Source organism: Microcaecilia unicolor, chromosome 2 (genome assembly GCF_901765095.1).
Source record: "Microcaecilia unicolor chromosome 2, aMicUni1.1, whole genome shotgun sequence".
Taxonomy (NCBI): domain Eukaryota; kingdom Metazoa; phylum Chordata; class Amphibia; order Gymnophiona; family Siphonopidae; genus Microcaecilia; species Microcaecilia unicolor.
The window spans coordinates 427,025,668-427,314,025 of record NC_044032.1 but is presented as its reverse complement, the minus strand read 5'-3'; positions in this window follow the sequence as shown (position 1 = coordinate 427,314,025).

The following is a 288,358-nucleotide window of genomic DNA, read 5'->3' as shown; positions in this document are numbered from 1 at the left end:
CTAGAGGGGAGAAATATGCCCTATGAAGCACTGTTATGATTTTTTAATCTGTAGATGAATAAGAAGTTATCAACAATCTCAGGATTCATCTAGCTCTCCTGTCTTCCACAGTCCTTCCTGCAATAGAAGATGTCTTCTTAGAAGATGTGCTGGTAGCAAGATGTAGAGGATCCCCCATGCAAATTTAGTTGTGGCCAGCATGTTGGCTTGTTTTTCCAAAAGATCAAAATATTGTTGTCTGCATCACTCAAACATAAATAACAGTCCAGTTCATTAACAGGCTTCAAAGTAGAAAATGACACAGGGACAACGTTTGTCCCCGTCCTCGTGGGCTCTGTCCTCATCCCTACCCCGTCCCCATGGGCTCTGTCCCCGTCCCTGCCCCATCCCTGTAGGATCTGTCCCTGCCCCATTCACACAAGCTCTGTCCCCATCCTCGCGGTTACTGTGGGTCCCTGTCCCCATGTAATTCTCTAGTCACAAATGAGTTTCGGAAATCAGATAGACTGTTTGTGCTTTTTGGTAAACAGAGGCTTGGCCTTATAGCTTCCAAGCCCACAATTGCTAGATGGCTGAAGGAGACTATTACGTCAGCTTATTTGTTGGCGGGCTTATTCTACGAGGCGTACAGGGACATCCTAGGCAGAGACTAACTTACTGTCTCTGGCAGATATTTGCAAGTAACAATGTGGTTGACGCTGCATACCTTTGCCAAGCACTACAGGGTGGATGTTGCTGCGCACTTGGAAGCCAGTTTTGGGGCTTCAGTCCTCAGGATGGTGGCACTAGGATTCCACTCACTCTAGGGTTTGCTTTTGAACATCGCACAGGTTCTGGAATAATGGGAAACTATGTAATGGAAGGAGAAATTAGGTCTTACCTGATAATTTTCTTTCCATTAGTCCTTCCCACTATTCCAGAGGCAAGCCCGAGGTTTCCAAGGCATTCAGTCAGTGCAAAGTAATGGGTCAAATAACGACTGTCACCTTGCATGGTGCTTCCTGCATATCCCTTGTTCTCTACAAGTTGTCCAGAGATGAAGAGAGGTCCACACGTTTGCTCGTCTGGTTAGTGTTAGGTTAGCAAGTTTTTTAAGGTTGTTCGTATTCTGAGTTTCTCCTTACCACTTGTCTACGAAAATACTGAGGAGCTGGACTGAATGCCAAAAGAGATATATCTCAGCTTAGTTTTCAATTCCCTATCTGTACCTGCTGGTCGATGGACACAACTATCCCTCAGGTTCTGGAGTAGTGGGAAGAACTAATGGAAAGAAAATTATCAGGTAAGACCTAAATTCTCCATAGGCATTCAGTTCGCCACACATCAGATGCCAGCACTGGAACTATGAGTTATGGCATCCAGGGCAATGCTACCCAAAACAATGCCCTGGTCAGGTCACCCCACTGTAGTTCTAGCTATGGATAAAGCTAATGCACTACTAAACGAAAAACTGGACAAACTATTTCCAAAATAGTACATGCAATATTTCTACAGGGACTTACATGCAAATAAACCCAGTAGAAAAATGGTGTGCACATTTTAGTGAAAGGTGACATATAGGGATTTTTTTGACTAATTTGACTTTAACTACCAATAATAGGGTTAAATAGTCATTTCTCTCAATGGAGGAGGGTGAACAGTGGAGTGCTGCAGGGATCTGTACTGGGACCGGTGCTATTTAACATATTTATAAATGATATGGAAATCGGAATGACGAGTGAGGTGATTAAATTTGCAGATGATACAAAACTATTCAAGGTTGTTAAAACACGTGCGGACTGTGAAATATTGGAGATTGGAAAACTGGACATCTAAATGGCAGATGAAATTTAATGTGGACAAATGCAAGTTGATGCACATTGGAAAGAATAATCCGAATCATAGTTACCTGATGCTAGGGTCCACCTTGGGGGTCAGCATTCAAGAAAAAGGTGTTGTTGTAGATAATACGCTGAAATCTTCTGCTCAGTGTGTTGTGGTGGCCAAAAAAGCAAACAGGATGCTAAGAATTATTAGGAAAGGGATGGTGAATAAGACCAAAAATACTGTAATGCCTCTGTATCGCTCCATGGTGCATCCGCACCTTGAATATTTCATTCAGTTCTGGTCTCGGTATCTCAAAAAAGATATAGCGGAATTAGACAAGGTTCAAAGAAGAGCGACCAAAATGATACGGAGACCAGAACTGAATGTGGATGCACCATGGAGCGATACAAAGGCCTTAAAGTATTTTTGGTCTTATTCACCATCCCTTTCCTTTCCTAATAACAAAAATAGTATATAATATACAGTTGGTTTGGTACATACATAAGCGTGTGTTTCCATGTCAATCTACTTGGGGGCATGGCCATGAAAAGGGCATGAGTGGGTCAGGTATGTCCCCTTAAAATGTGCGCAGTGTTAAATTTGGGGAAACTGTGCCCAGCATTCATGCTGGAATTTACACCTGGTTTCAGTTGGTGTAACTTCTCAGGCCCAAAGTTGAGTGCAGAGCCTGGTACTACATGCTAGTCTATAAAGGGTGCCAATCACAGAATGCCTGTTATAGAATAATACTCAGTGCTGGTTTTTTCCAGCGCTGAATTTTGAGCACTGTTTATAGAATTTCCCCCGTGGTGTTTTAGCAGACAAAGTTTCTCATGTTCACATTGAATAAAATTTTGTGTATGTTTTCACACACCAAAATATATTTGAATGAATAATTAATGACTTGCTACAATGTAAATGTATGCAAACAGCTGATAAAACTCAATTTTAAGAACATAAGAGTAGCCATACTGAGTCAGACCAATAGTCCATCTAGCCCAGTATCCTGTTTCCCAAACAGTGGCCAAGTCAGGTCACAAGAACCTGGCAGAAACCCAAATCATGGCAACACTCCATACTACAAATCCCAGGGCAAGCAGTTGCTTCCCATTTCTGTCTCAATAGCAGACTATGGACTTTTCCTCCAGGAATTTGTCAAACCTTTTTTAAACCCAGATACACTAACCGCTGTTACCACATCCTAAGAGTTCCAGAGCTTAACTATTCATTGAGTGAAAAAAAAATATTTCCTCCTATTTGTTTTAAAAGTATTTCCATTTAACTTCCTCAAGTGTCCCCTGGCCTTTGTACTTTTAGAACGAGTAAAAAATCGATTTACTTCTACTTGTTCTATCCATTCATGATTTTGTAGACCTCAATCATATCTCCCCTCATCTGTTTCTTTTCCAAGCTGGCGACGATCAGAGTTTTAAAAAACGCTGACTGCTGCCGGCTGAATGGGGAAATGTTTTTATTGTACCCCACCTTGTTATTACTAAAGGAAAGGCAGTTTATCAAATAAAGTAAACCATAAACTATAAATGTAGTTAGCATGGCTGGGTTTATAAAAAAGATTTTGACAAGTTCCTGGAGGAAAAGTCCATAAACTGTTATTAAGGTAGACCATGGGAAAGCTATTGCTTATCCCTGAGAGCTAGTAGTATAGAAACATAATTTGTGGGATCCTACCAGGTTCTTGTGACCTGGATTGGCCACTGTTGGAAGTAAGATACTGGACTAGATGGACCTTTGCTTTCTGATCCAGTACAGCAGTTCTTACATTCAGTAATTGCCGCAGTTGGGTGTGATAGACCACTCTATGGCAATGGAGTTTTCAGCTGGTTTTATTTTGGCCAGCTTTAGACAGGTCAGCTATCATGCAATTCTGAATATAGAAAGGCTTCTTGCTGGGAAGACGTAATCGGAGCAATGGTGGTAACTATTAGGTGCTGTTTTCTCCCCTCCCAGGAGTTACTATACCCATGATTTACAGAGAAATCTATGAATGCACTGGTGTCATGAATCTGATTTAAATGATGCAAAACAGCCATGCTAAATAATAAACTATGTCTTGGCAGGATGAGAAGTTATACAAACAGACAGCTGATTTGATCTCAGCATAATTCATGTGTGACTGTTTCTGTCTACTGTTGTTATATGGCATGCATACACACACACGTTATTAATGTGTTATTTTACCACTAACATGCTATTTTAGTCCAGGCCCATTTTGTGCAATGAGACCTAATTACTAATAACTTGGGTTAACAGTAAAATAACACGTCTTAACAGTAGCCCATGTTGATAGCTTCTCCCTATAATATGTTTGTATGCAAGACCCTAATCTTATAGCAACCTGGGAATTTTATAATTCTATCAATCATTTTATCACAATTGTCATTGTAAATGTGGGTAACACACTTTCATATAGCTGGTAGTCCTAGTTTTCTCTTAAGAAGACAGTAAAGGGCCCTTTTATTACGCTGCATAAGCGTCTACACGTGCCCAACTCGCGCCAAAATGGAGTTGCTGCCCGGTTACTGCGTGGCTCTTGCGGTAATTTCATTTTTGGCATGCGTCCGATACGTGTGGCCGAAAAATAATTATTTTTGGATGCGTGCAAAGTGGCATTTGACACATGTAAGTCATTACCTCCCGGTTACCGCATGAGACTTTACCGCTAGGTCAATGGCTGGCGGTAAGGTCGCAGACCCAAAATGGACGCACGGTAATTTTGATTATGCTGCATGTCCCTTTTCAGCAAAAATGTTAAAAAGGCCTTTTTTACAGGTGCGCTGAAAAATGGACCGGCACACGCTCAAAACCCACGCCTACATTACGGCAAGCCATTTCAGTGCACCTTAGTAAAAGGACCCCTGATTGATTTGCTGGGAAATAAAGACATACATTATAAAAATGGGGTGAAGTAGTGAGGAACAAAGTGCATTAGATTTCACAAAAATTAGTATCATCTGTTTCTTTTTTAAATTTATCTCATGCGTTGTATTTATTGATTGGATGTGGAGTCTGTACAACAGGTTTGGCAAGCTTTGGTTTAAGGTTTTTCTTTTTTTTAAGTGGAAAGAGATAAGGAAATATATGGACGTTTAATATTTACAGGCTGAACTCAAGCAAGTCTTTATTGGCCTATACAAGGGAAATATCTCTATGTAGTCAAGTTTGGATGAACTACTGTCATAAAGGGGATAATTAAGAAGGCTATGAATATATTTGGTACACCTCAAACAAGATGCTTGGGATGCACAGGAAGCTGCAGCTCTGATTTTGGACTAACCCTCAAGGGTTTTTTTTTTACCCATACTGATCATTTTTGTTCCATTCTTGGAGGCCTCAACTTCATTACAATCTTTGGAGGGTCCTCTGTTGTAACCAGAGAGCTTCCATTTAAGTTTATGGCAGTGATTTTAATTTTTCCTTGAAGGGCAATGTCAACACACCTAGATAAATTGTTTTACTCGGTCAAATGCCATGAGAGAGATATGTGACAAAGCCTGCATTTAAAAAAAATAAAAACACTGGCTGAAGTTTTTTTAAATAGGAAACAGCCATTTTTAAAGAGACAGTGGGGTCAATTCAGATCACTTACGTGGCAGCTGTATGGATAATTTTGCTGCTCTGCCTTTGCTTCACCCCCTTCACTGTCACCCTGATATTCAGCGAGAAGCAAGCAGCGTAGTTAGCTGCTGCCAGCAGTGCTGACCCCAGATATTCAATGCTGGACCGGATCCGGTGACCGGCATTGAATAACCAGTTTCAGTTTTGGCTGCGGCAACTTAACCAGCTAAGCAAAAATTCAGCACTAGCCGGTTAAGTTAATAGCGATTAAAAATAGACCTGTTATTTAAGTAGCCTTTCTTAACTGCTCAAGTTAGCCAGTTTAGTTCTGAATATTCGCGCTTAGGGGTCCTTTTACAAAGGCATGCTAGCGTTTTTAGTGTGCTAAATGCTAGAGCTGCCTGTAGAAATATATGGGCGTCTCTGATGCTTATTTTTAGCCCACAAATTGCCCATAACCTTGCCCCTTTTTGCTTGCTCACATTAGAAGTTCAGCGCACATCATTACAGAATACGCTTAGTGAGTTGTGTGCCTAAGTTCTAATTAGTGCCAATTTGTGCTCATTATTGCTTATTAAGTGCTGTTATCAGTGCTCATTAGCTTGTTAAGCTTGTTAAATTATGTGCATTGTTACAGAATCCTCGCCAATTTCAGTGCCAATCTCCAGGGCCGCCGAGATGGGGGGGCAGGGGGGACAAAATTCCCCGGGCCTCCAAGGGGGGCCCGGCGCCGCAGTCCCCTCCACCTACCCCCTCCGTCCACCACTGGGCCAGGCCCCCCTGAATTAAAATCATAGCTCCTCACCTCGACCTCGCTCCGTGTGAAAGAAGCGCGGCAGTGGCAGTCTGCAGATCGCCACCCTTCGGGCCTTCCCTCCCTGTATCCCGCCCACTAACCACACATTAAAGCTTATGTAAATGCCCACATGTACATGGCTACAAACACACACACATGCACATTCTTAAATTTATAATTGACGTGTGTAACTATGTGCCTCCCAACTATGAGGCCCTTTTATTAAACTCTGTTAAACACTAAACACTTCCTCAATATGACTTGACACGGCCATCAGATGTCTGCTTTTCCCACAGAGAGAATATAGGTTCTGGTCGAAAAAAATCCTCCTAAGATTGACTCACCCACCTTTCAACACTAAATGTCAAATGCCAATTGAAAACTGCTGTTACCACAACAAGAAAACCACTGTCGCAACAGATATGGACAGTGTCGTAGACATCCCCGCAAAAGCTTCCTCTCAATGGAGCCGCAGTAGCCATGCACATCCATACCAAGGATATGGGAAGAGCAGACTCCTGACACACGGCCATGTAGAGTCATATTGAGGAATTGTCATTAAAGATCTCCAGCCACTTTTGTCACCTTTGCTGCTAGTTTTGCGTGTTGGTTTTGTGCAGAGTGTGAACTCTTGTGCTTGCATGTTAAACCCTAAATATTCAGGTTACACCGGGTTATCTGTTAGCACAGAGCCACGTTACAAGACTTTGTGGTAAACCACATTTTAAGTGCTTGTTGTGCCTTAACTAAAGAACATTTCAAGGACAGAGAGTGATCATGTATATTTCACTTCACTAGAAACGTGTGCTCAAAACTACCAGGTTCGAGGAAGTCATTAGGGATATACACAAGGAAAAGTCTCAGAAGCTCTAATGGCACTCAAAAAAGTTCTCTCAGCTTATTCAGACATGGGCATAAAAAACTTCTGCCTCCCAGGAAATGATTCAAAACTGTTTATCTCAAAAACTTATACATATACAATTGGTGTGTGTAAACCCTTGTTATATTAATCCAACAGTGGCCATTTTTTTGCAGTGTCAGCACTGCTGCATCAGGGAACACGGGTGTGAATATGCAAAGAAAAAAGGACCCCATATTCAGCCTGCAGCAGTATGCATCTCGGAACCGCTCAGTCACAGCCACAGGCTGAACTGACCCCAGACATTCAATGCTGGGGCATACGCAGCTCCCACATTGAATATCCGGGTATTAGCAGTCACCTGTAAGTTAACTGGGCCCTGGCCGAATTTAGACCGGTGCCTGGTTAACTTTAGTGAATAAAGTCAGGACAGCCTTTTTGTTGTCTAACTTTCCCCCGGATTCTATATAGTGTGACCGAAATTGCGTGCGCAAATCCAGTCATATTCTGGATTTGCGTGTGCAGTTTAAATACTTAAGCCAATCAGTGCTGATAATTGTCACATAACAGGCAATAATTGATACTAATTGGCATTGATTAGACTTTACACGCACAAATTGCTAGGTGTATTCTGTAAAGTGATACATGTAAATTCTAATGTGTGCTGCCAAAAAGGGGTTGTGGCCATAGGCATGGACTGGGCAGACCGTGGGCGTTCCAAAAATCTACGCTCATGGTTATGGAATACACCTGCTCTGTGCCTAACTTAGGCGCCGGTATTTATACTAAGTTTTACTGGCATAAATGAATGCACCTAGAGTTAGGTGCAGTTATGACTGCTAGGCGTATTCTATAAGCCGGCTAGGCATATTCTATAAACTGTACCTACAGAATACGCCTAGGCATAAATATTTTCAATGCCAATATTTCAGGCGCCATGTATAGAATCTAGTCCTTTATGTGGTTACTTAGCCGATTAGCAGACTGAAAATCACTGCTCACTAGCTAATTAGTCACTTCACCCACACTCTGTCCCTGGCCTGCTCCCAACCTATCCAGTTAAGAGATGACTGGTTAGCAGTGATATTTAGCAGTGATATTTAGCACTAACTGGTTAAGTGGCACTAGGGGCGTAGCCAGACTTTGGCGGGAGGGGGGTCCAGAGCCTGAGGTGAGGGGCACATTTTAGCCTCCCTGGCGTCGCCAACCCCCCTGCCACTTTTGACCCCCCCCCCCCACTGCTGCTGCCCCTCCCCCGTCCATTTCAACCCCCCTCCCGCCGCCACCAACTGTCCCTCGCCACCGCCAGGTACCTTTGCTAGTGGGGGTCCCCAACCCCCGCCAGGTGAAGTCCCCTTCAGCGCCGGTCTCCCAGTCTGGCACGTTCGCTGACCTGGATTCTGTTTCTGTGAGTCCTGACGTGTGCAGGACGACAGGACTCACAGAAACAGAATCCAGATCAGCAACGCACCAGAGACCGGTGCTGAAGAGGACTTCGGCTGGCGGGGGTTGGGGGACCCCCGCCAGCAAAGGTACCTGACGGTGGCAGCGGCAGGAGGGGGGGGTCGAATGTGGTGGGGGGTGAAAGCAGGGGGGCCAGGGCTAAATCTGCAGGGGCCCATGCCCCTGTGGCGCCACTGATTTATGCCCCTGAGTGGCGCTGAATATCAGTTGCCGAGTTGCTCAGTGGGGTTTAACCAGGCAAGAGCCTCTCCTGCCTGATTAAACCCTTTTGAATTTTGGGTGGAGAGTCGTTTACAAATAACAACCCAACAACTTAATTTAATCCTAAATTATACTCATTGTACACCAGAGCTCAACCAATCTGTGAACACTCATTTTGGTGACTCGGTGTTTTTCTAGCTTTATTTGTACTTGGAGTGGACCAATCAAAACAAAGAGTGTGCATGGAAGGCACTGTTTGGCAGTTAATATGCTGCACTTCCTGTGCTAACTACTTAAAATAGATTTAACAAGGAGCCACTTACTGCCTCCTAAATAGGAACATTAACCGGGAGCAGGTACCCCATGTTAATCTGAATGTTAATGAATGACCTGCAGAACAAGATAGTGGGAACACCACAAATGGTTACTGTATTAAATTTTGCAACCGCCACAGGCTAATGTCTCATACTAAGCCATGGTAGCTGCAAATTTTACTGTGGTTTAGTTACAAGGTCCTTGTGTGTTATTGCATTAGGCACCATTTTGTAGAATAGCACATAGCTGAGTTATTGGCATTTATATGCATGAATATGCTGGTATTCTGGTCATTTGCATGTGTTCTTGGCACCTGAGGGGCATTCATCAAGGTGCATTAAAAGTGTACCACAGCTTGATGTACTGCTGGATTCAGCAACCCGCATGGTCTTAGTACCACAGGATGCTGAATCACATTTTAGAAGAATAATAATGCTGGCAATCCAGCTCGCAAGCAGCATTATTCCCGTGGCCCAGGAGCATCAGGCTGCAAAGCAGTGGTCTCATGCTCCCAGGCCTGCAGATCTGGGGCCCCCCAGTCTTCTGGGCTGCATATGACTTAAGTCCACACCCCACACACACACACACACACAAGGCCCACTCACCCCTACAGGGGCCAAGGGAGTTATCTGGGGGGCCTTTGGCAGGAGCAATTCCCAGTCACTCCTGCTGAAGACCCCGCAGACCCCTAGATGACCTCTGATGACCCTCAACAACCCAACCCAGAACTTTGCCTGAACCTGTGAGAGGGGGTAGGTGGGCCTTGTGTTGGGGGAGTTTACAAATTGGGGGTGCTGGAAGCCTAGGACCCAGATCTGCAGGCCTGCGAGCATCGGACCACTGCTTTGTGACCTGATGCTCCTGGACAGTAGAATAACCCCAGCAAATTGCATTAGGGTATTTGCATAGTAATGAGATGCAAAACATCTATTTACATCTCATTAATGTGTAACTTGTAGCAACTTAAATATCACTGTGGTATTTTTAGTTAAGCCAACTCCAACAGAAGGTAACCTCTCCACTGAAGATGTTGTCCTCAGCAAGCTCTTTATTCAAAAACAGAAAGCAAAAAAGCGACCCAACACAAGTCGTGTTTCGGCCCTACCAGCCTGCATCAGGGGTCTAGGTATACTGTAAAGTGGTATACTTTCATAGAGCGGTTGGATTGCAGCCAAATTCCTATGTAGTATGTATATCACACACTATTCTCATCCAAAAATGAATCTCCTCGGTAAATCGCTGTAAAGCGCTATCCACCTTTACAGCGATTTACTGATGCAGGCCGGTAGGGCCGAAACATGACTGTTTTTGAATAAAGAGCTTGCTGAGGACACCGCTTGGAATTTTTAGTTAAGCAGCATTAGGACCATTTCAGTGACATTAAGGGCCAATTAGCACAACTCCCCCCCTTAATGCTGGCACCCTTCTTGTAGAATTACCCTGCACTGGCCATGGTGCTGAATGTGTGTGAAGGACATCGACTGCCGGTGACAGTTAAGTATAGCAACAATATTTAGCTGCTAGCCCCCTAATTCTAGAAAGTTGCATGCCCAAATTTCCAACTAGTGTTGTACATTTGCACACACAACTTATAGAACAAGGTCAGTTGTGTGCGTAAATTAATTAATTAGCTGCTAATTGGCCTTAACAACCAATTATTGGCATTAATTGTCACTTAAAGAAAACAAAGGGGCAGACGATCTGCAAACTCCAAAGTGGAAACTGTACAAAGCAGATCGTTGATAAACCAAGATATGTTTTATTAATATAGCAAAATTAAAATATGTATACAGAAACTCATATGCATATACATATCATAGCCCAACACAGGCCGTGTTTCGCCCTACTGGGCTGCTTCAGGGGCTATATAGTGGTATTCCACCATCAAACCAGAGATTTGCAGGTAAAAGCAGGTATACAGTCAATATTCTGAAAAAACGGCTCGTCTGGAAATGCAGGAACAATTGGTTATGGACCTGAGGTCGGGCTATGATATGTATATGCATATGAGTTTCTGTATACTTTTTTAAATTTTGCTATATTAATAAAACATATCTTGGTTTATTAATTGTCACTTATGCATGCAACTGCCTTTAGTTGGTATCCCGAGGCCTAACTCCAAAGGGGGGAGTAGACCTGTGAGGGGCATGGACAGGTTGGGATGTGTCAGGCAATTACGCACATGGGTTATAGAATACTAGCATTTATGCGCCTAACTTCCTACAGTTAGATATGACCATTTACGCCAGCCATTGAGCTAACAGCTAAAGACAGGCTCATAAATGCTAGTATTCTATAACCCAAGTGTGTAACTGCCTGCCAAGCCCCAACCTGACCTATATCATTCTATAACGGCAATGTGTGCACAACTGTTGTTTGTTTATTTGTTTATTAGGATTTGTTTACCACCTTTTTGAAGGAATTCACTCAAAGTCGTGTACAACAAGAATAAGTCAAGCAATAGACAATTACAGCAGTAAAAACATTCAAACAACAATACAAAGTATGGCATAGTATGCTACATTACAATGTCAACACAATATACAATAAAACATTTTAATAGACAACAGAGGGTGTAAGCGAAGAAGGAACATATAGATAGATAAAATTAGGAGTACAAAAAATGGGACTAGTTTAAAGAAGGATGCAAATGAGGTCAGAAAGGTGCTTGAACATTATCTTGGCTAGGGTAGGAGTGGGTAAACATGGCCTACCATAGTATGCACAGTCGGTGTCATTTACTTCTGTTAAAGGCCTGGTTGAAGAGCCAAGCTTTCATCTACTTCCTGAAGTAGAGATAGTCTTTTGCTAAGCGATGCCTTTCAGGGAGTGCATTCCAGAGTTTAGGGGCTACTCGTTGTTGATCTATAGAGAATTATCCCCTATCTCCCGATTCTATAAAAGTTGCCAAAAATTATGCGTGCAAATTTAGATGTGCCCCCAATTTGCGCGCACAGTGTACTAGAATAATGCGCCAATTAGTGCCGATAATTGGCTTTATAACAATCAAATTTTGGCACTAATTAGATTTAATTGGGACTTGTGCATGTAACTGTAGGTGCAGGATCTGTGCCTAAAATTTACATGCGACCTCAAAAAGGGAGCACAGAAATAGGAGGGTCATGGGCATTTCAGAGCAAATTGGGGGTGTGGTTTTGAGTTACATGCTTAATTATAGAATATCAGTGGAAATGGCAGTGCCTAAATTTACATGCAACCTCTCCATTTAAGCGTTATTCTATAAACCACACTGAACATTAGACATGTCATATAGATGGTGCTAATTATTTAGGCGCCATATATAGAATTCACCCCATTCCCTGGATTCTATGTAGTGTGCCTAGAGATCCACGCCAAAATCGGCATGGATTCTATAACAATGCGGGCAACTCAATTGGCTTAATAAGCCAATGAGCAATGATAACAGCACTTAACAAGCAATAATGAGCACTAATTGGCACTGATTAGAATTTAGGTGCACAACTTGCTAAGTGTATTCTGTAACAATGTACGCCAAACTTCTAATGTACACAGGCAAAACGGAGCATAGCTGTGGGCAGGGAAATGGGCATTTCATGGACATTCTGAAATTTATGTGCCTACTTATAGAATATGCCAAAGACTAGGCGCTATAGAAAATTAAATAGTGAAGGGAGCCAACCTGTATTTCAGTCACAATTATATTCTACTTCTCAACAATTCCTCAACCTTCTATTCAAAAGGTCAGTAGGGTCATGATAAAATCTATCAGACAAGCGGACCCACCTCCTCTTTGACTGAATGATTCGATGAGCCAAGCATATAGATAGGAGCTGTACCGCAATCTTCATTGATCCAAATTTAAACTTTTTACTATTAATCTTATTTTTTAAATATTATTTATATTCTCAAAAATATCCTTCTCATTCTTTATAGTTTGCATTCATAAGAGTAACATGATATCTCTTAAATTCAAACAAGTACTTAGCTTTTTGACTATAAGCAGCAGTACATGGTGGAGACCAGTTGTGATTGACATAAATCCATGTTTCGCTAACAAGCTGTCTCAAGATGGTCTCCATAGGCTACATCCAGACGACGGTTTCAAAAATTGGCCAATGAAGATTGCAGTACTGCCCTTATCTATATGCTGAACTGCTATGGATTTACAGCCTGTCTCACTGACATAGACTACTGTGGATTCTTTTGGATTCATAATAAGTAAATGAAAACCTTTATCAGAGGAGCTAAATTCTACAATGATTAGGATATATACAATGGTTAAGACATATACAATGATTAGCTGTATACACACAATGATTAGCTGTATAAACAATCATTACATCACTGGTCTCTACATCTAAGCAATGCCAAGAGTTCTTAGACCAGGAAAGAAACAATACATACACTATACATACAACATCACTGGTTCAGGAATCTCAGGCCCTTATCTCATCAGCCGGGAGGTTTGTTACAGCGAAGGCTCAAAGTCTCCTTACAACTGGGAACAAACCCTCTGCACAGCACGTCTGCTCACAGATGAACCCCGACTCTGCTGTGACAAGCCCTCCCTTTTTATTAGGCTCTTAGCTCATGTCCAGAGCTAAGGGAAATTACAGAATGCTTCTCTGCTTAGGTCTGTGGGAATGTGGTCACATGCTTTCCCAAGCCCAGGTGGCCAAGCTGGACTTCCAAAAACAAATGCCATCCTCCCCTTCACATACCAAATTAGTTAGAGCTTTGTCTTATCTTCTGCATTCCAACTTATTTTCACACAATCAAAGTTAAACAACCATTTTTAAACAGAATTACTTCTAATCAACATTACAGACCTCAAGTGCACTGGTCGGTCCAGACAGGGTTGAAAAACAATCTTTAAAATCCACTTCCATTACATATGCTTAGCTCATCGAATCATTCAACCAGAGGAGGCGGGTATTTTTGTCTGATAGATCCTATCATGACCCTACTGACCTTTTGAATAGAAGGTTGAGGAATTATTGAGAAGTGCTTATAGAATATGGGATTTATGCCATGTTTTCATTGGTGTAAATGGATGCATGTAGATTTAGGCGTTTAAATATCAACTAAGTGTATTCTATAATCGGCGCCTAAATCTAGGTGCCGATTATAGAATACGCTTAGTCGGCACTAATTTCAGCTCTTATTTTTTTAGGCACCATATATAGAATCTCCCCCTATATGTATAATTAAGTGGTTTACTTTAGGACTGCTTTTAAGCAGGCTCAAAGTTGACTGCTTAGCTGTGTTTGTAATAACAAAATATTGTAGTAACAAAATATCTATAGTCTTTGGTTCACCAACCATGTTCTGCCCTAAATCCACCCCACCATTATATAGATAGTGATGAAATGGTTAGAGCAATTTTCACCATCCAGCTTTTTTCCTGTCATGCTGCCTGATGGAAGTGTGAGCAAGTGCTTATTGGTGTTTTGTTTATAAATTGTACTGATGTCACACCATGAGCATACTGTGTGTGCTTCTGTGGTGGTATTCCAGATGGCTCTGCATGTCCAAAAAAAAGGACTAAAGAACCTCAGTCATAATATAGCAAAGCTGCTAATGTATAAGGTACTTTATCTGACTTACTCATGCCCTTTGGCATTTGTTTGTTTGTTTTTTTGAGATGGACTCATTTATTTGCTAAAGCTGGTGAATAACTGTTTGCAGGACATTTTTCCCAGTCCCATGGAAAGCTTCCTGTACTGATTTAGAAACAGAGACAATGACAGCAGATAAATGTCTATCTATTCCGCCCATGCATACCAACTACTAAGCTCTACAATCCCTTCCTCTCCCTTAGAGATCCTCTGTGCTTGTCTCATGCTTTCTTGAATTCAGACACAATCCTCTTCCTTGTACAGTGAAAGCTTAAGAGTCATAACATAGCAAGTTGGAAGCACATTCGAGCTAATACTTTCTGACTATCGAGCCGTGTGCACAAAAGAACATATTGTTCCCATCCTGCTTGCTTGTCTAATCTACCATCATTTTCCATGTGTCTTTCTAAATTTATCTCAGCAGCATTATAATACTGCAGAAATGACTTGGATGAGATTGCTGCACGTACCATGCAAAGATGGACATGAAAAAGTGTGCTTATAAACCCCCCCTTTATCAACTGGGGATTTTGCTTTGGGCGGGGTTTATGGAACCACAGGCATAGATTAAAATAAGAACTGTGAAAGCCAGGGAAAAGTGACATCTCTGTATGATATAGCTAGACTGGCATTCCAAAAGTCATTATAGGATGGCTTTATTATTATGCAGGGGATCAGTGAGAAAATCTGATGGCCAGCGGTGGGGTGAGGTTCACTCCAGCTGAGGAATGACTAAATGAATATGCTTTAGACACAGCACTTCATGAAGAAGCAGTAACTTATTTTTTAAAAATCCGTATTCATTTCTGGTTAAAGTTTATCATTCTTAGTTATGCCACTTTCTTTTGCTTCAGGGAAAAATATAAAGGCAAAATGCTAATAATTATGAGGTACAAAAAATGTTACTAATAAATCAGAGTTCTGGAGATCAAAATTTCATACATTTGAAAAATGAAAAGGGAATAGAACTATTGACCATATAGAGGTAAATTCTGTACAGGTCATCTAAAGTTAGGTGCTCGGATACTGTGTGATAAATGCAAATTCGATATCAGCATTTACATATGAAATTTCCTTTATAGGATATTAGTGTAAGTTGGCATTTATGTGCTGACTTTTAGCTGCAGCAATGACACCATGTCAATGGCTGGTGTAATGTTGCAGTTACGCGTAGAACTGACATGATTATAGAAGCTTAGGGCTAGATTCTGTAAATGGCTCCCAAATGTAGGCGCTGAAATGATGTGCACTAAGCTAGCAATCTGGAAAGGGCACAGTGTGTGGAACGACCTTTGATAGAATATTATCTTAGTCCACTTTTCGCACCTAACTGTGGGGTCCTTTTACTAAGCCGTGGTAAAAAGTGACTATAATGTGAGCACGGAAAATTGGCACGTGCTGGGCCATTTGTTTTTACCACAGCTGGGAAAAAGGCCTTTTTTTTTTTAATGGGGCAGTAAATGACCGTGCGCTAAAATGAAAAGTAGTGTGCAGCTATTTACTGCCTGAGCCCTTAACGTCACCTGTTTACTTGGCAGTAAGGGCTCACATGCTACTCCTGCGGTAATCAGGCAGCAAGCGGCAATACCGCTGGAAGCGCCCCTCATGGTAGAAAACAGAAAATCATTTTCTACCCTGGGAAACAGCCTGTGCCAACTTCAAAACTACTGCAGGGCACCCGCGCTACCCCTGTGGTAGGGTTGATTTGGCGCATGCTACCTGTGCATTAGCCATACCGCAGATTAGTAAAAGGGCCCCCTTGGGTGTGAGCACATATGCCTGCCAGAGGTTGGTGTAAATGCTTGCACCCAACTAATTTCTGGAAATGTCCGTGACCCTCGTATGCCCCTCCCATGGTCACACCCCCTTTGAGGTTGCATACTATAAAATGTAGACACATGTTATAGAATAAAGTGTAGGCAGATAAGCGCATAAGTCCTAATTACTGCTAATTAAGTGCTTGTTAACACCAATTATTGATTTTTGCTCCTATTTAGCTAATTAGTTTACACATGAATCTACAATCCGCACCCAAATTTGGGCAACTTCTATAGAATCCAGCAGTTACTGCATAAATGTTTATAATGCTCCTGACCCCACCCATGTCCCCTTTCAATTAAATGCTATAGATTTTGAGCGCTAAGAGCCCAATGCTCAAAACTCCAGTGTTATTCCAAATATTACTATAAAAGTACTGCTGGAACAATGCAGAAGAACAAACGCCCTAATACTTAATGCTAATGAGATGCAAATATAGGCACGCTTATGGTGTTGGGCATTAGAGAGTTCTGTGATAAGCTCGGCTCCTGTTCGCATGCACCTGGTAAAACCCGAACATGAAGCAAACAGTAACGTCTGTTTTCTGCAGCCTAAATATAAGCATTTAAATTTTTTTTCAGCATGGACCCTTATGTTTTGACACAGGAAACACATCAGTGTGTGTTATGGCTGTTTTGAATTTAGGTGCAGGAAAAAGACGTCAGTAGCATTTTTGTTAGCATGGACGCTTTAAATTTAGACACAGGAAAGACACACCAGTGCGTGGGGTCTGCTGTTTCTCACAACCAGCGCTTAATGGCTTGCACGGGCTTTCTTCTGCTTCCAAAAGCGATCAAAACCAGCAGCTTTGCAGAAAGCATCATGAGAGAAGCACGAGAATCATGGGAAATCCTCTCTTCCCAACACCCTAACACCTGCTCCGACCTGGCATTATTTTTGGCAGCGGTAAGGCAGTTTTGTTTCAGGTGCTTTTTTTCTAAACATTGGGGAGGAATACAAAATGGCCTCATGTAAATGAGCTTGACTGCACTAAGCTTAAGTAAAAAGATCCCCAAGTAAGTTATGTATGGATTATAGAATTGGGGGGGGGGGGGGGGGATAATGTTTCAATGCATTCATACAGGAAATAAAAAAAGAGTACGTTCATAATTTCATGAAGTGAAACTCCAGCTTGAACTTCATTTGGTTTGCACAAAGAGAACTTCCCCCAAACATTCCTAGAAAAAAAATCTTTAGAGAGCTGTAAAAACTCTGTCCAAATCACTCTTTTAGCTTACTGTGAACAGTTATTATCATTGAACAAGAAATGCAGTCCCATGTATTCAAGGCACTTAATCCAGAAAATGGCAGCTGTTATCTGGACAAGTGCCTTAGCTGACCAGTAACACTATGAAATCATTACAGACTACTCCAGCAATTTCTGGATAGTGCCAGGGCAGAGCATAGGCATTCTGGGAAACTATATGGAGAGTAATGATATTCAGGCCACTGTGGACTAGATTCTATTAATGGCACAAAAAAATCAGCACTGAAAAATGTAAGCGCTGGGCACCATTGTATAGAATAGCACTAACCCCCGATTCTATATAGAGCACCTAGAGATCTGCACTGAAATCCAAGAGTATTCTATAACAATGCACGTAGTTTAATTGGATTAACAAGTCGATCACTACTACTACTACTAATCATTTCTATAGCGCTACTAGATGTACGCAGCACTGTACACCTGAACATGAAGAGACAGTCCCTGCTCGACAGAGCTTACAATCTAATTAGGACAGACAAACAGGACAAACAAGAGATAAGGGAATATTAAAGTGAGGATGATAAAATAAGGGTTCTGAACAAGTGAATAAGGGTTAGGAGTTAAAAGCAGCATCAAAAAGGTGGGCTTTTAGCTTAGATTTGAAGACGGCCAGAGATGGAGCTTGACGTACCGGCTCAGGAAGTCTATTCCAGGCATATGGTGCAGCAAGATAAAAGGAACAGAGTCTGGAGTTAGCGGTGGAGGAGAAGGGTGCAGATAAGAGAGATTTACCCAGTGAACGGAGTTCCCGGGGAGGAATGTAGGGAGAGATGAGAGTGGAGAGGTACTGAGGAGCTGCAGAGTGAATGCACTTATAGGTCAATAAGAGGAGTTTGAACTGTATGCGGAAACGGATAGGAAGCCAGTGAAGTGACTTGATCAGCATTGATAACAGCTCTAAACAAGCAAGAATGAGTACTAATTGACAATAATTATAATGTACGCACACAAGTCCCAAAGAGTGTTCCATAAAGCAGTGCACCTAACTTTTAACACGTACAGGCAAAAAGAGGCATGGATATGGGTGGGGAAATGGGCGTTTCATGGGTGTTCCAACATTTACATGTGTAGTTACAGAATACGGCCCAGCACGCCTAAATCAATGCACCAGGATTTACGCCATGTTTTCATTGGCATAAATGGATGTGCGTAGTTTTAGGCACTGGGATATCAACTAAGCATATTCTATATACTGCGCCTAAATCTAGGTGTCGCTTATAGAATACGCTTAGTCGGCACTGTTTTCTGCGCAAATATTTTAGGCACTATATATAGAATCTCCCCCTAAGTGCATAAATGATGCATAACTTTAGGTGCTGGCAGTTGCACCTGAAATGCCAGTGCCTAGGTTAAGTGTTGATCAAGTTTATTGTGTAACAATGTGCGTAAATTGTGGGACCTTCCCCTGTCCACATTCCCTTGAAATTACCCACTATAGGAGTTCCGTGCAGTGTTATAGAATAAGTTATATGCATAACTCCCAATTAACACCAATAATTGGTTGTTAGCAGCCAACTATTGGTGCTGATTAGCTCCTTAATTAAGCTGCACGCACAAATTGGCAATGCGCACTGATTTGTGTGCACAACTTTAGTTGCCTTATATAGAATCCTGGGGTTTGCATATAAACCATTGGTTTCCAAACCTGGTCCTGGAGACACCCCAGCCAGTCAGGTTTTCAGTATTGCCACAATGAATATTCATGAGATAGATTAACATGCAGTGGGGGCAGGGCATGCAAATCTCTCTAACGAATATTCATTGTGGGTATCCTGAAAACCTGACTGGCTGGGGTGCCTCCAGGACCAGGGTTGGGAACCATTGGTATAACGAAAGGACAGCAAAAGAGCTGCCCTGAAGTTATGTGGATAGCTGTACAGATGGCAGACTGCATATCTCCGCTATCTATAGAGTGGTGGTGCTGACCACTCTACATGTATGTCCAGCACTATCCGCTGTCTGGCTAGTAGCACCATGCATGAGTTTAAAAAATAATAATAAAACACTGACCCCGGTGTTCAAATAGCGGACTGCCAAATGTTTATTTAATGTCACAAATGATTACAAATAAGTGAAGTTCAAGCTAGATTTTTCCTTCCTTACTGGATCTTATAATGATTTTATAAAACCAGTTCAAAATTACTTTTTCTGTATAGGGACAATTATATAGCCTTTTCTCTAACATTTAGGTGTGTGTTAATGTGTTTAGATTACTAGCATATGTGTACACTTACATGCCTATATATGCTAGCATGCCCTATAAACATTATTCTGCCAATACCTACTTAACTTCCATTGTGTATATTTGCAAGGGAGGTGGACATGGGGTGGAGCTTAGGCAGGACATAAGTGAGGCTCTATGTATTTTTACAAAATACTGTAAGTTACACACATCCTTGCCACACTCAGGCCTCGTACTTATACCAGCTTTAAGTGCTGGCACTTTGATACTGGGTTATGCTAGCATTCTATAACAGAATCCAGGTACCCAGGTTCCTTTATAGACTAAGATCCTCCTGTGCACCCTCAAGGGGCAATGGAGACACCCAGTTATTGAATTACTCTCTAGAGCAGTGCTCCTCAACCCAATCCTTGACGCACACTTAGTCCCATCAGGTTTTCAGGATATCCACGATGAATATGCATGAGATAGATTTCCATGCACTGCCTCCTTGTATGTAAATCTATCTCATGCATATTCATCATGGATATCCTGAAAACTTGATGTGACGAGGTATTCCTCAAGGGCTGGGTTGAGAAGCACTGCTCTAGAGTAAGTTTGCTCTCTAGAGCATTTATCCCAAGAAATCCCGGTTGCTCATTGTGATCACGAGAGTGACCGGAAGGCGTGGACTCCATAAAATACAGACAGTGGGTAGTGAAAAGGTCAAAAGGACAACTTTATTTTTGTACAAAGGGAAAATAAACAGGTTTTGTCTCTTCTCAGGTTCTGCACCCTCAATAAAGTCTCTCAAATACAATCCTTGTACTCTGTTCCACACTACACTATATACTGTTTTCCTTCTTGAATCAGGGTCCTGGTAGCTTGTTCCAGACACAGCTCTCACAGGTTAAATAGTCACTTCTCAGAGTCTCTTTATTTAGGTTCTAAGTAATTTCTCATACCTTACTGGAAGCTCTTCTTCACACTTACTTAGGGTAACAACGTCCACTGAAGGCCACTCCATTTGCCCAGGTACTGCAGTCAACAGGATATGCTGGAAAGATCCTTGCTCTTGGGGCCTTCCCTTCCAGAGACCTCTTGCCTCAGACTCCCACCCTGGGAAGCCTCTTGCTTTGGGGACCTCCCTGAACTGTTCTGGCTCAGGGAATTTAATCACTTCCTTGCCTGAGCCCCACCACTCTGACATGGCAGGTTTAACACCACCTGCCTGTCGTAAGGTGACTAAACTGCAACCTACCTCAGCAATTGAGTGTTCTTAGGGACACTGGCTATATCACTCACTCCCATACACACATAAAGCCCTATTCTATAAAGGTTATGCTCCTAAAATTTATGGTCCTAATTTATGAGCATAATTATACTCCTAAATTTATGCTCCTAAATTATGAGCATAATCTATTTTGGATTGACGGATCATTAAGATAAGTGACTGCTTTAAGCCTGCCATTTTCAGCACAAGTATGTCTATAAATTATGTGTATAAATAAAACAGTGAAAAAATGAAAAAATATATTTAAAAAAATATTTAAACACTGGCACTAGATGAAAACACGCTCATAGAAGCAACACGTTTGGAAGGAAGGGGATTTTATCTGTGATTATAACAGTCACAAAAAGGATTTCACCCACAACGTGGGTGTAAATTACGGAGTATCCCTGTGACAGTATGAGACTTTCCCCTTAAAACACACTAGTTGTATATTGGAGTAGGATCTGTCTACTTTTTTTTGTCATAAAGTTAGGAGCAGCATAAATTTAGGTGCATAACCTTTATAGAATAAGGCCCATAATGGCTAAAGTAGGTCCTAGAGATTCCAAGGTGAAGGAGACAGCAGTGTGTATCGTGGGTCGGGGCGGTCCACCCCGGGTGCATGTTGCTCGAGGGGTGCAGAGAGCAGCTGCTTGCCTGTTGGCTCCGCTGGTTCCCTGCTCCCTCTGCCCCAGAACAGGTTACTGTTCCGGGGCAGAGGGAGCAGGTAACCAGCGGAGCCGACAGCCGTGCAGCTGCTCCCAGCAGCTAAGAATGCACCCGGGGAGGGGGTTATGCACCGGAGGGGTGTCATGATGCACCCTGGGGGACGGATGCCGCTGCACCCGGAGGGGGGGGGTGTACAGCGGCGATCCGCCCCAGGTGGCAGCTGATCAAGGATCGTCACTGGGAGACAGCACTGCATGTCCTGCTAGGCTGAGTAGACACCTGTCTAGGGGTGTGTTCTGTCTGGAGGGTGCTGTCTGCCTTTAAAGGGGGTGGTTCGGAAGGAGAGAGAGCATCAGCCGGAGGTAGGAGGAATTGCCAGTTGATAACTTTGCACCTTTGGAGTAGTCTTCCTTTTCTCCTCATGCCATACTTTATATGAGGGAGAAGCTGTTAACCCACACAGCTTCAGATGAGTCACTCTAAACCTATTTCTCTATTTGGATTCTGCAAGGGGTAGATTCAGCCCTGGAAGGTGGTGATAGCAGCATTTGGCAGTATAAACAAACAGTATAGCAGCACCCTTACATCCCTTGGGATGAGTTTAATGAAAATAATCTTTATTTATAGCTTATATTTTAAATCGGAGAAATGTGAGCATTAATCATGCCAGAGTCAAAGTCGATATGCAGTGCAGTGAAAAAAAATGTAAATATCGATTTCTTTTCTGTACCTACTTTAAGCACCATAAGATCACGGGGGAAGGGAATATCTGAAATCGTTCTGTAGAAAAAAATTGCACCAGTGACAATACAACTGGTATTTGCTTCCTTGTCTCCCAGCCCCAGTGTCCAGCCATAATTACTTGCCTGGAACAAAACTGTAGGCAAAGAAGATCATCAGCAAACTATGATTAAAGAAATGAGCAGTAAAACCTGCATCACTGCAATCAGGGACAGCCTGCACATTCAAACACATCCAAATAGGTTTTGTTTTTTGTTTTTTGCATGTAGCCACTGTGATATGGGTATTTTGCATACTAAGGTCTCCTTTTACTAAGGTGTGCTAACAGATTTAGTATAACGATTATCATGCATTAAATGCAAAGAGGCCCATTTTCGTTCTTTGAGATACTTAGCATTCAGCATGCACTAGTAGTGTACCCAGTGGCGATCCTAGGTTGGCTGCCACCCGGGACGGATTGCTGCTTCGCACCCTCCCGCCCGGGTGCAGTGGCGTCCGTCCCCCCAGGGTGCAGCACGACACCCTCCGGTGCAATGACACCCCCCTCCCCAGCGCATCAAGCCCCCCCCACGCAATGACACCCCCTCCCCGGCACAATGACACCCCCCTCCCCAGCCCATCAAGCCCCCCCCCCCGGGTGCATTCTTGGCTGCTGGAGGGTGCAGAGAGCAGCCGCGCGCCTGTTGGCTCCACTGGCTCCCTGCTCCCTCTGCCCCGGAACAGGAAGTAACCTGTTCCGGGGCAGAGGGAGCAGGGAACCAGCGGAGCCAACAAGCGTGTGGCTTCACCCTCGAGCAGCGTGAACCCGGGACGGACCGCCCCCACCGCCACACCCTTCCTATGCCACTGAGTGCACCTTGATGAAAGGACCCCTAAATACTCTTCCCTTGATTGTATTTTTTAATAAGACACATATCTAGGTGTGAAATTTGAAAGATTCAACAGGCTCCATATTTTTATTCCTGAGCACCTCAAATGCAGGTACTCCAGTTGTTAAAAGCTTAGTAATCACTCATCGTGTGCAGCAATATTTTTGACTTGCTCTAAAGAATGGGGGATTAATAAAGAAGTTCCTTTAAAATTAACAAAGGGGATTCCTGCCTCTATGAAGGGGCCCTTGTACTAAAGCGGAGCATGTACTAGTGCGTGCTAAATGCTAAGACGATGATTTTATACCTATAGGCTTCTTAGCATTTAGCACGCATGCTAATTCCGTTAGCGCACACTGGGGTCCTTTTACTAAGCTGCGAGAAAAAGGGCCCTGTAGTAGCAGTGGGGGCCATTTTTCCACAGCCGGTAAAAGCCCCCCCCCCCCCCCCATGACCACGCAGTGAAAGAACTCTTACCGCATGGCCATGCAGCGGAGAGCCCTTACCATCACCCAATAAGGGCTCCCACGCTAACCTGGCGGTAATTGAGCAGCACACGGTGATGCCTGATTACTGCAGGGTTACCACCACGCAAGACATTTCCAGGGTTTTTTTCCCCCTCAGAAATGGCGCAGCCTTGGGGAAGGACTACCGCTGGCAGACGAGTTGGGCTGGCGGTAGTCCCGGAAGAGTGAGCGTACTGCCGCTCTGCAAAAGGGCCCTACTAAGCTTTAGTAAATGGACCCCTGAAATTTTTTAGAACATCGCCACCAGGCAGACAGCACCCATTCCTTCAAGTAGAAAGGAAAGCCAATAAATAAGATGAAGGTTTACTCTTTTAATTCTAAACTTACATTCACTTTATTCATTGATTACCTCAATACATAAATAATGAAGATTTGTTCTGGCAATTGTTTCGGATCCATATTCTTTCAGAGTCAAGCTAATCCAGACTTGGTTTTACCGCATTGTACATACGGGCTTGTATTTCTGATTCTGTCCCCTCACATTCTCAATAAAATCTGGACAAAATGTCTGTTCACACAGATGGCTTCAATCGAGGCCTGAATCAGCCTGCCTAGAACGTTATATGGAACCATTTGGAGACCACAAATATAGATCTTTCTTCCTGCCCAGAGATAACACTTCCTTTGTTTAAATTAAAAAAAAATAGGTCAACATGTGTGTGTACCTTTGGGGACAAGGGGTGTGACGTAGATGACTCATGATTGATCCCTATGGGAAGGACTTCAACCACTGGAATTACTTCCCTTTGATTGATTTATGAAGTTGCATTGTACAGCAGTAGCCACCAAGGATATTTTTATTTCTTCTCCAGACAAGAATAAATGAGGAAAAGTTACATACTAATCAGACAGTCAGGAGAGAGAGACAACAAGCTGAAAGGCAAAATTAATGTTGGCTTAATTGAAAGAGTGAGTGACAGCACAGAGGTCAATAGTGAGTCCAAACACTGTTCTCAGAGTTCTTACTACTGCCAGAAACAGGGGAAAAAATGAATTTTGCTGCCAGGGCCACTGAAATTACATTCTGGACCATACTAGCATCATAGCAACTACTTCAGCAGGGAAAAAGGTTAGCAGAGTCTGAGATGCTTTCTCTCTCAACTCCTGGTACATCTTGGTATTGACAAAACAGTATTAAATTAAAAAAAGGTGGAGGAGTAGCCTAATGGTTAATGCAGTAGGTTGAGAACTTGTGGAGCTGGGTTCAATTCCCACTATAGCCTAATGGCCAGCACAGTGGATTGAGATCCTGGGGGACTGGGTTCAGCTCCCACTGCAACTCTTTGTGATCCTGGGCAAGTCACTTAACCCTCCATTGTCCCAGGTACAAACAAAAAACTTAGGGCCCGCTTTACAAAGGTACATTAGCATTTTTAGCATGCGCTAACCATGTAGATGCCCACAGAAATATTATGGGCATCTGCAAGGTTAGCGCATGCTAATTTTTAGCGCATGCTAAAAACGCTAGTGTGCCTTTTTAAACAGGGCCCTTAGATTGTGACCCACTTGGGACAGAAAGTACCAATATAAAGAGTATATGTAAACCACTTTGACTGTACTGACAGAAAGGTGGTATATCAAAAGTGTGGAATAAACATAAGTATCCTTAGTCAATGCACATGAGCAAAGAAAAAAAGATTTGAGTTTATTGTCAAAAATAATAGCCAGTGTGCATGCATATTAAATATTACTTTAAGGGGTAGTTGTCAGAGCACTTATACAAAGTTCCATAGGTTTCCATGTAACTTTGTAAATCTAAGTGCTTTGAAAATGCACTACACAATATTGATGTGAAGCCTAATGTTGCAAAAGCCATTTAGGAAGGAACTGGAATGTCCAGATTGAGATGTGCACAGCTCCCTATGTATTTTACAAAAACAATTCACTGAATGCAGAGCTTTTTGTAAAATACATATAAGGATGCCAGTAAAAACATGTGCAAGTTCCAACATGCCCAACAGGATCAGCCATTTTAATAAGAATCACATTTAAAAAAAAACCAAGCTGCATCACTTGGAGCTTCGCCTGCGTAGGGGTGCTGATTTTACCACCTTGCATGTTTGTGTTAACACTTACATGCATAAATATGAGATTTTACAAAACTGGACATAGAGGACCTGAGTGAAAAAATACTTTTCAAACAGTTGAGGTGTTTTCTAACACCATGGAGGTAAACAGAACCACTCCCTCAACCACTAGCTCAATCGCTAGGTCCAAAATGAGCACGTAATTGACATGCCTCAGTGCTTAATTTAGGGATGTAGTTATCAACATGGGCTACAGTTAAGATGTGTTATTTTATCACTAACTTGTGCTATTACACCTAGGCGTATTCTATAAACTACACCTAAAGGTAGGCACAGTTTATAGAATACGCCTAGCACCCTTCCAAATGACTACATTTAGTCGCAAGCATTTATACCAAGTAAAACTTGGTGTAAATACCTATGCCTAAGTTAAGTGTGGAAAAGGGGGTGTTCTCTAAAAGCGTGTATAATTTTTAGAAACACCTATGACCAACCCATTCCACGCCTATGGGCACATCCCCCTTTTCAAATCTGCATCTTAGAATTTACGCACATCACTTTACACAATATGCTTAGAAAGTTGTGCGTGTAAATTCTAATTAATACCAGTGCCAATTGCTTGTTAAGTGGCAATTATCAATGCTGATTGGTTTGTTAAAATAATTAAGTTGCACACGCTAATCAGAATACGACGTGATTTGTGCATGCAACTCGAATCGCACTATATAGAATCTGGGAGTTAGTGAACGCTGAATTAAATAATGGCCAATATTACAAAACAAAATTAAATGATGAAAAAATACACATTCCAAATTCTCATACTATTACAGGGTTACTTAAGGGGACCTTTTACAAAGCTGCACTAAAAAGTAGCCTGTGGTAACCCCAGCATGGGGCTTTCTTGCACTGAGACCACTTTTAGTGTGGTGGTAAAATAACCACATTTTCCAGTTTCCCTATTAATGTCCATGCACTAATTCTTCCATTAGCACATGACCATTAGCATCTGAGCACTTACTGACACCTATTTTCTAGGCGGTAAGCACTCATATGCTAATCCTGTACTAATCAGCTAGTGTGCGTCAAAGTAACTGCACTAACCGACTAGCACAGAACACGCCTACTCTCCAACCCCATGCATGCCTCCAGCGTTAAAAAATAAAATCTGTTTTTTAGCACATGGGAAATTTGTAATGATCCCTGTACTACCACGGGACACCTGAGCATTCCCTGCATGGTTTTGAGCCTATGGTAGAAAACAGACCAAAGGCGTCCAACGTGGATATAAACTATTTACTAAAGGATGACTCAACACGGTACTATGTTTTGGCTCTGAAAAGTGCCTTCTTCAGGAGTCTTGGTAATCATGTCTGACAATCCTTGAAGATGATGTCTTTAGAATGGAGCCGCAAAAGGTTGTGGTCTTGAGAAAGACCTTTGTGAAATGTGGCAATCAGATATTGCCCTGGAGTGCACCGCAACCTTCTACAGCTGTTCCCACTCCTCTCCTGTACCTGTGACTTTTCGTGGGACACTGTCATTCTTCTCCACTTCTGTGGTTGTGTCTGCTTTGAACGTGTGGTAAGCACGTGTTAGTGCTTACCGCAGCTTAATAAAAGAGCCGAATAATCTTTGCTAGGACCAATGATTTTAAACTAAAGACAACTGACATCAGTTTTTGATTATTTTTTGTTTGTTTTTAACCTGACTACCTCACTCCTCCCAAGTTTATTTCTTGAAATACTGCATGTCCTGCTATTTAGCACAGCAGATCGGTTTACAATAACAACACAAAAAGAGGAAAAGAAATACAATTATCAAATAGTAAAGGTCAAAGAAAAGAGGAACATTAGTGGGAGAAAAGGGGGAAAGGAATCTCACTGGCAAGATTGAACCCTAACTGCACCAAGGCCACTGTATGGTTCCATACTTCAAGGTGTATAAATGTGTGTGTGTGGGGGGGGGGGGGGGGTTTGAGTGATTTTATACTTTTTACAGTTTATTTCACCACACAACTCGGATGGCAGAAGATTTCAATATTGGGGGCCTAAATATGAAACATATAATTGTCTTATACACTCAAAACGATGTGAAAAGGATGACGGACACACAAATTTTTAAGTGCTCAACTGAAAAGGGGGGAAGATGTGTGCAGTATTATGGAATTTGAGGGATCTGTGCCTAATTTAGGTGTGAGGATTTACTCCAGGGTTCAGTTGGTATAAATCCTTGTGCCTAAAAGTTGGGTGCAGATCCTGGCGCTATGCGTTGTTCTTTAAATGTCACCCGACTCAGATTGCTGTTCATAGAATAGTACTCAGTATGCATTTTTTTTTTGGTACCCAAAATTTGGTGCCATTTACTGAATTTAGTCCTATGCACTCCATGGTAGAATAGTATTTAGTTGCTCTGGTTTCGCTTTGGTAAGTGCACACTTATGTGTGTGTAAGTGACAGTATTCTATACATTAATACATTTAACATTTATCGCCAAGTACCAACACTGAAGCTGAGATTCAGGAAATCAATACTATTGAATATCCCAGACCTCAGAAGCAACTCATTTCACACAGAGTACTTAGCCCTGTGGCTCAGTCTTCGTCGGTCCACACTTTGTTTTTAATAACTTCAATTTTTTAAAAAATATATCTATATAGAGATCTCATAAATAATTCATCTTGAAAAAATATTCAGAAACTTATCTGTAAGGACCCCGGTTGACATGGGCCATGTTTCGCATTACAGCATCAGGGCTGATCCCTTCTGAGGTCTGGGATATTCAACAGTGTTGATTTCCAGAATCTGAGCTTGAGTGTTGATGTTGGCGATAAATGTTGAGCATTAGGATGTAATATGTTAAAGTATTGATTGCCTCCATTCTTGTTACAATTTTGAGCGACTACACAAAGCAATTGGAGTATTCTATACATTTACATACTCACATGATGCATAAATGTGGGCTCTTGTTATAGAATCACCCTTTATAAGTATGGAATTATACTGGTTATATATAGAAAAATAGCATGGAAAAACATACGCATTTGTTCAAGAGCTGATGCCAAAAAACCTTTTCTACTAAAGGAAGCAATGCCTGATTCAACAATTTTGAGAAGTCTAGTACTTAAAGGTCAGGCTTCTTTTTCCTGGTTGGCAGAGAAACCTTTGAATATACTGGTTCTGTATCAACCAATAGGATAATTATAATCTGGCAAAAACTAACATGAGATTAATTTCAAAGTATAATGAAAGGTCAATACCCATATCCCCGCAAAAATATGTCTGTGCTACAGGATATGATTTGTGGGTGTGTTTAAAGAGTCAGGTTTTGCCTAATGACGTGACTGAGTGAAACTGGAAAAATGCAGAGTTTACACTCCTCAGTATAAGAAACAGAGCCTCTTTTCTTTTTTCTTTTTTCTTTTTTTCATTAGCTGGAAGTTCAGAGTGCTATTAGTTTGTGTAGCAAGGACGTTTTGGCCACTATCATTTTGGTAGAAAATACAACAAAACAAACAAACAAAAATCATTGTGCTGTTATTATTCCATATTGTTTTGAAAGGGGAAAGATATCTTTCAATCATATCCTTGAGTCTCAGGGACTGACGTGGTGAGAAACTATTTACTCCAACTCAGAGCTGGAGTAATAATTCCAGCATGGGAGCATATGGGTCATCTAAGGCAGTGGTTCCCAATGGTCTTGGAGGCACCCCAAACAGTCAAGTTTTTAGGCTATCCACAATGAATATTCATGAGAGGTTTACTTGTAGTGGAGATAGTGCATTGCAAATCTTTCTCATGAATATTCATTGTGGATATCTCAAAAACCTGACTGGCTGGGGTGCCTCCAGGACCAGGTTTGGGAACCACTGATCTAAGGTGAAGTACAGCACTTCACTTCAGATGGCCCTTTTGGAAGGCCTCCTTGGTGGCCCAAATGGGCCCCAGGTTCCCCCAACTCCACACCTTTCAAGCATAACCCTGGTAGCCCAGTGGGATGCTTGGCCCAATTTATAAGCTCACAAGCACATTCCTAGTGGCTCAGTAGGTCCCGGGACACCCCAATCCCCCACCACTATCACCACTGACCTTTGGAGGTAGCAAGTAGGAGTGATGCCAACTTGCTTAATGGTGGTGCCTGACCCTTCCCAATGCCCAGGCCAGGAGTTCCTGAAACAGAATTTCTCCCCTCCAAAACTTTCTTCTTTTTTCTCCTTTGAGTGGTAATCCAATCTCCATTTACTGAACGGAGATCGGTTCAGGCAATGACAAGAAAGGAGAAAGAAAAAAATTTCCACTAACCATAGTAAACAGTGGCCCATTACCTGGGAGGGTGTGTTGACGTTTCTGTCAGTGCACATTTTTTTTTAATGCTGCTGTAATTTGTCTGCTATTAGTTTACTGCGTCACGAGTAAAACTTTCTTGCAGTTCATGTATTAGAATGCTGTGTGCTGAAACTCTGAATACCATTCTAATGCAGGACTTATCACATAGATTCTTCAGTAGGTTGTGATACTTTTCCCCCAAGTATCAACAAGAGACAATAGTGTATTGAGCATCAGTTGTGGCTGTAAGGAGAGCTTTTGTATCTAGAGAATGTTGTGGTGCAGAAATTCCCACAATAAGGAAATTAGATTAGCATTAATTAGAGACAATCAACATAAGCTAGTCACTGTAGGTGTTAGAAGTGTTGTGAAGAGCAACAAGACTAAATACAACAGGTGTTAAAGGCATCCAGGATACATCCTGCCTGCATAGTCTCCCTTAATCAGCTTTGCATGTTTTGCTTGTCTTTCCAAATGATGTTCAAGGCAGCTTTCAGCATTAACAGTATTCAGATACAACAAGGATCAGCCCAGTAATTTTTTTGCATCTAATATCAGAATATATTTCATTTCACATGTGTGTTTTTTTAAGTAAGCATGCGGATTGCATCTAGATTTTGGATTTACCTTTGCAAACCCGTTCTGAATGTGCATTGCCGTTCATACACATATACACTGACTACTAAGGCAAAAATAGATACTAATTAAACTGGATTTTTATCTTGCACCAATAAGAAATATCAGATATCCAGTCCAGATTTAATTTCCTTCATTAATTCTTTTCCAGAACATATAGCTCACATCATACATAGCTTAATTTTAAATCAAGTTAGGTATTACCCAGGAACCTCAGTGATGTTAATTGCTATCCCTTGAAGATTAAAGCGATTTATATAACATCAGACTCTTCACTGGTTCTTTATATAAAGACTCCTCTCATATTTTTAGAGATAATAAATATAAATTAGCTCAACTTATCTTTTTAAACTAAATGTGTTGCACTTGTCGGACCCAGGGGATCATCTGTCCGACATGCACATTTCACCCCACATGGGCTGTCTCAAGGACATTCCCCCTGCGTGACTTTACAGCGTCAGCTCAGCAAAAGTAACTGATTACTTTTGCTGAGCTGACGCTGTAAAGTCACACAGGGGGAATGTCCTTGAGACACCCCATGTGGGGCGAAACGTGCATGTCAGACAGATGATCCCCTGGGTCCGACAGCAGACACAAAATGGAGCAACAGTGAGATATGTATCTGGGAGCATGTTTTTGAAGTCCACTACAGCGCCCCCAGGGGGCTCCATTTATCTCCTGGGGAACAGGCTACAAAAAATGCTGGCTCCTCCTACATCCCAATGGCTTGATTTTGTTCATTTTGCACTTAAAAAAAAAAATTGACCAAAATGTAAACATTCAAAACATAAAACCTTGTTCAAAACAGTATTTAAAAAAAAAAAAAAAGATAGATGTTTTTCTTTTTTGAAAATGACCTTCTTTTCTATTCAGATTTTGGACGTTTTTTGCACGTCTAAAGTTGGACTTGAACGTCATATCAAAAATGCCCCTCTCTATATATTTACAACAAATCTATAATTTGGTATATACCTGCTGAATTTCTATGGGTCTCAAAGATTCTTTGCCTATTCTGACATCTTAGAAAGCTCATTGTAATGTTGTGTGCTATGTGTAAGAGGAGGCAACTGTGAGCACAAAAGACCTACTGTCTTATATTTAAGTTGTGCACTAAGAACGAGTAGAAACAATGATGTGATAGCTGCTTTTCTAGCAAGAGCATGACATCCATTAGCTTCTTGTTCCCGAGTCAGAATTTTCTTTTCCTGTCATTCTAATACCATCATTACCTCAAGTAAACAGAGAGAAATTATAGGTTTTATCATTTAGAACACAAGCACAAAGGGCTGTTTCGGAAAAACAATTGCACTAGCCAGTGATATTTGTATGCATGGCACTGTGGTCCCTTCCCCTGAAAAGATACTTAAATTAACTGAATCTCTGTCATGAAAAGCATCCAGGCAAGGGTTCACTTCCATTTTCAGTTCTGCAACTAAATAAAAATTCACATATACAAATCTGAAAGAATGGAGGGGTTGAAAGGCAAATCATGCTCCAGTGAGAAGTGACTTAGATTGGCCCTACATAGGAAGCTTCTGTATAACAAAAATATGAAATCATGTGAACATGGAGGGCAATTCTAAAACGGTGTTGCCTATGCAGCGCCCATTCTGTAAAGAAAAGTAGGTGCCAAGTTTTCTTATACTAGTGTAACAGGTACAATATGTGCCTGTAACTTAAGGGTCCTTTTATTAAGCTGTGGTAAAAAGGGTGTCTGCACTAGCATCAGTGCATATTTGTGACATACGCTGAGGTCCCCTTTTACTGAAAGTGAAACACTTGCCATACGGTTATTTCAGGGGGGGGGGCACTTACCGCAACCCATTGAGGTGGCAGTAAGAACTCCTGCGCTAACCCAGTGGAATTGGCACATGCTGGAGGGTGGGGGAACTACCGCTGGGCTCAGCACTAATTTCAGATTGGTGTGTGGCAAACCTGTTGCCGTGCGCCAACCCTTTAATAAGAGGGCCCCTTAAATAGGTAAATTATCACACATAAATGCGCGTCCTGCTCATGTGTACACCAGGGGCGTAGCCAGACCTCGGCGGAAGGGGGGGCATAGCCCGAGGTGGGGGCACTGTTTAGCTGCCTCCCCCCTCCGCTGACTGCCCCCCTACCACTTTGGACCCCCCTGTGGGGCGGCGGCGGTGGTCAAATGTAGAGGGGGCCAGGGTGTAATCTGTGGGGGCCCATGCCCCCGTGGCCCCACGTAGCTATGCCCCTGATGTACACACACCTCCCAAATACTCGCTATTACATTTTCATTTTGGCAACTTGTTGTAGAAAAACACATAGCTGGAATTGTGGCACACATATGCCAGTATTCTCATCATTTACATGCATATTTGGGTCTACATTCTATAAATGAACGCTAAGCGCTATTATGTAAAACAGGGCTCAAAGTTGGGTGCCATTTATAAAAAGCGCTTAGTGCCGGGATCCGTGCTCAATTTTAGATGCAAAGATTTACACCTAACTAAAACCTGGTGTAAATCCTCTTGTGCAAATGAGTGGGAAAGCGCAGGGTACAAATGTAACAAAAAAAAAAAATAGGCACAGATCCCCCTAAATTCTATAATGGTGCACGCATCTTTAGTGAACGTCCCTGACCTGTCCATGCTCCTCCCATGGCCATGCCCCTTTTTCAGTTGTGCACTAAAAGATTTACGCACACATTTTTATGGAATAGTGTTTACTAAGATGTGCGTGTAAATCCAAATTGTTGTCAATTAGCATCAATAATTGATTGTTAGCACCCAGTTATTGTTAATTAACTGCTCATTTGTTAATTGATTTGCACGCACAATTATGGAAGATGCTTGATGCGCACCAAATTTCAGCATGCAATTTTGGGCATCATATATAGAATGTAGGAATGCTAGTGCTTTCACCATAGAATTACTCCTACAATGCTAAGAAATAACTGTACATACTTAAATAACTGAAAACAAGTATTTTTATTTATTTATTTGATACATTTAGGGCTAGATTCTCTGTATGGCATCTGAAAATTCCATGTTTAAAAAAAATATACGTCTAAGCAAGTTCTGTAAAGTACACCTAAATTTTATAGAATAGGCTTACATTTCTATGTGGTATACAGAATAACGCCGAGCACTTCTCCACGTGACCAAATATAGTTGCTGTCATTTATGCCATGTTTTTCGTGGCGTATATCCCAACATCTAAATTAGGCGCAGAGCGGGTGTATTCTAAAACAACACACACAGATTTTAGAAACGCCCAAGCTCCGCCCATGGCTACTCCCCTTTCAACTAGGCAACTTAGAATTTAGGCACACCATGTGACAGAATACGCTTAGGGCCCTGTTTACTATTATTATTATTAGCATTTGTATAGCGCTACCAGACGCACGCAGCGCTGCACACCTGATGCAGAGAGACAGTCCCTTCTCAATAGAGCTTACAATCTAAAAATACAGACAGACAAGACAATTAAGGGCGAGGGAAGTACTGGGTGAGAAGGAACAAGAGGAGGGCAATTGAGTAGTGGCTAGGAGCCAAACGCAGTGGTGAAAAAGTGGGTTTTCAGCATAGATTTGAAAACAGGTAGAGATGGAGCTAGACGTACTAAGGTGCTTTAGCATTTTTAGTGTGCCTACAATTAGCACACATGCTAACTGTGTAGGTGCCTGTAGGGATATTGTAGGCACATACACGGTTAACGCACATACATGGTTAAAGTATGTTAAAAACGCTAATGCGCCTACAACGCAGCTTAGTAAACAGGGCCCTTAGTGAGTTGTGTGCATAAATCTTAATTAATGACAATTAGTGCTGATGATTGCTTGTTAACATCCAATTAACAACACTGATTAGCTAGTTATACCTCTATTCAAGAAATCTAGACTGCCCCAACTTGACATTTCGTCCTTTAAATTGTAAGCTCCTTTGAGCAGGGACTATCCTTATTTGTAAAACTGTACAGCGCTGTGTAACCCTAGTAGCGCTTTAGAAATGTTAAGTAGTAGTAGTAGTAGTAGTAGTTAACCAATTAAGTTACACGCATTGTTATAGAATATGCTTTGATTTCCATTTGGAAATGAAGGCGCACTATAGAATCCCAGGGTTATAGACCGTTTAAAAAAAACCCATGCAAAGCAAAGTACATACACTTGAGTGCTCCGACTGTAGCATTTAGATAAATACATGTCTAATTTTTTTCAGCAGCCATATCACGTTCCACAACATGCAAAAAACTGTTCTGAAACCGAACAATTTTACACGGTAATTTAAAACCTCCCTCCATTTGGCATTTAGGCCCCGATGCTCAAAAGTAAACAATCTATTCTACTCTTCTTAAACCAAAAAAGTCATATGCTAACAGCTAAGAATTACTGAAATAAGAAATGAAAGCACAGAATACATAATGCGCCAACTGAGAGAGGCTGCTGTGTAGGCACCTTTCTAATTGGGGTTACTACTGCTTTTAATTGGTTACTGCTACTGCGTTTTAATTAGTTCGAGCTGCATCAGGAAGCAGATGAATATGTTCCTCTTTATTGTGGCAATAGAAAACATTTTCTTCTAGTTGATGCCCTCTCTTTTGCTTGCAATGGGCAAGTCAAGATTTTTGTGTGCAGGGCAAAAATGTTTGGCTCGCTTTTGGCTCATTTTTGGTTTGTTTGGGCTTCCTTTTTGATTTTTAAACTTTTTTTTCCCAGTTTGTTTCACACATTTAGTGTAATGAGAAATGATTAACATTGTAAAGGGTGGGGGGGGGGGGGGTTCGCTTCCTCCTCTTGGGTGGAGCCAGCAAGCCTGCGGGGCTCCCAGGGTTCCTGGACAGAATGCGGCTGATACTGGGACTCAGGGCCAAAGTATTTTAATAGCAAGGCAATTTCATACCAAAAATCATAATATATTCTTCAAAACAAAAGGTACAGCCCTTTTAATATAGTCTTCAAAAGAAAAAGGTACAGTCCTCATAAGATAATCTTAAAAAGAAACAAAGGTACAGTCCAGGTCCCAAAATCCCTCACCAAACGCTCAGCTCAAGACCTCAGGTCAGGGCCGGTCTTAGGGCGAGGCGACCGAGGCGGCCGCATAGGGCCCCGCGCTCAAGGGGGCCCCGCGCGGCATGCCTGGGGTCGCCCCACCCTCCGCTCCCATCCCTCCCCCCGACGATCAATCAATCGCTTTTCTGTAAAAAAAACTGAGAAGCGCCGAGTAGCAGGCAGCGCCTCGCGTCTGCCCTGCTAGTAAAAATCTCCTGCACGTCTTCGGGCCGGCCTTCCCGCATTGTCCCGCCCTCCTCTGAGGTAATAGGCTATTACCTCAGAAGAGGGCGGGACTTAATGCGGGAAGAGCCTATTACCTCAGAGGAGGGCGGGACAATGCGGGAAGGCCGGCCCGAAGACGTGCAGGAGATTTTTACTAGCAGGGCAGACGCGAGGCGCTGCCTGCTACTTGGCACTTCTCAATTTTTTTAAGTTAGTGGGTGCAGCAGGAGGAGAACAGAGTTGGTAGGTGGGTCGGGTTGGGGGGGGGACTCAGATGGGAGAAGGATGTGGGATGGGGGTTCTCAGTTGGGGGAAGGGGGTAAGGGGGACTCAGATGGGAGAAGGGTGTGGGATGGGGGTTCTCAGTTGGGGGGAGGGTGTGGGATGGGGGTTCTCAGTTGGGGGGAGGGGGTAAGGGGGACTCAGATGGGAGAAGGGTGTGGGATGGGGTTCTCAGTTGGGGGAAGGGGGTAAGGGGGACTCAGATGGGAGAAAGGTGGGGATGGGGGTTCTCAGTTGGGGGAGGGGGTAAGGGGGACTCAGACGGGAGAAGGGTGTGGGATGGGGGTTCTCAGATGGGAGAAGGGGGCTGGAACTGGGGTTTGAGAAGGGGCCATATGGGAAATGGGGGCCATGCATGGGGCTGGTGGGAAAATGAGGCATGCGTGGGTCAGGTGGGAGAATGGTTCTGGGGCTGAAAAGGGGGGCTCTAATACAAGGCATGTGGATGAAGGGGGCTGGAACTGGGGGCTGAAAAGGAGGGTAGGTGGGATAAGGGGGCTAGTACTGGGACTGGAGGCTGAAAGGGGGCAGGGGCTGAAACTGTGGGTACTGGGGGCTGAAAAGGAGATAGGGAGAAGTGGCTGGGGCTGGGGCTGAAGCTTGGGACTGGTGAGAGAAAAGGGCTGGGGACTGGGGTTGAAACTGGGGGCTGAAAAGGGGACAGGGAGAAGTGGCTGGGGGCTGAAGCTCGGGACTGGTGGGAGAAAAGGGCTGGGGCTGAAACGGGGGACTGGTGGGATAGTGAGGCTGGAACTGGGGGCTGAAAAAAAGGGGCAGAGAGAGGGGCAGATCCTGAATGGAAGGGGGAACGAGAGGGAGGGCAGACCCGGATGGATGGGAGAGGGAGGACAAATGGTGGATTGAAGGGGCAGAGAGAAAGGGCAGACAGTGGATGGAAGGGATAGAAAGGGCAGACAGTGAATGGAAGGGGCAGAGATAGAGGGCAGATGTGCACAGAAGGGGCAGGGAGAGAGGGCAGATATTGGATGGAGGGGACAGCAGAGAGGGCAGACACTGGATGGCAGAGAGAGAGCGAAGACAGATGCTGGATGGAAGGAAGACAGTGAAAAGAAGATGAGGAAAGCAGAAACCAGAGACGACAAACTGTAAATAAAATATATTTTTTTATTTTTTTGCTTTAGGATATAGTATTGTAGCTGTGTTAATAAATGTTTATAATAGAACATGTAAATAAGGTAATCTTTTTATTGGACTAATTTTAATACATTTTGACAAACTTTCGGAGAACAAAGCCCCCTTCCTCAGGTCAGGATAGGATACTGTAACAGCTCTATACTGTATTGACCTGAGGACGGAGGTTTTGGCCTCTGAAAGCTAAACGTATTAGTCCAATAAAATGGTATTATTTTATTTTCTATATTTGTTTTGTTTCTATTTGTTAATTTGTAAAGTGGTGATTGGTATTTGTTAGGTTTTTTTCAAATTTACAACTGTTGTTTTTATATTTTGCACAGTACTAGGGGACATTTTCTGTTTCTGTGGTGTTGTATTGTATGCAGAGTCTGGCATCTTGGGGGTTCAGTTTAATTTTTGTCTAAATAGAAAGTTTAAATATTACTACTTATTCTATAGTGGATTAGGGTGTATCTGTGTTTGTGAAAAAGACATGGTTTTCAGTTGGCATTGACTGTGCAGGAACGACAAGCCCTGGAGCTGGGGGCCTTGGAGCTCGGAGGGAGGGGTGGCCGGCTCTGGAGCTAGGGTGGGGCGGAGTTAGGGTGGGGGCGGGGCTAGGGTGGGGCCCCGTCAAATTGGTCTGCATAGGGCCCCGCACTTGCTAAGACTGGCCCTGCCTCAGGTCTTCTATTAGGGCATTAGCTTTCCCTTCCCCCTCCTTCAGAAGGGTTTAGTAACAGTTCAGCACACTTCCAATATAGCACAACAGTTCAGAACAAATCTTCATGGACAGTCTTTGCACATCAAACCAATATCACAAATCAGCTGCCTTTTCACAGCACAGAGGGAACCCTGTAAGGAGCAGCGTTGGCAGTTTCTCCCCACCTCTCAGCACCAGACCCGGTGTGGCCTCCTCTACTGCCTTCAAGTGCTGGGCAGGGCAACCTTTTAATTTTCCTACTCCATGGTAGCTGGCTCCTCTCCCTTAGGCAGCTCTAGTGGCAGGCTACTTCCTTCCTCCAAATACTCCATGGAATTTCTCCATTCGTCTCCATTCTCTCCTGGTGACTGAGAGCCTCCAGGAAATCTGCCCTCCCCTTCTCACAGCTGGGGGGAATTATATACTGATGGCGAAGCCAGGTAAACTGAGCTTCATCCTTCCCTCTTCCTCTAGTGGGGAAGGGAGTAACAGGCTCACCCTGCCTTGGGCCATTGCTCCCCCTGCTGGGGCCGAGAATCCATTCCTTTTTTTTTAGGACTACTCTCGTCTCTCATTCTTGCAAGGACTTATGGGACCCATAGTTCTGGGCTCAACTGCTTCACTGAGGAATCTCTGGGGCTTGCCTTGTCACAACATGCGTTAGAATTTTTTTAAGCACTTAAATTAATGTAGATTAATTCATATGTTAATGCACATCAAATTGATTTAGGATGCATTAAAGGGCCCTTTTACCATGCTGTGATAAAGAAACCCTGCAGTGGCATTGGTGCACGGGTTTGCCGCAGTGGGTAAAAGGTTTTTTTAACGGAAATGGCCATGCAGTAAGTTAAGCACTTGCCATGTGGCAATTTCCTGGGGGAGCCCTATAGGAGACAGTAAGGTTTCCCATGCTAACCCAGTGGTAACCAGGAAGTGCACAGTGCTGCCTGATTACCGCTTGGTAAGCCCCTAGCGCTAAAAAATAAAATTATTTTTGAACACGGGAAATGGCGTACGGTACACACTGTCACTATCGCCAGGCTCCTGCGGTAGCCCGGCAGTAGGATCGATTTGCCATGCACCATTGCCACGGTAGTCCTATCTTAGCTTTGTAAAAAGACCCTTCAATTTTTTTAAGGAGAACGAAGAAATCAAATGCCTGCTAATGAATGCACTTCCCTAATATTGTATATTCTTTTGTTTTCTGCAAACTCCAGCTAATAATGAGATGGTGTTCTGATGATGCTATGTAGAGGGCTCAAGCACAATCTGTAATCCTGTTAATTCTGGGGAAATGTTGACTCTGTAGGCTTTGATTCCTTATGTTGGACCAACATAAGGATTATCCTAAGATGTTATAGCAGCTTTTGAGAAGATATTGATATGTCACTGATGTGGTCTTGAAAGCTCACTTCCTACATCTTTAGAGTTCAGCAACCTTCTAAAAATACATATTGTATCTTGGTCGTTTTAATTTTGTCTATAGAATTGTGTGTCGTTCCTGTGTATTTGTCCTTTATGATTTTGCTCATGTCCTGGTCTCTGTGAGATTCCTGTTCGAGTTTCAGGCTATTGGCAAAATCTTTTTTAGCCAGTTTGATCCTTTATTATGGTTCTCTTCCTCCTCCAAAACTCACACTATGCAAATATAATAGCTCGGTGCTATTTTGAAAATAATGGAGAAAAAGACCTCAGAAACCCTTTGTTGAACAATCTGAATATCCCTATCACTTCCCAGGATCAATATATTCCAATCAGCTATGGCACTAAATCAATCATTGGTCTAAAAAACTCCACTGTACCATGTGAAAATTCAAAAATTCAAAATTAATTCAAAATGATGCTTCAAAATCATTCAAGATTTTCAAAGTACTAACTGAGGGGCCCTTTTACTAAGGTGCACCTAAAAGTGGCCTGCGCTGGTGAAGTGTTTTGGATGCATGCACGTCAATTTTTCAGCGCACCTGGAAAAAAGACTTTTTTCCTGTGTCCGAATATGGATGTGCGGCAAAATTAAAACCGGCGCGTGCCCATTTTCGGACTGAGACCTTACCGCCACTCACTGACTTAGTGGTAAGGTCTCACATGCTAATTGGGACGTAAGTGTCCAGCACATGTAAACTGCCGACTACCGCTGGGTAAGCGCCACATAGTACAAAACAGAAAATATTTTCTATCACGTGTTTTGAGTGTGCATCAAAAATGGAATTACCACCAAGGGCATGGAGTAGTGGGTAGTAGTTCCAATTTGGCACACGTTAGACACACGTGGAGGGGCATAATCGAACGGAAACGCCTATCTCCATGGGTGTTTATTTCCGAAAATAGGTCCGTGAAGGGGCGGGCTGAACCGTATTTTCGAAAAAATGGACGTTTTTTGAGCTGGGCGTTTGTTTTTTTTAGCGATAATGGAAACTAAAAACGCCCAGCTCAAAAATGTCCTAATCCGAGCCATTTGGTCGTGGGAGGGTCCAGGATTGGTAGTACACTCGCCCCCCTGATATGCCAGGACACCAACTGGGCACCCTAGGTCAGTGCGGTGGACTTTAGAAAAAGCTCCCACATGCATAGCTCCCTTACCACGGGTGCTGAGCTCCCAACCCCCCTCTCCCAAAACCCACTACCCACAAATGTACAACACTACTATAGCTCTTAGGGGTGAAGGGGGCACCTACATGTGGGTACAGTGGGTTTTGGAGGCCTCCCATTTACCAGCACAAGTGTTACAGGTGGGGGGGGGGATGGGCCTGGGGCCACCTGGCTGAAGTGCACTTTGGGACCCACTAAAAGTGCTCCAGGGACCTGCATACACGCAGGCCTCTAGGACTGGTTGCTGCTATATAACATTGGCACACCAGTTGACACCTGAAGACTAACCTCTCCAAAAATGTCCTTTTGTTGGAATAACCGCCTTTACTCACAGTTAACTGCAGATCAGAGGTTGTGCCCCACTGGCAATGAGTCTCCCTGGTACTGAGATGAGCAGTAGGTCAGAGCTGGCAGAATGCTGTACAATGCCCTCTTTCAGCCACATTCAAGGTAAGAACTAAGTTCTGTAACGTGGCTAACACAGGAAAGGGAACTAAAACTGGCTTACAAAAATGGCCACTACCGCATGGACTACAGCAGGAAACACAACAGGGCACACTCTGACCCAGTAGGCAGGGGGAAAGCACCATGGGAGAAGGGCCTACCAACTACCAACATCGTGAGACTGTAACACAAGCTAATGAAATCACGGAGCCCAATACCCTACACCCACCACAATGCAATGCTGATGTGACCCTGTACTGCACCCGAGAGCCACATCTGACCCAGGGAAAGGCTGTGACAGGATCGAAAACATTCTGCTATCATGGAGGTGGGTACGGCATTTGAGGCTGGCATACAGGCTGGAAAAAAGTTTTTAAAGTGGGTTTTGTTTTGGTGGGAGGGGGTTAGTGACCACTGGGGGAGTCCGGGGAAGTCATCCCCGATTCCCTCCAGTGGTCATCTGGGCAGTTGGAGCACTTTTTTGGGACTTGTTCGTGAAAAAAGGGTCCAAAAAAGTGACCCAAAATCACGGTCAAAACGCCTTTTTTTTTCGATTATCAGCTAAAGACGCCCATCTCTCCTCGGCTGATAACCACGCCCCAGTTCCGCCTCCACCATGACTCCAACATGCCCCGTCAACTTTATTCGTTTCCGCGATGGAGTGCAGTTGGAAACGCCCAAAATCGGCTTTCGATTATACCGATTTGGGCGCCTTTGCGAGACAAACGTCTATCTCCCTATTTAGGTCGCACTATAGGCGTTTTTCTCTTTTGAAAATAAGCTGGATTGGCACCTAGGTGTCTTAGTAAAAGGGCCCCTCAATGCACAAAGGCAGAACATGGTGAGCACGTATCTTTAAATGAATATCCCCAACAGGGACCCGTTTTACCAACAGCTTCGTCAGGGGATCAAAGAATGCTCATAATTATTTAAAATATCGTGCTCTCTTTGCTCACAGGAACTGCTCATCATTGGTCAAAATCTTATACTCTCTTTACATGCTCCTACTCATTTCCCAATTACCCCCCGGATTCTATATAGTGCGTTTAGATTTAGGCACCAAAATCGGCAGAATTGGCTTAGCAAGCTAATGAGTGCTGATAACATCACTTAACAAGCAATAATGAGCACTAATTGGCACTGATTAGAATTCAGGCACACAACTCATTATGCGTATTCTGTAACAATGTGCACTGAACTTCTAACGTGCGGAGACAAAAAGGGGCACTATTGTGGGCAGAGAAATGGACGTTTCATGGACGTTCCAAACTTTAGGCGCCTAGTTATAGAATATCACCCTGTGCACCTAAATCTACGCACAGCCATTTACACCAGGTTTTCGCAGCTGCACTAACCAATTATCACTGGGCACACCTACTCTCCACCCCCAAAATGCCCCCAGCATTAACAAATATTTTCTATGTTGTAGTGCATGGGTAGTGCACACCGAACACAAAACTACCTCGGGATGACTGAGCATGTCCCGCAGTCATGGATTTTAACTTGCAGTAAGCACGCGTTTGTCAGTTATTGTATTTCTACAGTGAGTGTTGTGAGCTAAATAGTAGTAGTAGTAGTAGTAGTAGTAGCTACACCATTGATTTTGTGGATCTGTTTTTTCCCTTTCCTTTTTACTGTTAAAGTCTTCTCCTCCTGCATAGTGAGAGAATTTTCTAATGGCCAAAGCAGAGCTGGAGAAAGTTGAATTCTTTGTAGGTTTTGATATATTTTTACAGAAGCAACATAAGGGTTATAAAAAGATGCTCAGTTAGAGGTGTGCTGTTTGTTTTGTGTGCTAATATTTTCGCAATTTAGAGCACACCAAATCAAAATAGTGTGCACTAAATTAAGTTAGTGTGCCCTTAAAAAAATGGGGCTTTTCTACTGTCTCCTGCAATAAAATGGCAGCCAACTCTAAGCCCTACCTACCATCATATAAGCCCCTCCCCTTGACATGGGTGGGTGGAGGTGTGGCCAGCTGTAACAGCTAATGTATGGGACAATACTGCCTGCTAGCTATCATGACTGCTGATAATGCAGCTGAATTTACTGCCACCTCCAGAGGAACGCCTCTGGCGGAAATCTCGGGCCCTTGCTGATTTCTTACATTTTAAGTTCATGCTGACCTCCTTCCAATCTGCTCTTTTACGTGCCAAACAGGATTATTATATCCAACTGACCAACTCTCTTGGCTCTAATCCTCGACTTCTCTTCACCACATTGAACTCTCTCCTCAAGGTGCCCCCTCCCCCAACTCCCCCTTCATTATCTCCTCAGACCCTTGCTGAATTCTTTCACAACAAGGTTCAAAAGATAAACCTTGCTTTCTCTACCTCACCACCTCTCCCTCCACTAGTCCGTCCCCCTCTCTCTCCTTCCCCTCATTCCCTTTCCTCCTTTCCTGAAGTTACTATTGAGGAAACTACACTTCTCCTTTCTTCCTCAAAATGTACCACCTGTTCCTCTGATCCCATTCCTACCCACCTTCTTAATGCCATCTCTCCTACTCTTATTCCTTTTATCTGTCACATTCTCAACCTCTCACTTTCCACTGCAACTGTCCCTGCTGCCTTTAAACATGCTGTGGTCACACCTCTCCTTAAGAAGCCTTCACTTGACCCTACTTGTCCCTCTAATTACCGACCCATCTCCCTCCTTCCTTTTCTCTCCAAATTACTTGAGCGTGCTGTTCACCGCCGCTGCCTTGATTTTCTCTCCTCACATGCTATTCTTGACCCATTACAATCTGGTTTTCGCCCTCTCCACTCAACCGAAACTGCGCTTACTAAAGTCTCCAATGACCTATTACTGGCTAAATCCAGAGGTCAATATTCCATCCTCATTCTTCTTGATCTTTCCGCTGCTTTTGACACTGTCGATCACAGCATACTTCTCGATACCCTGTCCTCACTTGGATTCCAGGGCTCTGTCCTTTCCTGGTTCTCTTCCTACCTCTCCCTCCGCACCTTTAGTGTTCACTCTGGTGGATCCTCTTCTACTTCTATCCCTCTGCCTGTTGGCGTACCTCAGGGTTCTGTTCTTGGTCCCCTCCTCTTTTCTATCTACACTTCTTCCCTTGGTTCATTAATCTCATCCCATGGCTTTTCCTACCATCTCTATGCTGATGACTCCCAAATCTACCTTTCTACCCCTGATATCTCACCTTGCATCCAAACCAAAGTTTCAGCGTGCTTGTCTGACATTGCTGTCTGGATGTCTCAACGCCACCTGAAATTAAATATGACCAAAACCGAGCTTCTCATTTTCCCCCCCAAACCCACCTCCCCGCTCCCCCCGTTTTCTATTTCTGTTGATGGCTCTCTCATTCTCCCTGTCTCCTCAGCTTGAAACCTTGGGGTCATCTTTGACTCTTCTCTCTCCTTCTCTGCTCATATCCAGCAGACCGCCAAGACCTGTCGTTTCTTTCTTTACAACATCCGTAAAATCCGCCCCTTTCTTTCCGAGCACTCTACCAAAACCCTCATCCACACCCTTGTCACCTCTCGTTTAGACTACTGCAATCTGCTTCTTGCTGGCCTCCCACTAAGTCACCTCTCCCCTCTCCAGTCGGTTCAAAACTCTGCTGCCCGTCTCATCTTCCGCCAGGGTCCCTTTACTCATACTACCCCTCTCCTCAAGACCCTTCACTGGCTCCCTATCCGTTTTCGCATCCTGTTCAAACTTCTTCCACTAACCTATAAATGTATTCACTCTGCTGCTCCCCAGTATCTCTCCACACTCGTCCTTCCCTACACCCCTTCCCGTGCACTCCGCTCCATGGATAAATCCTTCTTATCTGTTCCCTTCTCCACTACTGCCAACTCCAGACTTCGCGCCTTCTGTCTCGCTGCACCCTATGCCTGGAATAAACTTCCTGAGCCCCTACGTCTTGCCCCATCCTTGGCCACCTTTAAATCTAGACTGAAAGCCCACCTCTTTAACATTGCTTTTGACTAGTAACCACTTGTAACCACTCGCCTCCACCTACCCTCCTCTCTTCCTTCCTGTTCACATTAATTGATTTGATTTGCTTACTTTATTTATTTTTTGTCTATTAGATTGTAAGCTCTTTGAGCAGGGACTGTCTTTCTTCTATGTTTGTGCAGCGCTGCGTATGCCTTGTAGCGCTATAGAAATGCTAAATAGTAGTAGTAGTAGTAGTAGGTGTGACATGCAACTGCGCTACCTGCAGTCCACTAACGGGGCTACCTAAAAGTAAAGTACATAAGTACATAAGTAATGCCACACTGGGAAAAGACCAAGGGTCCATCGAGCCCAGCATCCTGTCCATGACAGCGGCCAATCCAGGCCAAGGGCACCTGGCAAGCTTCCCAAACGTACAAACATTCTATACATGTTATTCCCGGAATTGTGGATTTTTCCCAAGTCCATTTAGTAGCAGTTTATGGACTTGTCCTTTAGGAAACCGTCTAACCCTTTTTTAAACTCTGCCAAGCTAACCGCCTTCACCATGTTCTCCGGCAACAAATTCCAGAGTTTAATTACGCGTTGGGTGAAGAAACATTTTCTCCGATTTGTTTTAAATTTACTACATGGTAGTTTTATCGCATGCCCCCTAGTCCTAGTATTTTTGGAAAGCTTCACATCCACCTGTTCCACTCCATTCATTATTTTATATACCTCTATCATGTCTCCCCTCAGCTGTCTCTTCTCCATGCTGAAAAGCCTTTGCCTCCTTAGTCTTTCTTCATAGGGAAGTCGTCCTATCCCCGCTATCATTTTAGTTGCCCTTCGCTTCACCTTTTCCAATTCCACACTTCATGGCCTCCTGATCCTCCCTCAGGTTGGAATCCCCATCTTACCCCCCACCCCCCAGCATGAGAACCACCTACAATTAGGCACAAGAACCTGATCCCCAATTCAAACCCCCAACACCAAGCCCCATTCCTTGCCACATAAGCACCGCACCTCCATAGCTCTAACCTCCCTCCACCCGTTGAGCCCCCTAAGGACATACTCTGGGGTCAATTTCATAGGTGCCATGGGTTTTGGATGGCAGTGATCCCCTCTGTTGCCACCCAGCTCAGAGCCAGACTCCAAAATTAAGTCAATGACCCCTTGTGGTGGTCTTGCAGAACTACCGTTAGGATTCATCCCTTTATATTAGGAGATTTAGGGGGTCTTTTACAAAACGGTGGTAAGCTCAACGAGGGCTTACCGAATGCTAAATTGAGACTACTGCCGTTCCAACGTGGCCGTCAGCAGTAGTTCTGCCCCAAGTGTGCGCACCATGCATTAGTTCTCTTACCGCATGGCCAGGCTTGTCTGGGGGCTTTTACCCACTACGGTAAAAAGGGCCCTAGCAAAAGGGAAAAATGGCCCCTGCCGCTAGCACAGGACCCTTTTCCCCGCAGCTTGGTAAAAGGACCCTTTCTTTTATGGAAGGATGAACACTATCAGTAGTTCTGTAAGACCACCACTAGGGGTTATCTGCACTATTGTGGATTCCAACACCAACTGAGTAGCAGCAGAGAGGATCACTGCTGCCCAAAACCTACTGCAGCACTAATTTTTGCCCCAGGTAGGTCCAGGGGAGGGGAGGGAAGGGCTATGAGGACAGGGCTTATAGGGCAGGGGGCAGGGTTTATGTGGTGGCAGGTGGAGTTTGGAGTTGCAGGTAGGGTTCTTGTGTGGAGGGTTAGATTTGGTGTTGGAGGGTTGGGGCTCGAATTACGGAGTTGGGACTTTTGTGTCAGGGTATCAGGATTCTCAAGTGGGGTCAAAGTATCAGGTGTTTTGACATTTATTTATTACTTTTTTTTTTTCTGAAACCACAAAAGCCAGTTCTTAGATATTTATTGTATCTTTTGTGCTGTCTCTTTTAGAGACAGCCTGCTTTCTCCAAATACTTCTACTTAACCATTAGGCAAGACTAGGCGATCCTGTTGGGAAGGTCAGCAAAAAGCAGCTACATTTGATGCAGTACAATGGGGCACATATTTTTACTGTTAGGAAGGGTGGCAGACTCACCCACATAAACAGCTTTTGTAAATGAGCGCGAGAGAAACATTAAGAAGTACAATTATGCATTTGTACAGGATTGTTCTTGGAGAAGAGGTGTTGGGACAATCACCGTTATTGGATTTTATTATCAAAATATTGAGGAGGGATAGAAACCTGAAAGTTAGTTGGGGGAGAACAAGGCAGAAGATTGGCCTGGGATGCTTAATACTCTTGCGCCAGCCTTACTGGTGCAAGGGTACTTACTTACTGGGATCTTAGCTGTCAAGACCCTAAATTTGTTCACAACATCTGTCTTGAAGTTCATTTTTTTTAATTACTTTTATTTCCTCCTTCTCTTCCTTTAGGTTCTCAGTCAATTCGCCTTTATTAGTAAGGATCAGGTCTGGAAGAAGCTTTTCTTGATAAATTCAGTGTTGAACACTCTGGGGTCAATTTACAACTAGGCTTTATGTGCTAATTTACAAAGATTTTCAAAAACAAAAGATAGGAAGAATACATTGGCCCCTTTGAAAATTGCCTATGACTGAATTCCCAAAGTTAGGATCTAAAATGTGGTAGCTAAAAGATTGAGCAGAGAAAAAAATAGATGCTTAGCACTGATTTTCAGCACTACACATGTTTCTACATCTAGGCAAGTGAACTAGAGGCCTACATATAGCTAATTTTCAGCTGAAATATTAGGAAATATAATTTAGGAATCTAATTTAGGGACCGAACATTTTGTAAGCTTGACCTCTCTATGTCCTGCTGTATTATTTTTTCAGTAGATAAATCTGAGTAGTTCAAGCAGGTTAGAATTCCCAGGTAATGTGTTTGAACACTTCTGTCAGTTGGTCAGAAAAAGATTTATCCATCTTCCTTGGTTTGGTCAAGAAATGTTTGAAAATTAAACATATTTTGGCATTTACCATAATTATAGTATTTTTCTCAGAAATTATAGTAAAAATTGATAAAGTATACATGTCTGTGTCAGTCTTTCTTTAAAGGTGTTCAGGATAAAAATGTATTTATCAACTGAAAAAAAAATCTTGTTTTTCTTGTGTAGTTGTCAAATTGTCTTTTCAAAAGTCTAAACAAGGAAAAAGTGTGAACATTTTCATGATGCCTGGTTTCCTTCTTTGCTACAGGAATTTGCACATGGTTAGTATGCTGTTAAAGATGGTTTTCACCTGTAGGAAATAGGAAAGAAGTGGAATCGGATGGTGATCACAAGCACCAACCAATGGCAAGGCAGCTTTCAAAATATTCATTGTTAGTGAAGGCCAGTTTAGACAATGCTCAATGACATCACAATGGGCCCTGACCTTCCCGACATTTCAAAGAAATCAAACTGGCTTACTTCCCTATGGAAAACAAATAAAAATGAAAAAGTATTCAACGTTTTGAGGAGACATGAAAAGTGTGAACTGTGTGATCTAATAGTGACTGTGGTGAAAATTTGAATGAAATGAATGGTTCAAAAGACAGACATGGGGGAGAAACAGGTACAGTGGTTCCATGTATGTTCCATGTATGCAGAGCCGTAGAGAGGGGAGCTGACACCCGGGGCGGGTCGCCGCTGCGCACCCCCCCCCCTCGGGTACAGCACGGCACACCCTCCTCCCGCTGGAGCACACCCCCCCCCCCGAGCGCATACCTGCGGCGAGGGATGGGCGGGAGGGCCGATCCGCCCCGACTGCACGTTGCTGGGGTGTGTCGGCTCCGCGCTGATTCACTGCTCTCTCTGTCCCGGAACAGGAAGTAATCTGTTCCGGGGCAGAGAGAGCAGTGCACCAGCGCGGAGCTGACACCCCCCAGCAACGTGCACCCGGGGCGGACCACCCCCCTTCCTACGCCACTGCATGTATGTTACCACGTATGTATGCACCTTATTGCAATACCATTTGTAATTCTGTTACCCAGAAATGGCAACCGCCATTACGGCAAATGTAAGCCACATTGAGCCTGCAAATTGGTGGGAAAATGTGGGATACAAATGCTACAAATAAATAAATAAATGAATATAAAGCCAGTTTCTTATAGAAAATGAAGCTAAAAAAGTACAAAATTAAATCTGTTTCACTCACTAACTCTTGCTTAAATCTCAATTAAATGTTTAGTCCAGTAAATTGACATCAGAAGTGACCACTTAACTTTAAAAATTACAACTTGTTACAATACATATATCTTAGGAAATGGTAGGGAGAGTGCTCAGAAAAGTCTTGGTTCATCTGTGCAGTTTTGAACAGATGAAAGTTTTATCAGAGACCAAACTCTGAAAGACAAAAGTGTAAGCAGGAAAGCTGCATCCAGGACTGGGGGAAGAGGTCTCATCTGTCTCCTAACCTATATATCATCAGTCCCTATAACAACAAATACAGAATGCACACTAAGTTGATTGATTGCAAAAATATATTTCTTTTCTTCCTCAAAAAGAAGCTCAGAAATGTGCTTGCCAGGGTGATTGCTGGTTTAAGACATTGTTTGCCCCTTTCATGAATCAAGCTCACAAGCACAAACTAAATCACAAAACTAAACTAAGGCCTCTGTTTACTAAGCTGCGCTATAGGCGTGCTAGCGTTTTTAGTGTGTGCTAAATGCTAGAGACACCCATAGGAATATATGGTTGTCTCTAGCGTTTAGTGTGTGCTAATTTTAGCGTGCACTAAAAAAAACACTAGCCCACCTTAGTAAACAAGGGCCTAAATGTTCATAATATTGTTTTGTGTAAAATTCCCTTCACACAGCTAGCTACAATTTCTGAATCAAACTTTGAACAGCCCTAATAATAGTATCTCTGGCTGATTACACATTTCCTCCTTTAGCTGCATAAACTGCAACAATATCATCATAAAAATAATGAGACTTGAATATCAGGCTAAAAAAAAGGAAAATGTCAAAAAAGCCACCCAAAATTCCTTAAACTCAATCCCTCCAATATTCAGTCAGCAGCAGGTGGTAGCACGGTTAGCTACTGCCGCCAGCGTTGATCCTGGATATTTAATGCTAGGCTGTTTCCAGTGACTGGTATTGAATATCCGGGGGGGGGGGGGGGGGGGGGGGAGGGGGTTGGCCGGCTTTAACTTAACCGGCCATGTGAACATTCAGCACTGGGTAGTTAAGTTAATAGCGGGCAAATATAGGACTGCTATTTAGGTGGTCCGATTTGTCTACTAAACTTAGCCATCCAGCATTTGAATATTTGCTGATAGCCGGCTATATCACGCGAAATAGCTGGTTAGCCACTATACGCTAATATTCAGCAGAGATAACCGGGTATCTCATGCTGAATATTAGCGCTTAGCCGGCTAAGCACTATTTAACTGGCCAGGAGCCATTCCTGGCCGGTTAAATAGCACTGAATATTGGGCCCAATGTCTTTAATGCCTGATATAACAAGTAATGAAATGCAGAACACAGCAGCAATACCATAGCCACATGAAAGACTGCTTCCAAGGTAAGGAATAATCTATCTAAGCTGCTCAAAATGAGTGGTTTAGCACAGGGACCCCCCCCCCCCCTTCTTATTAAATAAAAAGAGGCATCTTGGTCTGTTATCTCCACCCCCTGAGCCTCCCTAATACCTCTTGAACATCAAACGAGGTTTCTGGGTGGCTGCCACCTATGAATGAAATTTTCCATATCCCACTACAAGCCCGCTAATATGGGCCTTTCAAGCTCCCCAAAATAATGTTAAAAGGCCTTCTGGACCTTGTTCCCCACCTCATTCCCAAACAGATATGGACACTCTACTAAGGATGATAAAGTTAGCACCTCTTGGAAGTGTGATTGCTTTTACAACATTAGATGGACCATGTTAAGCCTCATTGTTTTCATATTGGATCCAGTGTTATGAACTTATGAGGACATTATATTCATTATTTTTACTCTAAGAGCTTCTCAAACTATGGGTCATGACCCAAAACGGAGACAAAGAAACCTGCCTTTGGGGTCATGACCTAGGTGGACTTTCCAAAGGTGCATCATTATTCTGTACCTTCAGGGGGTTGCACAATTTGACTGCAATCATGGGACCATAGCCACAAAAAAGATTGGGAAGCACTGCTCTAAGATACTTTATTCAATAAGGTACTTTGTATACACACTAGTATCACCCTTGGGGAACTTAAAGTAATGCTAATCCATATGGAAATATTTCCTAGGGTTCATGGGTGATAACTACACACCATGACACACAGACTCCTTAATCAGTTCTCTCTGTCTCTCTCCACCTGGGAGTTTATCATCAATATTACAGGGAAACTAAGAAAACAAGAGGAATACCTGAGATTGCATAAATCTGATCAAGAACCATTAACAGGTCTAGTGTACAGAGCAAACTGGTTCATAAATCATGTGTATGCAAATATAGCTCATAAATATTGATTGTGGATATCATTAAAACTAGAGGCCTGTTGGTGAAAGATTGGAGGACTGAATTTGGGAACACCTTCTTTAGATGCATGCCCAATAGCTGTTTCTTTATTCAAGGTATCTCTGGACTGAAATATCTCTCTCTTCCTCTCGAAGGCTTGATGCTGCCCTCTTTGTATTACTGTAATTTATTGATGCTGGAACTCCTGAGTAATAGAAATGAAATCACGAAAATTCTATTATTGATGTTAAACTTATTTACATTGTTTCCTTTTCTTCTGCTTCTATTAGTGATTTGTATTGTGCTAGAAGACAAATGCAGCACTGTACAGACACTTAAGAGACAGTGAGGCAGGTTAGCGACTTCCTCGGTAAATGAATGATGCAGCTTGTGATAAAACTTCACAAGATGCATTATTCTGCTCTCTGGGAGCATTAGGTCATAAAGGGGTCAGCGCTGTAGCAATTGTGGTCCCCCCCCAACTGACCCCCAACTCCTCCAAACACATCCGTTCAGCAGTGGCCCACCCATTTTGGGCTCAGGCCCATCCAGAATTGAAGAACCTTTCCTGTGGCTGGCAGGGTTCCCCAAGCAGTGGCGTTCCTAGGGGGGCTGACACCCGGGGCAGATCGTCGATGCGCCCCACCTCCCGGGTGCAGCACCCCCCCCCCCCCGGTGCAGCACGACCCCCCCAGCGAAAGGACACCCCCCCGGCAAAAGAACCCCCCCCCCGGTGCACGCCGCTGGGGGGGGGATGCCGCGCACCGGTCAGCTTCCTTCGTTTCCATGCTCCCTCTGCCCCGGAACAAGTTACTTCCTGTTCCGGGGCAGAGGGAGCATGGAAACGAAGGAAGCTGACCGGCGCGCGGCACCCCCCCCAGCGGCGTGCACCCGGGGGGGACCTCCCCCACCGCCCCCCCTTGGTATGCCACTGTCCCCAAGCCCCACCAAGTGAAGACCTCTTTCAACAGCAGCCACAACATTTTCCAAGCTCAGCTGCCAATGGCAGCATACCAAACCACCACCATCACTGCCAGCCCTGTGCAGTAATCGGGCTGCACTGGGGGAGCCCTTACTGTGTCCTAAATAGAAGGCGCTAAGGGTTCCCCCAGGAAATGGCCACACGGCAAGTGCTTAACTTTTCTTTTAAATTTCTTTTACCCGCTGCAGTAGGTAGGAAGTTGAAGTAGACACCTAAGTTAAAATACCTAAAGTACCTGAATGTGAATCACTGTGAGCAAATATTTAAAAAACAAATCCACACATTCTTTATACATGTATAACATCTGGAGTTTATAAAATCTTCTTTTCCATGAGTAAAATAGGATTTACTATCAGAAAAATAGTTTATAAAGTTACTCCCTCAGAGACTAATTAAAGAAGGACATTTTTTTAATATAATTCTGTTCCTTGGGAATTATTCTGTGTGGGGAGAGGGGAAGAATGTCAAAGTAGAAATGTTGAAATGATAAATTTTGTCCCTTTTTACTGCAAATATATTTTTTTATACTTCTCTACATACAGAATTTCAGAAAGCTCGTTTTTCTTCCATTAAAAGTCCAAATACATTGGGGCAGGGGAAGTCAGGAGGAACTGTTGCGCTGAACATCAAAAAACCCAAATCTGCATGAGGTTTCTACTTGGGAATTGATATTTTTAAAAAAAAACAAAAACCTGATGGTGAAAGCAAAGACTCACAGGATTTTGGTGGTTTGTTTTTGTTTGTTTAGATCCAGAACAATCAGAGCCCGGGCTGGTACCATGAGACTTCATTCTTCACTTCTTGGGAATTTTCCCCTGATTTTTTTTACATTCCCTTCCAATTTTACCTATTCCAGTCATTACAGCAACATTCCTCAACCAGAGACCATGCAGCAGGGCTTTTCCTTACCCTTGCACTCATGGGCCCTGAATCCAGCCATGTGGAAGGCAATTCTATAAAATAGCCCTGACTGGAGCATATTCTATAAAAGAAAGTAGGCACCTATTTTCCTTTGCAATGGGTTACATGTATGCATATAATTTAGGCATGAGTACTTTTGCCAGCCATAGAGCTTGCACTTGAATGCTAAAGATGCACATGTAATTTATAGTATTAATTTTATTATTGTTTTATTGTCATGAATGATGATATTGTGTATGTATTGTTGCAACCTGCTTTCAACAGTGGGCTATGTTTTTATTATTAATAATAATATTCTATATTACAAGGGTAAATGTGGATCCTATCCATGCTCCAAGTAGACCACCTCTGTGTATGACCATCCGTAAAATATGAGCTGTGTGAGGTATGTGTGTCTTTACGGAATAATGTTTTAGGCTGAATTTTAGTGTTCATGCGCATATGCATACGCCATTATTCTAACCATTTATGCCCACTTAACAGAACTGCTCTCTAGGTGTCACCCTAAGTTATGACTATGACCCCTGCAGCCCACCTGCAGGCTGCAAAGAGCAAACACTGAGGAAACTTCAAACAGCCCAGAACACAGCAGCCAGACTCATCTTCGGAAAACCAAAATATGAAAGGGCAACACCACTACGAGAGAAACTACACTGGCTTCCACTGAAGGAACGAATCACTTTTAAGGTATGCACACTAGTCCACAAGATCATTCACGGCGAAGCCCCAGCCTACATGTCCGAGTTGATTGACCTACCACCCAGAAATGCTAGGAGATCTTCCCGAACATACCTCAACCTCCATTTCCCTACTTTCAAGGGCGTGAAATACAAGACGCTACACGCGTCAACCTTTTCTCACACGAGCACGCAGCTTTGGAACACACTGCCATGCAACTTAAGAGCGATCCACGAACAAGCATCCTTCCGCAGATTACTGAAGACCCATCTATTTGAGACAATTTACGAAAATAACCAAAACACATAGAGTCCACACTCACTGTTCATCAATGCATCACACATCCACTTATGATCTCTCATCCCCCATAATTCCACATTACTCATACATTTACTCACAGAAATATGTACACCATGTGCCTCTGTGTCTTAACACTGCCCTTAAGCTTCCCATTGTCTCCTCCCAATGTCTCAATGTTGATGTCCCATTGTGATATTCCTAATGATAATTCAATTATCTCGCATAACTTGTACAATGTAACCCATAACCAAGTTGTAACAACTGTATTTTCATTATTCATATCTTATTGTAAGCCACACTGAGCCCGCAAAGAGGTGGGAAAATGTGGGATACAAATGCAAACAATAAATAAATAAATAAAATGTTAATGATGCCTTCACAACCTCTCACCCTTAGCAAGACCAGAGAGTGTGTACCATTTTCACTTGAGTCACCTAGGAGTACATCTCTTTAAAAGAATAAAATATATTGGGGGAAAAAGAGAAGAGAGAAGGAAAACCATAGAACTGCCGGGTTACCCAGTTCAGGAGGGAGACTTTTTGGACAGTGCTGAGTTTTACCTTACATCCTCAATGCGGTGTGGTAATTGTACTCCCTGATTCTGCCCCTTAAAATCAGTAGTGCAGGTCACATAATGCTTCATGATATGGTTGTCAGAAATCTAGGACTGACTGAAAATCTACCTCAGGGAACTTGGCAGCTCTGAAAACAAGACCAATAGGAAGAAGTAATAAAAGTAGAACTGTTTTGTTCTTTTGTACTGCTGCTGTGTAAATGGTCATCTGCCTCCAGTAGATTTTCTTCTTTTTTTTTTTCTATAATGGTTGCAACCTTAATTTGTTCTGCTTCAATTTTCTGGACATGCTTTGCCCCTGTCAAAAAGGACTATCTCCTTAGTTGTGGGCTGCTGATGCTGATCAGGAGCTCAGAGTCAAGAACTGTAAAGCATAAAAGAGAAAAAAATTGAAACTGAATAATTTAATACATGATCAGACATATCTGATTCACAATCAGCCACAAAGAAAAAAATAGTTACTCAGTCTCCTCCACAGTGTAACAGCTCTGTTTAAAGGAGGGGAAGCTCTTGTTTTTAGGGGGTTTTTTTGTTGTTGATTTTTTTGCCCTGCCTAGGGGTCCTTTTACTAAGCCACGGTAAAAAGTGGCCTGCGGTAGTGTAGGGGTGGGTTTGGGGCGTGCGCAGAATTATTTTTCAGCCCACCTATAAAAAATGCCTTTTTAAAATTTTTGACGAAAATAGACATGCGGCAAAATCAAAATTGGTGCGTGCCCATTTTGGGTCTGAGACTTTACCACCAGCCACAGACCTAGCGGTAAAGCATTTGTGTGGTAATAACCTACGAATGTCAAATGCCACTTGGCTCACATCCGTTATGGGCACCAGAAATAATTTTCAGATGCGCCAAAAATGAAATTACCGCAAGAGGCACGCGGTAGTCATTTTGGTGTGCGTTGGGCTTAGTAAAAGGGGCACCTAGTTTCTAATTGGTTTTCCCTTACAAAGTGGCAGCCTCCTGTTGATAGTTTTTGTTGTTGTTGGTTTTTTTTTTCAATCCACATAAAGACTACATAGACGAACCCGGCTGTTGGAAATAATAGTTACCTCTCTTTATGGAAAGCAGTATAGAAAACAAACATAGTTCTATCAACTCTGCTACCAACATTTGCTTGACAGTTCCTTTCTCTAGGCTCCTTTTCCGTGAAGGCACCAGAAGTACTTAAAAAGAAAAGAGAGCACATAAACCATAGTACATAAGTACATAAGCACCGCCATACTGGGAAAAGACCAAGGGTCCATCAAGCACAGCATCCTGTCTCCGATAGCGGCCAATCCAGGCTTCAAGAACCCGGCAAACCCCCCCCCCCCAAAAAAAAAAAAAAAAAAAAAAAATTAATAATGTTCAATGGACTTTCCCCTCAGGAATCTGTCCAAACCCCCTTTAAATTCCGTAAGGCCAGCTGCTATCACTACATTCTCCAGAAACGAGTTCCACAGTCTAACTACATGCTGAGTAAAGAAAAACTTTCTCCTATTTGTTTTAAATCTACCATATTCTAGCTTCATCTTGTGTCCCCTGGTTTTGTTGTTGTTTGAAAGTGTAAACAACCGCTTCACATCTGTCCGCTCTACTCCGCTCATTATCTTGTAGACTTCTATCATATCACCCGTCAGCCGCCTTTTCTCCAAGCTGAAGAGCCCTAACCTCAGCCTTTCCTCATAGGGAAGTCATTCCATTCCCTTTATTTGTCGCCCTTCTCTGCACCTTCTCTAATTCCTTTATATCTTTTTTGAGATGCAGTGACCAGAATTGGACACAATACTCGAGGTGCGGTCGCTTTGGTGGGAATATGACATCCTATCCAGAGCACTGATCTCATCCTGGAGAGATTTATTCTTTTTTCTAGAAAATACCAGTTCACTCATTGGCTTAGCCAGGAACTCTACTATCCCTTTTTATTTGAAAGCCCCTCCTGAATTCAACACAAAGAGCGGTGTGGTAGCCTTGTTAGTCCACTCTTAAAGGTTATCAATAGAAATCAAACAAAATAAAACATGGAAAAGAAAATAAGATGATACCTTTTTTATTGGACATAACTTAATACATTTCTTGATTAGCTTTCGAAGGTTGCCCGATTTGACGAAGAAGGGCAACCTTCGAAAGCTAATCAAGAAATGTATTAAGTTATGTCCAATAAAAAAGGTATCATCTTATTTTCTTTTCCATGTTTTATTTTGTTTGATTTCTATTGATAACACAAAGAGCTGAAGAAGGGGATGTGGGGAGGGAGAGTTTTTAAAAAAGTGTGTGTGTGGGGGGGGGGGGGAGCCTTAATGAAACGTGCACATCTTGTGTTCCAAGGTGTGAAAATACTGGAGATAAAACAAGTAATGAGATACAAGGCTCAGGAATACAGCTCAGAGATTAATCGAAAGGGCCAGGGAACAGGCGAAGTGATCATCTGACAAATGCAACTAGTTCTGCTGCAAGTAATCTCTCCGACTCCGATCAGTGATTAGGATCAGTACCAGATCCACGTGCATAGAATAACAAGAAAAACTGCACCAAGAAAGTTAAAAATGCAGAATGCTGCAGGAAACTTAAAAAATGTATGCAAAGTGTGGAATAGGCAGGTGCAGATTTCTGTTATTCCTGCTAACAGATAATGATTACACTATACCAGCAGGTGGGCTCAGATGAAGTAGGATAATGAATTGCAGATGGGAGGTCCTTCAAAGGTACAATCTTACTATGGAGGCTAAAGCCAGCCTAATGTCTCCACCAGCACCCCTTACCATCCAGACTCCGAGTTCCCGCTGTGAGTTGCTTGGTTCCTGCACACAACACGGGTAGATAATGGAGTAATCATGAAATGACAGAGATTCCAAAAATTAATTGAAAAGGAGAGGGGAGAATCTGTAATTTCCTCAAGATCACAGCAGCTCACTGCAAAAACAAAAAAAAGACAGAGATAACAAAGTTTTGTTTCTTGAAATTTCATAAAGCGGTAATGTAGAAAACTCAGCAAGCAATTTCACAGATGCAGTCTTCTTCAAAATCTAGTCTGATTGCTGAAAGTACCTTCTGAGATTTTTTTTTATATAAGGAAGAGTAACTGAATGTACTGTAAATGCAGATATAGCGCTGTAACATGTTTAAATCTCATCCCTTGACACCATGCACCCTGTGAAATACATGACTTGTGTGGTTGGTACAAGCTTATGGCTGTTCTTTTGGCTCCTGGAGCTGTGTCTACCCCACACATGAACTTGCTGCAAACCTTCTAGTCTCAAAACACAGCCCTCTCTATTAACCAGATAGAATTGCTTTTATTTTGTTCCTATTGGAGACTCTGCTAGGACTGGTTTGTATATTGCTATGAAGATGCTCTCTGACCTCCCTTAAAAAAAAAAAAAAAAAAGAATAAATAGAACCAAGTACACCTAATTCAAGGAAAAGAATAAATAGATTCATAATTTTGTTTGGTCTTGAATCTGCTCAGCTCATCAGGAATAACCAATCAGAGGGCTGTTGTTGTGCAGGTTGCTGTGTGATTGGTTGCCCTGGAATGCTTTTGGTTGCTATGTAATTCAAACAGCAGCTGGAGAGCAGAGCAGATGTTTCTCTTGGTTCCACATTCGGCTGCCAGAAATATTTTGTCCACCTTCCCTCTTTCCTACTACTACTACTACTACTACTACTACTATTTAGCATTTCTATAGCGCTACAAAGCATACGCAGCGCTGCACAAACATAGAAGAAAGACAGTCCCTGCTCAAAGAGCTTACAATCTAATAGACAAAAAATAAATAAAGTAAGCAAATCAAATCAATTAATGTGAACGGGAAGGAAGAGAGGAGGGTAGGTGGAGGCGAGTGGTTACAAGTGGTTACGAGTCAAAAGCAATGTTAAAGAGGTGGGCTTTCAGTCTAGATTTAAAGGTGGCCAAGGATGGGGCAAGACGTAGGGGCTCAGGAAGTTTATTCCAGGCGTAGGGTGCAGCGAGACAAAAGGCGCGAAGTCTGGAGTTGGCAGTAGTGGAGAAGGGAACAGATAAGAAGGATTTATCCATGGAGCGGAGTGCATGGGAAGGGGTGTAGGGATAGACGAGTGTGGAGAGATACTGGGGAGCAGCAGAGTGAGTACATTTATAGGTTAGTAGAAGAAGTTTGAACAGGATGCGAAAACGGATAGGGAGCCAGTGAAGGGTCTTGAGGAGAGGGGTAGTATGAGTAAAGCGACCCTGGCGGAAGATGAGACGGGCAGCAGAGTTTTGAACCGACTGGAGAGGGGAGAGGTGACCATATGCCATAATAAAACAGTGTAGTGCACACTCCATAGCATTGTATACACCTACTGCCAGAAGATGAGCTAGCCCCATGGCACTCCACCTTCATCCATCAGTGAACTGAAAGTCACAGCCAGGTACCCTCTTCATTTATAACTTTTAACATAGGCAACCGTGACACACTGTCCCAGCCCCTTAATACTCTGATCGCAAATTAATATAATAACACATTCAGTTTGGATTAAGTGGGAACAACTTGATCGCAGCTTTATAATTTTTTTATTTGTTTTATTTGTATCCCACATTTTCCCACCTATTTGCAGGCTCAATGTGGCTTACATAGTACCGTGAAGGCGTTCGCCAGCTCCGGTAGAGAAACAAATACTAGAAGACATAACTGTATATACAGGATACCCGAGCCACACTGTAAGTTCTTAAAAGCTACAATGAAAGCACCATAAGCAAGACTGACAAATGCGCTATATGCAGTAAACAGGACACTCCCACCACCCAGCAAGATTCGTCTAACCCGGGTACAGTGAACCCATCTGTACCAAACTGTAACTTGATGAATTAGCGCTCCTCCAATCACTCAGGCTCAGTTATTCCCACCCTCCAAGCTGCGACATGCGTAATGTAATATAAACAATAAATAGAGGAGGGGGTGGGGGGTGGGAGGGTAGGCTGCTCCTGTTCGTATCCTCAGGGAAGAAAGAGGGAGTGTGTAATAACTCTGTGGGCTTTAAGCCCGTGGCTCCAGCCCTTCCTTCCCTGCAGGGAGCCCCTCATGGCATGAAAACTCCCTTCCGGTGGCCATGGCTTCCCACCTATTACAGCTCACCCTTCTCCTCACAGCTGAGGTGGGGGTGCACGTTGTCATGTTATGGTTGGCTTCATGTACTTCAGCCCTCTGCCTTATTAATTAAAAGTATTTTCTGCTTGGGTACACTGCATGCTCTTTAAATCACATTATGGGGTATAGAGGAGGCATATTGAGTAGTGAATGTCCTTTGGTTGCTTAAGGGCCATTTTACCGCAGCAGGTAAAAGGCCAAAATAAAGGAAATGGCTGTGCGGTAAGTACACACTTGCCACACGGCCATTTCCGAGGGAGCCCTTACCACCCTTAGGAGGCGGTAAGGGCTCCTGCGCTAGTAACCGGGCAGCACCAGGTACTGCATGATTACCACCGGGTAAGCCCCTGGTGCAAAAAAAAAAAAAAATCTATCACGCCGGAAATGGCGCACGCTGGGGGCGGCACTACCACCAGATCCTTTGATAGATGAACGATAGTGCCAGATTGGTGTGTGACAACGCTGTGGTAGCTCTACTGCAGCATTGTAAAAGGCCCCTTAATTAAAAATAGTGGAGAAGTAGCCTAGTGTTTAGCGCAGTGGACTTTGATCCTGGGGAACTGAGTTTGATTCCCATTGCAGCTCCTTGTTGTAGGAGTGGAACGCCGGATACTACCCGAATACTACTGCCTACCAGAACAACCTCATGTTTTGTGCCTACTGATGAACTTATACTTATGTATTCTACCTCTGCTTTTGGCTTTTAGCCATACTTTATTACTGCACTGGACCTTTGTGCCTTACCCAGTTTTATTGTTTACTAATGTAAGACAGAATGCAGGGCTATTAGACATATAGCTTGTAACTGTAACTGTAGTAGCAAGGCGTATACGAGATCAGCTTGCACGTAGGTGCCACATGAATAGGTGGCCTTGGAGGGTGCTAACACCCCCGCCCTGCATCTCTGAGCCGACGGGCCTTATCTCCTGTGATAGAAAGGAGCATTGTGTGTATGTAGAATAAGCTGCTAAGTTTCGTTTCTCTTGCCAGTATCTTTTCAGTATTATGACGTGTGTATGTACTGAGAACTACAATTATGCACTGTAAGAACTACAACTGTTTACTGCGCATGCCGAATGTGACGTGTAAGGGGCCTAGTGCGCAGGCCCAGTAGGGAAGTATAAATGTAAGTGTCAGGTGATTTGCGACACACAGTGTCCTGAGATTACTCGGTGCTGTTCACTTGCTAGCAATAAAGTTGCCTTGTTTGGAACCAAATTTGGCCTTTTGTCTTCTGATTTACTAGCCTGTTTCATTGGCGAGCCAGCCAGGAGTGTTATCAAAAGGGAAATCGGATTATATTCTTCCCCTCCCCCACTGCGGTCGGATCGGGTCATCGATCCCCTCCCGAGAAGGTGGTGAGTGGCCACCGCTGATTTCAGCGTCCATCTCCCGGAGGAGGGCCGATCAACTCCGCCTGACTGTAGAGGGGGCTGTGTGGTTCCGGCAAGGCACCTTTTTCTATTTCAGAGAGAAGCGTACGACGGCGCGGCCTGCGACCCCGGCGGACAGGCGAGTATACTCTACGTAGTGACCGGCCCAGTAAGGACCGAAGAAGAGGCGTGATCACCCTCTTTTAGCCAGTGACTAATACGGACTATTGGTATAAGACTAGGTCCCGAAACTCACTAGGCTCCGACGACGAAACCGAGCGGCGAACGGGAGGGTTTCTTGTGGCGTATGAAAGTGTGTGAATGGGCTTGCAGTTCCAGGCCGGGCGACCGCGATCTGGTCAGGCCGAGTGTTGAACCTTCTGTGTCTGGTGGAACGAGACCCCTTACTCCTCCACCACCCCTTTCCCCTTTTGTCCGTCACCTGTCCTTTGGCACTCAGGTTAGGATGGGCGGGGGTGGGTCCACACCGTTAGATTTGATGACGAAACACTTTAGCGAAGTGTTCGATCAAGATAAATGTAGCAGGGCCGGGATGATACAGCGATGTCAATTTATGTGGCCAGGGCTAGGGATTGCTGAATGGCCCCCGGGAGGGTCATTTGAGTATGAAAAGGTGGCGGCGGTCATGAATATTGTCATAGTTGAAGGGAACCCAGGCTGTCCCGGGGACATTCCGTACATCCAAGCGTGGTTGGATGTAGTCCGGGATCCGCCGGCTTGGGCCCAACGGAAGGTAGAGAAAGCCGCCCTCATGGTGGTAAAGCAGAGAAAGGGCCGGAAAACTAAACTTAAAGCCCTGCCGACCTATGCCTTCGCTCTCCAAAGCCCGGCAACCGCTGCCGTTCAGAAGGCCGCAGGGACCGCCCCCATACGGCCGACCGCCCCTAGAGTGGAAGCCACTGAGGCCACGCCCCCTGCTACCATTGTTAAGGCAGAAACTACGCCCAGTACTACCAACACACTTTCTAGAATGAAAACCCCGAAGGAAACCCGAGGGAAAGTTCAGGGTTTGCCCGAAAAGAAGCCTCCAAAGGCCCCGATACTTGCTACGGCGGAGGCGTACGAAGACGATATTGCGCCACCGCCATATGCCCCTATATACCCCGACTTCGCGGGCCTAGCAGAGGGCCCGGATAACGCCGAAGCCTCCGGGTCAGAGTCGGAGGCCGAAGAGATTTCCCGACCAGCCTCACCTGAACCAACTGGCCACGCGACTACCCGGAAGAGTAAACGGGTTGTGAAGAACATTACCCGGTTTCCCCAATCAAGTCCGCAAAAGGCCCTCCCTCCCGGCCGTAAAGGGGGGCCCATCAATATATACCCAGTCCGACTATCTACCACTTTTACCCCAAACCCGACAGAAGAAGGGGGTCAGCCCATTGAATCAACAGTTTATAGCCACGTTCCCTTCTCCAGTGCCGACTTGTACAATTGGAAATTGCATGGGCCATCTTACGACCAGAAACCCGAGCAGTTGGTAGAATTAGTGGAAGGCATTATATACAGCTATAATCCTACGTGGGGAGACCTTAGACAATTGAGCGCCCATATTCTGACCACTGAAGAACGCCGTCTCTTACAACAGAATATGGAGCAAGCTGTCCGGGATGCGAACCCAACCCATGCAAACTTACAGAACCTAATAGAAGCGGAGGCGCCCCTCGCTGCCCCTGCGTGGGATTACCGAACCGCTGAAGGCCAGACCCTTATCCGCCGGTATCAGCAGGCGTACCTGGCAGCCTTGAAGAAGGGGAAGCAGAAAGTTACAAATATGGGAAAAATCCACAGTGTAGTCCAACTGAAGGACGAGAGCCCGGGGGACTTCCTTGAACGACTTATGGAGGCATTCAGAAGGCACAGTCCAATAAACCCTGAAGATCCCAAGAACCTCCCAACCGTGGTTATGAGTTTTGTTAGTCAGTCAGCTCCGGATATCAGAAGAGAGCTGCAGAGAACGGAGGGGTTTGAAGGGATGAGCATCAGCCAACTGAAAGCTATAGCTGATCGCGTATTCGGATATCGCGACCAAGAGGAGAAGACGGAGGCCCGGAAGGAATCGACTAGACGGATGCGGGAGAAAGCAGATGTGCTGGCCACGGTACTGGAAGAGCGCCTGAGGTCTAGACCAAGGGGAAAGGGCAGAAGAGGAAGAGGAACAAGGTCCCCTATAGGACGTAACCAGTGTGCAAATTGTCGGCAAGAAGGGCACTGGTGGGCTGACTGCCCGGAAGAGCTACGGGACCGCCCGAGAGAGGAGGAGCCATGGGACCGCCCGAGAGAGGAGGAGACTAACGACCGCACAGGGGGCCCCAGACGAGGCCGGGGCCGAGGCCGAGGAGGTCGAGGACGGGATGACCAAAGGGAATGGCAGATGGCTGTTGACGCTACCCGGGACAGCACCGCATGAAGAGACCGGGAGGGCAGAGTCCCCACTGACCCTCTGGTGGAAATTCGGGTGGGGACGCAGTTAATGAGAGCCTTACTAGACACGGGGGCCCAGCGATCTGTAATCACCACTGCCATAGCCCCGGCCACAAAGGAAACCATACCAATTGTGGGGGCCTCCGGGAAATCTCTTGCAGCGCCCCTCCTCAAGGAACGCCAAGTCCAGATCGGAGGGACGATGGTGTCTCATCAGTTCATACACATCCCCGGATGCCCAGTCCCCTTGATTGGACGAGACCTACTCTGTAAGCTCCAGGCCACCTTGAAGTTCAAGACTACGGGTGAAGTGGAAGCTCGCTTTGAAGATCGGCCGGTAACGCTTGTCTGCCCAGTGAGAGAAGAATGGAGACTACACGTTCCCCCAACTGTAGGACCCGGCGACTGTCGGTATGACCAGAATACCCCTTTTGCCCAGCAGAGGCGAGCCCTAATGGATGAGGTGCCTAACGTATGGGCAGAAGTGAACTCCGGCGGACTGGCCGTTAATGCTATCCCCATATGGATTGAACTCAAACCAAATGCTCAAGTCGTCAACCAAGGACAATACCACATCCCCTATGCGGCCCGGCATAGTATGCAACTTCACTTACACAAACTCCTTCAACAAGGGGTCCTTAAACCGATCAGATCCGCGTGGAACACCCCATTACTGCCCGTTAAGAAGCCAGGAACATCAGAATACAGACCCGTCCAGGACCTGAGAAAAGTCAACAACCAGGTGGCCGACATAGTTGCTCTCGTACCGAACCCTTACTCTATTCTAGCCCAAGTGCCAGCCCACAGCAAGTGGTATAGTGTCATTGATCTGAAGGACGCCTTCTTCTCCATCCCCCTTGCTGCCGATAGCCAGAAGTTGTTTGCCTTCACGTGGGAAGACTTACAGACGGGAAATAAGCAGCAATATACATGGACCCGGCTTCCCCAGGGGTTCAAGAACTCGCCTACCCTCTTTGGTGACCAACTTGCTCAGGACCTGAAGACGTATCAGGACGAGTATGGGCCGGTCGTCCAATACGTGGATGACCTGTTGGTGGCCCGTGAAACGTACACGGACTGTGCAGAAGCTACCCTTTACCTCTTGAAAACCCTGGAAGCCCAGGGGTACCGGGCCAGTCGCAAGAAGGCACAGATATGCGAGATCGAAGTCGAGTATCTGGGGTTTCGCCTCCGAGAAGGAACCCGGAGGCTCGGTATCCCCCGAACCCAAGCTATCCGCAACCAACCCACTCCTGCGAATAAGAAGGAATTGCGGGCACTCCTCGGAGCCGCTGGATACTGCCGGATCTGGGTCATCAACTTTGCCATCCTGACCCACAGTTTGTATGCCAAACTGAAAGGACCTGAACTCGAGGGCCAAAATCTCCGGTGGGAGAAACACGAACTGAAAGCCCTTCAGGACCTTAAGGATGCCCTTGTGGCCCCACCAGCGCTCGGACTGCCAGACGTGACTAAGCCGTTCCACTTGTTCATCGACGAAAAGAAGGGATTGGCACTTGGAGTCCTCACCCAACTGGTCGGCACCTGGCAACGCCCTGTAGCATATCTCTCCAAGGGAATGGACAACGTGGCACGAGGATGGCCGGGCTGTCTCCGAAGCATTGCAGCGGCCTGTCTGCTGATACACGAGGCCAATAAACTCACGTTTGGCCAAACACTTTTTGTGACTACACCCCACACCATCCGCGACCTACTCGAGAGCCACGGACCCAGATGGATGACCAACTCCCGATTGGTTAAATACCAAGCCCTCCTGTGCGAAAATCCGGAGGTGCGGATCCTGGACACAACCAACCTTAATCCCGCCACCCTCCTTCCGGCCCCTGAACCACCATTCCACGACTGTGAAGAGGTAATGGCCACTGTGCATTCTAGCAGGCCTGACCTCAAGGACCAACCCTGGCAAGGGGGCATCACCCTGTTCACCGATGGAAGCAGCCAAGTAATAGAGGGAAGCCGAAGGGCTGGCTATGCTGTTGTATCTGAGGACCACGTGATCGAGGCTATGGCCCTGCCGCCCGGAACATCAGCCCAGAAAGCGGAGTTGATCGCCCTCACTAAAGCCCTCCTGTGGGCTGAAGGAAAAGTTGTTAACATCTACACCGACTCCAAATACGCTTTCCTCACCCTCCAGGTGCACGGAGCCTTATACAAGGAGAGGGGATTTCTGACAGCTGAGGGGAAAGGACTTGCAAATGCCACTGAGATCTGTCAATTACTCGAGTCAGTATGGAAACCGAAGAAGGTGGCTGTGATGCACTGCAGGGCCCACACCGGCCGGACGGACCCTATTGCCCGCGGTAACCAACGGGCGGATGATGCTGCAAAAAGGGCAAGTCAACTCCCTTACTCCTCTCATCCTTCTGACCCCGTACTCGTAGTCCAGCTCCCCACAGAGACCCCTATCTACACCCCCCAAGAAACGGAGTGGGCCCAACAAGAGGGTCTGGAGTCACGTAATGGCTGGTGGATACTACAGGACGGGCGCATATGGATACCCGAAGCCCTGGCCTGGGCAGTGACCAAAGAGGCTCACGACCGCACTCACCTGGGCAGGGACGCTCTGGGGCGCCTGCTTGAGAAAACCTACTACATCAACAAACTGTCCCTGTGGACCAACAATGCTTCCAGCCAATGCGTAACTTGTGCTCGGAACAACCCAAGAACAGGACCCGGTCCTGCGCCAGGGCATGTTCTCCGAGGCACTAGCCCTTTTCACATTTGCCAGATTGACTTCACGCATATGCCCCCGGCTCGAGGCTACAAAGCCATCCTAGTCGCAGCGTGTACATACACCGGATGAATTGAAGCCCAGCCCACTAGAACGGAAATGGCTAAAGAAGTCACCTCCCTACTGATTCATCATATCCTACCCAGATATGGTCTCCCCAAGCAGATAAACTCCGACAACGGGCCTGCCTTTGCCAGTGAAGTAACTCAACAGCTCAGTACAAGACTGGGCCTCGATTGGAAGTTGCATTGTGCCTGGAGACCCCAGAGCAGTGGAGTAGTGGAGAGAGCTAACCGATCCCTGAAGAACCAGCTGGCCAAGCTATGCCAAGAAGCAAAAGCCAAATGGCCCGACCTGCTTCCACTGGCCTTGCTACATCTCAGGTGTACCCCCAAGGCTACCGGCCTTACTCCTTACGAGATGATGTACGCTAGGCCACCACCACTACCCTCTTTTCCCGACTCCTTGCAGATACAGGGTGAGAATTCCTTAGTGAGACAGATGAGAGCCTTACACGAGGTAGTGCAAAACATCCAGCAATACACTGAGAGGGTAGCTCCCCTGGTTTTTACCAGTCCTATACACCGGTTCAGGGTAGGAGAGGAGGTATGGGTAAAAGAGTGGGATGAATCGGACTGTCTGAAACCCAAATGGAAAGGGCCCTCCCTTGTTCTCCTAACGACCCCAACCGCTGTTAAAATTGCAGGAAACCCAGTGTGGATACATTGGACCCGACTGAAGCCTGCTGCTCCTACTAGCAGCTCCCCGAAGCGTTGGACTGCGCATCAACATCCTGACGCTCCACTACGGCTGACCCTCAGAAAGACGTGAACCGACAGATTCATGCCTGCCCAGCAACAGGAGCTCAGCTTTTGGACCCACTGCATCTTTGGCTCTGTGTTCATTGCAGCCTTCATCGTGGGCCTCATTATCTTCTTGCTGCAAAGGCTCGGATACCTCCCACCATATATATAATGCTGAGCCTACTCCTCCTCCTTTGCTCAGTCCCGAGCTATCCTACCACCCTGAGCCAGAATTGCACTGAATGTTTGCGCCTGGTGCGCCATCGTATAGAGGGAGGATATCACCTGGTTACCACCCTCATCCACCAGACGCAGCCTCCAGAAGGCGAGTGCAAGTTCCTTCCGGCGTGTGCCATCATTACCCCGGATGGCCTCCAACAGTTCCACAGATGCCTCCAAGGCAACCTCACCGTCTGCCATAGCCCCACCAAGCCAAGATATTACAATGTCACCCTCAGTGTAGGACTCCCCGCGTATGTGGCCGGGCCCCCGGGGGTCGAAGGAGATGGCATTCTGTATTACGTCAATTCCACTCGCATCCTTGTTGGCGGTATCCAAACTGTGGCTACACTCACCTTCGACGTTTGCGCCACCATGGACAAACACCCTTGGTCCCGTAAGTGTGGAAGCCAAAGTTGGCGTCAGGCATATGTGAACGACCACAAGTATGTCTGCCCCTTCAGTCCAGACATGAGATGCTGCTCCCCTTGGGTTTGGCTCCCCTGTGCCGGCGACACTCGAGCCTCGGGCTGGGAACGAGTATGCGCTTATACGGGAGGAGGATATGCCGGATGCACCGGCCTGGGCGAATTCCGTCGAGGTGCTGGTAACTATGTGTCCCTAGATTGGCCCATCCGAGGCCACGACATGCCCTGGCGAGGGACGTGGGGCCTTGGCATTGACGGCGGAGGAATGGATCCGCTGACGTATATTACCATATATCAGAGCCTTGAGGAGAAGGCACCCACACACTACCAGACCACGGTTGTCGGGTACCAAGATGTATTCGACGAAATTGCTCGCGCTGAAGAGGCAGCGACTAAGTTCCCCATCTCCACAGAAGCTCGGAATATGTTCCTCAACCTGGCCGAAAACATCGCCTTCTCCTTGGGAATTACCAACTGTTTCGTCTGTGGAGGCACCGACATGGGTGAGCAATGGCCTTGGGAAGCGAAGGAGATCCGACAACAAACGTGGGATGCGCTCAACACAACTAACATTACCTTTCCTCAGCGCCCAAAGCCGTACGAATGGGCCCTGAGAACCAATATCATAGGTACCCTCTGCGCTAGTCGAGCGCCATCGAAGCGTTATTCTGTACCCGTGGGAGATTCCGCTTGCACGGGGGTCCTTCAGTTTAACGGGAGTCGACATACCTGGTGGCAGACGGACCGCCTGCCTGCCCCGGAGCCCATATGGACTGAACCCACCTTGAACGCAACGTGGACACACGGAGGGAATGCCTCCCTTAAGTGGGTAGCCCCGGAGGGCTACTACTACATTTGCGGGCGCCGGGCCTATGAACAGCTCCCGGCCCGCTGGTACGGTACCTGTCTCCTGGGCACCGTCCGACCTAGTTTCTTCCTTCTGCCCCTGCGAGTCGGCGAAACGTTGGGCATCCCCCTTTACATGGAAAAGGGGCCTGATAACATTGCCAGACATAAACGGTCCCTTATAAGCACCAAACCCAAAGTCCAAATTGGAGACTGGAAAGACAACGAGTGGCCGCCAGAACGTATCATTCACTACTATGGACCGGCCACGTGGGCTGAAGATGGCACATACGGGTACCGTACTCCTATCTACATGCTGAATCGCATTATCCGCTTGCAGGCAGTGCTCGAGATCCTTACCAACGATTCGGCATTTGCCCTCAACATTTTAGCCCGACAGAACACTAAGCTCATTACCGCAGTTTACCAAAATCGCTTGGCTCTTGACTACCTCTTAGCCCAGGAAGGCGGGGTGTGCGGCAAGTTTAACCTCAGTAATTGCTGCTTACAGATTGATGACCAAAGCCAGGTCATCAGCGAGATAACTGACCGCATGGTCAAATTGGCCCACGTCCCCGTCCAAACCTGGAACAGCGCTTGGGATTGGACTTCCTCCCTTACCAGCTGGTTGCCAACCTCCGGGAGTCTACAAGGCCTCCTCGTAATGGGTGGCCTGTTTTTGCTGTCCTGCCTATTAATTCCTTTGTCTCTTCCCTTAGTTTTCAGGTGTCTCCGCTCCACCATGGAAAGTATCGCTGACCGCCGAGCTGCTGCCCAACTTATGGCTCTCCAGATGTACTCCCCCATTCCCCAGGCTGACGAAGCTGACGAAGAAGAACCTTGTGGCTGACGCGGACTTCTGTCCTCCCGAATCAATTTATGAGCCAATACCCTTGTGCCAGCATAAGACCGGCTACAAAGGGGGGGGGGGGGGATTCCACTAGGGGCCCTCCGTCTCAACCCCGGCGAAGTAACCAGCGGCTGCACAAAGGCTTAGGGCTCTTTGTGACCTCCTTGCTAATACTTCTTGTCTCTCCTCTCCTTTTCAGGGTTCTGGGAATGATACTCTCCATCAGAATGAATGTCTAGTATCAAAAGGGGGGAATTGTAGGAGTGGAACGCCGGATACTACCCGAATACTACTGCCTACCAGAACAACCTCATGTTTTGTGCCTACTGATGAACTTATACTTATGTATTCTACCTCTGCTTTTGGCTTTTAGCCATACTTTATTACTGCACTGGACCTTTGTGCCTTACCCAGTTTTATTGTTTACTAATGTAAGACAGAATGCAGGGCTATTAGACATATAGCTTGTAACTGTAACTGTAGTAGCAAGGCGTATACGAGATCAGCTTGCACGTAGGTGCCACATGAATAGGTGGCCTTGGAGGGTGCTAACACCCCCGCCCTGCATCTCTGAGCCGACGGGCCTTATCTCCTGTGATAGAAAGGAGCATTGTGTGTATGTAGAATAAGCTGCTAAGTTTCGTTTCTCTTGCCAGTATCTTTTCAGTATTATGACGTGTGTATGTACTGAGAACTACAATTATGCACTGTAAGAACTACAACTGTTTACTGCGCATGCCGAATGTGACGTGTAAGGGGCCTAGTGCGCAGGCCCAGTAGGGAAGTATAAATGTAAGTGTCAGGTGATTTGCGACACACAGTGTCCTGAGATTACTCGGTGCTGTTCACTTGCTAGCAATAAAGTTGCCTTGTTTGGAACCAAATTTGGCCTTTTGTCTTCTGATTTACTAGCCTGTTTCATTGTGACTCTGGGCAAGCCACTTAATCCTCCATTGCTCCTGGTACAAAATAAGTACCTGAATATATGTAAACTGCTTTGAATGTATATCAAGCCCCATTTCCCTTTCCCTTCTTTACTGAGGGACCCTTTTACTAAAGCTTAGCACAAGCAAACAGACATGAGCGGGTGTTAAGTGCCACTTGGCCCAAAGGTATAAAATAGGAAATGCAGCATTTAGCGTAAGCTAAGCTTTAGACAACGGTCTCCTTAGTCACAGTGATAGACCTTCTTTAGATCTTGCCATTTTAGTTTGGAGCCTCTTCTTTGGGGTTTTTTTTGTGGGTCTTGGTTGCCTGTCTCGACTGGATTACAACAGGAAGGGACTGTCTCATGTTTCTGTAAAATTCGTCATACGGGGGCCCTTTTACAAAGGCGTGGTAGGGTTACCACGTGGGTAGCGTGTGCCAAATTGGTCCTACCCTCAGGGTAGTGCAGGAGCCCGGCAGTAGTTCCAAAGTTGGCTCATTCCATTTCCCGCGGTAAAAAATAATTTTCTATTTTCTACCACGGGAGGCATTCCCGACGGTAATCGGCAGTGTGGTCACATTGCCACCCACTGCTTTACTGCGGGGATAATGCGTGAGCTCTAATAGCCAAGTAAATAGGAGGCAGTGAGGACTTACGAGGTAAATGGCCAGGCACTAATTTTGGACTTAGCGTCATTATTGCCAAAAAATAAAAATTCAGCTAATTCAGCTGGTTGTGCGGGAAAATCACCCTGCTAAAAATAGCGCATGCCACTTTTTAGCAAGCCTTTGTAAAAGTTCCCCATAGTTTGTGTCACTATTCAAATGATAATACTCCTAATGGCACTGAGACAGTCAGATAACTTCTCACCTAACTTGAATTTCTGTTTCAATCTTGCACTATTGCTGGCATACCCCCTTTGTCTTCTCCCGTTGAAAACACTTCCGAGGACTGGGGAGTTCTGCTGGGCAGAATTGCATATGTAATTTTTTAAGACACAAAATCATAACAAATTGGACAATTCCCCTAAGGTATTTCTCAAATAATGATATATGAACATGCAATAAAAAAAATCAAACATAACATTACTACTAGTACTACTACTGTAAATCATTTCTATAGCGCTACCAGTCATACGCAGTGCTTCACAATTAAGTACCCTTCTCCACCACCGCCAACTCCATGCTCCGCACTTTCTGCCTCGCCTCACCCTATGCCTGGAATAAACTCCCCGGGACCATACGCCAAGTACCCTCCCTATCCATCTTCAAATCCTTACTCAAAGCCCACCTCTTCAGTGTCGCTTTTGGAACCTAACCATTGTACCTCTACCCAGGTAATCTAGACTCTTCCAATTTTTGATTGTCTGCACTCCTTGTCCTTTAGATTGTAAGCTCCTTTGAGCAGGGACTGTCCTTCTTTGTTTTTTGTACAGCGCTGCGTAACCCTGGTAGCGCTCTAGAAATGTTAAATAGTAGTAGTAGTAGTAGTAGTAAGAAAAGACAGTCCCTTCTATCCAGGGGCATAGCCAAGCCCTCCATTTTTTTTTTTGGGGGGGGGGGCAGGGTTGGACTGCTTCTGTAATGCAGAAGTCGGCAGCGTGTCTCTAGCCACCGATTCCAGGACTCCCCGAGCATGCTCAGTCCTTGCGCAAACTGAGCATGAGCATGAAGTCCCAGCGTTGGCGGCAGGAAGCAAGTTGTGGACTTCTGCATTTCAGAAGTAGCGCAAGGAGGAGGGGAGAAGCTTGGGCACTACATTTCTTTGGCTAGTGGGACTTCGGCATCCTCACCAGCCATTTAAGAAGGTGCTGCACGTTTGGAGGAACCCTGAGCCTAAAGTGAGGAGGAGAGCCAGGGTCTCCTCCTCCCCCGGCTATGCCACTGCTTCAATCGCATCATTTGCCATCTTTCTTTCTAGTTGGGCCCATTCCTGAGGCCTACTGTGAAACAGCTGCTGCTTAATCAGCCTGCTTAGGCCTCAGGCTCTGCCTCCAATTGGGCAGCCAGGAGAAGGCAGAGAGCGCCATGAGGGCCTTTAAGTAACCCGTAACACATAAACACCCATAATGCACGGCAGCCACTAGCACAGCTTTATAAAAGGGGAGAAACTGCATAGCTGAATATCCCCACCATATCTAGAGCCAGCAGCGGCCACCACTCACTATCCCCAGGATTCTATATATTGCGCCTCGATTTCCGCACAGAAATCAAAATGTGTTCTATAACTTAATTAGTTAAACTAATCAGCGCTGATAATTGGATGTTAGCAAGCAATTATGAGCACTAATTGGCATAAATAAGAGTTTATGTGCACTGCTTACTAAGCGTTTTCTGTAACCTGGTGCACGTAAATTCTAAGTCGCGTGGAGGGGCATAATCGAAAGGGGTGCCCAAGTTTTCCTGAGGACGTCCTCGCAGGACGTCCCGGCGAAGGGGCAGGGAAACCCGTATTATCGAAACAAGATGGGCGTCTATCTTTCATTTTGATAATACGGTCGGGGGGCGCCCAAATCTTGACATTTAGGTCGTCCCTAGAGATGGTCGTCCTTAGACTTGGTCGTTTCTGATTTTCGGCGATAATGGAAACCAAGGACGCCCATCTCAGAAACGACTAAATCCAAGCCCTTTGGTCATGGGAAGAACCAACATTCGTAGTGCACTGGTCCCCCTGACATGCCAGGACACCAACTAGGCATCCTAGGGGGCACTGCAGTGGACTTCAGAAAAAGCTCCCAGGTACACAGCTCCCTTACCTTGTGTGCTGAGCCCCCCAAAAACCCATTCCCCATAACTGTACACCACTACCATAGCCCTTACAGGTGAAGGGGGGCACATTTACCACCACAAGTGTAACAGGTAGGGGGGGGGGGATGTTCCTGGGTCCACCTGCCTGAAGTGCACTGCACCAACTAAAACTGCTCCAGGGACCTGCATACTGCTGCGATGTACCTGAGTATGACATTTGAAGCTGGCAAAAAATATTTTGAAAAAAAAATTTTTGAGGGTGGGAGGGGGTTAATGAACACTGGGGGAGTAAGGGGAGGGCATCCCCGATTCCTTCCAGTGATCATCTGGTCAGTTCGGGCACCTTTTCGAGGCTTGGTTGTAACAAAAAATGGACCAAGTAAAGTCGTCCAAGTGCTTGTCAGGGATGCCCTTCTTTTTTCGATTATGGGTCGAGGACACCCATGTGTTAGGCACGCCTAAGTCCCGCTTTCGCTACGCCTCCAACACGCCCCCAGGAATTTTGGTTGTCCCCACGACGGAAAGCAGTTGAGGACACCCAAAATCGGCTTTCGATTATGCCGATTTGGGTGACCCTGGAGAAGGATGCCCATCTTCCGATTTGTGTCAAAAGATGGGCATCCTTCTCTTTTGAAAATAAGCCTGATAGTTGAAAAGTGAACATGGCTACAAGAGTAGAATGAGCAGGTCATATGCGTTTCTAAAATCTATGTGAATTGTTATAGAATACACCCACTCCCTGTCTTATTTAGGCGTCAGGATTTACACCAGGTTTGGTGTATAATTGACTGCAACTGAATTCAATCACGTGGAGCAGCACTTGGCGTATTCTATGACGTACACCTAAATTTAATCATACTTTATAGCAGTGTTTTGTTTCCCAAGTTGGGTCCTGGAGTACCCCTTGATAGTCAGGTTCTCAGGATATCCACAATGAATATGCACCGCGGGAGGTGGTGGAGATAAAAATGGTAATGGAATTCAAACATGCGTGGGATAAACACAAAGGAATCCTGTTTAGAAGGAATGGATCCATGGAATCTTAGTGGAGTTCGGGTGGCAATGCTGGTCATTGGGAAACAAAATGGGAGCTGGGCAGACTTCTACGGTCTACAACCTGATTGTAACTGAATAGATAGGGATAGGCTGGAGTGTAAATTTTAAGGGGCTTCAACGTTAGCTTCAGAACTTAGTACAAGAACAGTACTGGGCAGATTTTTACAGTCTGTGCCCTGAGAAAGGCAAGGAAAAATCAAATTCGGGCATACATATAAAGTAACACATACCATGTAAAATGAGTTTATCTTGTTGGGTAGACTGGACCGTACAGGTCTTTATCTGTCGTCATTTACTATATTACTATGAAAGAGATTTGCATATAATGGAGGCAGAGTATGCAAACCAAGTTCATGCATATACACTGTGGATATCCTGAAAACCTGACTGGCAAAGGGTACTCCAGGGCTGGACCTGGGAAACTGCTTTATAGAATTAGCTTTGATGTCCATGCAGGTTATCAATAGAAATCAAACAAAATAAAACATGGAAAAGAAAATAAGATGATACCTTTTTTATTGGACATAACTTAATACATTTTGTCCAATAAAAAAGGTATCATCTTATTTTCTTTTCCATGTTTTATTTTGTTTGATTTCTATTGATAACCTTTAAGAGTGGACTAACACGGCTACCACACCTCTCTACTTAAGATGTCCATGCAGAAATCGAGGCACAATATATAGAATCTAGCCCTATCCCCTGGATTCTATATAGCGCGCCTAGTGTTCTGCGCCAAAATCCAAGCGGATTCTATTTATTTATTTATTTGTTGCATTTGTATCCCACATTTTCCCACCTATTTGCAGGCTCAGTGTGGCTTACAATGTTCTGTCATGGCAGGGTCAGGCCGCCGGCGCTGCAGTCTCCGGTCTCACCTGCCTGCCTCCTTCCTTTCCGGGCCCCCTGCATTTGAAGCGGCAGTCACAGATCACCTCCCTTCAGGCCTTCCCTCCCTGTGTCCCGCCCTCGCGGAAACCGGAAGTTACATCAGACGAGGGCGGAACACAGGGAGGGAAGGCCAGAAGAGAGGCGAACTGCAGGGGGCCCGGAGCCGTGGAGGCAGGCAGGTGAGACTGGGGACTGCAATGGTGGGAGGAGCAACGGGTGGAGCAGAAGGTGGCGGCAGCAGCGGTGGGCAGAGGCGGGGCGGTCTTGCCCCGGGCCCTGCCTAGTCTTGGCAGCCACTGTTTATAGTGAGCTAAATAGTAGTAGTAGTAGTAGTAGAGTGCAAATCAATTCACCCTGTATGCACGTAGTTATATAATATGGCCCAGTGTGCCTAAATCTATGCACTGAGATTCACACCATGTTTTCATTGGCTTACATGGACATGCGTAGATTTAGCTGCTGGGATATCAACTAAGCGTATTCTATATACCATGCCTAAATCTAGGTGCTGCTTATAGAATATGCTTAGGGGCAAATGTGTTCTGCGCAGATTTATTTAGGCACGATGCATAGATTCTCCCCCTATGCATCTAGTGGAGCTGAATATATTTAAACAACATTAAAAAAAACCTTGACTCCAGTGTTTGAAGGTTACAGACCTGCCTGTTATAGTCTTGTCGGTGTTTTAGAGATACGAAATTCTGAGTTTGGGTAACGGAGTAAATTCTCCGGCTGTGGGAAGCAGGGTCACTGATCCTCCCTCATACGAACAGGGCTGCCACTTGCTGTAGAGGCTGCTTTCTACCATCACCGATTTGCACTGCCTCCTACTCCCCCCCCCCCCCCCCCCCCCCCCCCCCACCTCTCATTTCCAGAGGAATCTATCTTCCTTGTCACTCAGGATAATGGTTCTCTGGGAGCCTAGCTGAGATCCAGAAACTCTGCTGTGTAATCTCATCAAGAGACTGATTCCCCAGCTGGGACTCATGAATTGATACCAGCAGGAAGTGGATGGTCAATGGGCAGAAGCGGCTGCAGCCGGCTGAGCTGAACGATCCCCTCTCTTGCATGCACACGTTTTCTGTTTCGGTGGAAAAGTCAGAGGATTTCAACCAGTAAATTAGGCCTGACTTGACCCAGTCAAAGACTGAGATCATTTCTAGATGTGTGTCTCAAAGTGTGGCTAAAATCGATAGAAAATTAATTGCTGTGTGCTCGTTTTCGGAGGGCAGGAGACGGGGGAATCATTCTGTTTTCAGTCTTCACCTTAGGATGTAACCCACATTCTGTCATAACTGTAAATTCTATATTCTGCTTTTCTTTAAAATATTGTAGTAGATTTTAGATAGTCAAACGCTATACCAAGCCTCTGGGGTTTTTTTTTCCTGAGTCTTATCTGTCTTTCAGCTATAATCAGGGCTTTTTTTGAGGAGGTACTTGTGGGTACTGAGTACGAGCACCTTTTCCATTGTCTGCTAAAATTGACCCATGGACCCCAAATTTTAATGAAAGAGCTCAGGCTCTACACACCAATTCTGTCTTATCATAGATTCTGTGACTGGTTGCAGGGGGCCTGGCTATTGTGGGGTGGGTCCCTCATTGATCTCTCCACCTTTGAAGGGTGGCCTGGCATTTGAGTACCAGCACCTTTTTTGCTAGAAAAAATGCACTGGCTATAATACAAAGCGCAAGCACTGTCTTGTGTTTCTGTAAAGTGCTACATATACCTTGCAAGAGTGTACAAGTGATAATATACTAATAACACTGAGTCAGTCAGTTAAAGAAAGAGACTGTGCCTTGTAAAATGTAAACACAGACCATTAACTTTGTAGTTTGGAAATCCTATATTCAGAATTTATGAAAAGTTCCAATTGGCAAGATTGGTATAGTCCATGCTGCCGCCTAAGGTTATTGGAAAATATAGGCCGCTGCCCAAAAAATCAGTAGAGAAAACAGGAAATTTTAAACTTGTGATGGTGCCCATACTGCCCAACATCTGTGTCCCTGAAAAGGTTACAGCTTTTTAAAATACAAAAAAAAACCCTACCTTAAACATAGTATCCAAATATGTCCAAGTGACTTTTAAATTTCATGTCACATGCATTGTGTCATTTTTGCGGTGTGTGCTGCATGCACATCACATGAATGATGTACATACCGTGTTTCCCCGAAAATAAGACACTGTCTTATATTAATTTTTGCCCCCCCAAAGTGCGCTAGGTTTTATTTTCAGGGGCTGTCTTATTTTTCGGGGAAACATCGGGGTTGGATCAGGGTTGGCCGGCCCGCCCTCCATCGCTCCCGGAACTAACCTTAAATGCCTCCTTTAACCTTCGCAGCAAGCAGTAGCAGGGCAGGCCACTCCTTCCTTCCATGTCCCGCCCTCGCCTGACGTAACGTCCGCGAGGGCGGGGCACGAAAGGAAGGAGAGGTCTGCCCTGCTGCTGCTTGCTGCGAAGGTGAAAGGAGGCGTTTAAGGTTAGTTCCAGGAGCGACGGAGGGGGGGCCCGGTGACCTTGGGTGGGGGGGGGGCGGCCCGGGGGCGGCCTTGTCCGGCTCTCGGCGACCCTGCTTTCAAACAAAAATTTGCTAGGTCTTACTTTCGGGGGAGGCCTTATATCTACCAATTCAGGAAAACCTCTACTAGGTCTTATTTTCGGGGGATGTCTTACTTTCGGGGAAACAGGGTATATATAAGTACATAAGTAATGCCACACTGGGAAAAGACCAAGGGTCCATCGAGCCCAGCATCCTGTCCATGACAGCGGCCAATCCAGGCCAAGGGCACCTGGCAGGCTTCCCAAACGTACAAACATTCTATACATGTTATTCCTGGAATTGTGGATTTTTCCCAAGTCCATTTAGTAGCGGTTTATGGACTTGTCCTTTAGGAAACCATCTAACCCCTTTTTAAACTCTACCAAGCTAACTGCCTTCACCACGTTCTCCGGCAACGAATTCCAGAGTTTAATTATGCATTGGGTGAAGAAACATTTTCTCTGATTTGTTTTAAATTTACTACACTGTAGTTTCATCGCATGACCCCTAGTCCTAGTATTTTTGGAAAGTGTGAACAGACGCTTCACATCCACCTGTTCCACTCCACTCATTATTTTATATACCTCTATCATGTCTCCCCTCAGCCGTCTCTTCTCCAAGCTGAAAAGCCCTAGCCTCCTTAATCTTTCTTCATAGGGAAGTCGTCCCATCCCCGCTATCATTTTAGTTGCCCTTCACTGCACCTTTTCCAATTCTACTATATCTTTCTTGAGATGCGGCGACCAGAATTGAACACAATACTCAAGGTGCGGTCGCACCATGGAGCGATACAACGGCATTATAACATCCTCACACCTGTTTTCCATACCTTTCCTAATAATACCCAACATTCTATTCGCTTTCCTAGCCGCAGCAGCACACTGAGCAGAAGGTTTCAGTGTATTATCAACGAAGACACCCAGTCCCTTTCTTGGTCCGTAACTCCTAATGTAATTCCTGTGAGTGTAATTTTGTCAAACAAGAAACCCCACACCACCACCATTACCCACCAGCTTCACGTGGCCTTTGTTGACTTATATCATCCCTGGTGCTGGGACTGCAAAAATCAACTTTTAGCTTGGGGAGCATCCCCACACAATGCCCATTGCAGCCAGGGTACAATGGCATGACTAAAGTGCATGTGACGACAAAGAAGACTGTGGATTGGTGGAAGTGCACATCAGTCTTCTATTTGGGCAGTAATAGAAACAAGTAATAAGTTAGGTTTGGCTGTTTTTGTGGGTAATGGGTAATGACCCAGTGGGTTTTCTTGCTGGACACAATTACAATCACATGAATTGCATCATTCATGTGATGTGCACGCTGCACACACTGCATGAATGACAAATGAAATTTAAAAGTCACTTGGAAGGCAAGGGTGGTGAGTTGGAATGGTGGACATGATGTGTGCGCCACTGTGCACCCCGGCAGAGTTCCTTTAAAAAAAAAAAAACCTAGCGTCTTGTGTTTTCTCCTTAGCATAATGATAACATTAAACAGGGCCGCTGAGAGGGGGGGTGGGCAGGAGGGACAAAATTCCCCAGGCCCGGGCCTCCAAGGGGGCCCAGTGCTGGGGTCAGGCCGCCGGCACTGCAGTTCCCGGTCTTACCAGCCTGCATCCTCGGCTCCGGGCCCCTTGCATTCGAAGCAGCAGTCACAGATTGCCTCCCTTCGGGCCTTCCCTCCCTGTGTCCCGCCTTCGCGGAAACCGGAAGTTACATCAGACAAGGGCGGGACACAGGGAGGGAAGGCCAGAAGAGAGGTGATCTGTGACTGGCGCCCTGAATGCAGGGGGCCCAGAGCTGTGGAGGCAGTCAGGTGAGACACCGCGGATTGCAGCGGCAGGGGGAGCGACAGGGGGGGCGGGAGCGGCGGGGGGAGCAACAAGGAGCGGCAGTGGTAGGGGGAACGACAGGGAGTGACAGCAGCGGGGGGGGGGGGGGGTGGGGGCAGGGCGGTCTTGCCCCGGGCCCGGCCTAGTCTCTCGGCGGCCCTGGCATTAAAACTGTTCCAAAAAATGTAGGAAAAACACAGCAGTTAAAGAAAACCTGTAGATTCCTGTTGAAACAGGTAGAAACACAGATGAGTCTAAAAAACAGTAGATTTACTGAAAAAAACATAGCAGTGACATCACTGGGGAGGCCCTTTTACTAAGATGCGTAGGCACCTATGTGCGTCCAATGCGCGTCAAATTGGAACCACCGCCCTGCTACCGTGTGCCCTGGGCGGTAATTCCATTTTTGACGCAAGTCTAAAACACATGGTAGAAATTTTCTACCACGCGGCACTTACCCCGCGATAATCGTCACTGTACGCGCACTGACAATTGTCACCCGGTTAATGCATGAGACCTTACCGCAAAGTCAATGAATGGTGGTAAGGTCTCAGGCTGAAAATGGACACACGCTGGTTTTAATTTTGCCGCACATCCAATTTTGGCCCCTCTCCCCAAAAGGCTTGTTTTGCAGGCATGCTGAAAAATGGACCTGTGCGCATGCAAAACATGCGCCTACACCAGCACAGACCATTTTTTAGTGCATCTTAATAAAAGGGCCCCTGGGTGTAGTTTGCCTGATTACTCAGGTGTGGGGGAGGGGGGCAAAGGGTAAGGAAGCTATATTTGCAGTGCAGGGAGGGAGACCATTCTGTATTAGCCCCCCAAAATTTGAGGGGTGCTGCCCCTATGTTTTGCATTCAGCACTGCACCATCTTCTGCTGGCTGGCATATTAGCACAGCCTACTGTTGTAATATATAAAACTCAGAAGAGATCCAAAGAATTGTATGTAAAGCATTTACAGTTTAGCAAAATGTGTGAATGTGTTTCTTTGACTTAGAAAACATCAGTTGAATGTCTCATATTTTTGTGCTGTCTGTTGCCGGTTTAGACAGATGGCAGCTTGGGGTTGTGCTGTATCATTTGCTTGCAAACTTTCTCATGGCCAGACTTTTACAGTAACATGATGAATCTTCCAAAGAGACGGATGAGGGAAAATATGATTGAGGTCTACAAAATCCTGAGTGGTGTAGAACAAGTAGAAGCAAATCAATTTTTTTACTCGTTCCAAAAGTACAAAGACTGGGGGACACTCGAGGAAGTTACATGGAAATACTTTTAAAACAAATAGGAGGAAATACTTGTTCACTCAACGAATAATTAAGCTCTGGAACTCTTTGCCGGAAGATGTGGTAACAGCGGTTAGTGTATCCGGGTTTAAAAAAGGTTTGGACAAATTCCTGGAGGGAAAAGTCTGTAGTCTACCATTGAGACAGACATGGGAAGCAACTGCTTGCCCTGGGATTTGTAGTATGGAGTGTTGCCATGATTTGGGTTTCTGCCAGGTACTTGTGACCTGGTTTGGCCACTGTTTGGAAAACAGGATACTGGTCTAGATGGACCATTGGTCTGACCCAGTATGGCTACTCTTATGTTCTTATGTATCACAAAGGTGGTCTATAAAAAAAATCAGATTAAAGTACATTACATTACAACAAAGATGCTCAAATAATCCATCAAAATTTTATCCACTGTTATCGGTCAACCAGCAGACACACATGACCCAGATATTTAATGCTGGCACCGGATTAGACCTGGCATTGAATATCTGGTTCTAATTCATCTCATAGCACTGAGAGGCTTCAAAGCTGCTGAACATTGCTGGCTGAATATTGTGTGGGGGGAGGGGGACATTTTTTTTCACAGCATGAGGTATTGTACTGAGGCTTTATTTTCTGCAAAAGCCGGAAGGTAAATAATGCCCAGACAGTATGAAATTTCAATCAGCCTTTGACCCTAATACATGTGACCTGCATGCACAAGCTAGAGAAATTATTAGATTTTTCTGCCTGTATCAGGCTCTGTCACCACAGGTTTTATAGCACGGAAAGATTCCCTTAGTGCTATGATTCTTAACGTTTACTATTGTAATTGCTTAAAATGGCACTTTTTGTGAAAAAGGATGGATTTGTTAGCGAAAATGATGATGTGCCCATTTTGGAATGTAAAGGTTCTCAAGGGTATCTATAGGGAATCCATTCTCATTTGGGATCTGGATTCATTTCCTGGATGCTCTTCTCATCTTCAGACTTCCTCAAGGAGGAAACCAGTTGAGTACTACTGTGACTTTGGCTGTCCGTAATATAGCTTTCCATATCATCATGCTGATCAATCCATAGACTAGTGGGTTGTGTCCATCTACCAGCAGGTGGAGAAAGAGAGCAATCCTTTTGCCTCCCTATATGTGGTCATGTCCTGCCGGAAACTCCTCAGTATGTTCTCTATCTCAGCAGGTGGTGGTCACACACAGCAGCAGCTCTGGCTAGGTCTCCAAGCCTAATTCTTAGGTTTTGTTGAGTACCTGGGGTTGAGGGCTCTTCTTGAGCAAGTGCAAACCTGGTGGCGCCAGGTCCCTCCTTTTCTCCCCCCTCCCGCTGGTTCCGTTAAAAAAAAAAATTGAAGTCCTTTAAGGGCGTTTATTTCAACGTTTATATCAGCGTTTATTGCAGCTGCTCACTGGGACACCAGTTCGTTACAGCTCGGAGCGAGAAGCAGGTAATTTTTACCTTTTGTAGCGGGCAGGGGGTTCCCCGATCGGTCTCCACGTGGCTTATGGCGTCGGAGGGCGAGGGCGTGAAGAATCGCTCCACGGACCGCGTGGGCGCGTCTAACGGGGATGTGGGGGTTTCAAAGCCTGAATCACCTTTTTTGAGCGTCAGTTTGGAGTCCGGTCAGTGTCCCGGTTCTTCCTCCGGTGCGGCGGTTTTTCCCGCCATAAGCGCCCATCCCCTGCTGCTCGCCCCCTCAATTTTGGCCGGCCACGCTGCTTGGACGGCTTCTTCTTGGGCCGCCCTCGAGGTGGGAGACGTTAATGCTATGGTCGCCCTTGATTCGGGCGACGGCAAGAAAGCGGCAAAAGTTAAGCGCCGTTCTTCCCGTGCGGCTCCTTCTCGGAGTTTCGCACCGGACGCCATTTTGGATGCGCAGCATGTTTCTCCCCCGCTCTTGCGAGCGCCAGTTGAGGGTGCGTCTAGGGCCGTGGCCCAGGCTGCAGAAGTGCACAGTCTGGGGGGTTTCTCCCCTGAGTTCATTTTGCTGCTGCATCAGGCTTTTCTTATGCAAAACGCTGCCCCTGCCCCCCTGTCTGATAAAGGGGTTGAGGCCTCTGGAAGCAAACGCCCTCGGGTGGATTTCCAGGCCCTAGAGGACTCGGTCTCCTCTGATGTAGATGAGGGCAGCGTATCTGAGTTCTCCCAATGGTCCTTTGGGCATTCCTTGGAGGAGACGGGTTCCCGCTCGGATGGAGCGGATGACCCCTCTGCAGCGCGGATCTTTCACTCAGAGGATTTGCCCAACCTGTTAGTGCAGGTCATGAGCATTTTGAAGATTTCCTCTCCGGAAGACGTCTCTCCCTCAGCCTCTGCTGGCTCTGCCATTATGCTGGGGACGAAGCGCCCGCCTAGAACCTTCCACGTGCATGAAGCCATGCACACCTTGATTTCGGCTCAATGGGATTTCCCGGAAGCGAGCCTTAAAGTAGCTAGGGCTATGTCCTGCCTCTATCCTCTGCCTGAAGGTGAACAGGAGGCCTTTCTTTGGCCTACCGTGGATTCTTTAATCACTGCGGTGACTAAGAAAACGGCGTTGCCGGTGGAAGGTGGCATGGCCCTAAAGGACGCCCAAGACAGAAGATTGGAGGCGGCTTTAAAGTCGTCCTTCGAGGCGGCTGCTTTAAGTTTGCAGGCCTCAGTTTGCTGCTCCTATGTGGCCAGGGCGTGCCTGACGATTGTGCAGCGGGCTTCCCCCTCGGATCCTTCCTTGAGGGCTGATTGGCCGGCCCTGGAATCGGGCTTGGCCTACTTGGCAGACTTGCTGTATGATGTCTTGAGAGCCTCGGCTAAAGGTGTGGCTCAGACAGTCTCTGCACGGCGCTGGCTTTGGCTGAAGCATTGGTCTGCTGACCACGCCTCTAAGTCTCGCCTGGCTAAGTTGCCTTTAAAAGGCAAGCTGCTCTTTGGGGTCGAGCTGGACAAGATTGTGACCGATCTCGGCACGTCTAAGGGCAAGAGGTTACCGGAGGTCAGGGCTCGGGTCAGTGGTGCCCGCCCAGGTTCCTCCAAAGGACGGTTTCAGGAAGCCCGTCGGTATCGCCTGGGCAAGTCGGGCTCCTCTGCTCCCTCTTCCTTCAAAAGGAACTTCTCCCCCAAGTAGCATTCCTTTCGCAGAGACCGCCGTCCCGGAGGTGCGTCATCCGGTCCTCCCCCAGGGTCTCGTACCCAATGACGGGGCCCTGGTTCATGGCTCAGAGCAGATTGGAGGACGCCTATCCTCGTTTCTGGGTGAGTGGACCAGGGTAACTTCAGACGCTTGGGTGCTGGAAGTCATCAGAGACGGCTGCAAGCTAGAGTTCTGCCGACCCTTAAGAGACGGGTTTGTGCACTCTCCCTGCAAGTCTCCGGTCAAATCTGTGGCAGTGCAGCAGACTTTGGACAATCTGATCCGCCTGGGTGTGGTCGTTCCGGTGCCAGAAGATCAGCTTGGCAAGGGACGTTACTCCATTTACTTTGTAGTACCAAAGAAAGGAGGTTCCGTACGGCCTATCCTCGACCTCAAAGGGGTCAATCGGGCCTTGAAAGTTCGGCACTTTCGCATGGAGACTCTCCGCTCTGTTATAGGGGCAGTGAAGGCAGGGGAGTTCCTGGCATCCTTGGACATCAAGGAAGCTTACTTGCATATTCCCATCTGGCCTCCTCATCAACGCTTTCTGCATTTTGCAGGCCTGGGCCGACACTTCCAGTTCAGAGCCCTCCCGTTCGGGTTGGCTACTGCTCCGCGGACCTTCTCCAAAGTAATGGTGGTCATCGCAGCCTTCCTACTCAAGGAAGGAGTACAGGTCCATCCTTATCTGGACGACTGATTGATCCGAGCCCCCTCTTATGCAGAGTGCGGCAGAGCTTCAGACCGGGTGATTGCTCTTTTGAGCTCCCTGGGGTGGATCATCAACTGGGAGAAAAGCCAGCTGCGCCCGACTCAGTCCCTGGAATATCTGGGAGTTTGTTTCGACACCCAAGTGGGCAGAGTGTTCCTGCCAGACAATCGGATTGTCAAGCTTCAGGCTCAGGTGGACCAGTTCCTAGTAGCCTCTCCTCTTCTGGCTTGGGACTATGTGAAGCTATTGGGCTCTATGACGGCCACGATGGAAGTAGTGCCCTGGGCCAGGGCCCATATGAGAACTCTACAGCACTCTCTGCTGCAGCGATGGACTCCAGTGTCGGAGGATTACGCTGTGCGCCTTCCCTTGGATCCAGTGGTGCGCAAGGTGCTGAGCTGGTGGCTGAGGCCAGACAAGCTGTCCGCAGGAATGCCTCTTTTGACCCCGGAGTGGGTTGTCGTCACGACGGACGCCTCTTTGACGGGCTGGGGAGCCCACTGCTTAAAAGTCCAGGTAGCGGCTCTGGCTTGCTTCAGGGGTCGCCTGAAGGGTGCTTCTCTGGCCTCGCAGCCAGATGTGGTGCGCTTTCTTAAGGGAGTTAATCACCTACGCCCTCCTTTGCACTCGGTGGTGCCTGCGTGGAATCTCAATCTAGTGCTAAGAGCCTTGCAGAAGCCGTCTTTTGAACCCTTGTCGAGGGCATCTCTGAAAGACCCTACGTTGAAAGCAGTCTTTTTGGTGGCTATCACTTCAGCCAGACGAGTTTCCGAGCTCCAGGCGCTATCATGTCGCAGGATAAGACAGATCGCCGCATCGGCGGGTGTGGTGTCCCTCCCCCGCTCCGCGGGGATGAGCTGGACGGATTCTCCTCCCCCACTTGTGTGGGGATGAGCTGGGTTGATTCCCCTCCCCCGTTTCGGCGGTGGTGAGCTGGGCAGAGTGTCCCTTTGTGGGTGTAATTCTCTCAGTGCTGAGTCCTGTGGATGGAGCTTTGATATCGACATACTGAGGAGTTTCCGGCAGCACATGACCACATATAGGGAGGCAAAAGGATTGCTCTCTATCTCCACCTGCTGTTAGATGGACACAACCCACTAGTCTATGGATTGATCAGCTATGATTAATGGAAAGAAAATTATCAGGTATGATACATAATTTTACCTTGGTACTGATGCCATAGTGAATTGCAACCTGTACCCTAGTAATTAAAATCCTTCTTCTCCCATGTCCCTCTCTATTGTGATAAATGTGAATTATTAGTAGATAGGTTCCATTGACAATAATGGTGCTTGTATTTAAATCACATTAATGCATAATATATAAATATAGCCCTTAGATTGTAAGCCTTCTAAAGCAAGGATATGTCAACTGCATTTGACTGGAACTCTCCTTGAGTTTGAGTTTAGAAAGGTGAGTAAATCTATGACCCAACTCCTAGTGTAAAGACAGTAGGGATTTGCATTTTTTTAGCGTGCCTTGAAAAAATCTGGGAGCAATTCTATAAGTGGGTGAGAAAGAAAGCAGCTAGGTTCCATTATAGAGCACTAGAGTACTGGCTATCAGCATGCTTAAAATTTAGATGCTCACACTGAGGCCAGTCATAGAGCTGGAGTACGACTGCGTACCGAAGTATGGCAGGGATTCATGTAACTTATAGTATTCTGTAAGTTTCATGAATAAGTGGAAGCCTCCTCCCCCCTTGTAAATACCCACTATGTAAGCTAAAGGGTGAATTCTATATATGGCACTGAAAAAAGTGCTATTCTATAAGCCATACTAGTTAGGCATGGTTTATAGAATAGTGTCTAACTTTAGGAGTGGCCATTTGTGGTGCAAATGCGTGTGCCTAATTGAGCACGTATCCCTGCTACTCTGTAACAATGCGCATAAATACTATCCGTGTTCTTCCCATGACCCTACCATTTCCGTGCCCCTTTTTTCACTCCTGTAAAATTTAGGTGTGGATCCTACACCTAAATTAGTGCGCATAAATTACAATTAAATCTAATTAGTGCCAATCATTGCTTGTTAAAAGGCCAATTATTGGTGCTAATTAGCTTGTTATTCACTTCAATATGCATGCAATTAGGAGGTAAGTGGGTATTTGCTGAATAGCTCCAGGTTACATGACCAGTCTGATCGATCTTCCAACCAGGAACGGGTCCAGATCTTCTCGAACTTATCTCAACCTTCACCTTCCCAATTGCAAAGGTCTCAAATGCAAAACCTACTACGCATCCAACTTCTCCGTTATAGGCAGCCAACTCTGGAACGCAATACCAAGACACATCCAAAAAACCAAAGAACACCTACCCTTCCGAAAGCTGCTGAAAACATACCTCTTCAAACAAACCTATCCAAATGACCCAAATTAATTCACGAACATAACCCACACCACTAACACTACCCTCACCTCTATCCCTTCCACCACATCTCTTCCTCTTATCCTACTCCATACAGTTGTGTTATCTCTGTGATACTGTACCATACATTGTAAGCTGCACTGAACCTGCTATCGAGCGGGAAAGAGCGGAGTATAAATACTACAAATAAAAATAGTGCTTAGGTGCCATACTAGCATTTACACACAAGTGTGCTCAGACGCAAATAGAACTTCCCCCTTCATGTCACTGGAAAACCAAAAGGAGCAGAAATGCACATGATTTTTCATGGGGTTTTTTTGTGTGCTGTAAAAAGTGTGCACTATTTGCAGTGAGTTTGCACACTTTCCCAATAGTGTATACATGAACCATGTACACATGCATGCACTCTCAGGAAAGAATATGTATTAACAGCAGTGTTCCCATGATGACATAAGGGGACCACCCCCCCCCCCCCCCCCAAAAAAAAAAATTAACATTCCTGGAAACAGACTTCCCATCCTTAATGATTCGTGACATAGTGATGAAGGCAGCAGTTTGAGAAATCTTATTTCAGTATTCAGGAAACAGCTTTGTATGTGCGAAATGTCAGGGTTGCAGCATATGAAATCTTATTTTCAAGAGTCTTCCCATAAAAACAGGATAGGGGAAAAAAACCCTTTGAAAACAAGAGCTTTGCAGTAACTTGAGTTAAAAAGCCATTCCTTTATAGTCAACTTAAAGTACGCTACACTGAGATACTTTCAGAGCTAAAATACAGTGCTGTACATCCTTCTGAGGTGTGCATAGCATGTTATTTTTTCTGTAATTTTGTTTATGCTCCTTCTATAAGCTTAAGCAGATACCTCTGGATGCTAAATATGGTGCCAAAATTTTGACGCAGAACACAACTAAGGGCCCTGTTTACTAAGAAGCATTAGTGGCGTGTTAACATTTTTAACGCATTTTAAACGTGTACGTGCCTACAATATCCCTATAGGTACCTACATGGTTAGCATGTGAACTGTGTAGATGAGCTAAAAACACTAACGCACCTTAGTAAACAGGGCTCTGTTTACTAAGGTGCATTAGTGTTTTTAGTGCACCTACACTTAGTGCGCACACTAAACATGTACTATAGGGATATTGTAAGCACGTACATGGTTAACATGCGTACATAGTTAATGCGCACTAAAAATGTTAACGCGCCTATAACGCTGCTAAGTAAACAGGGCCCTTTTACTAAGCCGCGTAAGCATCTACGCACGCTCAACGTGCACCAAAATGGAGTTACCATATGGCTCTTGCAGTAATTTCATTTTCAGTACATGTCCAATACGCGTATCCAAAAAATAATTTTTATTTTTGGCTGCATATATTGGGCGTGCGCCAAGTGGCAGGTCATTACCGCGCGAGACTTTACTGCTAGGTCAATGGCTGGCAGTAAGGTCTCAGACCCAAAATGGACACATGGCAGTTTTGATTTTGCCGCACGTCCATTTCCAACAAAAATTTTAAAAAGATCTTTTTTTACAGGCACACTGAAAAATGGATTGGCGCGCACCCAAAACCCGAGCCTATACTACCGCAAGCCATTTTTCAGCACGCCTTTGTAAAAGGACCCCTAAATTAGTTAATGAACCGTTAATTATGAATTAATTGGCCTTAATTAATTATTGATGTTAATTGGCACTAATTTGGATTTGTGTGTGTCTCTGTCTGCGGCCTATTCTATAACACCAAACACCTGTATCCCATAGTGCACAGCTCAAAAGGGGGTGTGGCCAGGGGTGTGGTAGGGGCAGATCAGGGATGTTCTAAATATTTGCATGCAGTGTTATAGAATAGCGCTATTTACACATCACAATGCCAGTAGTTGGGTGCCAGTATTTACACCAGGTTTCACCTGCTGTAAGCCCCTGCACTCAAATTTAGGCGTGGGAATGGGCACTAAGGGCTATTCCATAAGGAATGCTCATCCAGAGCGCTCTTTATAGAATAGTGCTTTGAGCTGATTTTTTCTGGTTCAAATTTTGAGCTTCAGTTTTAGAATTTTCCCCTTAGCTGCTTAGATAGTGCTATGCACGCTTTGGAAGGGAATAGGCTTGCTCATGGTAGCCCCCCATTTTACAAAAAATCTAAAATCTAAGATTTAGCTTGTTTGGGGGTTTTTTTGTTTCTTTTTTTTTACTTTGATGAATATTGAATTTTGCTATATACTGAACTTCATGACTACAGATTAAAGTTAATCCATATTGAAAAGTGAGGAGTGGCTATTTTATGATTGCTTCATTGTATTGGAATCTGCCATACAAGATCCTAAGGCCCATGATTCCCTCTCTAGAATCGACTACTGGTTCATCTCTTCTTCACTCTTCGGTTATAAATGGCTCCATTGGCACCCGGTATCTCCCAGACCAGAAAGCAAAGTCCACTCACCCATGGTGAAGTAGATACCTTGGGTGCTGCGGCCGGCTCAGCGGATCAGCTGATGACTGAAGCCGCCTCCATGTGGTGATCGTGTGACAGCAAATTCCCGACGCAACGTGACATGGACTTTGGAGCCCAGAAGGCAAGGGACAGCACTCCTGTAGGGAAAGGGATACCCCGCTGACTGCTACCATTCACTTTTCAAGACACTCAGCAGCGCAAATTGTTGCACACCAAAAACTGCTTCAGGAAACAACAAGGCAAAGAATCTGCCAAATCCAACGTGGAAAATATAAAATCAGGAAGCAGATGATATAAAAAGGTAGCTTTTAATGAAGTGAAAATGCTCTCAGGTCAATAAACATATGTGCCTGACATGGCCATGTTTCACCAAAAAATTCTGGCTGCGTCAGGGGCAGTATGAACTAAAAACATAAATACAAACATAAATAAACAAATCATTAAAAGCTGGTTTCTCAAACACATGAATAAAAAACAGCACGAGATGTAAAAATACTGATATCCATCTAAAACTACTAATAAACTGAAACATTAAAACCATAAATCATCTTAAAATGTGAACTTAAAACCATCTCTTAAAAATGAGAATGGGGGAAGGGTGATAGAGAGGCTTACCCAGCTGGTGTGAACTGCACACTTCACCAGATGCACTAAAGTTAACGAGCCTATAACAAGCCAATAACGAGGCATTAACGAGCAAGTAGTAAACCTTAGCATGCACCAAACGCCATTTCCCGATCACAGTAGCAGCTAACGAAAACGGAATGCAAATCATTACAAATGATCTGCACTACCATTGCAAGGCTATTATAATGATATCCACTAATGTTTACCGATTCCCCTTACGGTGGAAACCCTAACGTGAGGTCTACACCTCTCATTAGGCAGGGGCTGCTGTCGGAAAGCAAAAAAAAAAAAAAAACAAGTTGCGCGTGTCTGTGCCTAACATTGACGTCCTTGAAGGACGTCCCTGATGAGCACTGCTTTCTTTTTTCCCTTCCGACACCCCCCCCCCCGCCCGAGGCCGCCGCTCCCCCTCCCCCCTGCATTGAAAGAGCTTTCCGCAGCCCCTTCCCCCCAAGGCCGCTTCCTCTCCCCCCTCCCTTGAAATGACAGCTTCCCTGCCATCCTCTGCACCCCCGTGGCCCTGCCCCCGCTGCTCCCCCCTCCACCCGCCCCTCCGTCTGCCACCGGGCCCTCACAGCGCCTCTCACCCCCGTGTGAAGGCGCTGCACTGGCCGCAGCAGGCAACAGCTGATCGCTTGGCTTCGGGATTTCTACCAAAGATCTGTATCTACTAACAGATTTCCAGCACACCAGAACTGAAGATATAGTCAGCCTCACTTCCTAAGAGGAACAAAGTGTTCTAGTAGCTGAATAGAGAAAAATCATATTTTCTATAAGAACATAAGAATAGCCATACTGTATCAGACCAATGGTCAATCTAACCCAGTATCCTGCTTCCAACAGTGGCCAATTCAAGTCACAAGTACCTGACAGAAACCCAAATAGTAGCACCATTCCGTGCTACCAATTACAGGGCAAGCAGTGGCTTCCCCCATATCCATCTCAATAACAGACTATGGACTTTTCATCCAGAAACTTGTGTAAACCCTTTTTAAACCCAGGTACGCTAACTGCTGTTACCACAACCTCTGGCAACGAGTTCCAGAGCTTAACTATTTGAGTGAAAAAAAACTATTTCCTCCTATTTGTTTTAAAAGTATTTTTATGCAATTTAATTGGCTATCCCCTGGTCTTTGTACTTTTTGAAAGAATTCTACACCACTCGGAATGTTGTAGACCTCAATCATATTCCCCTCTCAGCCGTCTCTTATCCAAGCTAAAGAGCTCTAACCTCTTTAGCCTTTCCTCATATGGGAGGAGTTCCATCTCCTTTATCATTTTGGTTGCTCTTCTTTTCGTAGATTGCTGAAAACATATATATTTTTAATGTTATTAATTGCAACCCTTGTTCTTAATTATTTGTTATGTTAAGATTAAGTTATGAGTAACTTTAGGGTTATTCTTAATTGTACATCACGTTGAACCTTTGTTTTAAGGGAAATTATGTTTAGCAAGCACAACTTTGACATTGAGAACCCATCAAAACTTACTGTACTCACAAATAGGTGACACCTGCAGCCATAAGAGCTATTGTAGTGGTGTACAGTTGGGTACAGTAAGCTTTTGGTGGGTTTTGGAGGGCTCACAATACAATATAAGGGAGTAATGATCAAATGTGTATCTGAGAGCTTTTAGGTGAAGTCCACTGCAGTGCACCCTAGGGTGCCCCACTGCTCTGCTGGGATGTCTATGTGGCCAATGTATTAAGAATATTAGCAGTATACAAGAATTGATTTGAATTGAATTGAAAAATGCGGGCTCTCCATATGTTCCAATGGCTTTCTTTTGAGTGGTTTTCATTTGGATTAAGGCAGATAGAGAAAGAAGTCGCAAAAGGATCAGAAGTATATCTGATGATGACCTTTTTACTTCACCAGTCCCACACTAACATCAGGGCCCTCAAAAGATTTTTTATAAACTCTGGACATGAGATCCATTTAATCAAGAACGGAGAATCTCGATCCCAGAGTCGATATATCAAGATCACAGATCCTATCTCCAATTCAGAGGGCAGGGAAGAGACAGGCAAGGGCAGAGTCTTCCAACAATGGTAGAAGACTATTTCTATTTTTAATTTATCTCATATTGTTTTCACTAAGACAGAAGAGACAGTATTACAGAAAGGCCTGTAGTTTGTTCCAACCTCTGCATATGATCCCTTTTAAACTAGAGTTGATTTATTCAAATTTCAATGGAAATTACATATTAAACATTTTTCCTCAACTTCCATGACAGCACCTCAAGATACCCCTGTGGGCAAAAATAATTCAAAATGGATACCACCCGGTCCTATGGATCCCTTGAAATCAGAGCTTTTGGTAAAATAGTTCTTAGAGATATTGAAAACTTGAAAAGCATCAAAAGAAGAGTCCATTTCACAAAAGAAGAACATCAAACTTTGCAATCCCTATCATCTAATACTGACATAGTGATTAAACCCGCGGACAAGGGTGACAGAACTGTCATTTAAACCACACTGTTTACATTGAGGAAATGAGACAGCTTACAGATAGATCTTTCTACATACCCTTAAATGAAGACCCTATAGAAGATCTGAAGACAGAGATCAAAGAGGTGATCGAGTGTGCAAACAAAATGGGATATCTAACCATGAAAGAGATACAATATTTGATTACTGAGAATCCAAGTATACCAACGATATTTATACTTCTGAAAATATATAAATCTACCACCTGCCCTCCAGGAAGACCAATAATATCAGGGGTAACAGACCATCCTAGAACCCTTGTCTAATTTTACATATTATTTTTTGAGACTTTACGTAACACTAATTAATTCTTATGTTCGTGACTCTTTTCACATTTCGTCTCATTATTGTAAGAATATGACAGAGATTTAAATGATTTATTGCTTGTGACCCTGGACATTGAATCATTATACACAAATATCCCACAGCTAGAGGTACTTATTGTTATTGAGGAGACTTTAAATGATAGACAATCAGTTAGACATATTCCCAACAGGCTAATCCTTACATTAACTACAATTGCATTACCTAAAAATGATTTTTACTTTAATAGATCAAGGGTACAGCAATGAGGGCCTCTATGGCCCCCAATATATTAACTCTCTATGCTGCAAAATTTGAGAAGTTACATCTGACTGAACATCTGTTTCAAGATGAGGTCCATATGCATAAAAGAAATATAGATGACATCTTCATTCTCTGGAAAGGAAGCAAGGATCGACTGAATTCTTTCCTAGTCTGACTTAATAATTGTGACCCAAACTTGAAATTTAAAATGCAATCTGATGCCCAGCAAATACCTTATCTGTCATGGACATTTTGGTTAAGAAAGGGAGTGGAGGAGTGGCCTAGTGGTTAGGGTGGTGGACTTTGGTCCCGGGGAACTGAGAAACTAAGTTTGATTCCCACTTCAGGCACAGGCAGCTCCTTGTAACTTTGGGCAAGTCACTTAACCCTCCATTGCCCCATGTAAGCCGCATTGAGCCTGCCATGAGTGGGAAAGCGCGGGGTACAAGTGTAACAAAAATAAAATAAATAAATACAGGTTTGCTACCACATGCTATAGGAAGCCAATTGACCAAAACAGTTATTAACACTTCGTGAGCTATCACAATAGAGCATTGAATTAACATCTACCATACTGTCAATTCTTGAGATTATGTAGATTATGTACAGAGCCGGATGATTTTCATCAAAAATCTAAAGCTCTTGCAGAGAAATTTCCATATAGAGGATACCTGAGAAAATGCATCAGGGATGGATATCAGAAAGCTAGTGATCAAGAGAAGACCTATTGAAAACTGGTAAAAAAAAAAAAAAAAAAGAAAAGGTTCTACCTGATCTAGTCTATACAATGCGTTTTTCATCTGTGGAACACAGTTTTAAGAGAATTATTAGAAAACATTGGCATATAGTACTATCCCATCTTTGCATTAGAGAAATTACCTCTGTTTTTGCTTTCTCCAGAAATCCTAATCTTAGGAATCATCTTGTTCTCTCTGCATTGCCAGTAAATGATACCTCTCATATTGTCTAGAAAGGCCATGCCTCATGTGGGTCATGTTCTGTTTGCAGACATTCTCTTACATTAATGGCTCATCGAAGAATAGAGTATTTTTAGAAGCTTGGACTTCTTTTGTCTGATTACCTCAGAACATATATCTTCCACCCTTTTCGTTTTCCTTTGACTTACTGTGGAAGTTTTGTGTCCCCCTTTTTGTGTGCGTTATCCAGCAAATGATCAGGGTAGAGAGTTACATGAAACACAAAAAATGATCATGCAGATAATGAGGTTGACCAGGCCTGAGGCACAGACATAGCCAGAACTCAATTTTTTGTGAGGGGGGGCTGATGTCCCTGGTGGTCCATGGGGGTCATTGGGAGCAGGAGTGAAGTCCTCCTCGCTCCTGCCTTTTGCTGCTTCCCTAAGAAAATGGCTGCCATGAGTTGGGGGAGTTGGAGGGGCATTCCGGGGGGGGGGGGGGACTTCTTCATGGCAGCAGGCTGGGAGGAAGGGGAGGGAAGGAGGGACCTTTGTCAGGGGGGGAATCTGGGTTTTTATGTGGGTGGCAGAAATCAGAGCTTTTGGTAAAATAGTTCTTAGAGATATTGAAAACTTGAAAAGCATCAAAAGAAGAGTCCATTTCACAAAAGAAGAACATCAAACTTTGCAATCCCTATCATCTAATACTGACATAGTGATTAAACCCGCGGACAAGGGTGACAGAACTGTCATTTAAACCACACTGTTTACATTGAGGAAATGAGACAGCTTACAGATAGATCTTTCTACATACCCTTAAATGAAGACCCTATAGAAGATCTGAAGACAGAGATCAAAGAGGTGATCGAGTGTGCAAACAAAATGGGATATCTAACCATGAAAGAGATACAATATTTGATTACTGAGAATCCAAGTATACCAACGATATTTATACTTCTGAAAATATATAAATCTACCACCTGCCCTCCAGGAAGACCAATAATATCAGGGGTAACAGACCATCCTAGAACCCTTGTCTAATTTTACATATTATTTTTTGAGACTTTACGTAACACTAATTAATTCTTATGTTCGTGACTCTTTTCACATTTCGTCTCATTATTGTAAGAATATGACAGAGATTTAAATGATTTATTGCTTGTGACCCTGGACATTGAATCATTATACACAAATATCCCACAGCTAGAGGTACTTATTGTTATTGAGGAGACTTTAAATGATAGACAATCAGTTAGACATATTCCCAACAGGCTAATCCTTACATTAACTACAATTGCATTACCTAAAAATGATTTTTACTTTAATAGATCAAGGGTACAGCAATGAGGGCCTCTATGGCCCCCAATATATTAACTCTCTATGCTGCAAAATTTGAGAAGTTACATCTGACTGAACATCTGTTTCAAGATGAGGTCCATATGCATAAAAGAAATATAGATGACATCTTCATTCTCTGGAAAGGAAGCAAGGATCGACTGAATTCTTTCCTAGTCTGACTTAATAATTGTGACCCAAACTTGAAATTTAAAATGCAATCTGATGCCCAGCAAATACCTTATCTGTCATGGACATTTTGGTTAAGAAAGGGAGTGGAGGAGTGGCCTAGTGGTTAGGGTGGTGGACTTTGGTCCCGGGGAACTGAGAAACTAAGTTTGATTCCCACTTCAGGCACAGGCAGCTCCTTGTAACTTTGGGCAAGTCACTTAACCCTCCATTGCCCCATGTAAGCCGCATTGAGCCTGCCATGAGTGGGAAAGCGCGGGGTACAAGTGTAACAAAAATAAAATAAATAAATACAGGTTTGCTACCACATGCTATAGGAAGCCAATTGACCAAAACAGTTATTAACACTTCGTGAGCTATCACAATAGAGCATTGAATTAACATCTACCATACTGTCAATTCTTGAGATTATGTAGATTATGTACAGAGCCGGATGATTTTCATCAAAAATCTAAAGCTCTTGCAGAGAAATTTCCATATAGAGGATACCTGAGAAAATGCATCAGGGATGGATATCAGAAAGCTAGTGATCAAGAGAAGACCTATTGAAAACTGGTAAAAAAAAAAAAAAAAAGAAAAGGTTCTACCTGATCTAGTCTATACAATGCGTTTTTCATCTGTGGAACACAGTTTTAAGAGAATTATTAGAAAACATTGGCATATAGTACTATCCCATCTTTGCATTAGAGAAATTACCTCTGTTTTTGCTTTCTCCAGAAATCCTAATCTTAGGAATCATCTTGTTCTCTCTGCATTGCCAGTAAATGATACCTCTCATATTGTCTAGAAAGGCCATGCCTCATGTGGGTCATGTTCTGTTTGCAGACATTCTCTTACATTAATGGCTCATCGAAGAATAGAGTATTTTTAGAAGCTTGGACTTCTTTTGTCTGATTACCTCAGAACATATATCTTCCACCCTTTTCGTTTTCCTTTGACTTACTGTGGAAGTTTTGTGTCCCCCTTTTTGTGTGCGTTATCCAGCAAATGATCAGGGTAGAGAGTTACATGAAACACAAAAAATGATCATGCAGATAATGAGGTTGACCAGGCCTGAGGCACAGACATAGCCAGAACTCAATTTTTTGTGAGGGGGGGCTGATGTCCCTGGTGGTCCATGGGGGTCATTGGGAGCAGGAGTGAAGTCCTCCTCGCTCCTGCCTTTTGCTGCTTCCCTAAGAAAATGGCTGCCATGAGTTGGGGGAGTTGGAGGGGCATTCCGGGGGGGGGGGGGGACTTCTTCATGGCAGCAGGCTGGGAGGAAGGGGAGGGAAGGAGGGACCTTTGTCAGGGGGGGAATCTGGGTTTTTATGTGGGTGGCAGCTGAATATCGGCCGAGACCTGCGTAAGCCCTAGAGGCCAGCATTGACCAAATGAACCCCCAATATTCATTGCCAGTGCCCCTGACATTGCCTGGCACTGTATATCCGGGGCTAAGCTAGCTGGCGACAGCATTTAAAAAAATGACAGTCACCAGTTGAAGATCAGTAGGTATGTAAGTTAAGCAAATATTTATAGAACAGCACTTAGGCGTATAAGTGCACACGTACCATATAAGTACTACCATGCTACATAAGTACATAAGTAATGCCATACTGGGAAAAGACCAAGGGTCCATCGAGCCCAGCATCCTGTCCACGACAGCGGCCAATCCAGGCCAAGGGCACCTGGCAAGCTTCCCAAACGTACAAACATTCTGTACATGTTATTCCTGGAATTTTGGAGTTTTCCAAGTCCGTTTAGTAGCGGTTTATGGACTTGTCCTTTAGGAAACTGTCCAACCCCTTTTTAAACTCTGCTAAGCTAACCGCCTTCACCACTTTCTCCGACAACGAATTCCAGAGTTTAATTACACGTTGGGTGAAGAAAAATTTTCTCCGATTTGTTTTAAATGTACTACACTGTAGTTTCATCGCATGCCCCCTAGTCCTAGTATTTTTGGAAAGCGTGAACAGACGCTTCACATCCACCTGTTCCACTCCACTCATTATTTTATATACCTCTATCATGTCTTCCCTCAGCCGTCTCTTCTCCAAGCTGTATAGCCCTAGCCTCCTTAGACATTTATGCACACAAAAGGCAAATCTATAATTAGGTGCCTCTATTTAGGTATACTGAGGGTGTACAGTATGGGGCCTGCTCTATAATAGAACCTAGGTGCCTAGGTTCCATTACAGAATACCACCATAACCTGGTATTGGGATGCCTAACATTTAGGTGCCCGCAGTTACATCAACCATAAAACTGGTATAAGTGCAGGTGCTTAAATGTGGTAGAGTTACACATACCTTACAATATTCTGTAAGTTACCCACAGAAGTGGGAGACACACCTATGTCCTGCCCATGACTGGGTAAATATAGAGGAGTGACCTAGTGGTTAGAGCACCGGTCCTGACATCCAGAGGTGCCTGGTTCAAATCCCACTGCTGCTGCTTTTTGTAATCTTGGGCAAATCACTTAACCATCCATTGCATCAGGTACAAACTTATGATTGTGAGCCCTCTAGGGACAGGGAAATACCCAGTGTACTTGATTGTAACTCACCTTGAGATACTACTGAAAAAGGTGTGAGCAAAGTCCAAATAAATAAATAAATAAATGTAACATCAGGGAATGCTAGGGTAAATTTCCTTGACGAAATCAAGGACTGCTTTATGGAGCAGCTGGTACAAGGAGCAAAATTTATAGACCTAGTCCTTAGTGGTGTGCATGATATGGTGCAGGAGATAATGATGCTGGGACCACATGATAACAGTGATCATAATATCATCAGATTTGATATCAGCTCTGGAGTAAGTACACACAGGAAATCCAATACATTAGCATTTAACTTTCAAAAAGGAGACTATGATAAAATGAGAATGGTGAAAACAAAAACTTAGAGGAGCAGCTGTGAAAGTCAAAAATATACATCAGATGTGGATGCTGTTCAAAAATACCATCCTGGAAACCCAGGCCAGTTATATTCTATGCATTAAAAAAAGAGGAAGGAAGGCCAAGCGACAGACAGTATGGTTAAAATGTGAGATGAAGGAAGCTATTAGAGCTAAAAGAAAATCCTTCAGAAAATGGAAGAGGAATCCGACTGAAAATAATAAGAAACAGCATAAGGAATGGCAAGTCAAATGCAAAGCGCTGATAAGGAAGGCAAAGATGAACTTTGAAAAAAAGATTGCATTGAAGGACAAAACAAAAACTTTTTTTAGGTATATTAAAAGCAAGAAGCCGGCAAAAGATTCAGTTGGACCGCTAGATGACCGAGGGCTAAAAAGGGTACTCAAGGAAGACAAAGCCAAAGCAGAGAGATTAAATGAATTCTTTGCTTCGGTCTTCACTGAGGAAGATTTGGGAGAGATACCAGTGCCAGAAATGGTATTCAAAGTTGACAAGTCAGAGAAACCGAATGAGATCGCTATAAACCTCGAAGATGTAATGGCGCAATCTGACAAATTGAAGAGTAGCAAATGGCCTAAGCCAGATGGTATTCATCCCAGAGTACTGATAGAATTGAAAAATGAACTTGCAGAACTATTGTTGTAATATGTAATTTATCTTTAAAATCAAGTGTGGTATCTGAAGATTGAAGGGTGGCCAATGTAACGCCGATTTTTTAAAAAGGTTCCAGAGGTGATCTGGTAAATTATAGACTGGTGAGCCTGACGTCGGTGCTGGACAAAATGATAGCAAATACTATAAAAACAAAATTATAGAGCATATTCAAAAGCATGGATTAATGAGACAAAGCCAACATGGATTTAATGAAGAGAAATCTTGCCTCACCAATCTACTACATTTCTTTGAAGGGATGAACAAACATGTGGATAAAGGTGAGCTGGTTGATATTGTGTATCTGGATTTTCCAAAGACATTTTACAAAGTACCTCATTAAAGACTCCAGAGGAAATTGGAGAGTCATGGGAAAGGAGGAGTGCTCTTGTCACGGAACCCGGGATGGTGAGCCCTTGGGCTGCAGCCATGCTGCAGCAGACAAGTCCTCTGGGGAGGCACAGAGCAGAGGCGAACCAGACACTGAATACACACAGGATACCAGACATGGTAAATAAACAGCACACTCAAGACAAGCAACAAGCACCACCAGAAAAGGCAGACAGAACACTCAGGCGGGCCTCACGGCTGATCCGGAACCCACTCGTACAGAGTCCAAGCGTACGGGCCTCACGGCCGAACTGTAACCGAATCATATCAGAGGGAAGAGAAAAGAAACAGAATGGAATCTCTTGAGCAAGTACTACTCAAGCAGTGCACACACACTGCACTAAACAGAGCCACAAACAAGGGGTCAAAAGACCCTACACACAGGCACAAAGAAGCTGAAGGGGAAAAGACAACCCCACTTAGACACACATGGTAGAAACCACAAATAAAAGATAAGAAAACCACACAGGGAGGCAGCACAGGACTGGGCTTAGAACAACAGCTATAAATGAAAAGTCCTAACCAAGTCAAACAGACATCACAAAGAGAGGTAGCACAGGGCTGGGCTAGTAGTCCCAGCTAAACAGAAGAACCACCCACTCAAGCACAAACAGAACCAAACATAGAGGACACTCAGGGCTGTGCTAGATCCACAGCTATAAACAAATAATCCTAACCAAGACAAAAAGAAATCACACAGAGAGGTAGCTCAAGACTGAGGTAGTAGTCACAGCAAACAGAAGAACCACCCACTGAAACAGAATCAAACAGAGAGAATGCACAGAACAGTGCTAGTAGACAGCTAACAGAAGAGCTGTCCACTCATGCCACACAGAGAGGCAGCTCAAGGCTGAGCTTGTAGTCACAACAAACAGAAGAACCACCCACTCAAACAGAATCAAACAGAGAGGATGCACAGGACTGTGCTAATAGACAGCTAAACAGAAGAACGGCTCACTCATGCCACACAGAGACCGCTCAAGGCTTCGCTAGTAGTCACAGCTAAATGAAAAAGCAATCCACTCAAACACAACCAGAAACCTCACAAAGAGAACTCAAACAGAAAGCACACAGGAAAAACTCAAGACAAGGCCACACAGAGGAACACTCACAGCTATGCCATACAGAATTCAAGGATAAGGGAAGTCACTCATGAGGGAACACTCTAAGCTGTACCATACAGCACTCAGGGAAAAGGGAAGCCACTCATAGGAATACTCAAGGGTGTGTCACTAGGCACTCAAGGAGAAAAGGAAAGCCACTCATAAAAATACACAAGGCTGGCCATGCAGCACTCAAGGGTAAAGGGGAGCCAGCTATAGGAATACACTCTAGGCTGTACCATACAGCACTCAGGGAAAAGGGAAGCCACTCATAGGAATACTCAAGGGTGTGTCACTAGGCACTCAAGGAGAAAAGGAAAGCCACTCATAAAAATACACAAGGCTGGCCATGCAGCACTCAGGGGTAAAGGGGAGCCAGCTATAGGAATACACTCTAGGCTGTACCATACAGCACTCAGGGAAAAGGAAAGCCACTCATAGGAATATACTAGGCTGTGCCACACCGCACTCAAGGGAAAAGGGAAGCCACTCATAAGCACTCACGGGTAAAGGGAAAAGCAAGGAAACAGGGAAAGCTACCTTTACATACACAAATCAGATAAGGAGGAATGCTCACAAGAATCAGGAGACAGACACAGCAGACAAAGAGTTAAAGCAGGCTAAAGGCAAGGGCTGCTTCTAAAACACATCAGAAAGAAGCAGGGCTTACACTGCAGTCAAAGGTTTAAAGCAAACAAAGGGAAAAATAAACAATGTTCTTACCAGAACTCAGCCAGGAAGGGAATGGAAAGGCAGGCAGAGACAGAGCACAGCTGGAAAGGCAGGCAGAGACAGAGCACACCCAGCTGCATGGGAGCAAGGTAATCAAGGAAAGCAGCTGGGCTGGCAACAACCAGCTCTCTGAACAGTGAAAGGTAACAAGGGAAACCACACAAGGAAATAGAACAGGCTTAAGCTGGAGAGCCTAGATAACAAGAAAGGAATCTATTCAGGTTCAAACCAGAACCACACACAGGAAAACAGAACATGGCTTTGCTTGGAAGCAAAGTTAACAGGCTAGTAATCCATACAGGTTTAAACCAGAACAACACACACAAAGAAACAGGCGAGGGCTTTGCTTGAGAGGAAACCTAACAGGAAAGTAATCCATACAGATTCAAACCAAAACTACTCATACAGGGCTCAGGGCTGTGCCCAAAGACACAGCATAACAAGACCAATTCCCTCAGAATCAAACAACAGTACAACAAGAAAAAGGAAAATAGACCTGTTGCAACGGCAACGCAGGAAAGCTCCCTCTGTCCTTATAAAGGAGTAGGCTGATGATGTCACAAGTAGGAAATGAAGCAGAAGCAGGGAGACCAAAGCGAGGCTTGGCTTCAGGCACACCAAAGCGAGGCTTGGCTAACAGGAAGAACAACAACAGGAAAAAAGGCAGACTGGAGAGGTCACAGAGCTAGATACAGAGAAACAGTAGGTCTGGACATAAGGGCACAGCCACAACCTTGACAATTCTATTGTGGATTAAAAACTGGTTAAAAGAGCACATGGTCAGTATTCTCAATGGATAAAGGTAGATAGTGGGGTTCCCCAGGGGTCTGTTCTGGGACTGCTGCTTTGATGATGATGATGATTATTATTATTATTATTATTATGCTTTTAATCATATAAATCAAGTATACATATATCATAAACTTGAAGAACAGAAAAATATTCAAAAGTACCCCAAAAAATCAAACAGTAAGATTACATCCTTATTTAGTCCACAATATTTGAGGGGGTCAAACAGAAATCAATAGGAAAATTCAATATATTACAGAAAGAGCAGAATAACTAAACAGCTTCTGCAGCCGGTTCACTCTAATGGCTGAATGCCAGGACTCACCAGGACACCGATACTTTCCCTAGCTGTAATAAAATCAATCATTTACGTTAAAACAATACTAACCACACTCCTGACCAGATTCAAACAGGAAATAGCAAGGGGTAAAAACATTCTCCTACTCCAATTTCACCTATCAAGCACATTCGATATAGTCGACCACCACATACTACTGAGAATCCTTGACAAGATAGGAATTACAGGAAAAGTACTCTTCTGGATCAAGGGAAGTCAAATCAAACTCAGATATATCTCCACCTTGGAAAGTGGAATGTGGAGTACCACAAGGATCACCGATCTCACCTATATTATTCAACCTAATGATGACACCACTGGCTAAATCTCTATCCAAACAAGGCCTCAATCCATTTCTCTACACAGATGACATCACCGTCTATATTCCCTTCAAACAGAACCCCAAAGAAATCACCAAGGAAATAATAAACAGCATGAACATCATGGAATCCCCTTTGTCTCATTCTCTCGTCCCAATACAATAATGCCCCCCCCCCCCCCCTCAGCAATTAACGCACAGGGTTCATCCCTCCCAATCTCAGACCACTTGAAAATCTTAGAAATAACAATTGACTGCAACCGAATGCTAGAAAGCCAAGCTAAGAACACGACCAAGAAAATGCTCCACACTATGTGGAAGCTCAAACGTCTAAAACCTTGCTTTCCCAGGGAGTCATTCCGCAACATAGTAACATAGTAACATAGTAGATGACGGCAGAAAAAGACCTGCATGGTCCATCCAGTCTGCCCAACAAGATAAACTCATGTGTATACCTTACCTTGATTTGTACTTGCCTTTTTCAGGGCACAGACCGTACAAGTCTGCACAGCAGTATTTCCCACCTCCCAACCACCAGTCCCGCCTCCCATCACCGGCTCTGGCATGGACCTTATAAGTCTGCCCTCCACTATCCTCGCCTCCCAACCACCAACCTCTCTTCCCCCACCTGCTTTGCCACCCAATTTCGGCTAAGCTTCTGAGGATCCATTCCTGCTGCACAGGATTCCTTTATGCACATCCCACACATGTTTGAATTCCGTTACTGTTTTCATCTCCACCACCTCCCGCGGAAGGGCATTCCAAGCATCCACCATGGTGCTAACCCATGTAGACTACTGCAAAAGTATTTATGTAGGCTGCAAAGATCAAATCATAAGAAACTACAGACAGCACATAACACCTAGATGATTTATTTATTTCCTCCCACACGCGCTGTTTCCGGCAGTAATCAGCAGTTGTCACACACTGACCAGTCACTGTGCGTGTAGCATGTGAGCCCTTACCGCTAGATCAATGAGTGGTGTTAAGGGCTCAGGCCAGTTTTAGACACATGCTGGTTTCAGTTTTACCACAAGCCCTTTCCCCATCCCATTTTTAAAAAGCCCCTTTTTGCAGACACGGTAAAAACTGTCCCAGCACGCGGCTACACTGCCGCAGGCCACTTTTTACCGCAGCTTAGTAAAAGGACCCTTCAATCCTTTAGCTTTTGATTCAAGCCCTCAGATTCACTCCTATCTTTGGCATTCAGGCAGAAGGGTACGTAAAACCTTTGACTTTTGCATGCATTTCACACAAGATACAAACGTAAAAGTCAAGGGTTGTTTCACACTTGGCATACTCTAATTAGGTCCAAAGGCTAATGCCTTAAGCATACAGTACTTCTGCTGGAAAATCCATATAATTCTACTAAGAAAAATCCATACCACACTCTAGGCGTTTCTGGTTTATGTAAGGGCAGGCAAAACCATTGGGGCTATTTCAGCAGGGGATGCTGTAATAGAATGGTATACACTTCCTCTCTACACTAAGTTGGTATGGCCTTGAATCCAGGAGAATAATGGGCTAGTGAAGGTCCTGAAAGGATCTGAGTACGTGTATTGATCCCAGTTAAGCTCTTGAAAAGTTACTTCTATAGGCTGTGTTTTTAGAATACTTATTTTAAAGTTCTGACACCTTTTATTGGGCCAACATAATAATAATTCTTCAAAGATGATGAACATGATTTTTTTTATTTCTTTGGTGATGAAATGCAAGATTTTCTGAAGGTCTGTTAATTAATTAGAGCACATGGTTTGTTAGAAACTGTTCATTGTACTGAAAAGGCATCATGGGCAAGAGAAAAATGATGCAGAAAGATGCAGAACTGCTTCTTACCAGGTGACTGTCTTGTAAAACAGATTCCCTTTAGGGAATGACTGAATAAACAAAAAACAGAGACTGTGAATTTTGTCTAATGTAAGGGAAAAGGAAAGCTTAGAGCTAGAAAAAAAGTAATCGCAAATATTCTAGTAAGCAATTATAAAGCTGTAAACCCATGGATTTCCTCCTGCATGAGGTATGGATAAATGTATTTACCCAAGGAGCTGAAATCATGTAAAAAAAAAACACATTCCATTTTGAAGTAATGTCTAAGGAGGCAAACTTGCTAGTAAAGAACTGAAGGTATTTGATCTTTTTTCTTGTTTTGTGGGAGGTATGTGAAAACGTTCTTAATCAGCTGAATTAATTCCTTGAAGACAGTGCAATCCTGGATACAGCACAATTTGGGTTCCTAGGAACAACCACAGAGATCTTATGGCATTCTTTGGTGTGTGGAGGAGTGGCCTAGTGGTTAGGGTGGTGGACCTTGGTCCTGGGGAACTGAGGAACTGAGTTTGATTCCCATTTCAGGCATAGGCAGCTCTTTGTGACTTTGGGCAAGTCACTTAACCCTCCATTGCCCCATGTAAGCTGCATTGAGCCTGCCATGAGTGGGAAAGTGCGGGGTACAAATGTAACAACAACAAAAATATGAACCAGTGTGTGGATGCTCAGTAGCCTTGTTGGACCTCACTATAGCATTTGACATAGAGGCAGATTTTCAAAGCATTTAGACTTACAAAGTTGCATAATAACCTATGAAACTTTGTAAGTCTAAGTGCTTTGAAAATGAGCCCCATAGTGTATCACCCTGTACTGTTTAGCAGAATTCAGGGGACTGGGATGTCTGGAACCTGTCTAGTGGAGTGGAGGAGTGGCCTAGTGGTTAGGGTGGTGGACTTTGGTCCTGGGGAACTGAGGAACTGAGTTTGATTCCCGGTATAAGCAGCTCCTTGTGACTCTGGGCAAGTCACTTAACCCTCCATTGCCTGCCGCATTGAGCCTACCATGAGTGGGAAAGCGCGGGGTACAAATGTAACAAAAATAAAATAGATTTATTTTCATCTTTTCTGGCAAATAGAGTAGACTCTGCAATTGCTCATCGTTTTCTGTTTGCCTCTCACCCTTATTTTAAGGCAGGGCTGCTCAATTAAGGTTTATGAGGTTCACAGATAGGCCAGGTTTTCAGGATATCCATAATGAATATGCATGAGAGCTATTTGCATGTACTTCCTCCTTGGTATGCAAATCTCTTTCATGCATATTTATTGTGGATATCCTGAAAACCTGGCCTGCCTGAACCTTGAGGACTGGAATTGAGTAGCCCTGTTTTAAGGTATTCTATAGGGACTTTTATTGTCCTTGATATTATTAAATATTTTTATCTTCTGGCACTAGCTAAATTGCAGATGATATCCAGCTCTCTATCCCTTTGGTCAGAGACTGGAGGAGAGATTAGCTAATCATTGCCTAACTGTAGTCTCAGATTAGCTGTGGTCAAATAAATCAAAATTAAATCCACTCCATCTTTGGGTGTTATTTGTTTAGAAAATCTTCACTGCTAGCTGCCCTGTCAGAAGTAAAATTAAGTGATGTAACACTTCTTATCTCAAGCTGCACATGGATACTTGCTGCATGGGTTGACTTCCAATTAAATCTGGTTAAACCTATATCATCTACTGTAAAGAATGAAGAAGTGATGTTCAAAATGATTAAACTGTGCAGGAGAAGCTTCTGGCCAGTTACCTCATGCTGGCTGGCCTCACTGCTAATATTCAGTTCCACTTCACTGGATAGCACTGCTGAAAAGTAACACTCACTCCCACGCCACTGGCTGGATAGTGGTGGGAGCTGGAATCAGGGAGGACCTGGAAATTATTCAGGTACTACAGATATTCAGTGCCATTGTCCAGCTAACTATTCAAGCAATTAAGACAACACAACTAGCAGCCTTACCTTACCTGAGGGACGATGCTCAGAACCTAATGCTGGAGCTGGAGCCGATTAGCACTGGACTAGCGCTGGCGTTAATCTGCACAGAATGTTCAGAGGGCTGCAGCGCAGGAAACATGTGAGCAAAAGATCAGCATAAATAGTATTTAAGTGTAGTCAAACGGATGTTAATGAGATCATTTCCTATTCTCTCCCCAATACTCAGAGAACAGCGCACAAACAAAGCTGCCCTTACCACTGGAAACCTAACACCAGTTCAGAATATCAGATTTGTCCTTCTGGATTTGAATATATTGGTAAGATTAAAGATTTCAAAAATGGAGGAGGGCTAGCTTCATTTTTAAATCAAGTCTAAACTTTTGTCAGGTGTCTATAGATGATTTTTCTCCTATTCAGGAGGTTTTAGTGACTTCTGAGAAAGCTCCTTTTTTATTAGTGTATATTCCACCACAAATTTGTATGGATCATTTATAGTCTTTACTTGATTTTATTTCTAATCTCTCTGTTAATTATGAGAGATTAGTAGTTTTAGGCAATTTTAATTTATCCAGCAATCAGAAGCAAGGTGGCAACCAGGGACTTTTTATGGATACTGTAAATGATTTTGGATTTAGGCAGTTAGTCACAGTTTCTACACATGAACATAGAAATGTTTTAAATTTAGTTTTTGTCTGAGAAGCCATTTTATTTATTTATTTATTTATTACATTTGTATCCTGCACTGGAAACTACAGGCCAGTAAGCCTCACTTTGATTATTGGAAAAGTAATGGAAGCGATGCTGAAGGAAAGGATAGTGAATTTCCTGGAAGCCAATAAGTTGCAAGATCCGAGATAACATGGATTTACCAAAGGGAAATCGTGCCAAATGAACCTCATTGAGTTCTTTGATTGGGTGACAGGAGAATTGAATTAGGGACGAGCTATGGACGTAATCTACTTAGATTTCAGCAAAGCTTTTGACACGGTTCCCCACAGGAGGCTCTTAAATAAACTGGATGGGCTGAAGATAGAACCCGAAGTGGTGAACTGGATTAGGAACTGGTTGACGGACAGAAGCCAGAGGGTGGTGGTGAATGGAATTCGCTCGGAGGAGGTGTGCCTGAAGGATCGGTGCTGGGACCGATTCTGTTCAATATATTTGTGAGTGACATTGCCGAAGGGTTAGAAGGTAAAGTTTGCCTATTTGCGGATGATACTAAGATCTGTAACAGAGTGGACACCCGGGAGGGAGTGGAAAACATGAAAAAGGATCTGAAGAAGCTAGAAGAATGGTCTAAGGTTTGGCAATTAAAATTCAATGCGAAGAAATGCAAAGTGATGCACTTAGGGAATAGAAATCCTCGGGAGACGTATGTGTTAGGCGGGGAGAATCTGATAGGTACGGACGGGGAGAGGGATCTTGGGGTGATAGTATCTGAGGATCTGAAGGCGATGAAACAGTGTGACAAGGCGGTGGTCGTAGCTAGAAGGTTGTTAGGCTGTATAGAGAGAGGTGTGACCAGTAGAAGAAAGGGGGTGTTGATGCCCCTGTATAAGTTGTTGGTGAGGCCCCACCTAGAGTATTGTGTTCAGTTTTGGAGGCCGTACCTTGCGAAGGATGTAAAAAGAATTGAAGCGGTGCAAAGAAAAACTACGAGAATGGTATGGGATTTGCGTTACAAGACGTATGAGGAGAGACTTGATGACCTGAACATGTATACTCTGGAAGAAAGGAGAAAAAGGGGTGATATGATACAGACGTTCAAATATATGAAAAGTATTAATCCGCAAACGAACCTTTTCCGGAGATGCGAAGGAGGTAGAACGAGAGGACATGAAATGAGATTGAAGGGGGGCAGACTCAAGAAAAATGTCAGGAAGTATTTTTTCACAGAGAGAGTAGTGGATGCTTGGAATGCCCTCCCGCGGGTGATGGTGGAAATGAAAACGGTAACGGAATTCAAACACGCGTAGGACAAAGATAAAGGAATCCTGTTCAGAAGGAATGGATCCGAAGGAGCTTAGCCGAGATTGGGTGGCAGAGCCGGTGGCGGGAGGCGGGGATTGTGCTGGGCAGACTTATACGGTCTGTGCCAGAGCCGGTGGTGGGAGGAGGGGCTGGTGGTTGGGAGGCGGGGATAGTGCTGGGCAGACTTACACAGTTTGTGCCCTGAAAAGGACAGGTACAAATCAAGGTAAGGTATACACAAAAAGCAGCACATATGAGTTTATCTTGTTGGGCAGACTGGATGGACCATGAAAGTCTTTTTCTGCCGTCATCTACTATGTTACTATGTTACTATCCAGCTTATAATCGAAAGAGAAAAACGCCTATATTTCGACCCAAATCGGGAGATGGGCGTTTTTCTCGCAAAGGCGCCCAGATCAGTATAATCGAAAGCCGGTTTTGGGCGTTTCCAACTGCACTCTGTCGCGGAAACGAATAAAGTTGATGGGGGCGTGTTGGAGTCGTGTCAGAGGCGGGACTGGGGCATGGTTATCAGCTGAGGAGAGATGGGCGTCTGTAGCTGATAATCGAAAAAAAGGCGTTTTTACCGCGATTTTGTGTCACTTTTTTGGACCCTTTTTTTCACGAACAAGTCCCAAAAAAGTGCCCCAACTGCCCAGATGACCACTGGAGGGAATCGGGGATGACCTCCCCGGACTCCCCCCGTGGTCACTAACCCCCTCCCACCAAAAAAAAACCCCACTTTAAAAACTTTTTTCCCAGCCTGTATGCCAGCCTGAAATGCCGTACCCACCTCCATGACAGCAGAATGTGTTCGATCCTCTCACAGCCTTTCCCTGGGTCAGATGTGGCTCTCGGGTGCACTACAGGGTCACATCAGCATTGTATTGTGGTGGGTGTAGGGTATTGGGCTCCGTGATTTCACTAGCTTGTGTTACAGTCTCACAATGTTGGTAGTTGGTAGGCTCTTCTCCCATGGTGCTTTTCCCCCTGCCTACTGGGTCAGAGTGTGCCCTGTTGTGTTTCCTGTTGTAGTCCATGCGGTAGTGGCCATTTTTGTAAGCCAGTTTTAGTTCCCTTTCCTGTGTTAGCCACGTTAGACAATTTAGTTCTTACCTTGAATGTGGCTGAAAGAGGGCATTGTACAGCATTCTGCCAGCTCTGACCTACTGCTAATCTCAGTACCAGGGAGATTCGTTGCCAGTGGGGCACAACCTCTGATCTGCAGTTAACTGTGAGTAAACGCGGTTATTCCAATAAAGGACATTCTCGGAGAGATTAGTCTTCAGGTGTCAACTGGTGTGCCAATGTTATACAGCAGCAACAAGTCCTAGAGGCCTGCGTGTATGCGGGTCCCTGGAGCACTTTTAGTGGGTACCGCAGTGCACTTCAGGCAGGTGGACCCAGGCCCATCCTCCCTCACCTGTAACACTTGTGCTGGTAAATGGGAGGCCTCCAAAACCCACTGTACCCACATGTAGGTGCCCCCTTCACCCCTAAGAGCTATGGTAGTGTTGTACATTTGTGGATAGTGGGTTTTGGGGGAGGGGGGTTGGGAGCTGAGCACCCGTGGTAAGGGAACTATGCATGTGGGAGCTTTTTCTGAAGTCCACCGCACTGACCTAGGGTGCCCAGTTGTTGTCCTGGCATATCAGGGGGGCCAGTGTACTACCAATCCTGGCCCCTCCCATGACCAAATGGCTCGGATTAGGACATTTTTGAGCCCAGCTCAAAAGCGTCCATTTTTTCGAAAATACAGTTCGGCCCGCCCCTTCACGGACCCGTTCTCAGAGATAAACGCCCATGGAGATAGGCATTCGCGTTCGATTATGCCCCTCCACGTTCCTTTCCCACTAAAAGCAGGCTCAATGCGGCTTAAATAGTAATAGGTAACACAGAATTTTGTTCTAGTCAGTGTTTTGGTTTTTTTTGAAGATGTATTCCCTGTAACTTGATCAGGCCATTATGTCATCAACTATGCTTTTAAATTTGATTCTCTCTCTAGTCACAGTATACAGCCAGAGAAAATCAGAAAGGTAGGCCTGAAAAAACAGTCGTTAGGTATGAAAATCACAAAAGTAGTCTCACCTCTCATTCTGACTGTTGCTAATTTGAACTTGGATTTGGAGGATGGAACCAAAAAATGGCATTAAGTTCTACAAAATATTGTCCACGAGTTGTTGGAATATAATTGGGTTTTGAATTCTTCCATTGCTGGAAATAAAGGTATCATTCAGGATTAATTCATCTTAAGACGCCAACTACAACAACTGGAATGTAAATGGCACAAACATCCTTCTGAGGATTAGATAGGAAGTGTAGAGCTCACTGTAAATTTTATTATTTGGAGATCTTGAAAAGCAAGAAAGAGTATATCAACAAAAGACTTTCTGAAGTCAGTAACAATCTCCATCAACTTTTCAAAATTGTGCACAAGCTAACAACTTCATCTGCAACTTGTCTTTCTTCTTGTGAAACACTGCCTCCGGCTTCACTGATTTTTTTTTTTTGAATAAAGCATCTAATTTAATTCCTTTGAAATAGTTCTTCAAAAATTAACCAAAAGAGTTCTGATAATCTTTTAAGAGATAAAGTAAAGCTTGAATTGTTGCCCAAACTAGATAAACTGCAAATTATATGGGACAAGTTTCAATCAGCAACAGTAACTGAAGTGGTTAAACATCTTCAGTCTATTAATTCTTCTGCAGCATTACTTGATTAGATACCTTTTTGCTATTTGTCTTTATGTAAATAATTGATTGTTCCATTTTCACTTATTTGATCAATCTTTCTTTAGAAGCTAGCCAGGTCCTCAATTGTCTTAAAGAAGCAATTATTTGAAGAAGGGTAAAAGTTTAAGGGATGGCTATTGTTATGAGGCACTGGCGTGTCCTTATCAGAAAAGAGAAGAAGTAAGCCAGATCCTATCAATGCTCACTGTAAATCAGTGGAAATTAGAAAATGAGGAAATTGAGTTACAAAGTGGGGAAAACTACAAGTCCCAGAAGGCAGTGGTCAGTAGGAGAGCCAGGCTAGAAGGAAACCCGGGCAAAGCCTGCTAACCCAACAGCAGCTGCTCTAATCAAGGGGAGCTGATGGTTGTTGCAGCTAGCAACCTCCACCTGCAGCAATTACCAAGTAACATTGCTGACTGTCACAGAAAGAGTTTAAAAGAAGCTTTAGTTCTATAGGTAAAGGGAACTCAGGAAGAGCTCAGAAAGGAACTCAGAGGGAACCCAGGAAAGGAAGTCATAAACGAGACAGAGGGACAAGAAGCCTTAAGTCCTGGAAAGGAGAACAAAAGTAGTTCTTTAAGAAGGGAATTGGAGACAGAGTTCCTCTCCCAGTCTCCGTGGCAGGCAGTCTTATTAGCGAAGAAGGGAAGAGAATCCACCCCGAAGCAGGCATTAATGCTAAGCCTCACTATAGGCATCCACAGGAAATAGTTGAAGCCTTAGAAGAAGAGGAGGAAGTCCCAAGGGTTAAACAGTCTGTATTCTGTGAAAAGGGTGCTTTCATATGGATAAGCAATGGTTTATTGTGGTGTGTCATTGCTCCTAATAGGAAAGAGTATAATGTTGGCTGATGTTAAACTGAACATTGCTAGTACATAACTTACCTGGAAGTTGGAAAAGGCAGTGTGTGTGCTTAGAAAAAGTGTTTAAACTGAGACTTGCTAGTAGTGCACAAACCTGTCTGTAATCTAGACTAGAGAGCTGCACAGGAATGTGGATAGCAGAAATCCTGCAGGGATAATTTAAAGGTCTGTGGGAATCCCACAGAGATGGACTGAGGTCCAAGGGGATGGACCCAGGTCCTGAGGGATTCCCACAGAACCGTACAGTGAACCGAGTTTTGCTTTCCTTCCCCTGAGCCGCAGGGTGCCTTCCCCACACATACCTCAAGGCATCTTGGTGGCCTAGTGGCTTCTTCGAGGCAGGAAAGATCCCCACTCTATCCTGCCCACTGCCGCTGATCCTCTCACTGCCACCTCTTGTTTAAAATGGCTGCTGAGACTTTAATTTGATTCCACAGTGGGAATCTGTGTTGCTGCATGATCGGAAGCTGTGGTGGATCTGATGTCATCCCTTGTGAACACCAAGGCTCCCACCTTCTTCAGTCGATGACGGGAGCTCAGGTCCACAGGCTTGGATGCCTGCTGCAGCCCTGGCCTGAGACAGCTCTGCTTTATGCTGTTCCCCCTTGGCTGCTCATTGCCAGGTGCTTCACAGAATCCAGCGCTACAAGGGTCGAGTCATTATAGTTGATCTGGACTGGCTGAGACACCTTTGGTATGCAGATCTCGTATGTCTGCTGGTGGAGCCACCGTTTCGTCTTCCGATCTTCCTGGCCTCTTGCGTCAGGGTCACATTCAGATGGAAGATCCCTCCCAGTTTGTTCTTAAAGCCTGGCTCTTGAGAGGTCACGTTTGAGAAAGAAGGGTTATTCTAATGCAGTGATAACTTACTGTGTGCGCATAAGCGATCCATGTCGACCGTGTATGCTCAAGTGTGGTGGACCTTTGAGTGGTGATATGGATCCCACACTTGGTTGCCATTGCAGGCATTGATTCCTCAGCTGTTGGCTTGTTGCAGGATGGTCTTCAAAAGGGTTTAGACCATAATTCCCTGCGAGTTCAAGTCGCGGCTTTGGCTTGTTACTGGGGGCGGGTGCCAAGTGCTTCTCTGGCTTTGCATCTGGATGTGGTGTGGTACAGGAGTTCTACATCTTCGCCCACCAGTTCGCTGGGCTTGCCTGCTCTGAAGCCTCAATTTGGTTCTGCAAGTGATGCAGAAGGCTCCCTTTGAACCGTTGTGCAGGGCTTCCAACAAGGATCTTACCCTTAAAGCTGTCTTTTTAGTGGCTATTTCATCAGCGCGTAGGATCTCGGAACTTCAGTCCCTTTCATGATCCTTTCCTGCAGTTTTCAGAGTCTGGGGTCACCTTGCATACGGTTCCCTTGTTTTTGCCCAAGGTGGTTTTGGCCTTTCATCTTAATCAACCTCTCTTTCTTCCTTCCTTTTGGGAGGAGGATTATCCCTCATATTTTGCAGCTCTATGGCTCCTGGATGTTTGACAGGTTCCTCACCATTATTTCCAGATATCCAGTGGGGGAATGTGGCATCTAAGGGAACTATGCATATATTGCTTCTGCATATATATAGGAAAGTCGCGGTCCGCCGGAGGTGTTGAGGGCTCATTCCACAAAGCTGCAAATAGCTTCATGGGGAATGATGGCCAAAAAGGACATCTTTTTCGATGGGCGTCCTCAGTTGCACTCTCCTTAGGATCGGAGCCTTCTTGCAGCACGCTGTGGAGGAGGTGAGCGGCATGGCGTCTTCCTTTCGGGCGGCACAGGGAGGCGTATTTGGCATGCGCAGAACAGCCAGCATAATGCTTGGCTGCTCTGCGCATGCTCGACCGGCCGACTGGCTGACTGTTTAGCGATGGAATAGAGAATGCAAGTGAGCTACAATGAGCAGCTCATTTGCATTTCCTTTCCTTGATGCATTCCCGTTGCTTAAGGAATCGGTAAGCAACGGGCATTAACGATTGTTTTAGTGCATCTTGGCCTTAGCCAGCAATGGTCAAAGTTTTAAAAAACACTGACCTCACCGGCTGAATAGCGGGGTGGTTTTTCCAATTGCTTAGTAGCAGCAGCCAACAGAAGCACTGGTCATTTTTCTGTACAGACCTCATTCAAAGCCCACAAGCTGAAAAGGTTGTGATTCATCTTTCAGTTGGGGTAATTTTTAAAAGGAATTGACTAAAATTAGGAAACAAGAATGCGCCCGAATGCCGGTATTCAAATCATGTGCGCAAATGTTGACACATACATGTATAAAGGGCTATTTTCCAAATATGTATTATTCTGTAAGTATGTAGAATGAGGCAAAAAAGTCTGTAATTTTGCTACGTTTACAGATAATCTCATTCCACTGAACACATAAATGTAGATAGTAACAACCTATAAAACTATAAAATGTCATGTTGAAATTCCAAGCGGTTGCTGAGAAAACAGCAAAATCCTCTAGGGGGTTACTTTTTTTGCCTCACTCTGTACATGTATTTTGCAGGCGGACATTCAAATGGGAGGAGTTTGGGCAGGGCATAGGCAGGGCACACGTTTATGCATGTATTTTATAAAACACTATAATGCATGCATGTTCTTTAACAATCTAGATACATGCCTTTATATCAGCTCTATGGTTGGTGTAAGTGATCATGCCTAAAATACAGGTGTGTTTTTGACCTACAACACTAGTATTCTATAAAGAAAAGTAGGCACCTTCTTTTCCTTATAGAATAAACTCCAAATAGGCATGTTCTTACCACCCAAAAATAGGTGGCCTTTATAGAATTACCATCTAAGCAGTGGTCTTCTCTAATTTTTAAGTTGGGGCCACTTTGGATCCAAATGAACTGAAGGAGAACCACCAAACATCTTTCCAATTGAGGCCTTGGAACTGCTGATCAGTGTGTGTTAACAACATCCACCCACCAGCCTGCCTTCAAACTTTTTATTGGATGAATCCTCAAGGAGGTGAGCATTTCCAAATACATTCTCCTTATCTATTAAGAAATGCCCTGCCCTCCGAGCATGTGGCTATTCCTCCCATCCACTTCCTCCTTTCTGCCATGAGTTTGGAAAGAGAGGCAGAATATAGCAGAAAAAAGCCAGAATGATGATGAGGGCTACCCCAGAGGTCTCCAGAGGCTGCCATTGGCCCCCAAGCCTTGCACTGAAGAACTCTGCTCTATGGAGGTAATTTTATAAGTGGGCACCTCCAGTTAGGTGCCCTGAGACTGCGCAGTAGGATCTATTCTATAACAGAACCTGGGATCTCAGATTCTATTATAGAATTCAAGTATAACTCGGTATCAGCACACGCAATATGCAGGGGCCCACATGCCAGCCATAGAGCTGAGGTAAGTGCAGGTGCCTATACTTCATAGGGATCTGTGTAGTGCAGTATTCTGAGTTACCCGCATAAGTAGGAAGCATGCCTACGTCCTGCCCATGCTTTCCCCTGAGTATGTTCTCATTGCAGCAAAAACTACAAATAAAACTAATGCAGGACATTGTGTGGTATAAAATTAATCTACAATTATGAGCATGTGCTGATTAGCAGCTGAAGTTTAAAAACTTGCAACTTTCACTGAGCCACCTTTCTGATCTTTTTTATGGGGGTGGGAGAGGTAGCGAATTATGTTCTTATTTGCCGTCTTCACTAAGGGGGTCCTTTTACCAAGCTGCGGTAAAAAGAGCCCTGCAGTAGCGGTGGGGGCCATTTTTGCCACATGCCAGGACCCTTTTTACCGCAGCAGGTAAAAAGGCCTGAAAAAAAGACATGGTTATTTCGGTAAGATTATTCTTACCGTGTGGCCATGCAGGGGGGGGAGCACTTACCACCACCAACTGAGATGGCGGTAAGGGCTCCCATGGTAACCCAGTGGTGCGTGCTGCCCGATTACTGCCAGGATAGTACCGCGCTAGAAACTCTAGAATTATTTCCCATAGTGCCGGAAATGGCACGAGCTCGAGGCAGAACTACGGCTAGGGTTACCATATGGCTCCAGAGAAAGGAGGACAGATTGAGCCAGTACGGGTTTTACTTCCATTGCTTTCAGTGGAGGCAAAACCCAGACTGGGTCAATGTGTCCTCCTTTTTTTGGAGCCATATGGTAACCCTAACTACGGCCAGCAGCCGTGTTAGGCCGCCGGTAGTTCCGAGTTGCCTTGCAGCAAAGGGTTCCTAAAAGTGGAAGGATGTAATATATTGCAAAGGATAACATAATAGTTTTCCTACAGAACATGGTTGTTTCCAGTTCAATGTTTTACAGACATAGCGGCCAAAATAGACGTTTTTATTATTGCACTGACGAGCACTTGACTTTTTTCCCCCAATTTTTTGTTTTTTTAAACTTTTGTAGCAGTTTTTCAATCCCGCGCAGCCTCTACAAGAGGTACAGACCTCTCGTTAGATTTTCCAGCATTAAGGCAATCGGAAAAGGTTAGTGCATCTCATTACAATAGGGTTTCTACACAATTTGCTCATCTGCATTCCGTTTTTGTTAGCTGCTACGGTTGTCGGAAAAAAGTCTTTAGTGCATGCCAGGGTTTACTACTTGCTCGTTAAGTTTAGTGCATTTGGCCCTAAGTCAAAACACAAATGGGTTGAAAGACCATTAACAAATGTGAGAGCCCATGAGTGACCGAGGTACCAAAACAACGTTATAACTCTTTGCTTGGCAGCTTTGTGCCTGCTGTATTATTTGACAATTTCTGAGTAATGGCTCTGCTATCTTTGGCTGTGCTAGTACGAACCTTGTCTTTTACCCAACTGTTAATCAAAACAACTGGAATGAATCCTTATTTGCACCATTGAAAGAAAGCCTGCTTTGCTATAGTTTCATATGGTGTGTGCAGAGGGGGTGTGGGTGGGATGATTGAATTGTGACACTCTTTCAGAAAGACAAATACAATTTAGTTTCAGGCTACAACAGCCCCCTATTCTATAACTTTGATGCCCTAATTTACACACCAGCCCCCTAATTCTGTAAAAGTCGCCAAATATTGCACATACAGATCTGAGTGCATACCCAGTTTGTGCATGCAATTTACTTAAATAACAAGATAACTAGCAACAATAATAGGCCTTTTAACAAGCAAATCTTGACACTAATTAAATTTAATTGAACTTTACACGCAGAAATTAGGGTGCGGGATTCATGCCTAAATTTTACGCACACTTTGAAAAGGGGGGAGCGGAAATGGGAGGGTCATAGACGGAGCAGGGGCATTCCTAAAATTAAAGAGCGTTGTTATAGAATAACAGGGATATGTGCATAATGAAGGTACGTACATTTGAACCACATTTCAGTTGGTGCAAATGGCTGTTCCTAGCGCAGTTCCCGTGGGGTAAATATTTATCTTTCGTAAGAACTACAGTGTGTGGCTCCAGGAATTGGCAGGCATGTAAAAATTTCATAGGCTATGTCTGTAATCAAATAATGAGGAAAAAAATCATACCATTCAGAATGGGGTGGGGGAGGGGCAAACTCATTCAGCAAACATAGTAGTGGGTCTTTGACATGATTAGATGCATAGGGATTCTTTTACTAAGGTACGCTAACAATTAGTGCAGCTAAACACCACACAGCCCATTGTATACCTATGGGCTGCATGGCACGTAACACACACTAAATCATTAGCGGACACTAAATCTGTTAGCACACCTTAGTAAAAGGACCCCATAGTGATTTAACAACTAAAAAAAACAACAACAATGGGTTCCCTTGTAGTAGCTAGAATTCAGATTTTAGTGTTCTGTTTTATTAAAACACACTAAAATATGCAGGTAACACAGCTTAATGTGGGTTCCTTAGCATCAGCATCAGAAGAATCCAGAGATGTGTGGGTTGTGTCCATCTACCAGCAGGTTGAGACAGACAGCACTAACTGAAGTGCCTTCTAGGATGGGAAGCTCCCTGGTCAGTCAGTATTCTCAGGGCTGGCGCAACCCGGTAAGCATGTCAGGGGGTTGCCAAGTTCTGGAGGGCGCCACAAGCCATGCTTACCACCAGTGGCGTAGCTACGTGGGGCCTGAGGGGGCCGGGGTCCCCGCAGATTCACCCCAGGACCCCCCTCCCGGCGAACCCGCCCCCGCCACCGCCTACCTTTACTTTTGCTGGCGAGGGATCCCACTCCCCGCCAGCCGACGTCTTCTCAGTCCTTCCTGCACTTCAATTTGTTTGCTGACGTCCTGCACGTAATTATACGTGCAGGACGTCAGACTCAGAGAACAGTTCTCTGAGTCTGACGTCTTGCACGTACAACGTGCAGGACGTCAGCAAACAAATTGAAGAGCGGGAAGCGACTAAGAAGAAGACGTCGGCTGGCGGGGAGTGGGATCCCCCGCCAGCAAAAGTAAAGGTAGGCTGCAGCGGCGGCGGGTTCGCGGCGGGAGGGGGGGCGGCAATGTCGGCGGTGGGGGGGCGGCGCCGGGGGGAGGGCTAAAATGTGCCCCCTCCCCCCGGGCTCGGACCCCTCTCCCACGGAAGGCTGGCTACGCCCCTGCTTACCACCACCGGCAGCTCACAGCTCCAGCCCCAGCCGCAATCCCCCGGTCCCCACCTGCCCGCCCTCAGCTCCAACAACAGCTCCCTTTTTGTTCCTGCCACCCTGCGTTTAAATCTTTTACTTCAAAGTCAAAGCGGCAGTGGCAGCAGACAGTGAAAGAAGCAAGCTTGCCTCGATCCTTCCCTTCCCTCTCAGTGTCCCCTACCCATCCGGCATCTGCCCTCTCTCTTTTCTCCTCCCAAACACTCCCCTCCCCCGTCTAACACCTTCTCTCTCCTCCCCTCAGTGAGAGCAACACAAACTCCTCCACTACCAGACACCTGCCCCCAGTGCCTTTTTTGTGGGGAAAAAAGCACTGGTAATCATTATGGGTAACCTTAGGGGTGGAATTATTATGGCTCCACCTCTACAGTAGCCACACCCATTTTACCAGCCATAACGCATATAAACAGGCATCACTGAAAATGTTTCTTTGCATTGACTGCCCTTCATGTATGCAATATGAGATCTTATTGTTGGTTTTCAAAGTGATAACTGATAAAATTTCTCCAGTGATTTTGGCAAGTTTACATTTGTATCAGCCTTCTTGCTCATTGAGGTCTGGAGGATCTTCTAACATGTTTGATGTTCCTTCATTCAAGACTGTTTTTTTTTTTTTTAATAAGCACAGGAACTTAATCTTTTACATTGCGGGACCAAGACTGTGGAATTCCTTACCTGCTCATCTTCGAGCCTTACATAATATGGATGAATTTAAAAAGGATTTGAAAACTGTTTTGTTTCAGCAAGCATTTGATATTTCTCCTTAGGGGTTAGTCCTGGATTGTTTGAAAACTGCTGGATTCTGATGTTTCAGCAGAAATTGTTTTGATATATGTCTGTGAAATGTGTACTACTATTATGACTGTAAATTGTCCCCCTGTTCAGGGTTGTAGATGTGCAGTTTATAATTTTTTTAAATAAATAAATAAAATAAATAAGTGATAACTTGGATCAAATGCTCTTTTTTATCCTACGGCCCAGGTTTTCTGGCGGGAAGTCTGGGATAGGATATGTACAGTTTTACAATGCTCTAGTCGCTTTGGACCTCAAACTTTATATTGGACCAGAGAATTATGAGAAACACTACAGGATCATGATAGGCATAGCAATTCAAGATATGTTTAAAAATTTGGATGCAATTGTGCAACTTAAATGTTCACTTTTGGTAGACCTCACTTTGTTTGCGTTATAAGTATGAGACAATAGCTGCAGAAAAGACTTGGCAGTTTCAGAATTCCAAGGAACATGGTCCTCTCTGCAAACGTATTTAGAGATTTCTACATAGTTTTGAAAAATTCATAAAGTATTGGACTTAAAGAAAAGAAATTTGGGCCTGTCTTCTTAGTAAACCTTTATGCAAAGTTCAATACATATTTATGGAAATTCATAAATAATGAGCTACTACCATTTTTATCAGCAAAAAAAGTAACTACAGTGGTGGAAATAAGTATTTGATCCCTTGCTGATTTTGTAAGTTTGCCCACTGACAAAGACATGAGCAGCCCATAATTGAAGGGTAGGTTATTGGTAACAGTGAGAGATAGCACATCACAAATTAAATCCGGAAAATCACATTGTGGAAAGTATATGAATTTATTTGCATTCTGCAGAGGGAAATAAGTATTTGATCCCCCACCAACCAGTAAGAGATCTGGCCCCTACAGACCAGGTAGATGCTTCAAATCAACTCGTTACCTGCATGACAGACAGCTGTCGGCAATGGTCACCTGTATGAAAGACACCTGTCCACAGACTCAGTGAATCAGTCAGACTCTAACCTCTACAAAATGGCCAAGAGCAAGGAGCTGTCTAAGGATGTCAGGGACAAGATCATACACCTGCACAAGGCTGGAATGGGCTACAAAACCATCAGTAAGACGCTGGGCGAGAAGGAGACAACTGTTGGTGCCATAGTAAGAAAATGGAAGAAGTACAAAATGACTGTCAATCGACAAAGATCTGGGGCTCCACGCAAAATCTCACCTCGTGGGGTATCCTTGATCATGAGGAAGGTTAGAAATCAGCCTACAACTACAAGGGGGGAACTTGTCAATGATCTCAAGGCAGCTGGGACCACTGTCACCACGAAAACCATTGGTAACACATTACGACATAACGGATTGCAATCCTGCAGTGCCCGCAAGGTCCCCCTGCTCCGGAAGGCACATGTGACGGCCCGTCTGAAGTTTGCCAGTGAACACCTGGATGATGCCGAGAGTGATTGGGAGAAGGTGCTGTGGTCAGATGAGACAAAAATTGAGCTCTTTGGCATGAACTCAACTCGCCGTGTTTGGAGGAAGAGAAATGCTGCCTATGACCCAAAGAACACCGTCCCCACTGTCAAGCATGGAGGTGGAAATGTTATGTTTTGGGGGTGTTTCTCTGCTAAGGGCACAGGACTACTTCACCGCATCAATGGGAGAATGGATGGGGCCATGTACCGTACAATTCTGAGTGACAACCTCCTTCCCTCCGCCAGGGCCTTAAAAATGGGTCGTGGCTGGGTCTTCCAGCACGACAATGACCCAAAACATACAGCCAAGGCAACAAAGGAGTGGCTCAGGAAGAAGCACATTAGGGTCATGGAGTGGCCTAGCCAGTCACCAGACCTTAATCCCATTGAAAACTTATGGAGGGAGCTGAAGCTGCGAGTTGCCAAGCGACAGCCCAGAACTCTTAATGATTTAGAGATGATCTGCAAAGAGGAGTGGACCAAAATTCCTCCTGACATGTGTGCAAACCTCATCATCAACTACAGAAGACGTCTGACCGCTGTGCTTGCCAACAAGGGTTTTGCCACCAAGTATTAGGTCTTGTTTGCCAGAGGGATTAAATACTTATTTCCCTCTGCAGAATGCAAATAAATTCATATACTTTCCACAATGTGATTTTCCGGATTTAATTTGTGATGTGCTATCTCTCACTTTTACCAATAACCTACCCTTCAATTATGGGCTGCTCATGTCTTTGTCAGTGGGCAAACTTACAAAATCAGCAAGGGATCAAATACTTATTTCCACCACTGTACATTTCATGAAATGTAGTTGTCTTTTTTTTCACATCTTAGGAGTAAAAATTCTTATGCATGTTTGCTGCCCAACACATATGTACAGGTAACAAGCTTTCATATGAAGGAGGCCACTAACCCACAGTGGAAGAGTAGGCTAATGGTTAGAGCAGTGGATTAAGAACCAGGGAAGCCAGCATTCACATCCCGATATTCATTGGATAAGTCATGTAGGGGCCTTTTTAGTAAAGCTTAGCGAGTGCTAACAGATGTTGGCCTGTGCTAAGTGCCATGTGGCCCATAGGTATAAAATAGGATGTCCAGCATTTAACGCAGGATAATGTCTGTTAATGCGCTAAGCTTTAATAAAAGGGTCCCTTACCCTCTGTTACCTGAAGTACACACTTTGATTGTAAGCCTTCTGGGGACAAAGAGATTCCTGTAACACCTGAATATATCTCACCTTGAACTACTAGTAAAGAGCGTGTAAGCTAAATCCAAAACAGGGTAAGCACACAAGGTTTGATTTAGCTCCATAAGCTACAGCCCGGGGAATGTTGTGATCTGTAGGGGGCTGTTTCAGTACATAAACTTAATTTGAAGTTATGATTGCACCAATCATGCCCTCGGTTTGAGGGGATTGTTCTTATGCATTTATGTTATTTCCCTTTCGCCTTTGCTTTGTTCTTTGTTTCCACCCTTCCCTGTATTTCTGCTGTCCTTGAGCTGTGTCTCGCACTCTCTCCCTTCTCTCACCTGAGCCTGTGACACTATTTATCATATTTATTCTCCAGGTGACAGTAGGGTCAATGCAATCTATTCTCTACCCCTCACTGCTGAGGAAATACTCCCAACCAGTGCTGCTGACTGAAGACAAAGAGCGATTCCTGAATTCAGATATTCCATACGGAAGTGCATCATTTTAATGATTATACTGTCCAACCTTTTGGACACAAAGACAATAAGGTAGACAATGTGAAACTAATGTTTAATGAAAACTACCCTTTGCCATTTTTTTTATTTATTTAGAACACCATGCCTGGCATTGAGAAAAAGTGATATCTACTCTTGGCTAATTATTGCAAAAGTGTCATTCTCTGTGCTTTGAAGATAACCTTTAGGTTTTCTTTCACAAATTATATAAATCTCTGAAGGATCAAATAAACAAGGTCTGCTGTTTTTAGAATTACTTGGCCATAGCGCCTCATGAACAGATTTCCCAAATATTTTGGTACACTGTCCTGCTTATTTTCGAAGGAGATCGCCGGCCATCTTCCGACACAAATCGGGAGATGGCCGGCCATCTCCTGAACCCGGCCAAATTGGTATAATCAAAAGCCGATTTTGACCGGCTCCAACTGCTTTCCATCGCAGAGCCGGCCAAAGTTCAAGGGGGCGTGTCGGCAGCGTAGCGAAGGCGGGACGGGGACGTGGCTAAGAGATGGCCGGCTATGGCTGTTAATGGAAAAAAGAAGGCCGGCTCGGATGAGCATTTGGCCGGCTTCACTTGGTCCATTTATTTTTAGGACCAAGCTTCAAAAAAGTGCTCCAATTGACCAGATGACCACCGGAGGGAATCGGGGATCATCTCCCCTTACTCCCCCAGTGGTCACCAACCCCCTCCCACCCCCCCAAAAAAAATTTAAAACATGTTTTTTTCAACCTCTATGCCAGCCTCAAATGTCATACCCAGCTCCCTGACAGCAGAATGCAGGTCCCTGGAGCAGTTTTTTGTTGGTGCAGTGCACTTCAGGCAGGTGGACACAGGCCCATCCCCCCCTACCTGTTACACTTGTGGTGGTAAATGGGAGCCCTCCAACCACCCCCCCAAACCCACTGTACCCACATGTAGGTGCCCCCCTTCACCCCTTAAGGCTATGGTAGTGGTGTAGAGTTGTGGGGAGTGGGTTTTGGGGGGATTTGGGGGGGCTCAGCACCCAAGGTAAGGGAGCTATGCACCTGGGAGCAATTTTTGAAGTCCACTGCAGTGCCCCCTAGGGTGCCCAGTTGGTGTCCTGGCATGTGAGGGGGACCAGTGCACTACAAATGCTGGCTCCTCCCACGACCAAAGGACTTGCATTTGGCCGGTTTTGAGATGGCTGGGCCTGGTTTCCATTATGTTGAGATTTGGCCGGCCCTGACCGTATTATTAAAAGAAAAGATGGCCGGCCATCTTTTTCGATAATATGGTTGGCTCCGCCCTGGAGATGGCTGGCCCCATTTGATTATGCCCCTCCACCAGTGGCGTACCAAGGGGGGGGGGGGCGGAATGGGCGGTCCGCCCCAGGTGCACGCCGCTGGGGGGGTGCCGATGCACGCGCCTGTGAGCTGAGTTTGCTGACTTCGCTAACTTCGCTGCAGCTCCCTCTGCCCCGGAACAGGTTACTTCCTGTTCCAGCCGGTGCAGGGGGAGCTGCAGCGAAGTCAGCGAAGTCAGCTGACAGGCGCGCACCGCGGCACCCCCCCAGCAGCGTGCACCTGGGGGGTGTCATTTCGCCGGGGGGGGGGGGGGGCGCCACGCTGCACCCGGGGGAGGGGCGCATTGGCGATCCGCCCCGGGTGTCATGCCGGCTAGGATCGCCACTGCCCTCCACGTTACAATAACAAAGAATGTATTCTTTTTCAGATTGAAAGCTAAAACCATTGTACAATAATAAGTCATTTGCCACAGATAAAAAGTAATAACCTAGTCTGATGGGAATCCCAAGGACTGCTGTACCCTAAGTTTCTTAATTAAGCCACTGATTTCCAAAGGCCTTTTAATTCTCATTCTGCATCACTGGGGTAAAATAGTTTACCTGATCAGGCCCTACACATTTTCGTTTCTCTGCTCGTGGTCACTGAATGGAGAACCTAACACAGGGCTTCCCAAACCTATCCTGAGAACCCACAGGCAGTAAGATTTTCAGGATATCCACACCAAATAGACATGAGATCAGTCTGCATACTCTTGAGTCTCCAGGGGATGCACATTGACCTCATGTACATTCATTGAGGACATCGTAAATACCCAACTGGCTGTGTGATCCCCAGGACTGGTTTGACAGGCCCTGACCTAAGAAAAAAAACTACAGGCCCCACCACCTGCTTGACTGCACATGGCGCTTATGTCATGTATTATACATGTTAACCAGTATTCATTAGCAAATGAGATGGTCTTCAAAAGACAGGCTTGGCATTCAGCTTCCAATTTTTGCTCCATGGGTAGGAGAGGTCAATTTCAGAATCCAAAGGTGCTAATTTGGGCACCTTCAGAAGAAGATAAGCACCCTAGGGTTTTTAGGCTGAGCACATTTTCTGCATGCACTCAATAAAGTCTCTAATTAGTCCACCTCTTGCTCATACAATGCACGATAAAATATAGCATGTTCTCTAAAAAGCTGATAGTTAATAGCTCAGAGAAAAAGGACTAAGACAATTTACCTTTGTCCAAGCGTTTTCTTGAATGCCCAACAATTTTCCAGCTAGGCTTTCAAGGTATGTCTTGTTAATTATTAAATACTAAGCAACAGAAACAAACGCAGAGCTGCAGTGGCTGCCTTTGACCGAACTGCCTTCCATTCCATACCAGCTGCCTTATCAAGGGAAGACGATGCTCTGTCAGGCTTACAGCGCTCATTAAGCGATGCCGAGAGTGGGAACCTTGGGTAAAATTTGAATGCATTATACAAAACATGGAGCTTTCTGATTACTCAGGCAGTAATCTCGCTGGGCTAAAACCAGCAGGCTTGGTTTGAATAAGTTTCCTCATCCTACATGACTGCTGGTTTCACAAAAAAAGCTTTTAAAGCTATGCTTTAGCCTTTTTGATTGTTTTTCTTTCCCCAGCGAAATTAACTTCTGCCTCAGAATAGAAGGAATGGCTTTTCTGTTATGTTCGACTACTAAAGCATCCTTGAAAGGTCACATCATTCTGTTGGTTCTTTGTAGAGAGAAAAAAAAATAAAACAAAAAGAAAATGTCTTCTATTATTGCAATTCTAACATGCAAGTCTTGCCTTAAGATGTACTGTCCTTATTGTCCAAGGGTCTATTGAGGGGCAATTGTGTAAGTGCGTACCTTCATTTAGGCGCCCCCAGGCCGCATGGCAGGAGTCTATGCTATAATGGAACTAGCCCCTAGGTTCCACTCTAAAATGCTAGTGTAACCCAGTATTTTCACATCTGACAGTTAGGTGCCTGCAGTTACACCACTCCTAGAGCTGGTGTAAGTAAAAGCACCTAAATGTGGAAAGGATATGCACAGTTTAAAGTATTCTGTATTAGGTGCCTAAGAGGGAGCCCTGCCTATGTCCTGTCTATGCAATAGCCCTGTGCATGCCACCCTTGCAAATATGTACCATGTGAGTTAAGTGGGTATTTGCAGAATAGCGCTTATGTGTCCTGCTAACAGGGCTGGATTTATATCTAAGTTTCATAAGCTGTAGTGCAGGGCCTTGCACTTCACACTTCATGAGCATGGAAATTTACAAAACCTAAAATGTATTTCCTACTTAATCGGGGGAGGGGGGCTCTGAAATGTTACAGCTTAGGGGCCACAATATACATAAATCTGAACCTGCCTGCTGGCACTTACATGGCTCTGTGTGCACATACACACATATGTGTTAGCAGTCTAAACATGTACATATGCAAAGTTCAATTGCTAATAATAAAGCAAATAGAACTAAGTCAAAGGTGAGATGTAAGAGTCATAGGCATCACTACAGGCTGGTAGAGGATGGTAAGTGCCACTCCAAAAATATGCCTTGCCACCCCAACCAGAATCAGTACACTTCCCCAGCATTGTCTCACTACCTTCCTCCTCCTCCATCCCTTGGGAGTGGTCTCTTTCCCCTCAGCTGTAAGTTTAAAAACTTGTGGCGGTTGCCAGCACCATCAGGCCTTCCTATGACCAGCCCCGGGGTCCTTCCCTCTGTCACAACTTTTGCCGCATGGGCGGGATATGGCAGGGGGAAAGCCTCAGGGCAGCCAGAAGATCTATTCGCTGCTGGCAACTGCCACAAGTTTGTAAACTTGCGGCTGAGGGGAGAGAAACTAGCCCCAAGGGGTAAGGAAGAAGAAGGTATGAAAAGAGATTAGACCCATGGGAGGGAATGGGGTGGGAAAGAAGAGAAACAGTACCCAGAGAGGGAATGGGACTTATATACCGCCTTTCTGTGGTTTTTCCAACTACATCCAAGGCGGTTTACATATTATATACATGTACTTATTTGTACCAGGGACAATGGAGGGTTAAGTGACTTTCTCAGAGTCACAAGGAGCTGCAGTGGAAATTGAACCCAGTTCCCCAGGATCAGAGTCCACTGCATTAACCACTAGGCTACTCCTCCACTGTAGATGAAGGGACAAGAAGAGAGGGTGAAATGCTGCACATAAAAGGAAGGGAAGAGAGAAGAAATCCTGCACATGAAGAGAAGAGATGGGAAGGGGGGAGTGCTGTACATGAAGGAAAGGGAAGGAGAGAATGCTGCATATGAAGGGAAAAGAAGAGAGGTAAAATGATGCACATGGAAGAGGGGAATGCTGTACATGAAATGAAGGGATAGGAAGGGGGGAGTGCCACACATAAAGGGAAGAGATGAGAGGGGGGAACGCTGCACATTAAGGGAAAGGAAGAGAGGAGAAATGTACATGAAGGGGAGGAGAAACGCTGCACATGAAGGGAAGGGAAAAGAAGGCAAGAGGGCAGAAACGCTGCATATGGATGGAGGGAAGAGAGATGGAAAACTAGATATATTTCAGAAGGAGGCAGAAAAATGGAAGAAAGCTGAACATGAAAGATCAGTGCCAAACATAGATGTAAGGCAGGGAAGAAGAAAAAAGGTGAGAAATGAAAAAGCAAATGGACAGGAGGCACTGGAAACATAGTTAAGAAGGAAGAAGAACCAGAGACTGGGAACAAGCCCCTGATATTCTGCTGATGGCAGGCAGTGCAGTTAGTTGCTGCTGCCGGCACTAACCCTGAATATTCAATGCCAGGCCATTCCCGGTGACCGGCATTGAATATCCGAGGTTTTTTGTCTATCTCTAAACTTAACCGACTATGTGAATATTGAGTGCTGGCTGGTTAATAGTGGGCAAAGACAGAACTGCTATTTATGCGATCTGATTTGACTGTTAAACTTAGCTGTCTAGTGCTTGAATATTCGTGGACAGCTGGCTATATCACACGATATAGCCGTTTACCAGCTATGCATTAATATTTAGTGGAGATAACCAACTATGTCTTAGCCAGCTATGTGCTATTTAACCAGCCAGGAGCTGTTCCTGACCAATTGAATAGCATTGAATATAGGACCTAACATGATTAGGGTAATAAAATCACCAGACAACAAAGATAGGAAAAATGATTTTATTTTCATTTAGTGATTCAATTACGTCAGTGTTGAGAATTTACATTTGTCAGCTTTATTTTGCACTGTACAGGAGGACGGACACACATTTCTGTATATTTCTCTGGTGTTGTATGACATGCAGAGTCTGGTATCTCTTGATTTCAATTTTTGTCTCCATTTCAGTTTTTGCATGTATGCTTTTTGTGGTCCCCTATTTTGTACCAGGTGAGAGTCATGTTCTGAACCTGCAACTGAGGAAAAGGATTCTGCTGGCATGTAGTGTCTGTAGGAATCTATAACAGTCCAGCTTGTTTCAGTTTCCCAGTAACAGGTATATTGGTGCTTTAAGGCCCAATGTAATATTTATAGCTCTGCCTTTTCATAGCTGAGTTAGGACTATTATCATTTGGTTAGTTTCCTATATAGGTTTGGAATATCTTTTTGCAGAGTTTTATGTTATTTTGCAAAGTATTTGGCCTGTTTGAAATTTATTTATTTAGATTTTGCTCACACCTTTTTTTAGTAGTAGCTGAAGGTGAGTTACATTCAGGTACACTGGATATTTCTCTGTCCCAGGACAGGAGGGCTCACAATCTAAGTTTGTACCTGAGGTAATGGAGGGTTAAGTGACTTGCCCAAGATCACAAGGAACAGCAGTGGGATTTGAACTGGCCACCTCTGGATTGCAAGACTGGTGCTCTAACCACTAGGCCACTATTTGCGCCTCTCTTATAGTACTATAGTTTTGAATGATTGTTTTCTCCAGTGGAAGCTCAACGTTTAAAATACTCAGGATTAGTAGTCTCCACCAGGGGCGTATCTGCGTGGGGCCACAGGGGCCTGGGCCCCCGCAGATTTCGCCCTGGACCCCCCTACCGCCGCCAACACCTACCTTTGCTGGCGGGGGACCCCAACCCCCGCCAGCCGAGGTCCGCTTCCTCTAAAAATATTCCTTGAGCTGAGGTCTTTTAAGTTGTTCGTCCTCGCTCCCACTCCTCCGTGCTGCTGTTCAAACTCTGTGGAATCCAGTTTCGGAGTCTGTCTGACGTCGCAGCACGTTGTACGTCGTCCTGCCCGTACAACGTGCTGCGACGTCAGACAGACTCCGAAACTGGATTCCACAGAGTTTGAACAGCAGCACGGAGGAGTGGGAGCGAGGACGAACAACTTAAAAGACCTCAGCTCAAGGAATATTTTTAGAGGAAGCGGATCTCGGCTGGCGGGGGTTGGGGTCCCCCGCCAGCAAAGGTAGGTGTTGGCGGTGGTAGGGGGTGGTGGTGATGGCAGCAGGGGGGGTGGCAATGGCGGGGGGGCTATAATGTGCCCCCCACTCTGGCCCTGGCCCCCCTACCGCCGAACCCCAGATACGCCCCTGGTCTCCACATCCAGTAGAGTCACCACACAAACAAAAACTCATCTGCTTTAAACAGTGTCTAGAGTGGAAGGAGCATTTGCTGTCCCTGAGGTGATAATCACAATTTGAATATTGTTCAGTGGCAAGTTGTAAGGGAGGAAAGCTTCATTGTTGGGGAATAAGGAACTTGTAATACAGAACTAGAGCTTTAGGGTTTATATTGAGATTCTGACCAATTCTGTAGAGAATCCAAACTCCATGCCCATATAGAAGAATTTGTTGATTGATGCCTTCGCTTATAATGGCAGTTTTACTGGTAGTTGAAACTGGCTTGGAGGGAGAGGGTTTCTTTTATGTATAGAATTATTGATAATTTAAAAGTGGGGGAAAGGGGGTTATAATGTGCAGATATATTGCTTTGACTGTCCCCCCCCCCCCCCACACACACACACACATACCGAGCTTGCCCCCTTGTTCCTTCCCCATACATTTCTGTCTGGAGACGCCACTGAGAATCCAGTGATGTTTCATATGGATTCACAGCCTTCATGAATGTAATGGTTAATCCAGGAAGACTGGTTCCAGCAGAAAGCATGCAGCAGAATAGCTGGAAACAAGGACCTTGAAGGAGAGAGAGAGACTTCAAAGAGGGAGTTTATTCCATAACAAGGGTCAGTTAAGTAAAACATTGAACATGGCAGAGCTGCAGAAATGGCTTGGAATGGAGGGCATGGGAAAGAGACGTGACTGCAAAGCTTATCTCAGCTGCCTCTTTCCCCTTCTTTCTGCAGTGGTGCAGACCTTACTTGTTCTCTGGTGTTCTCTACTCCCCCCACAAGCTTCCTTGAATTTCTCTATGACTTATCTTCTGCTATCTCTGCTTGGAAATTTCCATATGCCTACCACCATATTTGTGGAGATATGTTATGTTGTCTAGCCAGCCTACATCTCTCCAGTCTTATAGCATGTTGCCTTTTGGACATCTGGGCAATTAAATACTGGTCTGAGTGCGAGGTGTGTTCCAATTGCAGACTGCTGCCCACACCTCCTCATCTCACACCTGTGGTCTCAGTGCTTCTAAAACCTGACTGGGTACAAACCCTCCCACCCTCATGCATGCACTGTTCTGCCACTTAAAACTGCTACCACCAGCAACCCTAGCTCCAGCTTCCTCCTCCTTTCTCCTTCTTTCTCTCCATCTTTATTTCTCTTCCTGGTTTCCATCTCGCTTCCCTTCACTGCCATCTTTTCTCTTCTCATTCTTCTGTAGCTTTTCTCATATTGTCAGCTCTCTCGCCATCACCCTTACTTCATTCTCCTTTATCTTGCAATTCTTTTCCTTTGTCTGCATCCTCTCCACTTTCTTCTTCCATTCCTCCATTTCGACATCATCTCTTGAGGGGGGCACTTTGAGGAGGGAGTTAAGGGTGGCGAAGAGACGACGAGGGTTAGAGCTGAGGGAATTAGTCAATTGGGTGTAATAGTCCTGTTTGGCGAGGAATAGGGAGGACTGGAAGGAGGATAGCATGAATTTATAATGAATGAAATCAGTATGGGTGCGAGATTTCCTCCAGAGGCGTTCAGCAGATCGGGCGCAGGAGCGAAGGTATCGGGTGCAAGGGGTCAGCCAGGGCTGGGGATTAGTGCGCCTTGTGGGACGGGAGATGGATGGTGCAAGGGTGTACAGAGCAGAGGAGAGAGTGGCATTGTAAGTGGAGACAGCCTTGTCGACAGACTAAGAGGACATGACGGAAGGGAGGAGATTAGAGATACTAGAGGATAAGATGAGAGGGTCGACAGCCTGGAGATTCCTGGAAGTAGTGGTTAGTGTTGGGCGGGACTGAGGGGGAGGGTGATGAAGAGTGAAGGTGATCAGGTGATGGTCAGAGAGAGGAAGAGCTGAGGTGCAGAAATTGGAGGGTGAGCAGGTAGAGGAGAGGACGAGGTCAAGACAGTGGCCAGATTGATAAGTAGGGGTGGTGGAGCTCAGTTGGAGGTTGAAGGAGGAGGTTAGAGTGAGGAACTGAGAAGCGTATGAGTCGGATGGGTTATCAGTGTGTACGTTAAAGTCTTCAAGAATGAGGGATGGGGATGAGGGCTCAAGAAAAACGGAGAGCCAGGCATCGAAGTCGGTAAGGAAGGAAGAGAGGGACTTATCAGGGGGGCGGTAAATGACTGCAACTCTGAGTGGCAGCGGGTAGAATAGACGGATGGAGTGAACTTCAAAGGATGAGAAGCAGTGAGACTGCGGTAGGGGGAGAGGTTGAAAACTGCAGGAGGGCGAAAGTAGTAACCTGACACCGCCACTGCGGCCAACTGGGCGGGGAGAATGGGAGAAAATATAACCTCCATGACATAGGGCAGCGAATGAGGCAGAGTCGTCAGGGGTGAGCCAGGTTTCAGTTAGGGTGAGCAGTTGAAGGGAACGGGAGATGAAGAGATTATGGGTGAAGGAAAGTTTGTTGCAGACCGAGCGGGCATTCCACAGAAGGGCACACGAGAAGGGGAGGGAGGAGGGGGGAGGAGGGGAATAGAGATGAGATTGGAGACATTGCGGGAACATTTGCATGGATGAGACGAGGATGAGGACAGGTGTGGGGGACCAGGGTTGGGATTGATGTCTCCTGCGGATAGTAGGAGAAGGAGCAAGAGAGTGCGGAGGAGGGTGGGGGAGGTAGGGCGACGAAGGCGATGAAGACAGGATGCGGGAGGAATGGGGAAGGGTTCATGGCAGGAAGGAGGTGTTGAAGGTTGAGAGCAAGGAAGGAGGAGGAGGACAGTAGAGATGGTGAGGTGGTGGGGGACGGGGGTGGGTAGGGTATTGCAGTAGTGAGCAGGACGGGAGAGGACATGGATGGGTGGTATACAGCTTCTTTTTTCAATCTACACCTCTTCCCTGGGATCCCTGATCTCATCTCAAGGCTTCCAATATCATCTTTATGCTGACGACACCCAGCTTTATCTCTCTACACCTGACATCACTGCGGAAACCCAGGCCAGAGTATCGGCCTGCTTATCCAACATTGCTGTCTGGATGTCCAACAACCACCTGAAACTGAACATGGCCAAGACCGAGCTTACTGTCTTCCCACCCAAACCCACTTCTCCTGTCCCTCCACTCTCTGTCTCAGTTGATGGCACCCTCATCGTCCCCGTCTCATCTGCCCGCAACCTCAGAGTCATCTTTGACTCCTCCCTCTCCATCTCTGCGCATATCCAGCAGATAACCAAGACCTGTCGCTTCTTCCTCTATAACATTAGCAAAATTCGCCCTTTCCTCTCTGAGCACACCACCCGAACTATCATCCACTCTCTCATTACCTCTTGCCTTGACTACTGCAACCTACTCCTCACTGGCCTCCCACTTAGCCATCTATCCCCCCCTTCAGTCCGTTCAAAACTCTGCTGCATGTCTTATCTTCCGCCTGGACCGATATACTCCTATCACCCCTCTCCTCAAGTCACTTCACTGGCTCCCGATCAAGTACCGCATACAGTTCAAGCTTCTCCTACTAACCTACAAATGCACTCGATCTGCAGCCCCTCCTTACCTCTCTACCCTCATCTCCCCTTACGTTCCTACCCGTAACCTCCGCTCTCAAGACAAATCCCTCCTTTCAGTACCCTTCTCCACCACCGCCAACTCCAGGCTCCGCCCATTCTGCCTCGCCTCACCCCATGCCTGGAATAAACTCCCTAAGCCCATACGCCAGGCCCCCTCCTTGCCCATCTTCAAATCCTTGCTCAAAGCCCACCTCTTCAATGTCGCCTTCGGCACCTAACCACTATACCTCTATTCATGAAATCTAGACTGCCCAACTCGACATTTCGTCCTTTAGATTGTAAGCTCCTTTGAGCAGGGACTGGCCCTCTTTGTTAAACTGTACAGCGCTGCGTAACCCTAGTAGCGCTCTAGAAATGTTAAGTAGTAGTAGTAGTATAACCCTTCATTTCTCCCTTCCTCTCCATGCATCCTTCCTTTCTCCTACTGTCTGTTCTATGCCTGTGTACCCCCTTTCCCAATCTATTCCTCCATCCGCCATTCCTTAATCTGTCCTACCTCTTCTTCCTTTCCCAGCATCTGTCCCCATCTCTTCTCTCCTTATCCATCTTCTTCCCTCCATTCACCAGCTTCATGCCTCTTTCTCCCTGACATTTGTCTCTGTCTCTTATCCCTGTCCCTGACCTCCGTTCTCTGTGTCTTTGCCTCCTTAGTCTTTCTCAGATTCCTCTCTGCAGCCTTTATTCTCCTTCTCTTCTCCTTTATCTGCCCCCAAACCCCTTAATTTGTTGGAATGTATTGTATTTTAACATGCATTGCCTGTCAGCAATCTATTTCTCTGTGATTACTCTGTGACCTCTGATGTGAATTACTTAGAGAGGTCACACAGCTATGCAACTTCCTGTGGGGGTTTAGATGCAGCACATGCAGCACATGGAGCACATGGAGCTCATGTTCTCTCCTAACCTGAGAGGATCTATGGTGGTGTGAGCATCCATTACCATCTAAGCACATGGAAGAAGCTGATAATACAAATGTATAGTAATATGTATATATAAGCCTGTCTGATTATAATCTAACTGCAAACTGTGAGTAAACAGATGTTTTGTTACTTCAACTTTAAAGTGACTCAGCAGTGAATTATTCAGGGGTGAATGAGAGAGAGATGAAGAAAGAAATTAACATTTCTAAAGCTGAAGCTGTGTGTACTAAAATCTGCTAATTATTTACTACAAATAATCCAACAAAAGGGTTATGGGCCCAGGGCCAGGAATTGAAAAAGAAGAGAAATATTACCAGGCAGAAAAAAAGGCCACATTTTTCTCTTAAGTTTTAAAGGAAAGATTCAGTCTGTCTCTCTCTCCCCCCACACAGCAGACAGAAGGCTAAGAAAATGGCTGAGGGAAGAAATTCACCATTTTTCTATTCTCTCAAGGTGCCTAAATTAACTGAGTTTAATTATCAGCATTGGGAACTAAGATTCATATGTCTCCTTCGAGCAAAAGGATTAAATATATGCTTAGACCAAGACAGAACAGCTGAAAATATGGCTGAATGGGACAATGCAAACTATTATGTGAAGTGCATGCTTTTGGAAGCTCTCTCAGAGAAACAAGCCATATTAGTGGAGGGAAAAGATACACCAAAGGACATTTTATATAAGCTGAGAACTATGTATGCAACTACATATGCAAAGCAGCAACCAATTTGGCTGGCAGAGTTGAATGAAACCAAATTAAGGGATAAAAGTAAATGTAATGATCACATTATGTATCTTATGTCTTCATTTCAAAAGCTAGAACTTTCTGGAATTCCCATGTGTGATGCATTGAAAAGAGCATTTCTTTTTACCTCACTATCAAAGAAGTTTGATGTTTTTAGGTCTGTAAATGAGGCCATTGAAGGGCAATCTTTTGAACAGACAACATCAAAACTAAGGCAGGAATGCATAATAAATGATTCTGAGGAGATGTGTTCTCAAAGTCAGTCAGAGAGAAATGAAACAAATTTCTTGGCAAAGAACAGAGGAAGGCGGAGCTATGGGAAAACTCCACCCAAGGGCAAGCTGATTTGCTACTCATGTGGAAAGGAGGGACATGTATCTAAATGGTGTAAGGAAACACAAAACACTCCCTCTAGCTCACCTAAGCCAATGGAACTAAAGAATTTTCAAACCAGGAAATGTATGAAGGACAAAGATAAACACAAAGGCTTTCTAATGGCAGAAAAATCTTTGACTATGGTAAATAATAATTCAAATGAAAGTACTTGGATTTTGGATTCAGGGAGCACATGCCATTTAACCAATTGTAAGAATTTCTTTCAGGAAATGTGTCCAGAGGAAGGTATTCTTAAAACTGCAAACGCAGGGACTGCTAAGATCCAAGCAAAAGGTATTGGATTCTTAAAATGCAAAGTGTCTAATGAAGTTAAAGAGATTCCTGTAAGTGATGTCTTGTATATTCCCCAAGCAGTTTGCAATATGCTTAGTGTATCTACATTAGATAAGAAGGGATTTGCGATTCATTTTGAAAACAGTAAGTGCACAATCTCTAAAAATGATGAAGTGTATGCTGAAGCTTTTATGCATAATGATGTTTATAAGCTGAACATTTCAGGTGAAGCCTCACATCTGGCGCAAGTAAGGAAGAATGATGGTAAATGTAGTCTGGAAATCTGGCATCGCCGCCTGGGACATCGTGATTCTAAGGTGATCCAGGATCTTTACAGTAAGCAACTGGCCACCGGCATTCAGATAAGTGCAGATGCTGGTAAAATGGAGAAATGCATAGACTGTGTTACTCAAAAAGGTGTGAGACCCTCATTTCCTGCATACACAGGAAATAGGAGTAATAAAGTGCTGGACTTAATACACAGTGACTTATGTGGACCGTTTAATATCCCATCATTGGGAAATAACAGATTTGTGCTAATATTCTTGGATGATTTCTCTAGATATTGTGTGGCCTATTTGCTGAAAGAAAAAAGTCAAGTCACAGACATGCTGAAGAAATACGTAGCCATGGTGAGCAATAAATTTGAAAGAAAACCAAAGGTTCTTCAGACCGACAATGGTGGTGAGTTCACTTCACAAAGCATGCGCACATTTCTAGAACAAGAAGGCATTCAACATATCACAACAGTAGCTTATACACCAGAGCAAAATTCTGTTGCAGAGAGAAAATTTAGGTCAATTGTGGAAATGACCAGATGTATGCTGTCAGATAGCAATCTCCCTAAAAGACTATGGGGGGAAGCCATTCTCACAGCAGTGTACCTACAAAACAGAATGCCAACTAAAGGCGCTGAGCGCACACCACATGAGACATGGCATGGTAGGAAGCCAAACCTGTCACACATAAGAACATTTGGAAGTACAGCATATGCTCATGTACCAAAGCAAAGAAGGCATAAGCTGGATTCCACAACAGAAAGGGGCATTTTAGTTGGCTATGCTCCAGGACACAAAGGATATAGAATTTTGAATCTGAAAACTGGCATTGTTGGCATAAGACATGTTACATATTTTGATGAAAACAAAAGGGTTGATAAAGGCTGGATTATCCCAGATGAGCCTTATCATCCAGAATATGAAACTAGAACCATAATAGACATGCCAGTGTATATAAATGCCATACCAAGGCAGATGTCTGAAAGCAACTCACCTGTATCTAACGAGGAACAGGCAGAGGAAGCAGACACAGAAAGGATCATTGAAGAAGACAGTACAGTTGGAGAAGGGGAATCAATTGGAGAAGAACTCTCAGATTTAGAGGATGCGGAAAGGTCAGACCAACCTGTTGTCAGACGCTCATCCAGGGAAAACAAAGGTGTTCCACCCCCAAGACTGTCTTACCTAACAAAGTCAGCAGAAGCTCAAGAGCCCTTAACATGGGATGAGATTGAGAAAATGCCAGCAGAAGAAGCTGCTGAATGGCATAAAGCTGCACAAGAAGAAATTGATGCATTGGATAAAAATAATACTTGGATTCTTACAAAATTACCTCCTGGCAAGAAAGCTATAGGATGCAAATGGGTATTCAAGTTAAAAAGGAATGCACAAGGAAAAGTGGAAAGGTATAAAGCCAGATTAGTGGCAAAGGGATATCTTCAAAAATATGGAGAAGATTTTGATGAAGTGTTTGCACCTGTAGTGAAACACACGACAATCAGAACACTTCTGAGCATTGCAGTCTCAAAAGGCATGCAAGTCAACCACATTGATGTGAAAACAGCGTTTCTTCATGGAGATATAACTGAAGACTTGTACATGGAACAACCAACAGGTTTCATAAATACAAAACAAAGACAGCTAGTGTGTAAATTAAACAAAGGTCTTTATGGATTAAAGCAAAGTGAAAAATGTTGGAATGAAAAATTGCATGAAATATTGACAAATTTAGGATTTAAGCAAGGTGAAGCAGATAAATGTTTGTACACTAGGTGCACAAATGGACAATATGCATACATTTTAGCTTTTGTTGATGATCTGCTCATTGCAAGCAAAAGTGAGCAAGAGTACAAGGACATTGTAAAATGTTTAAACCTCAATGTTGAGATAAAAGAACTTGGTAATGTGTCATACTATCTTGGTATAGAAATTGAGAAACAAAATGATGGTTCTTATCTTCTAAGCCAGAAGCAGAAAATAAATGAGCTTATTGAAAGTTTAGGTATGCAAGATGCCCAAGTTGTAAGCACTCCCATGATCACTGATTTTCTGAAGGATGAAACAGTAAGAGAACCTTTACCAGATAACATCCAATATAGATCAGCCATAGGTAAGCTTTTATATCTAGCTACCACATACAGGGCTGATATAGCAAATGCAGTAGGAATTTTGAGCAGAAGGGTCAGCTCACCTACCAAATCAGATTGGACTGCAGTTAAAAGGATGGTAAGGTATTTAAAGGGTACCATTGATTGTAAATTAAAGATTTCAGCCAATAGTAATCCAAAACTAATATGTTACTGTGATTCAGATTGGGCAGGGGATCATTCTGATTATAAATCCACAAGTGGATATGTGTTTATGTATGGAAATGTACACATTTCATGGGCCAGTCATAAACAAAGTATTGTGAGTCTGTCTTCTACAGAAGCTGAATATGTGGCCGTATCGGAAGCGTGCAGAGAACTGATGTGGATTGAAAAACTTTTGCTGGATTTTGGAATAGCTGAAAAGAGACCAATCCAGATAATGGAAGATAATCAGAGCTGCATCCGACTGTCACAGAATGACAAGGTTCAGTCACGCACCAAGCACATCGCAACGAAATACCACAACGTGCGAGAGTTGGTGAAAGAAGGGGTCATCAGTCTACACTATTGTCACACCAGTGAGATGACAGCTGACATCATGACCAAACCGTTACCCAGAGAACATTTTGTGAATCTGCGTATAAAGCTTGGACTTTGTATGAATAAATAATTGCATGACAGTTATGCATGAGAAGGGGTTTGTTGGAATGTATTGTATTTTAACATGCATTGCCTGTCAGCAATCTATTTCTCTGTGATTACTCTGTGACCTCTGATGTGAATTACTTAGAGAGGTCACACAGCTATGCAACTTCCTGTGGGGGTTTAGATGCAGCACATGCAGCACATGGAGCACATGGAGCTCATGTTCTCTCCTAACCTGAGAGGATCTATGGTGGTGTGAGCATCCATTACCATCTAAGCACATGGAAGAAGCTGATAATACAAATGTATAGTAATATGTATATATAAGCCTGTCTGATTATAATCTAACTGCAAACTGTGAGTAAACAGATGTTTTGTTACTTCAACTTTAAAGTGACTCAGCAGTGAATTATTCAGGGGTGAATGAGAGAGAGATGAAGAAAGAAATTAACATTTCTAAAGCTGAAGCTGTGTGTACTAAAATCTGCTAATTATTTACTACAAATAATCCAACATAATTAACTTACTGAGCTGCAGGAGCCTGTTCTACTGCTGCCAACCAGTCTGCATCATCTGTGCTAGCACAGCAAGCATATTTAAAACTCTCTGGTTGCTAGTTCCTGGCTGCTGATCTAACATTGCATGAGATCAGCAGTCAGAAAGTGCCAGCCTACAATGTCAAGCATATTCATTGTGCCAGGTTAGAGTTTTGAAGGGCAATTGGAGGGGCTGGTGACAGTCTGGTGGTGGAAGTTGTGTGACCTGGTTTGCAGCATATGTGACTGCTATTGGTATACTGTGTGGTTGTGCGCGCAGACACATTTCAGAAGGAGGATCAGCTGGTGCTCAATTGATCTGGTGCCCTTTCTAAGTTATACTTAGTTGCACATATCATTCTCATAGCTAGGGATTTGCAAGGAGTAAAAGCATGGAATCTATAGATTTGACAGTGGAATGAGATGTAGGAGAGAGATTTAAAACATTTTTAAATATGTTAATTAAAGAAACCTTTGAGAGTTAGAAACTGTTCAAATTTAAATGCCACAATATCCCATTTTGTTCCTTTTATGTTTTTTCCCCCAGCAGTTTTGTCTTCTTCCTTTGTGTTTCCAGCTAACTTGGAATCAGGGCTGGCTTCTGGCTCTATGAACCCTAGGGATCTGCCTGGGCAAAATATTTTTGGTTTACTTTTAGATTTTTCTGAATTTCTCCCAATTTTCAGGTGTTTTTTTTTTTAATGTGTTCCATACATTTGCTTTTATTTTGTTTCAATACATTTTTATAAAACTTTTCTTTATTTGCATGTACATAGTCAAACATAATAAACTTTGAGTCAGAAATTCTGCAATATCTTACAATAAATGTTCTACCATGATAATTAAAGAAAACAAACAAAATATTCCACAGTCCATCAACAGAGAGGCAATTCAAGAGCGAAAACCAATCGGAATCAAAAGAAAATAAATAAATATGAGTAAGTACCAACTGCTAATACGGCATATCAGGACCTGACAACTAGGAAGCAGAAAGGAAAGACCTAGAGACACCTGTGCCTTTAAAAAAATAGTAATTGGATTGGCTCATAAAAAACATGCCTGTTACCCTAAAAACAAACAAGGCATTTACAAGGAAAGCGTTGGACTCAACAAAGGCGTAAGAAATTCTTGGCAATTTGTTCCACTGTTATCAAATTAGGAGCTTCTTTTCAGTTATGCTTTTATTGAATTTTTAACTGCCAAAACACTTCACAGTAACATAAGGCAACCACCAACAAATATTATCTCAACTCCAACTATACATGAAACCAGAAATTGTATACTCTAGCCCATTTGCCCTCCATACATTTGATTTTAATGTGTGCATTGTATATACATTAGAACTTTCTAACACATGCAAACTTATACATGCACTAATCCACAGGTTTACATGTGTACACTTGATTTTGCATGCACTAAATGTTTAAGGTGCCTAATGAACTGAATGCTCACTAATGAATGCCCATTTCTATTGTCATTCAAACTACCCATGCATTGATTTCCTCTGTTTTATACTCCCTCCCAGTCATTACAGTGATACTTTTGGGTTACACATCGTGCACAGGAACCTGCAAGCATGAACTCTAATTCTAGCCATTAGATGTTTCCACTGCAGTCCATCCTCACCTCCAGGAGCTGCTAATTCTGCCTCCATGACATCCTCAGCCCCAGCTGAGCTAGTGAACTGAATCAAACCCAGGCTCCTCTGCATGACAGCGTACAACACTGCCAATGAGCAAGCAGTATAGCCCTGACTATTTAATGACATCTTTACAGAGCTGAAATGATGAGCTGAGAAGTATTATTGCACTGTTGGGGCTGGTTATGGGAGAGTGGTTTAATAAAGTTACCTAGCACCTATATGATCTTAATATTTGTCCTGTTTGTCTGTCCTAATTAGATTATAAGCTCCGTTGAGCAGGGACTGTCTCTTCATGTTCAACTGTACAGCGCTGCGTACATCTAGTAGCGCTATAGAAATAAGTAGTAGTAGTAGTAAATGAGGGACAGATGAGATATACAAGTTTTATGAGCCCTAATATGAATGCCATAAATGAAGACGGAGTCCCTTATATAACAACATGAACGTAAGCTTGTTGGGCATTCTCACTTCTACTCTACCCTTGCTATCCTGTGCTGCTGGGAGATTTTAGATCATAAAACATTACAAGGCTTGATGATTGAATATCTTAGTATGATTTGCCATGTGAGGAACCAGTGTAACACCTTTATGGGAAGGGCGAGTTCATTGCAAAAATTGTTTTATAGCATTCAATATGTTTGACTTTCAAGACTGCAGTTGATCATGTGTAGAACCTTCCAAAGTCATTGCCAGGATAATGCTTTTTTGTAGAAATAGGTTTTATATGTTTCATTGCAAGTTTGTTTTATTTATTTATCCACAAGGTGCAACCACCGGAGATGGAGGGACCCACAAAACTTACGTAACAGTAGTGCAGCAAAAGGAGGAGTAGGATGATCTTGCTCTTTCAATAACCCAGGGAGATGTATGTAGATTCTATAGGGGTCACCCAGATTTGGCCACTCAGGGCAGGTGTACATGCAAATTAATTAGGCATTGTCAATTAATGAGGCATCAACAATCAATCATTGGAGTTAATTGGTGACAATTTGCATTTGTGCACATATCTTCCCCAGTTGTTATTCTATAACAGTGTTTCCCAAGTCCAATCCTGGAGTACCCCTTGCCAGTCAGGCTTTCAGGATATCCACAATGAATATGCATAAACTTGATTTAGATACACTGCCTCCATTATATGCAAATCTCTTTCATGCACATTCATTGTGGATATCCTCAAAACCTGACTGGCAAGGAGTACTCCAGGACTGGACTCAGGAAACACTGTTCTATAACATCTGCACCTAAATTTCATAATGCACAACTCAAATGGGGTGTAGCTATGGTTGGAGTATGGGCTGATCAGGTACACTGTTCCCTCTAAGCTGAGTGGGAGCCCTCCAACTGCATTGCTGCCAGTAGGGGGTGGTGCTTTCAAATTGTGTTTCAGATTGCTAGGGATAGGCAGCTTCCCTGGAGTCCTGCAGAGTAGTGAGGGACAGTAGTCTGTCCCTCACTACTGAAAATGTGATAGAGAAACAGCACCTCCCACTGGCAGAACTGTTGGTGAAGGACTCCTACTCAGTTTAGAGGGAACAATTAGGGGGCATTCCAAGAAGTTAGGCATGATGTTATAGAAGAATGTCATTTCCCTGTCTAAACTGGGTGCTGGCTTTACACTAGGTTTCAGCAGACATAAATCCAGTGCCCGACATTAGTTGTGATATCCATGTTAAACTAGTACTCTTTAAAAAATGGAGGCGTGGCCAAGTGGTTAGAGCACCAGTCTTGTAATTCAGAGGTGGCTGGTTCAAATCCTACTGCTACTCCTTATGATCTTGGGCAAGTCACTTAACCCTCCATTGCCTTAGGTATAAAATTAGATTGTGAGCCCTCCTGGGACAGAGAAATATCCAGTGTACCTGAATGTAACTTATGTTGAACTACTACTTAAAAAGGTGTGAGCAAAATCTAAATAAATAAATGCCCTTTGCACAATACTAGTTTAGCAAAGATCTTTTTGGCACCTAACCACTCTTCACACCGATATCAGAGTGGTTTTACCATAATCTGAGTTTAGCAACAGAAATTAAACCATATACACCAACAATTCCATGTAAACCACAATTAGCCAGAAAAGGAGGGAAAATGTAGATGCACAATAATTCAAACCACATAAATGAAACCCAGAAGGAAGAGAAATATCAAGGTATCTAAGGCTATTTTGAAATGTCAGGACGGATTAAAAGTCTAAGGAAACAGCCAGGTCTTTACACCTGCTTTCAATTTCTTGTATGAACTTTACTGCCATACCACCAGTAGGAGAGTATGTTTCAAAAACAAGAGGCCAGATAACTGAAGGGAGAGGTTCACGACCTGGAAACCAATGGAAGCAATAAAAGTGCACTTGCGAGGACCGTAAGGCATGGGCTGGGCAATAATGAATCAGGAGCGAATGCAAATAAGATGGAAGTCTAGTAAAAAGGCACAATTTATTTATTTGTAACATTTGTATCCCACATTTTCCCAACCATTAGCAGGCTCAATGTAGCTTACATTATACTGTAAAGGCGATCGCCAAGTCCGGTAGATGTTAAACAAATACAGTTTAAAATAAGGGTCAGGTAAGGTTAGAGTAAACAGGTACAAAAAGGGACAAGAAAATAAAGGAATATATAATGTCCAATGCGATGTAAGATATAGATGCATTGCAGAGTTGAGGCCTTTAAGTAGGGCCAGTAGGATAGGCCTTGCAAAACAGATAGGTCTTTAATGATCGCCTGAAGTTTTGATGGTCATAAATCGTTTTCACACTCTTTGGTAGTGCATTCCATATTTGTGTACTTAAGTAAGAAAAATTTGATGGATATGTTGATTTGTATCTGAGTTCAATGCAGCTTGGATAGTGGGGGTTCAAATAGGTTTGTGATGCTCTGGTTCTGTTTCTGGTCGGAAGATCTATCAAGTCAATCATATATCCTGGGGCATCACCGTAGACAATCCTGTGGACCAAAGAGCAGATTTTGAAGGTAATGTGATCCTTGATTGGGAGCCAGTGCAATTTTAATCGGAGAGGTTTAGCGCTATCAAATCGTGTTTTATTGAATACTAGCCGTTAAGCCCGTTAAAACGGGCGAGTATTGGAATGTTTTTTTCCCAAGGCCCCCCTCCCGTTGCAGCTGCAAGGCCCCCTGCCATCCTCTTTCCCTGCCAGCTCCAAGGCCCCCTCTGTCCCTCCCTCCCAGCTCCAAGGCTCCAGTCCTCCCCCCTTCCCAGCTGCAAGGCCCCCTGCCCTCCCTCCCTCCCTCCCAGTTCCAAGGCCCCAGGCCCTCCCCCCCAGCTCCCAAGGCCCCCTTCCCTCCCTCCCTCCCAGTTCCAAGGCCCCCTGCTCTCCCTCACAACTGTAAGGGGCCCCATTCCCTCACAACTGTAAGGGCCCCCCTGCCCTCCCTCCCAGCTCCAAGGCTCCAGTCCTCCCCCCTTCCCAGCTGCAAGGCCCCCTGCCCGCCCTCCCTCCCTCCCTCCCAGTTCCAAGGCCCCAGGCCCTCCCCCCCAGCTCCCAAGGCCCCCTGCCCTCCCTCCCTCCCAGTTCCAAGGCCCCAGGCCCTCCCCCCAGCTCCCAAGGCCCCCTTACCTCCCTCCCTCCCAGTTCCAAGGCCCCCTGCTCTCCCTCACAACTGTAAGAGCCCCCCTGCCCTCCCTCCCAGCTCCAAGGCTCCAGTCCTCCCCCCTTCCCAGCTGCAAGGCCCCCCGCCCTCCCTCCCAGTTCCAAGGCCCCAGGCCCTCCCCAGCTCCCAAGGCCCCCTTCCCTCCCTCCCTCCCAGTTCCAAGGCCCCCTGCTCTCCCTCACAACTGTAAGGGCCCCACTGCCCTCCCTCCCAGCTCCAAGGCTCCAGTCCTCCCCCCTTCCCAGCTGCAAGGCCCCCTGCCTGCCCTCCCTCCCTCCCAGTTCCAAGGCCCCAGGCCCTCCCCCCCAGCTCCCAAGGCCCCCTGCCCTCCCTCTCTCCCAGTTCCAAGGCCCCAGGCCCTCCCCCCCAGCTCCCAAGGACTCCTTCCCTCCCTCCCTCCCAGTTCCAAGGCCCCCTGCTCTCCCTCACAACTGTAAGGGCCCCCCTGCCCTCCCTCCCAGCTCCAAGGCTCCAGTCCTCCCCCCTTCCCAGCTGCAAGGCCCCCCGCCCTCCCTCCCTCCCAGTTCCAAGGCCCAGGCCCCCCCAGCTCCCAAGGCCCCCTTCCCTCCCTCCCTCCCAGTTCCAAGGCCCCAGGCCCCCCCAGCTCCCAAGGCCCCCCAGCTCCCAAGGCCCCCTTCCCTTCCTCCCTCCCTCCCAGTTCCAAGGCCCCCTGCTCTCCCTCACAACTGTAAGGGCCCCCCTGCCCTCCCTCCCAGCTCCAAGGCTCCAGTCCTCCCCCCTTCCCAGCTGCAAGGCCCCCCGCCCTCCCTCCCTCCCAGTTCCAAGGCCCCAGGCCCACCAGCTCCCAAGGCCCCCCCCAGCTCCCAAGGCCCCCTTCCCTCCCTCCCTCCCAGTTCCAAGGCCCCAGGCCCCCCCAGCTCCCAAGGCCCCCCCAGTTCCCAAGGCCCCCTTCCCTCCCTCCCTCCCAGTTCCAAGGCCCCCCCCCGTGCCTTCTTCCCAGCCAGCTGGAAGGCCCCCTTCAGTCCAGCCCTCCCAGCTCCAAGGCCCCCCTCCTTCTGAGACCTCCCATGTCCCCTCCCCCCCCCAGGTAGCCGCTACCGCCCCCCCACCCCGGAGTCACCACCACCCCCCCCCTTCACCCGGCCCGGGCCCTCTCTTCGTTATTCAACTTACAGCAGCGCCAAAACAGCAGCAAACAGCAGCTCCCGTTGGCCTTCCTTCACTGCCTGTGCCTCGCCCTCGTGTGACGTCACGTCGGCGAGGGCGGGGCACAGGCAGGGAAGGAAGGCTGACGGGAGCTGAAGCTGAGCTGCTTGCTGCTGTTTTGGTGCTGCTGTAAGTTGAATAACGAAGAGAGGGCCCGGGCCGGGTGAAGGGGGGTGGTGGCGACTCCAGGGGGGGGGGGCGGTAGCGGCTACTTGGGGGGGAGCGGTAGCGATGTCAGCGGTTCCCTCCCTCCCCTTCTGCGCAGTTTCCCTCTCTGTCCCGCCCCCCTCCCCCGTCATCACGTCTTGACGCGGGGGCGGGACAGAGAGGGAAGTCTCTACTGCGCATTTGCAGGTGAGTCGGTCACTTGCCATTTATAGGTTTGATCAGCCTGACAGTTGTGTTTTGGGCTGTCTGGAGTTTCTTCATAAGCTGTACTTTACATCCCGCATATAATCCATTGCAGTAACCTGCATGGCTCAGAACCATTGATTGTATCAAGTTACGGAAAATTTCCCTCGGGAAGTAAGGTCTTATATGTTCAAGTTTCCACATAGAATGAAACATCTTCTTTATAATGAAGTTAACTTGGCTCTCAAGTGTAAGATGGCTATCAATAATAACACCTAAGATTTTGAGGTTATCAGAAATAGGAAGAGAATAAACAGGAGTGCTTAGGGTTGTAGGTTTATAATTATTGTATGGGGTTGAGAGGATAAGACAATGCATTTTTTCGGTGTTTAGTTTTAGTTGAAATGAGTTAGCCCAAGAATCCATGATGGTCAGACAGCGCGTGATTTCATTGGAGATTTCAGAAAGGTCATGTCTGAAGGGGATATAAATTGTAACATCGTCTGCATAAATGAATGAGTGAAGTCTTTGACTGGATAAGAATTTGGCCAAAAGGGACATCATTATATTGAAGAGTATTGGTGATAATGGGGAACCTTGAGGTACTCCGCAATGTGCATTCCACGGTGATGAAATGTTTGTTTTTGATTTAACTTGGTATGTTCTGGTGGTTAAGAAACCCTTGATTCAATTAAGTATATTACCTCCAATCCCGAGGTGTTCAAGTAAACCCAAAAGTATACTGTGGTTTATCATGTCAAATGCGCTCAACATGTCTGAGGAGGAATATACTTTTACCTATGGCAATTTCATGTTTGAATTTAGCTAGAAGAGTGACTAGTACAGTTTCTGTACTATGGAAGGGGCGGAATCCTGACTGTGATTCATGTAATAATGAGAACTTGTCCATATAATCCATTAGTTGTTTGGACACCATGCACTCCATCACAATATTCACTATTCCCTCTAAGTTGAGTGTTCTGCCCCCATTTGCATGGAGGCAGGTTGCCTGCTGTTTATATATACACGTGGGGCATTGTTTATATCAGATTGCATTGCCTGTAACAGTTTACAGTGCTTGTGCCATTAAGAAAGGCAGGAAGTGCCTTTGGACTACAAATCCTAGCAGTGGCGTAGCCACAGGTGGGCCTGGGTGGGCTGGGGCCCATCCACTTAGGACTCAGGCCCACCCAACAGCAGCACATATTTAGTGCTGTCTAGTGGGGATCCCAAGCTTTGCCAGCTGAAGACCTCCCCCTGATGGTGCTGAAAACACTGTTTTCCCACTTCAGCAGTCTAAGCTTCCTAAGCTGGTGATACTGGCCTCATTGCATTGGGTGGGTGGGGGGGGGGGACACTTGGTGCCCACCCACTTCTTGACTAGGCCCACCCAAAATCTGCTATCTGGCTATGCCCCTGAATCCTAGTCTTCCTGCAGTGATCAGTAATCTGTGATAGGCTGTTCCTGAGCACATGACCCTGTTCCCTATGCCTTATGGGACTTTCCCTATTGGCAGACCCTTGTCCCCAGGTATTCTGGGTCGTAGCTGGTCCACTTCGCTTCTCTCACAAGTGGGGTGGAGGGAATCTGTCTGCATACATGCTTTTTCCAAGACCTGTAAGTTGACTTGCTGTACATTGTTGCATGCCACCTCCCCCCCCCCCCCCCCCAAGCTACTGTAGTATCACTAAGTTTTTACCAGTTTAAAAATATTTACAGCATCTACTTTCACAGCTTTGTGCTGAGATCTCCCAGTTCCTTTTGTATACAGACGGAGCTGATCGAGAACAGACTCCCAGTTCTGCAAGGCAGAGACTCGTGTCCAGCAAATCTAACTGTAAGTCATTTTCTTTTGTTTGAATTTGCCTTAAAGAAGATTTTGTTTCAAGAGTTCTGAGTCTTCACAGTAATGTTGTATACTCTGGTTTAAGCTGCAGTCTATCATAGCCAGCGCTCCACATACAGTCTAGCCAGTAAGAGCCTAAGTGCTGTTTCACTATCACATTTTTAATAGTGATGGTCAAGCAAGTTCTGTAGGACTCCAGGGAACCTGCCTGTCTCTAGAGGCTGAAAACACAATATTGAAGCACCTTCCTCTACTGGCAGCAATGCAGTTGGGAGGACTCCTGCTCAACAGAGTAGGGGTTTTCAACCTAATCCTTAGGGAACCCCAGTAAGCAGGGAATTACAGTAGTGTGAGTTATAACAAGCGCATGAAGCAAAGTCTTCAATTCCTGGGGAGTCTAGGAAGTTAAGATCATCCCAGGAGTTATAAAGGATTTTTTTACTGTCAGAGAAGACATGAGATGCAAAGGAAAGTTTAGAGGGTCAGATCCCAGCTATCGTATACTATAAAAAAAATAGTTCAACTGCCTAAGTGTTTCAGAATATATTCAAACCAGTAGACATCTGCAAAACATTTGCAGTGGCCTCAACATTTGTTCCCTCCCCTAACCCAACCCAAGCGCAGGTTTTGGCTTAGGCACTAACCAAGGATAAGGATGGTCAGTGGCACTAATTGGTTATACTGCTGAATATCCATGATTAGCTCTGGACAAGTGATTTAAATATCCATCACTTTGAATATTGACTCCTGTACGTTGTACTTTTTATATGTTTACATGTTTTAAAAGATGAACTCCTTTATTAAAGCCACATCTACAGTTTTGAAAACCTTTTCGTTCCTTTAATTCCACTGTTTCAGTGTTTATGCTCTATGCATATGCTACACGCAGAAATGCCAAGTGTCACTCATTAAAAGTGTGTTACACTCATTTGAAGACTCTCTTACACTCACACTTATTGGATCCTCAGTTCCAGTGCACTGATCCTGAAAAAAGAAAAGTCAAATGATTCCACCAATAGGAAGAAATCTAGACATACCTTTCTGAGTGATTTGCCTCCCCCTATCCTGTCCTTTGTCCTTGCATCTACGAATACGTGTGCTGCGAAACATTTGGTCCAAAAAGAAGCACAAAGGGCTCTCAAGAAGGGAACAAGTACTCTTTTATTAATGACCTGAGCTGGGTCACCCAACATGGGCAGTGTTTCGGCATAACCTAACACCTGCCTCAAGCAGTCAAATCAATCAAGCAACACTAAATGCTTGAGTAGTAGCTTGCAATGCTGTGCCTCATCTCAATGAAAATCTGCCCTTAATGAAGACATCAACAGTTCCTGGTGCGGAGCAGGATGCAAGAAAATGCACCAAACTTCTCATGTTGCTGTGAAACTTATGTGCATGCTTTTAGTCACTGAGGAAATTCCTTTGGAAAACTGTCCTCATGTCTCCAGTCTGTCTGTACTTATTTATTTATTGGGATTTATTAACTACCTTTATGAAGAGATTCACCTAAGGTGGTGTACAGTATCCTTTTAGAAACACCAAAGAAAAGCAAATATTTGGATCACTTCTGTCTATGCCAACTCCAATCTCTTAATGGCTGATGTGGGGAATTTATGGCAGCAATTTTGACTGTGAGGCCAGCATGGGCAGGAGTGACTTGGGATCGCTCCTGCTCCTATGAAGTCACTAGACCACCAAGGTTTGCAAGGTAGGCCTTGGAGGGGCCTATGGGTGGAAGCCCACTTTTGTTTGAAGAGGACGGAATGGGGCCCACATTTTCAATAACCTGGGTTTCAAAAAAAGAGTAAGAACAAACCAAGAGGCTGTTAACTAGTACGAATGTTTCTTCATTTTTTTGTGATGCTGTTCATCCCCTCTGGTCTTAGAGAAGTATCAAGGAGGAGAAATGGACTGATGAAGTGGTATTCACTCCCATTCCTCAAGGGTGGCCAAAGGGGCAGGTTTTCAGAATGTCAGTAATGAATATGCATAACAGGGATTAGCATTTACATTACCTCCATTGTATACCAATCTCTCTCATGCCTTTTCACTAGGGATGTCCTGAAAATCTGACCTGTTGGCAGTCCTTATGCCCTGAAAGAGAATACCAAAGTGTGAAGTCATGGTCCTCCCATCCCAAGCATCTTAGGTCACTGCACATAAGCTCACTATTAAGGGAATCTCTCTTCTGTTTAATGCGCTACCACAAGCAGAATTAGACCCCAGTATTCAATGCCAGTTCATGTCCAGCCATCGACATTGAACATTTTGGGCTGTCTAGATAAAAGAAAGATGCTGCAATTTATGTAGGTCCCAGTCGATATTCAGCCAGGCACCCACATAAGACATATTACGCCACATAAGCGTCTACGGGCCAAAATGGACTTACCGCCCTGTTATCGCATGGCTCTTGTGGTAATTTCATTTTTGACGCTCGTCCAAAAACTAATTTTTATTTTCAAATGTGCATATCAGATGCGCGCAGGTCATTACTGCCCAGTTACCGTGTGAGACTTTAACGCTATATCAATGGCTGGCGGTAAGGTCACAGACCCAAAATGGACACGCGGAAATTTAGATTTTTTTCCATATGTCCATTTTTGGCAAAAATTTTAAAAAGGCCTTTTTTACAGGTGTGCTAAAAAATGGACCGGTGTGCGCCCAAAACCCACGCCTACACTACTGCAAGCCATTTTTCAGTGCACCTTAGTAAAAGGACCCCTTAAAACAACACTAAGACACATATGTGGATTCTGACTGATACTGGTCAGAACCTCTTCTCCCCCAAAGAGCATTGTCATCCCCCTCCCTCCTTCTGGAAGAGCATTGATCCCCCCCTCCTGACTCTCACAATATGATCTGATCCCCTTCTGCCCCACCCAGAGGACCCTACCCTCCTTCTGGAACTCTCCAACCACAAAAGCGCCCTCCTACAGGATCCTATCCCCTTCCCAGACCCCCCCAACTATACTCCTTTTAGACCCCCAAAGGCCTACTTGTATGATCCCTGTATGATCCTGCCTATTGTGGCTCTGGCTTTAAAATGGCTGCCATGACCTCTAACTAGACCACTAGGGATCATAAGGATAGGCCGGAGGGGGAATCTAAAGGGGCTTCAAGAGGGGTTGGATCCTGTGGGTGACAGTGTTTTTATGGTTAGAAGGATCTAGGAGAAGGGTAGGGTCATGTGGGGGGTGAGGAACGGTTGGATTATGTTGGGAGAAGGGTTGAGAGGAGGTCAGATCATGATGGGAGGCAGAAAGGGGTCAGATCATGAGTATTAGTGGGGGTTGGGAAGAAGGGCAACACATAGACTTACACAGGTCAGGTCCTGGAAACTATGTAGTTACCAACTGATATTTAGTGTCAACACCCGCATAGCTAAGCAGGCATAAATAAGGCTACTTTTTGTGTGGTCCTATCTGCCCACATAGCTATGTAGGCACCAGCACAGAATATCGTCACTACCCACCTAACTGCTGGATCCTCTCCGACTCCATCCCAAGACCATCTCTCCAATGCTTGGAGTTAAGATGGCCAGTTGCCCACTTAAATTGCTTTGAATATTGTCCCTTCAGTCTTTAAAGATTTTACCTCCAATATTCAGACAAGGCGGTAAACAATCTTGAAGACACTAATCATTGCAGCTGAATCTGACCCAGGTACTCAATGTCAGGCCTAGTCTACACACAGCCTTATTTTCGAAAGAGAAAGACACCCATATTTCGACCCAAATCGGGAGATGGGCGCCTTTCTCCCGTGGGCGCCCAAATTGGTATAATCGAAAGCCGATTTTGGGCATCTTCAACTGCAATCTGTCGCGGAAACAGGCAAAGTTGACGGGGGCATGTCGGAGGCGTGGTGAAGACGGGACTGGGGCGTGTTTATCGGCCGAGGAGAGATGGGCGCCTTCGGCCGATAATCGAAAAAAGAAAGGTGTTTTTAGCGTGAATTTGGGTCATTTGTTTTGGACCCTTTTTTTTCACTGGAGGGAATCGGGAATGATCACCCCTGACTCCCCCAGTGGTCACTAAGCCCCTCCCACCATAAGAACTTTTTTTTCCAGCCTGTATGCCAGCCTCAAATGCCATACCCAGCTCCATCACAGCAGTGTGCAGGTCCCTGGAGCAGTTGTTAGTGGGTGCAGTGGACTTCAGTCAGGTGGACCTAGGCCCATTCCCCCCCCCCTACCTGTTACACTTGTGGTGGTAAATGGGAGCCTTCCAAACCGCCCCCAAAACCCACTGTACCCACATGTAGGTGCCCCCCTTCAGCCATAAGGGCTATGGTAATGGTGTAGAGTTGTGGGCAGTGGGTTTTGGGGGGATTTGAGGGGCTCAGCACCCAAGGGATGGGAGTTATGGACTTGGGAGGTATTTAATTTTTTTTTTTACTTGTTACAAGTGCCCCCTAGGGTGCCCGGTTGGTGTCCTGGCATGTGAGGGGGACCAGTGCACTATGAATCCTGGCCCCTCCCACGACCCAATGCCTTAGATTTGTTCATTTTTGAGCTGGGCGCCTTTGGTTTCCATTATCACTGGAAAACGAAACCGCCCAGCTCAAATCCGCACATCCGATGCATTTGCCAGGCACAAACCGTATTATCGAAAAAAAAGATGGGTGCCCATTTTTTTTTCGAAAATACGGTCTGTCCCGCCCCTTCACGTACCCGTTCTCGGACATAGACGCCCAAGGAGATGGGCGTTCGCATTTGATTATGCCCCTCACAGTGACATTGAATATTTGGTCTTCAGTGGCTGCCAGAACTTACCCAAATGCTGGCCAATGTTCTGATTGGTGCCCCCATAACTGCCTAGATAAATTAGGACAGCGTTTTTGCTGTCCTAACTTTATTCAGGCACTTATTAAGTTAGCAGACTGAAAATTACCCCAACTCTGCTCCGGACCACCCTGGTACTAACCATATGTGCTGTATGTGATGTTTTATATTTGTAAACCACTTTGGACTCATTGAGGAATTAGTGGTCAATAAATGTCAGATTAGATTATATTAAATACTTGAATTCATAAAACTACACGAGTAAAAGGAGCCAATTTAGAGCCAAGTGATGTAACTTTTTTTTTTAATCTTTGGAGTTAGAGATGCAGAGATAAGCATCTCAGAGCAGGTATAAATGCTTATGTGTACTCCCATTGTAAAATGTGGTTACACATATATTTTTTGGACACAAATCACATCCCCTAGAAATCTCTGTGTCCTGTGGCTTCCATCCATGTATATAGTAGCCTTGTAAAATCAACACTTTAAATGAGTAGCACATTTGCACATGTAAATGCCATTATTTACATATGTAGAAGCTGAGTAAGCCTTCTAAAATGCCCTCCTATAGGTACTATTGCTTTTGGGGGTGCTATGTGGCACCCTCCCTCTAGAACAGTGGTTCCCAAACCTGGTCCTGGAGGCACCCCCAGTCAGTCAGGTTTTCAGGACATCCACAATGAATATTCATGAGACAGATTTGCATGCACTGCCTCACTGCATTCAAATATCTCTCATGAATATTAATTGTGGATGTCCTGAAAACCTGACTGGCTGGGGTGCCTCCAGGACCAGGTTTGGAAACCATTGCTCTAGAATCTGATGTCTTGTGAATTAAGAGCTGAGAGCTCTTACCCCTGGGAGGAAAGGCTGGCTGTTTTCACTGGCCTTCAGGGAAGGGGAATGATGCAGACAACCTGTTGGACAATATCACCGTATGATAATAATCCCCATCTGCTGTCTAATATCACATCTCTTTCTTCCTTTTGAGCATTATATTCTAGTATGCTCCTCGGCTCTCCCTTCCTCCATCTCTCTCTCTCTTCTAGCCTCTTTCCCTATGCTATGCCACTGTTTTTTTATGTCACTATTCTGTAAACTTTGTATATGCTACATATATATTTTAAATTTTAAATCACTTTAATGTCATACATAACATAATACACAGTACCACAGTAAATGACGGCAGATAAAGACTTACATGGTCCATCCAGTTTGCCTAACAAGGTGGCCAGAGTCACATCTGCCACTCTATGTAGGTTCCATTCCTTCATGAATGAACACTGACATCACAACCAGGGCAGTTCGCAATTTGTTCTATCGAAAGAATGGTTTATTATTATGGACTCGACATAATCACTTTCATTATCAATACATGATTAAACCAACAGTCCAACTAAATAGTTAATTAACAACATTTTCTAATTTCAACCTTAATATGTCTTCCCTCCCCCATAGAGATACACAGCACCTGCACTCATAGCATATGACATAAATGTGATATAAAATATGCATACTTGATCCTGACCTGTCTTTTCCATTTTCATGATAGACACTGGCCTTACTTTCTCAACTATCCAACTACTGGAGTTGCTATCAAAACCCACTGCAGCTCATCCTGATCTGTCTTGACCGTTGAAGTTTGCCTGGTACTGGCCTTACTTATCAATTGGAGTAGCTGTCTAAGCACCACTCCTGCCCATCTTTACACATCAACAGCCTTGAGGTCATTTAAGTTTTGTTTTGATTTCATACTGTTTCTACATAGGGATCCTCTGTGTTTATCCCATAGTTCTGTTAATTCCATCACTGTATTTGTCTCCACCATGAGGCTCTTCCAGGCATCCATTACCCTCTCCGTGAAAGTTTTTCCTGATGTTACTCCTAAATCTATCACCCTGCAACCTTAATTCATGTTTTACCATTTCCCTGTCCCTGGAAAAGATTTGTTTGTGTAGTATATGGAATAGAATCAGTTTCAGTATTGATTCTTGAGGCACTCCACTACTCACCTTTCTTTCCTGCCAGCGAATCCCATTTACCACCACTCTTTAGGTCCTAACTTCAGCCAATTCAGTTTATTAAGGAACCGTGTCAAAGGCGTTGTTGAAATCCAAATAGACTACATCTAGTGCATGTCCTTGGTCCAAAGCTCTAGTCACCAAGTCAAAGAAATCTGACATTGCCGCCTGGATGTCCAACCGCCACCTGAAACTGAACATGGCCAAAACCGAGCACATTGTCTTTCCACCTAAACCCACCTCTCCTCTCCCTCCACTCTCTATTTCAGTCGACAACACCCTCATCCTCCCCGTCTCATCTGCCCGCAACCTCGGAGTATCTTCGACTCCTCTCTCTCCTTCTCTGCCCATATCCAGCAGACAGCCAAAACCTGTCGCTTCTTTCTCTATAACATCAGCAAAATTCACCCCTTCCTCTCCGAGCACACCACCCGAACTCTCATCCACTCTCTCATCACCTCTCGCCTTGACTACTGCAACCTACTCCTCACTCGCCTCCCTCTTAACCATCTATCCCCCCTTCAATCCGTTCTGCTGCCCATCTTATCTTCCGCCTAGACCGATATGCTCATATCACCCCTCTCCTCAAGTCACTTCACTGGCTTCCGATCAGGTACCGCATACAATTCAAGCTTCTCCTACTAACCTACAAATGTACTCAATCTGCAGCCCCCCATTACCTCTCTACCCTCATCTCCCCCTACGCTCCTACCCGTAACCTCCGCTCACAGGACAAATCCGTCCTCTCAGTACCCTTCTCCACCACCACCAACTCCAGGCTCCACCCCCTCCCTGCCCATCTTCAAATCCTTGCTTAAAGCCCACCTCTTCAATGTCGCTTTCGGCACCTAACCATTGGATCTCTATCCAGGAAATCCAGATTGCCCCAATTTGATTGACTGCATTTTGTTCTTTAGATTGTAAGCTCCTTTGAGCAGGGACTGTCCTTCTTTGTTAAATTGTACAGCGCTGCATAACCCTGGCAGTGCTTTAGAAATGTTAAATAGTAGTAGTAGTAGTAATCAGATTCGCTTGCATCAGATTCATTTGTCATGATTTTCTTTTAGTAAAACCATGTTACCTCAGATCTTATAATCTGTTGGATTCTAGAAAGGTCACTATTATTTCCTTCAGCAGCACCTCCAGTACTTTTCCAACTACCCAAGTGAGGCTTACCAACCTGTAGTTTCCCACTTCTCTTTCACCATTTTTATGAAGACCACACATCCTTGATCCAATTCTCTGGTCGCCCAGTCAAAAAATTCGATCAAATTTGTTTGGCATGATCAGTGCATTTTTTTGTAGCAAAAAAGGTGCCGGTACTTAAATGCTAGGCCATCCTTTATGGGTGGGGTGATCACTTACGTTCCCACCCCACAATAGCCAGGCCCCCTGTAACCAGTCACAGAATCTATGACAAGGCAGAATTGGTGTGTAGAGCCTGAGCTCTTTCATTAAAACTTGGGGTCCATGGGTCAATTTTATCAGACAATGGAAATGGTGCCAGTACTCAGTTCCCCCAAGTACCCCCTCAAAAAAAAACCCTGGGCACTATTTACCTTTAATAAAACCATGTTGCCTCAGATCTTGTAACTCATTGGATTCCAGGAAATTCACTATCCTTTGCTTCAGCAATGCTTCCATTACTTTTCCAATAACCAAAGTGAGGCTTACTGGCCTGTAGTTCCCCACTTCTCTGTCACCACTTCTGTGAAGAGGGACCACATCCGCTCTTCTCCAATCCCCTAGGCACCATATATAGAATCTGGCCCTTACCGCAAAACATCCAAAGTCCGACTTAGATGTCATATCGAAAATGCCCCTCCACGACTCCACCCATAGGTACACCTGTGTTAAAAGTACATGCAATCACTGTTAGGCACCATGTTATAGAATATTGCCATTTATGTATATATGTGTACACATACGTGCATATATGCCACTATTCTGGACATTTATGTGTATTTTTGGTGCTTAAATGTTGGTGTCCTCCATATGTTGGCTGAATTCTCTCTTGCTCTTAGAAAGATAAATGGAGTTTGAATTCTTTTTAGACGCTCCATGAATTATACTGTAAAAGCAGTTAATTTTCTGACATAGAAGGCTGCAGTGAACAATTATTTGTGATAGTGGAAGCCAAAGAGTTGATGTCGGTTAGCTATTCCTTTCAATTTCTCAAGATCATTTTGAACCTGCTGGCGCAACCTAGTTGTGCTTCTGTAGTAGCTGGCAGCAATTTTAACTTGCTAGTAGATGTAACTTTAGAGCGACTTGATCTAAAGCTAGAAGAGTGTCATGATCTGGAGTTAGTAAATATCTGGAGACTTCAGCACCCTACTGAGACTGACTACTTTTTACTCTTTACCAATACTTTTTTTGTAGGAAAAAAGGTACTGGTACTGATTATGGGCGGGGGTCACCACCTATGGCTCCGCCCCTATAATGGTCACACCCACATTAGTCACACCCCTTATACCAGCCATGGAGCATATAAACAGGCATCATTGAATATACCAGTATAGGAGAAAAAAAATAACTTGAATTTTTTCATTATAAATAATTTCTGTAAGCTGTTACAACACCAGTATACCCAATGCAAAATAAGACAGCAGAAGTAAATTCTCAAATTGGACATATTCCAAACACTAAAATGAAAATAAAATGATTTTTTAGAACTACCTTTGTTGCCTGGTAACTGTTTTTCTGATCAAGTTGGTCCCAGTCTCTGATTCTGCTGCTCTCTACTCCATTTCCAGGGCTTCCTTCCCATTTATTTCTTTAGTTTCCTCCTTCCTTTTCATTTCTTGCCCTACATCCATAAGTAAAAGTTGGGTCCTCCTCCATGGAATTGACTGGAGGAGGTATAACCTGGATCCAGCTTTTGCCTATTTTCTCCATCCATGTGAAGTTTTTCTCCTCTCTTCCCCTCATCTCCATCCAAATGCATCTTCTTCTTTTCTCTTTCTTCCCCTTCATCTATGTCCAGCATTTCTCCTCTCTCATCCCCTTCATCCATATCCAGCAATAATTCTCTCTCTCCCCCTCTCCTCCATCCAAGTCCAACATTTCTCCTCTCTCCCTCGTCCATCCCTCCAACCATCCATGTCCAGCAATTCTCCTGTCTCTCCTGCCCTCCATCCATCCATCCATATCCAGGAATTCTCAACTCTCTCCTGCTCTCCTCTCCATCCATGTTATGATTGGGGTCTGAACCCCTCTCAAACTTACCTCTTTCCTGGGGGTCAGCTTCTTAGCTGGCTTCTGTTTCTTTTCTCTGACCTTTCTGAGCTGGCTCTGTCTCTCTGTGCTGGCAGCTTCCAGCAGCAAGGCTCTAATTGTCTCTTCACTGCAGCTGTGGGTGTAGTCTGAGTTGCTCTAACTCTCTTTGGGTGTACTGGCTTCAAGTGTTTCACGGTTTTGCATTGGTGTGGGTTGGGCCTCTCTGGGTCAGTGTGCTTTTGCCTAGGTCTAGGGAGTGTGACATCATCAGGGAGGGCCTTGATAAGGAAGTGGGTTCTTTCCTTCAGGGCCTTTGCAATAGTGGTGTTTGCTGTAGGTAGGGTGGTGCAGTGTGCACTTCTGACGTTGTGTCTAGTTTCCCTGCTTGCTTTTGCTAAGGGCCAGGTTAGTGTTAGTGCAGTGTGCACTGGTGACTGTGTGTTTAGCTTTCCTGCTTTTCCCTTTTGGTTCCCTCTTGGTTTTGGTAGCATTGCTGTGTGTAGGGCTTTGGAAGCTCTGTTGCTATTAGAAGTACTCCTGGGTTTGGTGTTGTTAGGAACACTGCAGAGTTTGCTGTTAGAAGTACTTCTGGTGTTTGTGCTATTGGGAGCATTGCAGTCTTTGCTGTTGGTGTTTGGTGATTTAGAATCACTTTTGGCTTATGTGTTAGCTTCCCTGCTTTTCCTTGTGCCTCCCCTGTCTTCCCTTTTAGTGCTAGGAGCTCTTCTGGTTGCTTGCCAGAGTAATGCTTAGGAAGCACCTTGTTAGTTGTATCTAGCTTGCTAGAGCAGTGCTTAGGTAGCTGGTTAGTTCTGTGTTTAGCTTATTAGTGTAAAGCTCTGCTTGTAGCTTGGTGCTTAGTGGCACCTGTGTTAGCTTTGTGTTTAGTTCCCTGCTCTGTTAGTCTAGGGCTGAGGAAGTCCCTTTCTTGAGCAGGGATTAGGAGCTCCTGTTTAGTATAGGGCTGAGGAAGTCCTTTTGTTAGTTTACTGTTAGGAACACTCCTGCTGGTTTAGGGATTGGGAGCACGTAGATCAGTTTAGGTTTAGGAGCACTTCTGTTTCCAGTCCTGGTCCCTATGTCATCCGGTATCCAGTAAGTCCTGTCGGCTACTCGAACTCAGGAGCTCAACTTCTGGGGGGCTTAGTAGCTAAGTGCAGGTGAAGCTGTACGGACCAGTCCAGTGTGCTCCAGTCCAGTGTGTTCCGGTCCGGTGTGCTCCAGTCCAGTGTATTCCGGTCCGGTGTGTGTTCCAGTCCGGGGGATTGCAGTCCAGTGTTCCAGTCCTGTGTCCTCCAGTCCGGGGGATTCCAGTCCATGTGTTCCGGTTCGCTGGGCAGTGCCTGCAGTCCCTGCCGGTGTGTTTACCCAGTGTTGGTTGGTGGGTTTTGCCTGCTGCTGTCGCTCCTCGTCAGCAGCCCAAGGGCTCACGTTTGCTCCAGAGCCCAGTCCCGCGGGCTCTGAACCAGAGAACCTGACAGATTGCAAAGGCCATGAGCCCGGCAAGAACCCCCGCCCAGCTGACCCAGCTGGGGTCCAGCTCCATCGTTGTTCTTGATCCTTCTATGACTCTTCGTCAGTATCGTGGGAAACTGTTGTCTCATCCTGTTTTGAAGAAGACCCCTGAAGCGGCAGCTGAGAGAAAACGTGTCCGGTGGCTTGGAATCGCTGAAAACCCAGTTTCAGATATGGACCCTTTCATCATGCTCTCAGAGTATCGCCGCAGCCTTGTCCTGAATCCAGCTTTGTGGGATACTCCGGAAGCTGTCGCTGAGAGAAGACGTCTTGGGAATGCCACGCTCTGGGCCCAGCAGGGGTCCAGTCCCGTTCAAGCAGTGCGCCCAGACAAGCCTCTGAATCCAGTCCGAGCAGCACGTCCAGCGAAGCTTCAGAGTCCGGTCCGAGGGACGCTTCTGACCGAGCCTCCGATGCCAGTTCAAGTGGCGCTTCCACTCAAGCCTCCGAGTCCAGTCCGAGGGATGCTTCTGACCGAGCCTCCGAATCCAGTCCAAGCAGCGCTTCTAGTCAAGTCTCTGCATCCAGTTCAAGTGGCGCTGTCTACTGAGTCTCCTAGTACCAGTTTGGATCCCAGTTCCAACCCCATTTTTGATCTGGATCCGTTTCTGACACTCCAGGATTACCGGGTTGCACTTTTGTCTGATCTAGCCCTGAAGAATACTCCTGAAGCTGCAGCAGAAAGAAGGCGTGTCTCCTGGCTTGGGTTCGAAGAGAACCCAGTTTCTGCTATTGACCCTTCTACCAAGCTGTTCTTTTACCGCTTCCAGCTTCTCTCGGATCCAGCCCTGCGGGATACTCCTGAAGCCCAAGCTGAAAGAAGGTGGCTTCCTGATTTTTCCCGCCAAACTTCTGAGTCCAGCCTGAAGGGCTTTGCCTGCCAAGATGCTGAGTCCGGATCGAGTGGCAGCAGTGGCAGCCGAGATGCTGAGTCCGGATCGAGTGGCAGCAGTGGCAGCCGAGATGCTGAGTCCGGAGCGAGTTGCAGCAGTGGCAGCCAAGATGCTGAGTCCAGGTCAAGTTGCAGTCCTGGCCGAGCTGCCGAGTCCACGCTGTGGGCTGAGTCTACACCGAGTGCTGAGGCCAGCCGTGATGCTGTGTCCACTCCGAGTTGCAGCAGTGGCAGCCAAGATGCTGAGTCTGGATCGAGTAGGAGTTCCAGTCAAGATGCTGAGTCTGGATTGAGTTGCAGTTCCAGTCAAGATGCTGAGTCTGGATCGAGTTGCAGCATTGGCAGTCAAGATGCTGAGTCTGGATCGAGTGGTAGTTCCAGTCAAGATGCTGAGTCTGGAGTGAGTTGCAGCATTGACAGTCAAGATGCTGAGTCTGGATCGAGTTGGAGTTCCAGCCAAAATGCTGAGTCTGGATCGAGTTGGAGTTCCAGCCAAAATGCTGAGTCTGGATCGAGTTGTAGTTCCAGTCAAGATGCTGAGTCTGGATTGAGTTGCAGTTCCAGTCAAGATGCTGAGTCTGGATTGAGTTGTAGTTCCAGTCAAGATGCTGAGGCTGGAGCGAGTTGTAGTCCCAGTCAAGATGCTGAGTCTGGATTGAGTTGTAGTTCCAGTCAAGATGCTGAGTCTGGATCGAGTTGCAGTTCCAGTCAAGATGCTGAGTCTGGATTGAGTTGCAGTTCCAGTCAAGATGCTGAGTCTGGAGCGAGTTGCAGTTCCAGTCAAGATGCTGAGTCTGGAGCGAGTTGCAGTTCCAGTCAAGATGCTGAGTCTGGAGCGAGTGGTAGTTCCAGTCAAGATGCTGAGTCTGGAGCGAGTGGTGGTTCCAGTCAAGATGCTGAGTCTGGAGCGAGTTGCAGTCCCAGCCGGGATGCTGAGTCTACACCGAGTGATGAGTCCACGATGAGTGCTGAGTCTGCACTGAGTACAGAGCCCAGCCAAGACAATGAGTCCACGATGAGTGCTGAGTCTGCACTGAGTACAGAGTCCAGCCAAGATAATGAGTCCACGATGAGTGCTGAGTCTACACCGAGTGCAGAGCCCAGCCAAGATGACGAGTCCACGATGAGTGCTGAGTCTGCACCGAGTGCAGAGTTCAGCCGAGATGCCGAATCAGAATTGAGTTACAGTCCCGGGCAAGATGCTGAGTCCGGGTCAAGTTACAGTCCTGGCCAAGATGCTGAGTCCGGTGAGAGTTGCCGTCCCGGTCAAGATGCTGAGTCCAGGTCAAGTTGTTCCAGTCCCAGGCAAGAGGCTGAGTCCGGGTCAAGTTGCAACTCCGGTCAAGATGCTGAGTCCGAGTTGAGTGGCAGTTCCTGCCAAGATGCTGAGGCCGGATCAGATTGCAGTCTCAGGCAAGATGCTGAGTCTACTCTGAGTTCCCACTTCAACCAAGATGTTGAACCCCTCCTGAGTTCCAGCTCCAGCCAAGAGGCAAGGTCCAGTCTGAAGTCCTGTTCGAGTTCCTGTCCGGCTTTAGATTCCAGGATGGGTGTAGGCTCTAGCCCAGTTCTGGCTGCTACAGTGGAGTGCCAGGAAGTCAAGGAAGTTGTGGACTCCTTCAAGAGATGGTTCCTGTTGAATAGGACTCCACTTGTTGCATCCAAGACTCTGATCCTGCCTAGCAGCCGTTCTAAAGAGCCTCGTGGTGGCCAAAGCCATTCTGGTTTCCTAGTTCCAGATGTACTTGTTACGTCCTGCCCAGCCGCCCAGATTTATGTTGTGAAACCCATTGGGAGATTTCATCACAGCTACCCATGGAGACCTAAATTGTCTTTTGAGACCTGGAGCTCCTGTGGGGACACGGGAGCCTTGAGGGGGAGGTGCTGTTATGATTGGGGTCTGAACCCCTCTCAAACTTACCTCTTTCCTGGGGGTCAGCTTCTTAGCTGGCTTCTGTTTCTTTTCTCTGACCTTTCTGAGCTGGCTCTGTCTCTCTGTGCTGGCAGCTTCCAGCAGCAAGGCTCTAATTGTCTCTTCACTGCAGCTGTGGGTGTAGTCTGAGTTGCTCTAACTCTCTTTGGGTGTACTGGCTTCAAGTGTTTCACGGTTTTGCATTGGTGTGGGTTGGGCCTCTCTGGGTCAGTGTGCTTTTGCCTAGGTCTAGGGAGTGTGACATCATCAGGGAGGGCCTTGATAAGGAAGTGGGTTCTTTCCTTCAGGGCCTTTGCAATAGTGGTGTTTGCTGTAGGTAGGGTGGTGCAGTGTGCACTTCTGACGTTGTGTCTAGTTTCCCTGCTTGCTTTTGCTAAGGGCCAGGTTAGTGTTAGTGCAGTGTGCACTGGTGACTGTGTGTTTAGCTTTCCTGCTTTTCCCTTTTGGTTCCCTCTTGGTTTTGGTAGCATTGCTGTGTGTAGGGCTTTGGAAGCTCTGTTGCTATTAGAAGTACTCCTGGGTTTGGTGTTGTTAGGAACACTGCAGAGTTTGCTGTTAGAAGTACTTCTGGTGTTTGTGCTATTGGGAGCATTGCAGTCTTTGCTGTTGGTGTTTGGTGATTTAGAATCACTTTTGGCTTATGTGTTAGCTTCCCTGCTTTTCCTTGTGCCTCCCCTGTCTTCCCTTTTAGTGCTAGGAGCTCTTCTGGTTGCTTGCCAGAGTAATGCTTAGGAAGCACCTTGTTAGTTGTATCTAGCTTGCTAGAGCAGTGCTTAGGTAGCTGGTTAGTTCTGTGTTTAGCTTATTAGTGTAAAGCTCTGCTTGTAGCTTGGTGCTTAGTGGCACCTGTGTTAGCTTTGTGTTTAGTTCCCTGCTCTGTTAGTCTAGGGCTGAGGAAGTCCCTTTCTTGAGCAGGGATTAGGAGCTCCTGTTTAGTATAGGGCTGAGGAAGTCCTTTTGTTAGTTTACTGTTAGGAACACTCCTGCTGGTTTAGGGATTGGGAGCACGTAGATCAGTTTAGGTTTAGGAGCACTTCTGTTTCCAGTCCTGGTCCCTATGTCATCCGGTATCCAGTAAGTCCTGTCGGCTACTCGAACTCAGGAGCTCAACTTCTGGGGGGCTTAGTAGCTAAGTGCAGGTGAAGCTGTACGGACCAGTCCAGTGTGCTCCAGTCCAGTGTGTTCCGGTCCGGTGTGCTCCAGTCCAGTGTATTCCGGTCCGGTGTGTGTTCCAGTCCGGGGGATTGCAGTCCAGTGTTCCAGTCCTGTGTCCTCCAGTCCGGGGGATTCCAGTCCATGTGTTCCGGTTCGCTGGGCAGTGCCTGCAGTCCCTGCCGGTGTGTTTACCCAGTGTTGGTTGGTGGGTTTTGCCTGCTGCTGTCGCTCCTCGTCAGCAGCCCAAGGGCTCACGTTTGCTCCAGAGCCCAGTCCCGCGGGCTCTGAACCAGAGAACCTGACAATCCATTTCCAGCATTTATCCACTTTTCCCTGCCCTCCCCTCCCATCCATGTCCAGCAATTCTCCTCTCTCTCCTGCTCTCTTCTCCATCCATTTCCAGCATTTCTCCTCTCCTCTCTTCCCTGGCCTCCCCTCCCATCCATGTCCAGCAATTCTCCTTTGCACCCTGTCCTCCCCTGGCATCCATGTCCAATGATTCTTCTCTCTCCCCTGCCCTCCCCTCTCATCCATGTCCAGCGATTCACCTTCCCTCATCCTCACCTTCCATCCATGTCCAGCAATTCTTCTTTCCCCCTGTCCTCCCCTGCTATCCATGTCCAGCGATTCTCCATCCTCCCACCCATCCTCCTTCTCCCGCTGCCTGTCCGTGCCCCCAGCATCAGCCAGTGCAGTGATTAAGAGAGGCTGCCGGCATCAGGGCCTTCCCTCTGTGAGTCCCATCTACTTTGTTTCAACTTCCTGTTTCTGCATAGGTGTCATTCATGAAATACAAGAAAACTCAAGAAGAGAAAGGTCAAAAATTTACATCAGACGTGGATGCTGTTCAAAAATACCATGCTGGAAGCCCAGGCCAGTTATATTCCATATATTAAAAAAGGAGGAAGGAAGGCCAAGAGACAGCCGGCATGGTTAAAAAGTGAGATGAAGGAAGCTACTAGAGCTATAAGAAAATCCTTCAGAAAATGGAAGAAGGATACGAATGAAAATAATACGAACAGAATAAGGAATGGCAAATGAAATGCGAAGTGCTGATAAGAAAGGCAAAGAGGGAATTTGAAAAGAAGATTTTGTTGAAGGCAAAAACATATAGTAAAAACTTTTTTAGGTATATTAAAATCAAGAAGCCAGCAAAAGAATCAGTTGGACTGCTAGATGACCAAGGGGTTAATGGGGCACTCAGGGAAGATGCAGCCATAGCGGAGACATTAAATGAATTTTTTTGCTTTGGTCTTTACTGAGGAAGATTTGGGAGAGATACTGGTGCCAGAAATGGTATTCAAAGCCGATGAGTCAAAGAAGCTGAATGAAATCTCTATAAACCTGGAAGATGTAATGGCACAATCTGACAAATTGCAGAGTAGCAAATCGCTTTGACCAGATGGTATTCATCCCAGAGTACTGATAGCACTGAAAAATTAACTTTCAGAACTATTGATAATAATATGTAATTTATATTTAAAATCAAGCATGGTACCGGAAAATTGGAGGGTGGCCAATGTAACGCCAATTTTTTAAAAAGGTTCCAGAGGTGATCAGGGAAATTATAGACTGGTGAGCCTGATGTTGGGGCCGGGCAAAATGATTGAGACTATTATAAGGAACAAAATTACAGAACATATTCAAAAGCATGGATTAATGAGACAAAGCCAACATGGATTTAGTGACGGGAAATCTTGCCTCACAAATCTGCTACATTTCTTTGAAGGGGTGAACAAACATGTGGATAAAGGTGAGCTAGTCAATATTGTGTATCTGGATTTTCAAAAGGCATTTGACAAAGTACCTCATGAAAGACTCCAGAGGAAATTGGAGAGTCATGGGATAGGAAGTAATGTTCTACTGTGGATTAAAAACTGGTTAAAACATAGAAAACAGAGAGTAGGGTTAAATGGTCAGTATTCTCAATGGAGAAGGGCAGATAGTGGGGTTCCCCAGGGGTCTGTGCTGGGACTGCTGCTTTTTAACATATTTATAAATGATCTAGAGATGGGAATAACTAGTGAGGTAATTAAATTTGCTGAAGACACAAATTTATTCAAAGTTGTTAAATCGCAAGAGGATTGTGAAAAATTACAAGAGGACTTTACCAGACTGGGAGACTGGGCATCCAAATGGCAGATGACATTCAATATATACAAGAGCAAAGTGATGCATGTAGGAAAGAGGAACCCAAACTATAGTTACGTGATGCAAGGTTCCATATTGGGAGTCACCGACCAGGAAAGGGAACTAGGTGTCCTCAATTATGATATGTTGAAACCCTCTGCTCAGTGTGCAGCGGCAACTAAGAAAGCCAATAGAATGTTATATATTAGGAAAGGAATGGAAAACAAAAATGAGGGTGTTATAATGCCTTATGGTACAACTGCACCTCAAAAACTGTGTCTAATTCTGGTCACTGCATCTCAAAAAAGATATAGTGGAATTAGAAAAGGTACAGAGAAGGGCGACGAAAATGATAAAGGGGATGAGACGACTCCCCTATGAGGAAAGGCTAAAGCAGCTAGGGCTCTTCAGCTTGGAATAAAAGATGGCTGAAGGGAGATATAATAGAGGTCTATAAAATAATGAGTGGAGTGGAATGGGTATGCATGAATCACTTGTTTACTCTTTCCAAAAATACTAGGACTAGGGGGCATGCGATGAAGCTACAAATTAGTAAATTTAAAACAAACCGGAAAAAAATATTTCTTCACTCAATGTGTAATTTAAACTCTGGAATTCTTTGCCAGAGAATGTGGTAAAAGCAGTTAGCTTAGCAGGGTTTTAAAAAGGTTTGGCTAGCTTCCTAAAAGAAAAGTCCATAAGCCATTATTAAGATGGACTTGGGGAAAATCCACTGCTTATTTCTAGTGTGACAAGGCGGTGGCCCTAGCTAGAAGGTTGTTAGGCTGTATAGAGAGAGGCGTGACCAGCAGAAGAAAGGGGGTGTTGATGCCCCTGTATAAGTAGTTGGTGAGACCCCACCTGGAGTATTGTGTTCAGTTCTGGAGGCCGTATCTTTTTGTTTTTGATATTTCTAGGATAAGCAGCATAAAATATATTGTACTGTTTTGGGATCTTGCCAGGTACTTGTAAACTGGATTGGCCACTGTTGGAAATAGGATACTGGGCTTGATGGACTTTCGGTCTGTCCTAATATGACAATTCTTATGTTCTTATGTTAGAAGCACTGAAAAAATAACGGATGAGATTGAAATAAGCCAAGATGGAATACATCTGGTGAAAGCAAAGGTTGAAGAACAAATGGCTAGAAATGTAAGAAAGGGAGACAAGAATTTTTCCAGGTATATTAGTGAAAGGAGAAAGGCTAAAAAAATGGAATTGTGATATTGAAAGATACTGTGAACCGCTATGTAGTGAGTGATGATAAAAATGCAAAACAAATACTTCTGTGTTCATGGAAGAAAGTATTGAAGAAGGACCACGATCAGCTGGTAAAGGTACATATGAAAATGGAGCGGATATCACACCATTCACAGAAGAACATGTTTATGGACAACGTAAAAAATTGAAGGTGGACAAAGACAAAGGACTGGACGGGATCCATCCCAGGATATTGAGAGAGCTTAGAATGTTCTGGCAGGTCCTCTTAAAGATTGTTTAATAAATCCTTGGTGATGGGAGAGGTTCCATAGGACTGGAGAAGAACGGATGTGGTCCCTCTTCACAAAAGTGGCGACAAAGGAGAAGTGGGAAACCACAGGCCAGTAAGCCTCACTTCAGTTACTGGAAAAGTAATGGAAGCATTGCTGGAGGAAAGGATACTGAATTTCCTGTAATGCCATGTGTTACAAGATCCGAGGCAACATGGTTTTACCAAAGGTAAATTGTGCCAAACGAATTTGATTGAATTCTTTGACTGGGCAACCAGAGTATTGGATTGAGGATGCTTGCTAGATGTAATCTACTTGGATTTCAGCAAAACTTTTGACATGGTTCCTCATAGGAGGCTCTTAAATAAATTTGACAGGTGGAAGTTAGGACCCAAAATGGTGAACTGGATTAGAAACTGGTTGACAGACAGACATCAGTGGATGGTGGTCAATGGAATTCACTCGGAGGAAGGAAAGATGAGTAGTGGAGTGCCTCAAGGATCAGTACTCATAAAGTTAGGAGCTGAGGAAATCGCCAATAAGATCAGAGTACATACTTTGGGCTGAAGCATGAACCTGGCATGGATTCCTATTGACTGTAAGAAATGGGTCACGTGCAGAGATCACAAGTGCTATCAGGAAGTTGCTGCTAACTTTGAATTACATCATAGAAACACAAATATAACAAATGTAAACAAATATACAACTAGGGGGGGGGGTGCAAAACAAACCAAGGCATTTGTGGAGGAGGAAAAAAATGTATTCCTGAGTTTACTTACAACTACTTAACCCTCCATTGCCTCAGGTACAAACTTAGATTGTGAGCCCTCCTGGGACAGAGAAATATCCAGTGTACCTGAATGTAACTCACCTTGAGCTACTACTTTAAAAGGTGTGAGCAAAATCTAAAATAAATAAATAAATACAGGGATTCATTATCATTATAAAGGAAGTTGAAATTCAAAGAAAACTAAACAAGTTTTCATATTATGCTTTGAATCCAAACAAGTGCAGATTCCAATTAATCCCCGTGTCATAATAGCAAAAGATTTTGGTGTCATGAAATAAATGGAGTGCTTCAGCCAAGGATTATTAGGTGGTATTAGTGCCTGATAATCCTTTATTAATCTACTAAGAGATTATGGGTAGAACAATATTTTTTAAAAAAATGTTTACCTCTATATCACCAATAACCCCCATGTACTGTAGGTCTAACTGAACACCAGATGAGTCAAAGAATCACTTATGCCCCCGTGCAGTGGAACTAAGAGCAAATTATCACTTTCCCACATGATTTCTGATTATTTAAATACTTCACTTATGTTACAGTGATACGTACTACTATTAATCCATTTACATAGTGCTACAAGACAGAGGAGACAGTATGTTCTCTTTACGCAAAAGAGGTTTCTTGGAGATGAAAGAGGACATGTTAGAAGCATTTACACAGGGAAAGAGTGGCAGTTACACACATAGCATAATGCAATTTCAGAAATCCACTATTTACATGTGTAGACATCCGATATGCAGATTTCAATGGGATATAGTATGGGTATGGTTTGGGCAGGCTGAAAATGTATATATGTATTTCCCAATTTAAAATGGGAATCCACAATATTAAAACATCTTTCATCCACGGAGTTTGCCTCAGCTCAGAAGCATGCTCAGATTTTTAAAAAGCACTCATTTTGGCCAGAGTATTACACAAGGAATTGAAGGAGTACTTTTCCTTAATCCCATATTTGTTTGTTTTTTAATTTTTGCCTCTAAAGAAAAAAAGAAAAACTAGCTTTACTTGTTAACTGATGGCATGTGTATCCACAGGACTTGATATTCAAAGAATATGTGCTCCTAAATTTGAGAGTTATGGGCCAGGTTTTATATATGGTGCCTGAAAAATCTGCATGGTACAAAAACACAGCTAGGTATATTCTCTAAAGTATGCCTAAATTTTATAGAATAGGCTTAAACTTCCACACGGTATATAGAATACACCAAGTGCCTCTCCACGTGACTAAACTTGGTCACGTCCATTTAGGCCACATTTTACTTGGCATAAATACCAACGCGTAGATTTAGGAGCAGAGGGCTATATTCTATAACAGTGAGTGTAAATTTTGGAACGGCCATGAAATGCCCATTTTTCCACACATAACCACACCCATTTTTGGCTGCACGCATTAGAATTTAGGTGCTCTGCATTACAGAATACACTTAGAGAGTTGTGCGTGTAAATTCTAATTATTGTGAATTAGTGCTCATTATTGCTTAAGTGCTGTTATCAACGCTGATTAGCTTGTTAAGCCAATTAAGTTACACGCATTGTTATAGACTATGCTTGGATTTCGGCGTGGAATACTAGGCGCAATATTTAGAATACAGGGGTATGTTTCTTAATTGCTCTCTCAGAAAATGTACAAATTTATACTGAAAATGTCATCACACTCTTAAATTTAGCAGCATATAAAGTGTGAGGCAACAGGGGTAAATTTAAAGCAGGGGAAAAGAGTTAGGAGCTTAACACTGTTTTCTGTACTAGGCTCATAAATTGAGTTCATCATTCTAGGCAAATGAATGACAGGCCTCAATTTATAAGTACAACTTATAAGCTTCTAAACTAAGATAAATTTTCAGCTGAAAACTTACAGTAACAAAGGGGCCCTTTTACTAAGCTGCAGTAGGCACTAGCATATGCCTACCATGTGGCAAAAAGCACCGCCGTGGGACGCACTGAGGCATCCTGTGGTAGTGTGCCCATCAGCATGCGCTAATCCCCTGCTGGTCAGAGAGTGGGTGTGTCCTGCACTAATCGGGTAGCATGGGCACATTGCCACGTGCTGCCCGATTACAGTGGGGTTAGCGTGGGAGCCTGTGGTAATGGTAATGCGCTAATTGTGAAATCAGTGTATGGCCATTAAAGAAAAATATGGAAATGCGGCCATTGTACCACCATGTTAAAAGTGTCCACAGCTCACAGAAAACCCATGGCTTAGTAAAAGGGCCCCTAAATTTGGCTGAAATATGTCACAAATGTAGGAGGTTTTTTTTAAAAAATTTTGAACCTATAGGTTTTTAAAATGGTCCTGTGATACATAGAAGTGCCAGCACTTACAGGTGGAAGTTGAAAATCACCACTTCTGCAATTAAGAGTCAGTCCTTCAAGCAGGGCAGGATTCTGGCATAGACAAACGGGCCCAAACATTTATGAGGAGCCCTCTCAAATGTGCTATTCCAATGAATCTTAAGGAAGATTTGTTTGTCTGTCTGTCCTAGTCAGATTGTAAGCTCTTTCAAGCAGGGACTGTCTCTTTATGTCCAGTATACAGCACTGCATACATCTAGTAGCGCTATAGAAATGATAAGTAGTAGTAGTAGTAGTAGTAGTTGATTTGCCCTATTGGCAGAAAAAAGAGTAGGGGCAGGAGGCCAGAGTCAACCCTGCCTGCAGAGGTGTGTCTATTTTCCTCGCCCTCTGTGCATTGTTTTCCTATCAGTCTGTGAGCGTGCTTTTCATTGTAATGAGGGACTCTTCAAGCTTGTTTGCATAGGGCCCACCCTAGGGTTAACCTTACTCTGAGCACTTGTACATGGAAGTTGCCAAGTTGATGCTGCTCTTTTTTGCATGTGTATATTTGCAAGATGACTGTTCCTGTTAATGTGCACTCTTGTACGTCTTTATACATATTTTACAAAAGGTTCCAAACTCGGTAGAGATTTATGTAAAATACTTCGGGAAATTGTGCACATCCCAACCCGGATGTCTCAGTTCTCATTTCAGCTACCTATTTGCAATGGGTCTTTATCTATCTTTACTGCTCAAAGTTAGAAATTATATTATTCTGTGTTTTCAGATTTTCTACTGTATCACTTGTATAATACCACAGAAAACATCCCCCACATCCAATATTTGACAGTTCCATTATCCCTTGCTGAAAGAAAAAAGAATAGACCACTGTTATCTGGATCTATATGCTTCCCCCCCCCCCCCCCCCCCCCCTTTTTATTGCCATGGTGCTAGTGGCTGAATACATGCATCATTTCTACTCTCACTGATAAGATCAATTTTAAAAATGAGCAGATGGATATTGGGGGTCAGAGGTGAGGAGCCTGTGCCATACTCAATTATTATTTTGCTCACCCAGCCGACATCTGAACAGGTTCCTTATTTGATGTCATCAGAATGGCCTCTGTATTGAGGCTCAATAACACACACCATCACGACAAGGCCTTCTACCAGTATCTTCTGAAGCAAAAGCCCTAGTTTCAAAAGAGGCATGGCATGCCTATGAAAAAATACTTTTGAAAATAAGGATGCCACTGTGTAATTAGAAATCTATTTTGACTCATTAGGGGCCTTTTTTTTTTTTCTTTTCTAAAAACACATTATGAAATGGGCTCAGCATATTTTAATGTGAGACGTTTTAAAATTTATCTTTTAAAGTACCACATTTTAGTGTTTATCTTCTTGGCCAGACTGGATGGACTGTACAGGTCTTTATCTGCCATCATCTATTATGTTACTTTCCAGTGGGCTAAAATCCATTTTTAGCACAGGCCCAAAATAAGGCTTTTTTTTTAGTGGTCCTATGCTAATTTTCCATTAGCATGTGACACCTGCAAAAGTATGAACGTGGAAGTACTTATTGCGTCCTGTTTGGGAGAAGCTAACTGCTCTGCGTTAAGTCTGTGCTATTCAGTTAACATGCACTAATGTGAATACACTAGCTGGATAACACTTCTATGCCCATTCTCTGCCCATAATGGTAGACCGTCCTGGTGATAAATCAACTTTAGTTGTCTACAAATTTCACCATGGGGGTAATATACAGATCAGTACAAAATAAACCCAGCACCTATAGATTTTCTTAATATAGCGGGCACAACTATCCTTGACCTCAGTAGTGACTCTTTTCACACTGAGACACAGCCCGGTGATACACTGAACTTATCATCAGTCCACCAATATTCTTTTATAATCTTTAATCCCTTACAAAACTAAGGGGCCCTTTTACTAAGGTGCGCCGAAAAATGGGCTGCGCTAGGGTAGGCACGTGTTTTGGGCGTGCGCAGATCCATTTTTCAGCACGCCTGTAATAAATGCTTTTTTTTTGCTGAAAATGGATGTGTGGCAAAATAAAAATTGGTGTGTGTCCATTTTGGGTCTGAGACCTTACCGCCAACCATTGATTTAACATTAAGGTCTCATACGTTAACCATGCGGTAATCGTCTACACATATAGAATGACAATTACCATCCAGTTTCTGCCGGGCGCCAGAAAATAAAAATTATTTTCCGGCGCATGTAGCGGATAAGTGTCAAAAATGAAATTACAGCAAGGGCCACATGGTAGGTGAGCGGTAACTCCAATTTGACAAACGTTGGGCGTGTGTAGGCACCTAAGCGGTTTAGTAAAAGGGCCCCTTAGACCTGTGTTTACAAAGGTGTGGTATAGGCGTGTTAGCACTTTTAACATGTGTTAAACGCTAACGAGCATCAAATGCTAATGTGCCTATAAGAATGTACTGGCACATTTGCGTTTAATGCACCTTAACTTTAAGGGTGCATTAAAAACTATAACGCGCCTTAGTAAACATACCCCTTACTATATGTTTTAAATATTTTTATTTAAAAAAGCTACTTAGCTTTATCAGAAGAATGTCATATTGCTGAAGGATCCATTCCAACATGGTCCATGTTTCGGGAACCTGCATCAGGTCTTGGTCCTCACTAGCCTCAGCCAAAGTACACAAAACAAGCAGTCCAGAAAAAAAGCACAAAGGGCTCTCAAGAATGGAACAAGTGTGCTTTAATAGTGACCCGACACGGGCTGTGTTTCGGCATAACAAACACCTGCCTCAGGTGCAGTGGTATAGCTACGGAAGAGACCTGCCCCCCCCCCAAATGGATCCAGGGCATGCACAACATGAGGGGAAGCAGGGCAGGCAATATAAGGAGAGTAGCACTGGAGAAACGCTCCAACTGGCGGGGATTGGAGACCCCCGCCAGCCAAGGTATGTGGCATTGTGGTGGGGGAGAAGCGGCAGGGAGGTGGGCCAAAATGTGACCCCTCATTTTGGGGCTCTGGAACTCCCCATCCCACTTCAAGGTCTGGCTATGGGTCAATTCCATTAAACTACACTAGGTGCATGAGTTTCAAATCAGAATGCATATATAGTGGCGGAGAAAAACTGTGGCCAGACTTATCTTTGGCTAATCCAAATTCAATAGTGCAACACCTCTTCGGAAGAAGCTTCACTGGCTCCCCATCAGGGAAAGAATAACCTTCAAAATACATACTCTGATTCACAAGATCATACACGGAGAATCCCCTAGTTACATGAATAACCTTATCGACCTTCCTATCAGAAACAGCTCAGTGTCTTCACGTACTTACCTTAATTTGCACCTTCCCAATTGCAAAGGAATCAAATACAAAACAATCTATGCATCCAGCTTTTCCTTTCTGGGCAGCCAGCTTTGGAACGCATTACCAAGATCCATCAGAGCAATTAATGACCATTTACCTTTTAGGAAAATGTTGAAAACCCATCTCTTTAAGCTAGCTTATCCAAATGACCCAACATAAACCTACACATTTCTCTTATTATAACTATGTCTATGTATTAACCATGTCCCCCTAGCTACTCCATACTATCCTAGTCCTCCTTTCCCCATCCTCTCTTCATCATAACCATCCCCATTTCCTTATCTATCTTCATTACTCCTTCCCATGTTAATTAACATATACTTAAAGCATTCTATTATTATGTTACATTATAGTTCTTAATATTCTTCTTAATGAATCTAATAATTGTAAGTCTGTTAACTATGTAAGCTGCATTGTACCTGCTTCTGTGGGAAAGTGCGGGGTACAAATGTAATAATAAATAAATAAACTCAGAGAAATTGACAACCAGTGTCTAAAGAGGAGCAGAACGCCAGGAGATCGTTGTGTTGTTGTGCCACGATACATGCATTTTGATTTGAAACTCACACACCTAGTGCAGTTTGTCGAAACTGACCCCTGAGGCAGGCCGTTGTTACTCCGAAACAAGGCCCGTGTTGGGGCACTATTAAAGCAGACTTGTTCCATTGTTGAGAACATTAGCATATGGCCATTAATAGAAAAAGAAAATAGAAAATGGGCCATTTTACGGCTGCAGTAAAAACGACCTTAGCACACAGGAAAACCCTGTGCAAGGGCGCACTAAAGCCACTTTTTAGTGCTGCGTATTAAAAGGACCCCATAATTTGTGAAACCCATAAGGAGGAAATATTCTTATTTTATTTTTGTGTTTAGTCAAAAGAATAAGGCAAGAGGGATCTGTCTGTGCTGCAGGCTAGAAACAGTCCAGTGGTTTGGCTTTTCTGATGGAGGAAGAGAATTCAATATTCTACTCTTCAGCTCCAAGGCCAGCTAAATAAAAACATACTAGAAATGAAATGTGAGCACGAAATAATAATCCACCTAGCTAGAAGTCTCATTCCTTTGATTCAACCCTCAGAACACAGTAAGCAATGTTTTCTTTTTCACTAATCAACTGTAGTGGACTGCTATGAATGAATTCTACAGAGAAGGATTGTTTTGCTGCTGTAATGTAATGTATTTCTGCTTGCTGCATTTGTACTGTGGAGCAGTATTGGTGTAAATATCTCATGTCTTTAATGGAAGGTTGTGAAACATCTTCCTTCATATTTAAGTGTTAGAATAAATTGATATGACTGAAGCCACCACCTCTGTGGTAGACCAACTCATTTTCCAAAGTTTGGGTTTAAGAAATTGAAGATGCTGAAGACTGCCTCAAGTCATTTACAGGTCAGGAGAAGACTGTGAGCCATAGACAGGAAGTTGTTTTATTTCCTTGTTTTTTTTTTAAAGAAAATTCACCAGTCCACTAAACCAGCTTCTTACCGTCTTTGAAAAGAACCCAGTAACCAGGGATGGGATTAGCACCCTACCATCAGGCACCGCTTAAATCAAGATAAGCATTGCCACGTTTGGGAGATTTTGGTACAGAGATGGGCGTGGGGGGAGGGAGGGGGTTAATTTACATATAGACAAGACCAGGGCTTCTTCTTTCTACCTGTGTATGAGATTCTAAAAAATTGATGCGCTGAGCTTTTGCCTTATACTAATTGATTGAATATGTGTGGAGGGGGGAGGAAGGAGTTAGGGTAGGTGCTTCAGCTGCTGAAGACTCCAAGTGTTAGGCTGTAACTATATTATCAGTGCTTAGGCGCTATGACAACCGTCTGGCAGCACTTCCACAGCCACATAATTACCTAATGTGGTAGACTTCCTTTCAAACATTTCCTTGTGTTTTTTTTTTTAACCCACCGAGGACAGTTTATACGGAGAGAACAAGTGGAATTTTTATCCGAGCATCGGTAACAACCTGAAATGACAGTTTTGTTTATTTGTCCATATGTAACAGCCACAGTTCATATAAATGTGACCCAGATCCCAGGGGCTGAATTCATTATTAAGCCCTGCCCCGTTTTTTTTTTTTTTTTAGCATTTCTAAACTATATCCATTAAAGGCATGAGATATTTACGCCAATGGCATACACCATAAAACTTTGTTTTGGGATTAGTTAAATTCTGAATTTTCAAGCCACTCAGTGCTATTCTTCTGCACTGCAGAATGTCCAATACTCCACCGAGCAAAACTGAATGTTTACATTTTAAAATTTAAAAGGAGGGGTAATTCTATAAAGGAGGTGCCTAGACTTAAGTTATACAAAAGCACCTATTTGAAGTACATTCTATGAAGAAAAGTACGAATACTAACACAGTTATATAGTAGATGATGGCGGATAAAGACCTGCATGGGCCATCCAGTCTGCCCAATAAGATAGACTCATAGCATGTTTTGTAATATAACATACTAGTAAAAAAAAAGGCCCGTTTTGTAAACAAATGAAACGGGCGCTAGCAAGGTTTTAGAGAGAGTGAGAGTGTGTATATGTATGTGTGTCTCTGTGTGTGTGTGACACAGAGAAAGTGTGTGTGTGTGTGTGTGTGTGTGTGTGTGTGTCTGTGTGAAAGAGAGTGTGCAAGGGTAGGGTGAAAATGAAGAGACAGCAGTGAAATTTTACATAGGACAGCTGAACCATTTGAGGCGTGTTTGTGTGTCTGTGTGAGAGAGTGTTTATATGTGTGTGGGTGCATGTGTGTGTGAGAGATAGAGACAGTGTAAGTGTGTGTGTGTGTGCGTCTGTGTGAAAGAGAGTGTGAAAGGGTAGGGTCAAAATGAAGAGACAGCATTAAAATTGTACAAAGCACAGCACAAACATTTGAGGCAGTTCTTGCCTTATCTCCCCTGCCGCCCCCTCCATACCCAGCGATTCTTTCCTTGTCTTCCATCCCCTCTGTGTCCCGTGTGTGTGTGTGTGAGAGAGAGAGAGAGAGAGAGAGGTGCTAGCAGTCCCTGTGATAGTGGCAGGTCAGTTGCTCATTGTGTTCTTCCTTCTTCTTCCTTGTTCTGTAACATTGTTTCATGATTGGTCCTTTTAGCGTTGCTTTTTACGTTGCCTAGCAACTGTGTGCTGCTGGTTTTCATTGGTCCGCGATGCGTCGTATGTCACGTAGCGTCGCTTAGTAACGGTTTCGCGATGCGATTGGTTGAGTGTCATTGGTCCGCCCTCGACATCATGACGTTTGATGCGGGGGCGGGGCAAACACTTATGGGCGATTTGCTGGTTTCACCACCATGCATTTAGAACGTTGGGACTTGTGGAGGCTTCAGAACGTTGGAGGTGCATTTTATATAGAGAGATATATTATTGATCTTTATTTGTTCTTGCTATTTTCAGGGCACAGACCGTAGAAGTCTGCTGACACTGGACAACTCCCAATTGGAGTCGCCGACGAAGCGTACTCCAGATGTGTCAAGCCATAATTGGGGCACAGACCATAGAAATCTGCTTGGCACTGGCCTTATTTCCCAATTACTGGAGTTACCATCGAAGCACTGCTAAGTTTGTTTTGCTTCCATTCTGTTTCCATATAGGAATCCTTTGTGTTTATCCCACGGATTCTGGGGGATAAACACTGCCTTTCTTTATAAAATGCTAGAATTAGCCATCTTATGCACCCCTAGTTTACAGGTATGCACCAAGCACAGATCTAGTGTAAATACTCACAAACCTAGATTGCACTTACATTATGGTCTGTGCCCCACGCATGCTCTATCCAAACTCCACTCTTGCAATCACCCATTTGCAAAGTACACACTATCGCCTCTCAATGCATATCTATAGAATACTTTGATGCCAGAAAATGGTCATTTACGAGCATATGTGTATATATGGCTAGACTACTGGCATTTATCCACGTTCTTGCCACTTAAATAGGCAGTTTGTAGTATTACTCTCCAAAGTTTCACGTACCTCACTGATTGGGCTAGTTAAAAAACTGTGGTAAAATTCCTCATTTTACCATAGGATTCACTCAGTGGCGGCCCTACCATTAGGCGAACTGAGGCGGGGGCCTCAGGCAGCACTAATTATGAAACGGCATCTTTCCCCCTTCCTTCCTCAACTCCCCTCCACGGCCTACTTGGAAAGTTAGCAGGTAGGGATGCTGGGTAAAAGTGATGCCGTAGTGCTGTGGGGAGTCCATGCATATGTGTATGTTTTGATGTCACCGGGGAAACTACCCTACAGAAAAAAGGAGGCCACAGAACATGTAAGAAAAACAGCAAAAAATATTTTGGGGATTGGGCTCAGTACCAAACCTTTGGGGATGGTGAATACAGGCAGTTGTCCAGGATGCATGCTTTAATGGTCCTCTGGGACCATGGTAGGTTCACCCCAACATCATTTCACTTGCTTCACCACTGATGGATCAGGAGTTGCATCAGATAAGGCAAATATCTTTCTAATTTCTGAGATGTCTCCCCCTCCCCCACTGCTGATGGAAAGTGGCTGACTGCTCTGGAGATTCATCTAGGACACTATACCCTCTAGTACAGTCTTATCACTAGGAGGCAGAGAGCAAACATTAAGGAAAAAGCTTCATTCTTTTCTGGAGTGGAGGTAGCAGGAGGCTGGACATATGCGTAGAATGTTGGCCATGAATGCCAGAGTTTGGGAAGCATCAGTGTGAGGTGACCTGTGTTTTGAAGTTTGAAGCTGCAGTATGATATGGATCCACATACTGACCCAGATCTCGGAGAGAAATTGTTGGCCAGTCCTGACTTTCTCACAGCCAACTCCAGATGCATTGTAGTCCCAGAAGTGCTATTAAATGGAAGAAATAGGACTAGAAAAGCACTGCAAGATACATTCAAGAACTAGTCAAAAGTCTCCTTCCATAACCTAGACCTCTTAGCAGCTCTAAGTATGTCACTAAGCACTGGGAGGGGGAGGGGGATCTTTGCATTGCCTTGGGTCTGTTGTGGCAGTCATTTTGCAACTGGATAACATCACATTTGTCTGATGATCTCAAGGGCAGTTGCTAGACAAAACTACCCAGGGCACAGTTTTTGGGGACTAGCATGATCACAAACTAACACTGAAGGGCAGCAGGACACCCAGCATAGTTGTCTCCTTGTGAGAGCCCTGATCTCATTCACTAGAAAGCTATATTTTCTCCCTATTTATTTTGCAATTTCATTTTGAACAAAGGCACCAGGTTGTACCCGCTAGGTTCTAAAATATACAGCTGGAAAATCTTGTTGACAAAACCATCCCTAAATGTACAGATGTGTCTTATATGTGCCCTTAATCTATTTATCATTAAAAGGGAGGAGGTAGGATTGCTTTCATGGCGTTTTCACACTCAGGTGCTGCCTCACTGATTGTAAGTGGCTGCCTCAGACAATAAAGGCCAGAGAAGACAAGCAGACAGAGGTTTGTCAGCTGGACTCTGCTGTGTTAAGTGAAGTGTGCAGGGAAAGCAGGAGGCCATTTCTCTATCCTCTGCTAGAGTGACACTCCCACAAGGGCAAACAACCAATTACGATTAGAAAAAAAAATGCTAATGCCTACACACAAGCACAACTGGACCACAGATTTTGAGATGTCATATCAGACTGGCACTTGAACTCATTTAGGCCTTGATCAGAAACTGGTCACGTGGTTTAGTAGCCGATAATCCTCCCTCCCCTAATATATAGTAAAGAGAACCCCATTTTCAGGGTATTGGTTTTATAGGCTGTACCTCTGCCCCTTCACCTGAAGCAACTTCCTGTGAAGAAAGCAGAGAATAAATATCCCCCTGCACAGCTAAGAAGCTGGGAGAAGAGTGAAGCCAATTCACCACTGGTTGCTACTGGACTGAAATCACTCACAAGGTCTTAGTACAAGAGCTTTGGGAAAATCCTAATTAAAGACGCAGTCTTACCCTTCTTCCCTCCATGCAGAAATAACTATGAATATTGACATGAGATCGCTGTAATGTGCTTAGGGTCACGATAATAGTAATATCCCAGGCTATGTGTATTTTATTCAATTATCAACCATGCAATAATTAGACTGTGTAAAACTGAGCCTTTCACATCATTTGCTGTCCATATTTAAACAGACCAACTGTGTCGTCCAAAAAACAAAATTAAATCCACCTGGTAAACATTATCCAGTTTAATATCTTAATCACAACCTCACTGGCTAATCAAATAGTTGCAAAACATTACACCGAGTCTACTATTTATGTATAAATATATATTTATAGGGAGAGAGTGAGAGAGGTATATATGTAAGTGTGTGTATGTGTATATATATATATATATTTTTTTTTTTTCTAATTGAAACAGTAACATTTAGGTTCCACCTTAAGAGCGCACCTTAAAAGATTATCTCGGTTATTTCACGGGCACCGAGCCGGCACTAATAGTCCAAGGCAGATATTGAAAAGCAACATAGGGCCAAGGCAGATCTATTAGAAATTCCCATCCACGCGCCTCATACATATTGATTTCTGACACCAAGCAGCAGTGAAAGCCCCCGTGGGAATAATATATTTAGCAGGGTTCGCTGCGAGGAGGTCACAGAGTGCATACAGATTAGCTTCAGAGGACCAAGGCATCAGTGTTGGAGCCAAATGCTAGATTTTATATCATTTTCATCTGAAGTTTCATAATCCTTTTGGTTCTAGGTTTTTTTTCCCCCCTCCTTCGCTCCGTTCTGCATGGACAGAGAGACCAGACGGCTTCTCCACACGTCTCAGTCATCTTTTCCTTACACATGCCACCTAGAAATGTACAAATGCTCTTGCAATATAGGTCGGAATGCACCTTACAGCCACACACAGCCTAATTCCCTTTGAAAACACAAGAAAATGGAAATAACCGATAGCCGATTCAAATAAAGACAGCTTAACCTAAAGATTTCCTCCACTAGCAAAAAGGAAACCACATTCAGAAAACAGATTTTTGCATCTCCTTCGGACAACTCTGCTTAACCATGTGTTTTTGTCCTTTTCTGGTGCTTAATTAAGCCAAAGTTCCATTCACTCTGCATAGCCTCTGAGAACATTTTTTTTAATTACCTGGCTGGGTAAGATTGTGGGTAGGAAATGCCCTCTCATTAGGTGGAGAGAAGGATGTTGTGACTGCATCAGATAAAGGTGTCAGATGGGAACCAAACAGGCATCTAGGAGAAAGGATGCTAGCAAAACACAAGGAAAGGTTAACATTGACATGCTGACAGAAAAGTGAAATAGGCTCAGAGGAGAGCAGGCAAGAAATGGGAATTTTCAGCAGACAGGGACACAGAAAAGTGTGACTTTCAGGGCTCAGTTCAAGATCCCTTTTTTTGTTTTTAATTAAGGGGTCAGGGATTTGATAAAAACATAATAATCACCATACTAGGTCAGACCAATGATCCATCTAGCCCAGTATCTGCTTCCAAATCCAGATCACAAGTACCTGGCAGAAACCCAATTAGTAGCAATATTCCCTGCTACCAATCCCAGGGCAAGCAGTGGCTTCCTCCTATGTCCATCTCAATAACAGACTATGGTTTACTGCAGGCCCAGTTTTATACAATAATGCATGTTAACAGGTGCTAATGTGGTGGCGCATTCTAATGTCCTGAAACACACCCAGAGTACCTTTCACAGCTGCATACAACAGGTGGAACTCCCTTCCTCTTAGGAGGGTTTTGATTGCACTCTGCCTTTAAAGAAGATTAAATTAGGAGGCACTGGAAAGGCAGCTTTCTTCTGCACTCCCCCGGTTCCCATTCATGTGTTCCAGAGTGCAGAAGAAAGCTGCCTTTCCAGTGCCTCCTAATTTAATCTTCTTTAAAGGCAGAGTGCAATCAAAACCCTCCTAAGAGGAAGGGAGTTCCACCTGTTGTCCAAACCTTTTTTAAACTCAGGTATGCTAACCGTTGTTACCACATCCTCCGGAAGTGAGTTCCAGAGGTTAAATATTCTTTAAGTGAAAAAATATTTCCTCCTATTTGTTTTAAATGTATTTCCATGTAACCTCATTGAGTGTCCTCTGGTTTTTGTACTTTTTGAAAGAGTGGAAAAATCGATTCACTTCTACCCATTCTATAGCACTCAGGATTTTATAGGCCTCGATTATATCCCCCCCCCCCCCCCCCCAGCCATCTCTTTTCCAAGCTGAAGAGCCCTAACCTCTTTAGCCTTTCCTCATATGGGAGGAATTCCATCCCCTTTATTATTTTGGTCGCTCTTCTTTGAAACTTTTCTAATGCCGTTATATATTTTTTTGAGATACGGCAACCAGAATTGAATGCAATACTCGAGGTGAGGTCTCACCATGGAGCGATACAGAGGCATTATAATATTCTTCATCTTATTTTGCATCCCATTCCTAATAATTCCTAGCATCCTGTTTGCTTTTTTTTTTGGCTGCTGCTGCACATCGGCCAATTTCAGCATGTTGACTACAATGACACCTAGATATTTTTCTTGAGTGCTGAGTCCCAAGGTGGGCCCTAGCATCAGTTAACTAGGATTTGGATTATTCTTTCCAATGTGCATTACTTTGCATTTGCCCACTTTAAATTTCATCTGCCATTTGGAAGCCCAGTCTTCCAGTTTTCTAAGGTCTTCCTGCAATTTTTCACAGTCTTTTCAGTGGTACAACCAAAGTGGTTTTACATATGTGTTAAATGTAGGTATTTTCTCTGTCCCTACCGGGCTCACAATCTAAGTTTTGTTCCTTGGGCAAAAGAGGGTTAGTTGACTTGCTCCATAATGTAAGGCCTAGCTATTTAATATGGCAGTTACTTGACCCTGATGTGGTCTTTACTTATAAGGAAAAGGTCTAAGTGCTACAAAGTTATGTTAGAGAATAGCTGATTTCAGTTTGACATTTGATTTATGATTGTGCTATGTTTTATTTTGTATTGTATATTTGTTTTTACTCTATTGTATATTTTCTTTTACATTCCGGGCTTTGTCTGAGTCATAATGGATGGAATGATGAAAAATTGAAATAAATAAACATCCTCAAACTGTTATCGCAAGCAATGTCTTCCTCCCAAAGGAAATCATTGGCCTATGTTTTCTGCTATTATGAATTGTACAGTCAGTCAGTGAAAGAATGGAGGGGAGTGCGGTAGCAAGTATTGAGTGATAGACACTGAAGGCCACGTCAGGCATTCAGGAGAGGGTCTGCACAAAAATTAAATGAGATGGTCACATAGAAGTCATGTAAATAACGGGGATGTGTCTTATGTAAAATACCTGGCATATAGAATAACTCTATTATACAGGCATAAACTGGTTTGGGGCAGAATTTGTTTTCCTCAAAAGTGTGTGACAATGTCAGAGTTCAGACATTGACCTCTTGACTGACTTATGCTAACAACGCATGTCTGGCCTGTATAATTTTATGCGCCTTCTGCCAAAATAGGTAGTGCTAAAGGGCATCAATCATTAATGAGGGGCAGTTAGTGTTATGTTACAAATCGGTTTTACATGCAGTGGAGTAGCTATGTGGGGCCAGGGGGGCCTGGGCCCCCGTAGATTTGGCCCTGGACCCCCCCTGCTGCCGACCCTCTCGACCGCCCTCCCGCCGCCAACCCGCCATCACCGTCGCCTGCCTTTGCTGGTGGGGGACCCCAAACCCCGCCAGCTGAGGTCCTCTTCTTCTCGCAAAAGGCTTCCTTCTGTTTCTGACGTCCTGCACAGGACATCAGACGCACGCACAGAAACGATCACATCATTCAGCAAGCAATGCCGCGCGGCCGAGGAGAGAACTTTGGCTGGCGGGGGTTGGGATCCCCTGCCAGCAAAGGTACACGACGGCGGCGGGGGAGGGTTGGCGACAGGAAGGGGAGTTGAGAGGGTTGCGGCAGGGGGGTCCAGGGCCAAATCTACGGGGCCCCCGTGGCCCCATAGTAGCTACGCCCCTGGTCCATTCCATTGCACAGGTGGTGTACAAAGTTAAGACAGATTTGCAAATTACAGGAAAAGCTTACACCGGGTCAATGGCAGGCAAAAGCTGGTGTTCCTAAATGTGCCTTGCAACGGTGCATCGGATACTTAAGGGACACGTGATGCTAGGTGGAATGCCCGTTGCATCCCCTTGCTCTGCCTACCGGTACAGCCCTTTTGCTGTTACGCACTGTCACCCGGATTCTATATAGTGCGACTTAAGTTGTACATTGAAATCCAGTCGTATTCTGGGTTTGTGCACGTAACTTAATTAGTGGAAAAGCCAATCAGCACCGATATAATTGCCAATTAACAAGAAATTATTGACACTAATTTACATTAGAATTTGCACGCACAGCTAAGCGTATTCTGTGACATGCTGCGCATAAATTCTAAGTCTCATAGTTGAAAAAGGGGGCGTGACCATGGGCATGGAGTAGGCGGGTCATGGGCGTTTTTCAAATCTTTGCGTGTTGTTATAGAATACACCTGGTCCACGCCTAACTTAGGCATCAGCATTACACTGTTTTCCTCGGCATAACTGCCCTTGACTAAATTTAGTCACGCAGGCGGGCACTTGGCGTATTCCATAAACTGCATGGAAATTTAGGCATATTGTATAAAGTACACCTAAATGTAGGCGCACTTTTTAGAAAACGCCTAGGCGTTTTTTTTTTTCATGCTGATTTTTTAGGCATGATATATAGAATCTAGCCCTGTGCGACTAAAATGCCATTTTTATAGAATGATGCCTAGCCTGTGTGTGCATATAGTGACATCACTCACGCACATAAGTTTACACATTCTATAAATTAGTGCACACAACTGGCACTAAATATAGGTGTCCTCTATAGAATTCCCTGTCATTTATGAAATGATCACCTACACCCAGTGCCGTAGCGAGGGTGCAGGGCACGGTGCCCCCCCTCCGGAGCGCTCCCCCCGAAACGCACCCTACCTTTCAGCGGGGGGCAGGCAGAAGGGCCGATCCGCCCCCAGTGCACGTCACTGGGAGCTGCGTCGGCTCTGCTGCTTCCCTGCTTTCTCTGCCCTGGAACAGGAAGTAACCTGTTCCAGGGCAGAAAGAGCAGGGAACCAGCGAGCCGACACCCTCCCCAGCGCGTGCACCCAGGGCGGACCGCCCCACCGTCCCCCCTTCCTACGCCACTGCCTACACCAGCCTTATAGTGGGTGTAAATAACTGTACTATGTTTTGCAAGAAAGCGTATATTTATTTATTTATTTATTTATTATTACATTTGTACCCCGCGCTTTCCCACTTAAAGCAGGTTCAATGCGGCTTACATAATAATATGGATTACAGAGTATTGATAGAGAAGATATAAGTTAATTATAGCAGAATAATAAAAGAGATAGGTAGGTAGAGATGGGGAAGGGTGAAGGCAGTAGGAGAGGTATGAACAAGGGGTAGATGAGCAATGGAGGAGGGGTAGAGGGAGCGGTAGGGGGATGGGACACGGGGAAAGCATAGGGAAATTTAGTGGGAGATATAGTCTGAGTCATTATCGTTGTCTTCTGGATATGTGTTGGGTAGAAGGGATTGTAGGATTAGATTGGTTCATTTGGGTAGGCTGATGGGTTTTTAATGATTTCCAGAAGGGTAGATAGTCACTGATGGATCATATTCTATAATCCACGTGTGCTCTGTCCAAACTCCGCCAATGTGCTCAGCCACAATGAAAGTACATGCCATACAAATGTCACGTGTACTTTACGCCGGTCCGTGTTTTATAAAGGGCCACTGATGCATGTACATTACCACATACAGGCATAAATGACTAAAATACCATACCACATACAGGCATAAATGACTAAAATACCAACGTTTATATGTGTTGTTCGTGCCTAAAGCAAGACATCACCTTATAAACATACCCCATTAATGCCATTTTTCTTCAGCTAGTACCAGTATAAATTAAAATCATCGCTTTAGACCTCCTGCTTTGCTTGTCTGCTCTTTTTAAGCGGTGTGAAATAGACAGTTATGTGCTCAGAAAGGATGAGAACCGCTGAGTGCTTACTGTGGACCGCAGTTTACTTATTTTGCATGCAGGAGAGGGGAGGTGAAAGAGTGGGGTATTTCCACTCCTTCGACATTTGGCTTTCCCTGATAGCTGGGAAGTAAGCACTCGCCTGCCCTTTGCAAAAACTGGCAAAAGCTGTGACTAGAGCATCACTATTTAACAGAAGGGCCTGCGTGTGGTTTTCTGCCCCAGCGGTATTTAATTTGCTGCTTTGCTAGCTCAGCCCTTGGCTTTGTGTGTGAGGAGATGACGGTAATGAGCATTGTGAGGGATGGAACAGGGGGATTATTGCTCTCATAACAGCCAGGGGGCACTGGGAGGTAACAACAGCAGCTCAGCAATCTGCAGAGGATTGAGAAAACCGTTGCTCATTTCTCACTCAAGTCGCAGCTCTGCATTTTGGTTCTAGTCTCAGAAAACTGGCGCAGTGACAGAACCCCCCCCCCCTCCCCCAAGAAATGTAAAAAGGAAAGAAGCTGGGCCTCAATGAATTACTTTGTAATGCTGCTTTGACCAAGAGATCAATAGACAGAATTGACCAGCTTCACTGCCAGTTAGCTCACAATCTTGCCACCGGTGAAGAGTGTCACTGGGGAATAAGAGACATGAGCATAGGAAAAGGAGAACAGACTAGTGAAAGAATAAAAAATAATTACATATTTATAAAAAGAAAAAAATAATAGAACATTGCTTTCTCATGGCCGTCATTATGATTAAACTGCTCACCTGGAACATATAAAAAAATATTTGTGGGGCCCTGTCCTATTTCATCCTTCCTCCCTCCCTTCATGTCCACACTCACTGTTTCCCTGCCACCCATCCCCTCTGTGGTCTTTCAACCAAGGCCTTTATCTCCAGGTTGCCTTCTCCCCCTCCCCCTGAAGGACTTGGTATGGAGGCATAGACTAGTGATTCGAGCAAAACCAGGGTTCACATCTTCAGTGGAACACCTAGGGTAGTTGACACCCGGGGCTGGTCATTTTTTTAACACCCCCCTCCAAAATCCAGTACTAGGCATACCGAAAATACAAAACACTCAGGACCTATAGAGCAATTCTACCATACCATAAGCAGTCATTTCTACGAGTCACACAAGGAAAAGGAAAGCATCTTAAACACTACAGTGAGCACTAGAACATCAATTCACCTGTTGTAAAATGAAACCACACGTACTTGGCACTACTAACTCTCTCTTTAAAATACGGGACCTGTGCTGCCTCCTTAAAGACGATGTTTTAATGCACTTATATTTATGTATTTTTTAGGGGAGCCCTTGACACAGCCTTTTAGGGCGAAACATGCATGTCGGGCATTGTTGAACCCCTGGTCTGACCGTTCAGTGCAAGTTAAGTATTGCTTATAAGTAACTTAGAGATTAAAAATTAAAAAGTAAAATGAACAGTTAAATAAGTAAATGAAGAAACAGTTTAATAAAATATTATCGCCAGTGAGGATTTGGGTGCTGTTGAATGTCCAATAAAAGAGTGAAGTTGGTCATGTGCACTGCTGAGGCGATAAAAAACATAAAAAACATATGAATGATCTCTATATGATATATGGTTAAGGTGGAGGTTAAAATCATATATGAGCCTTGTTAGGGGAGTAGTTACAGTAAAATGAAACCAGCCAGAATAGTACAGATCGTCGTTCCTCCACAGTCAATGCCAACTGAAAGCCATGTCTTTTTCACAAACACAGATACACCCTAATCCACTATAGAATAAGTAATCATAAACTTTCTATTTAGACAAAAATTAAACTGAACCCCCAAGATGCCAGATTCTGCATACAATGCAACACCACAGAAACAGAAAATGTCCCCTAGTACTGTGCAAAATATAAAGACAACAGATGTAAATTTGAAAAAAAAATAACAAATACCAATCACCACTTTACAAATTAACAAATAGAAATAAAACAAATAATATTTTATTGGACTAATACATTTAGCTTTCAGAGGCTAAAACCTCCTTCCTCAGTTCAATACAGTATAGTGATGTTACAGTATCCTATCCTGACCTGAGGGTTTTGTTCACCGAAAGTTAGTCAAAATGTATTAAAATTAGTCCAATAAAAAGATTACCCTTATTTACATGTTCTATTTATAAACATTTATTAACGTAGCTACAATACTACTTTATCCTAAAGCAAAAAAATAAAAATATATATTTTATTTACAGTTTGTTGTCTCTGGTTTCTGCTTTCCTCATCTTCTTTTCACTGTCTTCCTTCCATCCAGCATTTGTCTTCGCTCTCTCTCTGCCATCCAGTGTCTGCCTTCTCTCTCTCCTGTTCCCTCCATCCACTGTCTGCCCTTTCTCCCTGCCCTTTCTATCCACTGTCTGCCCTATCTATCCCTTCCATCCACATATGCCCTATCTCTCCCTTCCATCCACATCTGCCCTCTATCTCTGCCCCTTCTATCCACCGTCTGCCCTCTATCTCTGCCTATTCCATCCACCATCTGTCCATCTGCCCTCTCTCTCTCCCCCTTCATCCACTGTCTGCTCTTTCTCTCTGCCCCTTCAATCTACCATTTGTCCTCCCTCTCCCAACCATCCAGGGTCTGCCCTCCCTCTAGCTCCCCCTTCCATCCAGGGTCTGCCCTCCCTCTTGCTCCCCCTTCCATCCAGGATCTGTCCCCTCTCTCTCTGCCACCTCTTTTCAGCCCCCAGTTCTAGCCTCATTATCCTACCTGCCCCTAGTTCCAGCCCCAGCCCACATCTCCCACCTGCCCCCCTTTTCAGCCCCACTATCCCATCAGTCCCCAGTTTCAGCCCACATCTACCACCAGTCCCGAGCTTCAGCCCCAGCCACTTCTCCCTGCCCCCCTTTCTAGCCCCCAGTCCCCACACCAGTCCCCAGTTTCAACCCCAGCCCTTTTCTCCCACCAGTGCCGAGCTTCAGCCCCAACAACTTCTCCCTGTCCCCTTTTCAGCCCTCAGTCCACACACTTTCAGCCCCTGCCCCTTTTCAGCCCTTAGTTCCAGTACTGGCCCCCTTATCCCACCTACCCTCCTTTTCAGCCCCCAGTTCCAGTCTCCTTCATCCACATGCCTTGCATTAGGGCCCCCCTTTTCAGCCCCAGAACCAATCTCCCACCTGCTCCAGGCATAGCCCCATTCTCCGTCCTGCCCCCTTCTCAGACCCCAGTTCCAGCCCCCTTCTCCCATCTGAGCCCCCCTCCCCGACCCAGTCCCCTTCTCCCATCTGAGCCCCCTCCCCGACCCAGTCCCCACCTGCCTACCAGTTCCATTGACAGACGACCCTCTTCTGCCACCCGGCACCTCACCCAGCCTTTAAAAAAAAATCTGTGAAGCGGCAGTAGTGCCCTCGCGTCTGTCTGCTCTGCGTGTAAAGGAAGCAAATCGCCTTGTCGGCCGGCCTTCCCTCACTGTGTCCCGCCCTCGCGGAAATAGGGAGTTACATCAGAGGGCGGGACACAGTGAGGGAAGGCCAGCCGACGAGGCAATTTTTCTTCCTTTACACACACAGAGCAGACAGACACGAGGGCGCCGCCGCCGCTTCACAGATTTTTTTTAAAGGCTGGGTCAGGTGCCGGGTGACAGAAGAGGGTCGTCTGTCGACGGAGCTGGTAGGCAGGAGAGGACTGGGGCACCAGCGGAGCAACCCCCCACCTGCTGACATCCGGGGCGGACCGCCCCCACCGCCCCGCCCTTGGTACGCCACTGCACATCTTCCTTATTCTTATGACCTTGGATACCTCATTTTCACCCTTCATTACCTGAGATACAAGCATAGGGCTAGATTGCTGCCTTGTGTTAATACACTTTAACACAGTGGTGGGTAACCATGGTTCTCGAGGGCAACTCATTTGGGTTTTCAAAAGTAGCTACTCTCCTGGGGGTTGCTGGGCTTCTCTTGGCTCCTGATGGGTGAGGAGTCAGCTGTTCTTGCTGGGTTCCTGCCTATGGTGTAAAGAAGGGCTCTCGCAGTGGCTGCATGCAGCTGAAATGCTGCTGGGAGTCCGGAGTGGCAGCAGAGGCGGAGGCAGGTGTCCTGTTGTAAACCTGGAAGCAGTAGCGTACCAAAGGCGGGGCAGTAGGGGTGGTCCACCCCGGGTGCAGGTAGCAGGGGGGTGCACGGAGCAGTCATGTGGCTATCGGCTCCGCCGGTTGCCTGTCACCTCCAACATTACTTCCTGTTCCGGGGTAGAGGACCAGCGGAGCCGACAGCCACATAACTGCTCCATGCACCCACAGGTGGTGACGATGATGCACTTCTTCAGAAGGGAGGTGGGTGATGAGCTGAGAGGGGGAGGGGTGATATTTCGAGAGGTGTTATGCATTCGGGGGTAGCAGCTAACCTAGGTGCGCCATTGCCTGTAAGAGTTTGAGCAGGAGCACTCCAGGACCAATGGGACCCGGCCCGCTGAAGAGGAGGCAACAGCAGGGTTCTTCAAAGGCCTAATGTCAGCAGGAAAGGGAAAGTCGGGCACATGCATGAACCTTTGTGCATGTGTGACAAAGATATAAGGGAGAGGGGGGCAGGACCGGTGACACAGGTAGCGGCATGTGGTAGCATCTACTGGGCACTGAATGGAAGAACAGTTTTGGTGAGAGACTGCAATGGGGTGGCTGGCTTATCTTGTATGGGTGAGAGTTGGGCAAAAAATTTTCTGTAGAGCATTATAATAATCTTAGTGGGGTGCGCATGCAGATGGGGCCCTGGCAAGGTAATTGAGGACTAGCAGGCATGGAATGCTGCAGTAGTGTGGTGGGCTGAACATGCTGGAGAGCCACATGCAAGGCATGCTGGCTTATTTTCATGAGTGAGACTTGGCAGGTTTGAGGGCTGCGTCTTGATTTTGACATATGTTAGGCATGTAGTAATCTTGCCCAGCTTAGACTTGGATTGAATTTGGAGCAGATGCGATGTGAAATGGAACTGCTCTCAGAATCCTAGGGAGCTGGTGCTAATGTTACACATTAATGCTGGTAAGCCTGGCATAAATGACAGATACAATTACTCTGTATTGGACAACAATTCTAAAATGCACATGGGGCCAGATTAATAGCTTTCTTGCAAGCTCATATTAGCTACTGAGAGGGGAGCTGCACAACTGAAAAGGAATGTGTTTCTTCTCTCTTGATTGGGGGTTCCTACCCCAATGCAAAGAATAAATTAAATTTACTACTACTACCATTCCCTAGTGTGGTAAATTGGCCCCACCTGGTGCATCTCAGGATGCACTGTGGGGGGCAAGGTGCTGCCATTTTGAAGATGATGGTGACTGTGGCAGAAGCAAGTGGCCATCGAGTTTGAGGTAGAATGTCAGGGGACCTAGGCTTGGGGTCGCAGGGTGGGTGGGTGGGATGCCACTATCAGGGATTATTTGGGATTGGGGAAGGGAAAGGACTCCCAAGGAGTTTGTGTGGGTGAAAGGGAGGGGGCTGGGGAGCTACTTGACCACAGATCACTTTTTTTTTTTTAATATTTGGGAAAGAGGAGGTCGGAAGGGGGCCATTGGACCACCTGGGAAACTTTTTTTTTATATCAGGGGGACGAAGGGCCATGTTGGGAAGCAATTCCCACTTCAATTCCCACTTCAGGCACAGGCAACTCCTTGTGACTCTGGGCAAGTCACTTAACCCTCCATTGCCCCATGTAAGCCGCATTGAGCCTGCCATGAGTGGGAAAGTGCGGGGTACAAATGTAACAAAAAAAAAAAAAAAATCTAGGGCAGGAGAGTTGGGTTGGAGGGAGAGATGGGATGCAACTGGTCACCCACTCCTTCCAACCAACCATTATATACTGCCCCAAACATGGCAAAAGGTTTCTTGCACACAATTTTACTGTGTAAGAAAGTTGTTTTTGTTTTGTTTTTGAGCATGGTCATGGAATACCTAATGACTGCATTAACATGCATTTTAACATATTTTAATGTGGTCTACAGTAATGGTTTCTGTGCAAGTTAGCACTCACGCTGAAACCATTTGAGCATTGCTCAGCCAGTAAAACTCACGGTAAAAGTGGGTTGACGTTGTGGTATTGGTTTGCGCACCAGCCCCTCTGTGACAGAAAGAACCAGCCAAAGTAAAGGTACTGAAAGACTGATTTAGGGGCTCATTTTCAAAACAGAAAAATGTCCAAAACATGGCACAAAGCGGCAGATGGACTCTTTTTTCGCAAAAAAAACATCCAAATCGCTATTCTTGAAATTCATTTTTAAGATGTTTCTCTATGCAGTTCATCTAAATCTCAAGGAGGTGTGTTAGAAGCATGTTTTGGACAGGACTAGGGTGGGCTTACGATTTGGACATTTTTCTGCGATAATGGAAAATTGTAAAAACATCCAGGGCAAAAAATAAGACTTTTTAGCTAGACCTGTTTCAATAATGACTATGCCATAAAGGTGCTCAAACTGACCAGATGACCACTGGAGGGATAAAGGCATAATACCACCTTAATCCCCCTGTGACCGCTGACACACTCCCACCCCCCTAAGAGGTGAAAGTGATGGTACATACCATATATTGGCCATTCCTCTTACAGCAGCAAGCATGTCCTGGAGTGGCCTGGTGGTCAGTGCAGTGGACAGCAGAGAAGGGGACCCAAGCCCATATCCCACTCTAACTGGTACATTTGCAGTGGAAAGTGTGAGCACCCCCACAGCCACAAAATACCTACTCAGCCCATATATAGGTGACACCTGCAGGCATAAGAGTTATTGTAGTAGTGTACAGTTGGGTACAGTACATTTTTTTTTGCTATTCCTGCAGGGCTCATCATACAATATGATTATGGGTTATGATGTGATGTGTACCTGGGACCTTTTATGTGAAGTTGCAGTGCTCCCTAGGCTGCCCCAATGGCTTGTTTTTGTGTGTTTTTGCTTCACTATTGCATCAGTGCTTACTCCAGTGCCTTACGGTTTGACACAGCGATCTTTTTAAGACCAACTTTATGTTGCTATTTCAAGCCTTCTGTTTTTCAACCTAAATGTAAAATTAGACCATCAGTCTTTCCTTAAGACATAAGACTCCTGATGCAGGCCGCCAGGCCGAAACACAACGTTGTGTCGAGTCATTTCTAAGGAAACATTAATAAACTGTGTTGATTTTATTATTAATTATTTGTTTGGTCCCAGTTCTTTGGTCAAGCCTGGTTTACTTTTCCCACTTCTTGTATCTCTGTTTGCTGCCCCGTGGGATCTATTGAGTTCTCCGCGTACGTGGATCCTCTTTAGCACTGGATTTAGACATAATGAAAATGCCCCTCCACGTCATCTAAATAATAAAGCCCAGCTAAATTTGAGTCCTCGCAGCAGCAGAACTGTGAAGTTACCCAGTTCAAAAAGGGAGATTTTAGACCAGTTCTATCTTTCTGACAACCTTATCATGATACATCACCTCCTAATTCCATCATCATGTGCACACATTTGCGCTTAGCAAGCAAATTTGTGTGCACACATTACAGAATAATGGCAATTGTGGCTATAACTTTAATTGTTAAATTAGACAGTAACTGGTATTACCAATAACAGTTGCCAATTATTAGAAAAGGAATGGAAAACAAAAATGAGGATGTTATAATGCCTTTGTATCGCTCCATGGTGCAACCGCACCTCAAATATTGTGTTCAATTCTGGTTGCTGCATCTCAAAAAAGATATAGTGGAATTAGAAAAGGTGCAGAGAAGGGCGACAAAAATGATAAAGGGGATGGGACGACTTCCCTATGAGGAAAGGCTAAAGCGGCTAGGGCTCTTCAGCTTAGAGAAAAGGTGGCTGAGGGGAGATATTATAGAGGTCTATAAAATAATGAGTGGAGTTGAACGGGTAGATGTGAAGCGTCTGTTCACGTTTTCCAAAAATACTAGGACGAGGGGGCATGCGATGAAGCTACAATGTAGTAAATTTAAAACGAATCGGACAAAATTTTCTTCACTCAACGTGTAATTAAACTCTGGAATTCGTTGCCAGAGAATATGGTAAAGGCGGTTAGCTTAGTGGAGATTAAAAAAGGTTTGGACGGCTTCCTAAAGGAAAAGTCCATAAACCGTTATTAAATGGACTTGGGGGAAAATCCACTATTTCTGGGATAAGCAATATAAAATGTTTTGTACTTTTTTGGGATCTTGTCAGGTATTTGTGACCTGGATTGGCCACTGTTGGAAACAGGATGCTGGGCTTGATGGACCTTTGGTCTTTCCCAGTATGGCAATACTTATGTACTTATGTAATAATAGGCTATAATTGGAGTTAATTGGCACTAATTTTGAGTTATGCACATAACTGTTCATAATTGCAATTCTTAAAACCTTAGCATACAATCTCTTTAGCATGCAAGTGCTGGGGGGGGGGGGGGGGGGGGTTAGAAATGGGAGGGCCTAGTACCTATGCTCTAAGGTTACAGAACACTGACATGCGTAAGTGCTCGCAATGAAAGTTAGGCACTAAAACACGGGCTTATAGTATTCTACAATGACAATCACAATGTGCCTTTTAGTGCCTAACTTTCGGTGACCTTTATAGAATTACCCACTTCAGGACCTGGAGCATGGATTTCAATAGGTAGAATCTAGTCTAATCAAATTGCAGTGCTTGGATGGGATAGCAATAGAAATGGTGATAGAAGCAGATAAGGGAAGGTTAATACTCCTGAAAAATGTAAGGCCAGCAACAGCAGCAGCAGTGGAGGAGAGAAACAGAAAGGTTTGTCTCTGATCATCTGTAGTCCATCAGTTAAGCTAAAGAAAGATTTCTTTAAGAAGAGCATACTTACAGCTGCAGTTCTGAAAATGTGAAAGAGCAGTTCTCTGCTCCCATCTCCCCAGAGAGGGGTGTCATGTTGAGGGACAGTGCCGGAAGGGTAGGAGCGACTTGGGATCAGTCCTACTCAAGGACCATGTGGACCACCAGGGAATACGGTATGACCATGCGGGTGGGGCAAACCTTTAGGAAGAGGTGGGATTGACCAGTGGGGACTTGATGGAGGTGCCAGGATAGGGGGAATTGCTTGAAGGATAGGGGTTGCTTAGATCTGTGGGCACAGCTGGGTTGGGGGGGGGGGCTTGCCTGGATTGGAAGGGGATGAAGAGGGGGGGCTCATCTGGATCCAGGAATTATCAAGGGTGGGGGATCCCAAGGATGTAATGGCCAGGAGCATTGGGGTGTGGCTTGGTGGTTCAATGCTCCTGGGTGGTAAAATATTTTTGCTATCATTTTAGAGCCATATGACTTGAGATGTACACCCAAGTGTTCACTGCAAGTCACATTGTAGAATGTACATTGTAATAAGCTACTTTACATAGGTTTGCATATAATCTTTATAATTTGTAGTGAGTTAAATATTGGTGCATTAGGGCAGGACAACCTGTGTTAGTGCCCTTTAAGTCATGTTAAAGGGCAAATAATATGGGTCAGGGGTGGACTAACAGTGACCTGGGCCCCTGGGCAATAAGAGTCATTGGGCCTCCTGGCCGCTCCCCACCACTTCATCACCGATGTGCTGCCACTGCCGCCCCCTCCCACACACTACAGCCCCCTACTGCCGCAGCTACTGCCTCCTCTGCACACTACTGTCCTCCGAGCCTCAGTAGGCCCTTCATGGTCCTACCTTGAAGGGCCTGGTGGTCTAGTGGCTTCTTCAGGGGCAGGAAAAAACCCCACTCTTTTCTGCCCACTACCGCTAATCTGCCCAGTGCCGCTGTGTTTTCAAAATGGGTGCTGAGACTTCCCATGGTAGTCTCACAGATTTTGACAGTCTTGCAAGACTACTGCAGGGAGTGTCAGCAGCCATTTTTAAAACATGGTGGTACAGTGCTGGGCAGAATAGCGGCAGTGGACAGGAAAAGTGTTCTTTCCTGTCCCCGCAGAGGCCACTAGACTACCGGGGCCCTTCAGGGTAGGACTGGAGAGGGCCCACTGAAGGGGGGTGGTTGTAATGTGTGAGGGGAATAGCCTCTGGGCCCTCGGGCACTGCCCGGTTGCCTGGTCAGTCCACGCTAACATGGGTTACTGCCCTAATACAGCTTGATATCTTCCCCCTTTGGTGTTCCAAAATAAGTCTTTATTTCACTTCCAGCTGAAACACTGCTACAAAGTGCAAAAGGGATTTTGGATTATTGTTGACACCATATTTTGAGACATCTGCACTTCCCTTCTGGGTTTTAGACTCCCTGCTTCCAGAAGAACGCTTACTGACCTTGTTTAGCCAAATGCTTAAAAGACTCCCCTTTAAGCCTTTTCCCTTTCTGCTTTGGACTCCTGGATAACTCTCTCTCTCTTTTCCACAATGCTAGTTACTTCTGCATGTGCACCTGACACACATTTCCTCTTCATAGTTGCATAGATCTTCATTTTCACCTGGAATTGTATAGTCCAAAGAGAAGTAGAGGGTGACATGAATGACAATCAGCTGTTGGAAATGAAATTAAAGAGTCTTTAATGAAAGCACCAGCATGTGCTTTCAATAAAGACCCTTTCACTTCATTTCCAACAGCTGATTGTGATTTGTGTCACCCTCTACTTCTCGTTGGACTACTGACGTACGGACATAGAGGTCTTTTCTCCTCTTTCCTCATGAAACACAGATCCAAAATGAGTATCCGTTCCACTGGTGGGTCTCTAAGAATAAACTACTTACTGTTGTTAGAGAACTGAATTTGAAAAGAGTTATATAATAAACAACATATTCATAGGAGCCCACTTATCCAAGTGAAGGTTTTTGTTCAATATTGGGGCTGCTCAAGCAGCTACAGCATTCAGAGAGCTAGATCCAATGAAAAAATTAACTCAAGTATAGTGTCACAGAAAATAAGGCTTTATTTTATTAGCCAAAATAATAGCTGCATGCAACTACAAGCATCCGTAACAGACCGCTAGCCTTATTCTGAATTCATGCTAATATAGACACTTTCTGTAAAACAAAGGATTAATTGCTGGTCTCCTGGAATTTTTATACCTAAAGTTCTACGCGTATTTAAAGGAAATTCATCCAGAAGATAAAGAACTCTTAAATTAGGGACCCTTTTACTATATTGCGTCAAGCACCAATGTGCGCTTAATGTGGGAAAAAATAATGCATTTTGCAGTAATTTGCCTGTCAGTGCGTGCTAATCGCTTGGTTTTTGAAAAAAAAAAAAACATTTCAGGAGGGGACGTGTCATGGGCGGAGAATGGGCATGGAAGTGTTATTCAGTAAGAGGGTCTATTACTAAGCTGCGGTAGCGTTTTTAGCTCACGGTAAAAATCAGCTGGTGGCAAATGCCAAGATGCCCACTATATTCCTAAGGGTGTCTCAGCGTTTACCGCCAGCTGATTACCGCGGCTTAGTAAAAGGACCCCTTAGTGCATTCTGATTAGTGTGCACCAGTAGCGTAGCTACCCAATCTTGGTTCAGGTCCACACAGCTGCAGCACCATACTGTTCTCTTCCCCCCTCTCCTCCGCATCTGCACTTCAGTCTCTGAGCTACTCGGTGTCGGTACAGGTGTCCTCGGCATCTGCAGCGATTCATTCTTGCTGCTTGTGCCGGCCCCTCAGGTTTCCATCTGCCGCGTTCTGCCAGACAGGAAACAGGAAATGATGTCAGTAACGGTGAGACATGGCCTTCATCAGGAGTCAACCATGGTGTTTTGATACCAGTAGAAGTCTGTGCAGTGAGTGGATTGAAATGAAGTATGTCTATACTTGCCATTTACCTTTTTCAACATTCAAGAGCTTGTTGACCCCTGATGAAGGCCTGGTGTTGAAACTGAGACAAGTCGGATCATTATTTAATAAATTGCATGTGGCAAATCCGTGATTATCTTCTCCTTCTCTGGACCACCTCTGCTGTTTGCTGCTGCCTGTGTTGATAATGCAGAGTCCTGCTGTGATAAACCACACATTAACCAGTTAATATTCAGCCTGTGGCAGTCAGCAAGTTTTTAAACGATGATCACCGATGGCAGAATTAGCCTTGGATAGTCAGTGCTGGGCCATGTTCAGGCACCAGTGCTAATATCTTAGGCTAATTGCAACTGCAGTAGCCACCAGAGCTTATGCAGATCCCAGCCAATATTCAGCTGGGACCCGCATAAGGTTCTGCCTCTCTGATCCCCCCTCCCCCCCACCACCACCACCTAAAGATTATGCATCTGGGCACAGGCCCACCCATTTTTGGCTTGGACCTACCCAGCAGTAGTACCACACTGCTCTCTCCCATCTTTCTTCTGCAGCATCCTGGCATCTGCCCTCCTGTCTCTGAACCCTGTCCCTCCCCCTTGTATCTTACAGGCATCCCCAGCGCCTGCAGCAATTCATTTTTGCAGCTTGCACGAGCCCTGCAAGCTTCCATCTGCCACATCCTGCCAGCAATGACATCAGCGAGGGTGGGACGCAGCAGATGGAAGCATGTGGGACTGGTACAAGCAGCAAAAATGAATCGATGCAGGCGCCAGGGTAGGGTTACCATATGGCTCCAGAAAAAGGCGGACGGATTGAGCCAGAGCCATATGGTAACCCTACGCCAGGGACACCTGTAAGGTACACCGGGGCAGTGGCGTAGCCAAGGATGGGCCCGGGTGGGCCCAGGCCCACCCACTTTGGGTTCAGGCCCACCCAGTAGCAGCACACCTATGATGTGGCTGGCAGGGATTCCCAAATCTCAACAGCTGAAAACTCCCAACAACTGTCCCTGCTGCATACCTTGTAAATAGCAGATTTTCACCTGCAGCAAGCAGCGGCTGATACATACTGCTTGAACCAGCCCCACAGCCTTCCCTCTGACGTGTTCACACCTATGCGGAAACAGGAAATTGCATCAGTGGGAAGGCTGTGGGGCCAACATGAGCAGTGTGTATTAGTTGCTGCTCACTGCCAGTGGAAAAATATTATTTAAAAGGTATGCAGGAGAGGGGGGATGTTTGAGAGACCATATGGCATGCAGGTGAAGATCACCTGTGGGATGGGGCAGGGTTCTTCTGCCCACCCATCTTGGGCCCAGGCCCACCCAAAATTGTGTGTCTGGCTACGCCCCTGCACCGGGGAGGGACAGGATTCAAAGACAGGAGGGCAGATGCCGGAACGCCACAGAGGAGAAAGGGGAGAGACATTGGTATTCGTAGAGAAAATATAAATAGATAAAAAAAATAGATAAAATAATAACGAAGGAGGGTGGTAGGGTAAGTCAATGATTATAATAGTCGCGAAATAGGCTCAGACAAGCAATTGTAACCGCACCCCAGCGACCTAAGAGACTTCCCTACTTAAAGCAATACTATGCTGGTTGTATACGTTCATGAGTTCTACTGAGTTTTGTGAGGTATTTATAGGATAAGCAGCATAAAATCTATTGTACTGTTTTGGGATCCTGCCAAGTACTTGTAACCTGGTTTGGTCACTGTTGGAAACAGGATGCTGGGCTTGATAGACCTTCAGTTTGTCGCAGTTGGCAATACTTATGTACTTTTCAGCACAGGCAGCCTGGAACCACTTGGGAATGAAAAAATATAGCAGGTTTCCAAGCAGTTAATCCCAGACTCTCTTTAAAGTGAAACTAAAAGAGATGTTACACAAGCCACCATTTCACAGTCAATCACTTGTATGAGAGATTTCAGACAGTGATTTGATTTTTATTTATTTGCATTTGATATCCCACTTTTCAAATAACATAACAAAGTGCCCACATTAATAATTCATATAACAGTAAAAAAAAAAATATGGACATCAATATAAAATAATCCTCCCATTATCTCCCATCCCACATCCCTATCTACCTGAACAAACAACCGTGAGTGAAGAAACAGGCTGAGAAGCTCCTTTCTTGTCAATGTTTGGAGAAAAATTTAAAAAAAAAAATATTCAAAGAAGGGTACGCTGCTGCTGCTTAGAATGCACAAGGCAATATGCACAGTGTTACTGAAAGCTGTAAGCTTTGAACCCTAAGCTTAGCTTACCACAAAAAGGCGAAAAATTCGTATTTGCTCAGGCTTTTAATGTACAGTATAATGCCTATATTTATGTTGTTAAGATATTATAATGTTTTATTTGTATTTTGTCATCATATATTTTTTGTAAACTATTCAAAGTCATGGTAATTGGGGAAAGGTATACAAATGAAACTCCCCAGGGGTTTGAGGGGATGGAAGGCGGGATCATTCTGTAACTGTATAAAGCTGTGCAATAAAAGGACAGGATTTATAAACTCCTGCAATATAAAGTGAGTTATCAGAGGGTGATCAGACAACTGCTGGGAATCCTATGACGCCCAGACTAGGTATCTGCACAGAGGCAGGTCATGATGACTTTCCCTGATAAATAAAAATCACTACACATGCCCCTGTGCTGGCTTTCTGAGCCAAAATCAACGGATTGGATTGCAGGGTTTTCAAAGTTATAAGTTCAGCTAGAGTAATATTATTATTATTATTATTATTAAACCTGTTATTCTGTTGAAATTGAACAGAACCAGCTAATTGAAACATTTTAAAAACAGCTAATTGAAAGTAGAAATAATCGGGTCCAGTTGTCCCAGAGGTATACAAGTGGATTTATTTTTAACAATAGAACAATCATAAATATCTTCCTTTGTCACAAAAAAAAATTAAGATTGTTCCCAGGGCCCTCGCTCCAGGTGCCCAGGGTTTCCAGGTGCTTTTTGGCTAGGATCAGGCGACCGTCAGGGGAAGGAATGCTGGCTTCGGCCTAACCCCTGGTAAGCCTTTCCTCGGCTGAGAGGTGCCCAGCTCTACCACTGGCTGCCTTTCAGGTGCTGTGGAGGATTTGCAGCTCATCTGCATATCCTTTACAGCCTTCTCCGGGGTGACTCCCAGGTCCACTCTGATCCACTCAGGGCCTCTGCTCTAGGTGCCGCATTTTTCTCTTTACATTTATTTTTCTCCCAGTTACTACTTATGGCTCCAGTACACTTTTTCTTCTTGGTACTGTCCCTTCCTAATTTGTTTCTCCATCATAAACCACTGTACACTGCAGGAACACATTGTCCACCCTCTGTATTCATCATCTCACCATCTCTTTTTTCCTCGTCCTTTTTCTCAGCTCTCAACCTTCAACATTTCCTTCCTTCCATTCATCCATCTCGTTTCCATCTGAGTACATCTCGCCTTTGTCGCTGTCATCGTACCTCTCCTACTCTTCTCCTTACTCTCTTGCTCCTTCTCCTACTTTCCGCTGGGGACATTAATCCCAATCCTGGTCCTCCACATCAGCTCTCATCCTATTTGTGCAGGTCACACGGTGATATCTCCAGTCTAATTTCTGTTCCCCTCCCCTCCCCCCCCCCTTATTCCCTGCCTTTCTCTTACGCTCTGTGGAATGCCCGCTCTGTCTGTAACAAACTTTCCTACATCCATGACCTCTTTATCTCTCGTACTCTCCATCTGCTTGCCCTAACTGAAACTTGGCTTTACCCTGAAGACTCTGCTTCAGTCGCGGCCCTATGCCATGGAAGTTATCTTTCCTCCCATACTCCTTGCCTAGTTGGCCGCGGAGGTGGTGTTGGGCTACTACTTTCACCCTCTTGTAGATTTCAACCTCTTCTTCCACCTCAGTCTCACTGTTTTTCTTCCTTCAAAGTCCACTCCATCCGTCTATTTGCTCCTCTGTCTCTCCGTGTAGCAGTCATTTATCGACCCCCTGATAAATCCCTTTCTTCCTTTCTCACTGACTTTGATGCCTGGCTTTCCTTCTTTCTTGAAGCGTCATCTCCTTCCCTCATTCTTGGGGATTTTAACATTCATGCTAATGAGGCCTCTGACTCTTATGCTTCTCAGTTTCTTGCTTTAGCATCCTCTTTCAATCTTCAACTGTGTTCCACTGCCCCCACTCACCAGAATGGCCACTGTCTTGATCTTATCCTCTTCTCAAACTGCTCACTCTCCAGTTTCTGTGCCTCAACTCTTCCCCTCTCTGACCATCATCTGATAACTTTCACACTTAAACACCCTCTTCCCCAGTCCTGTCCAATCTTAACCAATACATTTAGGAATGTTCAGGCTATTGACCCTTCTACTCTGTCCTCCAGTGTTTCAAATCTCTTCTCTACCACTATGTTATCCAAGTCTGTCAATGAGGCTGTCTCTTCCTATATTATTCTCTCCTCTGCACTGGGTACTCTTGCTCCTCCCATTCCCTGTTCTGTAAAACGTACCAAACCCCAGCCTTGGTTTACCTTTAGAATCCGCTACCTACATTCCTGTGCCCGCTCTGACGAATGCCTTTGGTTGAAATCCCGTGCCCATGCTGACTTCATACATTTCAAATTTTTGCTGACCTCCGTCCAGTCTGCTCTTTTACTTGACAGACTGCATCCAGTCTTGCATCCAGTTGACAAATTTTCTTGGCTCAAACCCTCAACGTCTCTTTGCCACACTGAACTCTCTCCTCAAAGTGCCTTCACCTCCAACCCCCCCCCCCCCCTTCACTTTTCCCCCAGACTCTGACTGAGTTCTTTCATGATAAGGTTCACAAGATTAAACTTGAATTCTCAACCAGGTCACCTCCACCTCTCCTTCCCTTAGTCCATTCTCTCAACCCTCCAACCCCTGCCTCCTTTTCTTCCTTTTCTGAAATCACTGAAGAGGAAACTACACATCTTCTTTCCTCCTCGAAACTAACTATCTGTTCCTCTGATCCTATTCCCACCCATCTACTTAACACTATCTCTCCTACTGTCATCCCTTTTATCTGTCATATCCTCAATCTTTCACTGTCCACTGCAACTGTTCCTGATGCCTTCAAACATGCCGTAGTCACACCACTCCTTAAAAAACCTTCATTGGACCCTACCTGTCCTTCCAACTATCGCCCCATCTCCCTCCTCCCTTTCCTATCCAAGATACTTGAACGTGCTGTTCACCGCCGTTGCCTTGACTTTCTTTCATCTCAAGCAATTCTTGATCCACTTCAGTCTGGCTTTCGCCCCCTTCATTCAACTGAAACAATGCTTGCTAAAGTCTCCAATGATCTGTTCCTGGCCAGATTCAAAGGTCTCTATTCTATCCTCATCCTTCTCGATCTATCTGCTGCTTTTGACACTGTTGATCACAGCCTACTCCTTGATACACTGTCCTCGCTTGGATTTTAGGGCTCTGTTCTTTCCTGGTTTTCTTCTTATCTCTCCCAGCGTACCTTTAGTGTATACTCTAGTGGATCCTCCTCTACTTCTATCCCACTGTCAGTTGGTGTACCTCAGGGATCTGTCCTTACGTCAGATGAGGGAGGGCCAGGGAGGAAAGGAGGGAAGTCCGGAGAGGCAATCAGCTGTTGTTGCCGGTGCAGCGCCTTCACACGGAGGTGAGAGGCGCTGTGAGCGCCCGGTGGCAGACGGAGGGGGGCAGGTGGAGGGGGGAGCAGTGGCGGCGGCGATGACCTCAGGGGGGGCGGGGCCATGGGGAGCAGAGGATGGCGGGGAAGCTGTCATTTCAAGGAAGGAAGGAAGGAGTAAAGTTCTGATGTTAATGCAGGGGGAGCGGGGAGCAGCGACCTCGGGCGGGGGGGGGGGCAAGGTCGTCCACAAAGGACGTCCATAAAGGATGCTCCTGACGAGCACTTTGTCGTTTTTGCCCTCTCCCGATTTTTTTTTTACATTTTATACGTTTTCCAAGCCCATGCAGCCCCAACGAGAGGTACAGACCTCTCGTTAGATTTCCCAGCATTTTCCAGAGTTAGGGCAAGCAGAAAAGCTTAGGGCATCTCATTTCAATAGGGTTTCTACACAATTTGCTCATCTGCATTCCATTTGCGTTAGTGCATGCCAGGGTTTACTACTTGTTCGTTAATGGCTTGTTATTGGCTCGTAAAGTTTAGTGCATCTGGCCCTCAGACCTGTAAGTTTCTAACAATCAATGAGAGGTTCATGCTTTAGCTGAAAAGACCAGAGCAATCAAATGACGAATGAGATGGAGTACTGAGAGAAGCCATGGAGGGGAAAGTTGGGGAGTTAAAGAGTTAAGACATGAAGAACTAGAAGGTGAAAGATAATGAAGGAAAGAAGGAGGAGGGATGGGGTCCAGGTGTGACTGTGAGTAGATAGAAAGTAAAGAGATGATGACGTAAGAGATAGATTTAGAAGCAGAGAAGAGACAAATGGAGGAAAATGAAATAAACGGGAAAAACTAATGTAAAAAGGAGTGAAGAAGTGATAAACAAGACACAGAGAAGCAAGTAAAATGGAAAGAAGAACCTGGTAAAGGAACTAGGAGAAGACAGATAAAAGGAAAGCAGAAAATAAACACTAACTCAATTAGAAAAACAATTCTACCCAGACAACAGAGTAGAAAAAAAGTTTTTTTTAATTTTCAGTTTAGTGACTGGAATATGTATAGCAGTGATCCAGTAGCTAAACTCCTGGAGGAAACTAAACTCTCTGCAGGCTGGCAGCCTCTGTGGGATCAAGCTACATATCATCCAAAACTTGTATTGTGCATGAGCTATTGAGTACAAGTAACTCCTTCTTCAGATGTGATTCATGCCTTGATGGAAATAGATATGGCTTTAAGGAAAGGCAACATAGGCAACTACTTTCTTGGGCCTTCTGTTCCAGCTACAAGGTGAAAAAGGAACCAAACTTCATAAAGGTTCCCAGTCAGAGACCAAAGGTGCTGGGTCAGTAACCATCCCATGATCTGGCAGAAACCACCGTGTGTTAGGTTAGTGGGGAGGTGAGTGTCACTAGCTCTAGGGTGTGTGTGTGTGTGTTTCAGAAAGTTGTGTGTGTGTGTGTGGGGAGGTATTTTTTAAATTATTTTATTATGTTTTTTTTTAATTTATAGCATTTATACCCCGCTCTTTCCCGCTCGATAGCAGGTTCAGTGCGGCTTACAAGGTAGGGTACAGAGTATCACAGAGATAATACAAAGTATGGTACAAAGTATCACAGAGATAACCCAGTTATAGAGAGTAGGACAATAGGACGATTCGATACGTGGGGGAGAGGATTGGAATTTGGGCGGTGCTAGTGATGTGGATGTGGATTAGGTTTAAGAATTAAGTTGGGTTGTTAGGGTAGGCTTGTTTGAAGAGGTACGTTTTCAGCAGCTTCCGGAAGGGTAGATGTTCATTGGTTGTTCGGATGTGTCGTGGTATTGCGTTCCAGAGTTTGCTGCCTATAACGGAGAAGTTGGATGCGTAGTAGGTTTTGTATTTGAGGCCTTTGCAATTGGGGAGATGAAGGTTGAGATATGTTCGAGAAGATTTGGACCCGTTCCTGACTGGTAGGTCGATCAATTCATATTAGAATGACTGTGGTGGGATGTACAGAAGTTGAGTGTGCAGGGCATTGATAATCTCCCTCTCAAGAATGGTTCCTTCTTGGTAGATCTGTTAACTAGATTATTGCATTGCATTGATTAAACTTGGAGGGGTGGGGAGAGGAATCAAAATCCTTGTATGGTTGGTAATACTCTTGGTACTATACCCACAATGAAGACTGGCGCCAGTTCAACAGAAAAATCACAGAAACAAGAACAACTTGCTAAACTATATATAAAAAAAAGCCAACACTGAAAACTGCTACATTTCTCAAAGCACATTTGTGTTTCTAAGCTCTGCCCTTCCCTCCTTTCCTCATATTACATTTAAAAAAAATAAAATATTTTGTTACCTTTCATCATAGCAGCATCCTTTAAATAAAACTTCCTTTCCTGAGATCACACTAGAGTTGTCTCTGCAGTATGTGTTCTTTGTAATATTCAGTGTGAAACTTATATAGAGTTTTGATGATGACAATCAGAGCAGCAGCTTCATAATTTATTTATTCAGATTGATTTATTTATTGGGATTTATTAACTGCCTTTATGAAGAGATTCACCCAAGGCGGTGTACATCAGGTGCGGTTTAACATCAAGCTTACAATTTTGTTAACAGCATAATAGTAAAATAACCATAAATAAACCTAAATATAATAAATGAGGAAAACTTGAAAACAGTAAATTAAAACCTAATAATAGAACTACCGTGAAACAGTATCAAAACTATACACATTTAACAGCACTGGAATTCAAATACTATAGATATAATACAATATTAGCATAACATTAATGATAATGGTGGATGTGACTACGATAGGAGGAATTTTCAGAAATATTTAAATCCCTAACACCTCCTAACAGAATGAAAAATTCTGCATCTTTATATTTTGCTATTAGCTGAATTATTTAAGAAATGTTCTAATTAGGGACTAAGGTTTTGGAATAAAAGACCGTCCTAATAGCATAGCTGACTAAAATATTTAATTGTTATTGCACTGTAGTGCTAAAAAGAATTAAATACCATAGACAACTTCTCATTTGCAATAAACCAGAGCTCATTAAGTCCAGAAAAAATTGGTGCAAAACGTGAGTAGTAGTCTAAAAATAAAACAGGTGATTGAAAAGCTGATTCAAAAGCCTATATGTGCTCTTGTAGATGTAATATTTTGTTTGCAGGGAGGGTTGCATCTTGCATGGGACACCTAATGACCCTTGGTTTACCTTCTGTCTCATCACCTGCAGCTCACAACCAATGACTCCCACTGTGGTCTATTATCTGGCAAGCAGATCCCACCATGGTGTAATATCTTGCCTGAAAACCTAACCCTCTGGCGTCAAAGGCCTTTTTTTTCAAAGGAAGGAGAAAAGGGGAGTGTGGATTCAGTAATGCTGCCCAGCCTGTTGGATAATTGCTGAGGATATGGCTTCCTGCTGTGTACTGCCTTACTTTCAGCTGCGCTCTCCTTCCACAGCACAATACCATCTTTCATCAAGCTAACAAGAACAAGCCTATACCTTTTCTAGGCTTTCACAAAAATCTAATTATGCATGCATATAAGTTTAACACAAATAGAAAGGGATCCAGGGAATATTAGTTCCACTTTTAAAAGAGATGATGGAGAGAATGTAGCTTCAAATGTCAAAATAAATTTAGTCAATGCAGTGCGATAATCTAGTTAACAGATCTACCAAGAAGGAGCCATTTTTGAGAGGGAGATTATCAATGCCTGCACAATACAATGGCCTTTTTATGTTGCACATTTTGGAGGGATGCGAAAAATCACGAACAGGAGCAGTAGCACTCCACATTGCAGAGCTAAATATACCATCAGGTAGTCAGAATTCTTCTGCTACTTGACTATCGTCAAAGACTGAGGGCTTAGACAAACTATGATCATTCTATTGAGGAAAAAAAAACAGAATGAACATAAAAAAAATTTGATAATTACTTTCAATCACACCTGCAATAAAGAAGTCAAGAAGAGCTTCCCTAAAAATCAGAAATCACATATGGAAAGCAGGGAGAAGAGCTGCCAAGCTACCCAATTCCAGGAGGGAGACTTTTTGACCAGTCCCGAAGCAATGTGAGATTTGTAGTCCCTGATTCTACCCAAGAAGGTTAGATAACTTCCTTGATTCTACCCATTGAAACCAGTGCTATAGGTTCTATAATGCATATGGATGGAGATCTTAGAAATCCAGGACTGGCCTACAATCTCCTTCCTAGATCTGGGTAATTTGGCCAGTTTATAGAACCCATTTTCAAGAAGGAGATTTGACGCTGCTTCTGGATTTCTGATAACCCAGTTCTGAGGTTATGGGGCCTTGTAGCATCAATTTCAGTAAGTAGTAGAGTGACTGCAAATGCCAGGCTGTTTGGGGATGCAAGAGTACTAACTAAAAAGGCTCTTCTAGAACAGGATAGCTTGGTACTTCTGATAAAATGGGTTTCTTTCTTTGTGGAACCGGTTTAGCTGTGCCAAGAAAGGGGTGATTTAATAAACAAGCAAGCTTTGCACAACACTGAAAAAAAAAGAGTGCATGCAAACAGATTGTCATGATCTATATATATATCCAGTTTTTTGGACTGAAGGGCTTTGCTTTTTAAGACTTTAGTATTCTTATTCTGTGTGTGTAGAACTGTTGGTGTCTGAGAAGTGCTCAGTGAAAGACAGGCGCCAGGTCTGAAGCACAAATGAGCCATAAAGAGCCCTGGAGAGCCTCACTGTTCTCTTTACAAGAGACAGGGGAGGGATTGGAGGGAACTGGCTGTGAAAGAGCCTTGTAAAGCAGAGGGAGCTGACGTGCGAGGCGCGCACACGAATCCTGTAATGCTTCTTCCCCAGAGCAGTTCAGCTCCGTGCCATCCCCAGAGGCGGTCTCCCCTCCCCCAGCCTTCTCTAATGAGAACGCATCCCTCCCCCTCCCATAGCCTTCTCTAATGAGAGTACATTAAGCCTTCCTTCCTCAATACCCTGATGTGCTCTTGCAAGGCTCCATCCTTGCATTACAAATGCGTAAGGCGGTCCGAGTAATGCTTAGGTTAAAAAAGGAGAGAAAATGCTTTTTAGACAGCTTATCCTGTGCCTCCTTTCTGTTCAGCAAGGATTTAAGTGTGCCCGGCCGCTTCCACTGTACCTAAATGTATGTTTTTGCCCATCCCCCATAACTACAACGGGAGGGGGGGGGGGGGGGGGGGCTGCATGCATCCGATCATGTGCACAAAAGCATATCTGTATTTTCTCGGGGCATCTTGTGCTTCTTATGTCGCTGGCAATATAGACCACACACCAGCTTTTATGTACAGCTTCTACAATGCTTTCACGTTGTTGTTGTTTTTTTCTTCCTTCCTACACAGTGACCATTGTTTTTAAACTCTTCGTGCGGATAGGAAAAATGTGTAAAGCCAACAGAGCAGGGTGAGCGCGGTTCACATGTTTTAAAGCGAAAGCATAGCATGTAAATTAAATGATGTCATTTATCATTTTGCTTCTATCGATGAGCAAAGTGAGAATGTGCTGTGCCTAGTTGGATATTACAGTTACATTTTTACGCAGGAGGTCACACGATTTTGACAATCTGGTTCAAATCTAAGTATATAGCCCCCGAATTTACAGCTATTTTTTTAAACAAATTTTAACCTTGCCTACTTTGACAATAGTTTTAATGTACTTTTTTTTAAAATTCATTCCTGAATGAATGTCATGAAGAGTAAAATTTTTTTAAATGTTCCTAGTTTTGGAAATGGAGTGCAGAGGCAGCAAGAACTACCGCTGGCCTCCTGAGCAAGCCCAACAGTAGGGCTGATTTGCCGCGCACCATTGCCATGATAGTCCTACTGCAGCTTGATAAAAGGCCCCTAAGTCTGTAAGGGGCCCTTTTACAGAGCTGTGGTAGGCCCAACATGGCTGCCGGCGGTAGTCCTGCCCCGATCGTGCGCCATTTCGGGGGAAAAAGACCACCCCCCCCCCAGAAATGGCTAGCGTGGTGGTAACTCAGCGATAATCGGGCAGATTACCACCGGGTTAGCGCTGGAGCCCTTATTGCCACCTCAGTGGGTAGCGGAAAGGACTCCCCGCTGCATGGCCACGTGGTGAGAGTTATCTCACCACGTGGCCATTTTTTTTTTGGGGGGGGGGGGGGGTTTACAGAACTGTTTTTCCCGCAGCTCAATAAAAAGAGCTCTAAATTTGGGATGATAAACTCCTTAGGAATTAGCCTCCCTGTGAAGAAATGACATCAGCTGTCACTTCAAATGTGGTGAATAAAAAAGCAGCAAGGTATTTAAAAGCTCTAAATCAATTTTATATTAAAATGCAAGCAGGAGTGGTCTCAGGTGAATATACCCAGACTTCAAAATCAATTTTTTATATTACAAAAAAAGCCCGACATGCTTCAGCACCACTGCGCCTGTATATTATATATCTCATTTTTATTATATGTTATGGTTTATAAAGTAATTTATATATTCAATTTATTTTGTATTATTTATATATTGATGATTATATTTTTCTGATTGTATGTATACTGTAACATTCATTTTATTATTCTGATGTTTATGGTATCAGTTCATATTGTCATGGTTTATTATCATGGTGTTTTGTTTTATTATCATGGTGTTCTGTCTTATCAGCCTAGCTTTTGCTTTTAATTATAATTGTTTTTAATTTGTTTTTATTATATGCCTCTTGCATCCGTCGGCATATTGAACGGAAAAATAATTGACTGGTGGTTCTGAAGCAGCAGTGGTGAAACGGGGGCCAACGTTGACCATGGTCAGGAGAACAGAGGAATACCTACGAGAAGCATGCTTCCTCGAGCTAAGTACCTTTTGAAATTATAGCTGTGTAAACATTAACACAGTAGAAGATAGAAGAGATGCAAGCTTCTTTATGTTAAGTTCCTTTGGAAATTATTGCTGTATGAAGGCAAGCGATTTTTACCAGGAGGTTTTTTTGCCCATGATGAAGAAGTCCTAGCCCTCTTCTGGCTATTATTAGCAGAAGAGGAGCTTCTTCAGGCTTTTTCCTCCTGAGAAATAATTCTTTTTGCTTACCTCAATATTAGTTTCCTGAGTTCATATTAAGCGGATTTCGCTGGGGAGGGGACTTGTTTCCCTTATAGAAGTATAGTTCATCAAACCCATAAATAAAACATTCTAATAATAATACAGAGCAAATATATAACTACAGAAGCTCAATCATTCAGAGGTGAACCACAGAAACCTTTGTTAAAACTCCCAAAAAAGGTGAACCATTTTAAGGCACTGTAACTTTAAATCCATAGGTAGCCTGCATTATATTTAAGCAGGAAGCTTTGTAACACTGCTCATGTGCACTAATACAGCAGCTCAATAATACAAAAATAACACATTTTTTGTGCATTAAAACATTAAAACCATAATCATTACCTGAATTTATATACTTGAAGCTTCATAAAAATCTAAACCTCTCATAAAAAATGCTAAAAGATAACCCTAAAACAGTATTATGAACAAAGTGAAACTAAAAATGAATCCTGATTGAAAAGTGATTTAAAAAAACAGCGTTTTAACCTGAAAATCGAATTTCCAGACATGCAGCAGTGTGTGTGCCAGAGCAAATTGTATAACAAACCAGCGATGCTGCCATTACAAACACCACCTTCTCGCCAAAAGTCATTGATGACATCATCATTGCGAAAATGCCCCCAAACTCTTTAATGTATATGAAAAAAACAGCGATTTTAGAAAAGAATGTGCCTTATAAGGTAAAGGGTGTGTTCTTAATGAGCGAACAGTCTTTTCCCAATACTTTATGCATGTACGAACTATCATGAGTGCACAAACCATTGAGAAAAAGAGAGGAGAAATCACTGGACATGGAGGAGAGGGGAGAGAGGAGAAATCGCTGGACATGGAAGAGAGGGCAGGGGGGAGATGAGACTTGTTGGACATGGATGAGGGGAGGGGAGGGGAGGGGAGGGTAGGGGAGAGAGGAGAATTGCTGGATATGAATGGGGGAGGAGGGGAGAGGGAGGAGGAGGGAATGCACCACCTGTAAACAAAACAAATTTTTCAGCACCCCCAATCATTTTGAAAAGTTGGCTCCTATGCACTCTATAAGAAAAGTGATCTCTTTACACACTGGGGGAATTCAATAAATGCCACCCACAGTTAGGGGCCGGCATGATCCACACTAAGCTAGTATCTTGCAAAGACTGCTCTGTGCAGAATGACCATTATAGAATACTAGCTTAGAGGCCCTTTTACTAAGCAGCGGTAGGGCTAAAGCATGGGTAGTGCGCACCAAATCGACACTACCGCTAGGGTAGCGTGGGCACCGGTGGTAATTTCGAAGTTGGCACGCACCGTTTCCTGCTGTAGAAAATATATTTTTGTTTTCTACCACAGATGGGGGGGGGGGGGGGGGAGACGTTCCCGGTGGTAATCAGCAGTGCGGCCACACTAGCGTTCGCTGCCTGATTACCGCATGAGTAACACGTGAGCCCTTACTGCTAGGTCAATTAGTGGCAGTAAGTGCTCAGGCAGTAGCCACGCACTACTTTTAATTTTAGCACACAACCATTTACTGCCCCATTAAAAAAAAAAAAAAATCTTTTTCCCAGCCGTGGTAAAAATGGCCCAGCGCGCACCAATTTCACGCATCCAAACTACCGCAGACCACTTTTTACCGCTGCTTAGTAAAAGGGCCCCTTAGTACACACTTTGTGCCTACCTTTGTGGATTGGAGGCATGGCCTAGTGGTTAGGGTACTAGCCTTAACATCCAGAGGTAGCCGGCTCAAATCCCACTGCTGCTCCTTGTGCTCTTAGGCAAGTCACTGAACCCTCTGTAATCTTAGCCTTCCATTGCCACAGGGAAATATCCAGTATACCTGAATGTATAACTCACCTTGAGCTACTACTGAAAAGGTGAGCAGAAGCATTTATGCCTGCTGACATTTAAATGCTGGTGGTGCCAGATGTGTAAATGACAGCATTCTATAACATTGAACGCCCTCTTTGGATTTGTATGCTATAGGTGCAATAGAATAGATCCACACATAACTCCTAATTGCAGCCCATTAAGTGCTTGTTAACTCCAATAACTGATTGCTTAATTAGTAGTTTACACGCAGATCTGTGATCTATCCAGTGGATAGTGCACAGTCTCTAACAACAGTGTGCACTCTTGTCAGCAAATGACATTTTGTCACAAATGATAGTTCATCCCTGATTTCAACCAAAAGGCCAAAGCAAGGATTGACATCTACTCACAGCTCTGACCCTATATGCACGCTGAGTCAGGAGGCTGAAAAATGATTTCCTGAGAGTCTTATGCTCATCACAGCATACACTCTGCCCAAGTGAAAGTATCAGTTCAGGTAGGATAAAAGAGCTATTTTTACAGGTGGGCTAATTTGTTAACTACATTTTTCTAGCCCTATAGTAATAACGGTGGTTAACCCATGGCACTAACAAGCAGAACAGCTTAATTCCAGGTCCTAGCTCCTGCTTCTCAGATCATGCAGAGCAGGAAATGCTGCTCAAATAGTGCTTACAGCTTAAAGGTGGGCTAACCGTTGCTGTCATGGTGGCCAGTTAACGAGCAAAGTTAAAAGGAGCTCTCGAGGCGCTCTCTAGTTAATCATCTCCAACAGAGCATTCTCCCCTACCTAGAAATAACCATGGCTGTCCTGCTCAAAATGAACAATGTACAGGGATGGCCTGTCTCCTGCTCCACTTTGGGCTAGGAGGAGCCTGTAGTTCACCGCACAGGCCAGAAGAAGGTGAAGAAATCAGCTCAGAGGCATCAGTCACACAGACAGGAGAAGCACAGAGCAGAAGCCAATGACATCACCTTTAGGATTATAACGTGTTGACGAAGTAACGGCATTGCACTGAAAGCTGTAAGGATACAACAGGAATGGTGCAAAGGCATCCCCTCCCCCTTCAATTAACTTTCAGGCCTCTAGCTTGTTGATAATTAAGCTCGACAATCAAGATCATCCCAATATGACCTCTCCAACAACATCTGTAAAGTTGAATAATTAGACATCATACTTTTAAATATTAAACTTTGTATGCATGTAATGAAGGTCATTTCTAAAATTCATTTACCCAGGTAAATGAGCTGTTTGAACATTTTCCACCCTTCATGCAGGTCAACGATAAACGAAAAACAGTATTGATGGTTCTTTGAGTTTGTCTCCCTGTCAGGATCTATTATTTTGCTTTGGCAACTGCTGCGCTTTGCGGCCCCCCAGAACAATGGCATAGCCAGACAGCCAATTTAGGGTGGACCTGAGCCCAGGATGGGTGGACACAACCATTTTCTCTGCCCCCACCCAACCCCGGCATCACACAACTCAATATAAATAGCAACCACATCCCTGAGCCGGCACCCCACACATGCTTAGTTGTTGGTGACTCAAGGATGCTGCCCCTGACTGCAGAGCTTGGTAGAAGGGAGTTCTGACCACCTTTGGAGAAGAAGGTCCTCAGCTGACGATGCTTGGAGATCCCACCAGCTACCCTCCAATCTTACCATCTGCTATTACTGACAGACCGTCACCAAATACAGATACAAGGGATCACAAAAATTGAACTGGGCAGCATGTACTGCAACACTGGAGAAATAAAAACAGAAATGCATTTCCTTTTATACTGAACACAATACAAAGACATCTGCTATGCACATTTTCCAAAACTAACATATTATTTAAGAAAGTTTACAATTTATGAATCTATTCACTGATCTTTGCGAGTCTCTCTCTCTCTAGTATATTGGCTATCTGTTACTTGATGTTATTTTAATCGCATGACTAATCGCGATTAAAATTTTTAATCATGCACTTAATTGCATAAGGTATTCCCATCACATTTTCACCTCTATAGTGCAACATATAGACATCAGATGTAAATTCCATATCATCATGCTGATCAATCCCATAGACTGGTGGGTTGTGTCCATCTACCAGCAGGTGGAGATAGAGAGCAATCCTTTTGCCTCCCTATATGTGGTCATGTGCTGCCGGAAACTCCTCAGTATGTTCTCTATCTCAGCAGGTGGTGGTCACACACAGCAGCAGCTCTGGCTAGGTCTCCAAGCCTAATTTTTAGGTTTTGTTGAGTACCTGGGGTTGAGGGCTCTTCTTGAGCAAGTGCAAACCTGGTGGTGCCAGGTCCCTCCTTTTCTCCCCCCTCCCGCTGGCTCCGTTTAAAAAAAAAAAATTTTGTGGACGTCTTTAAGGGCGTTTATTTCAATGTTTATTGCAGCTGCTCACTGGGACACCAGTTCGTTACAGCTCGGAGCGAGAAGCAGGTAATTTTACCTTTTTATAGCGGGCAGGGGGTTCCCCGTTCGGTCTCCACGTGGCTTATGGCGTCGGAGGGCGAGGGCACGAGGATTCGCTCCTCGGACCGCGTGGGTGCGTCTAGCGGGGATGCGGGGATTTCAAAACCTGAATCGCCTTTGTTAAGCATCAGTTTGGAGGCCGGTCAGTGTCCCGGTTCTTCCTCCGGTGCGGCGGTTTTTCCCGCCATAAGCGCCCATCCCCCGCTGCTCGCCCATTCCATGTTGGCCGGCCACTCTGCTCGGACGGCTTCTTCTTGGGCCGCCCTCGAGCTGGGAGACGTTAATACTATGGTCGCCCTTGATTCGGGCGACGGTAAGAAAGCGGCCAAAGTTAAGCGCCGTTCTTCCCGCGCGGCTCCTTCTCGGAGTTTCGCGCGGACGCCATTTTGGATGCGCAGCACGTTTCTCCCCCGCTCTTGCGAGCGCCGGTTGAGGGTGCGGCTAGGGCCGTGGCCCAAGCTGCAGAAGTGCACTGTCCGTGGGGATTCTCCCCTGAGTTCATTTTGCTGCTGCATCAGGCTTTTCTTATGCAAAACGCTGCCCCTGCCCCCCTGTCTGATAAAGGGGTTGAGGCCTCCGGAAGCAAACGCCCTCGGGTGGATTTCCAGGCCCTAGAGGACTCTGTCTCCTCTGATGTAGATGAGGGCAGCGTATCTGAGTTCTCCCAACGGTCCTTTGGGGATTCCTTGGAGGAGACGGATTCCCGCTCGGATGGAGCGGATGACCCCTCTGCAGCGCGGATCTTTCGCTCAGAGGATTTGCCCAACCTGTTAGTGCAGGCCATGAGCATTTTGAAGATTTCCTCTCCGGAGGACGTCTCTCCCTCAGCCTCTGTTGGCTCCGCCATTATGCTGGGGACGAAGCGCCCGTCTAGAACCTTCCACGTGCATGAGGCCATGCGCACCTTGATTTCGGCTCAATGGGATGTCCCAGAAGCGAGCCTCAAAGTGGCTAGGGCTATGTCCCGCCTCTATCCTCTGCCTGAAGGTGAATGGGAGGCCTTTCTTTGGCCTACCGTGGATTCTTTAATCACTGCTGTGACTAAGAAAACGGCATTGCCGGTGGAAGGTGGCACGGCCCTAAAGGACGCCCAAGACAGAAGATTGGAGGCGGCCTTAAGGTCGTCCTTCAAGGTGGCTGCTTTAAGTTTGCAGGCCTCAGTTTGCGGCTCCTATGTGGCCAGGGCGTGCCTGACGATTGTGCAGCGGGCTTCCCCCTCGGATCCTTCCTTGAGGGCTGATTGGCCGGCCCTGGAATCGGGCTTGGCTTATTTGGCAGACTTGCTGTATGATGTCTTGAGAGCCTCAGCTAAAGGTATGGCTCAGACAGTCTCTGCGCGGGCGGTGGCTTTGGCTGAAGCATTGGTCTGCGGACCACGCCTCTAAGTCTCGCCTGGCTAAGTTGCCTTTTAAAGGCAAGCTGCTTTTTGGGGTCGAGCTGGACAAAATTGTGACCGATCTCGGCACGTCTTAAGGGCAAGAGGTTACCAGAGGTCAGGGCTCGGGCCAGTGCTCGCCCCGGTAACGCCAAAGGACGGTTTCAGGAAGCCCGTCTGTATCGCCCGGGCAAGTCGGGCTCTTCTGCCCCCTCTTCCTTCAAGAGGAACTTCTCCCCCAAGCAGCATTCCTTTCGCAGAGACCGCCGTCCCGGAGGTGCTTCCTCCGGTCCTCCCCCAGGGTCTCGTACCCAATGACGGGGCCCTGGTCCATGGCCCAGTGCAGATTGGAGGACGCCTGTCCTCGTTTCTGGGCGAGTGGACCAGGGTAACTTCAGACGCTTGGGTGCTGGAAGTCATCAGAGACGGCTACAAGATAGAGTTCTGCCGACCCTTAAGAGACGGGTTTGTACACTCTCCCTGCAAGTTTCCGGTCAAAGCTGTGGCAGTGCAGCAGACTTTGGACAATCTGATCCGCCTGGGTGCGGTCGTTCCGGTGCCAGAAGATCAGCTTGGCAAGGGACGTTACTCCATTTACTTTGTGGTACCAAAGAAAGGAGGTTCTGTACGGCCTATCCTCGACCTCAAAGGGGTCAATCGGGCCTTGAAAGTTCGGCACTTCCGAATGGAGACTCTCCGTTCTCTTATAGCGGCAGTGAAGGCAGGGGAGTTCCTGGAATCCTTGGACATCAAGGAAGCTTACCTGCATATTCCCATCTGGCCTCCTCATCAATGCTTTCTGCGTTTTGCAGTCCTGGGCCGACACTTCCAGTTCAGAGCCCTCCCGTTCGGGTTGGCTACTGCTCCGCGGACCTTCTCCAAAGTAATGGTGGTCATCGTGGCCTTCCTACGAAAGGAAAGAGTACAAGTCCATCCTTATTTGGACGACTGGTTGATCCGAGCCCCCTCTTATGCAGAGTGCGGCAGACCTGTAGACCGGGTGATTGCTCTTCTGAGCTCCCTGGGGTGGATCATCAACTGGGAGAAAAGCCAGCTGCGCCCGACTCAGTCCCTGGAATATCTGGGAGTTCGTTTCGACACCCAAGTGGGCAGAGTGTTCCTGCCGGACAATCGAATTGTCAAGCTTCAGGCTCAGGTGGACCAGTTCCTAGTAGCCTCTCCTCTTCGGGCTTGGGACTATGTGCAGCTGTTGGGCTCTATGACGGCCACGATGGAAGTAGTGCCCTGGGCCAGGGCTCATAAGAGACCACTACAACTCTCTCTGCTGCAGCGCTGGACTCCAGTGTCGGAGGATTACGCTGTGCGCCTTCCCTTGGACCTAGCGGTGCGCAAGGCGCTGAGCTGGTGGCTGAGGACAGACAAGTTGTCCGCAGGGATGCCTCTTTTGACCCCGGAGTAGGTTGTCGTCACGACGGACGCCTCTTTGACGGGCTGGGGAGCCCATTGCTTGGGAAGGACAGCGCAGGGGCTCTGGACTCCTGCAGAGGCAAAGTGGTCTATCAACCTCCTGGAAATCAGAGCCATTCGGTTGGCGCTTTTGGAGTTTCTCCCGGTACTGGCGTTGAAGCCAGTACGGGTCCTGTCAGACAATGCCACAGCTGTGGTCTATGTCAATCGCCAGGGAGGTACCAAGAGCGCCCCTCTAGCCAAGGAGGCCATGAATCTATGCCAGTGGGCGGAAGCGAACCTGGAACAGCTGTCGGCGGCCCACATTGCTGGAGTCATGAATGTCAAGGCGGACTTTCTCAGTCACCCTACCTTGGATCCCGGAGAGTGGCAGCTATCAGCTCAGGCGTTCTTGGACATCACGAAGCGCTGGGGCCAGCCGAGCCTAGATCTGATGGCGTCATCAGCCAATTGCCAAGTGCCGCGCTTTTTCAGCAGAGGACGGGACCCTCGATCTCTGGGAGTAGATGCTCTTCTCCAACAGTGGCCGACACAGGAGCTTCTCTATGTGTTCCCTCCCTGGCCCATGTTGGGCAGAGTGCTAGACCGGGTGGCAAAGCATCCGGGCCGGGTAATCCTGGTGGGTCCGGACTGGCCCAGACGTCCCTGGTATGCGGACTTGATCAGGCTCTCAGTGGACGGACCTCTGCGACTGCCAGCGGAGCAGAGCCTGTTGCATCAGGGTCCCGTGGTCTTACGGCCTGGCTATTGAGCGGCAGCGTCTGAGGAAGAAAGGCTTCTCAGACAAGGTCATCGCCACTATGCTGAGAGCGAGGAAGCGCTCTACTTCTACTGCTTATGCCAGGGTTTGGCGTACCTTTGCATCGTGGTGTGAGGCTGCCTCCCTTTCTCCCTTCACTGCTCCAATTTCTTCAGTGTTGGCGTTCCTGCAAGAAGGTCTGGAGAAAGGCCTGTCGCTCAGTTCCCTTAAAGTCCAGGTAGCGGCTCTGGCTTGCTTCAGGGGCCGCCTGAAGGGTGCTTCCCTGGCTTTGCAGCCAGATGTGGTGCGCTTTCTCAAGGGAGTTAATCACCTGCGCCCTCCTCTGCACTCAGTGGTACCTGCGTGGGATCTCAATCTGGTGCTAAGAGCCTTGCAGAAGCCGCCTTTTGAACCCTTGTCGAGGGCATCTCTGAAAGACCTGACGTTGAAAGCAGTCTTTTTGGTGGCTATCACTTCAGCCAGAAGAGTTTCCAAGCTCCAGGCGCTTTCTGCAGTTCACTGAGGCAGGAGTGTCTATTCGCACAGTGCCTTCCTTCCTGCCCAAGATTGTTTCTCGCTTCCATGTGAATCAGCAGCTCTGTCTCCCATCCTTTCATAGGAAGGACTACCCAGAGGAGTACTCTGCTCTCAAATATCTAGCTGTGAGATGAGTCATCATCAGATACTTGGAAGTGACCAATGATTTCCGGAAGTCGGATCATCTGTTTGTCCTGTTTGCAGGTCCTCGTAAGGGTCTGCAGGCTGCTAAGCCTACAGTGGCAAGATGGGTCAAGGAAGCCATTGCAGCGGCTTATGTGGCCGCGGGGAAGGTGCCGCCTATCCGGCTGAAGGCTCACTCCACTAGAGCTCAGGCGGCCTTGATGGCGGAGGCCGTGTCCGTCTCCTTGGAAGAGATTTGCAAGGCGGCAACTTGGGCATCGGCTCATACCTTCTCCAGGCATTACCGCTTGACTGTGGCTGCTCGGGCGGAGGCCCGGTTTGGAGCTTCAGTGTTGCGGTCAGGGATTTCTATGTCCCGCGCTGGGTGAGTACTGCTTCGGTACATCCCACCAGTCTATGGATTGATCAGCATGATGATATGGAAGGTAAAATTATGTATCATACCTGATAATTTTCTTTCCATTAATCATAGCTGATCAATCCATAGCCCCTCCCAGATATCTGTACTGTTTTTATTCTGGTTGCATTTCAGGTTCAAGTTTAGTCTTCAGTTCCTGTTCAGGAGGACTTCGTGTTCAAGTTTTTTCAATTGGATTCTTCAGGAGTTGAGATGATTTTGTGTTACAGTGAGCTGCTGCATTCCTCTCCCCTCCGTTTTACGGGGCTGGATTGAGACATAAATTCTGCCGGCGCTCCCTCCCGCTTCGTGTGGCTGTAGGGCAGCTTTGTACCCCTCCCGCTTCGGCGGTGTTAGGGTCAGTCAGCTCCTCCCGCGGTTGCGGTTGCAGGATAAGCCAGATCCCCCCCGCATCGGCAGGGTGGTGTCCCTCCCCCGCTCCGCGGGGATGAGCTGGACGGATTCCCCTCCCCCACTTGTGTGGGGATGAGCTGGGTTAATTCCCCTCCCCCGTTTCGGCGGTGGTGAGCTGGGCAGAGTGTCCCTTTGTGGGTGTAATTCTCTAAGTGCTGAGTCCTGCAGATGGAGCTTTGATATCGACATACTGAGGAGTTTCCGGCAGCACATGACCACATATAGGGAGGCAAAAGGATTGCTCTCTATCTCCACCTGCTGGTAGATGGACACAACCCACCAGTCTATGGATTGATCAGCTATGATTAATGGAAAGAAAATTATCAGGTATGATACATAATTTTACCTTCTCAAAACTGACATACTATACTTCAGTTACTAAACTGAAAATAAAATTATTTTTCTTACCTTTGTTGTCCAGTTATTTTATTTTTCTAATCATCTTATTCTCTGTCTCTGGTTCTGCTCCTCTGTCTGTGCTCTGAACTCTGTTTTCAGGGCCTCCTCTCTCCTCACTATTTCTTTTCTCTCCTCCACTTTTCTTCACCTCTCTGTGGGCACCATCTCCTCCGATCCTCTCTCTTCCCCTCCATGGGCACTATATCCTCCAGTCTCTTCTCCACTCCCTGGGCACCATCTCCTTTGGTCTCTCCTCCCCTCTGTGGGCACCATCTCCTCTCTTCCCTTCATTTCCCCTCCGTGGGCACCAACTCCTTCCCCTTCTCTCCTTAGGCACCATCTCATCCCCCCCCCCCCACCCCGCGGACACTCCTGCAGGTTTTTCTTTCCAGCTGCCCTGCGTTCCCCCCCCCCCCCCCCACATACACACACTCCAGCAGCCTTTTCTCTTCTGCCACCCCACATTCTCTGGCATCTCATTATCCCTCTCTCTCCCCCTGGTGGTCCTCTGAACTTGCCTTGTACACATGGTAGCGTTAAGCACACACTGCTCCTCTGTTACTGCAGCCCTCCTTCTTTAGTGTCCTGCCCACAGGAAACAGGAAGTTTTATCAGAAGAGGCACTAGAGAGAGGGGACTCCGGTTACAGAGGAGCAACATGTGCTTAATGCTGCAGTGTATACAAGGCAAGTTCAGAGGGCCGCCAGGGGGAGGGGGAGGGAGAATGAGATGCCAGAGAACGTGGGGTGGCAGGAGAGAAAAGGCTGCTGGATCAGGGGTAGGAGAGAAAGTAGGGTGGCTGGAGAGAAAAAGATGCAGGAGTGCCTGGTGAGAGTCTGGAAGAGGAGGAAAGGGACAGAAAGATAAGTACCAGAACAAGGAACAGGCAGCTTGATGCGTTAAAAAGTGTTGAATGTGCAACCCTACATTTTACCTGTTTTAATTTTATATTGTGATTCCCTTTATTATTAGTTTAAGGAAGAGCAGTATATCAAGGATAATAATAAACCATAAACCATATTCCACTTAATACATTAAAAAAAAAAAATTCTACCTTTGTTGTCTGGACATTTTAATTTTTCATCATGTTGGTTCCAGTTTCTCTTTTCTGCTTTCCTGTCTGTCTTGTGCTAATTCTTCTTCAAGCGGCTTCTGTACATTTATTTTTTCTCCTCTTGCCTGTGCTCACCACGCCTGCATCTTCCACATCAATCTTTCCTTTTTAATTCTTTCTTCTCCTTTTGTCTTTACTGCCTCTCTGTTGACTCGTTTCACCCACTTTCTCACCTTCCCCTTCCCATTACTTTTCTCGCTACCTATCAAATTCCATCTCTTTCTCTCGCCCACTAGCTCTCCCATTCTGCATCTTACTCCTTCCCCAGCCTTCCATTCCCTTTCATCTTTAATCTACTCCCCATTACTATATTTCTACCACTGACTAATCACTATCTTATTATTCATTTCCTTTCCACCTCTCCCCCCCCCCCCCCCCACGGCTTCTCCCACATAGTTCCACCATTCTCAGCATCTTCCTCCCTCTGCCCTTCTACACCTGCACCTGCTCCTCCTTTCTCCCCTCCCCACCCTCATAGCCTGACATCTCCCTGTTTCTTCTACTCCCTCTTCCCAGCATCTTCCCATCCCTTCTCTCTTCCCTCCTGCCCCTTCTCCCACGGTCTAGCATTTCTCCCTCTCCCTTCTTTCCCATTCTCCAGCATCTCTTCTGCCCCTGGATCTAACATCTCCTTCTTTCTTCCTTCTCCCTCCTATGCAACTCTCCCTCCTTCATCCACATGTCGAACATCTGTTCCCTTCTCCCTCTGACATTGTCCACCATCTCCGTTTCTCTCTCTTCCTCTTGCCCTTCTTTGCATCCCATGTCTAACATCTCTCTTTCTTCTCCCTCCCCACACAGCATCTCTCCCTCCCTCCCTTCCACTCCACCCCCTTGTTCAATATTTTTCCTTCTCACCCCCTGCAGCATCTCTCCCTCCTACCTCTCCATCCTATGTCCAAAATTTCTCGCTCATGTCCTGGCCAATGTTCAGCTGGCATCCATGTAGCACAGTTATTCAGCTGGGACCTGCATAACTTTTTTTTTATTTTTTTTCTTGGCCGAGCCACCTCCTGGCCCCCAGAACCAGCCACCTCCTCCTATATACCCTATCCCCAGCCTGCTACAGTAAGAAACCCCCTCCCCGGAACATCCCCCTACCCCCCCCCAAGTCTAGATAGCCCCCCTCCCCCACGTCTGCCTCCTATCCCTGGCTGGTTCAGTGGGTGCAATGAGGACAGGAGTGAAGTTCTCTCACTCCTGCCCCTTTTGGCTGCCATGAGAAAATGGCTGCTGCGACCTCTCACTGGTTCCGGGGGGGGGGGGGGGGGCTGAGAGATGGCTAGGAGGGGGGAAAGTATGTGGTTTCTGGTCAATATTCAGCAGGGACCCACATAGCTAAGTGGCCAAAATTAGGACAGCTATTGAGCTGTCCTATTTAAAATCACTTAGCTATGCAGGTCCCAGCACTGAATATTGAGGGCACCCGCATAACAGTCGGTTCTTCCCCAGCGCTGCCCCTTGTACCACCCCTGACTTGCCCATTTTCAACATGGGTGATCAGAGATGATAGTCAGCAGCACTGCCCGGTATAGTGCCACTGAATACTGGCAGTTGAGAGTCTCAAAGTGATTTAAGTGGGAAGGAATCCCTCCTGCCCACTTAAATTGCTTTGAATATCAGGAGGCCTGTGTTTATCTCATTCATTTTTAAATTCCATCACTAGTTTTGTCTCCACCTCCTCCACTGGGAGAATATTCCAGGCATCCACTACCCTCTATGTAAAACATTTTCCTGATGTTACTCCAAAGTCTGCCACCCTGCAACATCAATTCCTGATCCCTAGTTTTACTTTCCCTGTCTCTAAAAAAGATTTGTTTGCATATTAATAACTTTCAAGTATTTAAACATAGCTCCCCTATCTCTCCGTTCAAGTCTCTTATAGGTCTTTTGGTGTAAACCCCCTACCATTTTTATCACCTTCCTCTGAACTATTCCAAGGGCCTCTTTTACTAAATCGCACTAGTGATTCCCGGTGCGGCAATGCCAATAAAGCCCATTTATCGCATGGGAATCGCTAGTGCGGTTTCGTAAAAGAGGCCCTAAGTCTTTTTGCAGGCCCCAAGTCTTTTTGAGGGGCATTTTCAATATGATGCCTAAATCCAATTTTGGACGTTTTGCTGAAGATGTTCAAAAATCAAGTGGCGAAGATAGAGATTTTCGAACTAGAAAAACATCTATCTTTTAATTTCAAAAATGGCCATTTGCTAGAGGTTTTTGTGCTCTGAGAATCTATCTTTTTGGACCATAAAAAAAAAAAAAAAAAGTCCAAGAGAAAAACACATAAAAACAAGCCATTGGGATGTCTGGGGGGAGGGCAGCATGCTTAGTAGACTGGCCACACAGACATCCCAGCAGAGCAGTTGGCCACCCTAGGGGGCACTGCAGTGGACTTCACATAAAAAGTCCCAGGTATACATCTCACCATTACCCCCAGCATATTGTATGGTGAGCCCTCCAAAACCTACTGTACCCAACTGTACACCACTACAATATCCCTTATGGCTGCAGGTGTCAGTAGGTTTTTGGTGGGTTTTGCAAGCCGTTAAAGTTGGATATGGGCCTGGTCCCCTTCTCTACAGTGTACTGCACCAACCACTAGGCTACTCCAGGGACCTGCTTGCTGCTCTAATAGAATTGGCCGTAACATCTGAAGCTGTCATACATTTCACATCTTTGGAGGAGGGGGGTAGAGGGGTCGAGGAATAAGGGGGTCATGCCGTAATCCCTCCAGTGGTCATTTAGGGCACCTTTTTGTGACTTAGTCATGATTGAAACAGGTCTAGACCAAAACATTTAATTTTTAGCCCTGGACATTTTTGCTTTGTTCCATTATGGCAGAAAACATCCAAGTTTTGGAAAAGTCCAAATCCCACCCCAACACACCCAAAAACACTCAATTTGGATGCACCTCATATGAACTGCACAGAAAAATGTCTTTAAAATACCAATACTAATTCATCTCTTGTATACTGCTATATCCCCCATACCTGGGTCCAATGCCGTTCACAATAATGGCTCAAAATACAACATCACAGAATTATGTTTCCAACAATATCTCACCTCATTCAAATATAGTTATTATCAAATAAAAGAGTCTTGAGCATTTTATGAAAGACAAAATAGATCTAATCTAGTGTCCTAAGGTTAAAGATTCCATTTGGAAATTGTAAAGGAGAATAAGATAGAACTAGTCATCCTGGAAAATCGCACCCTTCCAGTACTTAGAGGATGAAGAACCTTCAAAGACCTTAGCCAGGACGAAATTCTAGAGAGAGGTACACAAATTAAATTGGTCACAAGTTCTAATGTAAGGCCATAAATAGCAAGAAAAATCAAACAGATTTAAACAATATACTTTGCAAACTGGGAGCTAATGCAATTTAGCCATGTAAAGAGAAACACTATCACATTTTTTAAACCTAAAAATAGCAATTCGTGCTGCTTGTTGGATGTTTTTCTGTTTCAAAAATTAGTCCCTTTATGTTCTTTGCGAGATGGCCTCCAAAACTGAACAAAATACTCCAAGTGGGGCCGCACCAATAACTTGTAAAGGGGCATCAGTACCTCCTTTCTTTTTCTGATTATGCCTCTCTCCATGCAGCCTATCATCCTTCTGGATATGGCAACAGCAACAGTTGCTCGACTGGTATATATATATAATTGGGAGAATCAGAATTTGAACTCTAGGTTCCCTAGTTTTCAGGACACAGTTCTAACTAATAGGCTACTCCTCCTCTCCACCATCTGCCACTGCAAAACAAAACCATTTCAAATACACTTGAGTGTTTTTACCCTTACTAGGTGGATATGCTTCCCCACTGGGTAGCATGAGGAAGGTTGAGGACCTGTGCTTTCCCACAGGGCCACATAAGGTTCATAGAGTGTAGGATAGAAACACAGAAACATGACAGCAGATAAAGGCCCATCCAGTCTGCCCATCATCTGTAACCACTAACTCTTCCTTTTCCTAAGGGATCCCATGTGTCTGTCCCATGCTTTCTTAAATTCTGACACAGTCTTCATCTCCACGACCTCCACTGGGAGGCCATTCCATGCTTCCACTACCCTTTCTGTGAACTAATATTTTCTTAGATTCCTCATAAGCCTGTTTACTCTTAATTTCATCATATGCCCCCTCATTCCAGAGTTTTCCTTTATTTGAAAAAGGCTCACTTCATGGCCTTTCACAATTTGACCATGTATCTCCTTTGTTGCGACATCTGCACTGGCTACCCCTGTAGCAGTTGATGAGCATGGTTATGTAATGGATTAAATTTAAACTACTGTTATTGGTTCATCAGGGATTATATCATGACTCCCCCTATTTGCGTACTGCTTTCCAGCACTATGTACCGACTAGGGCATTGTGTTCTGCTCATGCTGGTTTACTTTTAACACCTGATTTGAGGTGCTTGCAATTACAAATTACCAGAACTGGTACTCTTTCTGTAGCCGGACCTCAAACATGGAATAAGCTGCAATTGTTTTCGAAATCTCAGTAGTGTATTGTATCATTTAAACAGATGTTGAAGTGTTATCGGTTAGGCTCATCTTATTGATTCCTAATGCTGCTTTTGCATTGATGTTGCAGTATGTATGCTGAACTGATGCCATTGTGTTTCCTAGTCTGTATTGTCGTTTCTTTGAAATTATAAAAGACAGATCTTTATATAAGGAAGATTAACAAGAACTAGAGAAAAAGGAAACTGATATGGTTCACCAAACAAGTCACTGACAAAATAAAGGAAAACAAGGTGGCTTTCATGAAATACAAAAGAACACATAAGAGATTACCAGATAAAACTGAAAGAATAGAGAAATGTGGCTGGCAAAAACTCTGGCAGAAGAAGAAATGGCTAAAGACATAACGAATGGTGCCAAGCCCTTTTTCAGTTATATTAGTGAATGAAGGAAGACTAGAAATGGAATTGTAAGGCTGAAAGAAACTATGAACCGTTATGTGGAGAGTGATTAGGAAAAAGCGGATGTGCTTAACAAATACTTCTTTCTTCACTGAAGAAAATCCTGGAATAGAACCTCAGTCGGCCGATAAAGGTACATATGAAAATGAAGCTGATATTGCACCATTTACAAAAGAAAATATTTATGGACAACTTCAAAAACTGAACGTGGACAAAGCCATGGGGCCAGATGGGATCCATCCCAGGATCTTGAGGGAGCTCAGAGAGGTTCTGGCAGGCCCTTTTAATTTAATAAGCCCTTGGAGATGGGGGATGTTCTGCAGGATTGGAGAAGAGCGGATGTGGTTCCTCTTCACACAAGTGGAGACAGAGAAGAAGTAGGAAGCTATTGGTCGATAAGTCTTACTTCAGTGGTTGGAAAGGTAATAGAGGCACTGTTCAAGTAAACAAGAGTGTTTCCTGGAATCCAATAGGTTATAAGATCCAAGGCAACATGGTTTCACCAAAGGAAAATCATGCCAAACAAATCTGATTGATTGACTGGTGGACATGCACTGTATGTAGTCTATTTGGATTTCAGTAAGGCCTTTGACATAGTTATTTATTTATTTATTTATGCATTTGTATCTGATATTTTCCAATCAGGTAGTCGGTTCAATGTGGCTTACAAGTTACTTCAGGTAGACATGTTACAATATCCTTTAGAAGTTAGATCTGTCCTTGAATCATGTTCTGTTAACGCTCTGGTATCATGGTATGGCAGTTGGTGGTCAGTTTGATTATGTGGGATTGTTGAAGAGTTTTCTAAAAAGGGGTTTTCAGAATGTTAAGTAGTTGTACATACATTTGAGGGCTTTTGGTAGTGCGTTCCGTGTTTTGAAGCAGATGTATGTGAAGTTGGTTGAGTATGAAGATTTATATATCAGGCCTTGATATTTGGGAAGTGAAGGCTGAGAGAGGTTACAATCATAAATTATCTATGTTTACTTTTCCAAGGCTAAATACCTATGATTATACTTATAAGTGCACAAAAAAAAAAAAAATATATATATATATATAATTGGGAGAATCAGAATTTGAACTCTAGGTTCCCTAGTTTTCAGGACACAGTTCTAATAGGCTACTCCTCCTCTCCACCATCTGCCACTGCAAAACGAAACCATTTCAAATACACTTGAGTGTTTTTACCCTTACTAGGTGGATATGCTTCCCCACTGGGTAGCATGAGGAAGGATGAGGACCTGTGCTTTCCCACAGGGCCACATAAGGTTCATAGAGTGTAGGATAGAAACACAGAAACATGACAGCAGATAAAGGCCCATCCAGTCTGCCCATCCTCTGTAACCATTAACTCTTCCTTTTCCTAAGGGATCCCATGTGCCTGTCCCATGCTTTCTTAAATTCTGACACAGTCCTCATCTCCACGACCTCCACTGGGAGGCCATTCCATGCTTCCACTACCCTTTCTGTGAACTAATATTTTCTTAGATTCCTCATAAGCCTGTTTACTCTTAATTTCATCATATGCCCCCTCATTCCAGAGTTTTCCTTTATTTGAAAAGGGCTCACTTCTTGTACACTAATGCCCCTGCCCTGAGATATATAACGTCTCTATCATATCTCCTCTGTCCCTCCTGTTTTCCAGTATATACATGTTGAGGTTCATAAGCCTGTCCCTATATGTTTTATGTCCAAGACAAGTTACCAATTTTGTAGCCACCCTCTGGACTGACCGCATCGTATTTATATCCTTCCATAGGTGCGGTCTCCAGAATTGCACACAGTACTCTTAAATGGGGCCTCACCAGAGACTTATACAAGGGCACTATCACTTCTTTGATCCTGCTGGTCATCCCTCTCCTTATGCACCCAAGCATCCTTCTGGCTATGACTGTTGCTTTTTCTACCTGTTTGGAAACTTTAAGGCCATCAGACACAATAACCCCCCCCCCCCCCCCCAAGTCCCACTCTTCCTTTGTACACAGAAGCACTTCATCCTCTATATTGTACCATTCCCTTGGATTCTTATGACCCTGCATTTTTTAGTATTAAGTCTTAGTTGCCAAATATTGGACCATTCCTCAAGCTTCATTAGGTCCTTCCTCATGTCATCCACACCTTCCGGGGTGCCACTCTGCTGCAGAGTTTGGTATCATCAGCAAAGAGACAAACCTTATCAGACAGCCCTGAACTATTGGCTGGGGGTATTCCCATCTAGGAATATTCCCAGTGGTGGGATCTCAGGCATATGGATAGAAGGAGCTTCCTGCAGGATGCTGGAAATGAAAGGCAGGGCCTACCTGTTCACCGTATCAAAATCCCCCCCCCCCCCCTCCAATATCAGTGTGTTTTGTTATTATCTGAGAGCATAAGACAGTGCAAAGTGGACCATGAACTCAAGAGACGAGAACAGCGATGTGAAGTTTCTTTAACACAAGTTTATTACTAGGAGACTCGATACAGTACCTCACGGATTTTTGTTAGCATTTCATCAAGGGTCTTTTGAGCAGTTTACTCCATTGTCACTTAAATACATTGTATGTTGGAGTTTTTGTACAAGGAACCAAGTTTTTGAAGACTTCTGAAGCAGGCCTGTGGCCGAAACACAGCACTGAGTCGTCTCCTACTAATAATCTTGTGTTAAAGAAACTTCACATCGCTGTTCTCATCTCTTGAGTTCATAGTCCACTTCCCACTGTCTTATACTCTTGTGTAACTACTGTGGGATTTAGCGTTCTTCCACCTTTCTGGATTTTTCCTTGATTTTTTTTTTATTATCTCCCTCTTCTCTCTTTTGCACACCTTGCCCACTCTATCCCCATTCTCCTTTTTTCCATTTTCCACTTCAGGTTCAATTTATTCTTGATATATCGCAAAATCATAATAAAATATCTAAGCGGTTTACAAACAAAAAAACCCTGAAAAAATGAGGGATACACATATAGAGGGAGATAAAATACCAGGGAGGCAAGGGATGTGAGAAACAAAGAAAAGTACAAGAGGAAAGTAAATTTACAATCTCATTTGGGAGATAGGAGAATAGAGGTAGGGAAGAACAAGAAGGAATATGCTGCATTACAGGATATGCGCTAAGGTTATAGAATTACGACTGTGATGGTACCTGTGTAACTGCAAATTACTGGCAATTAGCACCGATTAACTCCAATTAGAACTAATTATTGGTAGTTAGTACCAATTGACACCAAATATCAATTAAATCATGTGTGTAACTAGCACCATTCTATTACCTGAATGTGTAATTTTGCTCCCTAAATGTAAAATTATATGTGCAAAATAATAGAATGGAGATGTAGGAAAAAGAACAGACATTAAAAGGAAGACAAAATTGCATTTTAAAAGAGAAGGAATGAGGAGCCAGAAAGGAAATTAAGAGAAAAGTAAGATCAGTTTCACCCCAATTCCCAGCCCCTATTGCTCACTCTTTTCACCAGCTCCTATGGCTCAATCGCACCTCCTTCACCAGACTCCATTGCTCCCTGTCATCCCCCTCCCCAGCCCTCATTGTTCATGCTCTACAGCAGTGTTTCCCAGTCAGTCCTGGAACATCCCTTGCTAGTCAGGTTTTCAGGATATCCACAATGAATATGCATGAAAGAGATTTGCATATAATGGAGGCACTGTATATAAATCAGTTTCCTGCATATTCATTGTGGATATCCTGAAAACCTGACTGGCAAGGGGTACTCCAGATCCGACCAGGGAAACACTGCTCTATAGTGTAGCTGTCAGCATGAGAATGTGAGCATCTCAGGGTTCAGATTTCCTGAAGGTTACATAGGCACATGATTTGGCAGCTGGACACTGCTGCATATCCAGTACTCCTTCCTAGAAAACAAAACAAAAACAGCCCAAATAGGGCAACAATTTAACGCTATGTCCCCAAATTTGAAAACTACTATCCCAGATTATTTCTCTTCCTAAGGATGCTTAGGGCTATATTTTAATATCCAGCTATCATGGTCTATTTCAAACTAAACTGACCTTGAATTGATAAACAACTTGAAAATTCTGGGAGTTACCATTGATCGAAACCTCACACTTGAAAATCACGTGATGAACACAACTAAGAAAATGTTCCATTCTATGTGGAAACTCAAAAGAGTAAAACCTTTCTTCCCAAGGGCCACTTTTCGAAACCTGGTTCAATCAATGGTACTAAGTCCCTATTGCAATGCACTTTATGTTGGCTGTAAAGAACAGACCATCAAAAAACTTCAAACAGCCCAAACTACCGCAGCCAGACTCATATTTGGGAAAACAAAATGTGAAGGTGCAAAACCCCTAAGAAAGAAATTACACTGGCTCCCACTTAAAGAACATATCACATTCAAGATCTGCACGACTGTTCATAAAATCATCTACGGAGATGCCTCGACCTACATGCTGGACCTCGTAGACCTACCACCCAGAAATGCTAAGAGATCTTCCCGCACCTTTCTTAACCTACACTTCCCCAGCTGTAAAGGACTAAAATACAAACTAACACACGCGACCAGCTTTTCTTATATGAGTATGCAGCTATGGAATTCACTTCCAACTCACCTGAGAACGATAAACGAATTAACCAACTTCCCCAAATCCCTGAAGACTTACCTCTTTAACAAAGCCTACCACGAGAACCCCTAACTAACTATAACACAACACCTATCCAACTTGATATCTTCTTACAACTGCTTGAACAAATCCTCCTATCTTCACTAACTTCTTTATAACACCAATTGTATTATTTAACCTGGTATGGTGATGCCATAACAGGTCTTTGTAAGCCACATTGAGCCTGCAAATAGGTGGGAAAATGTGGGATACAAGTGCAATAAATAATAAATAATATAATAATAATATCACAAACATTTTGCATATTATTTATATGTGATGATGCACTAGATAGGGCCAAACAAAATATATAATTTGTGCAACACCTTTCATACTCACATATGTTCGTAGTTGGGACCAGAGTTTAAGAATGTTTAATATGTACTGAAAGGAGTATGGGGACAGTTTTGTGTAGGGCTTCAGTCTACAGGAGAGTGTGGGTCCTTCTGTGACATATTCCAGGATTCCTAAGCGACTATTCCAATCAAACAGGAGTAGAGGCTGACAGAAGGACGAACCCAACATTGGAGATAGTACTTAAAAAACTCTTTATTGCTTGAACAAAAAGGACCCGACATGGTCTGTGTTTTGGCGTCGCCTGAAGGCATATACTCAAGAGAAAATGTACTGGACAACCAGCGTTTCAAACATTCAGTGGACGGCTTCCGGAAGTGCTGGTTGTCCAGTACATTTTCTCTCGAGTGTATGCCTTCAGGCAGTTTTGTTTTGCACAGTGGTATCCTTGAATACTATTGTGACCCCTGCGGCAGGCGTTTTGCAATGCCGAAACACGGACCATGTCGGGTTCGTCCTTCTGTTAGTCTCTGCTTCTGTTTGATTGGAATATTTGACGTAGAGGTTTCTCCTGTTTGCTGTTCCTGTTCTTAAGCAACTGTAACATACTGGAGACAAATAAGTTGCAGATTGCATGTATAAGGAGGGGTTTGAATCCATGACAGAAGGGGGTATTGCCTTTACTGTGTGTTGACATAGGATGTAGTCTGGTTTGGCAGGCAAGCTTTGATGCTAATCACACAATGGAACCAATTTTACCAGCACAACGAACAGTGTCTTCCATTGCTGCAGAAATGAATTAAAAAACTATACATATTCAGCCCCGTTTTAGAAAGGACGTAGAAGTCAGAATTGAGCCATCCAGGTCAGGACATCTCTAGTTTCTTTTTCAGTAGTATTTTAGAACAGAATCTGCTGTCGTAGAGGCTTTTCTAAAATACAAAGAAATAGATGTTTATGTTCCGAGTTTGGGTGGCATAAAGATCCATTTTAGAAAAATAAAAGCCCAATATTCAGAAAATGCTGAGGGCCCGATATTAAAAACGATTTAGCCAGCCGCTGACCAGTTAAATCGCTTGGCCGGGGCTAGCCACTAATATTCAGCGGCACTTAACTAGTTAAGTGTTGCTGAATATCACACTTAACGCCTGTGATGGGGTGTACAGAACAGTGCCCGTCACTAGGGTTGCCAGCTTCTTAACAGAGAAACAAAACGACACCTGCCCCACCCCTGCTCCTCCCTTGCCCCACCCCATGCTCCGCCCAAGTCCTTACTGTTTCACCCTTTCCTCGACCCTCTCCTCTTCCACTTCATCGCACATTAAGCAGAAGATTTCAGTGCATTATCTACAACAACACCTAGATCTTTTTCTTGAGTGCTGGCCACCGAGGTGGACCCTAGCATCAGTAACTATGATTTGGATTATTCTTTCCAATGTTCATCACCTTGCATATGTCCACATTAAATTTCATCTGCCATTCGGATGCCCAATCTTCCAATTTCCTAAGGTCTTCCTGCAATATTTTACAGTCTGTACGTATTTTAACAACCTTGAATAGTTTTGTGTCATCTGCAGATTTAATAACCTCACTTATTCCGATTTCCATACCATTTATAAATATGTTAGATAGCACTGGTCCCAGTACTGATCCCTGAGGCACTCCACTGTTCACCCTCCTCCATTGAGAGAAATGACCATTTAACCCTACCCTCTGTTTTCTGTCCAATAACCAATTTCTAATCCACAACAGAACTTTGCCTCCTATCCCTTGACTCTAATTTTCTCAGGAGTCTCTCATGAAGAACTTTATCAAAAGCTTTCTGAAAAACTAGATGCACTACATCAACCGGCTCACCTTTATCCATATGTTTATTCACACCTTTAAAGAAATGAAGCAAATTAGTGAGGCAAGACTTCCCTTGGCTGAACCCATTCTGACTCCATCCCATTAAACCATGTTTATCTATAGTGTTCTGTAATTTTATTCTTTCTTTGATATTTCTTATCTCTCCATGCCCACTGCTCATTCCTCCCTTTCCAGCATTGTCCTTCTCTGTTCTCTCATTCTCACACCGCTTTCCAGTATTGCCTGGTTCCTAGAGTCCCCCTGCCTGAAGCACATGCACTAGAGCTGAACAATCCAGTAAAACAGCATTGAAAGAATCAGCTAACAATTGTGTCAAGTAGCAAAAGTGTGTCAGTTCAGACTATCAAGGTCACCTTGCCATAGAAGAAAAATATCATCAATGTACATTGATGATATTTTTCTATTATGGCGAGGTGACTTTGATTGTCTTTTTTGCCTGAATGGATGATTCTGCAGGTATATATCTTCAAAATTTGACACATATAGATTGGAAATGTCTGGGGCCATTGAAGCCCCCACAGCCATGCCTTTTATTTGTTGGTAAAATGCGTCCTGAAACTTCAAGTATTTTTAGTAAAGTCAATACTTGCAAGCATCAAAATGAAGTGATTAGGAATCCTGTGATTTTGTGTACAACCTCTAAACATTTTTTTGTTAACCAAAAGAGCTTCTCTCTGCGGTATGTTGGTATATAAAGACTAAATGTTTAGTGTAACTAATATAGGGCCTCTTTTCTCAAGCCACTCTAGCGGCTCCTGGTGCGGTAATGACTATAAAACCCATTCACTTTGAATGGGCTCCATCGGCATTGCAGCGCGGAAACCGCTAGCGCAGCTTGATAAAAGAGGCCCATAATGTCCAATAGATCTCCACTGAACTCATCTAAGAGAGTGATCATATGGGATGAATCTCTAACATAGGAGGTGATCTGAGGCACATACGGACGAAGGATGAGATCTACGAAAATAGTTACTAGTTTTTGTATTTTTTACATAAAATTTATATGTACTTTTAAAATAGTTTTATATAATTTTTTTGGTATGTTCTTGAACATTTTGTAATATTTTATTGTCTTCTCTTTTTATTAATTCTAATGTATGTTTATTGATGTTTATTATGTAGTTTTTTGACTCCTAAGGCAGGCATTTTATGCCAAAACACGGCTCTGTGTCAAGTCCTGATTTAGTCTGATACTTCAATAAAGACTAACCTCTGTTCCCATCTTAGGAGCCTTCTTTTGGATTTTATTCAGAAGGCCAGTTGTATTACCCTACTTCGCTGAGAAGCTTGTTGGACTTACATAAAACTCATCCTCTTCTCTTTTGCTTGGTTACCTTGATTTTCAGCCTGCTGTTCTAAGAATGATAAGACATATTCCAAACATGTTTGGTAACTCAGCATTAAACTAAAGGCCAGCAGGTCTGAAGCCTGGTGATCATTTGGCAACCTACCAAAAAGCAGGCAAATCATTTTACGGTTGCCATTAACCACATGATTTCTGTTATAGTGTTGCTGAATATCACTGTTCATATGGCCAAGAAGAAGATTCTAGACTGGGATACTAGGGCTGACTAGAAGACAAGTGTTAAGGTGCCTGCATATATTTCCAGAATACTACAAATATTTTTCTCTATAATATGCAGTATTATTTTGCTGCATTATTTATATTTATTTATTTTTGGCATAGGTGTTGCCTCCCACCCAAGGATTTTAACTTGCTCCATTCCATTCTGTTCCCTATCCTAGCCCCACCTGCATACCCTGATCCTAGCACTGCAGCTATAAGCTTCCCATTCCACTTTAGTCGGCAAACAGAAGAATCACTGACTGCCTATGCATTTCTGTCATCTATTTTGCAAACCTATACATGCGATTGCTGCTAATTAAACAGAGGTCACAATCTTTGATTTCAGATTGGAGGGAGAAAGGGCTGGCCAAAACAAGCACTTTAAAAAAAAAACCTGTAAAAAATGTAACGAAGGATGCTATATTGGAGAAACAGGCCAGATGCTTAAGACAAGGTTTAATTTACATAGACATAACATGAAGAAAGCTGGTGCCAGCCAGATTCCTACCCCTGTAGGACAGCACTTTACCAGACCAGAACACTGTACCAGTGATTTCATAGTAAGAATCCTGAAAGGTAACTTTAAAACAATACAGGAACGTAAGACCTTTGAAGTCAGAATGATTGAATATTTTGACACCCAACAGACAGGACTTAACAAAGATCTGGGTTTTCTAACCCATTATAAACCATAAAGCTATATTTCTCTGTTTATCTCCCTCTTCCCTCACCTACCCACACCCATCCTGTTAGACTATCAATGAAATGCTTTGATGTTCCCATGCATACCTCCTACCGACCCCCACCCTGTTAGACTGTCAATGAACTGTTTGGATGTTTCACTTATATATACTGTCATCTTACACATTTGCTTATTTCCGATCTGACGAAGAAGGGCAACCTTCGAAAGCTAATCAAGAAACGTATTAAGTTATGTCCAATAAAAAAGGTATCATCTTATTTTCTTTTCCATGTTTTATTTTGTTTGATTTCTATTGATTACCTCTAAAAGTGGACTAACACGGCTACCACACCTCTCTACTTAAAAAAAAAACCTGTATGTATGAGGAAGCAGATATAAATCCTCACTTGGAAATATTAGGCCATATATGCAAATTGCCTTTATGAAGTAGCTAATACACATGTAGAAGTTTAACTTGCACAGGCTACAACCAAACCACGTTCTCAACATCCTCCTTGAAGTGTCTACATATTATGGACACCACATGTAAACTGAGTCCTTTCTAAAATCACCATTTACATGTGGACGTCATTTCCACATATAAATGCCAGAATATACAGCTGGAAATTTAGAATAAAACTTCTAAAATAACCTTCAGAACGCACTTAACACAAATACCAGAGTCTTTCAGGGAGCGAGAAAGTTCAAGGAGTCTGGAGAACTCAGCCCAGGCTCCATGAAGAAGAGGAAACAGGAAGGAGGCTGGCATATGGGAAATACCAGGAATTAGTTAGCCTTGACACACACATGTAAGGCTGATCATAGCAGGCATAATTGCAGTTTGTGCCTAAGCATGATTCTATAAAGGACACATACTCTTTATAGAATTGAGCTAAGTGTGTTAAATTTTCAGTACTGACTTTTAGGCACTATGTATAGAATATACCCCTTATTCCCTAAGGGGGTAATTAGGGAATCCTTTTACGAAGCTGCGGCAAAATGTGGCCTACTCTAGTGTTGGCATGTGTTTTTGACATGTGCCAGGCCCCCTTTTACCGCAGTGATCCTGCCTTAATGAAAAAAAAGCCTTTAAATACTTTCTAAAGTAGAGATAATGAGTGCAAGACCTCAAATGCATTGGGAGTTGATTCCAGACATTAACTGACACTGAATGGACAAGGTAAAATGTTTAACTGATTTTAAGTTCTTAAACATTGAAAATTTAAGTTGAAACAAGTTACGAGTATTATATCTAGAGGAGGGTTCTCATAACAGAGATGTTAGATTTAACATATAGTTAGGAATTTCCCCAGTAAGAATTTTAAAAGTAGTGATGCCCAGCTTAAACTGTATTCTTAAACTGTATTCGGTGACTGGAAGCCAGTGGAGCTTCGAATAATACGATTGAAGTGACTCAATTCGGGGTAGTCCAAAGATCAATCTAACAACAGACGCCTGTATTGGCTATAAACGATGAATCAGTGGTTTAGAACAAACTGCTAATATTAGGCTTCAGTAGTCTAGTCTAGGAAGAATCAAAGATTGGACCAGGAGTCTAAAAGCCTCTAAACTGAAGTATTTTCTGAAAATCCTCAACCTTCTCATTGTTATGAAAGAGTGCTTAATAATTGACTGGGTATGATACTGCATGGTCAATAGATGACCTATTTTAATCCCTTTCATTCTTTGGCATTTGATGCATAATAAAAAGTAGTAGCTTCAGCTATTTTGCTGGCCTTTTTCTGCATGTTGCCAGACAATTATAGACTCAGGCCATGCCCTTGGCCCCACCCACTCTGGCCTCCCCAAACAGCTGAGCCACTGACCTTCTATGTGCATGAGATAAATTCACATGCACAACTTCCCCTGTATGCAAACCTATCTCATATATATTTATTGCCTTACTAATCATGTAACTACATATACAGTAATCTCTATATATAAAAGGCACCACCAACGTTCTAAATGAAGCCTCCAGCCGGAAGTGTGAAGGGGGAGAGATATCCGGTTTCCCCATGAGTGTCTGCCCCGCCCTCGCTCTCTCTGTAATACAAACAGTGAAGGAAAACACAGCAAAGCACGAAATCAAATCATTCTCTCTGTAACAGTGAAGGACTCAGAGGGGGGAGGGGAGAGAGGGCAGATGCCCTCACTATCTCTGTAACACAAACACAGCACAGCAAGAAACTTAACACTGAAGGACTCGACTCCGAGGGGGAAGTGACAGACAGCACAGGGGAAGGGAGAGAGGGCAGAGGGCAGGGACACACACACTCCCACATGCACACAGAAGAAAACCTTGCTAGCCCCCGTTTCATTTGCATCAGAAACGGGGCTTTTTTACTAGTATATATAATAATTTCAACTTCAGCTTTATTTTATAACAAAACACTTTTTTAAAAAGTATTCCAAATAGTGGATTTACCTAATCCTCCTCTAGCTATATTCACTCTCACATCTTTATTCACACTAACCAATCACACTCAAATCCAACAATAAAATGATATCTCAAAAATGCATAAAGCACTTAATCTACCAATATATAATATCCTCTACAGGTTTTAGCGTATTTTTGATGCCGGACTTGAGAATACTGGACTTAGAATGGAAGTGGAAAGGGAATTGCGATGACGGATCTGTCACGGATTCAAGGATAGTGAGCCCTTGGGGCTGCTGTCGACAAACGGCAGCAGCAGGCAAACCACCCAACCAAGGACTGAAGCTGAAAACAGACAGGACTGGTTCAAGCAGGACTAGAACTGTAGCTGAAGACAGGCAGGACTGGAACTGAAGTTGAAGAAAGGCAGGACTGGAAGAAGCAGGACTGGAACTGTAGCTGAAGATATGCAGGACTGGAACTGAAGTTGAAGAAAGGCAGGACTGGAAGAAGCAGGACTGGAACTGTAGCTGAAGATATGCAGGACTGGAACTGAAGCTGAAGACAGGCTGGACTGAAGCTGAAGGCAAGCAGGACTGGAACTGAAGCTGAAGACAGGCAGAACTGAAACAAGTAGGGCTGGAACTGGACCTGAAGGCAAACAGGACTAGAACAAGCAGGGTAGGAACTGAAACTGAAGACAGACATGACTGGAACAAGCAGGGCTGGAACTGCAACAAACACATTCACAGAGGAGAACTCATCTGAAGACCTCTGTTGCAAAGGCAAAGCAGGAAGGTTCCAAGGCGCTTTATAAAGGAATTTACTGATGATGTCACAACTAAGAATGAGGCTTGGCTGCAGGAACACCAAAATGAGGCTTGAATGCTGGAACATCAGACCAAGACTTGGCTGCAGGAACACCAGAGTGAGGCTTGAATGCTGGAACATCAGAATAGGACTGGAACAATCTCTGGAACATGATTGGGCAACAGGGAAAAGGCAGTCCACAGCAGCCACAGGGCCTGATCACTGGAAGGAGAGGTGAGCGTAGACCCGGGGCACGGCGACAACCATGACAGGATCAATTTCATAAGCGAGATAAGTTTGCTATTCGATCACTGAAGGAACTGATGGATATTTAATTGTTATATGGGTAAGCAAACAAGTCTATATGAATACCTAATGAGACTTGTTAACACAGCCAGTTGATTTTATTCAACGTCTGCCGAGAGTGGTACAACAGTGAAGTTATTACTGGAACGGGAACAATATGTTGTAAAAAATATGCTAAAACCTGTAGAGGATATTATATATTGGTAGATTAAGTGCTTTATGCATTTTTTGTATATACCATTACTTCAAGAGAAAGAGTGAGCTATCATTTTATTGTTGGATTTGAGTGTGATTGGTCAGTGTGAATCAGCATATGTTGTGTGGTGAGGATGTGAGAGTGAATATAGCTAGAGGAGGTATAGGTAATCCACTATTTGGAATACTTTTTAAAAGAGTGTTTTGTTATAAAAATAAAGCTGAAGTTGAAATTATTATACATATTATATATAGTTACGTGTTTGGTAAGGTATTGATATATGTAACCAGATTGCAATTGATTTACTCATTGAAGTAATAGATTTTACATACATAATTATTGTGGAGATCCTGAAAACCCAACTGGCTTTTTGAGTCCCGAGGACTGGGTGGAGAATCCCTGCACTAACGGAACCTGGGAGCCCAGATACCATTATAGAATAGGCTCCTACTGTGTGTCCTCAGAGTGACTAAGTGGAGATATTCAGTTCTAGAATCCCCCCCCCCCCAAAAAAAAAAAAAAAAATATATATATATATTTCCCTTACTTCACCATCTTTTCACTTTCTCTGTCTTCTGACACCTAGATCCTATTTCTCTTTCCTTCATCCCTCTAGCCGGTGGTTGGGAGGCAGGGCTGGTGGTTGGGAGGCGGGGATAGTGCTGGGCAGACTTATACAGTCTGTGCCCTGAAGAGCATAGGTACAAATCAAAGTAGGGTATACACAAATAGTACACATGAGTTGTCTTGTTGGGCAGACTGGATGGACCGTGCAGGTCTTTTTCTGCCGTCATCTACTATGTTATGTTACTTGCAACCATTTCATCTCACTCACCTCCTCTTGAATTCTCCCATCCTCTCCAGTCTGATTCCCTCATCTCGCTATCCCTGCTCTGACTCTTTCACCTCCTTTCCCTCTCTTTCTCATCATCACCACTCTGTGAACAGCTCATCACCTCTTCTCGTGCTCCCCATCATCCCACATTCCTCTGATCACTCATGAACCCAGTCTTTCTTTGTAAGATCTCTCCCCCAAGACTTTCGCTGGTTCTCTGATACATCCTTCCCTATAACCTCCCTGTGTGTGTCTCTCAGATTCTTCCCTTCACATTTTAGTTTAAAATAATTTTTATTATTAGAAACATAACAAGAACAATGCAGCAAAATATAACGACATCAGTCAAATAGCACTGTAAAAAATATACATGAATCATATAGGTAGGCTGCATATAAAAGCAAGAATTGGTTAAATGGTAATATAAGATCCAAGATGGCTGCCTGAGCAGACGTGCAAGAAAGAGCTCCAGATATCCTCCGAAAGTTTGCTAATTGAGAAACCACGGTCCCGTAATGGGAAAGCGGAAGGGTAAACTCGGAGTACCTACCTCCACAGGTAGAGTTGATCCCTCTCTCCTGCGGCAACTAACGCTGGAAGAAACTGGACTCCGAATGCCGGGAACCGGAGAGAATGCTTTGGGTGGTTCGGGAGAACATGCGGACCTAAGCGCTGAAGGAGCGTCTTTGAGCCCTCTGTCGATAACGGAGCCTCCGAGACCAGGAAGGGAAACCGCGGGAGCGAGTGCACAGCCAGCTGAACCCGGAAGTCGGTCCTCAGCGGCCGTGCGTGGAGACCCCGTTGCTGCCAGTGAGAATACCATCTCAGGCATTGTTACCTGATAAAAACCCTGACGGACCTTTTATCAGCCTCGGAGTTTTGACTAAACCATCAACCGTTACACTGGATTCCTTGTGGGAAGCACTACAGGGACTAACTACCAACCTGTAGCAAATAACAGGTACTTTGAGGGGTGAAGTAGCGGAGGTAAAACAATTACAAAATGACCTTGTAACAAAAACTGCTGAACAAGTTACGAAGATGGAGCATTTTGATGAAGAATTTAAAACTGTGAATTCCATTACACAGACACTGATGAGGGACAATAGTCTTCAAAAGCGGAAGATAGAGTATTTGGAAAATCAGATTCGGGGAAATAATTTGCGCTTTTTGAATTTTCTGGTCTCCTCTTATGCCAGCTCTAGATATGTTAAAAAAGTATTTTTAATGAAGTACTAGGTATTCCCCCTGAGGGGTATCCACCTATTACAAAAGCATTATATATTTCTGGAGCTGGAGAGACTAGATTGCTTAACCCCCAATCTGATTTAAACTTAACAGAATTCTTAGAGTCCTCATTAGACGTTGTGACCGAGAGAACCACGCTTTTGGTTACTTTCGCATTGCAATTAGATCGGAATAATGTCTTTAAACTTTACTTCCGTCACACGAATTCACCGTTCTTGGGTTCAAAAATACAAGTATTTCCTGATTTTGCACGAGAGACTCAAAGAAAAAGAAAGAAATTTTTGTTGTTAAAAGAAAGAGTATTGCGTATAGGTGGAACCTTTATGCTAAGGTTCCCCTGTAAGTGTTATATTTCTTTGAATTCTGTTAATTATATATTTTTTGAACCTGAGAAATTATTAGATTTTGTGTCCTCTAAAGAAAGTACTGCAGTAGTTCCTGAGTGATAGCGTGAAGCCCAGCTGCAATCCTTTAGGCTCTGTCTGTCTCAAAATGTATTAATTTAACTTTAGTTTACCTACATTTATATTTCCTAGTTCTTGGATCAATATTATGTGGACTAAATTGTTATTCATTTTGCCTTTATTAAGGGAATTAATTCCCATTTCAGATGTTTGTTTTATTTCTAGAAGTGAATTTATGTGGATTGCATAAATGTATTGAATAAATGTAAAAAAAAAAAAAAAAAAAAAAAAAAAAGAATTGGTTAAATGCAGAGGAACAATGTAAAAATAAAAACAAACCACAGATAAAAATAAAGTGAAGACAGAGTTTAAAAAAAAAAGTCAAGTAAGGCAATATTATCGCAGTCCTCTAAATCCCCAAGAATTTGTGCAACAAGCATGTAATATACAGGGAAAGGTTGTACACAATGGGGCTGATATTCAGACTGTGGGAGGTAGATGGACTGCCTCCCACAGTTGGCTCTGAGCCCGGATATTCAATGCCTCAACTTAACCAGCCAAGTCAATATTCAGCACTGGCCGGTTAAATTGAAACCAGCCAAAGATAGGCCTGCTATTTCAGCGGCCAAATTTGGCCGCCAAACTTAGCCAGCAATGCACTCAATATTGTCAGATAGCCGGTTATATCACACGATATAACTGGTTATCCGCTAAGCACTAACCAGTGATCTGCTGAATATCAGTGAATATTTATTTATTTATTAGTATTTCTTTACCGCCTTGTGAGAATCAGAGAAGCCACAGAGCCCAGAATGAAGGGGGGAAGAGAGAAAAGTCAGAGTGGAAAAACTACAGATCCCAGAATGCATTGCGGGAGGGGCGGAGGCAGGAGCGTAGAGAACACAGATTTCAGACTGCCTGGAAGAATAGGAGTGAGGAGGACAAACAAGTACCTGAGCCACATGAGAGGAAAGGAGAGGGGGCTAATTGGGAGATGGAATCAGCTGAGGAGAGGGTGGAACACCTGAGGGAGGGGGTGGAGAATGGGGGGATGGAATGGGAGGAGTTGGAGCAGATAGGAGGAGGAGGTGTGGAAGAGGAAATGGAGGTGGGAGAGGACGTGACTGGAGAAGAGTGACTTCTGGAGGAGCCCAAAAGTATCAGGAAAGAGTAATAGTCAGGAGAGATCCGGCGGGTGGTTGTCAAGAGGTAAAGTGTTGACAAGTGAGGGTGGTGGATCTTTAAAAGCCTGGCTAAGCTGTGCTGGGGAAAAAAGCCTAGCTAAGCTGAACGGTTTTGAGGCCTTGCTGAAGAGGGCGTTGTTGGGAAGCCTGGCTAGCAGAACTGTGTTCAAAGCCTGACTAGCTGAACTTTGTGGGAAGTCTGGCTAGCCGAGCTGTATTTGAAGCCTGGCTAGCAGAACTGTGTTTAAAGCCTGACTAGCTGAACTTTGTGGGAAGGCTGGGCTAGCCGAACTGTGTTTGAAGCCTGGCTAGCAGAACTGGGTTTAAAGTCTAACTAGCTGAACTTTGTTTAAAAGACTGGCAAGCGGAACTGTGTTGCACCGCCTTGCTAGCGGAACTGTGTGGCAGTGAGAGCGAACTGCACGGACGAGTGTGGAGTCGGAAGCGGACAGCACGGATAAGTGAGAGAGACAACTACGCGGCCGGGAGGAGCGGCTGACATATGGTGGCAGTGGTGGGATTACAGTGAACCTTCACGGAGGAGGAGGAGAGGCCCCTGGAAGGCCGAGGGAGTGCCAGATCTGACCCATCGAGTAACCAGAGCGAGGTGGTGGTGGCCTGGAGATTCCTGAAGCCCATCGAGGGGGCCAACGCTGACAAAGGCGCATTACTCGCCTACCCAGGTAAAGGGTACCTAGGGAGAAGGCGAGGGAGGATATAATAAACGGGGAGGCACAGTGCCTGTGAATTAGAATAAGGGTTTTGTGAAAGTCCGCACTTGGGTGGCTGTTTTTTTTTGTTTCCCCTCAGATACCGTGGAGCCGGGGGACAAGATGGATCCTAAAGAACTGTTTGCGTTTATGACACACCAATTTCAGAAGCAGCAGGAAATGGCTCATCAACTTTTGGAGGAGTCGTTAGCTGCTTCCCGAGCCCAGCAACAGCCACTTTTGGATTTATTTAAGAATTGCTGCGTAGTGGAGGCGGACTGCAGGGAGCAAGATTGAACTTGAGGCCCATCCATGTGGAGGAAGGAGCGGGGACTGCTGTGCTTCCTGGGGTAAACTGGCTGCCTTGGGGTAAGCTAACTGACTCAGACAATATTGAGGATTACTTGGGAGCGTTTGAAAGGGTGGCTACGGCAGCTGGCTGGCCCCAAGAGCAATGGACCATTCGTTTGGCACCAGCCCTATCTGGGAGGGCTCTGGCTGCTTTTCGGGCTCTCCCTACCCTGGAAATAGCTAATTATGCAAAACTGAAAGAAGCTATTCTGGATAGGAAAGGGCTAAATCGTCAGACTTATAGGAGGCGATTTCGGGAGTGGAGGTGAACAGAGGGGGAGACACCTAGAGCACTGCTGCACAAACTTTTAGATTTAGCGGGCAAGTGGCTAGAACCAGAGAAGAGATCTGTTAATCAAGTGTTCCAGGATGTAGTATTGGAGCAATTTTTAGAAGCTTTACCTAATGCTCTTAGGGTGGATCTAGTGAGGAAGGGATGTGGGACCCTGGATGAAGCAGTCAGGAGTATGGAGAATTTCTTAGAGTCCCAGCATTGTGGTGAAAAGGGAGGTCAGTTAGGTGAAAGGAGGCAGTTAAGCTTGGGGTTTAAGCCTTCATCTACTGAGGAGAGGGTGTGTTATAGGTGTGGATGCAAAGGGCACTTGAGAAGGGACTGTGCTTCGAAGTTAGGGCTCACCTCTTATTCTCAGGGTTCAGTGGCTGAGCAGCTTAAACAGACTGTAGAGATCTTGGGGGTCAAGGTCACTGGTTTGTTAGATTCAGGAGCTGATCAAACGATGCTGTCCCAGGGTTTGTGGGAGAGAATAAAAGGAAAGGGGAAAGGGTGTTTGAACAAGAAGAGGCAAGAGGTAGGCATTCAGTGTGTGCATGGAGAAGTAACTAAGTACCCTTTGCAGCGAGTTAGTATAACAGGGCCTTTGGGTAGACACTGGGTCTGGGTGGCTGTCTTACCCTGTCTTCCTCAGGATCTTATTTTAGGAAGAGATTGGCCTGCTTTTTCTCACTGTTTAAGGGAGAAGGAGGGGTTGGTGGTTACGAGGGCTCAGGAGAGGGAGCAGAAGGATAGAGGGAAGGCATTAGCACAGATATTTCCCTTTCATGATGATGTGTTAGAGAGGCCCGGAAAGACGCGGGGGGAAGGAAGGGTAAAAAAACTAGCGCGTAGAGGGAGAGCGCAGATGTTGGAAGGAATGAGGCACACGGAGGACTTCCCTAAAAGGCCCGGGGAGTTGTTGGAGCAGTTTCCTTCTTTTCTTAAGGAACAGGAATCGGACCATACGCTGCAGTATGCGTGGGATAGGGCCAGGGAGGAAGGGAGAAGGACACAGGGACCAGCTTTTATTATTGAGAAGGGCTTATTGTTTAGGGTAACAAAAGCCAGAGAAGGGGAGCCGTTGGTGAAGCAGTTATTAGTCCCTCGTGGGTTTCGGGAGGTGATAATACGAGTAGCCCATGATCACCCATTGGGAGGACATAAAGGGACACAGAACACCTTAAAACAACTGCTAGGTCGGTTTTATTGGCCCGGGGTGTATAAGGAGGTGGAGGCTTACTGTGATTCCTGTGGGTTATGTCAGAAGGTGGCGGAAAGAGGGCCAGGGCCAGTACCCTTACATCCGCTTCCTCGGATTGGGGTTCCATTAGGCGAATTGCTATGGATATTATAGGCCCACTTATTAGGTCCACAAGGGGGTTTATGTATATTCTGGTGATCATGGATATGGCTACGCGGTTCCCGTGGGCAGTGCCTCTGCATACCCTATCAGCCAAGGTTATTGCAGCAGAGCTTATTAGGCTGTTTTGTGAGGTGGGGTTTCCTAGGGAGGTATTGACTGACCGAGGAACGAATTTCAGGTCGGGCATGCTTACCCAAGTATGGGAAGCTTTTGGTATTGTTCATATTAACACCTCGGCATACCATCCCCAAACTAATGGGCTAGTGGAAAGGTTTAATAAAACCTTGAAGACCTTGTTGAGGAAAGGATTAGGCTCTCACTATCAAAATTGGGACCAACTACTGCCGTTTGCTCTATATGTGAGCCGAGAATGTGTTCAGTCCTCTCTTGGGGTTTCGCCCTTTGAGTTGATGTATGGGCGAGCTCCGAGGGGGGTGCTTGACATGGTAAAAGAACAGTGGGTTCCACCAGGGCAGGAAGATAAGACAGTGGTCTCATACCTGTATGACTTAAAGGGGCGGTTACAGAGATTAGGGGCGTTATCTAGGGAAAATCTCAGGAGAGCCCAGGAGTATCAGAAAGAGAGGTTTGATAAAGGGACTCAGGAAAGGTCATTTGAAGAAGGGGATAAAGTTCTGGTCAGGATCCCGGATGGTCCTCATAAATTTACTAGTAGATGGAGGGGACCTTGTACAGTGAAGAGGCAGTTGGGGCCCGTGACATATGAAGTGAGGAATGAACGGGGGAAAAATCAAACCTATCATGTTAATTTGTTGAAACCTTGGATGGAGAGGAAGGTCTTTGTGGGGAAGGTATGGGAGGAAGAGGAGGAAGACTTAGGGCCTCAAATCTCGGAAATCTTTAGCCCCAAAGAGCCAGTGGTGGGGGAAGGGCTAGAGAAGCAACAGAAGGAACAGATTCAGACTCTTTTGAGAGAATTTCAAGATGTGCTTACGTCTTGCCCTGGTGAGACACATCTGATAACTCATAATGTTATTACAGAAAAAAGGAGGGTGGTGCGACAGAAACCGTATAGGTTATCACCAGTTAAACAGCAGGAAATAATCAAGCAGGTGAGGGAAATGCTGGATTTTGGGGTGATAGAGGAGTCAGGGAGTCCCTGGTCTAGTCCGGTGGTGCTGGTGCCGAAATCGGATGGGACGTGGCGCTTTTGTATTGACTTTCGCCAAGTTAATGCCCTGTCCCATCCTGATGCTTATCCTATGCCCCGTATTGAGGAGCTGATAGACAGGCTGGGGCCGGTGCAGTTCTTGTCTACCTTAGATCTAACAAAGGGATATTGGCAGATTCCCCTTTCATTGGAGTCTCGACAAAAGACAGCATTTTGTACACCGGTTGGGCTGTTTCATTCAAGAGGATGCCTTTTGGATTGAATTCGGCGGCAGCATCCTGCCAGCGTCTGCTGGATAGGGTTTTGAGGCCGCATCAGGAGTATGCGGCTGCATACTTAGATGATGTTATCATTCATAGTACTGATTGGGAAACTCATCTAGTACAGCTGAGGAAGGTATTACAGTCTTTTAGGGAAGCAGGACTAACTCTGAATCCACAAAAATGTCATTTTGCAAAAAGGGAGGTTAAGTATCTTGGATATAAAGTGGGGAATGGACAGGTGAGACCCTTGTGTGACAAGGTGAAGAGTATCCGTCAATTTCTCTTGCCCACCACCAAGAAAGGTTTGAGAGGGTTTCTGGGGTTAATAGGATACTACAGAAGGTTCATTCCTCACTTTGCCTCTCTGGCAGCTCCATTGACAGACATGTTGAAAGGGAATAGACCTAATCAGCTTAGATGGGGAGAGAGAGAGAAGCAAGCCTTTTCGGCTTTACGGTTAGCATTGTGTGAGGAACCCCTGCTTAGAACGGTAGACTTTGAGAAACCTTTTGTGTTGCATACAGATGCTTCAGGTGTGGGGTTAGGTGCTGTATTATCCCAGGTACATGAGGGGGAGGAACACCCAATTTTATATTTAAGCCGGAAGCTGCTGCCTCATGAAACTCGGTATGCCACCATTGAGAGGGAGTGTCTGGCCATTAAGTGGGCTATTCAAGAGTGTCAGTATTATTTGGAGGGACGCCCTTTTAAACTGATTACTGACCACGCTCCTTTAAAATGGTTAGGGCAAATGAAGAACAATAATGCGAGACTCATGAGGTGGTATTTGGCATTACAGCCCTTTCAGTATTATATTGAGCATCGGGCGGGGAAGTTATTGCAACATGTGGATGTATTGTCCAGGATTGCTAGTCTGGATGGAGAAAATGGTAAAAGGAAAAGGACTAGCAATATTTTGAGCAGGGGGGTATGTGAGAATCAGAGAAGCCACAGAGCCCAGAATGAAGGGGGGAAGAGAGAAAAGCCAGAGTGGAAAAACTACAGATCCCAGAATGCATTGCGGGAGGGGCGGAGGCAGGAGCGTAGAGAACACAGATTTCAGACTGCCTGGAAGAATAGGAGTGAGGAGGACAAACGAGTACCTGAGCCACATGAGAGGAAAGGAGAGGGGGCTGATTGGGAGATGGAATCAGCTGAGGAGAGGGTGGAACACCTGAGGGAGGGGGTGGAGAATGGGGGGATGGAATGGGAGGAGTTGGAGCAGATAGGAGGAGGAGGTGTGGAAGAGGAAATGGAGGTGGGAGAGGAAGTGACTGGAGAAGAGTGACTTCTGGAGGAGCCCAAAAGTATCAGGAAAGAGTAATAGTCAGGAGAGATCCGGCGGGTGGTTGTCAAGAGGTAAAGTGTTGACAAGTGAGGGTGGTGGATCTTTAAAAGCCTGGCTGTGCTGGGGAAAAAAGCCTAGCTAAGCTGAACGGTTTTGAGGCCTTGCTGAAGAGGGCGTTGTTGGGAAGCCTGGCTAGCAGAACTGTGTTCAAAGCCTGACTAGCTGAACTTTGTGGGAAGTCTGGCTAGCCGAGCTGTGTTTGAAGCCTGGCTAGCAGAACTGTGTTTAAAGCCTGACTAGCTGAACTTTGTGGGAAGGCTGGGCTAGCCGAACTGTGTTTGAAGCCTGGCTAGCAGAACTGGGTTTAAAGTCTAACTAGCTGAACTTTGTTTAAAAGACTGGCAAGCGGAACTGTGTTGCACCGCCTTGCTAGCAGAACTGTGTGGCAGTGAGAGCGAACTGCACGGACAAGTGTGGAGTCGGAAGCGGACAGCACGGATAAGTGAGAGAGACAACTACGCGGCCGGGAGGAGCGGCTGACAGCCTTTTTGAAAGAATTTACTCAAGGCGGTGTACAGTAAGCCGGTTAAGTGTCATCTAACCGGCTAGAAGCCAGAATCAGTTTAATAAGAATTAAATCATCCATCCAGATTATTTTAAGGAGGTGAAGAAAACTGTAAAAGGGGTGACCAAAAAATGAGTATATCTCCAAGTTTGGTGCTTTTGTAACCAAATTAATGTTTCCATTCCAGCAACCCGCCAAACTTTATCCAATCAATCATGCTGGGCGGGTAAAGTGGAATGTTTTGTGCAATGCAGAGCTTGGCAATAAGCAATAATTTTCTAATGAAATCTAAATGTTCAAAATAAACTAAATGCTGTGGTGGCATTCCTAGAAGAATAAAAGCCGAGTCTAGTGGAATTGCTTTCTGAACTAGATTGGCAATATGTGTAGTTATATCATTTTCCAAAAAGACTGAGCATGTGGACACTTCCACCACATGTGTGCCATATCTCCCAGGATAGAGCATCCTCTCCAACACAACTGAGTTTGCCATGTATGGATGCTTTGTGGTGTAAGGTAGGTGGAATATAGAATTTTCAATTGAGTATTAACAAGCGTTAAAGAAATAGATGAATGAAAGCAGTAAGACGAAACTGTAGTTCAGAAATGTTCAATAGATTGCTTTCCTATGAGCTCCTCCCAGAGATCTAAGTATCAAAAGCAATACGGCGGAAGAGTCAAAAATATACATTTAACTAAATGCGAGATGAAATTTTTAAAGGAAGAGATGTTTAAAGAAAACTTCTTCATAAAGATGGATAAGTTACGTGTTCCATGGGAACACTGGTGTGATGTAACCCTTCTACCCAGATCATATCTCTGGCTTTCTTTCTTTATATCTTACTTCTGGCTCTGTCATCCTGCCTTCTTTTGTCACCTCTGGTTCTGTTACCCTACCTCCTCTCCTTTCTACCTCTGATTCTGTCATCCTTTCTCCCTCTTTGCCATCCTTGATTTTTTCTCTCACTCTTATCTCTGCTCCCTCATCTCTGTCCTTTTTAACCCTTCACAACCTCCCCCTTCCAGCTCTCATGTCCTTCAGCTCTTCCACTGTCTCGTATATCTCTGTCATCTTTTACCAGGCTCTGTGAAGGTAAGGGCTGTGACAGAAACAGATGGGAAAGGAGGCCTTATAGGGATGAAAGAAGGAAGGGATAAGACTACATAAACAATGAAAAGTGATGGGTTAAAACAGATTGCAAAGTGTAGGTGAGAAGGAGCTGAAAATGTGGGTGAAGCTATGGAGGACTGAGAAGAAAAAGAGTAGAGATAAAAGACGGGGAAGGGCAGCTGAAAAGAGAAATGTGGAAATGAGAGAGGAGGGAGAAATCAGAAGAAAGATAGCATAGGTCTCTTGCAGCAGCAGATGGCAGTGTTATGGTATAAAACGGACATATGGTTGACATTTGCCCTCCACAGACCACACACACACTAGCAAAATTGTGCACTCTGCAGTAGTACATGCCAACACATCTATAGAAAATATTTGAGAGAGCATTGCAGCAGATGTTAAGACTGTAAATGCAGTTATCCACCAGTGTTTGCCTACTGATTTGTAAGTTGTATTTTCTACTCACTGGGTCTTTGCAGTTTCATCTGAAACTGAAGATGTGATCCCACCTGCCATTACTATTGTGGCTCTATGTCTGACCCAAACATGTTTAAAGTCATGTTTTGGTTGCACTACCACTGCATGTTGGCTGTTCCAGGCATCTGATGCCCTCTTGGTAATGAAGTATTTTCTCATGCTTACTTTATATTTGCCTCCCTGCAGCTTAGGTGTTTAAAAAATGATAAATTTTTTGTTTATTTTCCCATAATTATTTAGATTTTGCTTGCTCCTTTTTCAGTAGTAGCTCAAGGTGAGTTACATTCAGGTACTCTGGATATTTCTCTGTCCCAGGAGGGCTCACAATCTAAGTCTGTACCTGAGGCAATGGAGGGTTAAGTGACTTGCCCAAGATCACAGGGAGCAGCAGTGGGATTATGAACTGGATTTGAACTGGCCACCTCTGGATTGCAAGACCAGTGCTCTAACCATTAGGCCACTCCTCCAGTTCTTTGAGGCTAAAAGAAATAAATGCTTTTTGTGCCAGAGCTACTAGCCCTGGTTACCTTTTCCAGTGAAATGAAATCTGTAGTTTTATGTTCCTGAGGCATTAGTGCGGAAAATCTGAGTGGTGGATGCAAGAGAAGACAAGTTAAGGTTAGAGAGTACTAGGGGGAAGTGATGCTTTTCTAGTGTTTATCCAATAAACATCTATTTTAATTTTTTTGTATTGGAAGTGTTTTACTAGTGTTCATCGGCTGATACCTAAAATCAGAAGTTCCATTAATATGCTGAGCCTTTTCTCTTTGGATTTCCTTTTCAATTTCAGTAGGACCTTCTAAATAGAAACGGTTTCTACGGTTTAGAAAAAAAAAAGTCTCATATACTAACAGAAGATCATTCTTGGAGCACCAGCCCTCTGGTAGGAGCTAATGGAACTCAGAATGAAAAACACTTTTCAAAGAGATGGCAGAGAGCTCGAACATTTTAAAAAGGTACTCGAAGCCAAAGAAATGAGATTGTGTCTCTTTCTAACTTCCTTCCGCCTCTCCAAAATCAGTATCCAAGTTTTTCTCCCTCTGGAGAACATAAGACCATCAAAGGCGATATATTAGCTGATGCCCCCCACCCCCCACCACACTCTGACGTGAGCTCCACTGACGCAGAATAAAATAGCGATTTCTCCTGTGCTCTTCACGTCCAAAATGTCACCGTGAAAGCCTGGAGTGCTGAAAAAAATGTGAAACGTCTCTCTGCCCTTAGATTTCTGAAAAGCAAATCTATTCTGCTTTCACTCCGTTTTTTTTTTTTTTTTTTTCTTTTAAGGCAATAGTGACATCTGCAGAGGAATCGGTAATTGTATTCCAAGTACATCTGAAGTGGGTAAAAAGAGAAAATTGCTTCTTCGCGGCGGCTCTGAATCTCATTGTTCATTCAAAGTCATGGGGAAGCAGCTAGTCACTGTCACGTGTACAGAAGAAGATGAGGACTGTGTAAAATGCACTCGGCTGTATTTTCATCTTTCTGTTCCCCTTGACATGCCCTGTCCTCCCCTCCCCCCAAGAAGAAAGCTCCATTGCTACATACGTTCAACTTTTCTGTTCTTGCCATTTGTTTATTTTTAAAATAACTATCTATAGCATAACTTAGATCTTACTTTTTGTTTTTGCTGAATGTCTAGTTGTGACACACTTTGAGGCATATTTTCAAAGCACTTTGGGAGGCTAAGTTCCATAGGTTTCTATGGAATTTTGGGAGGCTAAGTGCTTTGAAAATATGCCTCTTACTGTCTCTTTTTAGGTACGTATATTTATGTGTATGTGTGCATATCCCTAAAACAGAGGTGGACAACCTCAGCCCTCGAGGGCCAAAACCCAGTCAGGATTTCCCCAATGAATATGCATGAGATTTATCTGCGTGCACTGCCGCTATTGTACGCAAATGGATCTCATGCATATTCATGGGAAAAATCCCGAAAACCCGAATGGGTTGCGGCCCTCAAGGACTGAAGTTGCCCACCACTGCCCTAAAAGATACTGGTATTTAAAAACACACACACAACAACCACAGAAAGGATCTGTTCAGAATCAATGTTGACATAGGTACTAAGTAGGGATGGGCTGTTTCCAGTAACTTAGGAAATGTTAACAACATATTCAATGTTGTTGCATGTCATTACTAAATGAAAACAAGCAAAAAATATATATATACAGTGCAAACCGCTTAAGTGCAAGGGTCTGGGACCAAAGAAATGCATGCAGTTAACCGGAGTGTGCACTTAACCATTGTGACCCAAAGATGCTTGACATCTGATAAACATATGTACAGTACTGTTATTATACACACAGTATACAGTCTCCGTTAACTGACATTAGGCTTACTTGAAGTAATCAGTTATAGTCCTCTATACACTAATGGGTCTGTGAGTTCCATACACTATATCTACCAGACGGTAAAAACTGTCATAGCACTGACATCCAGTGGCTTCCAGATAGGCCCGCACGGTGTTGAGACTCTCCAGCGCTCTTGCAAAAGTGACAGGTGGAGGTTGTTGAATTTCGTCAGCATGTGCCTTGCTGCTCATTTCATCCTCTGTTTCATCATCAGCCATTGTTGCCTGCGTGTAGGCGCATATCTCCACATCAGTGCTGTCATCAGCTGTTTGTAGTTCATAATCAACAGCTACGTAGCGATGAAACTCCTCTTCAGTAACACCGGCTGGGATGTCAATAACCTGTTCATCTGACACGTTTGCAGCAGCTGCATCTGTTTCATCCCTCTCCACATCCTTAACAAAGCTTGCCAGCTTGTAGCAGTTCACAATGGTTGCCTGTGTAACATGATTCCAGGCTTCTTTCTGCATATGTAGGGAATCCAACAGTGATAGATTATGAGCCAGTTCAACAGCACATTTATCCTTGCCAGTCTGGTCATCCATAACGCTCATCAGGTGACGTAGCACAAGAGCCCGATAATGTTGTTTGAAATTGGCTATTATGCCCTCCATAGGTTGGATCAAAGAGGTAGTGATTGGTGGCAGGAAGACCACCTTGATGTTAGACAGCCTGACATCATCCCTGTGTGCAGCAGAATTATCACAAAGCAACAAAATCTGATGCCTTTGTGCCCGCATTCTAGTGTCTAACTTCTTTAGCCACTGCTTCCAAATTTCCCGAGTAATCCATGAATTTGCGTTAGCCTCGTATGACACAGAAAGTCGCTTAACTTTCTTGAAGCAACGGGGCTGTTTGCTCTTTGCAATGACGAGGGGTTCCAACTTCTCACTCCCATCCATATTGCAGCAAAGGAGGATCGTCAGTCGGTCCTTCAACGTTTTACCTCCAGTAGTTTCGACACGTTTGAATGCAATTGTTCCATCAGGAATCGCTCACCAGTAGAGACAGTTTTCATCAGCATTGAAAATGTCATGAGGTGCAAACTCGTTCAAGATGGTAGGAAGAACTGAAAGAACCCAATTTTTAGCACCAAAGTCATCAGCATCTTGTTTCTCACCATGCTGTTTCTTGAATTTCATGTTCCTCTCCTTCCATCTTTCCAACCATCCAACAGTGGCTTTGAATTCAGTCAGTCCAAGACTTTCAGCTAGCTGGTTAGCAGTGGACCACTGACAGGAAACTGTCTGCTCCTGACTCGAGAAAACCACAGAAGAAGAGCATCTTCTACCTCCTCAGCTTTTCCCGCCCGTTTTTGTTTCCGTTGTGGATTTGTATTGTTTTGCCAGTCTTCCAGTGCTTCAAGACATGTGAAATTTGACAGGGATTTACACCATATTCTTTAGCAATAGATGCTTGACTTGGTTTGTTTTCTAATTTTTTAAGAACTTCTATTCGTTCAGTCAGTGTTAAAGTCTTACAGTTCCGCTTCGATGATGACAATGACGACCCCAGTGTACACTCTAACAACATTCTTTCACTTATTCTGCCTGTGGCAGCTAAAGGGACAGTAAATTTGAAATCTCGTTGGTTGTCACGTGCCAATTGGCTTCCATATTCCGTGTGCGCGCTTATGCGGAGTCTTCCCTGCAAAGGAGCGTTCTTAAACCATGCATGTAAGAAAATCTTGCACTTATCAGTGGTGTGCTAAACCGAAGTTTGTCCCCATAGAAATTGATGGCACAAAGAAAATGGGACCGAAGTACGGCATGCAGTTAAACAGAGCATGCGCTTATCCGACGTGCACTTAAATGGAGTGCACTGTATATACCTAATATTCAGCCGGCAGTGATCAACATTTTGTTGACCACTGCCAGCGTTAAACTAGGCCATGTCTGGGTGCCGGCATTGAACTTCCAAGGTTACGGAGCTGGCTAACACATAGCTGGTTAAGTGCAATATTCAGTACTTAACTAGCTATGGGTTATCACATAAAGATAGCACTGACTTTTATGCAGTCCTGTTTATGCAGTTAACTTGCCTCCCAAAACACCCCTAGCCACATCCCCATATAGTTATGTGTAACAGAAATTAGGTGCAGATCCGATGTGCGCCTAACTCCTAATTAAGCCCAATTAGTGCTCATAATTGGTTGTTACTACCTAATTATCAGCGCTGATTGGTTCATCATTCAATTAATTATGTACATAAATTCGGCACATGTTCAATTTAACGCTCGTAACTCTAGGCACCATATATAGAATTTAGGCTTAAGCACACAAATTTGCCATTATAGAACACTAGCTTAGCATTTAGATTTTGAGCGCTTAACTTTTAGCACCCTTTATAGAACTGCCCCCTATTTGTGCGTTTGTTTTGTGGGAAAACATAATAGATTACAATGCTGCTGAGTGAGATCATTTAACTTTTTTTTTTTTGGCTAAAGGTCCAGTGATATTAGAAACATATCCACCCTCTTCTCTCTCCCCCCCCCCCCCTATAAAGAAAAGGCACACTTAGCAGTGACTTTCTTGCTGGTGGCATGTTAAGTGTGCTCACCACAGAGACTGCTGCGAATAAAAGAGAGTAATTGTGTAGAAGGTGAATTGATTTCAATTAACCTTTGGACTTGTCCTCAGGCTGGGATTTTCCACCTTTTCCCTTAAGAAAGTGTCATCAACCGCATATTAGGGAGCTGATGAACACATACATCACATAATGGTACCACGTGCTTTATGTACATAAATCACATTGAAAAACAGACATTATATCGAAATGATCAAACTATAAATGAAGCACATAAATCACAGCATAATACTCTCAAATTATACCAGGAAACATAAATTATATGTGAACTTGCAGGGTGAAAGGTTCAGTGGATAATGAAATCAGCTTCTGTGGCTCTGAGAGAATACTCAGCTGAACTGGGTGTTGTGTGGAGACCTCCAAAAATGTACAATGTGAGGAAGGCAGGTTGGCAGAATAGACAACCATATGCTTATTAATGGGATATTATTAAAAAAACATTTTTCATTTTTAAAGAAATAAAACTAGCTGAATGTAGGCAATGTGGAGGGATGTCTGATTCATTTGGGGCCATTTTCCTCGTCACTTAGGTGATTTTCGCCTTAGCTGGATTGTTTGGAGCCGAATTTCAAACTTCTGAGGCATGCAGCAGATGCACTTTATGGCAATATGTCACGATAAAGTGCAGCGACACATGTTATATTGATTTTATGGATGGAACAACAGCGAGCAGCAAGCGGAATGATTGAGAAGATTTTGTTTTCATCAATTAGGAACTGTGAGCCAATGTGCTTGTGTCAATTGTTTATATCAACATTTACAAATTGACAGTTTACATTTTGGCTTGGTGCTATGAACTTTGTATAGTTCCACTATAATAACTCTATAGCAAGCTATATATCCATACACAGTCTTATTTATTATTTATTTTAAGGTAAAGAGACTTCAGATCCCCGGTGCCGTTCTTATTCTTTTGAACAGCACTGCTCCGCTATGCTGCTGGGTTTTTTTTAAGCTCTCCCAGTGCGGTATCATGCGGGAATCCTCATCTAATCTACCTCTTTTTAAATCTTTTCTTCTCACAGTTCTCCAATATATATATTCACAATCTTTGCACTTATCCTTTTCTTCGGGCGTTTTTTTCTTTCTAGTCGGTTCGCTTTACAGCGAGGTCCTGTTTCGCATCTGCTTCTTAAGAAGCTGAACCTTTATTCATATTGCCCTAAAAGCAAACAATTAGTATTTACTATCTGGCTGTGTAGTTGTAGCTCGTGTACTCACAGTTCTTTCTAGGTTTCTGGCTATACCTCTTGCCGTGTTCAGTCTGAAGTATCTCCTGGCTTTTTTCGCGATTTCAAACATGGCGCCTGCCAGCTGATTATAACACGTCAGACGCTCTACTATCAGCCAATCACTAAGCTGTTCTAATTAACGGAAGTTCTTCTCTAACACTCTCACTAAGTAGGAAATTCGGTTCCTCAAGCTGGAAAGATCTATTGTTCCGCTCAATTTACTCATCCTCTCCCAAACTGGATGACATCCAGGAGGCTTCGCACCATAGCTAGCAAAAGTAGTGCTCTTGTAATCTGCAAAAAAGCTCATTTATGGGGGTTAGCGCTCGGAGTGAGTCTTTCACGCTGCCATATCTCCCAAGACCCCTCCTGTGCACGAACCTCCAGGTTCAGTCCTGACAGCCGACCCTGACAAAAATCCAGTGGCGTAGCCAGACCTGACATTTTGGGTGGGCCCAGAGCTGATATGGGTGGGCACTAGGTGTGAGTAGCGTTTCTTGGGATGCTCCTTAATAATGCCTTAGAGTGCACTTGATGATGGATTTCTAAGTAAACAGTCTGTGCAACAGCTCTCCTGCATCAGGGGCGTAGCCACGGGTGGGCTTGGACGAGCCCAGGCCCAGCCATGTTTGCTCCAGGCCCGCCCACCCAGCCTCTTCTGCCCGCTGTCCCCGTCCGCATGGTCTGCTCACTTTTACTGCCCTGAAGCGCCGTTCTCCCTCCAGCACCTCCGCCGCATTTCCTCTCCATCCGCTACCCTCCCCCCCCCCCCCCCCCCGCGACAGCCCCCTGCACGTGGTCAGTTCTGGGCATTTTTACTGACCTGAAGCACCGTTCTCCCTCCAGCACCGGCGATTCCCATAGCCAGCCTTCTGCCAGCGCGCGTCATCGGAGCCTCTTCTCAGGCACGTTCCACCTACTCTGCAACTTCCTGCGTCCCACCTTTGCAGAAAACAGGAAGTTGCAGAGTAGGTGGGACGCGCCTGAGAAGAGGCTCCAACGACGCGCGCGGGCAGAAGGCTGGCTATGGGAATCGCCAGTGCTGGAGGGAGAACGGCACTTCAGGTCAGTAAAAATGACCAGAACTGACCACGTGCAGGGGGCTGTCGTGGGGGGGGGGGGAGGAGGGTAGCGGATGGAGAGGAAATGCGAGGCCTATGCCCACCCAGTCCACCTCCAGGCCCATCTAAAAATTAAACTCTGGCTACGCTACTGTCCTTCATTAACATAAACCACATACCTGGTTCATGGAACACCGACATTTTTAAATATAGTGATTTTATCCCATATCTTAAACTTGACCAAATATGACTGCTATAAGGCAAACATGTCAATGGCACACATCCTTCAAACTTTGCTTTGTAACAAATGCAAATGCCTGATTAAGCAACAGGTAAATTCTGAAACTGACATTCCCATTTAAAAAGCCAGAGAAGTCAGACTCATATAGATCCCCACACGAACTACATATACACAGAATCTTTTGCATCGGTCACATGCAAAACACAGACCACCCCTTACCAACTGCAGAAAAAAAAACACAAAAAATTAAAAATCACAGAGATGGCAAATTATCCAGTTCCAGGCTTGAGATTTTGTGCAGTCCTAATTTAAACTTTATAACCCAAATCAGTATGGGATTTGCAGTGCCTGCTTCTGCCCATGGAAATCAGTGCTGCAAGTCCCATAACAATGGGGTGGTCAGAAATGCAGGACTGTCCCAAAATCTCCAGCCTGGAACTGTAGCCTGGCATCAACCCTGCCCTTCCCCTTCTCCCATAGTTTGGCATCAGCTGCGGGAGAATAGGCAGCGACAGCGATCAAAGCAGTGGCGTGCCTAGGGTAATTGACACCCGGGCTGGTCATTTTTTAACACCCCCCTCCAAAATTCAGTACCAGGCATACCGAGAATACAAAACACTCAGGACCTATAGAGCAATTCTAGCATACCATAAGCAGTCATTTCTACAAGTCACACAAGGAAAAGGAAAGCATCTTAAACACTACAGTGAGCCCTATTGTAAAACGAAACCAGACAGAATAGTACAGATCCTCGATCCTGCAGTCAGTGCCAACTGAAAGCCATGTCTTTTTCACAAACACAGATACACCCTAATCCACTATAGAATAAGTAATCATAAACTTTCTAGTCAGACAAAAATTAAACTGAACCCCCAAGATGCCAGACTCTGCATACAATGCAACACCACAGAAACAGAAAATGTCCCCTAGTACTGTGCAAAATATAAAGACAACAGATGTAAATTTGAAAAAAAAAAATAACAAATACCAATCACCACTTTACAAATTAACAAATAGAAATAAAACAAATAATATTTTATTGGACTAATACATTTAGCTTTCAGAGGCTAAAACCTCCTTCCTCAGTTCAATACAGTATAGTGATGTTACAGTATCCTATCCTGACCTGAGGGTTTTGTTCTCCGAAAGTTAGTCAAAATGTATTAAAATTAGTCCAATAAAAAGATTACCTTATTTACATGTTCTATTTATAAACATTTATTAACGTAGCTACAATACTACTTTATCCTAAAGCAAAAAAATAAAAATAAATATTTTATTTACAGTTTGTTGTCTCTGGTTTCTGCTTTCCTCATCTTCTTTTCACTGTCTTCCTTCCATCCAGCATCTGTCTTCGCTCTCTCTCTCTCTGCCATCCAGTGTCTGCCCTCTCTGCCGTCCCTTCCATCCACTGTCTGCCCTTTCTCTCTGCCCCTTCAATCCACCATTTGCCCTCTCTCTCCCATCCATCCAGGGTCTGCCCTCCCTCTCGCTGCCCCTTCTTTTCAGCCCCCAGTTCCAGCCCCATTATCCAACCTGCTCCTAGTTCCAGCCCCAGCCCACATCTCCCACATGCCCCTCTCCGTTTCAGCCCCAGCCCTTTTCTCCCACCAGTCCAGAGCTTCAGCCCCCAGCCACTTCTCCCTGTCCGCTTTTCAGCCCCCAGTCCACACAGTTTCAGCCCCTGTCCCTTTTCAGCCCCCAGTTCTAGTACTAGCCCCCTTTTCCCACCTACCCTCCTTTTCAGCCCCCAGTTCCCTTCATCCACATGCCTTGCATTAGGCCCCCCTTTTCAGCCCCAGACCCATTCTCCCACATGCCCCAGGCATGGCCCCATTCTCCCTCCTGTCCCCTTCTCAGACCTCAGTTCCAGCTCCAGGCCCCTTCTCCCATCTGAGCCCCCCTCCCCAACCCAGTCCCTTTCTCCCATCTGAGCCCCTCCCCCACCTGCCTACCAGCTCCTTCGACTGTCAGACGACCCTCTTCTCCAGCACCCAGCCTTTAAAAGAAAAATCGGCGAAGCGCCTCGCGTCTGCTCTGCACTGCTGTACGGCAAGCAAATTGCCTTGTCGCGTCGGCCTTTCCTTCACTGTGTCCTGCCCTCCTGGAAATAGGAAGTTACATCAGAGGGCGGGACACAGTGAAGGAAAGGCCGACACGATGAGGCAATTTGCTTGCTGTACAGCAGTGCAGAGCAGACGCAAGGCGCTTCGCCAATTTTTTTTTTTTAAGGCTGGGTGCTGGAGAAGAGGGTCATCTGACAGTCGAAGGAGCTGGTGCGGACCGTCCCGACCTTGGTACGAGCATGTTGGTTGGGCGGGCCTGGAGGGAAAGTGGGTGGGCCTGGGCCCGTCCAGGCCCGCCCGTGGCTTCGCCCCTGCAACAATTGGGTCTACCTGCAATGAGTGCACTGGACCCAGTTCTGAATGACACTCGAATCCCAGCTCTTTCTCTCTCTTGAGACAGTGATTCAGCACCACAAGATATGACTCTCCCACTGCAGGCCCCCAATAGGCTGTACTGGGGACCAGCTAATCAAATGGACCAAGAGCCAAGGCCTTAGAACCAGCATCTGAATAGTATGTCCATCCAACTGCTGCAGATAAAGATATTCATAAGATAGTCAGTTCATAGGGCCAGTGGCGTAGGAAGAGGGGGGCGGGGGGGTGGTCCGCCCCGGGTGCACGCTGCTGGGGGGGGGGGGGTGTCGGCTCCACTGGTTCCCTGCTCTCTCTGCCCCAGAACAGGTTACTTCCTGTTCCGGGGCAGAGAGAGCAGGGAACCAGCAGAGCCGATGCAGCTTCCAGCAACATGCACTCAGGGCGGTTCACCGTCCCTCGCTGCTTTCCTATGTAAGTACGTGCTCCGGGGGGTCCGCTTTGGAAGGGGGGTGCGCTTCGGAGGGGGGGTGCGCTTCGGAGGGGGAGGGCGCACTCCAGAGGGGGGAGGGTGCGCTGTGCTGCACCCGGGGGGGGGGGGTGCGCAGCGGCGACCCGCCCCAGGTGTCAGCTGCCCTCGCTACGGCACTGCATAGGGCAGCTACTAAAATGGTCAGTAGGTGTCACGTCTGTGGCCGTGACCACCCTCAGACTTACCTTGTTCCTGGGGGTCAGCTTCCTAGCTGGCTCCTGTTTCTTCTGTCTGTCCTTTCTGAGCTAGCCCTGGCTCTCTGTGCTGGCTGCATCCAGCAGCATGACACTAATTGCTTCACTATACTGCACCTGTGGGTGTTGCCTGGGTTAGCTCTTTCTCTCTCTGTGTGTGCTGGCTGCTTCCAGTATGACTCTAATTGCTTCACTACACTACACCTGGGTGTGGGAAGCCTCTCTGTGTTTCACTGTGCTTTCTGTCTGCTCTGTGGTTTGTGCCTGAACAGCCTCCGTAGTTACTTAGAGATTGCTGCAGCAGCGCCTCTGGTGTTGAAGGGCTTTATTAAGCACTTAGAGACTACAGTCTTTGCCTTTGCATTGTATAAGGTCCCTGGTATGCTAGAGTGCTCTGTGCACTGCTACATTGTCCAGTTCTGTGTGATTGCCTAGTGTTTGACTCATAGGCGTAGTTTGACTGTTTCATTTGGGGGGGCAAAGGATGGGGCGGAGCATATTAGCATATCATTTGCATATATTGTAACATGGGGTTAAAGGAATTGAAATAAAAATAAATACTTACCTGGGCTCCGGGCTGAATCTTGGGGGGCTAAGGAAGAAAAGAGGTGCTGCAGGAGGCAGCAGCGATTTTTGGGAGCGCTGCGGTGGAGGAGTGGCGCTCCCCGAGAGTTTTTGGGGCCTTCTGGTGGCCCATTCTTGGGAGGGAGGAGATGCATCGCCGTTTGCTCCCGGGGTTGATTGGAACGGGCCCCGGGAGTGAAGAGGATGGCGCCGTTGTTTTTGGGGCCAGTGGGATGGTGGCGTCGGGTTTTTCTATCTCCGGGGACGATTGAGCGTCCCCGGGATCTGGGAGCCGGTGCGGGGGGTGAGGACGCTGCATGGGGCAGCGTTGAAGTTTTTTTTGGCTCCCGGGGCGAAGGAGCGAGGCCCCGGGAGTAAAGAGCGATTCTGGCAAGAAGAGGGCCGGAGAAGAACGTCGGCGCGAGTGTGCATGAGGCGGCGCGCCTCATGCACGAATCGCGAACGCGCGCCTTCGCGGTTAGGCCGAAGCCGGGGCCTAAATTTTGGGCCGGCTTCGGAGCTTTTTTATTTTTGGATCCGTTTTCGCCCCAGGACGTCCGGGACCGGAACCGAGGGTAGGCATCGAGTGTGCTGAAAATCTACATCAAGGTAAGGGGTTTTTTAACCTAAAATTTCCATTTATTTATTTTTAAATTGTATAAGTTCGGTTTTTGATTTTTAAAAAATCAGGGGTTTAAGTTTTTTAAATTTGGTTTTTAGATTCATGATCAGGGGATTTTTCTTGATTTTTCTATCGGATTAGTTTTTTGAATTTAAATATTTTTAGGGGTTTTTTTGAAGGGGTGCTAGTTTGAAGGGGTTAATAAAGGGTTAAATTCTTAAATTCGACAGGGTAGATTAAGGAAGGGGTATATTAATTTTTGAGATGGGTTTTACAAATTTGGGTAATTTTGGAGGGGTGTTAGAGGGGATAGAGTGCGGCGGATAGGAAAATTGGGGTATTTTTAAAATTTAAAAGTATGGTTAGATGGGGAATTTAGGGTTTTAGTGGCAGGGAAAATTTGGGGTATTTTGGGGAAAATTGGAAGGAGTTATAGTTTAATTTTATAATTTCCCATTGAACTCTATGGGAAATTATAAAATAAAATGGAGATTTTGCTGTGCTTCTCAAGATTCCGCTGGTCAGCTAGAGGGTTTAGAATGTTGCAAAAGGCTTGGGATTGGTCAGTAATGCTTGGAATCCCAAGCCAAAGCTTGGTCTCCTAGGAGATGAGGCTAACTGACAGTGGCAGTGAGAGGCTGGTGACTGAAGAGAGCGGAAGCGCAGCTCAGTGTGGGAGAGAAAGTGTGAGATTATTGATGATTGGAAGTTGGAAAGTGAGTTTAGTGTGATAGTAAAAAGTGTGAGAGTGATAGTGAATTAAAGGAAAAGTCTGTAAAGGGGTTTTAATTGATTTTTGATTAATTATAATAAACTTGGGGGGTATGAAGTGTGATTGGTTTTGGTAGTGAAGTGTATGGATGATAGGAGAAAGGGTATGATTACATGTGAGAATAAGAAAGTGATTAAGAAATGTTGGGATGCAAGGGACTGAAAGGGTTATCAGCCTCTTCAGTTTAGGGAATTAAGTGATTAGTATAGGCTTGAAGCAGAACAGGGATTTTTATGTAATTTTATTTCAATAGTTTAATTGGCCCTAAGTATTAGCTAATAATTCACTAGAACTAAAAATATCAACAACGTGTGAGAATAGATAGGGTTTTTCTTCCTATTAAGTTTTTAAGAGATAGGTTTAGTGAGAAGACCTGGAAGAAGAACCTGGAAGTTGGAGAACCAACAAGGGCCCCTCCGCAAGACAGACTACACGTCCAGTGAACTGTTATCAGCTAAGTGACTATTGAGGGAATAGAGAAAAAGATAGAAAAGAAAAGATAGAGAAAAACAAAGACAATACTAAATATACTTACCTTGCTTGCTTCTCTAGAGTAAAGACAGGTACCTGTGAAAATAAACACAAATAGCACACAAAGTATCAATTCTAGTAGTGTACTGTATATCTTATGTGTTATCTAATTTAATTTAAAAGAAATTGAGAAATGTTTTTTTAAGATACTTATCTGAAAGTTCTTGAGTTTAAACGTGATTCCTGTAAAGGAAAAGATAAGAGAATACAAGTTAATATATTAAACCTGAGTTGAGAAATTGTTTAGATAGTATTGTGATAAGAATAGGAGGGAATTTGGTTAGAAATTAAAATGTTATTGTTCATATTTTTTATTATTACCAGAATGTGTTAAATAAAATTGTTCTATTTATAGTACACAGTATAGAGTTTTATTGACTCCTTCAAATAAGGGACAATCCTGAATTAGTTTTTTTTTCCCCTCATGGTCCCAGGGATTATGAGGAGAGGTTAGTTTTTGTAGCTTACCCCTTTCATTCTGGTGTAGAGCCCAAGGTCACGACTACTGACATCTGAAAATTTGGAGCTCTATTTCTGATGACATCTTGTGCCAGAGCGAGAGGGGTACAGCCCACAATATACATATGCAAATGAATATGCTAATATGGAGGAAGGAATTGAAATTTACAGACAAAATATCACAGATGCACATTTCAAAAAGCTGACATATTTCAGTTAATAAATTCTGAATAAAATACTTTTTTCTACCTTTGTTGTCTGATCATTTAGTTTCTCTATTCGCAAATGATATGTATGCTTAATTTGCAGTTCCCTCTCTTTCAAGCATCCCCTCCTCTGCAGTTTGGCAGCTGGCCTCTCTCTCAACTGTCCTCCAATTGTCCAGCAGCTCATCCTTCTCCCTCTCACCTCCTGATTCTGCAGGCCTTCTCTCTCTCAACCCCCCCCCCCCCCCCCCCAGCCTTGTGATTCAGCTCATTCAACCTCCCTAGTCCAACAGCTTCTCCCCTTTCACCCCCCCCCCCCCACTGATCTGGCAGCTTCCCTCTCTCTGACCCCCTCCAATTCGACAGTTCTCCTCTCTCTCAACCCCCCAGGTGCCTGTAATCCAGCAGCTCCCCCTATCTCAATCACTCCCAGCCTGTGTGATCCAGCAGTTCCCCCTCTCTTAACCCCTCCTGTCCCTGTGATTCAGTGGCTCCCTCTCTCAAACAACCCCCCCCCCCCCATTCCAATAACTCTCCTCTCTCTCAAGCCTACCCACCAGCACTTGCAATCCAGCAGCTCCCTCTCTCTCAAATACTCCATCCATCGACCAGCTTCCTTCTCTCTCACCCGCACCAATACGGCAGCTCTCCTCTCCACCCCCCAACCCATCTACTTTTAAATAAATGCTTCTCTTCTCTAGCAACGGCGAATGGACAAGCATAAAAACAGCAAGCAAGCGCAGCCAGGCTCAAGTACTCCGTCCTTCACTTTCTGAATCCTGACCTCTCAGCGTCCCACCCGAAAGGAAATGACATCAGAGGAAGGCGGGACGCTGAGAGGTCAGGATTCAGAAAGCGAAGGACGGAGTACTTGAGCCTGGCTGCGCTTGCTTGCTGTTTTTACACTTGCCCGTTCGCCGCTGCGGGAAAGAAGATTAAGTTGTTTTCGTCGTCTTCATCGTTTGGGGGGGCATTGCCCCCCCTCGCCCCCCCCCCAGTCTACGCCCATGGTTTGACTAGTTAGCTTGGGCACAGCCTTGCTTCGTAGCCTGTGTACAGCTTACTAGTTCTGTGTTTGCTCTGTGTGAGTTCCTAGTGTTTGCCTAGTTAGCTTGGGCACTGCTCTGCTTGTTAGCTTGTGTATTTTATTTATTTATTTATTTGCATTTGTATCCCACATTTTCCCACCAATTTGCGGGCTCAGTGTGGCTTACAATACATTGTAAAAATGGAAGTGCAGTTGGTTGCAGTACAATTATGGGTTACATTGTGAAGAATTATATAAGACAGAGTAAGTTCAAGATATTCTTAGGGGATCGAATAGTGGATTATAACAGGGGTGAGTTGAGAGGGGGGAAACATAATCGAGGGAATAGGGAGGTCTGACAAATTTGGTCAGTAGGTAGGGTTTAAGCGCGGGAGTTGAGGTTCAGAGAGTGTATTGGTGTGCGTCTATGAGATTGCATGGGCTTTATGTGTTTTGATCCTTGCCGTAGATTTTCTCGAAGAGATAAGTCTTTAGTAGTTTGCGGAAGTCGGTCAGTTCGTAGGTCATTTTCAGGCTGCGGGGTAGTGTATTCCAGTATTGTGTGCTCATGTATGTGAAAGTCGATCTGTGCAGTGCTTTGTATTTTATGCCTTTGCACTTAGGGAAATGGAGATTGAGGAAGGTTCGGGACGATCTTTTAGCGTTTCTGGGTGGCAGGTCAATTAGGTCGGACATGTATGCAGGGGCTTCACCGTGAATGATTTTGTGGACTAAGGTGCATACTTTAAAAGTGATGCGTTCCTTGAGTGGTAGCCAGTGTAGTTTCTCCCGTAAGGGTTTTGCACTTTCGTATTTTGGTTTTCCGAAGATGAGTCTGGCTGCTGTATTCTGTGCTGTTTGAAGTTTCTTCAGTATTTGTTCCTTGCATCCTGCATATAATGAGTTGCAATAGTCCAGGTGACTGAGTACGAGTGATTGCACTAGACTACGGAAAACAGATCTTGGAAAGAATGGTCTAATTCTTTTCAGTTTCCACATGGAGTAGAACATTTTTTTTGTTGTGTTTGCATGAGTCTCGAGAGTTAGGTGGCGGTCGATGGTGACTCCAAGGATTTTTAAGGTTTCTGAGATTGGCAGATTTAGTTTAGGTGTGTTGATGGCAGTAAATTTATTCGTGTTGTATTGGGAGGTAAGTATGAGGCATTTAGTTTTTTCTGTATTCAGTTTGTCGGAATGCATCTGCCCAGGTATTCATGATGTGTAGACTTTGGCTGATTTCGTTAGAGATTTCATTGATGTTTTTTTTGAATGGTATATATATCGTTACATCATCGGCATATATATGTGGATTTAGGTTATGGTTAGATAAAAGTTTTGCCAGGGGGGTCATCATTAGATTGAAAATAGTTGGTGAGAGGGGGGATCCTTGCGGTACTCCACAATCAGGTGTCCATGCAGCTGACGTAGTTGAGTTTGATGTGACTTGATATGAACGTGTGGTTAAGAACCCCTTGAACCAGTTTAGAACATTACCTCCTATGCCAAAGTATTCGAGAATGTTTAGTAGGATTTCGTGGTCTACCATATCAAAGGCACTCGACATGTCAAATTGTAGTAGGAGTATATTGTTGCCGGTTGCAATCATTTGTTTGAATTTGGTCATTAGGGTGATTAGCACTGTTTCTGTGCTATGATTTGACCGGAATCCTGATTGGGAGTCGTGTAGTATGGAGAACTTGTTGAGGTAGTTTGTGAGTTGTTTGGTAACCATCCCTTCGGTTATTTTAGTTATTAGTGGTATGGATGCTACTGGTCTGTAGTTTGTTATTTCGCTTGTGTTTTTCTTTGTGTCCTTGGGTATTGGGGTGAGTAGAATGTTTCCTTTTTCTTTTGGGAAAAGTCCGTTTTGTAGCATGTAGTTCATGTGTACAGCTTCTAGGTCTCCTGAGTTTAGCCTCTGGTTTTCCCCGGTGGGGTTTCCTTGGTTTCTGGAGCTTCAGCCCTAGTCTTATCCTTTGCCAGTTCTCCTTGTTACTGGAGCTCCAGCCCTAGTCTTGCTATTGGTTCTGACCCTTGCCTGTACCTATTTACTGCTCTGCTAGCCGCCTGCCCAGAGACTCCTGCTTTGAACCTGACCACGCCTGTCTCTGCCTATTGCCTATACTCAGATATTCTCTGCCAGCCACCTGTCTCTGCCTATTGCCTGTACTCAGATCTTCTCTGCCAGCCACCTGTCTCGGACTATTGCCTGAACCCGGACATTCCCTGCCTGCCTGTCTCACGTTAGCCTAGGTACCTGGGAGCACAGCTGGATCCTGACTCCGGTTGTTGCTGTTGCTGGTTCCAGTTCTGGTTTTCCTGTAAGCCCTACCGGCTGCTCGAACCTGAGGGCTCATCCCTCGGGGAAAGGCAGCTAAGCATAGGTGAAGCCTACTCCAGTGTGTTCCGGTCCGGTGCGTTCCAGTCCCGAGTGTTCCAGTGCAGGTCTCCAGTCCGCGGTTCCAGTCCAGCCTTGTCTCTTCTCTGCTCTGAAGGTGATCTTGCCTGCCACTGCCGCTCCTCGGCCGTGGTCCAAGGACTCACGTACCCAGGGTTCCCGGGGAAGAAGCCTGACAGAATGCCAAGGTCCTCGAGAACACGACAGTAGGTCTTCATCATAAAGGGGGTAATTCTCTATAGGTCGCCTAAAGTTAGGTGCCAGGATGATGCGCACTAAGTGAAAATTTGAATACTGTGTGCAGTTCTTGTCACTGCATCTCAAAAAAGATATAGTGGAATTATAAAATGTACAGAGAAGGGTGACAAAAATGATAAAGGGGATGGGACGACTTCCATATGAGAAAAAGCTAAAGCGGCTAAGGCTCTTCAGCTTGAAGAAAAGATGGCTGAGGGGAGATATGTTAGAGGTTTACAAAATATTGAGTGGAGTGGAACAGGTAGATATGAATCGCTTGTTTACTCTTGCCAAAAACACTAGGACTAGGGGGCATGCAAAGTAGTAGTAAATTTAAAACAAATCCGAGAAAATATTTCTTCACTCTGGAGTAATTGAACTCTGGAATTCGTTGCCAGAGAATGTGGTAAAAGCAGTTAGCTTAGCCGGGTTTTTAAAAAGTTTGGATAATTTCCTAAAATCCATAAGCCATTATTAAGATGGCCTTGGGGAAAATCTACTTCATATTCTAGGATAATCAGCATAAAATCTGTTTTGCTGTTCTGGGATCTTGCCAGGTACTTGTAACCTGAATTGGCCACTGTTGGAAACAGGATACTGGGTTTGATGGACCTTCGGTCTGTCCAGTACGGCAATGCTTATGTTCTAATTATGTGTCTAATTGCCGCTGTAGAATATTAATGTAAGTCAACAGTTATGCACCTAACTTCAGGCGTGAGCACTCATAACAGCTCAGTGGCTGGTGTAAATACTTGTGCCTATCTTCTGTCAATTAGGCATACCCTACCAATTCAACATAAATGCCAATCTCTGCTACACGACAAAACTAAAATACGTAATGGACATAACACAACTCTTCTGCTGTACGATTCCCTTATATGGCTATACCACATGAACTTTATCTTGCCACAACATCACTCTGTAGTTGTTTGAACTTTATCTTACCACAACATCAATTTGTATTTGTTTACACCGGAGTCTGCAAACTCCTCTCCGGCACTATTTAAGCCACACTGAGCTTACAAATAGGTGGGGAAATGTGGGATACAAATGTAAGAAATAAATAAATAAATGTTACTGATAGCATTCTATAAACTGCACAGCAGTGCTAGGCATGTTGTTGTCCCACCCACGCCCCTCCCAGGTTCACACCCCCTTGCAGTTGTGTGCTATAGAATTTGTGCATTTGTAGAATAGTAACTAAGGGCCCCGTTTACTAAGCAATGCAAGAAGCGTGTTAGTGCTTTTAGAGCGCTCTAACCATTAGTGCATGCTGTGTAGGCGCCCACAATATTCCTATGGGTGCCTACACAGCGCACGCTAATTTTGTGCACGCGCTAAAAACACTAGTGCACCTTAGTAAACAGAGCCCGAAGGGCCTACAAAATTAGTAGTGGTAAGTGTTCCCACAGTAATGATTAAAAATGGTTGCGTGCTAACGGCAGCATTAGCACACGGCCATTAATGGAAAAAAATAGAAAGTCGGGATTTTTATGGCTATGGTAAAACTGGCCGTAGTGCACAGGAAAGACCCGGTAAAGGATCCGGAAAGTAAAAGGCCAATTTTTACCACAGTTTTGTAAAAGGACCCCTTAACAATTAAGTTACAAGCATAACTGGCACTATTCTGTAACTGGCACATAGGAGCCAACTTTTCAAAATGATTGGGGGTGGTGATTTTTTTTTTTTTTTTTACAGGTGGTGCATTCCCCCGCCCCCTCGTGCGTCCTCCCTCCTGTCCCCCTCCCTCTCCCCCCTCTTCCCCTCTCCCCCTCTCCCCTGTCCCCTCCCCTGTCCCCCTCCCTCATCCACCCTCCACCTCCCTTCGAGTTCCAAGCCCCCCTCCCTCCCCTCTCTCTCTCCTTTCCCTCCCCCCTCCCTCCGAGTTCCAGGGTCCCCCCCCTCCTCCCTCCCTTCCTCCCAGTTCCAGGGTCCCCTCTCCTCCCTCCCTCCCTTTGAGTTCCAGGTCCTCTCCCTCCAAATTTTAAAAGTAATTTATCTTACCTCGTCGGGGTTAGGGCGGCAGCAGCGGTAAAAAGAATGCAGGTTCGGCTCGGTGCTTAGTTGTTTTCCCTTCTCTCTCTCTCAGCTCTGGTCCTGCCCTTGCGGAAACAGGAAATGAGGGCAGGACCAGAGCAAAAGAAAATAACTTACAGTTAGATGTGATGGACAAGAGTCTCTGCCTTACAGAACTGGGAGTCTGTTCTCTACCAGCAATCTCTCTCTCTCTCTCTCTCTCTCTCTCTCTCTCTCTCTCTCACTGCAGAGATAAGCCAGGATCTTTTCAGCACTGACTGAAGAGTGGATATTGTACATACTTTTAATTGATGAGAATTTGATGATGTTACAAGGTTTTTGAAAGGCTTAAAACAGGTACAGTGTTAGATGCAGTTCATAACAAGTATGCTGAACACAGATTCCTCTCACTTAATGGAGAGAGAAAAGGTGGGCTACAGCCCAACATACACAGGGACAAAGGCCAGCCAATAGGAAAGGTCCCACAAGGCATATGGAATAGGGACATGTGCTCAGGAAGAGCCTATTACAAGAGAACTACAATTACATCACTTTGTAGTCCTATCCTACTTAAAGAGCACAAAACACATATAAACAACAACAACCCTGCGGCAGAACAGTAAAGATTTAGGTCTACTGAGATATTCCCCCTCACTTAGGTCTCCCGAGAGGTTGTTCCACAAACATGATGCCCAAAAGAAAAATGTGCTCTGTCTTGTAGTATCAAGCTGTGCAATAGCTAGAGAGGAAAGAATCAAAACAATCATTAAATGATCACAATGTTCATGAAGGGACATAAGGAATTAACATTCTCGTTACGGCCGGCTTTCTTTTTTCCATTATCGGGGCAAAGCCGGCCATCTGGTAGCCACGCCCATGTCTGCCCATGTCCCGCTTTCGCTACGCTGCCGACACGCCCCCTTGAACTTTCGCCGGCTCGGCGACAGGAAAGCGGCAATGGTGTCAAAAAAGCAGTTTTCGATTATACCGATTTGGCCGCTTTTGAGAGATCGCTGGCCATCTCCCGATTTATGTCGGAAGATGGCCGGCGATCACTTTCGAAAATAAGCTGGAAAGTAACATAGTAGATGATAGTAGATAAAGACCTGTACGGTCCATCCAGTCTGCCCAACAAGTTAAACTCGTTGTATGTGATACTTTATATGTATACCTGACCTTGATTTGTCCTTGCCATTTTCAGGGCACAGACTGTAGAAATCTAACCAGTACTGGATTTGCTTCCCAATTACCGGTGTTGCCACCCGATCTCCACTAAGCTTCTGTGGATCCATTCCTTCTGAATGGGATTCCTTTGTTTATCCCACGCATTTTTGAGTTCCGTTACTGTTTTCATCTCCACCACCTCAAGCAGGAGGGCATTCCAAGTATCTACCACCCTCTCCGTGAAAAAATACATTCTAACATTTTTCCTGAGTCTGCCCCCCCCCCCTTCAACTATTATTACACAAGCCAAGTAACTAGGGGAATTATTACTAACAATAGCAATTTGAATTGGAACACAACCATGTTGGGCAATTTGCTTTTATAAGGCAATAATGTTTTTACAATATTGCATTGGTCTACGTTGGATCCTCTTTATGATGCTGCTGTATCTGATATGGGTCCTTACTACTCTTTTGTGTACTTAGGTAGATTGGCTAGGCCATTTGCCTGCCAATATTCAGCTGACGGCGTTCAGCATTTTTATGTCTGCTACCAGGTGTATTCTCAGATATTCAATGCTAGTGTAATATCCGGTTCTAGGTTGGCAGGTAAAAGCCTGGCTCTTCTCCCAAGCCTTTCATACATAGGGTGACTGACTATACACCTATTCTGCACCTGGACTAGCTTACTACACCCACTGTAAATTAGACCAGTTCCTTATATCTTGATTAACTGTACATCTAACTTACATAAGTACATAAGTAATGCCATACTGGGAAAAGACCAAAGGTCCATCGAGCCCAGCATCCTGTCCCCGACAGCGGCCAATCCAGGTCAAGGGCACCTGGCAAGCTACCCAAACGTACAAACATTTTATACAAGTTATTCCTGAAATTGTGAATTTTTCCCAAGTCCATTTAGTAGCGGTCTATGGACTTGTCCTTTAGGAAACCGTCCAACCCCTTTTTAAACTCTGCCAAGCTAACCGCCTTCACTACGTTCTCTGGCAATGAATTCCAGAGGTTAATTATGCGTTGGGTGAAGAAAACGTTTCTCCTATTTGTTTTAAATTTACTACACTGTAGTTTCATCACATGCCCCCTAGTCCTAGTATTTTTGGAAAGCGTGAACAGACGCTTCACATCCACCTGTTCCACTCCACTCATTATTTTATATACCTCTATCATGTCTCCCCTCAGCCGTTTCTTCTCCAAGCTGAAAAGCCCTAACTTCCTTAGCCACCCATTTATTTGTCTCAATTGCATCACGCATCTTGTCTCCAACTATATATCTGCATTTGACCCCTCAGCTATAGGGTAAGCCGTGTTGTAAAAAAGCATTAGTATCATAGCAATATTATTTGAATGTTCTAATCGTGTGCTTATTAGATATTCCATCACTATTATACTTACATTGTATTATATCTCTGTTATTCGAATTTCAGTTCTGTTAAATATGTATATTTATGATCCTGTTTCATGGCAGTCCTATTATTAGGAATCAATTTGCTGCTTTCAGGTTTTCTCTTTCATAATATCTATGTCTTTACTTGTTCATTTTACTATTGTTATGCTTACTATTGTAAGTTTGATGTTAAACTGTACCTGCTGTGCACCGCCTTGGGTGAATCTCTTCATACAGGCAATTAATAAATCCCAATAAATAAATATGTGGAATATTTAGTCTTTGACTGCATAAGCTGAACCACTTAAATATAGAACTGCTATTTATGCGGCCCAATTTAAGCATTTATCTTATGCAATCAAGGCTGAAAATCGGCATTGAAATGAATAAGAACCAACTGCACCCCAAGAACACCCACAAGTTAGCCAGTTTTGGTGCAAACACTAACCGCAAATATTCAGTGGCGCTAACTAGTTAAGGGGCCCTTTTACTATGCCACATAGGTGCCTACACATGCCTGACATGCGCCAATTTTGAGTTACCACCTGGCTACTGCGTGGCCCTTGCGGTAATTTCATTCTTGACGTGTGTCCACTACAGTGTCTGAAAAAAATATTTTTTATTTTCTGATGCATGTCAGCTGCGCACATCAAGTGACATACTGGGTGTATAGGTTATTACTGCCCAATTAATGTGAGAAACCTTACCGCTAAGTCAATGGCTGTTGGTAAGGTCTCAGACCCAAAATGGACGCACGACAATTTTTATTTTGCTGCGTGTCCATTTTTGGCAAAAATTTTAAAAACCATTTTTTGCGGGTGCACTGAAAAATGGATCTGTGTGTGCCCAAATCCTGCACCTACACTACCGCAGGTCATTTGTCAGTGCACCTTAGTAAAAGGATCCCTGACTGCCACTGAATATTGACGGTTAACCGGAAACAAGTGATTTAAGGGGACAGGAGCCTCTTCTGCCTGTTTAAATTCTTTTGAATGTTGGTCGGATAGTCTTTACCTGCTGTCATTTTCTATGTTTCTATATGTTATGTTTGTGTTCTATTAGATTGTAAGCTCTTTGAGCAGGGACTGTCTTTCTTCTGTGTTTGTACAGCACTGCGTACACTTTGTAGTGCTCTAGAAATGTTAAATAGTAGTAGTAGTGTTCACCCACGTTAATCCCATGCCCCATCAACAACAAATTATTGTTTGCCACTGAGGAATGATGAGCTCAGAAAATGAGGGAGGATGAGGGGTTGAGAAGGAGAATAAAAGGTGGATGTTACTGTGCCATGGTGGCACTCTTTTCAAGTGGTGCAGGTGCTTGGGTATAAATCAAGTAAGAACAGGTTCTGCTTCAGCCCAGGTACTTGAATCCTTCATCATTTTTGCATCCTAGGCAATTTCCTAAGTTATTTATTTCTAAATGCAGGCCCAAGCCTGGGTGCACTAAAGTGACATATTTACTAATCTGAATTAAGTGTTTATGGTAGCTTTTATTGCTTCCTAACCACATGCCACTGCATTAACTGTTAAGTCATGCTAATTGCTGTGTTCAACACCTAACCAGAAAATTCCTATCGGGAGCATGGTATTGGTGGGTGAATGGGTGTGGATTTCTTGCAGTTAACTGGAATGTTGTTACCAGCAGATAATTCGGTACAATTAACTATACTCTAGAGGTTTAGCTAATTGCATTCCATGTTATCAGCCATGCTGTTAATGCGCAGTAGCAATCATTGCTTATGTTAACTGCATGGTTACTTTCTCCAAAGTGCTGGGAATGCCTAGGACAGAACACAGAGTTTTTGCACTTAACACACTTAACTTTGCTTGCTAATATACATGAGATGCAGAACCTTAGCACAGCTTACTAAATAATAGGTCCCAAAGTGCTGTGTCAATAGCATGTGTGACAAAAGCTGGTCAGGATAACATGGCAGCTTCAAGCTCTGATTAGTACATAAGTACATAAGTAGTGCCATACTGGGAAAGACCAAAGGTCCATCTAGCCCAGCATCCTGTCACCGACAGTGGCCAATCCAGGTCAAGGGCACCTGGCACGCTCCCCAAACGCTCCCCAAATTTAGCAATAGGCTACAGCCAAAGGCAGGACCAGAAAGTAGAGGATTTAATAGATGGAACTGCAGAATAGGGCCGAAGGGCTAGAGTGCCACTATTGGTGTGGCTTTGAAGTGGCTCTGGAAGATGGTCCTAGTTAGAGCAGGCTCTTCTTCACTCCTTCTATTTGACACCTTCAAAATCAAACACCCTAGGTAACTGTGTATATTACCTATGCCTAATTCTGGATCTTTGTGGCTTCCATTTAATCAGACCTTTTTTTTTCTAATTCATGAGTACTGTGCGCTCCCTGCCCCTTCACCATTGAGATATACAGTGACTCCTCTTTGAGATATGCACAGCCAGCATCTCTTTTTTACCATCGTTTAGAGACTTTGTTGCACTTCATTTTTATTCATTCTCCTATTTTTTTTTTTATTTTTGATTGGATATTTATATAACGGTATTGGCGATTTCGTTTTTTTTATTTTTTTTTTTGTGGTTTCTTTTGGTTTTATTTTTATTTTTTTTTTCACGTTTCTGTTCCTTTCTTCTGCAAATGTTTCCCCTTACACTGTCCCTATCGTGTTATATTTCTCTCCGTTACCTCCCTACTTAGCATTTTCCACTGCCACATTTATTCTTTTTCCTAATCTGTCCTTTATAAGCCACAAGGAATTGACACACACAAATAACCTGACACTTTTTGATAATAATATTCTTAGAATTGCCACTATTTAAATGTGATACTTTTCATTCTGTGCTCTTTGTTTGTTTTTTATTCTCTGTATGTCTGTAGAGCCTGTATTTGCATTATTGGTTACATTTTGCTCTCTTGTATGAATAGGATCTACTTTATTCATTTAAAGTTGTATGCTACCTTGGAAACATTGCCTTCCTTTGTACAATGAACATCACAAGGTCAGCAATAATTTACTGTTTTTTATTGTCTTTCCTCATTCTTAGTATGCTTTAGATTATGCAAACACCATTTGCGTATATTTTTAATATAATTTTTAAGATATGTTTTTCTATTATTATTATTATTATTATTTTATCTGTATTGTTTTTACTATGGTCTTCCAATGTACTTTTCTCACCTTTTTACTTGTTTTTCTTTTAATTCACACCTTGTGTTTTGAAGGCTTTTGTATTTATGATTTACATGTTTATATAAGTGTTGTATATGTTTTTGTAGACTCCTGAAGCAGGCATTTTGACGCCAAAACACAGCAGCTGTGTCGAGTCATTTGTTTCAATAAAGATTACCTTTTTGAACTAGCGTCTCCCTCAGCATAAGAACCAACTTTTCAAAATGATTGGGGGTGCTCCTCCCCATCCCCCTCCCTCTCCCCCCTTCCTCCCCCAGGAAGGCGAGGGCAGACCGGCGGAGGACTGAGGGAGAAGAGGGCGGGCACCGGGCAGGTCGGGCTGGCAAAGGGAACTTCCTGTTCTGGCAGGTGAAATATTGGGGGTGCTCGAGCACTCACAGCACCCACGGAGTCGGCGCCTATGTCCCTCGGTCTTTTGGAAGAGCCTATCTACCCTACTCCTTGGATTCTCTCTTACTGTGGCTAGATTTCAATTAGACCAACAAAACAAAAAGTGGACGTCACCAAAAAAAAACAAAAAGTCAATAGGCCATTAAAAATGATGTTCTTCAAATGTATTAATCTGTAATAGGTTAAACCTCAAATCAAATTAAGAAGACCCAAAGTTGGTTTGAAGCTTAACCAATTACAGCTGAACAAATTTGATGAACATCATTTTTATTGGCCTATTGACTTTTTATTTTATGTCTTGTACATTTGGTTTTTCAGTGACTTAAACTTTTTGATTTGTTGGTCTGCTGACTCTTTGTGGAAGATTATTTTGCTTTCCTTCCTTTTTCGTAGCTTACAATTAGAACAGAAATGGTATATGTATATACCTCAGCCTTGGAATGATTTAGCAGGAGCATATAATCCAAATTATTGACTGTGTTTATGATAATATTTTATTATCCACCTTGAACAGGTTCCCTACCCTGAAAAGGCAGAAAATGAGTTATAAATTAAATTGTAGTTCCAGGAATGAATAATCGCTAAATCTGCTTTGTAACACCTTTCTGCTATCCAAAACTGGTGTTATCCTGCCTTTCAGACCCTTAAATGGTTAAATCTGCTTACTGTAGTGTTATCATTTTAGCCTATGATCTATGTGTTTCATTAGTTGAGGTACACATTCCACTATAATGAATGTGCTTCACTGAGTGATGTATGCATTTCTTTCTGAAATGTATGTGTTTCACTAGAAAAGGTATGTGTGCATCAGCTATGAGTAATGTTCCTAACAGCACTGCATTATATTACTTGGCTGGTATCAGCGCAGAATTACACATCCATCCCCTACTGACCATGAACGCTGCAGTGTGTGAGAGGGGACACATATTAGACCCTGCCAATGTTTAGACGATGCTGTGCATGTACTTAGAAACCTGATGAAAGGGAAGGGGTGGATATTAAAACAGAAGGCAAAGGGTTTGGAGCTTGTTTAAGAGAGGCAGGATCAAGATTGCATGGCATATTGCATTTACTGCACACACTACAGTTATGTTTTAATCTTATCTAATCCTGTATTTATAGACTGCTTTCTCCTCAAAAGAGTCCAGAGCAGTTTACAATAAAATACTGAACTACAATTACATAAATTGTATTATTGCTTATATTCATCTGGAAAGCAATATGAATCATAATTGAACCAAAGCAGTGGAAACCATCAGTTAAGAAGTTAATACATTGTTCCAGTTCTTTTAATCCTCTGAGTGCCGTGTGTTTCCTGAGTGGATGAGCTGACGGGACCACTCTCATCACCTCTTGCTTGGACTAATGCAACTTGCTTCTCACCGGTCTTCCACTCAGCCATCTCTCTCCTCTTTAATCTGTTCAAAATTCTGCTGCAAGATTAATATTTCACCAAAGTCACTATGCCCATATCAGCCTTCTTCTGAAGTCACTTCACTGGCTCCCTATCTGTTTCCGTATATAGTTCAAGCTCCTCTTATTAACCTATAAGTGCATTCACTCTGCTGCCCCTTACTACCTCTCCACCCTCATCTCTCCCTACACTCCTTCCCAGGAACTCCGTTCACTAGGCAAATCTCTCCTAATTGTACCCTTCTCCTCAATCGCTAACTCCAGACTCCTTATGCCTGGAATAGACTTCCTGAGCCATTACGTCAAGCTCCATCCCCGGCCGCCTTCAAATCCAGGCTAAAGGCCTACCTGTTTGATGCTGCTTTTAACTCCTAACTTGTCACCTGCTCGTAACCTTTATCTTGTCTTCCTCTCTTCAGTAGTCCCTTTCCCTATGTGTCCTGTCTCTGTCCTACCCTTATCCCTTATTTGTCCTGTCTGTCTGTTATGATTTAGATTGTAAGCTTTTTTGAGCAGGGACTGTCTTTTCTTCATGTTAAATTGTGAAGCGCTGCGTATGACTGGTAGCGCTATAGAAATGATTTGTAGTAGTAGGGTAAGTGATAAATCATGCAATGCCTCTCAAGCCCCTTCTAACCCAGGATAGCAGGACTGGGTTACACACACAAAAGTTCAAATTGGTGCAATTAGCACCCAATTATTGACACAGCCAATTTATTGGGCGTATATCTTGAATTGGCATCCAAATATCGGCACCCAATTTTGGGCACTAACTCCCCCTTCACTTTCACCCCAGACTCTGACTGAGTACTTTCATGATAAGGTTCACAAGATTAAACTTGAATTCTCAATCAATTCACCTCCACCGCTCCTTCCCTTAGTCCATTCTCTCAACCCTCCTTCAACCCCTGCCTCCTTCTTTTTTTCCTTTTCTGAAATCACTGACGAGAAAACTGCACATTTTCTATCCTCCTCAAAACTACCTGTTCCTCTGATCCTATTCCCACCCATCTACTTAGCACTTTCTCTCCCACTGTCATCATCTTTTTTATCTGTCATATCCTCAATGTTTAACTTTCCACTGCAACTGTTCCTGATGTCTTCAAACATGCCGTAGTCACACCACTCCTCAAAAAAACCTTCATTGGACCTTACCTGTCCTTCAAACTATCGCTCCATATCCCTCCTTCCCTTCCTATCCAAGATACTTGAACGTGCTGTTCACCACTATTGTCTTGACTTTCTTTCTTCTCAAGCTATTCTTGATCCACTTCATAACTACATAAGTACATAAGTATTGCCATACTGCGACAAGCCTAGTATCCATCAAGCCTAGTATCCTGTTTCCAACAGTGGCCAATCCAGGTCACAAGTACCTGGCAAGATCCCAAAACAGTACAATACATTTTATGCTGCTTATTCTAGAAATAAGCAGTGGATTTTCCCTGTCCATTTTAATAATGATCTTTTTCAATCTGGCTTTCGCCCTCTTCATTCAACTGAAACAGCGCTTGCTAAAGTCTCCAAAGACCTGTTCTTGGCCAGATCCAAAGGTCTCTATTCTATCTTCATCCTTCTCGATCTATCTTCTACTTTTGACACTGTTGATCACTGCCTACTCCTTGATACGCTGTCCTCACTTGGATTTCAGGGTTCTGTTCTTTTCTGGTTTTCTTCTTATCTCTCCCATCGTACTTTTAGTGTATACTCTGGTGGATCCTACTCCACTTCTAGCCCACTATCAGTTGGTGTACCTCTAGGATCTGTCCTGGGACCTCTTCTTTTCTCCATCTATACTTCTTCCTTTGGTACTCTGATCTCATCCCATAGTTTTCAGTATCACCTTTATGCTGACGACTCCCAGATCTACCTCTTCACACCAGAAGTTTCAGCAGGAACCCAGGCCAAAGTATCAGCCCGCCTGTCTGACATTGCTGCCTGGATGTCTCACTGCCATCTGAAACTAAACATGACCAAGAGTGAGTTTCTTATCGTTCCCCCTAAACCAACCTCTCCTCTTCCCCCATTCTCTATCTCTGTGGATAACACTCTCATCCTCTCTGTCTCATCAGCTCGTAACCTTGGGGTCATCTTCGATTCCTCTCTCTCTTTCTCTGCACATATTCAACAGATTGCTAAAACCTGTTGTTTATTTCTCTATAATATCACCAAAATTCATTCTTTCCTTTCTGAGCACACCACCAGAACCATTATCCAGACTCATATCACCTCTCGCTTAGACTATTGAAACTTTCTTCTTACAGGTCTCCAAGTCATCTCTCTCCCCTTCAATCTGTTCAAAATTTTGCTGCATGACTTATATTCCACCAATGTCATTATGCTACTAGCCCTCTCCTCAAGTCACTTCATTGGCTCCCTATCCGTTTCCACATACAGTTCAAACTGCTCTTATTGACTTACAAGTGTATTCACTCTGCAGCTCCTCAGTACCTCTCCATTCTTATCTCTCCCTACATTCCTCCCCAGGAACTCTGTTCACTGGGTAAATCTCTCTTATCTGCACTCTTGTCCTCCACTGCTAACTCCAGACTCCGTTCCTTTTATCTTGATGCACCATATGCCTGGAATAGACTTCCTGAGTCGGTACATCAAGCTCCATCTCTGGCTGTCTTCAAATCTAGGCTAAAAGCTCACCTTTTTGATGTTGCTTTTAACTCCTAACCCTTACTCACTTGTTCAATACCCATGTTTTATCATTACCACCATAGTACAGTGATACCTCGGTTTTCGTTGACAATCCGTCCGAAAAAAAACAACGAAAACCGAAATCGGCGAAAACCGAGGCAATTATTTCCATACGAATCAATGTAAATCCAATTAATTTGTTCTAGACACTCCAAAATACATACCAAAAACACATTTTATAGAGAATAAATATAGTCCCATGATGGAGCTAAAGGGAAAGGGCTAACTTAGTAGCAAGGGAAACACTTAACAGGGACAATGAGATTTGAGCACATGTGATTTTATCTTACGTGCGTTGCATTACACGCGCGGGGTGATGCTCACACAATGAGAAACAATGCCACAATGAGCAGAACGCGTGGGTTGCCCTTTGTTTTTGCAAAATTAGCAGCAAGGTCGCATGGGCACGCCAATGAAATCCGAGGCAACCAACGAAATCCGAGACAAATGTTTCGCTGAAAAAATCAACGAAAACCGAAACCGACGATAACCGAAGTCAACGAAAACCGAGGTATTACTGTAATGTCCTTATCCCTTATTTGTCCTGTTTGTTTGTTCTAATTAGATTGTAAGCTTTGTTGAGCAGGGACTGTGTCTTCATGTCCACTGTACAGTGCTGCGTACGACTAGTAGTGCTATATAAATGATAAGTAGTAGTAGTAGTAGTAGTAGGATGTGTGTTTTATTTGTACCCCGCCTAGATCTGTGGATAGTACAGGTAATAAATATTTTAAACAAATAAACCCAATTCTCAATAGAAATGTTCAATTTCTTGGATCCTTGGGATCTATTTTTTATAATGTTGTTTATAGTTACTGATCAACATTAAGAACATAAGAAAAGTCATACTGGGTCAGACCAAGGTCCATCAAGCCCAGCATCCTTTATCTAACAGTGGCCAATCCAGGTCTTAAGCACCTGGCAGATCACAAAAAGTAGATTTATTTTTCATAGCTCATGTCCAGAGGTAAGCAATGGTTTTCCTAAGTCTACCTGGCTAATAATTTTTATGGACTTTCCCTCCAGGAACCTCTTTTGAACCCTGTAATGTTAATCACTTTCACCACATCCCTCTAGAAGAGATTCAACAGCCTAATTATAAGCTGCATGAAAATGAAAATTTCTATAACTTCTGCTGGTTATTATTTTTATGGAGTATCCTTTTGTTTTTTTAGTTTACTTATTTTTATTAATTTTCAAACACTTACAAGAAAAACATAAACAATACAAAGACAAAACACTGCAGTACTGCCACATTAAGAACGCTAAACATTTGTATTAGAGCAACCCAGTACGTGGTCACCTAATTTCTTCCAAATGTCTGTGAAATTTAACCATCCAGTTGGTTTTCTTTGCTGCCACTGCTTCATATTCCACCCATATGTACTGTCTACCAGCATGCTGTTCTTCTAGTTGGTTATTGTTAAACGAATAGTTGTCAACAGGAGAAAATTCAATATGTGGACATGTAACCAGGAGTTTAAATTTTCTTCTTTTACCTCCGAGGGGGGATTCCAGGAGGTGGTGGAGGCCTCTGATGGTGCCCACGGGTGGGGGCTGCATGTTTGCGGTTCCACTTCGAGTGCCAGTGCTCCGGGGCTGCAGTGCTGCTGTTGGAGCTGCTGGAGGCTCATTTTTGCCTGGGGCAGCTGCAGGAAAGGCCCCAGCTTGTCTGGAGCTTTGGGGCCTGGTTAATGGGCCTATTGAACATGTGTAGCGGTGATATCATGGCCCGCACGGGCGAGGAGGCCTGTAATGTGGCAGGGAGCTGAAGAAACACAAGGGAGTTTTAAAATAGAGATTTGGGGGCTCTGGAGCCAAAAGTTTTAATTAATTTGAGTGACCCGGGGCAGAAAAGGCCCGGAATGAGGGGCGTTTTAGTGGTGTCGCAATCACAATATAATGAATGTGATTGCGCAGTCACACATGTGCAATGGTGTGTGAGTTTTTTTTTTTTTTACAGTATTGCCCTGGTAATGCTGGGAGTTAAAGGGGGGCAGGAGAACCCCAAAGAGCCCTAAAATAGTGCAATAATTTCTGCATGAGCAGAAATGCCTGAGACTGGCAGTGTTCAAAATATAGGAATTAAGGTGTCCTGAGTTGGCTAGGATATGCTATGACCTGTTTAAAGTGATTTTTGTATGTAATGTTGTGAAAAATGCTAGATACCCGTTTTGGGTCCCCAGGGGTCTAAACTCTAAAGAGCCCAGATTTTCACACTAACCACCCAGAAGCATGGCTGCAAGGTGATGCGTAAGCAGTGCATTTTTTCTAGTGAAAAAGGTGCCAGTACTCAAATGCTAGGCCATCCTTTAGGGGTGGGGTGATCACTTACGGTCCCACCCCACAATAGCCAGGCCCCCTGCAACCAGTCACAGAATCTATGACAAGGCAGAATTGTTGTGTAGACCCTGAGCTCTTTCATTAAAACATAGGGACCATGAGTCAGTTTTAGCAGACAATGGAAAAGGTACCGGTACTCAGTACCCCCAAGTACCCCCTCAAAAAAAAAAGCCCTGTGCGTAAGATTTAAAATCAAGAAAATAGAATGTTAAACTTTATAATTTTAGGTATGTTGGGTGCTGTGTAGATTGGAAAGGGTTCTGGATGAACGCTGTTAAGGAATCCTAACCGCCATTAAGCTAAGCTAAGTGTTTTAAGCTTTCAAGCTTGTTTAGAGCTACACATGAGTGGATGGTAGAGTGGACCGATGAGTAGGGTTATCATATGGCTCCAGAAAAAGGAGGACAGATTGAGCCAGCCGGGTTTTACTTCCATTGCTTTACCGATGAGGAGCCAATGGCACTTTAAGAAGGGGAGTAATCGGTTCTCCCGATTAATGAAATGTTGCCATCATTATATTGAGCTACTGAGGTCCTTTGATAGATATATGATAAATGTATATAAAATGATGTTTAAATATGCATCAGGTAGTATATAAAAAATAGAAAACAAGAAATGATATCCTGATTAAATATTGTGATTAGGAGAGTTGTAGGCGCTGGGCAACTATTGGATGTTGATTGGAAAGTTGTGACCAGGATTCTTAGGGGATCTATATCTATATATCACCTTGAGCTACTACTGAAAAAGGTGTGAGCAAAATCTAAATAAAAAAAATAAATATATTAGGAAGCTCCTGTCCTGAGTGGAAAGAAAAGCAAGGAGAAGATGGCTGGGCTGGAAGCAGAGAGGTTAGATGTGAGAATATGAAGTGTCTGTGAGTAAGAGACAGATAATTTGTGTTTTAGGTTAGAAAATTACAGGAATATTAAGGAACTTGAAGGGAAGCTGAAAAGGATTTTTGAGCTGAAGTTTTAGTGAATCTTGGGATAGTACAGGTCCTGTGTGAAATAGAAACTAAAATTTGTATAACGTTTAACTTACTAAAAGTAAGAGTGATACCTTAAAATAATCTGTCAAAATGGTAAAACTTGAGATAGTTTTGTGTTTTGAAGGTCTTTTTCTGTAACCCAGTATAAAACAGTGACTGAACTGGGAAATAGGTAAAAGTCGGATCCTCTCAGTACCACCTTAAAATGGAATGCTGTTCTATTTTGACTGCCCCTACTACATCTTTCTCTTTTGATCTAGGCACAGGAAAAAAAAAAGATTTTTAAATGCTCTCAAGTTTCAACCTAATTCATGTTTAATGTGGGATATAAATGCCATAAATAAGTAAATAAATAAGGGCTCTGTTTACTAAGGACCTTGTTTACTAAGGTGCATTAGTGTTTTTAGCGCGCCTACACGTAGCGCGCATGCTAACCATGTAGGCGCCTATAGGGATATTGTAGGCATGTACATGGTTAACGCGCGTACATGGTTAATGTGCGTTAAAAACGTTTAACGCGCCTAAAACACTGCTAAGTAAACAGGGCCCTAAGGCACGTTAGCGTTTTTAATGTGCCTACAATTAACATGCGCGCTAACCGTGAAGGCACCTATAGGGATATTGTAGGCACATACTCTGTTAACGTGCATACATGGTTAATGCACATTAAAAACGCTGTATTTTGGCCTCTGCCCATTAATTACTGCTCATTTACAGGTAATACATGCAGGGGGTTCCTAATTACATTTGGTTTTAATGGTTTGTGTTTATAGGTACTTTGCATATTTCTCCCTCCCTCCCCTTTTTTTTCTTATGGTTGCGTTGATAATTATAAGAACTTTCATGTATTGTGACTGAGCCCAACTGGTATGAGTGGGTGTGGGAACTGAGTTTCTTTATTTCCATCACGTTTATTAGCAGAGTTGAATGTTGTTGCTTCAGTGTGTCTATGTTTGTGACGCTGGTTAGTCATTTCTGATTTTTGTTCCTGTTGGGGAAGTTTACTCATAATGTCCTTAAACTTGTAATGTTGCAATCATACTTTTTTACATCCCACTCAGTAAAAATAAGCAGTTTCTGACTTTTCTGAAGATCCATGCTATTTCTGAATTTGTATCTTATTAATATTCTCAATGCTTAAATTTGCCTCTTGGAACGTGAATGAGTTAAACCACCCTGTGAAGTGGCAAAAGATATCTGATTTTGGTCCTAAAAAAAATGTTGATATAATATTACTATAAGAAACTTATTTTTTTGATCCTCCTTCCCTCCCTGAGACATCCAGACTCCCCCCACCCCCACACCAGGATCCTTCTCCATCCCTTCTAACCTCTAGAACATCCAGATTCCCCCCTCCCCCCCCCCCGGATCGTCTCTGGCCTACCTGCCCAAACCCTGGTGTTCTAATGAGAATGATGCCCATTCACTCCTGCCTGTCGTGGCTGCCCCTAATATATCTGTTGTGACCTCTAGCAGCAGCTTGCAATACTTTGGTAGTAGTTTGGTACTTCCTGGGGGAAGTGGTCTGGATGTTCCAGGAAGGGTGGGTGGGAGGGGGATCGGCGGGGGGGATCTGGATGTTCCTGGTGATGGGATAGGTGATCATAATCATGGGGGTGTTGGGACCTTGCCAGATATCCTGTGCAGGTCCCAGCTGATATACAGCTAGGACCCGCAGAAGACACTTATGCATGTCCTGTTTAAATATTGGATGTGGCCTGCATAAGACACGGACACTATTCCCTCTAAGCTGAGCGGGCGTCCTCCAACTTTACTGCTGCCAGTGTGTGTGTGTGTGTGTGTGCTTCAATATTGTGTTTTTAATTGCTAGAGACAGGCAGGTTCCCTGGAGTCCTGCAGAGCTTACCTTCCTTCACTATTGAAAATGTGATAGTGAATGACGGTTGGGTAGACTGGATGGACTGTTCAGGTCTTTATCTGGCATCATTTACTATGTTATGAATCAGCACCCCCCACTGGCAGGACTCCTGATTAGCATAGAGGGAACAGTGGACCCAGCAGCTAGTACATAATGAATTATCCCTACATATTCAATGACAGTGATAATTCTGCCAGCGATGGTCAGTGTTTTAAAAAAATGCTGAGCGCCACAGGTTGAATTTTCAGCAGACCCATTTATGTCTGTTATTGACCTGGCATAAATGGTCATGCCTAAATTTAGGTGCACCAATGGGGGTTTAAGTTAGTGTTCTGTCACTGAGTTGGGACCCTCAGGTTTACTGTTTATCACTAAATTGATATATTACCTAATCCAATGTGCAGGTCATGGCAATTAGGTGACGCTACAGAATAGGTAGCCCCACATAGCATTGTGATGCCTAGATAGGACCACCCTGTTATAGAGCTGCCCTCCATGCAGGTAATGTTCTAAGGTCTTTCTGCATGCAAAGACTGTTTTACATGTACAAAAGGCCTTGGGGTATAGTTGTAATGAACCTATGTATTTTATTATATTCTTCAGTATCTCCCCAATTCTATGAAAGTTGCTAAAAATAGTGCGTGCAGATTTGGGCGTGTGCCCAATTTGTGCGCACAATTTAATTGAATGAGCCAATTAACACCAATAATTGGCTTCTTAACAAGCAATTATTGGTGTTAATTGGATTTCATTAAAATTTACATGTGGAAATTTAGGCGTGGGTCAAAACAGGGGGTGTGGCCAAGGGAGGGTCAGGGGCGGATCAGGGATGGTCAGCGGCGCATTGTTATAGAATAATGGGGATCCATGCCTAATTTAGGCACGGGGGATTTACACCAAATTTTTGTTGGTGTAAATGGTTGCACCTAAATGTAGTCACGGCTCCCGGAGCTAAGCAATATTCTATAAATGGTGCCTAATTTTAAGTGCCACTTATAGAATAGCACTAAGTGCTATTTTTTTCAGCGACAATTTTTTAGATGACAGAATTTAGTCCTACATGTATACAGTATGCACACACATGTGCGCCTGCTTCTGAGCAGGTGTAAATACGTGCATTGACATTTTTTATATGCTACTGGAGCTGGTTTTAGATGCCTATTTTATAAAGGCATATAGGTGTCTATATTTTCTTTATAGAACAAGCACCTTTTTGGACTTCTCACATAGGAACCCTGGTATAAAACTGGCCCTAAATACTTTAATTTACATACCAATCTAAGGAAAAGATAAAGAAGCTCTTAATTGGAGAGCAAACGTTTTACACCCTGCCATAGCTGCTGCTATTTGAGGCTGCTTTTCATTCCTAACCCCTATTCACTTGTTCAGTACCCATGTCTGTTTTATCATTCCCACCTTAAGTAATTCCCTTATCCCTTATATGTCCTGTTTGTCCTGATTAGATTGTAAACTCTGTCAGGCAGGGACTGTCTCTGTACAGCGCTGCGTGCAATTTAGTAGCACTATAGAAATGATAAGTAGTAGTAGTAATGAAACATAAGAATAGCCATATTTGGTCAGACCAATGGTCCTCCTAGCCCAGTATCCAGCTTCCAAGAGTGGCCAATCCAGGTCACAAGTACCTGGCACAAACCCACAGAGTAGCAACATTCCATGCTACTGACCCCAGGAATAAGTAGTGGCTTTCCCCTCTCTACCCTTTTATAAACCCAGATATACTAACTGCTGTCACCACATCTTCTGGTTACACGTTCCAGAGCTTAACTAATTCACTGAATGGAAAAATATTTTCTCCTATTTGTTTTAAAAGTATTACCATGTAACCTCAATGAATGTCCCCATGTCTTTATACTTTTTTAAAGAGTAAACATTCTATTCATGTTCACCTTCAGCCTACTATCAATCTTCAGCCCTAAACTACTGGCTAAAGAATAAACAAGTGTGGTCAGACTGTACAGCCCAAGAAACAGATACAGAATATGTTTTTATAATGTTATGACTTGTCCATATCAACTCATTATTTTCCAAATGTAAGATGTCTATTTTGGGTCAGCTAGTCGTGGACACATTGCAAGTACACAAACATTTGCTGTGAAAGATTCACAAGAACATAAGCATTGCCATACTGGGACAGACCGAAGGTCCATCAAGCCCAGTATCCTGTTTTCAACAGTGGCCAATCCAAGTCACAAGTACCTGGCAACATCCCAGAACAGTAAAACAGATTTTATGCTGCTTATCCTAGAAATACGCAACAGATTTCCCCAAGTCTATCTTAATAATGGCTTATGGATTTTTCTTTTAAGAAATAATTCAACAATTTCTTTTTTATACCACATTCTCTGGCAATGAATTCCAGAGCTTAATTACAAGTTGAGTGAAATTTTCTCCAGTTTGTTTTAAATTTACTACTTAGTAGCCTCATTGTGTGCTCATTAGTACTAGTATTTTTGGAAAGAGTAAACAAGTGATTCATGTCTACGTGCTCCACTTCACTGAGTATTTTATAGACCTCTATCATATCTCCCCTGCATAAATGCAGAATCAGAGGATCCTTAGATTGCAAAGTGGTTGCAAGTGACTGTAGATAAGCATTTAACAACATCACTGATAGGGCTAAGCCATGTAGCAAACCAGAATGCAATAGCTTGAAGTGCATTCCTTATCTTCAAAAATCTACCAATTTGATCAATGAAGCAAAATTGAAGATTGGCACAGATGACACTTCTAGATAGTCTTTATTTCCAAATGTGGTCAACTACTTCTCATTTAGGCCTACCTGCCTAATCCTTGGAGGCCTAGTTGGAAAAAAGCAGGAACGATGCCTACTCACTCCTGCACAGTGCGGCTGCCCCTTCAAAATGGCTGCTGTTACCTCTAGCAGCCTTGTGATACTTCAGTACTTTGCTATTTCCTAGGGGGAGGGGTCAGTATGTTCCAGGAGGGGTGGGAGAGAGGAAGGGGGGTTCTGGATGTTCTAGGGGATTGGAATCATGGTTGGGGGGTGAGACCTGTCCAGATATCCTATTTGTGAACAACGTGCCCGTTTAATGAAAGAGTATGCACTCCTTCCTGAGAATGTGCATGCTATTCATGCACTTACGGTGCATGCATGCATTATTGGGAAACAATGCTCACTCTTTTAGAAAGAGTGTGCACACTTCATGAATAATGCTCACTCTGTGAATTGTGCACACTTGTTCAAAAGAGTGTGAACTATTAATGACAAATGAAAAAAAATGAAGTTTGGGATTTTTTTATTGTCATTTTGGCTAAAACATTTCAAACAAACACATAAACATTTCAAACAAAAAGGGCCCTGGTGCATGGAAAAAAACGGCCCCCCGTTGCTACCACAGGGCCCTTTTCCCCACAGCTTAGTAAAAGGACTCCTTATTAACTTCAATGTATTTCCACTAGTCTATGCATTTTCTGAAAGAACAACCAATTCATCTTTACCCAGTCCACTCCACTCCACGTTTTATAGACCTCTCTCATTCTTTCCCTCAGACACCTCTTCTCCACGCTGAAGAACCCTAATCACTTTAATTATCTTTCCTCATAGGGGAATCATTCCATCCCATTTATCATTTTTGATGACCTTTTCTGTACCTTTTCCAATTCAGCTATATCTTTTTTGAGATGCAGTGACCAGAACTGTACACAATATTGAATATGTGTGGTCACATCATGGAGCGATGCAAAGGCATTAAGGGCTAGATTCTATACATGGCACCTGAAAAATCTGGTAAAATAATACACCCCAGGTGTATTCTCTAAAGTATGCCTAAAGTTTACAGAATCGGCTTAAATTTCTGTGCGGTATATAAAATAAACCAAGCCCCTCTCCCCATGATCAAATTTGGTTATGTCTATTTAGACCATATTTTACTTGGCCTAACTCATGCCTAAATTAGGCGCAGAGTGGGTGTGTCCTATAATAATGTCCATACATTTTCGAAACGCCCACTACCTGCCCATTCCAATCCCATAATCATGCCCCATTTTCAACTATGCGACTTGGAATTTACACACATCATGCTACAGAATACACTTAGCAAGTTGTGTGTGTAAATCTTAATTAATGCCCATTAGTGCTGATAATTGCTTGTTAACATCCAATTAACAGTGCTGATTAGCTAGCTAACCCATTAAGTTATATGCATTGTTGTTGAATACGCTTCGATTTCTGAATGGAAATTAAGGTGCAATATATAGAATTTGGGG